Source organism: Eleutherodactylus coqui, chromosome 1 (genome assembly GCF_035609145.1).
Source record: "Eleutherodactylus coqui strain aEleCoq1 chromosome 1, aEleCoq1.hap1, whole genome shotgun sequence".
In the NCBI taxonomy this organism is placed as follows: domain Eukaryota; kingdom Metazoa; phylum Chordata; class Amphibia; order Anura; family Eleutherodactylidae; genus Eleutherodactylus; species Eleutherodactylus coqui.
The window spans coordinates 223,585,222-223,829,014 of record NC_089837.1 but is presented as its reverse complement, the minus strand read 5'-3'; the positions used below and the strand labels follow the sequence as shown (position 1 = coordinate 223,829,014).

Here is a 243,793-nt window from a genome sequence, read left to right as displayed (position 1 = left end):
ACACCATTTGGAGGCAGGCTTTCCTCGGCTGATCTGCAGTGGAAAGTCAGCTGCGGACATTCTGCTGGAAATCAGCTCTGTGTGGTCCTAGACATATGCTGTTCAGTCCTCATTTTATCGAAGAGTAATTAACATCACAGGAGAGAAAATAATAGTCACCAAGGACAGAAATATCACTCCACACAATCTCACACCTCCTGAGATTTTCCCATGAAATGGACTTCCAGAGAGATTCAAATTCTGGGAGTTACACAATTATACTCTGCAGGGAGCAGCATTAAAGGCATGTTCCCATCTTGGTCAAACATGAACGAGATGAAAAGACCACAGGTTACGAGGTGGCCCAATGGTCAGAGTGATGGAAACAGCCAAGCTAAGCTGTTTTTGTAATTCCTATATAAGTCAACGGGAGTTATACAAACAGCATTATGCTGTTTTTGCAGTTCCTGAATTAGGCCTCCTGCACACTGGTGGATTTGCATTGCAAAATCCAAAGCGGGATTCCGCCTCGGGATTCTGCAGCAAATCCAGCCCATAGCATGCTATGAGAATACACAATTTCCTGCCTATGATCGGAAACTGATTGCGATTTTCCACTCGCGGGGGAGAAATTGCAGCATGCTGCGATTTTGTGCGGGCTAACCCTCCCCCCTCCTCTCTCATCAACCCTGCAAGGATGAGTCATGGGCAATTCAGGCTAAGTCTATTTCGAAACTGCCTTATGATTAAGAGGATAAGATGGTTCTGTTCCGGTTCCCAAAAAAAAGAGTGTAGAAACTAAGTGAAGAACAAAGAGTAAACGGCAAGAGAATATTGAAAGACTTGATGTTTGCTCATGTGATATGCTACCTTTCATGCAAGTGGTCATGTGTGACCAATATGCAGAATGATGCTTTTCATGTATATTATGCACATGTTCTTATATTTCATTGTTTTATTTAAAAACAAAGAGAATGAGAACCATAAAAATCCACTTGAGGGCAGCAGAGTACAGAAGAATAATTCACAACCACCAGAATACCAGTTATAATCCACCTAAGCAGAGTGGGCTCCAGGTTCAGGTTGGCCATTAGGTGACAGTAATAGAGGGCCCCCTTATGTATCAACCTCTTTCACCCAGTCATTATACTATATCAGTAATGGTGACAATGGGGTTTTCATCACTGTTTTTGCAGCATGTCTTTTGCATGTGTTTTTTGTGGGAAGGTCAAATACATGTTCCTGCCATTTTTACCATGGGTTGCTAAAACCCCTACCATGTGCTAAGGTGCCCAAAACAGAGAGCGGCAGAGAGGCAACGAAGTTTGTAATTTAACCATTTTCCTGACAGACACGTGGACCCTGTACTTGTTCAGATGGAAAGAAGAATTCTTTAGCTGTTGCCTTCTGACATTCATTGATATAACGTAACTTCTTTTTCATTTTTGCATCATCATAAGCCTTATAAAGTCTTGCTGTCATTTCTATGTGAGCTTCAGAAACAGTGTATTGCAATCTGCTCAGCTGTTCGTATACTTCCGGCACCCTGGCCACAGAGTACACTAAAATTGTGTGATTGTACACCACTGATATTCTTTCTGCCTCCTAAGGGCTCATTTACACAGAAAGATGATCGCTAAAAAATCACTCAATCGGCAATTTGAGTGACAGTTTTGAGCAATCACTTTGCATAAGTTCTTAAGCAGCTAATTAGTTTATTAACATGTTAATGAAGGCGCATGCTGTATGCAGAATACAGCGGGAGCACTGTCATTTGCGTATAGTTCTCCCATACCCCGAGACCAGATGACAGGCGTGGCGGGGGAGTAGGTGCTCTTCTCTCCCCAAATTGTACCTACCAGGTCATCCCCCCTGTACCCTCACTCACTTTTCCATCATTTGAGGTACATACGTTACGGCTTTTCCGCCCGCTATCCATGCGAGTAGCAGTTATCTACCGCCCCTCAGGTGCTCCTCGCCCGTTTTTGGACCACTTTGCCGCCTGGCTCCCCCATTTCCTATCCTGCCAAATCCCAACCCTCATCTTAGGCGATTTTAACATCCCCACTAATGACCCCAACTCCCCATCTGCCTCTCAGCTTCTTTCGTTCACCTCCTCCCTTGGTCTCTCTCAACTCACAGCCTCTCCCACTCACAGGGATGGCAATACTTTGGATCTGGTCTTCCTCCGACTCTGCTCTGCTTCCAACTTTACTAACTCCCCCCTCCCACTCTCGGATCATAACCTCCTATCTTTCTCTGTCACGCTCCCTAACATCTCTCCACACCCACCTACCTACCGTACCTACAGGAACTTTGAGGCCATTCACACCGAAGACTTTGCCGAATCCCTACAGTCCTCTCTGTCCCCTATCTCTCTCCTCGCCTGCCCCAAACAGGCTGCTGATCACTACAACACCGCTCTCAAACATGCCCTGGATGAAGCGGCTCCCCCCAGGATCCAAGCCATCCAATGTAGAACGCGCCAACCCTGGCTCACGCCTCAAACGCGCTTTATCCGGCGGTACTCTAGAAGTGCTGAACGGCTGTGGAGGAAGTCGCAAACATCCGCAGACTTTCTCCACTACAAATTCATGCTCAGAACCTACAACCTCTCCCTCCACCATGCCCAACAAGTCTACTTCACCTCTCTCGTCTCCTCATTATCGCACAACCCTAAACGACTCTTTGATACTTTTCACTCCCTTCTTAGCCCTAAACCGCAGCCCCCTGTGACGGATCTCAGTGCCAAAGAGTTGGCTGCCTATTTCAAAAAGAAAATTGATGACATCAGTCAAGAAATAATTTCCCAATCCCAGACTAGCCCTGACCCTAGTCTTGTCAGCACTGCATCTAGCTCCTGCTCACTGTCTGTACTCAGACCAGCGACAGAGGAAGAAGTCTCCAAACTGCTCTTCTCTGCTCGCCCCACCACCTGCGCTAGCGACCCTCTCCCCTCACACCTCCTCCGATCCCTCTCCCCAGTGGTCATCTCCCATCTCACCACTATATTCAACCTCTCTCTGACCTCTGGCATCTTTCCCTCTTCTTTCAAACACGCCATCATATCCCCACTGCTAAAGAAACCGACTCTTGACGCGACTGACGTTGCCAATTACCAACCCATCTCAAACCTCCCCTTCATCTCCAAACTACTAGAAAGGCTGGTTTACTCCCGCCTTGTAAGCTATCTATCAGAGAACTCTCTCCTCGACCCCCTACAGTCTGGCCTCCGACCCCAACACTCGACAGAAACTGCCCTTACAAGGGTATCAAACCACATACTGACAGCCAAATCGAGGGGTGACTACTCCCTACTGATCCTCCTCGACCTCTCCGCAGCATTTGACACTGTTGACCACAAACTCCTCCTCAGTATGCTTCGCTCCATCGGCCTAAAGGACACTGCTCTCTCTTGGTTCTCCTCCTACCTATCTGACCGCTCTTTCAGTGTCTCCTTTGCTGGCTCTACCTCTCCTACTCTTCCCCTTGCTGTTGGGGTCCCCCAAGGCTCAGTCCTTGGCCCCCTCCTTTTCTCTATCTACACAGCCCCTATTGGACAAACCATCAGGAGCTTTGGCCTCCAATACCACCTCTATGCTGATGACACCCAACTATACATCTCTTCCCGTGACATCTCTGCACCTTTCCTCCAAAACATCACCGACTGTCTGTCCGCTGTCTCTAACACTATGTCCTCTCTCTACCTAAAACTAAACCTCTCTAAAACTGACTTACTGGTGTTTCCTCCTTCCACTAACCGACCTCATTCTGTCATCTCCATCTCAGTGTGTGGCACACCATAGCTCCCAAACAACATGCCCGCTGCCTTGGGGTCATATTCGACTCCGATCTCTCATTTACCCCCTACATCCAATCTGTTGCCCGAACCTGTCAGCTGCACCTCAAGAACATCGCAAGAATCCGCTCTTCTCTCACCATAGACTTGCTGAAAACGCTTATTGTTGCCCTCATCCACTCACGGCTCGATTATTGCAACTCGTTGCCGATCGGCCTCTCCTGCACCAGACTCTACCCTCTACCCGGGCTCTCCGCTCGGCAAACGAAACTAGACTGCACACCCCTCTAATTCGAACTTCTCACTCCCGCCTCCAAGACTTCTCCAGAGCAGCACCAGTCCTCTGGAACGCACTACCAAAGGATACCTGGGCAATCCAGGACTCGAAAAACTTCAGGCGTGCTCTAAAAACGCACCTCTTCAGGGAGGTATACCGCATTCTCTAAACAAACTCCTCTATACGCTGCCTGATAACATGCTCCCTGACCTACCGACTGCAGTCCCTGCTAGCCGTCATAAAGCGCTCCTGTAGTCATACTGATTCTGCTGTCGCATAGCTAAATGTCTGATCATTGTCTGTATATAGCATCCCTCACCCTCCACCGCGCGATACTGTGCACACCTCCAGCCATTTTACCTTCTGTATCACCCCATTACTTGTAGTATGTAAGCTCGTTGGAGCAGGACCCTCACCCCTATTGTTTCCACCAACTGATTATGATTGTAACCGTGGTTCTGTAATTTTTTGTACTTTTGTCTTTCTGTATTCCCCCTGTCTATGTAAGCGCTGCGGAATATGTTGGCGCTATACAAATAAAGATTATTATTATTATAGCTGCTTTGTTCTCAGAGATATCAGCTGGTATCCCGCTAAGGTGATATCTCTGAGAACAGCAGGAGCACTGACCACTGCTTTGTTCTCAGAGCTATCACTGAGAGCTCCGTGTGAGGTACCATCTGAAAGAATATTATCAGCGGTACCTGTTGAGAACTTAGCGCGCGGCGCTGATAAGAGTCATCGCTGTCTTTTAGCTTGCTAAAAGTTAGCGATAAACGAATAGTGCACGATAGTCGCACGTTTAGACACAACCATTATCGAACAAAAGACGGCTACCTGAACATCCTAGCATTACATTCAGAAGGGGAGCGAGTTGTGGCAATTTATTAGTCAAGAGCCACTTTGCGTCTGAGTATTCTGACATGAATAAAATACAATGTAATGTCCAGACTGGATGTTCACATCTTTTGCCCCATGTTGATTTGACCAACATCTTTGTGAACCCTATTGATGGCAAAAGATACCATACTAAACAGCCCAAAAATTGTTGTAGCAAGGGCATTATTTATATTGCCTACTGTAGCTGCCTGCAAATCTACGTTGGAAAAATTATCCAAGAAATGCCAGGACATCTTAGCACTCTCCGGACTAAAACAAATACATCAGTGGCTCGCTATATTAATAGAATCCATGGTGGTGACCTTTATTGCTTGAGATTCATAGGCCTCAGTCAGATTCGATTGGGACCTTTTAGTGGTAATTTGGATCTCAGATTGAAATGTGAGGAATCTATATGGATATTTATGTTGAATTCCATGAGCCTATAGCTAGTCAAAGTGTCCTCACTCCAGGGAGAAAGAGAGTCAGCCACCATGCTGAAATACAGGGAACAGTGTCAGGCATCACCCACCTGACACACACATCAGACATCTCGAGGTCGCACCTGTATAGGGATAGGGAGAAACCTGCAGGAGCATGCACCTGCACTGTCAATGTACCATGCAATACTTGATACATGCACCCCACAACGCAAGGAGTAGAGGGACAGCAGGTGTCCAGACCGTCCTCAGGGAAGGTGGGAGAGACACTTCAGACAAGCATATCATAACACCAGATCTGAGTGGGTTTACAACAGAGTCACTAAAATGACCAGCATCTACTACCAAGAGATGCTGTTTTTTTATATGCAGTAGACCAGAGGGGATTGGCTGGAGAAACACCACATCCAGCCAGCTCAATTATCCCTCACCTGTGAAGCTGTGCTCATGGAAACCTGTAGAATCACAGGTCTCAGATGCACAACCTAACAGATGGCCTGTGCTGGGGATAGAGAGACCCAAAGCACAGAAGAAACACTGCTTAGGAGAAGACTCTGACATTTTGTAACTTTTATTTAAAATTGTAAAAAGCATTATATGTAGGGATGAGCGAGTATACTCGCTAAGGCACTACTCGCTCGAGTAATGTGCCTTAGCCGAGTATCTCCCCGCTCGTCCCGAAAGATTCGGGGGCCGGCGCGGGGCGGGGAGCTGTGGGGGAGAGCAGGGAGGAACGGAGGGGAGATCTCTCTCTCCCTCTCTCCCGCCCGCTCTCCCCTGCTCCCCGCCGCAACTCACCTGTCAGCTGCGGTGGCCCCCGAATCTTTAGGGACGAGCAGGGAGATACTCGGCTAAGGCACATTACTGGAGCGAGTAGTGCCTTAGCGAGTATACTCGCTCATCCCTAATTATATGTTATTCTTCAATACAGCAATTTCCTAAATAAATGCTAACGTATTTAATTGAATGTGACATATACTCCTTTCATTTTTTTTTTACTCCTGTTCCCTAAACCATCCCAAAATGAAACTTACACCAAGGAGAGATTGGATTTACCTGTGTTACATACTTTATTTTAAAAAAATGAACACACACTTTTTTAGATATTCAAGGTAAAAGTTTACATCACGTAATCTTGAAATAAAGAATGTAAGGCCCAATGTCCACAGGCAGATCTGAATTGTGGAATCCGCGCGGGGCACTTTCCTTCATATGAGCGTATGCACTAAACACTCGTGTAAGCGCTGAGCATCTGTGCCATGAATAATGCACTTTTGCACACAATTGTGCTCATACTATACTTTTTGCGCTCACAGGGCCAGGTCACATGGGCGCAAGACAAACTTTGTGCCGTGATTTTAAAGGCTATTTAGCTGATGAGTTCCAGATGTGTTCTTCTGGTGGAATTATGTAGCGTATTGCGTGGGTATTGAATGTGCATTTGCGCATCTCCCATAGACTTCTATGGGGACCTTTGGTGTGCAAAAATAGGGCATGCTGGGTTTTTTTTGTACATGGGAAATGTGCGTGCAAAAAAGGCTGGTGAGAATGAACCCATTGAAATCAATAGTTTCTATTCTTTGCGTCTACGGTTGTGTGAAGCCGCCTTTATAAATCAGTCCAGCCAAGGTTGAACCTGACTGCGCTCTGAGGTTCTCATATCTGAACAGCAGGGGCGTAACTATAGAGGGTGCAGGGGATGTGGTTGCACCCGGGCCCAGAAGCCTTAGGGGGCCCATAAGGCCTCTCTTCTCCATATAGGGAGCCCAGTACTATGAATAAAGCATTATAGTTGGGGGCCCTGTTACAGGTTTTGCATTGGGGCCCAGAAGCTTCAAGTTATGTCTCTGTGCAGCATGGTTAAGGTATGGGTACAGGTACAGATACAAAAAGAGGGGGGCCCAGCTCACGTTTTGCATCAGGGCCCCTGAGCCTTTAGTTACGCCCCTGCTGAACAGAATATCATGTGAGTCAGGTGACCTGACTTATTCAGAATGAATAATTAGAAGCAAAGTTATGAATTCCATTTGGTTGACCAGGTAAGTATAAATTTTACATTCGTCTTATGCTTGCAGTCCCGCTGTATGAATTTCATGTGACACTGAGGCCTAAAATTTTACATCTGTAAATTACTCTACATCTGCAATCATCCTACCAAATTTCATGAAAATGTGAGATAGTCGGGTTGGGACCTGTGATGACTTGGCATTGAATGGCCCATCAGACATCACACCAGCAAACTTTTTCCTGTGGGGTCACTTAAGGCCTCTTTCACACGATATCGCAGCACAAAAATGGCAGCAATATCGCAGCTGTGTTCCCTCAATTTCTGTGCGATATCGCGATTTAGCTTGGGCAAATTTTGCAGCACTCTTTTGCTGGGGATTTTCGAGGGGCTTAAAATCTAAACCCTACCCCCAAAATAAGCCCTAGCTGCCAATCAGTGACATCACATTGAATGGCTGAGCTACATTGATTGGCTAAGCCGCAGCGCTCGAGAACCAATCACAGCCAGTGCTTCCTGGAGGCGGGATTTATGTACCCTCTAACCAAGAAGCAGCAGCTGAAGACTACAAACAAGTACGGCGGAGCAGACAGCGCCTGTTAGTTAATGTTTTTTTTTTTTAATGCAGCAGGGGCTTATTTTAGGAACAAACAGTAGGACTTCCTACTGTTAAAGTTGCATCGCACCGCACAAAAACCACGATTTCGTGCAATGCGATGAAGCACAAAGGAAGGGTCCATAGGGAAACATGGGCTACAAAACATCACAAATTGCGGCAATATTCAGCAGGCCGCAATTGTTTTCTCTCGCAATTTAGCAGCCCACAAAACATCAGTAATGTGAAGGAACCCAATAGAAAGCATGGGCTTCACATACTTGCAATTTGTAGCACTGTCACATTTCGAGAAAATCGTCGCGGTTGGGGAATCCCTTTTTGGATGTGGCTGGGGAATCCCTTTTCGAACGCGGCTGGGGAACCCCTTTTGAGACGCGGCTGGGGAACCCCTTTTCGGACACGGCTGGGGAACCCCTTTTCGGACGCGGCTGGGGAATCCCTTTTCGGACGCGGCTGGGGAATCCCTTTTCGGACGCGGCTGGGGAATCCCTTTTCGGATGCGGCTGGGGAATCGCTTTTTGGACGCGGCTGGGGAATCCCTTTTCAGACGCGGCTGGGGAATCATTTTTCGAACTCGGATGGGGAATCCCTTCAGACGCGGCTGGGAAAGAAGTCATTCCCCGAAGTGATGTGAGGCTGTTTTCACATAAAAACGCCTCGCATCCACCGGGCTTTCACATGGTTGAAAGTGCGTTATTGGGTTGTGAATCAAGACCCGATATGTCCCTCGCCAGTGTGAAGGAGGGCTTAGGCTACATTCACATGGAAGAGTGTGATATCAGACCGAGAAACTCAACCCAATATTGTGCCTGCCAATGTGTGTTTTATATGTGGATGCAAGGTGTTTTTCAATCAAAAAAACTTCTGTGAAAGTACGATCTTCAGGCGCGTTTCACATACGCTAGAAGATTGCAAGTGTTTCCCATTGATTTCAATGGGAAACATCACATTGCATGACATGTGAGTGCCTTGAGATGTCTTTAACCCCTTTCCGCTATAGGACGTACAGTTACGTCCTGCAGGGTTGGGGTATATATGAAGGGAGATCACAGGACGACCTCCCTTCATACAGCATGGGCACTGGCTGCTTATTATAGCCGACACCCGGCGGCAACAGCACCGATAAGCCGTGCGGCTGAGCAGAGCTATTAACCATTTAAATACTCAGAATTGACAGCGGCATTTAAGTCCCCCGAACAATGTTTGGGGGTCCCAGATGGCCCCCCATGATGAGATTGCAGGAAGCCGTGCAATGTCATGGCAGCCAGGGACCTTCTGAAAGGCCCCAGGGTTGTCTTGGCAGAATGCCTATCAAGCCATCCCCGTGGGGCAGCTTGATAGACTGCATGCCCCATCGCAGTATGATGTAATGATATGGCATTACATCATACTGCAGAGGTGATCAAAGCAAAAACAGTAAAAACGAGAACAATAAAGTTTTACTAATTGTTGAGAAAAAACAAATAAAAGGAAACAAAATCTTTATTTACAATAAAAGAATCTAAATTATAAAACAATATATATTTAACCCGCAAAAAAATGCAATAAAAAGCAATTAAAAAGTTGCATGTATTCCAAAATGGTACTAACGCAAACTACAGGGCGTCCCGAAAAAAATGAGTCCTCGCACAACTATGTTGACGGAAAAATAAAAAAGGTATTGCACGCAGAAGATGGCGGCAAAAAAGAATAAAAATATAAATGTCTTTAAAAAATAATAAAAGTAGTACAGTAAAAAAAACTATACAAGTTTGGTATCATAGTAATCATACTGACCCACAGAATAAAGTTATCATGTCATTTTTATTACAGTTCGTGCGTCATAGAAACAAGATGCACCAAAAGATGGTGGAATGTCGTTTTTTTTTTCATTTTAGAATTTTTTTTACAGTTTTTCCGTATATTGTATGATACATTAAATAGTACTATTGAAAGATACAACTCGTTCCGCAAAAAAAAAAAAAACAAGCCCTCATACAGCGATGTCCTTGGATAAATAAACAAGTTATGATTTTTTAAAAGGGGGGAGGAAAAAATGAAGATGGAAAAAAAAAGGGTCCACGTCATTAAAGGGGTTGTCCCGCGCCGAAACGGGTTTTTTTTTTTCAATAGGCCCCCCGTTCGGCGCGAGACAAACCCGATGCATTTGTTAAAAAAAAAAACCGTTTAGTACTTACCCGAATCCCCGCACTGCGGCGACTTCTTACTTACCTTACTAAGATGGCCGCCGGGATCTTCACCCACGATGTACCGCGGGTCTTCTCCCATGGTGCACCGTGGGCTCTGTGCGGTCCATTGCCGATTCCAGCCTCCTGATTGGCTGGAATCGGCACACATGACGGGGTGGAGCTACGAGGACCAGCTCTCCGGCACGAGCGGCCCCATTTACCAGGGAGAAGACCGGACTGCGCAAGCGCGTCTAATCGGGCGATTAGACGCTGAAATTAGACGCCACCATGGAGACGAGGACGCTAGCAACGGAACAGGTAAGTGAATAACTTCTGTATGGCTCATAATTAATGCACAATGTACATTACAAAGTGCATTAATATGGCCATACAGAAGTGCTTAACCCCTTTAAGGGGTTAAAGATCCCATTGAAAACAATGGGTGAGGCGTTCCGATAGAACATGCTCTGATTTCTAACCTTGCAGCATCACTGTTAGGGCAAAAAAATATAAAAAATTGCTCATGTATAGGACTCCATTCAAAAGAATGTAGTTCATATGTCTCACAACGCATAAAACTGGCGTGAGATTCTCTCTCGTGCGCACGGAGCCTCAGTACGTATTAGGCCTTCTTCACAAGACTGTGTTGGTACAGAGTATTCTGCAGCGGGTAAGCTGTACCACTCTGCCGTAGGCTCCCATGTTGCCAATCATACATATTGAGTGATATCAGCCTGCAATAAACATCGCATGTTCTATCTTGGCGCGCATGCCGCTCACATACACGCTAAGATAGTGAATAAGGTACGCAATGTCACTGTGTACTTTCTGTATGCTGTGCGATTATCACATGCAGGTGGCACACAGCGAATTACACTCAGGCCTCCTGCACACGGATGGGTCGGATCCCGCAGTGGAATCTGACCCTGTGCCGACCTGTCCGCAGTCTTTCTTTATCTGCGCTGCGTATGGACAGACTGTACAGATAATGGTGCGCTGTTGCTAGGCGATGACGCGGATCTGCGACCTTTACGCAGTGATGATTATGGAAGGGCTGCAGGTCGCATCGACTTCAATAGAAGCCGTCCGCGTGGATTTCGCCTAGATCCCAATTGATTTTCGCTAGTGTGCAGGGAGAAAAAAAAAATCGCTTATCTGTAGCATGCTATGGGCGGTATCTGCTGGGGAATCCGGAGGTGGGTAGCCGATCTGGATTCAGCAATGCAAATCTGGCCATGTGCAGAGATATCAGCGTCCCTAACACTAGTATTGCTACATTACTGAAGCAGCCGGTACAAGGAGTAGCAGGACGTACTGCAGTTGGTGCCATCTTTGCACCCTGGCTGTATGCTGCTCAGCTAGTCAGAGGCAGCCGCAATGAGCTGCAGCTTCTATGGCCCCGGACGTCACACACAGCGCTGTTTAGGGGAACAGACACACTAATGAAAAAACGCACATTATTATTTTCCTTGTTGCAGCAGTTGAGCTCTCAGCAGTCAGGCGCCCCCTAGCTGCGGCAACAAGAATGCAGTAACATCTCACTACTACTGCGTCTATGTAGTGCACGTGACACAAAAACAGCAGAGCAGCCTCGTACGCAGCACTTCCGCACCCGCTACTAATGGCGGCGCCCAGCTGCTCCTGCTGAGCCGATTGGCTGCTGGTTGCCCGGGTGACGACAGGGGGCGGGGCCAGTAACCGGGGAGCTGTTGTGGCTGCAGTAAGTAACGGAAGAGCGGCAGTGCGGTTATATAACGGCCGCTCAGGTGAGTCGCGGGACGGTTTCTGCTTACAGGCTCCAGTACGGCCCGGCGCTCTCCCGGAGCCGGCCCAATGTAACAAGGACTATCCTGCGGCCAGAGAGCGGCCCATAACCTGCGGCACTTACTGGGAAGCTGACCCGCCGCACTAAGTGATGAACTATCATGGGATGCTACCGGGAGCCGGGGATGGATCCTCTATCCCCACCCGCGGTCCAGCGCTGTCGGTCTCTGAAGATCACAGGGTGCTGTAAGATCTGCCTCTTCTCAGAGTCCCGAACGCCCTTCTATACGAGTCTATGGGACTCTGAGAAGAGGCAGATCTTACAGCACCCTGTGATCTTCAGAGGCCGACAGCGGGTGGGGGATAGAGAATCCATCCCCGGCTCCCGGTAGCATCCCATAATAGTTCATCACTTAGTGTATGTAGCATCCCATAATAGTACATCTATAGTGTTAGCTGGAGTGCCCACATAAGGGCTCATTCACACCAGCGCTGGGGGATTCTGTGTTCATTCTCCATTAAAGAGTTCTGCTATAAACAAAAATGCTATACTTACCTACTCCTCCACCATCAGTCTTCTTACTGCATCTTCTTCCCTCTGATCTTCTGTCTCTTGCAGTCCCCCAGGTCACCTGACCTCCAGCTGGCCTACTTCCGGTGACGAAGCGTCCATTCACAGGCAGTCTCATTCCAGTAGGGCAGTGTACCCGGTCACTAGTGATGTAGCGTTCACAGCCTAGCAGGGAGTGCCGAGCTACTGCAGAGACTGCATGTTCAGTATCTCTATGCAATAGTATGTGAACTCTGGTGGTGAGACAGCGCACAAGCTCAGTCTAGGCAATAGATCGGCATTTCTTCCTAGGCAGTGTACCCGGTCACTAGTGATGTAGCATTCACAGCCTAGCAGGGAGTGCCGAGCTACTGCAGAGACTGCATGTTCAGTATCTCTCTGCAATAGTATGTGAACTCTGGCGGTGAGACAGCGCACAAGCTCAGTCTAGGCAATAGATCGGCATTCCTTCCTAGGCAGTGAACGCTATATCGCTAGTCATGTAACCTACACTGACCTGCCGGAAGAAGAATGCGAGGAATGCATGCTCCATAACAAGAAGAGGATCCAGCTGGCTGGGGATAAGGTGACCGGGGGGACTGCAGGAGCCAGGAGAAGATGCCGGAAGAAGACTGACTCGATTGGAATAGGGGAGTATTGATTTATTTTAAATGACAAAACCCCTTTAAGGCCGGGCTCACATGGATGGATTCCACATGCGGGCATTAAAAAGCATGTAAAGTCACTTTATCGCTACACTTGCAGATACAAATTGCGTATTCTGTGAGCAGAGGAAAAATCGCAGCATACTCTATTTTGCTGTGAAATCCGCACAGATGGCCTCCATTGAAGTCAAAGGAAGCCGTCCGACCCACAGTCCATACACAACTAACATTGTTAATGGGTCACAGGTACCCATGTCATCTCTAAGCAATGGCGCAGGAAATACAAATATTGAAAAGAAAAACAAAACTGTCAGAAACAACAGGTACCCAGGGTTGCCAGCATGCAGAATCCGGTCCGCCCGTGTGAGCCCGGCCTTAGGGAGCAGGAACACAGCATTCCCTAGCTGAATTGTTCCGTCTTATGATGGAAGCGAACAGCGCCAAAGTGCCCATCATTGACCATAATGGGGATCTGTTAGATTTCCGCCAGGAGTCTGGTATTTTGCCGGAATTTACAGCATGAACTAGCGTTGTTTCATCCTGTTTTCTAGCGGAAATCAACAACAGAGGTTCCGAACAAAACCCTCAGATGCTGATGTGAACGAACCCTAAACCATGCCAGCCAGAGCCCGCTATTACCCATGCCACTGAGTTCTCCCTGTAAACTGTCCCCCAAAATGTTCGACTAAAATAATTCTCAGCTCTTACCATTATCGGTCACTGAGTTTATAGTACACCTTTGGGAAAAAGCTGAAAATACTCATTTCGGATGCTTACCGACTAGTGATATATTTTTTTGCGATGTGAGAGCAAGTGAAAACACATAATTATGAAACCAATGATTTTCAATGGTTTCATACCCATTTGAGGTTTTTACTCTCAAGCCTCCCAGCACATAGAAAAAATCTGCGATATCGCTCGGTGTTTTCAATGGGGCTACAGCAGTGCTGACCCCATTGAAAACATAGGGAGTACATCGCGGACTTCTGCCACAGCTGTGACAGCTATGGCAGAGGATTCCCTCATCCCCGCAGGGACCGCGCGGATGAAAGAGTCCCCTGCCACAGCCGTGGCAGAAGTCTGTGATGCTATCCCATTGCTTTCAATGGGGTCGGCACTGCTGTGGCCCCATTGAAAGCAGTGGGTTGCAGGCAACCTCCGCAGCGATGATTTTCAGGGAAGGGCTTGAAATATAAGCCCTTCCCTGAAAATCAGCCCTAGCTCTAAGAAGAAAATTATACTTGCCTAGAAGAGCCGTCTGGCTCTTCTGTCCAGCCCTGACAGTCATCTTCTGTCTTCTGGAGGCCGGGGATTGAAAAATTCCCGCCTCCAGAAAGCGCAGGTCTCATTGGCTGAGCGCTTAGCCAATCACAGGCACCGCTCAGCTATTGAATGACTCTGTTGGGACTCCTCTAGCTTGGATAGAAGATGCGATACGGGCGGGCATGGAGGCTCTAGTACCCTGTTGTACCACCTCTAGCTTGGCTACAAGATGCGATACGGGCGGGCATGGAGGCTCTGGTACCCTGTTTTACTGTCTGTAGCTTGGATACACAATGTGATGCCGGTGGGCATAGAGGCATACAGGTTCCATATGGTATCCTGCAGCATATCCGTTCACATTTGCTGTAACTCGGCCTCTAGTGCAAACTTGTAGGCTATGGAAGTTGGCGTCCCAGATGGTCCCATACATGTTCTATTGGTGATACATCTGGTGACCGTACAGGTTACAGAAGTGTGGCAATGTTGTGTAGACATTCTGGTGACACCGTGCTGTGTGCGGGAGGTTGCCTACTATATTAAAAACAGTATTAGCACCCTATCCCTGTTGACATGTTTCACCATAAACAGGCATCATCAGGCAAATGGGGCCAAATTAAGCAAAAAAAAACAAACTCTGTTTATAAAAGAAAAAAAGTATATTGTGCAAAAGTAGTAAAACATAATAAATCTTTAATTTGGTTTTGTCATAATCATACTCACCTGTAGAATAAAGTTAATGTAATATTTATACCACATAGTGAACGTCATAAACATAAATCCCAAAGAACAAGGGTGAAATTGCTTTTTTTCTACTTCACGCGGCAAAAAATATTGATAAAAGTTATATGTACCTGAAAGTCTTATACAGCTACATTGACGAATAATAAAAAAGTGATGGCCACAGCAGTATAAAAGGGGATACAACTTACTGATTCTTAAGGCTAAAATTACGCTAGTAAAAACATAAATTATGCGGTTAAAATGCACTGCAGTCGACGGAGCTAAGCGCAAAATATACTTACACAAATTCTAAATCTGCACTAAAATAGTGACATTTTCAGGAGTGTTTTTCCAATTTTAGGGCTTATTCAGAGGACCGTATATCGGCTGGGTTTTCACACCGAGCCGATATACAGTGTCCTTGTCTGCTTGAGGATGGAAGAGCCAGGGAGCAGGAACTGAGCTCCCGCCCCCTCTTCGCCCCTTGGCACTATTTGCAATAGGAGGGGGTGAGGTGGGGGCAGAGCTAAGTACCGGCGCTTAGCTCTGCCCCCGTCCCGCCACTCCCATTGCAAATAGTGGCGAGGGGTGGGGAAGGGGCGGGAGCTCAGTTCCTGCTCCCTGGCTCTTTCACACCCCCAAGCGCCCGCCCCCCTGCAGACAAGGACACCGTATATCGGCTCTGTGTGAAAACCGAGCCGATATACGGTCGTCTAAAATTTCTAAATAAGCCCTTAATGTGACTGTTAGGGGTTAATACAAACTAGAATGTTCCCAGTCAGTGTAAACAAAGTGACATTGTAACTGTCATACAAATATGTATATCCTCCATAAGATATTGTGTGTATTATTCTCTTACGTAATTAATTTGTTTATTTTCCTTTGTGCAGGTTGAAATCTTCAACAAAGCAAAGATGTTTCTGTGTAATCTGCCTTGGCTCTTGGACTGAAGATGCCTACAGGTGAAATTGTTACCATAGTTAATTACTACTATGTGTTCACATTCAGCAGGCTGTTCTATTAGTAATGATTGACTTGGGATTCGTTATAGTCAATGAGGGCTGCTTAGCATCGTCTGGCACTTCAATGGACAGTCAAACACTGGTACGAAATAAAGACTGATTTACACGCAACCATTATCGCTCAAAATTTGTCCAAGCAACGGTTTTTGAGCTATAGCAGTTGCGTGTAAATGCGCGCCCCTCATGCACTTATCGTGCACCCTTAGTTCATCACTTACTTCAGGTCTGCTGCGATTCTGTGCGGACTCACATAGAATGTGAAGCGCTGAGCGAGGAGTGAGGGATAGCGGTGATCTGCCTGTCTAAACTCTCTGTACGAGAGCTAAAAACCTTAGCAGTGATGTCCGCGCTCGTGCAGTCGCTTAGCTGACAGTCGTCTCGTGTAAACCCAGCATTAGGTTTCCTCTGCCCTCTCCTCTCCTGCCCCTTCTTATAAGCTAATTTTTGACCACAATAAAGTTTATTAGAGATGAGCGAGCATACTCGTTAAGGGCAGACACTCGAACGAGTATCGTCCTTTTCGAGTACCTGCCTGCTCGTCAGAAAAGATTCGGGTGCCGGCGGGGGTGAGCGGTAGGTTGCAGGAGTGAGCAGGGGTGAGTGGGGGGAGGAGGGGTAGAGAGAGATCCCCCCCCCCCGCCCCCGTTTCACCCTGCTCTCCCCCGCCGACACTTTAATCTTTTCTGACGAGCAGGCAGATACTCGAAAAGGATAATACTCCCTCGAGTATTGTCCCTTAACGAGTATGCTGGCTCATCTCTAAAGTGTATCTTAGTTGTGGTGATAAATTAGCTGAAAGAACTTCCAGGAGAGAAGAAATTAGGGCTGTCAGTTCACTATTTTAGTTACATATAGAGATGAGTGAGCATACTCGCTAAGGGCAATTACTCGATCGAGCATTGTCCTTAGCGAGTATTTTCCCGCTTGGGAGAAAAGGTTTGGTTGCCGGCGCGGGTGACAGGTGAGTTGCGGCTGTCAGCAGGGGGGAGCGGGGGGGGGGGAGAGAGGGAGAGAGAGATCTCCCCTCCGTTCCTCCCCGCCCTTCCCCCCAGCTCCCCGCCCGCCGCCGGCAGCCGAATCTTTGCTCCCGAGCGGGCAGGTACTTCCTAAGGGCAATGTTTGATCGAGCAATTGCCCTTAGCGAATTTGCTCACTCATCTCTAGTTACATAGTATGTTAGGCTGAAACAATGCCCATCTAGCTGTAGTGATGACCACAAATAAATGTCATTCAGATTGACACCTCATTGCATCTTTTACTTTATGTATCTGTATGTGTAATAAATCCTATTGTTTCTATATTTACAGTCGAGAGTGAGGCAAAAGTGAGGACAAAGAGCCGTTTTGATGAAGTCTTTCAGAGTTATGCTGCCCTTTCACAAGTGAAAAAGACAAATAAGGCGAAGAAAACACCTAAAGAAGAAAGTGTTGTAGTATGTATCACATAAGTAATTTATGTATGGGGAACCTGAATTACTGTACAACTATTTATAGTCATTGTCAGGGAAATTTCTGCGTACAGTACCAATCAGGCCCACCCCAATGCCCCGCTGCCGGCGGTAAAGAAAAAACACCACACACTTCGGTCTGGCATAGTTCCTCACACGGGGACATGACTGCGCACTTTATAACAGATTACATGGGGTCTTATACCCTTTGGTCACGTCACTAGGAATGGGTAATGGTCTCATTGGCTCAAATCCACCGCATAACCATATATGTGAAGTCCGCCTTTCCGCCTGAGGCAGTGATAGTTATATACGTAGTTAAACAGTCGTTATCTAGATACGGCGCCTCTGGGAAAACAGCCAAGCACGCGGCCTTTGTATCATCTCTGAATTTCTGGATACATCTCTCTCAGCCTTGCAAACCTTTGGAATATCTGATGTAAGGCGACATATTAAGTTTTTCTCATTTTAGCATTGAATAGAACTTGCATACAGGTATAAAAGCATAAAAAACATATGGCAATATCTACATATACCCTCACAGTCATTCACTTGATTAACATGTAATATTTATGCGGAATAGTAAAGAGAGAAGTAAAAAAAATGTCTTGAGTTTGGTTCGCTCTCCAATTCTCATGAAACCTTACTGTATCTGGAATCTTTTGATGTAGATATCTCAGAATTTCTTTCTTACCTTCTTCCAAATCATTGAGCCCTTTTTATAGTGTTATATTTATTGATCTGCATGTTGATCTACATAAGAAATACCATTACAAAGTATTACAGAATCCACATGAGGCAACATTCGATTGAACAGATCATGAACAATATGTGCAGATGCTGAAGATCTTTTGATGTGACAATAGGAGGTTTAATTGTAAACTGAGATATACTTACCCTTGCGTGGCCACAGCGATATAGTGCTGTAATCCCTCTCTGGTCCCAGTGATTGTTGTGACAGATGATGTCACAGGAAATCAGGTACCGCTGCAGTATCACGTTCCTGAACTTCTGCCATTATAGCACTTAGGGTATGAGCGTTGATACCAGGAGAACGAGCAGTGACACTGCAGCAGTCACCTGATTTCCTGAGACATCCTCTGTCGCAACAATCACTGGGACCAGAGCGGGACTACAGCGCTGGATCCCGGTGGCCACATAGGGGTAAGTATATCTCAGTTTATTATTTTAATGCACACAGCCCTAGTAAAGCAGGCTTGGCCGGTAACCAGACAACCCCTTTAAAAAGAGCTTATGCTCAAATCATCAAAGTTGTTATTTTAGTAAGGTTATGGTGATAGACAAAGTTTGATAATTGTATGTATTTTTAATATGCATGTATTTACTCCCAGGGGTATTAAAGGGGTTGTCCCGCGCCGAAACGGGTTTTTTTTTTTTTTTAACCCCCCCCCCCCCCCCCGTTCGGCGCGAGACAACCCCGATGAGGGGTTAAAAAAACAAACCGGAGAGTGCTTACTTGAATCCCGGCGGTCCGGCGTCTTCATACTCACCTGCTGAAGATGGCCGCCGGGATCCTCTCTCTCTGTGGACCGCAGGGCTTCTGTGCGGTCCATTGCCGATTCCAGCCTCCTGATTGGCTGGAATCGGCACGTGACGGGGCGGAGCTACACGGAGCCGGCATTCTGCACGAGCAGCCCCATTGAAGACAGCAGAAGACCCGGACTGCGCAAGCGCGTCTAATTTGGCCATTAGACGGCGAAAATTAGACAGCTCCATGGAGACGAGGACGCTAGCAACGGAGCAGGTAAGTGAAAAACTTTTTATAACTTCTGTATGGCTCATAATTAATGCACAATGTACATTACAAAGTGCATTATTATGGCCATACAGAAGTGTATAGACCCACTTGCTGCCGCGGGACAACCCCTTTAAGTGTTTTGCTGTTAAGATGTGGTGCCCATTTTTGCAAAAGTCATCACATAAAGTGCTTGCATAGTAGTGACCTCCTGAATTATTTTCTTGCTAACTGTGAGCTTGTTCTTAATAAAGGGATTGTTCCATAATTAAATATTATCTTATTGCGTTAAGGCCCTTTTACACGCAACGATTATACTTTGAATGACTGAACGAATTAATGATTTTTTTTGCATAAAATGCTAAACATTTAAATGTACAGATAATTGTTTGAAATCCTCTCCATTTCCCTCAGAAGGGCATGTGTTGATGCTAGGAAAACTCTGGCCAGCAGGTTTTTAATTAGTGGGAAGATAAGCCATTGTCTTCTGCCACATGAGTAAACAAGTTATCATTGTGTTTTAGCAAGGCAAACAATCACCCCTCCCCTCAAGTCTTTCAAAGACTAAATGAATGCCATTTAAACGGAACGAAAAGCGAACTACCTTACGATTATTTTTATGCAGGTGACAAGTGAACGAATCGAGCACGACAGACGCACGTTTACACGTAACGATTACTGCTCACTTTAGCTCAATTGAACAAATTTTGGGTAATAATTGTTGCGTGTAAAAGAGCCTTCAGATCCTGCAGTACATAATAATCTCTTGATTAGAATCCTTCTACAACTGCTGCAGTGTGTAGATATTGACTGCATACTTGTTGATTCCCTCTCAGCTTGGCCAACCAATGTGATCATGCCCTTAATTCATATTGTACATGTTATTGTAGCCACAAAAATGAGGCCTTCATAAAGTGGAGGTAAGAACACCATTGCAAGTGGAGGTCAAGAACTATTGGTCAAATTACATTGCATTTTGTTCTGACGAGCTGTTTCCATTTTATTCTAAAGCTTGAGACATTCAGCAATCGTCTTCACCCCACCAAGGAACGATTACATGAAACATCAGAGAGCGGTACACACGGTGCTGAAGAGGAGAGTCCAAAGATTACAAAGAAGAAACCCAGAGGACAGCTGTGGGAAAGCGAAGAAGGAGGGGGCAATGATGGTGCCAAAAAGCACAAGCATGCAAAGTCTGAAAAGAGGAAGAAAAAGAAACCTGGAGGAACAGACAAAAGCAACCCTAGTGAAGGTCAAATGGAAAATGTAGATTTGGTACCGCAGCCCAATGCTAATAGCATTTCACAACTTGAGGGACAGCGATTCATGCGTTCTGAGAAGACAGTGGACATTGCTTCTGGAGAACAGCATCGCCACACTGATTTTGAAAATGATGAACAACTGCTTGAGGCTTATAGACTTCATGTTTCCCAGGAGGAAACTACTGAAATCAAAGAAAAGATAAAAAATAAACTTAGGGCCCATCTTTTCAGCAGTGACGACCAACAGCATCTTCTACAGCAAAGTGGAACTGATAAGAAAAAGAGGAGGAAGAAGAGGGACTTGGTGGAAACAGAGCCAGAAACCAGGTAATTTTTGTGGTGGCGAAGTATAGACCACCCACTGCTTTACTGATAGCTGCAGGGGGTCACAGGGTGTGTAATTGGGACACCCAGCTCTTCCTTGTGTGCACCAGATTTCCACAGTCACAGTAGCAGGGTTATTATAATACCCCCAATTTAGTGACATAGTATGCATGGCCATCATATAAGTCTAGTACCTCACATTGGTCTTCGTAGAAGCTTCAGTTATGTAACTGTCCAGATATGGTCAGATATGTCTCAGGAGCTTTTTCTGGGGATGTGTAAGTTTAACTAAGAGCAAAACAGATACTATAAAGTGGCATTCGCCACCCATAGACTCCTGTTGTGTATATGTTTCACATGTCATATTTTTACTGTATGGATAGCGTAGTATACTATGCTATTCTGTACCTTTTTTTGTGATATATACCAGTCAGACAGAGGTCAAATGGATACATTCTTGATTGCTATCTGACTAATAATCCAACATGGTCACATTTTCCTTGTAAGTCGGGAGCTTTCCCAGTGTGCATATCATGTGATTTGAACAAGGCCTTAAAGGGGTTGTCTCGCGAAATCAAGTGGGGTTATACACTTCTGTATGGCCATATTAATGCACTTTGTAATATACATCGTGCATTAAATATGAGCCATACAGAAGTTATTCACTTACCTGCTCCGTTGCTGGCGTCCCCGTCTCCATGGTTCCGTCTAAATTCGCTGGCGGCTTGCTTTTTTAGACGCGCTTGCGCAGTCCGGTCTTCTGCTCTCAGCACGAGCCGCTTCAGCCTGCTAGCCGCTACAGCTCTTCTGCGCATGCGCAGACGAGCTGTCACTTCTCGGGAGCGCGCTGGAGCGGCCATTCTGTACCATCCTCTCTTAGAGGAAGGTGCAGAAACTTGAGCCGCCCAGCTGTCCCGAGAAGCCGCCCAGCTGTCCTGAGAAGCCGCCCAGCTGTCCCGCCGTCCTGCCGCCCAGGTAAGTGATGGGCCGGGGGGGGCTGCCGCTGGGCCGGGGGGGGCTGCCGCTGGGCCGGGGGGGGGGGGGCTGCAGCTGGGCCGGGGGGACTGCCGCTGGGCCGGGGGGGCCTTCGTCTGTTGTCAGGGGTCTAGCGCCGGTTACCTGCTGCCTGTCGGTGGGTGACTGTGTGCCGTGGTCGGCCGCGTTCAATCCAGGGGTCCGGTCGGCGGCTGCGGGGCGTCTGGTTGTCAGGGAGACACAGCTGGTAGCGTCTCGGGAGCGCGCACGTCGGGCTACAGCAAGCGACGGGAAAAAAGCCGGCGGCCATCTTGGGAAAATTTTTATAAGTTGCTGAAACGCTGGAACTGTAAGTACAAACCAGCTAGAAAAGTCATTTACAGGGGGGCTTAGTAATGTATGCTTAATTAGGGGGACTGGGCAAAAAAAAAAATTCACTGCTTCCTCGAGACAACCCCTTTAATCATTATAACCCATAGGCCCTCGTGCACATGGGCGGAAATTCCGCAGCGGGATTTCCTGCAGAATTTCCGCCTGTACCCGCCTGCATAGGATTGCATTATATAACGCAATCCTAGGCAGACGACCGTGATTTGTCCACGTGAAAACTCACACGGAGAACAAATCGCAACATGTCCTAGTTCTGTGCGGGTCTCATAGAGGCCCGCACAGAAATATCAGTGGCGACGGGCCGGCTCTTCTCTGTGCATGCGCCAGCTGGGCGACAGCCGGCACAAAGCGCAGCGAGAAGATGCTGGGAGCGGGTAAGCCACAGGACTGTGCAGGGGCACAGGTCTGCATTCCACTGCGAGAATTCTCGTCTGCAGGCAGGATGCAGGCGGCCATAGACTGAGGTTAGTGTAATTTAGAATATTTGACAAATTGGGCAAAAAAACGAAAATTTTCTTTTTGTCATTCAGCTTTTAAATTAATCAAATAGAAATTAAACATTTTTAATGGAACAATGATTCCATAAAAATATACTCTGACATGCAAAAAACAAGTCCTCTCACAAGAACATCAATGAAAAATGACTACAGTTATGACTCTCCAAAGTGTTGTGAGGCATAAATACTGTAGAAAAACTACAATATATTCAATGTTGCCTTTGCAACTAATAAGGAGTATAATATGACCGGAGTGTGAAACCCAGTTTACCTTTTGTCTTTACAGTGTTATGTCTCTTCCGGAGCTGCAGGCCTCCCAAGCAGAAGAACAGGATCAGCCTCAGTCACAAGCATCTCCGCAGAATGCTGAAATACAGGAAGATGTTCCTAAAGTTAAAAGCAGGAAATCTAAGAAAATGTTAAAAACAGGTTTGTAGTGTATGTTTGAGTTTGGGATTAATGAATATTGAATTCTGTTTCAGACATTTGAGACTGCATAAAAGCTGCTGGATGTGTAAAACAAGGTTCTGGCATCTGCTGGCAGCCACTACTGTATTCTTGTAGGGGTGTCCTACTGTTGATTGACATTTACCACCAGCGTCACTGAGCCATATCCTCATTCCACTGGCCTAAATGTGTCCACTCCTGATGCTACTACAAATGCCATGTTTACCAGTATTGTGTAATAGGTTTCCACGCTCCGTTCCCTTCACTCCTATTCAGTGTCCCCAATGATTTGCAACTTAACTAGTATTTTCTATCCTGCAATGATCCTCCCGCTCCTAGCTGAGTTTTCCAACTTGACAAATTACTGAGCCATCGTTCCACAGGAACCATAAGAGATTTCTTATGGTAAAGCACAGCCTATACTTTCATAATAGTCCGATAATTAGTGGACATATATCAAAATAGTTCAACTCAGCAAAAAGCAATACATTTTTTTAAACCTTTTTCAGCACTTTAGCATAGAATTGCATTTTCTAGTCAAGATGTGATTGAGTTTATTAGTGCTTGGCACTGCTCAGGGGTGGTTGAATCCCAAATTTGGTGAATCTTCACTTTTAATCGTTTCTAGGTGTGTCATGGCATTTTATGCTGCTCCTGCTTCATCTTTCCCCATAAAGATTCAATTGGCAACAAATCAGGGTTGCTTGTAGGCCAAGGAAATGTTGGGATCCCATTTTGAGCCAACCAAGTTGTAGTTGACTTGATCATGCTGTCCTTGAATTTTTGATAACTAGGGGATGAAGAATGGCTGTGCTTGGTTAATCGAGCGCCGTTTCTGGCTGAGGCGGCGCTCGATAAACCAATCAGAGCAATCGCTTGCTGGAGGCGGGTTATTCAAGCCCTGCTACCATGAAGAAATGCTCTGTCGACTTTTAAGACTACATGGAAACCTGCAGCAGCGTCGGAGACCAGCGCAGGGGACCCGGATGCCGCCTACTAGATGAGTATTTTTATTTTTTTTTCATGTAGTTTAGCTAGGACTTATTTTCGGGGCAGGGCTTATATTTCAGATCAAAATACACTGCTGTCAGGAAGGGAGCAAGCAAACTGGTCCAGCATGCTGCTAACCATGCTTTCACTATCCTCTCAAACGTTGCAAGAAAGGCCTCAACATCATCATCGCTGTCATCTTCCTGATGTGCTGGCTCTCAAGTATGACTTGCAGTTCACACACACTGCATCAACTCCTGCAGAAGCTGTTAATCCTTACTGGCGCCCTTTGTTAACAAAGACACAAGGTGATTTGTTTCTGGTTGTGTTGCTGTAGACTGCGCCAACACCTTCACCATGTCCTCCGTGTTGCTGTTATCCAAAACCCCATAAGTAGAATAGTTATTAGCTAGGGATCGCCCGGACTAGGTACCACAGGGCACACTTCAATTCAAGCAACCAACTCAGAATGACGTTTATTCTTTTCAATTTAAGGTGCAGCGGTACAGATATCAGCAACTTCAGATAATGACGAAAAATAAAATCTAGCCTGTTCTGCCCTATTTTTATATATACGGCCCTCACTACCGACTGGTTGGCTACCTCCTTGCAACCTAAACGCATAAACAAAACAATTCCATTTGTGAGATCTGTACTTACACAGGGTTTTTACAGATTAGTCGCACAACAACATTGGTTGTCTGTGTCTCCAGGGCAGAGCTACATATCTCCATGCACTGGAGCATCTTGTTAATTACCTAGCAGTGAGCCAACTCCCTGCTGCTTCACAGAATGACAGGAGTCTGGGAGAAATATGCCTCCCATCCACTATGACTCCTGTCATCCTGGCACAATACATAGACACAGCTGGAGTGAAAATGGGTGAGCAATAGAGATGAGCGAGCGTACTCGCTAAGGCAAGCTACTCGAGCGAGTAGTGCCTTATGTGAGTACCTCCCCGCTCGTCTCTAAAGATTCTGCTGTCAGCGGGGGAGAGCGGTGAGTTGCAGGGGGGAGCGGGGGCGAGAGAGTGAGAGAGAGATTTCCCCGCCGTTCCTCCCCGCCGGCACCCAAATCTTTTGAGACGAGCGGGCAGGTACTCGCATAAGGGACTACTCGCTCGAGTGAGCAACTACAAGCAGGAGGATCATTGCAAGATAGAAAAATGGGGTTGGAGAGGACATGAAAGAGCAGCTGAGTACAGGAGGACATAAAATGTGTGTCTATAAATAAATATTTATACTTATTCCATATTTCTATGTGTGTGTTTAGATAATTTTTTTCATTTTTCCTTTATTAGATTTTTTAAATCGCTTCACATTATTTTTAGTGAATCCAGCGCTGGTTGAGTCCTGGTGTTCATCTTCCATTTAGAAAACTGCATGGGCATGGAAACTTGTGCGGCGTCATTGGGGTTACTATGTCCCTGGCACTTTTTCTATACGGTGAAAAGGACTGACAGTAATACAAACTACATGAGATGGAGACGAACGAGGTTTCCATCTCACATATTCACCCCTATGGTCCCATCCTGCTTTCCATCCTCATGCTGTTTTCTTCATTGTGAGCCAAAACCAGGAGTGGAGAGAAAGTGTAATGGAAAGATTTTCATGTATTCTTTATTTTGGACCCACTCCTGGTTTTGGCTCAAAAAAACTTAACATAAAAACTGTCATGTGAAAGCGCTCTTAGGCTGGGTTCTCAGAAGGCGGGACTCCCGCCGTAAATCTCGCGCTTTTGCCGCAGCGAAAAATTGTGAGATTTCCGACGAGAAAGTGCAGCTCCAAAATCCGCGGCACTTAGCTGCAGGTTTTGGAGCGGCTTGGTCGCAAGCTTTTCTATTGCAGCCGGCGCTCCCATAGAGGAGAGTGCAGCCACAACGGAAAAAGATAACAAAATTTGACATGCTGCGGCCGGGGAGATTTTTCACAAATCTTGTCCACATGGCTGGCTAACCATGGGATTAGCGACCGCAGGCGGATCTGCCGCAGCAAAATTCCGGATGGAATTTCCTCAGCAAATCTGCCCTGTGTGAACCAAGCCTTAGGCTTTCGTTTTGTCCAAAAATGTGTTTTCATTTTTTGTTCTTGCTGAGCAAACACTTTGTTTACTTTTATAGATGAGATACAAAAACATGACGCAAGAGAAGACGATGTAGATAGAGGCAGACCTAGGCACAAATATGATGACGCCCTCGTGTTAGGAGTTTATATTCATCGCTCTGACAGACTCAAAACTGATCTCATGGTATCTCAGCCCTTGGTGAAGATTCACATCATTGATCTAAAAACGGGGGAATACGTCAAGAAAGAGACAAGGTGATTTTTATGTGCAGATTTGTCTAGAAAAAGTGATTTTTACCAGTGTTTTTTCAAGCAGATTTTGCCATTTAAGGCTGGGCCCACTTGGGCACATGCCTACTTGGGCTCTGTATGACCGTGTGATACATGGTAACTCGCAATCAATCAATTACATTGCGTTATGCCGTTCCGATAACATTAGCGTGTCGGAATTGCGTAATATGCAAGCGCAAAAAAGATTACTCGCATAATACGCAAATCCGACATGCTAATTGCGTTATATACGAGTGGTTTTTTTGCAGCATGTATGCATGAGATAGTGTCCATCATTCTCTATGGCCGCATGTATGCGCGTGCCCATACGAATTTACGACAGCATGGGAAATATAAATTTTAAAAAAACTGGTGTACTGCACACAATAGCGTGCGTGTGGTATGTTGTCATGCGCAGTTCAATTTTGCCATCGTACACCGCAATATGCCAAGTCACCACCAACTCCACAGCTGTAAAATATCTGTGTGACCCCTGCAGTGTTTTACGCTCACGGCCATCTGAGCCCAGCTTAAGTCATCAGGAAAAAACCCCACAAAAACTGTGATTACTTTCCACTAAAAATTGGTTGATATATTTAAAAACTCCAGTCACTTCTAGGACAAGTATGAGTATTTTTACTGCTTTTTAAAGCGAGGCAAAAATATTTTTGTCCGAACTGTAAGATCATTTTGCACACTGTTAAAATAGCAACAGTACCAACCGTGATTAGTGATCGCTGGATATAGTACTGGTGTGCCATTAATGCGCACTGGAATGACCGGCCACCTTTGTCCATGTACTATGTTTGGTATCACAGATCCAGTGAACTAAGCTTTGCTGCAGCGAAGCTGTTTAATAACTGATACGGGCCAGGAGAGAAGGTAAAAAGATCAAAGGCAAACGGCCCCTTTCTTCTAAAGGTGCAAGTACCTTACGCTGGTCATATAATAATAGCATATCCTAGAAGAACGTTGTCATATGATCTAATATCATGCAGTCTATCCCTGTTGTGCGGTCACTGACACCATGTGCTTTATTTTCAGCTCTGACGCAGTTTCATCATTTCATGACCAAGAAACAAATGAGTATGTTCTCCCCAAGTTTACACAACCATATAACTTCAAGCAGCTGAAAACGTTGATTCCTGAGTGGGATGAACAAATCATATTTATGGATAAGTTTATACACTTTTTGCATGTCAAGGAAGACAGCCCTAATGTTATTATATTCTTTGAGGTAGGAATGATTTTATATATTGGTTAATGTATGGTATGATACTAACACCTTAAAGCATACCTGAGTTTTCAAAAAAATGTAAAAATGCAGTCCAGGTCTTCTTTGGCTGCTGCCGTGCTGCTATTTGCACCCAGTTTATGCTCTGAGAATTCAATTTTCCATCTAGATTTTCCAATTTTTCAGCTACTCTGCTACTACTTTGCAATCCACTTATGGGGGAGGGGGGGGGGGGGGAGGGGTTCGTAACAGCTATTCTGCCAGTACTGTACTGGCTGGGGCATCCTCTCCCACACTTCCCATGCTACCTTACATAGCCTTGCTCCAATCAACTTCAAGGCAGCCTCTGAATGCTTCCCACTCTGTTGTATGTAGTAATTAGCAATATTCCCATGTTCCTGTTACTAGAGAAGCTAAATTCCTAACGACAGGTAGTGGATTGCAGGTGCTGGAAGGTAAGTGTTTAATACATCAAACTGGCAAAGAATGTCACTAAAAAAGCAATGGTTTGCTTAATTTTAACATAATGGTTTAAGATATCACACACCTATAGTACCTTCCTATTTGAAATATTTGAGTTAAATCCAAGATAGCAGCCTTAAAAATGGCTGTCACGTTGGTCACATGGTCTGCCAGGTTTTCCCTTTCCCTCACAGCTTGCCTGCAAAATTGGATCACTGTCTGCCAAACCGTTTTTATTCTATGTGGCTGATCTCTCCTGAATGTTCATATCAGCTAATTTATCACCACCACAAAAAATTTCATAAATTAGTTGGAGTGAAGAGAGTGGAGGGAATCTTAACCCCTTGGTGACTAAGCCTGTTTGCGCCTAATTTTGGAAATCTGACATGTGTCACTTTAACATGGATTAACACCGTAAAGGTTTTACATATCCAAGTGATTCTGACATTGTCTTTTCGCCACATGTTGTACTTCATTTAGTTGCTAAAAATAGACCGATAGAATTTGTGTATATTTATTAAAAGCGCCAAAATTGAGAAAATTTTGAAAAGAATCGCCATTTTTTTCACATTTCCAACTGCAATGTCTCAAATATGTGCAAACATAATATAGAAAATTCTGATAAGATATAAATTTCCATCTGTTTACTTTATTCTGGGCGCATATTGGAAAAACTTTCTTTTTTTAACCATTTAAGAGACGTACAAATTTAACATTACTTATCAACATTTTGAGGAACACTTTGTTTTCCTACACCAAGCCAAGACTGTAAAGGCTGATAGGTGTCAGCATGATAGATACCCCCACAAATGACCCTATTTTAAAAACTACACCCCTTAATGTATTCACTGAGGGGTGTCATGAGTATTTTTACCCCACCGTTTCTTTTCAGGAGTTAATGCAATTTAGACGAGAAAAAATAAAATTTCATATTTTTGTAAATATGTAATTTTAAACACAGCTTTTTTCTCTATAATGCACATGAAAACGAGGATTTACACCTCAAAATGGATATCCCTGTTTGTCCTGTGTTCAGAAATATACCCATTGTGGCCCTAATATTATATCTGTGTTCACAACGGGGCCCAAACCGAAAGGTGCAGCGGGTGGTGTTCAGAACAGACATTTTGCTTGAAGGCGTTTTAGGCCCCATTGCCCACTTGTGGAGCTCTTCAGCGGCCAAAATGATGGAGTTCCCCCACAAATGACCCCATTTTGAAAACTAGACCCCTTAACGAATTCATCTAGGTGTGTACTGCATATTTTGACCCCACAGTTTTTGAATGAATCAAAGCAAAGCAGAAGGAAAAAATTACAATTTTAGGGTTTTTTTGGCAATTGTGTCATTGGAAAAATATTTTTTTTTGTACAGCATACATAGGAATGAAGACTTTCACCCCAAAATGGATACCCCCGTTTGTCCCGTGTTCAGAAACATACCCATTGCGGCCCTAATCTTCTGTCTGGATGCACAACGGGGCCCAAACTGAACGGAGCATCAAACTTTAACTGTCTTTTAAAGGGGTTGTCCCGCGGCAGCAAGTGGGTCTATACACTTCCGTATGGCCATATTAATGCACTTTGTAATATACATCGTGCATTAAATATGAGCCATACAGAAGTTATTCACTTACCTGCTCCGTTGCTAGCGTCCTCGTCTCCATGGTTCCGTCTAAATTCGCTGGCAGCTTGCTTTTTTAGACGCGCTTGCGCAGTCCGGTCTTCTCCTTTCAGCACGAGCCGCTTCAGTGTGCTCCCCGCTACAGCTCTTCTGCGCATGCGCAGACGAGCTGTCACTGCTCGGGAGCGCGCTGGAGCGGCCATTCTGTACCATCCTCTGTTAGAGGAAGGTGCAGAAACTGGAGCTGCCCAGCGGAGAAGCCCAGCCCAGCAGCCCCGAGAAGCCGCCCAGGTAAGTGATGGGTCGGGGGGTGATCTTCTCTAACAGGTGAAGGCCCCGGAACCTAGCGCTGGGCTCCGGGGCCTTCACCTGGGCTCCGGAACCTAGCGCTGGGCTCCGGGGCCTTCACCTGGGCTCCGGAACCTAGCGCTGGGCTCCGGGGCCTTCACCTGGGCTCCGGAACCTAGCGCTGGGCTCCGGAACCTAGCGCTGGGCTCCGGGGCCTTCGTCTGTTGTCAGGGTCTAGCGCTGGGGAGCCGGGAGCGTAGCGCTGGGGAGCCGGGAGCGTAGCGCTGGGGAGCCGGGAGCGTAGCGCTGGGGAGTCGGGAGCGTAGCGCTGGGGAGCCGGGGGCTAGCGCCGGTTACCTGCTGCCTGGCGGTGGGTGACTGGTCGGCGGCTGCGGGGCGTCTGGTTGCCATGGAGAGACAGCTGGTAGCGTCTCGGGAGCGCGCACGTCGGGCTGCAGCAAGCGACGGGAAAAGAGCTGGCGGCCATCTTGGGGAAACTTTTATAAGTTGCTGAAACGCTGGAACGGTAAGTACAAACCAGCTAGAAAAGTCATTTACAGGGGGGCTTAGTAATGTGTACTTAATGGGGGGGACTGGGCAAAAAAAAAAATTCACTGCTTCCTCGAGACATCTCCTTTAACTTTTACGTGATCGCCACTATTCATGACCCCTGTGACCTGTGACGAGAGGGGAAACTTTAGCTTTCTTTTACTCTTACGTGATCGCCGTTATCCATTGGATAACGGCGATCACGTGACTGGGAACCACGTACTGTGCCCCCCCATGAAATCTCCAGGCTTTTGGCTACATTTAGTAGCCAGGTCTGTGGAGATTTTAAATTACCCCAGCAATCTGCGTCTTTTGTGCCTGCGTCCGACATTTTGACGCAGAAGCCGAGGTAAAGTCCGCGGATAAATGAGGGGGCCTTAGGCACCTAATTTTATCTCCCCTCATGGATATGATCCATGAGGGGAGATGGAACAAACTTTTTTTTCTTTTTTTTTTTTTTATACTTACCCGCTTCCTGTGGTCAAAAAGATGGACACTTTTCAGACCACTGTGCACACACACTCCCACAGAAGTCTACGATAGGGGTGTACAACCTATTTAAGTCAGAAGGCTGCATTATCAGATTGTGTTACCTCAATGGGCTGCAATAAAATTTGGATAGCTCTATTAACACTCTGGATGATACTATTGATAATGAGGATGGAGAGTGCTCTGCTGGCATTATTAGTAGGGACACTGCTGGCACTATTAATAAAGGGGGCAATCTTCTGGCACTGTTAATAATGGTGGGGACTCTGCTGGCACTATTAATGGTCAGGCACTTTTTTGGCAAAGGAGCTTCTTGATATGAACTACCTTAGGGCAGCGGCTGATGGGAAGGAACAAAAGCTCAGGGGCATTATTGGGGAGGAGGCCAGGAGAACAGAATGGGGCATAGGCTTAATGGGAGAGAAGGGGTGGAGGTCGTAGGTACTGGGTGAAGGAGCACAGGGACACCACGAGGTATTGGGTTCTGAAACACAGTGAGAGGCAGGGGAGACAGGATAATGGGCTCGGAGAGGCAAGGGGAGAGAACTTGCAGGAGGTCTATGTGTGTGTCTGGGAGGGGCAGAGTAGGTGACAAGTGTTGATGGCAATGTGGTTAACAGGAGCTATTAAAAAAATAAAATATAGAGCAGCAATTTCAGGATTCCTCTTGAGAAGAGAGGGTCCAGACTCATTCAGAGCCGACCCACAGGCTGCCCCGGCTGCTTGCTGCAGCTTGTCGCAAAATGCTAAGTAATTGCCACTGTTTGCAAGTAGATACTCACTACGGTAGAAACAGGCAGGTCGGCTTGCTGCGTTTGTGCTGCCAGACATCGTTCCTGCCTGTCACTAAAGCATTCAGGATTCATTCCTCCCACAATCTTTCCAACGGATTTATTTTTTCATCGTACAGTTTACATATATTTTTACTAATAAGATTATACATTTTTATGTATTTCCAGATCCTTGATTTGATACATGAAGAAACTTTAAGCACCAGCTCAGATATTGAAATAAAGGAGAAAGGATTCCAGAAAATTGCATGGGCTTTTTTAAAGGTACTTTTGGTTTTTTGGAAATATCTAGTATTTTCAAACCACAATATGCTTGTTTACTGTTCTCACTAATGGGCTTTTAAGTCTACACATTAGAGATGAGCGAGCATACTCGCTAAGGGCAATTACTCGAGCGAGCATTGTCCTTAGCGAGTACCTGCCCGCTCGGAAGAAAAGGTTCGGGTGAGAGGTGAGTTGCGTCAGTGAGCAGGGGGGAGCGGGGGGGGAGAGAGAGATCTCCCTTTAGTTCCTCCCCGCCTGCCGCCAGCAGCCGAATCTTTTCTTCCAAGCTGGCAGGTACTCGCTAAGGACAATGCTCGATCGAGTAATTGCCCTTAGTGAGTATGCTCGCTCATCTCTAGTACACATACATCTTTTTAAGGCTGTGGCTCGACTGTCTAATGACAGCCAGGCTCCTGCTCTACCTGCCAGGAACAGAATAAGCTAACATCCTAGCAGTTTATTCCCTTACATGCCACAAACAAGAGAAAATGTAGCATGTAAGCAGATAACAGGGCAAGGAGGTTCCTCATGTCACCCATCTGCACCCCGCGATGCAATTGCAAGGAAACAAAGGCCTCCATGTCCGCCATGTAACTCAACTTATTAGACCCTACCTCTGACAGTCTAATGGGCTAATCTAATAAGCATAGTAGAATGTACTACATAGGTAATGTAGTACACTGTCCTGTGGATCGCACCATAGCATCTTCAAGCTTCCTTGAGGAACTAAAATATAATGCCAAAAAGCTCAATAAAGTTTAATTTTAAAAAAATCCAGTCTGAAAAAAAAAGCATTATATTGTTCTAAAGTAATTAAAAACAAAATCTATATAATCTTGGTATCGCAGTAATCGTGCTGATCGAGTTAAGAAAATAATCATGTTATTTTTACCAAATAATGAGCTCCAAGAAAACAACCCCCCCCCCCTCAAATATCTGGGGAGTTTTCCCATCTGCCTCCCACCCTCCTTCACCCGAAAAATGTAACAAAAGTTATACAAAACATTACAAGTACCTCAAAGTGGTGCCATTAAAAAATACTACTCGGCCCACAAAAAAACAAGCCCTCATGAGGCTAACTTCACAAGGGTGAACGAGATATTGGGCTGTGAATCACGGCATGATATCGCTCTTGCCACCATGTGAATTCCCCGCAGATGTGAGACTTCTTTTGACAGCTGCGGTGGAGGATCGCACAGTTTCTCCCATTGTTTTTTTTAATGGGAGACTTCGCATCGCATGCACCTAGTATGCGGCGCAAAGCTGCCGCTGGCCCCATTAACAACAATGGGCACTGTGATGCAAGAACATGCAGAAAGATAGAACATGCTGCAATTTGTTTCCTGCATCCCATCAACTCTCCTGTTGGCGGAAAGTTGGCAGGCCCCCAAAGACAGTGGGCTAGTCTTGTGGTTATCGGCGAATTATCCTAATCGTACTGTATATTATGTACAAAAATATGTTCTCCTTCGTGTTTTTTCACCTTTAGATTGTTGGTGCCAATGAAGTGCTCAATGTAGATAAAAAATTACGCCTACAACTTTATTACCCCCCCTCACGAGCTAGGATACTTGCCAGCACACACGTCTATGAATGGTGGCTAAAATATCCCAGAAACCGTTACCCATCTACTCTATATGTCACAGTAAAAGGCCTGAAGCTGCCAGATAATGTAAGTATTATTTTGTGTCTCATATAACTTTATAATAACACATTTTTACAACTTTAAAATTTTTTAAAACTGCCTTTTTATTAAAGATTAACCCAAATTGCAGTATGGCTGCCCAACTGGAAAACAGTATCTTAAACTCTGACCTGCAGAAGGACATTGCTATGAAGGAAAATAATGCATCTGACCCTAAACAGGAACCTTTGAAGTGGACTCGCTTACCTGGCCAGGTAATTGTAACATCATGCAAAGAATTATTTGATGTATACTAAGATATGTGTGTTTAATAAATCAACTTTTGTAACTTGGGTTTTGGAATAAGGAAATGGTGGTTAAGTGTACAATTCCGTCTGGCGGTGTATGAATTTCAGTCTCTCGGCCCTTTTTACCTGGCATACAGGACATTAATAATTATTTGTCACTTTACTTTGTCACAGACACTGTATCTTTTTTGCATTATTTACTTTGTGCTTAATTTCTTTTTAGGCTTGTCGTATTCCCAACAGACCTTTTTTGTCTCTTCGAAGTGGGCACATGGGGTGCTTCTCACTGTGCTTTTCCCATGTTGGTAGAACATTGGCTGCAGCATGTGCAGACAGAGATGGCTATCCAATATACTGTAAGTATCGTAAATTATAAAAATTGGATTCTCATTCAAAAAGTCTTGTTTGCACTGTAGTTGATGCTTCAGTTGAACCAAATTGTTAGTAAAAACTAGAAAAAAATATTTGTGTCATTTTTAAATAACTTTTCTGTAAAAGTAAATGAGACTAAAGGATTAGTTTTGTTTGAATGTGTCTAATCCCTGTAGTGGTAGCTCTAACCAGTCAGTGTAGCTCTGCAGGGAGATCAGCGGATAATCTGTCCCCTTAGAATACTTTAAGGGCAGAACTAGAGATGAGCGAGTATACTCGCTAAAGGCAATTGCTCGAGCAAGCATTGCCCTTAGCGAGTACCTGCCCGCTCGAGACAAAAGGTTCGGGTGCCGGCGGCGGGCAGGGAGCTGCGGGGGAGAGCGGGGCGGAACGGAGGGGAGATCTCTCCCTCCCTCTCTCCCCTCTTTCTCCCCCCCCCCCCCCGCTCCCTCCTGCTGACAGCCGCTACTCACCGCTCCCCCGCGCCGCCACCCGAACCTTTCATCTCGAGCGGGCAGGTACTCGCTAAAGGCAATGCTCGCTCGAGCAATTGCCTTTAGCGAGTATACTCGCTCATCTCTAGGCCGAACCCTTCCTGAATATTCAGTTGTAATAACATAGTATAGTGTATTTATCTGCTGCAAAGAGATAGACATCACAGCATGTTAGGGACAATCACAAAAGTGCAATTTTCTTTACCTAAAATTACACTTTTTTGTGTTGTAAAAATCCCTCTAAAAGGCTGGCCACTATGGTTCTCCCTTTTTCCTAACTTGCTGTCCATTACGTGTTGTAAAGTGATGATATTTCTAACTTGAATTGGTAGGACGGAGAACAGGAAGTGTAGAAGGGGAATGACTTATTCTGCTCTTTGAAGTCTGTGAGAGCAGAGGGCTTGGGGGAGAGAAGCAAACACACATGTTGCCGATGCTAATGGCAAGTTATGTATTGCTGTTTATTCACACTTACAGTGCTCAATCCTGCTGTATGTACAATGTTCTACATGATTATGATATGTCTGTGTATGTGTTTCAGACAGTTAGAGAGCAAAATCTGCAATTCTCTGCACAGTTTATAGAAGACAGCATAATAGCTAAGACTCCTCCCATCAGTTCTGAGAGATTTAGGAATCAGGTTTACAGCCTGAAGAAGGGAAACATAAGGAAAAATACTAGGTTCAGGTACTAGAACTAGTGTTATTCCTCATGTACACACACACACACGATAGCTTATTCTGAAAGTCACTTGAAAACTTAGGTATGCTTTAATATCAGAGCTGCTAATGTTTTAAAGGCGCCTGGGCATTAAAGGATTATAGGAAGAAATGACATGTTACTCTAATAGTTTCGCATTGGGGAAGGGGCATCCAACCGCTGGAATCTTAATAGAGTGGCCACGTTGTGGATAATGTATAGTTTTTCTCTCTATACATCAGGACTTCCAGCTATTGGTCATGAGGGGAAAAACAGCTGGATATAATTGTGTCACAGTGTCCAGCACAGCAGATGGCCAGGAGTGCCATTGTGCAGGAGCAATGCGAAAGGGCTCCAGGATTGGTAGTGTTGTAGTAATAATAATATAAATGTGTTTGTTTCTTATTAGGGATGAGCGAGTATACTCGCTAAGGCACTACTCGCTCGAGTAATGTGCCTTAGCCGAGTATCTCCCCGCTCGTCCCGAAAGATTCGGGTGCCGCCGCGGGGCGAGGAGCTGCGGGGCAGAGCAGGGAGGAACGGAGGGGAGATCTCTCTCTCCCTCTCTCCCGCCCGCTCCCCGCCGCAACTCACCTGTCGTCTGCGGCGGCCCCCCGAATCTTTAGAGACGAGCAGGGAGATACTCGTCTAAGGCACATTACTCGAGCGAGTAGTGCCTTAGCGAGTATACTCGCTCATCTCTATTTCTTATATCAGCCTAGGCAAATATATATATATATATATACATATACATATATCCATCTTCATAGGAAATAGCTAGCAGTTAAATGGTTAACGAGCTCAATATTCTACCCTGGTATGTACAAGTAGCAGTACGGTTCCTAGAGCTCGCTAGCAATGAGAGGAACTTCTTATCTCTGACTGCATACTTTCGGTCCAGATTGGAATATCAATAAAGTCTATGCTACTTGGGTACATAGGAATTACGTGTTCACATAGCGACATACACCTGGGGCTTCAACATATGTTATACATCAGCGTCATTACATACTAGCCGAATCATGAGTTTTTATGATGTTGGGGACATGCATGTAATTGGTGCGTCATGTTCAGTAGATCTGTATTGTACTTCCTTTGAATAAACCAGAAGAGTATTGGGAGCTGACGGATAACATCCATGAGTTCAAATGCATATATTCATGCATGAAGCTTCTCATTATAACCAATCTGGAGAAAAACAGTGAAATCTTCTGGAATATGATTTATTCCAGTAACAGTTGGGATCCCCAAATTCTCAGCCCCGCCCATGAGAATGTTACAGATTACCCTAATGATATGCTATAAGGATAATCACCAAAATAATATGATGACTTGTAAACCACTTTTCTGTAATGTTATAACCACCCAATATAGTGCATTCTGCTCTTCTTTCTCCCTCCTGCTGATACCTCCTCCCCAGCTGTAAGTCATTTCTTGGTCTGTATGTGATCGAAGTATCAAAATGAAGATATTATTGTAAAAACCTGTTCTCACTGCCTGTAAGTGGCACAGTATTTGTGTCACGTTTGCCTGATGTGTAGGCCTTCTCTTTGTCCTGACCAAGTGGGATTTCTAAAGTTTCTAGGCAAAAGGCCATTTTTTTCAGTTGAATGTATTTGAATGTAACAGAATACAATGGAGTTAAACAAGTGTGGTGGGGAAAGCCCCTGTAAAGATTTATAGACCTGGAGGACATAACATGCTATTGTAGACTGGGGATTCTGTGTTTTCAGTGTGATTCTTCACTCTTTCTAAACTGATATGACTTATCCTTGACTTTCCTCTTATGTAACCACATACCCTCCAAGTGACCCAGATTCGGGGTGTTTTCTGAAGTGTTCCATCCCTTATCCTGCCAAGTCTAGAATAGTCCACAGATGAAAGGACCATCTAACTCATTAGCTACTGGAGATTGTCCCTAATTGTCTACTTTGTCTTGGAAGCAACATCTAATGCAGACAGCAGGTGGCAGCATCAGTTAGTCATGCTATATTGACTGGCATAGAAGGAGACTGGCGCTGGGAGATGGTGACATTTCCTACTTATGAAGAAGTGTTCTTGTCATTGTATACAGAAGAGAGCTTTTACTATGGGGCGTATATTTGTGAGGTTTGTGGCTCTCATATTGGAAGTGTGTGACTGTTAATTTACATGGAGGCATGTGGCTTTTATTGTACATGTGGGGATGTAGCTGTCGTTACACTTACTGGATACACAATGGCTATTGGTGTATATGAGAGCCATGTGGAGGTCACTATGTATAGCTGCATGTGGATGTCTCTGTATACAGTATGGGGATGTCTTTGAGAGGTATCTTGTATGGGGAAGCTGTCTAGTTCGGTACCAAAAATCTGGAAAAGTTAGGTATCCCTGTATATGAGTGCTGTGGTTGTCATTGTGTTGTGGGAGTGCAGGCGCTCTCTCTATCTATGGAGGTCCTTGTGGCGGTCACTGTGTGAGGGTCCTTTTACACTGTGTTTACACATTCATTAGATGTCGAAATTCACTCTGTTAACTTTGTATTGATTATCATGCTATTTTTCAGAAAGCCTCGGTTGCGTGGCATAACTGTGAAATGTATGTGTGGTAATTTGGTAGGGGACGTGTGTGATGCTGTTTCGTTGCAGAAAAACAAACATCATATCTTACCAATCAAAATGCATGTTTTCCTTCTGTAAGCTCTTTTTTAGATCATCAGCTCTTTAAGAGCTCTAGGAAATCCAATTATACATTAATCTTCTTTCTCTCAGGATACTATATCCAGCCAGTACATCTAGATTTTACCGCGTGGCTAAGATTTCTCTGCCAATGTACAACCCCAATTCCAAAAAAGCTGGCACACTGTGTGTAAATAAATGTTAAGAAAAAAAGAATGCAATGATTTTGAAGTCCCATTTAACTATATTTTATTCACAATAGTACATAGAACACATATCAGAAGGTGAAAGAGAGATTTTCTATTTCATTTAAAAAATGTAACTTAGAAATTGATGGCAGCAACACATCTCAAAAAAGTTGGGACAGGCGTAACAAAAGGCTGCAAAAGTAAGTGGTACTAATGAAAAACAGCTGGAGAGTCAATTTTCTATTAAGTCACATGGCTATGTATAAAAAGAGCATGTTAGAGAGGCAGAGTCTCGTAAAATTGCAAGATTTTGAATATCCCACCATCTATAGTACATAATATTATCAAAAGATTCAGAGAATGTGAAGAAATTCATGTGCACAAGGGACAAGGCTGACGGTCAGTATTGGTTACTTGAGATCTACGGGCCCTGAGGCGTCACTACATTAAAAATTGGCATGATTCTGTAATACAAATGACTGCATGGGATCAGGAATACTTCCAGAAATCATTGTCTGTGAACACAGTTTGCTATGCAATCTACAAATGCAAGTTAAAGCTGTATCATGCAAAGAAGATGCCATGTATCAACACAGTCCAGAAACGCCAGCGTCTTCTCTGGACCAAAGCTCATAACGGACCGAGACAAAATGGAAAACTTTGAAATTCTTTTTGGAAACCATGGATGCCGTTTCCCGTCGACTCAAGAGGAGAGGGACCATCCAGGTTATCATCAGCGCACAGTTCAAAAGCCTGCATCTCTGATGGCATGGGCTGGCATTAGTGCCTATGGCATGGCAGCTTACACATCCTCAAAGACACTATCAATGCTAAGCAGTATATAGAGGTTTAGAACAACATCTGCTCCCATCCAGACAACGCTCTTGCAGGGAAGGCCTTGCATTTTTCAGCAATACTATGCTAAACCACATACTGCATCCATCACAACAGCATGGCTTCACAGAAGAAGAGTCCGGCTGCTGAACTGGCCACCTGCAGTCCAGGCCTTTCACCAATAGAAGACATTATCGAATGAAACATCCGGCCAAGAAAATCCAGGAGTATTGAGCAGCTAGAATTAACCAAGATCACTTGGTTTATTTTGCTGAGAACAATCACATTTTGGTTTTTATACATTGCAAGGAAAAGTGTCAGCTGGAGAGGGGGCCCCATTCAAAATTTTGGTATAGGGCTCATTACTTAGCAGTTTCTAGTTATGCTGCTAGCTGCATAGAATGAATGCTATTCTAGGAAGAACTCCAGACTACTTAACAGTAGTTGTGTTTAGAAGAGTATGCTGTAACTAGAGATGAGCGAGCATACTCACTAGGGGCAAATACTCGAGCGAGTATTGCCTTTTGCGAGTACCTGCCTGCTCGTCTCAAAAGATTCAGGTGCCAGCGGGGAGCAGGGGGGGAGAGCGGGGAGGAACGGGGGGAGATCTCTCTCTCTTCCCCCTGCTCACTCCCGCAACTCACCGCTCACCCCCGCCGGCACCCGAACCTTTTGAGACAAGCAGGCAGGTACTCGCAAAAGGCAATACTCGCTCGAGTATTTGCCCTTAGCGAGTACGCTCGCTTATCTCTAGCTGTAACATTTTACTATTAAAAATAAGAGATTGCCTTTAAGCTAGACTGTGAACCTTAAAGTTATATTTTTACTGTACAGTCATATAGCATAAATTCTGTAGGTATATTTCATTGAATGCGCTATTTTTTTAATGTCTTTCAGTATATGAAATCCCTTCTGGTCAGTATGTTAGAGAGCTTTATGGTCACCTTAACGTTGTCTATGAACTTTGTTGGTCCAGAGATGATCATCATTTGCTATCTGCTTCTTCTGATGGTACAGTCAGGTGAGTGCTTTTACAGTTTATCATCCATAGTTTGTACTTTTGTGATGTTTCTATACTGTGCAGGAAAACACCAAATAAAACAGACACAATTTCCCCATTTACTGTTATTAGATTGTAATCTTATTATGTAGAATAGTCCGACAAAGCCCATGGACAAGAGTGGTGCTATTTCTAAGGGGGAAAAGAAGACCCAATTTTGAAATCTCAAGCAGGCCCTTTGAGACAGAGCATCTGCTCAGTATGGAAGACCATTCTTATTGTTTAGTGGAATCATTCAACAGCATATGTTAAAAATCGCTTTTAGTGTAATAATCTGCTAAATTAGGGCTTAGTCACACGGAAGGAGACGGCCGCACTTCAGGACGGACGTCTCTCTGCAGCGCCGGAAGAAAGAACATGTGACCGGCTTCATTGCCGGTCATGTGTTCTTTCTTCTGCGCTGCGGGGAGTCGTCCGTCCTGAAGTACAGCCGTCTTCTTTCTGCAGTAAGGGCTCAGACACATGATGCACCCGTGTGACTAAGCCCTTATATTGTAATGTCAGGGAAATTCTGCGTGCAGCACCAATCAGGCTCACCCCAATACCCCGTTGCCGGCGGTAAAGAAAAAACACCACACACCAAGGTTTGGTATAGTTCCTCACAGAGGGAAATAACTGTGCACTTTATTACAGATTACATGGGGCTTTATACCCCTGATCACGTCATCAGAAGTGTGTCTTATTGGCTCAAATCCACCGCATAACCATATATGTGATGTCCGCATTTTCGCCTGAGGCAGTATTAGTTATATACATAGTTAAACAGTCGTTATCTTGATACGGCGCTTCTGGGACAACAGCCAAGCACGCGGCCTTCGTATCTGGTTCTGTATCATCTCTGAATTTCTGGACACATCTCTCTCGGCCTTGCAAAGCCTTGGCATATCTGATATGATTTTTAAGGCTACATATTAAGTTTTTTGCATTATAGCATTGCATAGAACTTGCATACAGGTATAAAAGCATAAAAAACATGGCAATATATACATATACCCTTACAGTAATGCTTCTATATTAAAACTAAGTAATAAAAATGAAAGTACGAAATAAGTCATATTCTAATATTTAGCCTATAAGAGATAATCCGGAGATAAAATGGTGTCAAAACATACATTAAATGAAATTGATTTGCAAAAATATAAAATAGCTTTTTTTTAAACATGCATTAAAGTACAGCCCTCTAACCTTTTATGCCATCTTTGTTTTCCCTACAGGCTCTGGAGAATTATGGATGAGGCTTCATCTTCCTTAAAGGTTTTACCCCACCCTTCCTTTGTATACACAGCTAAGTTCCACCCTGCATCTGATCATATAGCTGTGACTGGATGCTATGATGCAGTCATTAGAGTGTGGAATGTAAAAGTGAAGGAAGTCAATGGTCATCTCCTACAGGAGTTTGATGGTCATAAAAGTTTTATCAATTCACTGTGCTTTGATGCAGAAGGTAGGTTTACTTTCTTTAAAGTGACACTTCAGGCTTTTCCTTACTAAGGCTTATTCCTCTTAGTATTTATGGGGCAGTTACTTATTAATCTTTTTTTCCTCACTGGTGGTAAAGTATATAATAATATTGGTGTGGTATTGCAGGAACAGTTCCCATTGAAGTGAATGGAAATTTTGTGCAGTACCACACCGGACCAGTGCACAATTTATGGAGCTACTGTATCCGATTGTTTCCTTTATATAGGGGGCAGTTACCTGGTGAACAGCTGATTGTCCGTAGTCCAAGATAGAAGAACCCAACCAATCAGCAATTGATAACCTATCTCATAGACAGCACGTCAACTTTTAAGACCCATCAAAAGACTCCATTTTGGAAACTAGACCCCTCAAGAAATTCATCTACGGGTGTAGTGAGAGTTTAAAACCCACAGATGTTTGGTGGTGGTTCTTAACATTGGGCTATAAAAATGAAAAATTTAAATTCTCCCATGGCCGGATGCACACACCTGAGTCGGATTCTGACTGCGAGACCTCACAGCACAATCAGACCCTATGCCCCGGCATTGACCCTTGCAAACCTGTCTTGATTTCTTCTCTCAGCACTGCGGATATGCCGCATGGGGCGCAGTGCAGAGAGTCACGATTGTGCGCATCCGTTGCAACTCGCCGTGGGACGGACGGCTCGCACTAGAATAGGACATGCTGTGATTTTTTTTTTTTTTTTTTCTCCCCCCGCGACCGGAAAATCTCAGTTGATTTCCGCTCGTGCGTATGGAAAGGCATTTTGCTTAACATGTCCTATGGGCAGTATTTGCTGTGGGATCCAGAGGCGAACGGTCGCTCTGGATCCCGCAGTGCAACTACACCCATGTGAATTGTACATAAGTACAAGAGTACATAAGTTTAGTCCCAAATTTATCATTTTCACCAGGTGCATTAGGAGTAAAAACACCCCACAATTTTTTACTCAATATACCGTATATACCGGCGTATAAGGCGACGGGGCGTATAAGACGACCCCCCAACTTTCACCTTATACGCCGGTAATACAGTGGAGAAAAAAAAAATCAGTACTCACCTCCCCTGGCGTTCTGTCGCGCTCCGGCAGGCTGTCGCTCCCTCCTGGTCCCGGCAGAGCATTGCTTTCTGAATGCGGGGCTTGAAATCCCCGCCTCCAGAAAGCTAATACACACGCCGTCAGCCAGTTACAGCCATTCAATGACATCATTGAATGGCTGTGATTGGCTAAAACACACGTGGCTTCAGCCAATCACACTATTCAATGACATCATTGAATGGGTGTGATTGCTAACACACGTGCGCCTTCAGCCAATCACAGCCATTCAATGATGTCATTGAATGGCTGTAACTGGCTGACGGCGTGTGTATTAGCTTTCTGGAGGCGGGGATTTCAAGCCCCGCATTCAGAAAGCAATGCTCTGCCGGACACCAGGAGGGAGCGACAGCCTGCCGGAGCGCGACAGAACGCCAGGGGAGGTGAGTAATGATTTTTTTTTTTGACATTTTTTTTTTTTGTATTACCGGCGTATAAGACGACCCCCGACTTCAGAGCAGATTTTTCGGGGTTCAAAAGTCGTCTTATACGCCGGTATATACGGTATGAAAATGCTCCATATGTGAATGAAAACTGCTGTTTGGATGCACAAGAAGGCTTGGACGGAGCCCCATTTGGCTTTTAGAGAGCAGATTTTGCTGGAATAATTTTAGAACCTTATTATTTGCAGAGTCCATTAGGTACCACTATAGAACGATCAAAGTACACTTTTTTCCCCCATTTTTAAACAGAACCTACCATCTTGTAGATTATTGTTGTATGTTAGTGAAGGCAGATAAATGAAACAAGCGATCATAGCCTATTCTAGAGCCATGCAGAGAAAAAACGGTTGCTGGCAGAAGGATCAGAGTCCAATACACTTGTAAGAAGAACGATCAAGGTCCAGTCCCATGACTGCAGTAGCCAATAGGATTGCAGTTTTGTTATTAGGCATGTCAGTGCCTAATATGACTCGTTCGTGATTAGTATAAATATTTATTACAGTATACAAAATTCCATTTCATTGCATACTTTGAGCTTCACGAGTTGTGAAGCATCAAATTGAAATTATCAATTTTCAGTAAAAGTTGACTTTGGTCATTCTTGCCCCAAGCCCTGCAAATGTAAGTTTTTTTTAAAATTACAGCACATATCGATATAAATTATAAACGATTAACCGCAAAAATCGGCATGCATGTCACTATACTGTGCTACCCATAGCCATGGCAGCATAAGCGACCTGACAAGTTCCCTTTAAATATCTCCTATAGGCCTGTCTACTCATTGTGCCTATTAGACTCAACGCAGAAAGGTTCAGGTCCGTACATTGTATGGAATGTACAGAGCATTTCATGCAGAATTAAAGTGACCTCATCACCTGCCATTATGCGTAATTGTGCTGACAAGGTCAAGTAATCTCTGCATTGAATGCCCTGTACTGAATATTCCATACAGTATGCCTAATTGGGCATGAACGAGCTGTAAACCTTGTGGCCACTGGCAGCTTGTACTGAAGCATAGCAAAGAAGAGGCTCAACTATTTTAGAATAACAAGTGGGATCATTTATTATTGTCTGCATATTTGTGAATAAGAAAAACCAAAGTTTTAATTCTGGACAACCCCTTTATGTTTTATTCTAAGCGTGCTGAGCCCTTTATGTTGTTAGGTTTCAGGTGCACTGTATTCCATCAGGGGTTTTCTTACACAAGTTGACGTGAAAATGACATATTTGAAGGCAAAAAAATATTTTTTTTACTACTCAGCTACCACTAATTTTTTGAAACCAGAATGTTGGTCAGTTTTTCTGGGCATATTGGAAAATGTGGTCCTCATAAAAAGTCTACAGAAGAATGACAGAGGTGTAAACTTGCTAGGATGCAGAGACCTGGCTTTGATGGGCAAGTTTTGCGCTGACATATGCTGCTTTTTTAACGTATGCATCTTTTTGGCACGAACATGATATTTATTCTGTGCGTCCCTTTTTTCTGTACTTTGGCGGGGAAGTGATGACCTGATACAGAATACATGTCAGAGCTGAGGGGAGATGAAATCTAATATATATATTTTTCAGGCAGAGCTTCCATTGATTAGTCATTTTGACTGACCAATCACAGTGTTTGGGAACAGTGTTGCGGTCTGATTGTGTAGGGCCGTGATGGCGAACCTATGACACGCGTGTCAGCACTGACACGCGTAGCCATAGTCGCTGACACGCGGCCGGTCACCCCGTTAATGAATACCGGCAGGGGTCATGACTTCCCTGCCGGTATTCATTAACCAGCACTACTAACCAGCGCTGATCCCGGCGCACACTGTGATGTCAGTGTGCACCAGGATCCTCCTCCCCCCGTCCCCCGACGTCTCCTACCTGTTGGTTCCGTGGGAGCGTCCGGGGGAGAAGGCGTCCTGCAACACACTGACGTCACAGTGTGCGCGGGAGATCATCGCTGCTGGAGGGCGCCGGGCACAGGAGGAGCGGAACATCCAAGCATCCACAGGGTAAGTACATGGGTCGGGGGGGGGGGGGGGGGGAATCCGCTGTGAGGGGGCAGTCACCGCTGGGGGTCCACTGTTGCGGGGCAGTCACCTGTGGGGGGCAGTCACCGCTGGGGGTCCGTTGTGAGGGGGCAGTCACCTGTGGGGGGCAGTCACCGCTGGGGGGGCGCTGTGGGGGGCAGTCACCGCTGGGGGGCTGCTGTGGGGGGCAGTCACCGTTTGGGGGCCGCTGTGGGGGGCAGATAATGCTGGGGGCCTCTGTGGGGGGCAAGTAATGCTGGGGGGCCGCTGTGGGGGGCAGTCACTGCTGGGGGGCCGCTGTGGGGGGCAGTCACTGCTGGGGGGCCGCTGTGGGGGGCAGTCACTGCTGGGGGGCCGCTGTGGGGGGCAGTCACTGCTGGGGGGCCGCTGTGGGGGGCAAGTAATGCTGGGGGCCACTGTGGGGTGCGCTGTTGCTGCTGGGGGGGCGCTGTGGGGTGCGTTGTTGCTGCTGGGGGGCCGCTGTGGGGTGTGCTGTCGCTGCGGGGGGCCGCTGTGGGGTGTGCTGTCACTGCTGGGGGGCCGCTGTGGGGTGTGCTGTCACTGCTGGGGGGCCGCTGTGGGGTGCGCTGTTGCTGCTGGGGGACCGCTGTGGGGTGCGCTGTTGCTGCTGGGGGCTCGTCATTACTGAGATAAGTGAGGTGGAGGCTGGGAGAGGCGAGGGCCTGTGCTATGGGTATTTTGGGTTTATTAAATACAGTTATACATTACAATTATACATATTTGTTATTTAAACTATAAATATCGCGAATTTATGGATTTTTTTCTCGAAGTGACACACCACCCAAGTAATGCTCGGTTTTTTGGCGAATTTTGACACACCGAGCTCAAAAGGTTGCCCATCACTGGTGTAGGGGCTTGTTACTGTGGCTGACGGCATAACGATGTTGGCGCAGGCAGCGCACAGGGTCATCTTTTGGGATGAGCGGGGCTGCGGTTACAATCTTAATGATGTGCGCATTAATTGGACATACAGTTACACCCATTTGTGTAAAGGGGTTAGTTACTGTGACTTCCTTGTCGGACTCCCTCTTATACAAAGCCAGTCAATCAGATGATGGAACCTGATGATGTGTTTCTTTTAGTTTACTGTAAATCTTTTCTATGGAATGATGTAAGTCATTTCAGAGTTTATGAAACTGGGCCCTTTGTGTTGTTTTCTCTCACAGGTTACTTTTCATGAAGGGAAAAGTACTAGAATAATGCTCTCTTCTGTAGTCCCAGGGTATTTACTCTTGGGCACTTAGCTTGAAAGAGTATAATTAAATCTGCTTTAGACAGGTGCCCATATTTAAACATGAGTAAAATACCCCCAGGGTGATATTCAGCAAACTTCTCTGTTGGTTTTGGCTTTCTTACTACTGAATCTGCCTTTCAGTTCAGGATGCTGTATACGTGCAGAAGGTAACAATAGGAGATGGGATTGGAAAAAAAGGAGATTTGCATAAAAAATAAAGTATAAAATGTGAATTTATGTGTAAACTGCATCACGTTTACCAGCTGTATACAGATCTAAATAACAGCGTTCACAGTGGAGTATTCAGAAGGAAAGCTTGGATTCTACTGCATTAACCATTTTATAAAGATCTCGATCTCACTACTGTTCTTCACTTTGATTGGCTCTTCATGGTCTCATTCTCTCTGCTTTCGCAGTTCCGCACTCCTCTTTGCTATTATATGTTCGAGTCAGGGGCGTACCTAAAGGCTCATGGGCCCAGGTGTAAAAGTTTATCTTGGGGGCCCCCTAACTTCTCTTAACCCTTTAACGCAGAGGCGTAGCTTGATGCTACTGGGCCACAATACAAAACCTGTAACAGGGCCCCCAACTATAATGCTTTATTCATAGTACTGGGCTCCCTATATGGAGAAGAGAGGCCTTATGGGCCCCTTAAGGTTCCTGGGCCCAGGCGCAACCGCATCCCCTGCATTCCCTATAGTTACGCCAGTGGTTCGAGGACGTCCCAGGATTTTGCTGGATTAAAATTTTAACGATGTTAAATCAAGATTTTGCTACTTTGCGAAACGGTAATCGTGGATGTTAAAGCTTGTGACTCATGTGTTACATTACCTCATTCAAAATGAGTTCTGGGCCCTTATACTAATCAGTTATAGTGCTGGTCTATTGTGTATAAACAAAACAGTTGCACATTGAAATACAGTCATATGCAGGTAGGAAATCCCCATAATTTCTTCCTCGTGGAAAAAAAAGAGCCGTACACTTTTCCACAGGTTAAAGCACAAAACATTTACCTTGAGGTAGTAACAAATATGCTCCATTTAGACATGTGGGTTTTCCCTCCCTCAGATTCTGACATTACGTCTGTTAATTGTGCCTAAAAGGTGGAAGGCGGCTTCATTACTAAACATTAAAGACTAGTAATTATTAGGAAATTAGATTACCAGTGTGTCTGGTGGCACAACAGCTGTGCTACATGGTACATTCATTATGATGCCCACACATCACACACACAGCTCTACTACATCCATCCTGATTCACACACACACAGCTGTGGTACATCCATGCTGATTTCCAGACCTCACCAACTTAGTTCACCAAACTCCTGGACACAGTGATCAGCCCCTAATCATGTGATCCATGACTCCACCCACACAGGTGATCACATGATGGGGACATCATCACAAGTCCTGGCGGCTGCTGTCGACTTATCCGGTTTACAGTACTTTCTACCAAACTGCACAATGGCACCTCTTCCATGGCAGTGACGTCACCGCAGGTCCTTCAACCCACTGAATATCTTTTACCAAACTGCACAATGACTCCTCCCACAGCAGTGATGTCACCTTCAACCCACCGGATCTCTGTGGTGGTGGTGGGTCGATGTCTTCTGTCAGGACCGCTGAGTTGTGTCTGAGAAAATAACGGCTTAGTTGTATTCTCATTTTGGTATTTTTGTCCTCCGCTTCCAAGAGCCCTAACTGTGTTGTTCTTCTGTCGGTCAGGCTCTGCGTTTTATATATGTTGTAAAACTTTCGATGACGTCACCAGGGGGCTGAGCAACGACATCACCAAGGGTGGGGCATTAGAAGCACCCACACACAAACATACATACTCACAGTCAAGTGGTCGTTAGTAGGTTGATTCCATGAAACCAGTTTGCATACTCTGGGTTTTAAACCCTGTAACAATTGGAATAGGTATGGATAACCTCACAAACGTTTGTGCAGAATCTTCCACACAGTCTGCTCAGAATGTCCAATTCTCTGTTGGTCTGATGGTGGATTTCTGAAGACTTTGTGTGAAACTTGCATGGACACGCCCCACTGTTTTGATGCTTACTGGTGGACGGACGGATAATTTTCGCTTACAGATACAACCTTTTTCCTTGAAACTGGAGTACCACTTACGAATTGTGTGCCCACTTGGTGGATCTTCACCAAACTTCGTTCAAAAATGATGTCGTACACTAATAACAAACGTGAAAATCAAGGACACAGAACAATCTCCTGTCTTTGTTGCCAGTCATTTTGTTTTTATATTCCCCTAGTGATGACTTTGGCAGAATAAAAGCTTTTTGGGCCTTCTTAGTAAAACTGTCAAACAGTAAGATTATCCCTGTTGGCCATAGCAACCAATCACAGTGCAGCTTTCATTTTACCTTAGCAGCTTGAAAAATGAAAGCTGCACTGTGATTAGTTGCTAAATTGAAATTTTTGAGTTTCTGTTTCCTTAGCTTTCAAATTTCTGTATCTGGGTGTCCCTAAAGGCGAGTTATGAGTGTTTCAGATTAGGCAGATCATTAGCAATAACCCTGTATATGATGTAGTATTTTTATGCAGTTGATTGAAGAAAATGTTGGGGTTTCTTTTAACATGTTTTACCTGTACAAAGTTCACAGCCAAAAACCTGAACATAAAGCCATGGTGAACTGCTTGCAGTTTTGTGATGCCATTTTTTGACTAAGCAGCACATGACTGACCTGTGTGAACATACTATAAGTGGTTAAAACAATAAAACTTATTCTTATGTCAAAGTTCTTTTCCTTTAACTTAGGACTTCACATGTTTTCTGGAGACAGCTCGGGATTGATTATCATGTGGAATACAAGCATCAGCAAAAGTTCCCAACAGAACCCACTTGAGCATTGGGGTATTATTAAGGTAAAATTCTCAAATTGGGTAAATCTCTAGCAGTTTTTTTTGTATAGTATAATTCTAATTAACTGATGGATGGACATCCTATCCTGACATTTTGTTTTAAACATTTAGAGATGCATACATTATTATCCTTATTAGAGATGAACGAGTATACTCGCTAAAGGCAATTGCTCGAGCGAGCATTGCCTTTAGCGAGTACCTGCCCCCTCGAGACTGAAGGTTCGGGTGACGGCGCTGGGGAGCTGTGAGTAGCGGCTGTCAGCAGGAGGGAGTGGGGGGAGAGAGGGAGAGAGAGATCCTCCCTCCGTTTCTCCCCGCTCTCCCCCGCAGCTCCCTGCCCGCCGCCGGCACCCGAACCTTCAGACTCGAGCGGGCAGGTACTCGCTAAAGGCAATGCTCTCTTGAGCAATTGCCTTTAGCGAGTATATTCGCTCATCTCTAATCTTTATTATAAACATTGTAACCTAAATTAAAATAGAGGTTGGTCAATTCCCCCATTGATGATTTGATGCTATGCCCTTCTGCCAGGTTAGTGTGATCAGCTGTGATTGCTCAGGAAAGCATTCAGTAAGTCCTCCTTTCAAAATTAAGCATAAAACAAAATTAATCAGTCCTCAATGCATCATCTATGTAAAGGCCCATTTACACTACACGAATGTTGGGCAAAGGCTGCCTGACACTCGTCCTTGCACATACTCGCTCTCAGGGTGGATTCAGACGACCGTATATCGGCTCGGTTTTCACGCCGAGCCGATATACGGTGTCCTCATTTGCAGGGGGGGAGAGGATGGAAGAGCCAGGAGCAGGAACTGAGCTCCCGCCCCCTCTCCGCCTCCTCTCCACCCCCTCTCCGCCCCTCTGCACTATTTGCAATGAAAGGAGGTGGGGCGGGGCTAGGTTCCGAGAATTAGCCCCGTCCCGTCTCTCCTCATTGCAAATAGTGCAGAGGGGTGGAGAGGAGGCAGAGAGGGGGCGGGAGCTCAGTTCCTGCTCCTGGCTCTTCCAGCCTCCTCCCCATGCAGAGAGAGACGACGTATATCGGCTCGGCGTGAAAACCGAGCCGATATACGTTCGTCTGAATCCACCCTTATGCTGTTACACAGGAGTGAGTTAGTATCGCTGGCTCTCTGACAGAGCGGCCAGCAGGGAGGCGGGACGGCTGGAGGAGATTTCTCTCCTCGCTCTCTCCCCTGCCCCTCTCTATTCACTGTAAGCAGCGGCTATTCAGTACTGAACAGCTGCTGTTTACACTGAACGATCATCGTTCAGTATTTTATGCAGCATAAAGTGAATGGAGAGGGGCAGGGGAGAGCGGGGAATAAAAATCTCCTCCAGCCTCCCTGCTGGCCGCTCTGTGACCGATCCAGCGATACTCGCTCCTGTGTAACAGCATCTGAGCGAGACTGTGCGGGCACGAGTGTCGGCCATCGTTTGCCCGACATTTATCCAGTGTAAATGGGCCTGTATTCACAGATAGGCTGGGCCCTACAGAGCAGTGCAAATGTGATGTAGAAGACTGCTGCATTTATGTTGAAATTTATGAAAAGAAGAGAGTTATTTATATATGACCAGACATGTTAAATGGGTTATTCTGTGACAACAACTCCTGTTCTTATGTCCCACAATGGAGAGCAGCTTTTATTCTAGAGGTCTTGGGCCATCCAGTTATCCCATGTAATTGAGCAGTCTCCTTGTAATACTACAGCTGCTGCAGGAGAAATGCCAGGTTGGCTACGACTGCCCCAGCAATATCGCTATATGCTGGTAGTTCTGGGAGGCAGATCCAAACCAAAAAGAGCTGTCTCTGATAATGCAACTGCTTTCACGAGCTCAGTTCACCAAACTCCTGGATACAGTGATCAGCCCCTGGTCATGCGATCCATGACTCCACCCACACAGGTGATCACATGATGGGGACATCATCGCAAGTCCTAGTGGCTGCTGTCGACTTATCCAGTTTACAGTACTTTCTACCAAACTGCACAACAGCTCCTCTCCCATGGCAGGGATGTCACCGCAGGTCCTTCAACCCACTGAATATTTTTTACCAAACTGCACAATGGCTCCTCACACAGCAGTGATGTCACCACAGCTCCTTCAGCCCATCGGATCTCTGTGGTGGCAGTAGGTCTGTGTCTTCTGTCAGGACCGCTGAGTTGTGTCTGAGATAATAACAGCTTAGTTGTATTCTCATTTTGTTATTTTTGCCCTCCGCTTCCAAGAGCCCTAACTTTGTTGTTGTTCCGTCGGTCAGGCTCTGTGTTTTATATGTTGTAAGACTTGCGATGATGTCACCAGGGGGCGGAGTGATGATGTCACCAAGGACAGAGCATGAGAAGCACCCGCACACAAATATACATACTCACGGTCAAGTGGTCATTAGTAGTTTGATTCCATGAAACCAGTTTGCATACTCTTGGTTTCAGAGCCTGTAACAATTGGAATAGGTATGGATAACATTGCAAATGTTTACACAGAATCTTCCACACAGTCTGCTCAGGATGTCCAATTCTCTGTTAGTCTGACGGTGGATTTCTGACTTTATTTTTGGACACATATTATTATGTTTCATAGCACCCTTAGGCCGCTCTCACACATACGTTCAAAAAACTCAGCGACTAAAACCACGGGGTTGTAACGTGATTTTTGCGCTGCCTTTTTAAACTCATGTTGCGGCGTTTTTTAACACACTCATCATTGTGATGGTGATGAGGTGCAAGTGCTTAAAGGCACATAAAAAGAGCAGATAGCACTTGAAAATTGCCGCATTCGAACGCTATTCTGCAAAACTCCATTGAAATGGAGGATTTGTACATCGTTTTAGCAGCATTTGTAACAATTTGTTTCCATTCAACAGATGATAATCTTAAAATTGATTTGTTCTTTTCCCTGTTGAGTAGTTTGTTTTTTGCTTTACTTATTTACTATACTGTACATTTTAGGAAATAAAAGAAAGTGATATGAAAGGAATAACCGTGAATTACTTAGAAGTCCATCCAAATAGAAGACGGTTATTAATTCATACAAAGGACAGCACACTCCGAATCATGGATCTTCGGATGTAAGCAGTTTTCCATTGCATTTTGAGTTTCGTTTCTTCGTCTGCCAAGACTCTACTGTTCATTGTACAAAGAATAAGGCAAGGGGAGAAGAAAGAAAAACCCTTAAAATTCTCCATTCTCTGTCTATTTATTTGAAAAAAATGAATACTACCACAAAGAGAAAAGGCATTTATCATATAGACTGAATTAAAAGATTCCACTACAGCCTTAAGAGCAACTGTGTTGATTTTCTAATTTACATGTATTTAAAATCAGTGTGGTTCACCCCACATTAGATTGGAATAGTGCATGGACCAGTCAGTCCTGGGTAATGCATTCATTGTCTCACTGAATAGTACTACTGGCATTCAGTAAGCAACTGGGTTACATGACATACATGTGTTTGGTGAGCTCACGTGACACATCCATAGGATATCTAATAGAGATGAGCGAGCATACTCGTCCGAGCTTGATGCTCGCTCGAGTATTAGGGTGCTCGAGATGCTCGTTACTTGAGACGAGCACCACGCGGTACTCATCTCGATTAAACGAGCACTGACCATTGAATTAAATGGAGCCGGCAATACAGCTGGCTCCATTGAAAGCAATGGGCTGCCGGCGATCGCGGGATGAATTGTCGGGAAGGGCTTAAATATATAAGCCCTTCCCTGCAATTCATCCAGAAATGTGTAAAAATAAAAAAAATATATACTCGCCTTGTCCCAGCAGAACGATGTTAGCCCATTGAATTCAATGGAGCCGGCAATACAGCCGCCTCCATTGAAAGCAATGGGCTGCCGGCGATCGCCGGATGAATTGTCGGGAAGGGCTTAAATATATAAGCCCTTCCCCACAATTCATCCAGAAATGTGTAAAAATAAAAAAAATATATATACTCAATGCCGGCTCCATTGAATTCAATGGGCTAACATCGTTCTTCTCAGCTGTGGCAGAGGAGAACGATCTTTATGCTGACAGTGCGGGGGGGGGGGGGGGGGTCTCACTCTTGCCACTATTGTGGCTTAATTGTGGGACCTGGGAACTTGAGATGCAGCCCAACATGTAGCCCCTCGCCTGCCCTATCCGTTGCTGTGTCGTTCCCATCACTTTCTTGAATTTCCCAGGTTTTCACAAATGGAAACCTTAGCGAGCATCGGCGATATACAAAAATGCTCGAGTCGCCCATTGACTTCAATGGGGTTCGTTACTCGAAACGAACTCTCGAGCATCACTGAAAATTCGACTCGAGTAACAAGCACCCGAGCATTTTGGTGCTCGCTCATCTCTAATATCTAACTAAATAGGACAAATGTGGAAATAGATTCTTATTTTGGTTTTTACTACTACTTCACAAGGCTGTCTAACTCAGGGATTTGTCACATTGCTGCCTGTATGTAGATGATGATGTCATTTTCTCAATGAAGTCACCTGTCAAACAAAAAAGTCACCTGTCAAACAAACACACCACACAAAAAAAAAAAAAAACTGGGAAAAGAATGTTAGAGCAGCTTCTACGCAGACATTGCTTGATGTTTCCCTGAAAATAAGACACTGTCGTATAGTAGTTTTTGCCACAAAAAAGGCACAGTGTCTTATTTTCAGGGGGTGTCTTAATACTTAGCAGGCGCCGTCCCCATCTCTCTCGATGCTCTCCAGGCACTCCGGAAATCTTCCATGTCATCATCAGCAGTGACAGAGCATTCTCTTCCCGGCAAGAGAATGCAGTGATTGGCTCAGGACTGCAGCCTGAGACAATCATAGCCGGCGCTTGATGAGCCAATCACAGCCATTATTTTTCTTAAAAACTTTTCAATAATTCAGTAGGATTTTTTTTTGTCTGATTTTCGTTGCCCTTTAATTCTCTTTTAGACTGGCTGCACAAAAGTATATTGGAGCCACAAATTACAGGGAAAAACTTCACAGTGCCTTTACACCATGTGGAACCTTTGTCATAGCAGGTAGTGAAGATGGAGTTGCATATGTGTGGAATGCTGAAACAGGTGAGACGTTTACAGATCCATTGCAATGTATTGTTTTATCTAGTAAATTACTGTTCTGATGAACTATAGGCTGGTGGGTGTCTTCTTTTTTATGCATTTGCTTTAATCTGTTTAAATTCCTATCTTGTATGTAAAGGTTATTATATGCTTGTTTTTTTTATCCTAGGAGATCAGGTAGCAAAGTATACAGAGCTTTCATATACAGCCCCACTTCGAGATGTGGCCTTTCACCCGCATGAACACATGGTAGCGTTTTGTGCCTTTGGACCGAGCCAGCCAATCATTGTATATATTTATGACCACAAGGGTAAGCATTTTTACTGACAAATACAAACACGTGTATATGGTCTTGGAGCTGACGAATAATCAGAAGCCATCCATCATATGTAGAGCACAAAACCAACGTGTAACTTACTAAGCCTCTTCACCCCCACAGTTGTTCCTCTCCTATATTGGCACAACAGATGCTCGCTCTTTCTGCAACGGTAACTGTGGATCTACCGCTGGGGCCAAAAAGACCCTCAGCATTGTCAATCACCCACATTTAACAATTGGCTCCTTCAGTGTAAATGCTGTACAAAGTCTCCATTGGTTTCAATGGGGCTTCGCAAACTGGCATTAGAAATGCCACGGTTTGCAAGAGCTGTCTGCTCTATTTTCACGTGTTTAAGCTCTTTTTAACGTGTCTAGTCACCCATTACAATGATGAGGGGCATTAAAAACGCTGTTGATCACTGGACAATGCGCTCAAGAACGCTGCTAGAAATGGTGGTAAAACACACGGCATTTTACCAGCTGTGTGTGTGAGAGTGGCCTAAATGTAGTGGAAATGCTGTACTTTGAAGGAGCCAAGTGCTGAAGTTGTTGGCTATTGACAACACTTAGGCCTCATGTCCACTAGGAAATTCGGGCCCACGCGGATTCTCCATGCAGAATCCCGCAGCGGGTCCCTCCTTTCCCGCGGACATGAGGCCTGAAAAATGAATTAACTTACCTGTCCGGATGCTGCGGATTTCTGTCCGTCGTGGCCGGATCTTTTTTCCCTCTGTCTGGCGGATGTGCTCGGCACGCGCGCATGCGCCGTGCACTCTTTTTTTTATTTTTTTTTTTTATAATTCCTGCTCTCCCGCGCCGGAGAGCAGCAATTCAGCTGCGGGTGTACCGTGGGAACCGGACGGCTTCAATAGGCTTCCATGATAGCCTGCGGGAGCCCCGCAGAAAATGGGAGCATGCTGTGTTTTTTCTTCCGCACGTGAGAAAACGCAAATCCATTAAAATGCCATCCGTGGGTGCAAATTTCAGTTTAATTGACCGCGGATGGCCAATGATTCCCTATGGGAAAATTGAATGTGGATTCCGCAGCGGAATCAGCAATTTAATTTGGCTAGTGGACATGAGGCCTTAGGCTTTTTGGCCCTTGTGGTGGAGCTGTAGTTTCTGTAGAAGAAAAGAGTAGAACACCTGTTTAGGTGCGCCAATACAGGAGTGGAACAATTGAGCTGGGAGAAAAACTGGGCTGTTGAACAGGCTTTGTGAGTTACCTGCTGCTTGCTGCTACATGTGTAATGGATGTCCTGTAATTTTTCCATATAACTGTGTATGTCCATGTTTCCAGACTTGAAGATGATGTGTATGACTGGTTTTATATAAATGGCCTGTCTGCTGTGTACTAATTAGTGACAAAGCTTTGCTTTGGTTACTATGTTCTCCTCAGCAGCACTTCTTCTGTGCTTTGGATGTCTGTAGCCGTTAACCTTAGGTTCGCCCAGTTGCGGTATGTAGCTCAAACTTAGTGAGGACTTGTTCTCTTGTCACTTTTTATTTGTCTGGCTGATGAAGGTACACATATGATGGGGATGGACCACTGGATTGTAGAAAAATGATCCATACAGCCTGTAATGTTGCATTCACATTCATGACATAACCTAGCCACCAAGCATCATTATGCATGCAAGTTACAAAATCTTTTATATATTCCAAAGACAATGTTTTATATGGAATATTTGTTTGCTGCACTTCACTAGTTGTCCCTGTACAAAACCTGTCCGTTAATCCATTCCTTGTTCCAGATATGAAAGCATTAAATGTTTGAGTTCCAGGTACTCGTCTGGCTTCTTTATATTGTCTGTGTAGCAGCTTCTCATTCTCCATTATTTCATCTTGACACACATATACAAAGTTCATATTCATGATATTGACTTTTACCCAGTCAGACAACTGTCTCGGAGTCCTAATTTTTTCAGTATAAATACATTGTAGCTGCTAGCCTTCTCATAGTTCCACCAAGTCCATCACACTACTTCATACCATGAGATGGGTCAAAGTGCCACGCAGCTGGAACCCCAAAATCAACTTTGCAGAGTTCCAAGTTAGAGATGCTTTTTTGTCTTTTTCTGCTGGGCTGCACACCCATCTCAGAAATAATATATCCTATGCGACTAAATGGCTAACAACAACAACAACATTTTTAGGCATTGTTTTAGAAATGGAATGAGCTGCTTTTGAAATGTACATCCAGCAATATATGTAATTCTAGAACAAGTGCTATGGTAAGATTTCATTGAATGTGACATATACCGCTTTCATTTTTTTTCCTCCTGTTCCCAAAGCCATTCCAAAATGAAACTTACACTAAGAGGAGATTCCTAAAAAATAATGAACATACACTTTTTTTTTACATATTTAAGGTCAAAGTTTGTCATTGGACCTTGAAATGGAGAATGTAATATTACTATAATATAATTTTTAATGAAAATTTTGCTTCGTTGACTTCAAAACAAGCCCAAGATGAAAGTTCTACCATAATTAGAAGCAAAGTTATGAATAATTTTTCTTGACATGGAAAGGATAAATTATAAATTTTTTCTCATGTTTGTAACCCTGCTGTATGAAAACAGTGTATCACTCACAGCTAAAAGTTTACATCTGTAAGTCACTTTATGCCATCCTACCATTTTTTAAAAAAAATCTGAGATGGTCAGTTGAAAAGTAAAATTTTTCGGTGATGACTTGCCGTGGAATGTCTTATAATTAGAGATGAGCGAACACCAAAATGTTCGGGTGTTCGTTATTCGGAACGAACTTCCCGTGATGCTCGAGGGTTCGTTTCGAACAACGAACCCCATTGAAGTCAATGGGCGACCAGAACATTTTTGTATTTCGCCGATGCTCGCTAAGGTTTTCATGTGTGAAAATCTAGGCAATTCAGGAAAGTGATGGGAATGACACAGTGACGGATAGGGCAGGCGAGGGGCTACATGTTGGGCTGCATCTCAAGTTCACAGGTCCCACTATTAAGCCACAATAGCGGCAAGAGTGGGCCCCCCCCCCCCAACAACTTTTACTTCTGAAAAGCCCTCATTAGCATGGCATACCTTTGCTAAGCACCACACTACCTCCAACAAAGCACAATCACTGCCTGCATGACACACCACTGACACTTCTCCTGGGTTACATGCTGCCCAACCGCACCCCCTCCCCCCCACAGCGCACACCAAACTGTCCCTGCGCAGCCTTCAGCTGCCCTCATGCCACACCACCCTCATGTCTATTTAGAAGTGCGTCTGCCACGACGAGGGACCGCAGGCACACACTGCACAGGGTTGGCACGGCTAGGTAGCGACCCTCTTTAATAGGGGCGGGGCGATAGCCCACAATGCTGTACAGAAGCAATGAGAAATATAATCCTGTGCCACCGCCATCAGGAGCTGCACACCTGGGCATAGCAATGGGGAACCTATGTGCCACACACTATTCATTCTGTCAAGGTGTCTGCATGCCCCAGTCAGACTGGTAATATGCACCTTAACAGTAACCGCGTTGGTGGTAATGTGGTGGTGACTGCGGACCTAGTAGCACGGTTGTATTTTGTTGGTTTTCGGAATGTGGCCAGGATTAAGTGGGCCGTGGCGGGGGGATGGTGGGGGGGCTCTCTTGTAGTGTCGGTAAAGGTGAAATTCTTGGACTGCCACCAGACGAACCAATGCAAAGGCATTTGCCAACAATGTTTTCCCTGTTGGAGGAGGAGGGGGATGTTTTTGAGGCACTACGTGTCCTCTCCACGTGTCCGTGGTTATATGCACCTTAACAGTAACCGCGTTGGTGGTAATGTGGTGGTGACTGCGGACCTAGTAGCACGGTTGTATTTTGTTGGTTTTCGGAATGTGGCCAGGATTAAGTGGGCCGTGGCGGGGGGATGGTGGGGGGGCTCTCTTGTAGTGTCGGTAAAGGTGAAATTCTTGGACTGCCACCAGACGAACCAATGCAAAGGCATTTGCCAACAATGTTTTCCCTGTTGGAGGAGGAGGGGGATGTTTTTGAGGCACTACGTGTCCTCTCCACGTGTCCGTGGTTATATGCACCTTAACAGTAACCGCGTTGGTGGTAATGTGGTGGTGACTGCGGACCTAGTAGCACGGTTGTATTTTGTTGGTTTTCGGAATGTGGCCAGGATTAAGTGGGCCGTGGCGGGGGGATGGTGGGGGGGCTCTCTTGTAGTGTCGGTAAAGGTGAAATTCTTGGACTGCCACCAGACGAACCAATGCAAAGGCATTTGCCAACAATGTTTTCCCTGTTGGAGGAGGAGGGGGATGTTTTTGAGGCACTACGTGTCCTCTCCACGTGTCCGTTCCATGTCAGCAATAGTAGCACTCAAGACAGGCCCCAGTAACAATTCTGAAGCAGCAGTATAGCGGGAGCGCAGTCTTCGTTCCATGTAAGCAATAGTAGCACTCAAGACAGGCCCCAGTAACAATTCTGAAGCAGCAGTATAGCGGGAGCGCAGTCTTCGTTCCATGTAAGCAATAGTAGCACTCAAGACAGGCCCCAGTAACAATTCTGAAGCAGCAGTATAGCGGGAGCGCAGTCTTCGTTCCATGTAAGCAATAGTAGCACTCAAGACAGGCCCCAGTAACAATTCTGAAGCAGCAGTATAGCGGGAGCGCAGTCTTCGTTCCATGTAAGCAATAGTAGCACTCAAGACAGGCCCCAGTAACAATTCCGAAGCAGCAGTATAGCGGGAGCGCAGTCTTAGTTCCATTTCAGTAGCCTTAGTATAGCCAAGGCACAAGTGACATTTATGTAGCTAAAGTGTAGGCCAACCCCACACACCTTTCTGTACCATGAGTGCAGGCGAAGAACATAGAAATTACTATGATTACACTGTAGGTGAGGGCCCCAAAAAATTGGTGTACCAACAGTACTAATGTACCTCAGTAAAAATTGGCCATGCCCAACCAAGATGGCAGGTGAATCGCTTTGGTTAATGTGGCTTAAGTGGTAACTAGGCCTGGAGGCAGCCCAGTGTAACGAAAAATTGGTTCAAGTTAAAGTTCCAACGCTTTTAAGCTAATTGAAACTTATAAAAATTGTTCTGAAAAATTATTTGAGTGAGCCTTGTGGCCCTAAGAAAAATTGCCCGTTCAGCGTGATTACGTGAGGTTTCAGGAGGAGGAGCAGGAGGAGGAGGAGGAGGAGGAATATTAGACACAGATTGATGAAGCAGAAATGTCCCCGTTTTGGATGGTGAGAGAGAACGTAGCTTCCATCCGTGGGTGCAGCCTACGTATTGCTTACGTATCGCTGCTGTCCGCTGGTGGAGAACAGAAGTCTGGGGAAATCCAGCCTTTGTTCATCTTGATGAGTGTTAGCCTGTCGGCACTGTCGGTTGACAAGCGGCTACGCTTATCTGTGATGATTCCCCCAGCCGCACTAAACACCCTTTCCGACAAGACGCTAGCCGCAGGACAAGCAAGCACCTCAAGGGCATACAGGGCTAGTTCAGGCCACGTGTCCAGCTTCGACACCCAGTAGTTGTAGGGGGCAGAGGCGTCACCAAGGATGGTCGTGCGATCCGCTACGTACTCCCTCACCATCCTTTTACAGTGCTCCCGCCGACTCAGCCGTGACTGGGGAGCGGTGACACAGTCTTGGTGGGGAGCCATAAAGCTGGCCAGGCCCTTAAAGACTGTTGCACTGCCTGGGATGTACATGCTGCTCGATCTACGCACATCCCCTGCTACCTTGCCCTCGGTACTGCGCCTTCTGCCACTAGCGCTGTCGGCTGGGAATTTTACCATCAGCTTGTCCGCAAGGGTCCTGTGGTATAGCAACACTCTCGAACCCCTTTCCTCTTCGGGAATCAGAGTGGGCAGGTTCTCCTTATACCGTGGATCGAGCAGTGTGTACACCCAGTAATCCGTCGTGGCCAGAATGCGTGCAACGCGAGGGTCACGAGAAAGGCATCCTAACATGAAGTCAGCCATGTGTGCCAGGGTACCAGTACGCAACACATGGCTGTCCTCACTAGGAAGATCACTTTCAGGATCCTCCTCCTCCTCCTCCTCAGGCCATACACGCTGAAAGGATGACAGGCAATCAGCCGGTGTACCGTCAGCAGCGGCCCAAGCTGTCTCTTCCCCCTCCTCCTCATCCTCCTCATGCTCCTCCTCCTCCTCCTGTACGCGCTGAGAAATAGACAGGAGGGTGCCCTGACTATCCAGCGGCATACTGTCTTCCCCCGCCCCCGTTTCCGAGCGCAAAGCAGCTGCCTTTATGGTTTGCAGGGAATTTCTCAAGATGCATAGCAGAGGAATGGTGACGCTAATGATTGTAGCATCGCCGCTCACCACCTGGGTAGACTCCTCAAAATTACCAAGGACATGGCAGATGTCTGCCAACCAGGCCCACTCTTCTGAAAGGAATTGAGGAGGCTGACTCCCACTGCGCCGCCCATGTTGGAGTTGGTATTCGACTATAGCTCTACGTTGTTCATAGAGCCTGGCCAACATGTGGAGCGTAGAGTTCCACCGTGTGGGCACGTCGCACAGCAGTCGGTGCACTGGCAGCTTAAAGTGATGTTGCAGGGTGCGCAGGGTGGCAGCGTCCGTGTGGGACTTGCGGAAATGTGCGCAGAGCCGGCGCGCCTTTACGAGCAGGTCTGACAAGCGTGGGTAGCTTTTCAGAAACCGCTGAACCACCAAATTAAAGACGTGGGCCAGGCATGGCACGTGCGTGAGGCTGCCAAGCTGCAGAGCCGCCACCAGGTTACGCCCGTTGTCACACACGACCATGCCCGGTTGGAGGCTCAGCGGCGCAAGCCAGCGGTCGGTCTGCTCTGTCAGACCCTGCAGCAGTTCGTGGGCCGTGTGCCTCTTATCGCCTAAGCTGAGTAGTTTCAGCACGGCCTGCTGACGCTTGCCCACCGCTGTGCTGCCACACCGCGCGACACCGACTGCTGGCGACATGCTGCTGCTAACACATCTTGATTGCGAGACGGAGGAGGAGGAGGAGGAGGGTGCTTTAGTGGAGGAAGCATACACCTCCGCAGATACCAGCACCGAGCTGGGGCCCGCAATTCTGGGGGTGGGTAGGACGTGAGCGGTCCCAGGCTCTGACTCTGTCCCAGCCTCCACTAAATTCACCCAATGTGCCGTCAGGGAGATGTAGTGGCCCTGCCCGCCTGTGCTTGTCCACGTGTCCGTAGTTAAGTGGACCGTGGCAGTAACCGCGTTGGTGAGGGCGCGCACAATGTTGCGGGAGACGTGGTCGTGCAGGGCTGGGACGGCACATCGGGAAAAGTAGTGGCGACTGGGAACTGAGTAGCGCGGGGCCGCCGCCTCCATGATACTTTTGAAGGACTCAGTTTCCACAACCCTATACGGCAGCATCTCAAGGCTGATGAATTTTGCTATGCGGACGGTTAACGTTTGAGCGTGCGGGTGCGTGGCGGCGTACTTGCGCTTGCGCTCGAACACTTGCGCAAGCGACGGCTGAACGGTGCGCTGAACTACACTGCTGGATGGGGCCGGGGACAGCGGAGATGAGGGTGTGGGTGCAGGCCATGAGGCGGTAGTGCCTGTGTCCTGAGAGGGGGGTTGCATCTCAGTGGCAGGTTGGGGCACAGGGGGAGAGGCAGGGGTGCAAACCGGAGGCGGTGAACGGCCTTCGTCCCACCTTGTGGGGTGCTTGGCCATCATATGTCTGCGCATGGTGGTGGTGGTGAGGCTGTTGGTGTTGGCTCCCCGGCTGAGCTTTGCGCAACAAAGGTTGCACACCACTGTTCGTCGGTCGTCAGGCGTCTCTGTGAAAAACTGCCAGACCTTAGAGCACCTCGGCCTCTGCAGGGTGGCATGGCGCGAGGGGGCGCTTTGGGAAACACTTGGTGGATTATTCGGTCTGGCCCTGCCTCTACCCCTGGCCCTGGCCACCGCACTGCCTCTTGCAACCTGCCCTGCTGATGCCCTTGACTCCCCCTCTGAAGACCTGTCCTCCTGAGTAAGCGTTGCACACCAGGTGGGGTCAGTCACCTCATCGTCCTGCTGCTCTTCCTCCGAATCCTCTGTGCGCTGCTCCCTTGGACTTACTGCCCTTACTACTACCTCACTGCAAGACAACTGTGTCTGATCGTCATCGTCCTCCTCACCCACAGAAAGTTGTTGAGACAGTTGGCGGAAGTCCCCAGCCTCTTCCCTCGGACCCCGGGAACTTTCGAATGGTTGGGCATCAGTGACGATAAACTCCTCTGGTGGGAGAGGAACCGCTGCTGCCCAATCTAAGCAGGGGCCCGAGAACAGTTCCTGGGAGTGTTCCCGCTCCTGAGCAGGTGTCATTGTAGTGGAGTGAGGAGGCTGGGAGGAAGGAGGAGCAGCAGACAGAGGATTCGGATTTGCAGCAGTGGACGGCGCAGAACTGCGTGTTGACGATAGGTTTCTCGAAGCACTTTCTGCCATCCAGGACAGGACCTGCTCACACTGCTCATTTTCTAATAACCGTCTCCCGCGTGGACCCATTAATTGGGCGATGAATGTGGGGACGCCAGAAACGTGCCTCTCTCCTAATCGCGCAGCAGTCGGCTGCGACACACCGGGATCAGGAGCTCGGCCTGTGCCCACACCCTGACTTGGCCCTCCGCGTCCTCGTCCACGTCCTCTAGGCCTACCCCTACCCCTCAGCATGCTGTATTACCAGTGATTTGATTTCACAGGCAGGAAATAAATTGGCGCAAGACTGCAGGCCAAATATAATTTTTTCCCTTTTTGGAAAACGAAAGGCCCCACTGCCTCTAGTGAATGAATAATCTAAGTTTAATAACTGTGCTGTGTCCCTGCTAATGTGTCACAGAACGTGAGGGTAGCAGAGTTATTATAACTCTGGCAGAGCAGGTATTTTTTTTCCCAATTAAGGAAAGCAAATGGCGAAGCCAGCAGTAAAGCGTAGCTGGGTGCGTATGATTTAGCAATGTTTTTCACGCAGCTCACACGTGTCCACCGCCCGTAAGGACGGACAGAGGCTGGACAAATAGATTTGTTTTCACTTGTTTTTCCACCAAAAGGCAGCACTGCGTATATTCAATGAACATGAGAAGTTTAAAGGGGTTGTCCCGAGGCAGCAAGTGGGTCTATACACTTCTGCATGGCCATAATAATGCACTTTGTAATGTACATTGTGCATTAATTATGAGCCATACAGAAGTTATAAAAAGTTTTATACTTACCTGCTCCGTTGCTGGCGTCCTCGTCTCCATGGTGCCGACTAATTTTCGCCCTCCGATGGCCAAATTAGCCGCGCTTGCGCAGTCCGGGTCTTCTTCTTTTCTGAATGGGGCTCCGTGTAGCTCCGTGTAGCTCCGCCCCGTCACGTGCCGATTCCAGCCAATCAGGAGGCTGGAATCGGCAATGGACCGCACAGAAGCCCTGCGGTCCATGAAGACAGAGGATCCCGGCGGCCATCTTCAGCAGGTGAGTATGAAGACGCCGGACCGCCGGGATTCAGGTAAGCGCTGTGCGGGTGGTTTTTTTAACCCCTGTATCGGGGTTGTCTCGCGCCGAACGGGGGGGGGGTTTAAAAAAAAAAAAAACCCGTTTCGGCGCGGGACATCTCCTTTAATAACTGTGCTGTGTCCCTGCTAATGTGTCACAGAACGTGAGGGTAGCAGAGTTATTATAACTCTGGCAGAGCAGGTATTTTTTTTCCCAATTAAGGAAAGCAAATGGCGAAGCCAGCAGTAAAGCGTAGCTGGGTGCGTATGATTTAGCAATGTTTTTCACGCAGCTCACACGTGTCCACCGCCCGTAAGGACGGACAGAGGCTGGACAAATAGATTTGTTTTCACTTGTTTTTCCACCAAAAGGCAGCACTGCGTATATTCAATGAACATGAGAAGTTTAATAACTGTGCTGTGTCCCTGCTAATGTGTCACAGAACGTGAGGGTAGCAGAGTTATTATAACTCTGGCAGAGCAGGTATTTTTTTTCCCAATTAAGGAAAGCAAATGGCGAAGCCAGCAGTAAAGCGTAGCTGGGTGCGTATGATTTAGCAATGTTTTTCACGCAGCTCACACGTGTCCACCGCCCGTAAGGACGGACAGAGGCTGGACAAATAGATTTGTTTTCACTTGTTTTTCCACCAAAAGGCAGCACTGCGTATATTCAATGAACATGAGAAGTTTAATAACTGTGCTGTGTCCCTGCTAATGTGTCACAGAACGTGAGGGTAGCAGAGTTATTATAACTCTGGCAGAGCAGGTATTTTTTTTCCCAATTAAGGAAAGCAAATGGCGAAGCCAGCAGTAAAGCGTAGCTGGGTGCGTATGATTTAGCAATGTTTTTCACGCAGCTCACACGTGTCCACCGCCCGTAAGGACGGACAGAGGCTGGACAAATAGATTTGTTTTCACTTGTTTTTCCACCAAAAGGCAGCACTGCGTATATTCAATGAACATGAGAAGTTTAATAACTGTGCTGTGTCCCTGCTAATGTGTCACAGAACGTGAGGGTAGCAGAGTTATTATAACTCTGGCAGAGCAGGTATTTTTTTTCCCAATTAAGGAAAGCAAATGGCGAAGCCAGCAGTAAAGCGTAGCTGGGTGCGTATGATTTAGCAATGTTTTTCACGCAGCTCACACGTGTCCACCGCCCGTAAGGACGGACAGAGGCTGGACAAATAGATTTGTTTTCACTTGTTTTTCCACCAAAAGGCAGCACTGCGTATATTCAATGAACATGAGAAGTTTAATAACTGTGCTGAGTCCCTGCTAATGTGTCACAGAACGTGAGGGTAGCAGAGTTATTATAACTCTGGCAGAGCAGGTATTTTTTTTCCCAATTAAGGAAAGCAAATGGCGAAGCCAGCAGTAAAGCGTAGCTGGGTGCGTATGATTTAGCAATGTTTTTCACGCAGCTCACACGTGTCCACCGCCCGTAAGGACGGACAGAGGCTGGACAAATAGATTTGTTTTCACTTGTTTTTCCACCAAAAGGCAGCACTGCGTATATTCAATGAACATGAGAAGTTTAATAACTGTGCTGTGTCCCTGCTAATGTGTCACAGAACGTGAGGGTAGCAGAGTTATTATAACTCTGGCAGAGCAGGTATTTTTTTTCCCAATTAAGGAAAGCAAATGGCGAAGCCAGCAGTAAAGCGTAACTGGGTGCGTATGATTTAGCAATGTTTTTCACGCAGCTCACACGTGTCCACCGCCCGTAAGGACGGACAGAGGCTGGACAAATAGATTTGTTTTCACTTGTTTTTCCACCAAAAGGCAGCACTGCGTATATTCAATGAACATGAGAAGTTTAATAACTGTGCTGTGTCCCTGCTAATGTGTCACAGAACGTGAGGGTAGCAGAGTTATTATAACTCTGGCAGAGCAGGTATTTTTTTTCCCAATTAAGGAAAGCAAATGGCGAAGCCAGCAGTAAAGCGTAGCTGGGTGCGTATGATTTAGCAATGTTTTTCACGCAGCTCACACGTGTCCACCGCCCGTAAGGACGGACAGAGGCTGGACAAATAGATTTGTTTTCACTTGTTTTTCCACCAAAAGGCAGCACTGCGTATATTCAATGAACATGAGAAGTTTAATAACTGTGCTGTGTCCCTGCTAATGTGTCACAGAACGTGAGGGTAGCAGAGTTATTATAACTCTGGCAGAGCAGGTATTTTTTTTCCCAATTAAGGAAAGCAAATGGCGAAGCCAGCAGTAAAGCGTAGCTGGGTGCGTATGATTTAGCAATGTTTTTCACGCAGCTCACACGTGTCCACCGCCCGTAAGGACGGACAGAGGCTGGACAAATAGATTTGTTTTCACTTGTTTTTCCACCAAAAGGCAGCACTGCGTATATTCAATGAACATGAGAAGTTTAATAACTGTGCTGTGTCCCTGCTAATGTGTCACAGAACGTGAGGGTAGCAGAGTTATTATAACTCTGGCAGAGCAGGTATTTTTTTTCCCAATTAAGGAAAGCAAATGGCGAAGCCAGCAGTAAAGCGTAGCTGGGTGCGTATGATTTAGCAATGTTTTTCATGCAGCTCACACGTGTCCACCGCCCGTAAGGACGGACAGAGGCTGGACAAATAGATTTGTTTTCACTTGTTTTTCCACCAAAAGGCAGCATTGCGTATATTCAATGAACATGAGAAGTTTAATAACTGTGCTGTGTCCCTGCTAATGTGTCACAGAACGTGAGGGTAGCAGAGTTATTATAACTCTGGCAGAGCAGGTATTTTTTTTCCCAATTAAGGAAAGCAAATGGCGAAGCCAGCAGTAAAGCGTAGCTGGGTGCGTATGATTTAGCAATGTTTTTCACGCAGCTCACACGTGTCCACAGGCGTAAGGACGGACAGAGGCTGGACAAATAGATTTGTTTTCACTTGTTTTTCCACCAAAAGGCAGCACTGCGTATATTCAATGAACATGAGAAGTTTAATAACTGTGCTGTGTCCCTGCTAATGTGTCACAGAACGTGAGGGTAGCAGAGTTATTATAACTCTGGCAGAGCAGGTATTTTTTTTCCCAATTAAGGAAAGCAAATGGCGAAGCCAGCAGTAAAGCGTAGCTGGGTGCGTATGATTTAGCAATGTTTTTCACGCAGCTCACACGTGTCCACCGCCCGTAAGGACGGACAGAGGCTGGACAAATAGATTTGTTTTCACTTGTTTTTCCACCAAAAGGCAGCACTGCGTATATTCAATGAACATGAGAAGTTTAATAACTGTGCTGTGTCCCTGCTAATGTGTCACAGAACGTGAGGGTAGCAGAGTTATTATAACTCTGGCAGAGCAGGTATTTTTTTTCCCAATTAAGGAAAGCAAATGGCGAAGCCAGCAGTAAAGCGTAGCTGGGTGCGTATGATTTAGCAATGTTTTTCACGCAGCTCACACGTGTCCACCGCCCGTAAGGACGGACAGAGGCTGGACAAATAGATTTGTTTTCACTTGTTTTTCCACCAAAAGGCAGCACTGCGTATATTCTATGAATAATAACTGTGTTGTGGCCCTGCCTATACAATTCTTTCCCTGCAGTATCAATGGAGGGTGCAATGCTCTGCAGAGGCGATTTTGAGAAGCCCAAAAAAAATGCAGCACAGCTAACAGCAGCCTGGACAGTACTGCACATGGATAAATATGGCCCTAGAAAGGACCGTTGAGGTTCTTGAAGGCTACACTCACTCCTAACACTCTCCCTGCCTATGCAGCACTTCTGTCCCTAATGCCAGGTGCAACGGTCTGCAGAGCCGATTTTGAGAAAAAAAAAATGCCACTGCTAACAGCAGCCAACACACAGCTATCAGTGGCCCTAATAAGGACCTTTGGGGGGTCTTGAAGCCTACACTAACTACCAATTCTTTCCCTACAGCAGCTCCGGTATAAACAGCACTGTCCCTCATCTAACTCACCAGGCATCTGAGGCGAGCCGCGGGAGGGGCCGACTTTTATATTAGGCGAACACCTGATCTCGCCAGCCACTCACAGCAGGGGGGTGGTATAGGGCTTAAACGTTGCAGGGGGAAGTTGTAATGCCTTCCCTGTCTTTCAATTGGCCAGAAAAGCGCGCTAACGTCTCAGGGAAGGAAGTGAAAGTAACCAGAACACCGCATGGTGTTCGTTACGAATAACGAACATCCCGAACACCCTAATATTCGCACGAATATCAAGCTCGGACGAACGCGTTCGCTCATCTCTACTTATAATCCTTTGTTCACCTGATTCTTCTACTTGTTTCTGCATCACTCCAGTCCTGCACTGACAATGTGACATAATTGTACACTGGGGTCTGAGTGATTCAGGAACAACCTGGAAGACCAGGCGGAGACAGAAGGATGCTTAGCATAGGTAACAGCTTTATTCATTCACCTATAACAGCATAACCAATTGCAATGAATCTGCCGGAAATTTATACTTTCCAAATTTTATGCAGTCCTAAGCTCTCGCTCACGACCTGAAGGTTGCAAGTTCAATCTCAGCAAGGCTCAGGTAGCCGACTCAAGGTTGACTCAGCCTTCCATCCTTCTGAGGTCAGTAAAATGAGTACCCAGCTTGCTGGGGGGTAATAAATATAAATATTACCTGAAAGCGCTGCAGAATAAGTTAGTGCTATATAAATAACAAGATTTTTAAAATGTATTTATTTGTCCACTATGATAAAATCAGCAAGTAAAATGTAATGGCTAATTAAATGTTGTAGAAATAGGAGATATGTAAGTGTGATGTCAAATGTTTTGATAACTTATCTTCAATTAAATATTCAACAAACCATGCAATTTAGCCCAAACTATTATATAATACTATAAATGTACAGAAATTGGTGGATGCATTTGTTTAAAAAAACTTTAAGTTGTTAATGTTATATTTAATGTTTGGTATTTATTTTTTTTATAATTTAGTTGCCCAACTTGAAGCTGAATCGGCACAGGCAACTGATGATACAAATGGACAAAGTGGTTCCAATAATCTTACATTTCAAGATTCTGTCATTGTTGCAAGATCCTCTATGCGATTGATGAAAGTGAAGCAGAAATTGGATTCTGTTTTGGTATGTTCATTCTTTTCTCTCATCCAATTTCAGTTTCAGCTTGCTATGACTATATACATCTACTTGTTAGATATTATTTGTAACAGTGGAGGCCATTTTTTAATGATGGTTTCTGGTGTAACAAAAGTCGCTAAATTTTGAGCAAGCTTTGTTGGGATGGAGCTTGTCCTGTCTGGATTGACACATTTATGTATAATTTACACCAGAAACTATCATACGTTATACAATAAATGTACGCCTATTCATGTATTAAAGGGGTTGTCCCGCGCCGAAACGTTTTTTTTTCAATAGTTCCCCCGTTCGGCGTGAGACAAACCCGATGCAGGGGTTAAAAAAGAAAACCGGATAGTGCTTACCTGAATCCCCGCGCTCCGGTGACTTCTTACTTACTTGGTGAAGATGGCCGCCGGGATCTTCACCCTCGGTCGACCGCAGGTCTTCTGTGCGGTCCATTGCCGATTCCAGCCTCCTGATTGGCTGGAATCAGCACGTGACGGGGCGGAGCTACGAGGAGCCGCTCTCCGGCACGAGCGGCCCCATTCAGAAAAGAAGAAGACCGGACTGCGCAAGCGCGTCTAATCCGGCGATTAGACGCTGAAAATTAGACGGCACCATGGAGACGAGGACGCCAGCAACGGAACAGGTAAGTGAATAACTTCTGTATGGCTCATAATTAATGCACGATGTATATTACAAAGTGCATTAATATGGCCATACAGAAGTGTATACCCCCACTTGCTTTCGCGGGACAACCCCTTTAAGTACATGCTGTGCCGGAGGAAATATTATTAAGACTTTAGTTTTAAATGCTGCACTTAATTTCCCCCTGTAAGCTTATCCTGCTGATTACATATTGACATACCATACACATGTACAAATGGGAGTATTGTTATAGCAGGATGCTTTTTCTAAAATTACAGCCTTTACATGTACAGATATCTGAACAATTTCAGTCCAGTCAGACCAATATCTACATAAATGTGTGAAAAGCCAATTGATCTAATTAAAATCTGTCTCAGCTGCCAGAAAACATATCTGTTGTGTGTAATAATCACAGTGATTGTAGCATGTAAACAGCATCTGAAAGGTATCTGAAAGACAATTTCATCATAGGGAATAGAAAAGTTTTAATTTAGGATGATCATAACAGATGAGTAAGATGGAAATTGGTTATAAGCTAACAGTTTATCTATGTGTGTAAACGGCCATCTCGAATCAATTCATCATCTCTAAGATTGTCCTAATTGCTCAGAAATCTGTGTGTATATCCTTCTGTTCTTGGTGCTTTCCTCAAAGAAATTCACTGAATGGCTGTGAATGATCGAGCGCCATCTCTGATTAGCTGAGTCAACGGTGCTCATGATCCAATCACAGCACTCGCTGGAGGCGGGGTAGTCAAAGCCCCGTCACCAGAAAGAGAGTGCTGTGTCAACGCTAAAGACACGGCAACCTGCCACAGCCCCGGAGGCCAGCGCAAGGGACTCAGTCACCACTCGCTAGATGAGTGTTGCAGTTTTTTTCATGTAGTTTAGCCAGGGCTTATTTTCGGGGGAGGGCTTATATTACAAGCCCTCTCAGAAAATTGGGGTAGGGCTTATTTTTTGGGGAACGCGGTATGCACGTCATGTATAGCAGCATCAGGAGAACGCACATTAAGGTCTGTCCTTATGTGTCAATGAGTAGAGTAGCGCCACATAAGAATGAGAAGAAGCTCGGAGCAGACAGTAGAAGAGAAGGTGAACTAGAGAGATGGGAATAATTCTTTAAAAGAATGCATGCTCTGTGTGTAAATGTGACCTCATTCCTAGCCGATAGGCTGAGAAGGCCAGGTGGCTATACCCGTAGGAACCATTTATTTACTGCAATTGATGTGGTCATGTTTCCTTCTTCCATTCAGCAAATGGACCGTGATATTTAGTTTATGTTCTGCAGTATACCATTTGGTTTGAGTGTTTCAGATTAATAGATTGTCTAAGTCATATTGGTCTGAAATAAAAGCCTGCTTAACCCCTTAAGGACCAAATATACAACACTTGGTCCTGGGCTTTAATCCCGGCTGATAGCAAAAATATGGGTTCAGCTGAGAACCCAATGGAGAAGGTAGAAGCGTTTTTTAACCCCTTCTGCCTTCTCCTTTCCCGGGTACATAGTGCTCAATGAGCGCTATGTACTAAAAAGTGGAAGTGTTTCTTCCACTATGCGACCTGACAATCACATGACCGCCGGAAGCCTGCGTTACAGCAGAGCTGCAGGGTGCTAGCAGACCCTGATCAGCTCTGTCATTGATGATGTCACTACAGGGGATATTTTCTCCTGTAACTGAGGCTCCTATGGATACCCCAGTTACAGTGGAAAAGTGTCAAATAAAAACTATGTGAATGACCCCCAGAGGTCTTATATGACGTCATGGGGGTCATAGATGTTAAAAAAAAAATAATTACAAAAATAGGTGAAAAAAATAATTACGGAATAAAATAAAAATATATACATAAAAAAAGGAAATGACCTGAAGCGGATGCCGACCAAAACAGTTGCCATATGCGTCCTGTAATCCAAAATCATACATGTTATATATTAAAACAAAATGAGGAACCCATTCACATACTTTATTTTAGCGTAAATATGCTAATAAAAAAAAAAAGAAAACAACTATAGAAGTAATAAAAAATCTTTTTTTAAAGCTTTTTACCTCCAATAAAACTAAAAACTGGGTAAAAGAAAGTCCCCCCACTTCCCCTTAAGGGGTTAAAGAAAGTAATTCTATTGATATTGTTCGAACTTACTTGGAACATGCTATGCAAATGAGTGGTGGAATAATTGTCCACAGTGCCAACTATTTCAACAGTAGCCACCCTATAAACCAATATCTAACCTTTTCACAGGCCTTGCAATATGACTAGGGATGTGATCCAAACCTGAAGATTCATGCCTTGTACATACAGCTGATGTGGTGTTATTGCTCCTCATCAGTGTACATTAGGATATTCACAGAAAATGGCCGTTACTTACTGACTGAGGAGTGCATATAGATGCATCCTCTCACCATGCAGGTAGCTGACTACCAAATGGAGGAGCGAATTACACCTGTGCAGTACACCGATGAGACAGCCACTCACACAACCTCCTGATAATGAGGGGGGTGGCTGCTTGGTGTACACTCCCACACATAGTGGATACAGGGTGCCAGACCATTCTGATATATGTAGTTCACCATGCAGACCAGCAACCTATTAATAACGCCATGGTAATTCGGTGGGTTGCCCTGCATTTCCATCAGTGAATCACATTGGTAGGGACCCACTACAACGCAAGGAACCGTGAAGTGGTTAGTGGGCTCATGTATCTTGGCCAACATCCAACCAATGCCTTGCATTTATTATCTATCATTCACATGCAGTGTGGCTTTAAGACTCCAGGGGGAGCCCAGGGTGGCAGTACCAATGTGGTTCACTGATGAAATGCAGGGCAACCCTCCGAATTATCATGGCGTCATTAATAGGTTGCTGGTCTGCATGGTGAACTACATATATCAGAATGGTCTGGAACCCTGTATCCACCACACTATGTGTGGGAGTATACACCAAGCATCCACCCCCCTCATTATCAGGAGGCAGTGTAAGTGGGTGTTTTATTGGTGCCCTCACAGGTGTTATTGGCTCCTCCATCTGGTAGTCAGCTACCTGCATGGTGAGAGGAGGATGCATCTATATGCACTCCTCAGTCAGTAAGTAACGGCCATTTTCTGTAATTGTTTTTAATTCTTGATTTCCCCTTCTGTGATGCATTTACATTAGGATATTGGTTTGGCTAGGTGAGAGGCCATCAAAACAGTGTTTATTGTTTTTTGGATCTCTATTCATCATTTTCACTCTATTGACCTTATTCAGTCTATATGTGTGTGTCTTTACTCTCTTCCTCCTAGTTCAATATATTATTATATATTATGTCACTTTTTCGGGAATGTGACAAATGTTACCAACTTCAAACAGTGGGTGTTCATTCAATCTTGGGGTATATGGCGCAAAATACATGTGTTGGTGAAATTTCTTTAATTATGTTATTTATCTTAATGGGACTTACGGAAATCAATATAGTTGCTATCAAACTAACCCCATTCAGAGGAATGAAAAGGATTCTCAGGTGGGTTTTACATGGCCGAGAATCTTCCAGAAATACGAACCCCATTTTTTGGAATGGGGTCATACACATGAGTGATTCCCCCCCCCCCCCCCCCCCCCCGCATTGCACCTCGATGCAGGGGAGGGGGGCGCTTCATGTCCTATCTTGCTCTCGCATCGCCCATTGGTATCAATGGGGTCGGCTCAGCATTGCACCGCGTGCTAGGTGCATGCGAGTGTGATGCGAGGTTTACCCATTGAAAACAATGATGTCAGGCCGAGTTTCACAGCCCGATGTCACACTCCTCTATGTGAAATTAGCCTCAGTCTCAGAGATTTTTTGCAAAAAGATCTGCAGTGTGTGAATATTCCTGTATGGTTTCTGCCTGCAACAAAAGACTGAAATATTTGGAGGCAACAACTCCATTATTAAAAACCATTATAGTTATGGGTGGAAAAAAAAACCTTCTCACATCAATGCAAACAGCCTATTGTATTAAGTTATGTTTTCCTTTTCGTGTGACTTCTTTGTAGTTGTGTTAGAACAAAGCAATATTCTGAAGATTCCTGTCATTTTGGTTGTTTATTTTAGAAGTTAATTATTAAATCAACAGAGTGATGTTGCGTATGTAGTATCAAGCCCTGCAGATCTGTGTTACATCATTACTGCTGTTAGCTATCCAGGTGCTTATCTCTAGATTTCCCTTACTCAATCTTCCTTCTAAGCCATGAAAGAGATAATTCACTTTGACAACGTGTCCTATGTGTAAGCGGCATATTTGAATTAATTCTGAAGCCTACAGTTATATTATGGCTGTTCAACCCTAGGCACATCTATTCTTTTTGAAGATTGTTTTCACAAACTTAATGACTACATGTGACATTACAATTTGTGTAATGTTTCATTTGGTGGTACTTAGTGTTTGGGCTGCTTGTTTGGCCCAGCCTACAGAATATGGTCATGCTAAGCTCTCCAGTGATTAAAGTCCATACAAAAAAAATATTAAAAGGGTCGTTCAAATTAATTTCTATCTGAAGGTATCCTGTCATTGTACGACTGTCGGGAGAATAAGCACCCGAGAGCTGTATCAGCGACTATCGCTGCTGCGCTTTACAAACGAGCAATAGTGAATCATTCCAGCCCGCTCGCTTCAATTCACAGTAAGCAGGAGTCGCTCATACATCAAGCATTTCCTGTTTACACCAAACAAGAAGCCAATCAGCAGGCATTCCATGCCAGTGAGTGTATATATATCGACTGGCGACAAATTCATAACTTCTCGCCCAGTGCCGTGTTGGGGGCCATGTGTACAGGGAACGACAGTCACCTGAAATCTTCCATTTGAGCGATTTATTCGGGTGATTATCAGCCTGTGAAAAGGTACCTTTAAATAGTCTGCTCATGTAATAAATAACAATATGCGTATTCTCACCTATCATGACTCCCTGCTGTGTCCATGGGTCTACCCTGTGACATAGTGTTTGCTGGCTGCCTTCAGCATGTGTACAGGACATCACAGGCAGCATCAGCCAATTACAGAGCTCCGCGATCAAGCTAATAGATATGGATAGATATTAATTAACTCTTTAAATTAGAAATATTGCTCAATACATCTCTCATTTACCTCCTGAACGCAATGCAACATTAAAATAAGCACAAAAGTAGCCCATAAGGATTGTTGCAGCCAGAAAGCAGATGTGTATTACAAGTGAGAATATCATGAACAGTCCTGTCAAATTTACAGATTGAAAAGCGCTGTTCTAAATTTCCTGCTAAAAGGTTACAGTAATCCAGATGGTTTAAAGCTGTTGGACCGCAATTAATGTATGCCCTACCCACGGAATAGGGGATAACTTGCTGATCAGTGGAGGTCTCATTGTTGAGGTCCCCACCGATCTCGAGATCAGGACTCCCATGTCCCGCTCTGCCTGTTGCTTTATCCTCCCCAAAGTGAAGTCACTGTGAATGGAGTGCTGGCTAAAATGTTTTCTGAAAATAGATGCCTAGCACATTGTGAAAATGTCACTTAATTGCAGTTGAAAGGCTTAAAGGGGTTGTCTCGCGGCAGCAAGTGGGGTTATACACTTCTGTATGGCCATATTAATGCACTTTGTAATATACATCGTGCATTAATTATGAGCCATACAGAAGTTATTCACTTACCTGCTCCGTTGCTAGCGTCCCCGTCTCCATGGTGCTGTCTAATTTCGCTGGCTTCTTGCTTTTTTAGACGCGCTTGCGCTGTGCGGTTTTCTCCCCTTCTGCTCGGTCCAGGCACGAGCGGCGTTCTGGCTCCGCCCCCTTCTACGCGTCATCGCGTAGCTCCACCCCGTCACATGTGCCGATTCCAGCCAATCAGGAGGCTGGAATCAGCAATGAAACGCACAGAGCCCATGGTGCACCATGGGAGAAGACCCGCAGTGCACCATGGGAGAAAACCGCAGTGCATCCCTGGGAAAGGACCGGCGGCCATCTTAGGGAGAAGATTTTTTAAAGTCCTTATTTCGTCGGATCGGTGAGTAGCAAGCGGTTTAAAAAACGCTTTAATTTGCTATTTTATGCCAGGGGGGTGACAGGGGGAATGGGGTAAGGTAAAATTTTGAGGTTTGCCGCGAGACAACCCCTTTAAGACCCTTATACCTGGCCAGATAATCCGACAAGAATGTCTGCCTGGATATTTGTGTGCTCAATCATCAGGATTTGTAAAAGTGATCAGTAGTGATGAGCGAGCATACTCGCTAAGGGCAATTGCTCGAGCGAGCATTGCCCTTAGCGAGTACCTGCCCGCTCGAGAGAAAAGGTTCGGTTGCCGGCGGCGGGCAGGGAGCAGCGGGGGAGAGCGGGGAGGAACGGAGGGGAGATCTCTCTCTCCCTCTCTCCCCCTGCTCACTGCCGCAACTCACCTGTCACCCGCACCGGCAGCCGAAACTTTTCTCTCGAGCAGGCAGGTACTCGCTAAGGGCAATGCTCGCTCAAGCAATTGTCCTTAGCGAGTATGCTCGCTCATCTCTAGTGATCAGCTACAGAATGAGAAAACCTTCTATATCTTTTCAATTGCCCAGATGGAATTAAGAAAGAAACACTTATTTTAAGAAATAGAAGACACTGGTAATTTGGAAATCAAGGTCATTGGGACATAAACTGTTTGTTAATTGTAAGTCTTTCAAGTACAGTAACAAAGACAAACATAAGTGTTTGCCCAATGTTTCCCTGATTTAGGCATAAAATATTTGTGTAGTCTTTGATAGATTTAATATGTAACCTTTTATTGTTGTAATGTTATATTTGACCCCATGACGTCGTTTGATTTCCACATCTCTTCCTTTATGTGAATCCGGTTGCTTTGTGACTCGCAAATTGCTGTGGCCCAAAAATAACAGGTTTGTATTTCTTATGATTACTAGGGTGCGACAACTTCAAAGTCACAATGAGACCACGTTCACTTACCTTAGGATGGGGTGTAACAGGGCTCTAATTCAAACTTTGGCCTCTTAATTAGTGTCATGACCAAAGTCACCCTGTAGCCCTAAGCTAAATTTTGCACATTGTATTTTTTTTTTCATGGTTTGATGAAGGCATCCGTTCGATGCCGAAACATGTTGCCAATAATGTACCAATAACATCACATCCATCGGACTCTTCAGCAGCGTTTAGTATATCTCGTTTTCCTTTGACCTTAATTACTGTACTACTGCATTATCCTTTACCAGAAGCCTGCTGAAGTCCAAAACATCTCTCTACGTAGTTGTACCTGCATCGGAACCCCGCTGCCCTGCTGGGTGAACAGCATTCCAGTATTCTGTTTTCCTGTGTTAGGGCTCCTGCCCACTGCCGGATATTTGCTGCAGAATCTGGGGCAGGCATCCGCACCGCGGATCCGCAGCAATAAGCGCTCATAGCATGCTATGAGAAATGGATTCTTCCTCGACACTCGTGGAAACCAGGTATGGTTGACTCAAGCGGAGGAAAAAGTGCAGCATAATGCATTTTTCCACAGATTCTGTGCGGATGGCTTCCATTGAAGTCCATGGAAGCTGTCTGACCCATGGCTCTGTGTAGCAACAGCACGAGAAATTAAAAATTTTGGGAAAAAATCTGTTCGACGGCGAGACGCCGGATCCATCCGCATTACAGTTTACCTGTCGACAGACCAGGTACAGGACGTTGCTGCTGGCTTCCGTATGAATCATAATTTTCCTCAGTGATCCCTGCACTATGGAGCGCCTCTTTTTGTTTATTTTGTTTTAATTTTTGTTTGTCTCTTTTTCAGAATAATGTGTATTTATGACAAAGGGGTGGCCAAAGCCAAGGTGCCACACAGGACTCCGTCTAACCTAGACCTATCTTTGACAGCATCTGTAAACTGCCCTTTGCATGGGCCTGCTTTACAACTGTTGTGATATTCTTTGCAAAAGAGAAACAAATAGCATAGTAGGTAGCTTCCGATTAGGAAAAAAATGCACTTGTCTGCTATGAAGCAACTCATTTAAGAAATACAAGTTGTGGAGAGGATTGCTTAACACCTTTACAACAACAAGTAGTGGTGTTGGTTAACACAACCAGTATAGTATTCTTATTTTTTCACAATATATTTCTGCTTGCGTCAGGAAAAGAAACCACAATCCTGTCAAAATGATTGTTTACTACAGCTTTTGTTAGACAGAGATAAAACTTCACAAGAAAAGCTCATTTATCTAGCAGTAATACTTAAATACTAGGTCCAAGTTCAGGGTAGCCGTTTTACCTTCTGGCAACTCGATGCAAATTATGTAAACCAGAATTAAGCAAAGGTTCCTAGTTTTCTTGAAAATTATGCTCCTTTTAAAATAATGAAGTTAAAAATGTATAAGCAATTCATTTAGGCTGTGAGAGTGCTTACAGTAGGTGCACGAGCCACGAGAGAATCAGCTACTATTTGCATGTACGCTTGCAAGTCAAATAATATTCAGGTTCTACTGTTTGAGAAGCTGTTTTTGCCTTAAACAATATTAACCATCAGTTTTATAAAGTTTACCTGTTTTGGACAATTCTTTTTTCATTAGAAAGACATGCTGATCACAGGATATCCTGCTACTGGGGTTCTCCCAGTGGTGAACTGTAATCTGTTAGGGAACCTAGAAGGAAGCGTTTAATTTCTCTGCAGTTGGCCGCCTGCAGAAGGCCGGGTCAGATCCCGCAGCGGCATGCAGTGCCGTGCCCCTGCAGAGGCCTGCGGCTCACCCGCTCCCAGCGCCTTCATTCTCTGCTATGGGCCGGCCGCCGGACAGCTTGCGCATGCGCAGAGAGGAGCCGGCACCACTGACATTTCTGTGCGGGCCTCTGTGAGACCCGCATAGAAATAGAGCGTGCCGCGATTTGTTTTCCGCACGTGTTTTCACACGGACAAATCACAGCTGTCTGCCTAGGATTGCGTTATCTACTTCAATCCTATGCAGGCGAGCACGGGCGGAAATTCTGCAGGAAATCCCACTGCGGAATTTCCGCCCGTGTGCAGGGGGCCATACTGCCGCAGGAGAAATTAAATACATTGTATTTTGAATGAAGTTGTACTTATGTGATTGCCAGTGTGATAAATAAAGATGATGATTTTGTGCCAAAGAATCACTCTTAAGTAATGGCCCCTAGGCGATCTCACATCCATCTAATTTACTCTCCACTGCCGGTTGCCATGTGAAATCCGTCTCTATTAACAGAGACACTGACGCAGATTACAGGAAGTGGAGTGTTGTCAATGGAAGTATATAAAGGGTGGAGCTGCAGGAGAGAGACAGAAGCAAAGAGACTCACACAGACATGTGGATGCAGATAATAAGTGATTTACTGTCTTGCAATTACTGAAATCACATCTACACAGATGTTCACTATGATGCATAACTTGTTACTGTGTGCTACAGATGGAGAGAGAAGTTATCTTGTTCTGTTGTCTCCACCTTACAGTTCAGGTAAAACTAAAAATTAGAAATGGAGTCTTCAGATTGAGGCTAAGTTCACATGGGTGAGTGCGATATCGGGCCGTGAATCCAAGCCTGATATCATGCTCATCGTAATGTGATTTTTCCCACGGATGCAAGATGTCTTTATATCAAAATTACCTCGCATCACTTCGGGGAAGTAGCAATCAGCCGCAGTGGAAAATCGCAGAGTATCTCCTGTTGTTTTTAATGGGGAGACTTCACATTGCACTCACGTGCACCTAGCACACAGTGTGATGCTGCCTCTGGCCCCATTGATGGCAATAGGCGATGCAATGGTATGCCCAAAGATGGGATAAAATAGGTCAGCACTTCCCAATGGAATTTGTTATAGGTATGTATACCTCTGGTAGTAAATGTATTATGAGTGCTGTTGGCTTTTTTTGGTTTCTGTTTCTATTGTATGTTGCAGCCATGGTTTAACGTGTGCCTATAGATTTCTATTCGGAAGTGCTAATCTATTTTATCCGTTTTTTGTACAAATATGGTGGAGTTTTGGCTGCCTCCACCTGGTCGTGCACACCTGCCGCCCATTTACCCTCTGTCCCTCCTACTGGAGCATATGAATGGTATCCTACCTTCCCTGGTTTTATTTGTAGGCTTAGTCCCAAGCATTCTGAGAGGTAGGAACTCACCTTCCCAGGTTAAGAGTAAACCACCTGGTATTAGCGTTAGGACCCATCTGAGAGCTTGGTCACCTGGACATTAGTAGCTGGGCCAATATGATTTGATCAAATTATATACCAAGAACCTTGCATTATTTAATGTGGTTAGAGTATTTTATTATAGGTGTGTATACTTCTGATAGTAAATGTATTTTGAGTGCTGTTGCCACTTTTTGGTTTCTACTTCTAATGCCCAAAGATAGGACAATCGCTCATGTGTATGACCCCATTAAAAAGAATGAGGTTCATATTCCTGTGAGATTTGTGCACAAATCTCACATGAGAATCTCGCCCGTGTGAAGCCAGCCTAAGATTGGTGTGTGAAATGCCATTCTTTATAAATTTCTCTGTATGTCTTCCCTTAAAGACATCTGGCATTGATACCAAGTTGAATTAACTATTTAAAATTATTTTAAAAATCTGCTAAAAACACATTATTTCATGTTAGACTGCTTTATTTGCACACCTATTATGCTAAATGCCTTATACCTTTAATATAAGGCACATTTGTGTTATGTGTGCTGAGAAAAAAAACTTGATCCAGAACAAATTTACAAAAAGAAAGCATGCAAAGCAAACACAAAACATGTAAGGCAACGGAATGGAAAATCACAATGATCTGAGTTCCTTTTGCAAAGTTGTTCACCCTGGGGTGATGCAAGGTCATTTCTAGCACATGCCTAATTTGTGATCGGTGAGGGTCCACCACTCACTCACTCACCAATCAACACAAAGCCATGCCTTGATCATGATATGAAAAATGATGAAAAGGGTCTAAAGACACATAGTAAATGTGATGCAAAGCATGTACTACAGTTTTGTAGTGCAATTTGTGCTAGAAAACCTTCATATTTTGAACAGTAAATCTGCCCTATGTATTTTTATCGTTACTTTTTAGAAAGTGGTCTACAAATGGCATAGGCTGTTATACCTGTGGGCTAGCTTGTGTGTTATTTTGAAGCCTAACGCGTGTGGATATCCGCAGCAGAAGACATGCAAATGGTTGCAAATTGCATATGGTCGTGTATGCGTGTGACAGCGTGGAAGAACAAACGCAAGCAGGGAGTGAGTGACATTAGAAAGTTGCTTAACCCCCTGTAAACGCCCTTCTACTGCTCAGGCGACCGCCTGGTGATATTCTCCTGTGCTGCCATAGTAAGAGCTGTACTAAGAGCCTTCAGAACGGGATACAGGCTCTAGGCTTGGCTGGATTATACTATTTATTTTGGAAGTAGCATAAACCACTTTAAAGAAGAAAAACCCTTATTCTTGTGGAGGAAGAGCCCAGAAGAATAAGCGGAGGTCACAGAGAGCAGTCTGGATGGGTTTGTTACTCCCTAGACTCTGCCCACAAATTCTTGCCTTTTTTTACCATTTGTTATCTTGTCTCTTAGGAAATTGCGTACAAATCCGCATCCATATGCAATGTTGCATATGCACTGTAGATCGAACGCATGCATAGAGATCAATGGAACTCATACTCGCGAGGTCCATGGTAAAATTGAGCATGCTCCTATTCTTGTACCGCTTGCGGAATCCGCAATTTCTTACCGCAAGTGTGAGCGAAACATCGAAAATCAATGTCTTTCAATGCCCGTGTATTACCACATATCATACGCACGGATGGCGATCATGGAATTCAAATCCGCTTGTGTGAGACCGGCTTTAACCCCTTCCCACTCCAGGGCGTAAGTTTACATCCTGACAGCGGGGTACTTCCCGCAACAGGCCGTAAACTTACATCCTGGGGATAGCGCGAGATCACTCATGATCTCGCGCTATCCCGCAGCGGGGAGATGCCCCCCCCCCGCTGTTAACCCCTTCCCTGCCGCGATCTATGTAGATTGCGGCGTGGGAGGGGTTAACAAAGGGAGTGCGCTCCCTCTGTGACGTCACTGGGCTCTGGCGATATAATCATATTGCCATAGCCTATGATCGCTGTATAAGCGATAAGGCATGGCAGGGCAGTAGCCCTGCCATGCCTTATCACAGCGATCGTCAGTGCTGTGCTGTAAGTGCCCCAGAGGGACACAAATTGTGTAAAGAAAATAAAATTGAATAAAAAAGAAAAATGTAAAAATAAAAGTAAAAAAAAACTTTTTTCATGCTTTTTCTCATATTGTCATAAAAAGAATTAAAACCCCACATATTTGGTATTGTCGCATCCGTAACGATGCGTACAATAAGCTGCACATGCTTTTGACTGTGCACGGAAAAAAGCGTAAAAAATAAAACTGAGGCAAAATGCTAATTTTTAGCATTTTGCCTCCCTAAAAACGCAATAAAAGTGATCAAAAAAGCCATATGTACCCCAAAACGGCACCAACAAAAACTGCAGCTCGTCGCGCAAAAAATAAGCCCTCACAGAGCTCCGTACATAGAAAAATAAAAAAGTTACAGGGCTTTGAATGCAGCGATTTAGGGGAAAAAAAAAGATTTCCGAAAAAAGGGTTTCTATTGCAGAAAAGTGGAAAAACCTAAAAAAGTAAGAATTTTGGTATCGTTGTAACCGTACCGGTCTGCAGAAAAAATGGAATGTCTTATTTATGCTGCATGATTAAAGCTGTAAAAAAAAAAAATATATATATATATATAGCAGAATTGATGCGTTTTCTCTCCCTGCTATCATAACAAAAAATAATAAAAGTTTTACAATCTAGTCAATGTACCCAAAAATAGCACCATCAAAAACTACAGCTTGCCACAAAAAAAACAAGCCCTTATACGGCCGCGTCGACGGAAAAATAAAAGTTGTGGCTTTTGAAAAATGGAGAAGAAAATCCGCCAAAAATCGTTGTGTCCTTAAAGGGGTGGTCTCGCGAAACCAAGTGGGGGTATACACTTCCGTATGGCCATATTAATGCACTTTGTAATGTACATTGTGCATTAAATATGAGCCATACAGAAGTTATTCCACTTACCTGCTCCGTTGCTAGCGTCCTCGTCTCCATGGTTCCGTCTAAATTCGCTGGCAGCTTGCTTTTTTAGACGCGCTTGCGCAGTCCGGTCTTCTCCATTCAGCACGAGCCGCTTCAGTGTGCTCCCCGCTACAGCTCTTCTGCGCATGCGCAGACGAGCTGTCACTGCTCGGGAGCGCGCTGGAGCGGCCATTCTGCACCATCCTCTGTTAGAGGAAGGTGCAGAAACTGGAGCTGCCCAGCGGAGAAGCCCAGCCCAGCCCAGCCGCCCCGAGAAGCCTCCCAGGTAAGTGATGGGTCGGGGGGGGGGGGCTGCCGCTGCGCCGGGCTGCGCCGGGCGGGGGGGCTGCCGCTGCGCCGGGGGAGCTAGCGCTAGGCCGGGGGGGCTGTCGCTGCGATGGGGGGGGCTGTCGCTGCGATGGGGGAGCTAGCGGTGGGCCGGGGGGGCTGTCGCTAGGCCGGGGGAGCTAGCGCTAGGCCGGGGGGGCTGTCGCTGCGCCGGGGGAGCTAGCGCTAGGCCGGGGGGGCTGTCGCTGCGATGGGGGGGGCTGTCGCTGCGATGGGGGAGCTAGCGGTGGGCCGGGGGGGCTGTCGCTAGGCCGGGGGGGGTGTCGCTAGGCCGGGGGAGCTAGCGCTAGGCCGGGGGAGCTAGCGCTAGGCCGGGGGGGCTGTCGCTGCGATGGGGGGGGGCTGGGGAGCCGGGGGCTAGCGCCGGTTACCTGCTGTCTGGTCGGCGGCTGCGGGGCGTCTGGTCGGCGGCTGCGATGCGTCCGGTTGCCATGGAGACACAGCTGGCGGCGTCTCGGGAGCGCGCACGTCGGGCTGCAGCGAGCGACGGGGAAAGAGCCGGCGGCCATCTTGAGGAAACTTTTATAAGTTGCTGAAACGCTGGAACGGTAAGTACGAACCAGCTAGAAATGTCATTTACAGGGGGGCTTTGTAATGTATGTTTAATGGGGGGGACTGGGCAAAAAAAAAATTAACTGCTTCCTCGAGACATCTCCTTTAAGCCCAAAATAGGCCATGTCCTTAAGGGGTTAAAGTTGCAAATAAAAATGGTATTCTACTGCTGGCAAGATTCGATGAAATCTACTTTGCACTTGACTTCCCAAACACCGTCGTAATATCCAGGAACCTGTGACAATTGTCAGACATTAAATTATTGTGTTACACTGTTGCTACACTATCTCTTCTCATAAAATACTTAACGATAGGGATACTAGAAACAATTACATGTCCATACAAACACAAGACATTAAGTAGTATGAAAGACATATATTCAGCAGTGCTTAAACTTGTGATTGCCCTTCTATTAATTGATCACATCTGCTTGCTGCCTCTAATATTTGTTTATATGGTACATCCCCTTGATTATGACTGAATTACTATAGAAATGGCTGGCAGAAGTCCCAACATCACACCCACACAGAGAGAATGCACCTGTGCAAAGATTGCCGCTCGAGAACACCTGTCACAGGGACTGCTTGGGACAATTCCATAACATAAATGTAACAATGGCCTACACATAAAGTCAGCCCCCACACACTGGAGTCAAAATGCGGAAGTAGAAGTGCAAAACTAAATATAAACTCTTACAGAGCTTTACACCTACATTATTCTCGTTCTTAATCGTGTGGGCACTCGCTTAAAAAAAATCTTTTATATAGTAGATTTATATGACTGCTTAATACACAAGGTCAGCACTTTTCTATCAAGCTAAAAAAGACAACAGGGACAGAAACCTAATGAAATGCAGATCAAAGCTGTTTTTGTGGATGGAAAACAGGATAGAATCTGTACTGGATCACAAAAACGAAATGCCAACAGAGCTGCCGTGTTTCCCCGAAAATAGGACAGTGTCTTATATTAATGTTTGTTCAAAAAGGTTTAACTTTTTTACTTGTATAGCTGCCTGGACACTATTTAAATTGACTTTTTAAAATTAACTGTTAGCAGGGCTTAATTTCGGAGTAGGGCTTATATTTTAAGCATCCTCAAAAACCCTGAAAAATCATTTTGCATCCTCAAAAATTCTGGAAAGTCATGCTATGTCTTATTTTCAGGGTATGTCTTATTTTCAGGGAAACAGGATATAGTCATGTCTGGCTGGTATGAACTCACATACTACATAAGGGCTTGTTTACATCAACGTTTGGGGCATCTCCTAGCCGAATGGTTATGTCCTATGACAAAACCGTGTCGAATTGGCTGTAATGGGGGTTTGTTCGATTTCTGACCAACAGTCCAGCATTTTGCAGAGGCTACAGGATGAAATAATGCAGCTTGCTGTGATATTTTGTCGTGTTTTTTAGTGAAAATCAGCGACCGGGGCTCCAAACGGAACCTTCAATGCTGATGTGAATAAACCCTTTGTTTTGTATATTTTTTGGTTTAACCCCTTCAGTGGCGGGGTTTTCTGACCACCCATCAGACCCACCAGGGCAGGTTTTTTAAATGGACCAATCATTTAATTTGAACTAATTTTGCAGTCGCGTTCCAAGACCCATAACTTTTTCATTTTTCCATTGACACTGCCATATGAGGGCTTGTTTTTTGCGGGACAAGATGTATTTTTTGATGGCATCATTTTTGGGTATATGTAATGTATTGAGTAGCTTTTGTAAAAAAAAATTGTAGGGAGATTGGGGGAAAAAAAAGAAATTCCGCCATTTGTTTTTTGGATTTCATTTTTACGGCGCTCAGCATGCAGAATAAATAATGTGATAACATTATTCTCTGAGTCGCATGATTCCGGCGATACCAAGTTTATACAGTTTTTCTGTTTTGCTATTTTTGTTTTGTTTTTTTTAAAGGTTTTCTTTTGTGTCGCCACATTCCAAGAGCCGTATTAATTTTATTTTTCCGTTGCCAGAGCCCTAGAAGGCCTTGTTTTTTGCGGGTTGAACTCTAGTCTTCAGTTATCTAATTTTTAGGAACATGTAAAATTTTGATTGCTTTTAATTTTATTTTTTTCCCGCACAATTTCCACCCGTGCCCGTCTGCATAGGATTGCATTAGATAATGCAATCCTGGGCAGACGGACATGATTTGTCCGCATGAAAACACACGCGGAAAACAAATCGTGGCATGCTTTATTTCTATGCGGGTCTCGTGGAGGCCTGCACAGAAATGTCAGTGGTGACAGGCCGGCTCCACTCTGCACATGCGTCAGCTGGGCGGCAGCCGGCACACAGCGCAGAGAGGAGACGTTGGGAGCGGGTAAGCCGCAAAGCTGTGCAGGGGAGAATTCTCGAAGCCGGATCCGACCCGGCTGTCTGCAGGTGGCCTTAAGAAAAAAATGGTACTGCATCATGAAGTACAAAGTACAATCATAGCTAAGATGGGAATACCGTTCAGTATGTGCTTCGATAACTCAACGGACAGTGCTACGCTAGATCTCTAGCCCCCATAGAAGGGAGTGACCATTATGAAAGGTGTGCGGTAGGCTGTCTGGTCACATATCACTCATTCTCAATAGTAAAAGATGCGATTCATGCAAAAAAGGATCATTATTATTGACTTTTGGGTGGAAGTTTGTGAACTGTTCGTGTGGTGCTGTGGTGAAAGCGTATTGTGAATGGACAAATGGCACTGTTGGGAATAACTGACATGGAAACTATGGAGCATCATGTGCCATTGATGTGAGAGGTGAATGTTGGCTACGAAGGTGAGCAAGGGCTGACCAATACCCTATAGTGGAGCAGCTCACTATGAAAATGAACCAGCAAACCCTTCTGCAATTGGGGCGCTGAAGCAGACAGTCACTGCACCTACGCTACCACAGGTACAAAAAGCTTCAATTTGTATGGCAGGATTGGAATTCGAGTACCACTGACCGGCAAAGGCTTGCCTTCTCCGAGGCGTCACGTTTTCTGCTTCATAGAATTGATGGAAGCTGGCGTGTCAGGCGAGAATTAACACCCTGCAACCATTGCTGGAAGAATGCAAACTGTTGGCGGCAGCGATATGGTTTGGGAAATTTTTTTGTGCCATTCATCTATGTGGAAGGCAGTTTGAACCAATTTGGTTATGGATCCATCTTAAGATTAAATACACCAAAACATGCTGTTTGTCTTCCCTTGGGCAGATGGGATCTTACCAGCAAGACAATGTGACATGTCACATGGCTAGAAATGTCTAAAAGTTGTTGGAAAAGCACACTGAAAATTTCCCAGTATTTCCCTGGCCCCTTTATTCCCTAAACGTGAACCTAATTGTGCATCTGTGGGATGACCTTGATCATCGCGTCCGCTGTATTGATCTTCTCTCTGTAATACATCGGCAGCCTGCAATGCGATCACGGGGTGCCAATGGATCCCCATGGCAGCCATAGACCTCATTCAAGTCTCCAAATTTGTCAGGCATGTCAGCCGTGCAGTATAAGGTTTTATATTACCCATGCCCTTCCCAGCATACCATTCGGAAAACTCAGTATTTGTATGAATGCTGATTTTCTGCAGTGTCCAGATACTTTTGTAATACAGTGTATATTGACACATGGATAATGACTAATACTATAAAAATATGTCCTTTCTCACACACTGTCAAAAAAAAAAAAAGTGAAATTTGATATTTTTCTTTTGCTTCCCGAAAAATGCAATAGAAAATGATCAAAAAGTCACATGTACCTCAAAATTGTACAAAAAAATTCCTACAGCTCATCTTGCAAAAACAAGACCGCCCACAGCTCATTTGGTAAAAACAAAGATGTTATGAGTCATGAAAGGTAGTAATGCAAATGCAATTATTTTTTAATAAAAAGGGCTTTTATTGTACCAAAGTAATAAAGAAAAAAAAATCTAAAAAATATTATATCAATTTGCTATTTCAATATTCAGTTCGACTCAACAAATAAAGTTAAAATCTTATTTTTATAAGCCACAATAAGCGCAATTAAAAAAACTGTCAAAATTGCAGTTTTTTTCTCAATGTCTTGCAAAAAAAATGCAAGGATACGCTATCAAAAAAATTGTAAAGTCCCCAAAATATCACCAATCGAAACTACAATACCTCACATTGCTCCATTGGCATTAAATTAAAAATATTATTGGATTATGGAATGTGGCAATAGAAACACAATTTAAAAAAATATATACTTTTTTGTAGAAAAAGTAGTAACTAATAAAAAAACAATATACATTTGGTATTGCTGTAATCGTATTGACCCACAGAATAAAAATAACATTTAATTTATATTGTATGCTGAACCCGGTAAAAGAATACCTAAAAAAAAACATTTTTTTTTTCTTCCATCTTCTCCAAGAAAAAAACGAATAAATGGTAATCAATAGATTATACGTACCCCAAAGTGGTAGCATTTGAAGATAACACTTGTCCCACAAAAACAAGGTCTCATATGGCCATGTTCACAAAAAAATAAAAATGTTATGGCTCTTGGAACGTAATGAGGTAAAAACTAAAGAAAAAATTTAAATTGCCTGGTCATTAAGGTGCAAATAGGCCGGTTGCCTTCCTACAGCACCATAAACTTTGTTATGGTGCTGTTAGGGCATGTGACGAGGAGTCGGGTGATGTATTTTTCTATACTCGCCAGTTCCTGCGTGGTCACCTGAGGAAGCTCACGCAGTGCACCAAAATCTGATTCTTTAGATTGCCACGCATGTGCTTACCCATAGACTTGTACAGAGAATGCACGCACGGTAATCTGCGGGGAGCAAGTGAGTTTAAAAAATACATTACCCTAGAACAGAATGATAGAATATACAATCTTACGCGCACATCTTCTATTTGTAGTAGGTTTCAGGAAACAGGATTCAAGATCCTCTCTCGGTGGTAAAGGGTGCCCGCCCGCTTGCATAAAATTATACCCTCAGTATCTCCACTATGCTGGAGACGTGGGTTGGAACAGGGAACCTTACTCCATATATTCTGAGATTGCCCAGTGTTGGCGAGTTTCTGACGTTTGGTGTATAGCATCTAAATTTAGTTTGACCTTCCCAATTCACCTGCATTCTTCTGCATCTGAGTGATATCCCAATATCTGTTTACAAGCACTCCGTAATGTGGTTAACGCAGCAAGAATCTGCATTCCAAAATTATGGTGACAAACCTCCCCACCTTCTATTTCATTATGGTTCAACGCAATTTAAGAGATCATAGAGATGGAGGATCTCACTGCATCCATTGGCGAAACGTAGGCAAGATTCTCCAAAACATGGCATTACTGTATTAAATTCCAAAATCCCATGGAATTTAGAACCCTGTGCAACAGCTAACTCCTTCAAGATTCAATTTAATTCTCTCCCCAATGCATCAAAATTATTTTTATTTTATTTATTTTTTGTTGTTCTGTTTATCCCTCTTCTCCTCCCTCCCTTCCTTCCTAGTCCCATCTCCCACACTACCCTGCTTATCCTGCAGTAACCTACTATATTAAGTAAAAACCTTTTGTTTTCCATATTAGGTCTGCCATTTAATCATAATAGAGGTCCACTCAAATAAAAAGATTTACAACAACAGCGCTTTGCTGCACAGACTTCTGTGAATCCTAAAGACCCTTTTACACACAACGATTATCGCTCAAAATTTGCTCATAAGCCATCTTTTGAGCCTTAATCGTTGTGTGTAAATGTGTGCCTATCGCGCACTTACAGTGCACTTATCGTCCATCGCTGACTTCAGGTCCGCATGAAATCCTCGTCCCTCAGAACGATAAGATAATATGAACCACACGCTGTGTTCTCTGCAGGCAGCACTGATAACATTCTTTAACAGCTGTTAACAGCCACCATCCAGCTGGAGAACAATATTGATGTATTTAGAGAACAGACCACCTGCTGTTCTCTAAATATATGCAATGAAGTACTAAAGGGCTGATTTAGCCCATTAGGACCTATGCAAAATGATCGCTCAAAACTGTCAGTTTCTGAGAAATTGTGAGCGATCATCTGTGTGTAAATGGACCATCGCAGTGCAGAGAGAGAAGACGCCGGACAGGTAAGCGAGAGGTCAATGCAGAGGCACGGGTCGCATCCCACTGTGAAAATCTTGCAGTCAGAATTCGACCCGGCCGTCTGCATTCACCCTTAGGCCTCATGTCCACTAGGAAATTCGGGCCCGCGCTGATTCTCCATGCAGAATCCCGCAGCGGGCCCCTCCTTTCCTGCAGACATGAGGCCTGAAAATTGATTTTTCTTACCTGTCCGGACGCAGCGGATCTTTCCTCCGTCGCGGCCGGATCTTCTTTCTCCGGCCCGGTCGTGCACTCTTTTTTTTTTTTTTTTAACTCCTGCTCTCCCACGCCGGAGAGCAGAAATTCAGCTGCGGGTGTACCGTGAATGTCGACGGCTTCCATGGGCTTCTATGGAAGCCTGCGGGAGACCCGCAGAAAATGGTGTATGCTGCGGATGATTTTGCGCACGTGTGATCCGCACAGCAGGGAAAAAGGACATCCGCAGGTATTTACTTACCTGCGGGTGTCCAATGCATCCCTATGGCCACGGAACACGCTTGCGGAACACCCGCGCAGATTTTTGTAATTATAATTGTCCATAGACATGTGAGGCCTTACACTCAACCCTACTATAATTCATTTTGCACTGTTGTGTTGCATTGACGAAGTTGTCACAAAAAAAAAATTTATAAATGACACCTGGCTTACAGTAATTAATGATACTTTACTGCTCTATTATTGAAAAATGAAAATAAAGAATTGAAAAAATAAACAAATGCATTACCCAGCTCCTCGTTGCCCCCCTAACAGCACCATAACTTGGTTTATAGTGCTGAAGGGAGGTAACATGTTCCCTTTAAAACAGCTTATGAGAACCAGTTTCTATCATTTGTACAGTAAATAGAAATATAATGTAATGTTTAAGCAAAGTATCAGATGACTAAAAGGTTTCCTGGAATAACCAGTTCAGATCCCAATGTTTCCTTCTTAGAACTGTTCATACACTGGAGGGAAAGGGCTCTGTAGACACACAAACCCATATATAAACCCTAAAATAAAACTTTGACAGCTTCCCGACAAATGTTCTTTACTAAACCTAAATCTTAAAACTCTTCCACAATTTCTACCAAACTGGAGAATATCAGGACTCGCTACCTTCTTGCTTACTTGCCTAGGGAACTTGCAGAAATCATGTAGCTTAGCATGGACCCAACTACCAACTGTGAGCTTTACAAAATAACTATTCCTTTATGAAAGGGAACCTGCCATGTTCTTTATGCAGTCCTCACCGTCATCAGGGATGAAGTAACAACAAACACACTGATTCGAGCGGTCTGTCACTTATAGGGTAATGTGCAGTAGTTTTAAGAACTTACAGCTTGTTACTACAGCTCCGAGCAAGAGATGAGTATAGTTTACTCATGAGATCGGGGCGATCTCACTCCATACATCGCGGCTGCTGGCTGTTTTTTACAGCCAACAGTCGCCTGCAACAGCACCGACAAGCTGCACAGCTCATCGGAGATGTTAACCCTTTAAATGCCATCAACAATTCTGACAGTGGCATTTAAATCCCCCGACCGATGTTTTGGGGTCCCGTAGGCCCCCCACGATAAAATCTTGGGTTGCTATGCGGGTGTCATGGCAGCCGGGGGCCTTCTGAAAGGCTCTAGGGCTGTCATAGCAGAATGCCTATCAAGCTGTGCTTATGGCAGAATGCCTCTCAGACTGCAATATATTGTAATTCTATGGCATTACATCATACTGCAGGAGCAATCAAAGCATCGCAAGTTCCCTCTGAGGACTAAAATAAAAAGTTAAAATAAGTTTTAAAAAGTTTTACTAATTATTTTTAAAAAAAGTAATACAATTAAAAAAAACACCCTTTTTGCCATATTTATAATAAAATTATCTAAATAATAAAACTAAAATACATATTTGGTATCGCTGCATCCATAAACGTCCGATCTATAAAAGTAACACATTATTTACCCCTCACGGTGAACGTCGCAGGAAAAAAATAATGCCAGAATTGTGCTTTTTGGGTTTTTTTGTCAAAAAACATTGTATGTATTAAAAAATGATACCAGCGAAATCTACAGGACACCCCGCACAAAATGAACAACTATGTTGACGGAAAAATAAAAGTTAGATGGCAACAGAAAAGAATTTTAAAAAATTAATATCTTTGAAAAAAAAAATAAAAGTACAAAACCTATACATTTGGTATGGTAGTAATCGTACTGACCCATAGAATAAAGTTATCAGGTCATTTTTGTTTCAGTGTTTATGCTGTAGAACAAAATGCACTCAAAGATGGCGGAATTTAGTTTTTTTCCTTTTCACTCCACTCAGAATTATGTTTAAAGTTTTTCAGTACATTATATGGCACATTAAATAGCACCTTTAAAAAATACAACTCGTCCCACAAAAAACAAGTCCCCAAGGCTTGGTCACACGGGCAGATCGGCGCCTGTGTTACTGCACTAAAAGACGGCCGCACTTCATATGTGGACGTCTCTCCGCAGCGCTGGAAGAAAGAACATGTGACCGGCTCCATTGCCAGCCACATGTTCTTTCTTCCGGCGCTGCAGAGAGACGTCCGTCCTGAATTGCGTCAGTCTTCTTCGTGCAGTAACACGGGCGCCGATGCGCCCGTGTGTCTAAGCCCTCAGATGGCGATAGATAAACAAGAGAGTTATGATTTTTTTAAAGTGAGGAGGAAAAACAAAAATGGGGAAAAAAGGGCCATGCCCCTAATTTATTGTCCACAAATATTTGAAGCTGAATTTCATGAGATACTATAGGTGTATTCACAACTACCCTCCGAGCATGCTTGGAGTGCTGAAAACATGCTCTTCCTGCCTGTTCATTATTGCCAGGAGCATCTCTGCAGCGCATGCTTTGGCTGTGTATTGTTGCTGCAGCACGTACCACAGAGCATGCTTGGAGTGTTCTAGCCTTGCTCCATCCAAAAGCAAGTCTGAAAGCAGAGCGTCAAAATGACGGTACCCAGTGCAATAGCTCTGATCCAAGGTATTCTGCACTGACAGTTGTGCAGCATTGAAATAGATGCAGAAGCAGCACACATGTACCAGTCAGAAGCAATTTCTCTGTCTAATGATTATTAGAAACAGGTAGAAGTTAAAGGGGTTGTCCCATTGTGAGAAGTAGGTGTCTCCACTTCTGTATGGCCATTACAATGCACTTTGTAATATACATTGTGTATTGTAAATTGGCCATACAGAAGTTATATACTTATCTACACTGGTGCCCAGCTTCTCCAGGAGTCGGGCATGCGCATTATAGATCCTCCTTCCGTGGACGAGCCTGGTTATCTTTGCGCATGCACAGTAGCTCTCTTCATTCCAGGTCTGCCGTGGTGAGGATTACAAGTGTCCAGCGGTGTCCAACTGTGAAGCGGCAGAGGGTGAGTGTAACCAGGGAGCTGTCAATGTGTTGCTGTGACCGGGAGGGGGCTCAAACTGTAGGATGGCTTGCCAGGGGTGGGGTTCGGGTTGGGGGAGTGCTGTCAAAGGGTAGGTCGGGTTGCGAGGGTGGGGGTATGCTGGGGCTGTCAAAGTGGAGGTCAGGAGGCCAGCAGGGGGAGGGGCAGGTGATGCTGTCAAAGTGGAGGTCAGGGTGCCGGGGTGGGGGTGGATGAGGTGTTGTGAATGTGGAGGTCTGGGTGCCAGCAGGGAGGTGTGTGTGTGTGTGTGTTGGGGCTGCTGGCTCCATGCAAAGCAGTGAAGGGACTCGCCGGGGAAGAGAGCGATATCGGGCTGTCACTCACAGCCCAATAACGCTCTTCTCATGACAGCATGCGTCTCCCATAATGACCCCGGTCTTCCAGTTATGTGACCGGCATCACCGGGAGCGCGCATGCTGAGGAGAGAGAGCAGTGCATCATGGGAACTACCCCAGCATAAAGAAAGTTCTTGAGGAAGGACATTTTGGTCGAAACGTTTCTGTGGTGATGGGGCAATAAACAGTATTTGTACTGCGTCCTTTTATGCTGCCAGTTATCTCAATATGCGATGGAAACTACCCCGGCGGCGCCATCTTTGAAACATTTTTCAGGTCAGCTTAATAAGGGGAAGAAAAGGAATAAAAAAGTTAGCAGAATATGGATTTTCATGTGTTATTCTGTAGTGTATGATGCTTTTACTCTACAGGGCCTTAATGGGGGGGGGGAAAAAACAAAAAACGGGACAACCCCTTTAGGGTATTTGGTTGGTTCACTGCAACTTTCCAACTTAACAAATGACATTAATGTTGAGCTTTCTGCTATTCGTGCACAAATAATTCACAGTAGCTAGGTTGCATCTGCTTCACACTGCTGGTCACATGATGACCAGATGTGTGATCTGCCTGCTGGTGCTCAATTTGTTCATCATTGCATCTGCTGGAGCATGAGCACTCTGTACTTATTTTCATAAAAATGAAAAGAATTGTGCTGGAAGTTGTGAATCTTTAGAGTAAGGTAAAAATAAACGTTTTTACAAAGCCTGCCAATTCCTTTTTCTAGCCTGGAATATATTAACTGTTTCATTACCAAGGACCCATGTAAAACATCATGGTGGTCATATGATTTAGTCTATCATGTCAATTAGTAATGATAAAGCTTTACTCTTTTACAATAATTTTAATAGGAATTTCTCTTAAGCGTTTAATACCTTGTGACTTGACTTATTTTGGAAAAATACTCAGATGTTTTTGAGGCTTTATGCAGCCACCTACAGGGAGAGCTACCTGCATATGAATTTATACAGCTAGTCATATTCTCAATGGGAGTTATATAAATCTATGTGATGGCTGCGGGTAGTCATGCCAAACAGGGAAGCAGCTCAGTACCTGCCTTGTCTCTATGTTAAGTACACCACTGATATTCACTACTTAAGTGCCTTCTCTCAAGATATTTTTGCATGACTGTGTGGGTGCATCCCTCTATACACGGTTGAATTCTCTGACACCTTATAATAACACAGGTCTGCAAAAAAAAATAATTTTAAGAGCGTTGTTGGTTTTTCCACGTAATCTTTATATTTTTCGTTAAGCTGAATCCGAAAATAACCTCCGTTTTGTCATAGGACATCACGTTTTCTGACAATTCAGTTATCTATGTTAAATAAGGCAATACCTCAAAATAAATCAAAATAGACATAAAATAAATTTTTAATTACAAATTTTACATGAGAATCATTTTTGAACTGAAATGAGCCACTAAAACACACTAAAATCGTTTCTTCTTCCCTGTGAGGCTCCTCTTGGTACATTTACACTTGTGCGTAGCATCTGAAATGTCTCTGAAGGATCCAACAGTAGTCTGCCATCATTGTAATGCTCCATTTTCCCTGGTATCTTCTTTCCATCTCTTTACTGTGCTGGTGGAATCGTTTGCCTTCACAGCTCCCAAATTTTCAGGAAACTAGTCAAGGTGGGATTGGAGGAAATGCTCTTTCAATCTCATCAGGCAACCTGAAGCTTGGAATGCTTTCAGCATATGTCCGATGATCTTTTTGTAGTCAGGATCTCTCTTATTGCCTAAAAATTTCTTTATGACCGCTTTAAATGCAATCCACCCTTCTTTTTGAGAATCCGTCATGGTATTGACAAACTCTTGATCAGCTATAAGCCTTCTTATGTCCGACGAACACACCTTCCTTTCAATTTTGCCTCCGAGAGGTCTGGAAACTTGGTGACCAAATATTTGAAGCATTCTCCATCTCTTGGAAGGGATTTCAGGAATTGCTTCATGAATCCCAATTTTATATGAAGAGGTGGTAGAAGAACTTTATGTGCAGGTACCAAAGTTTCTCGGAGGACATTTTTTTGACCGACTGTGAGCACCCTCGCTGCCAACTCTTCTTGATCCAGTGATTTTGTCACTCTTGACTTTCGCATAGACACAGAAAATAAGGTTATTCGGTATATCCAGCTTGTTGCCCGAGCAGCATGCACGAGACTTTTAAATCCCCACACACTTGTCAACCGTGGTCTTCATATTTAAGTTTATGAATAACCAATTCCAAGTTCTCGTAGGTTTCCTTCAAGTGTATGGAATGACCTACAGGGATAAATGTGTAAAAACTGCTGTTGTGGAGCAAACCTGCTTTGAGACTTCTTTTTGAAGAATTCATGAAAAGATGCCATTGCAATAATAAAAAATCTCTGCTTCTAAGCCTTGAACCGAGTAACTCAGCAGCATGTTTGGGAATCTACAAGTCTCTTACCAAATCATTCATCTGAATGACGAGCTAACACAAAGGCCACAGCAGCAGAGAGCCGGCGTCACTGGCAGCGGCGGCAGACACTGAGCGGGGGAGCGAGCTGTCACCGGCCACAGAGTTGAGAGGTGGCACAGCAGCACAAACACGTCTGCAGAGGGAGCAGATGGCCAATGGAGATGCTCTGTGGCTTCGTAAGTCACAGCGCAGCGGCTTCACCAGGGGAAATGGGAGGGCACAGCCTCACAGCAGGGGGATTCCTGGAGCAGCTGAAGTATCATACGGTTAGCGCAAGTGCCGCCTAGTGGTTCGCCACGGGGAGAAGGAAAGGGGACAGCTGCTCCAGGGAGAATGATTGCTGCGGCATGCTACGATCTTGCTCGTGGCAGCCAATCGGCTCCTGGAGGCGTCATCGTCCTGTCAAGCACCATGTATCTTGTCTCCACCCATACTTCCGGTGGCGTCAAGATACAATAGTACCACAGGCGAGAACCAAGAAAAAAAATTAAATCAAGCCCGTGCGTGTCAGAGCCTGTGTGGTCAGCTTGAAACATGTTAATGCTGGTTTCCATTAGCTCACTCTGGAGGTTCTTTTCTTTAAAAAGTTATGCTTTTTGGCATTGTATATCTTAAATGGACTGATGTGAATTAATTAATAGTAATTTTGACTTTAAATTTAGTTAAAAACCCTAAGATAATAAAATACCAAAAATTCTGAAAAATTTGCTAACTTTGAAGAGACTTTAGCATTTTGTGGATTTCTTTCGATTTTTTTTCTTGTTTTTAGCACACAAAAAATGCATGGAAATTAGTTGAAAATAATCAAACCGCTTTCTAGTCTCAGATCTGTGTAATTGCAGCTTCTCTTGATATTTCTCTTTGACTCATAATAAAGGCTGTAAAAAATAAGCTCTATCTGTACAATAACAATCACATGGTAATGAACGAAATGTACTGCGATGTATGAAATTTAGGGGAATGTAGTCATTGTATAGCTTCTGGTGTCCTGATGAGTTAAATATGTTGCTTACAACTTGAAAAATAATGGCCTTACAATAATGGCTTGCTATGACTCAACATTACAGATGAGCGAGTATACTCGCTAAGGCACATTACTCGAGCGAGTAGTGCCGAGTATCTCCCAGCTCGTCTCTAAAGATTCGGGGAGTGGCGGGGGAGAGCTGGGAGGAACGGAGGGGAGATCTCACCTGTCACCTGTGCCTAGCACAGAGTATAATAACTGTTTTGCTGCAAAGGAACCATGTAATAAGTCATGACAAATAGCTGCAAATACAATTTAGGGGCCAGAGCTTAGGCCCCAATATATTAAAATCTTTTAGTGTCCTCAGTTTTAGTGATTTTCTGAAGTTCTGTGCATTTTGACACAGGAATGCATGGCGTGGATGAACTCTGTACATGTTAAACTTGGGGGAATGGAGAAGGGCAGTCATCAATGGTAACTTGTGCAGGCTGCGAGTCTACTCCATCTATATTTGCGTTCCTCTCAGCACCAGGAGAGCCAATTCAGTCTTGTATGACCACTAGGGGATTAGTCACCTCGCAGGATCGCCACCTTTCCTCCACATAGGTAGGTTGCCACACGTCAATAACCCACATCCAGACCGGAGTGGGTGGTAAAATTCAGAAAGTCCATTTTATTTTGGCAGCAAATAATAGTTACTAAGGTAACCACTAGAGATGAGCGAGTATACTCGTTTCGAGTAATTACTCGATCGAGCACCGCGATTTTCGAGTACTTCAGTACTCGGGTGAAAAGATGCGGGGGGAGGCGTGGCGGAGCGGGGGGTAGCAGCGGGGAACAGGGGGGAGCCCTCTCCTCTCTCTCTCCCTCCCTCTTCCCCGTCACTCCCTGCTGCAACCCCCCACTCACCCACGGCGCCCCCCGAATCTTTTCACCCGAGTACGGAAGTACTCGAAAATCGCGGCGCTCAGGCGAAAAAAGGGCGTGGCCGAGTAGGCTCGCTCATCTCTAGTAACCACCCTTCACACTGTTGTGTAGTCGCAGTGCACACATGCATTAACAACTGAAATCCTAGCCGTCTGGCTACTAACTCGCATAGGATGATCTCCTATCTAGCACAGTGGCCTAGCACCACTACATGTCATAGCAATATCCAGCATACCTAACCAGGGTGTCAGCCTAGGGGCTTCCTTCCTTGTCAGACTCATGGCCGTACCACAGACCTCAGGCTGTCAGCCTCCTCTCACCTTCTCTACCAGGGAGTAGCTCCAGTAGCTCAGTGTGTCTGGAGGTTTTATCTCCTGCAGACAAACCAATATAGCTTTCCCTGCTGATTAGCACACAGAATACCTGTTTAACAGCCCTCTGCAGGCCATTCTATGTACCGCCTTGCCACACCTGTTATACATCTCCACATGGTCACAAAGCATATAGAGTATGGGAACATGGTCCTATTAACATGCCGCTAGACCACACTGTGGCCATACTAAAGAGAGTTCAGATTCATCTGCTTTTTGACAAAAAAATCATCTTTTTTAAATTTAGAATTATTACTTCAGAAGATCCTATTTATTACTGTATGTATGCTTACTGTCAGTGGCAAGAGGTTCTGCACCATTATGGGGTATTTATTTGGAGTTTTGAACAACTGCAAAGTATTTTGTGTTTTATTATATCATTTCAAATGGATAGCTTAAAGTTTTTTTGTTAGTTTTACCAGGGTCAACTATTTCATCACGCATGACTTTACATTGTTGCTGCATGTGATGACAATTCCCCATATATTGTCCATAGACATAATAAACATTGTGTATTCATTAGAGATGACCGAGCACCAAAATGCTCGAGTGCTCGTTACTCGAGTCGAACTTTCAGTGATGCTTGAGAGTTCGTTTCAAGTAACGAACCCCATTGAAGTCAATGGGCGACTCGAGCATTTTTGTATATCGCCGATGCTCGCTAAGGTTTTCATATGTGAAAATCTGCAAAACCCAAGAAAGTGATGGAAACGACACAGAATCTGATAGGGCAGGCGAGGAGCAACATGCAGGGCTGCATTTCGGGCTCCGAGGTCTCACTATTAAGCTACAATAGTGGCAAGAGTGAGACACCCCCCCCCCCCCCCCCGCACTGTCCGCATAAAGATCGTTCTCCTCTGCCACAGCTGTAACAGAGAAGAACGATGTTAGCCCATTGAATTCAATGAAGCCGGCATTACAGCCGGCTCCATTGAAAGCAATGGGCTGCCGGTGAGCGCGGGATAAATTTTCGGGAAGGGCTTAAAAATATAAGCCCTTACCTGAAAATCCTCCTAAAATGTGTAAAAATTAAAAAAAAAAGTATACTCACTAGAGATGAGCGAACACGTTCGGCCCCGCCCCTTTTTCGCCCGAACACCGAACTTTGCGAACACCTCGGTGTTCGGGCGAAAAAGTTCGGGGGCCGCCGTGGCAGCGCGGGGGGGTGCGGCGGGGAGTGGGGGGGAGAGGGAGAGAGAGAGGGCTCCCCCCTGTTCCCCGCTACTGCCGCCCGCGCCGCCGCGCATCTCCCCGCCCCCCGGCGGCACCCGGACACTTACGCGCGAACACTGCAGTGTTCGCTAAAGCCGGTGTCCGGGTGCGGATGTGTCCGTAACGGACACGTTCGCTCATCTCTAATACTCACCTTTCCGCTGCAGCCGGAGTTCAGCCGCGTCTGGCTGGCAGTTCTCCTGAACTGCTCTGAGTAGTATTCAGCAGCCGGGGATTTAAAATCCCCGCCTGCTGAATGAGCTGCCTCTGATTGGTCACAGCCTCACCAATCAGAGGCAGCTCTCACTCACACCCATTCATGAATGGGTGAGTGAGTGCTGCCTCTGATTGGCTCAACGCAGGGACCAATCAGGGGCAGCTCTCAGCTGTCATTCATGAATGGGTGAGTGAGAGCTGCCTCTGATTGGTGAGGCTGTGACCAATCAGAGGCAGCTCATTCAGCAGGCGGGGATTTTAAAGCCCCGGCTGCTGAATACTACTCAGAGCAGTTCAGGAGAACTGCCGGCCGCCGCGGCTGAACTCGGTCTGCCGGGACCAGGTGAGTATATATATTTTTTTTTTATGTTTACACATTTCTGGATGAATTTCCGGGAAGGGCTTATATTTTTAAGCCCTTCCTGAAAATTCATCCCGCGCTCGCCGGCTGCCCATTGCTTTCAATGGAGCCGGCTGTATTGCCGGCTCCATTGAATTCAATGGTCAGTGCTCGTTTAATCGAGACGAGTACAGCGTGGTGCTCGTCTCGAGTAACGAGCATCTCGAGCACCCTAATACTCGAACGAGCATCAAGCTCGAACGAGTATGCTCACTCATCTCTAGTATTCATTTATATAGCAAACTATGTTTGTGCAGCATGATTACAGCACTGTGCTTCCATTCCGTAAACCACTATTGTTTTCCTATAAAACACTGGGATCTTCCTGCCCCACAGGAATAAGGACTATGCTGAAACTGCAATTTTGGCACCATCTACACTTGCATCATTATGTGATTACATTTTCATATGACATCACAGTTTTTAATTTTCAATTAAGAAAACCAAAACATCCTGATCGCTATTTTTTTAAAATAATATGAAAGAAGTAATTTACACTTTAGGTGTCAAATATTTTTTTATTAAATTTTTGCAGAGTGGATCCAGTGGTTTGCTGCCTGCACCTTCTTTGTTGTCACCTCATTCTAAACTCAGGGTTACTGGGACATCCAGCACACAGCTGCAGCCCCTTGGACCCACTGCATGTGGTAAGAACATTCTATTCTGTAACATTTCTTTAGTTTGGTTTATTAGAGTATTTAATTATTGTTAATGATTAGAGATGAGCGAACACCAAAATGTTCGGGTGTTCGTTATTCGTAACGAACTTCCCGTGATGCTCGAGGGTTCGTTTCGAACAACGAACCCCATTGAAGTCAATGGGCGACCAGAACATTTTTGTATTTCGCCGATGCTCGCTAAGGTTTTCATGTGTGAAAATCTGGGCAATTCAGGAAAGTGATGGGAATGACACAGTGACGGATAGGGCAGGCGAGGGGCTACATGTTGGGCTGCATCTCAAGTTCCCAGGTCCCACTATTAAGCCACAATACCGGCAAGAGTGGGCCCCCCCCCCTCCCAACAACTTTTACTTCTGAAAAGCCCTCATTAGCATGGCATACCTTTGCTAAGCACCACACTACCTCCAACAAAGCACAATCACTGCCTGCATGACACTCCACTGACACTTCTCCTGGGTTACATGCTGCCCAACCGCCCCCCCTCCCCCCCACAGCGCACACCAAAGTGTCCCTGCGCAGCCTTCAGCTGCCCTCATGCCACACCACGCTCATGTCTATTTAGAATTGCGTCTGCCATGACGAGGGACCGCAGGCACACACTGCAGAGGTTGGCACGGCTAGGCAGCGACCCTCTTTAAAAGTGGCGGAGCGATAGCCCACAATGCTGTACAGAAGCAATGAGAAATAGAATCCTGTGCCACCGCCATCAGGAGCTGCACACGTGGGCATAGCAATGGGGAACCTATGTGCCACACACTATTCATTCTGTCAAGGTGTCTGCATGCCCCAGTCAGACCGGGCTTTTTAATTCATAGACACAGGCAGGTACAACTCCCTATTGTGAAGTCTCTGTCGACCCACAGCATGGGTGGCTCCCTGGAACCCACCGGCGGTACACAGAAATATCCCATTGCATTGCCCAACACAGCTGAGGTAGTAATGTCGTGCTTAATGCAGGTGGGCTTCGGCCCACACTGCATGCCCCAGTCTGACTGGGGTTCTTTATAAGTGTACAGATGTAGTAAAAACTCCGTGTGCACCTACAGCATGGGTGGGTGCCAGGAAGCCACCGGCGGTACATAGAAATATCCCATTGCATTGCCCAACACAGCTGAGGTAGTAATGTTGTGCTTAACCCTTTCCAATCCAATTTGTATATGGTTTTCCTAGGGGGCTTACTCTTTTTCTGCTGTTATACAACGGCGCTATATGCTGGCTAAAGCCAGTACTGCATGAGCTGACACGTAGGATAGGCTCCGACAGCAGAGAGGCTGGCAATATACAGTAAGAGAACCCCGACGGACGTCTACCAACAACGGAGCTGTACAGCCTTAAACCCTAATGTCTTCACAGGTCACACAGTGGACTGGAAAGGGTTAATGCAGGTGGGTTTCGGCCCACACTGCATGCCCCAGTCAGACTGGGGTTCTTTACAAGTGGACACATGTAGGTTTAACTCCCTGTGGACCCACTGCCTGGGTGGGTGCCAGGAAGCCACCGGCGGTACATAGAAATATCCCATTGCATTGCCCAACACAGCTGAGGTAGTAATGTCGTGCGTAATACAGGTGGGCTTCGGCCCACACTGCATGCCCCAGTCTGACCGGGGTTCTTTACAAGTGGACAGATGTATTAAAAACTCAGTGTGCACCTACAGCATGGGTGGCTCCCTGGAACCCACCGGCGGTACACAAAAATATCCCATTGCATTGCCCAACACAGCTGAGGTAGTAATGTCGTGCGTAATACAGGTGGGCTTCGGCCCACACTGCATGCCCCAGTCTGACCGGGGTTCTTTACAAGTGGACAGATGTATTAAAAACTCAGTGTGCACCTACAGCATGGGTGGCTCCCTGGAACCCACCGGCGGTACACAAAAATATCCCATTGCATTGCCCAACACAGCTGAGGTAGTAATGTCGTGCGTAATACAGGTGGGCTTCGGCCCACACTGCATGCCCCAGTCAGACGGGTTCTTTAGAAGTGTACAGATGTATTAAAAACTCAGTGTGCACCTACAGCATGGGTGGCTCCCTGGAACCCACCGGCGGTACACAAAAATATCCCATTGCATTGCCCAACACAGCTGAGGTAGTAATGTCGTGCGTAATACAGGTGGGCTTCGGCCCACACTGCATGCCCCAGTCAGACGGGTTCTTTAGAAGTGTACAGATGTATTAAAAACTCAGTGTGCACCTACAGCATGGGTGGCTCCCTGGAACCCACCGGCGGTACACAAAAATATCCCATTGCATTGCCCAACACAGCTGAGGTAGTAATGTCGTGCGTAATACAGGTGGGCTTCGGCCCACACTGCATGCCCCAGTCAGACGGGTTCTTTAGAAGTGTACAGATGTATTAAAAACTCAGTGTGCACCTACAGCATGGGTGGCTCCCTGGAACCCACCGGCGGTACACAAAAATATCCCATTGCATTGCCCAACACAGCTGAGGTAGTAATGTCGTGCGTAATACAGGTGGGCTTCGGCCCACACTGCATGCCCCAGTCAGACTGGGGTTCTTTACAAGTGGACACATGTAGGTTTAACTCCCTGTGGACCCACTGCCTGGGTGGGTGCCAGGAAGCCACCGGCGGTACATAGAAATATCCCATTGCATTGCCCAACACAGCTGAGGTAACGTCAGCTGTAATGCAGGTGGGCTAAAAATTAATTTGATTACACTGTAGGCGAGGGCCCACAAAAATTGCTGTATCAACAGTACTAATGTACATCCCAAAAATTGGCCATGGCCAGCCAAGAGGGCAGGTGAAACCCATTAATCGCTTTGGTTAATGTGGCTTAAGTGGTAACTAGGCCTGGAGGCAGCCCAGTGTAACGAAAAATTGGTTCAAGTTAAAGTTCCAATGCTTTTAAGCGCATTGAAACTTATAAAAATTGTTCTGAAAAATTATTTGAGTGAGCCTTGTGGCCCTAAGAAAAATTGCCCGTTCAGCGTGATTACGTGAGGTTTCAGGAGGAGGAGCAGGAGGAGGAGGAGGAGGAATATTAGACACAGATTGATGAAGCAGAAATGTCCCCGTTTTGGATGGTGAGAGAGAACGTAGCTTCCATCCGCGGGTGCAGCCTACGTATTGCTTACGTATCGCTGCTGTCCGCTGGTGGAGAACAGAAGTCTGGGGAAATCCAGCCTTTGTTCATCTTGATGAGTGTTAGCCTGTCGGCACTGTCGGTTGACAAGCGGCTACGCTTATCTGTGATGATTCCCCCAGCCGCACTAAACACCCTTTCCGACAAGACGCTAGCCGCAGGACAAGCAAGCACCTCAAGGGCATACAGGGCTAGTTCAGGCCACGTGTCCAGCTTCGACACCCAGTAGTTGTAGGGGGCAGAGGCGTCACCAAGGATGGTCGTGCGATCCGCTACGTACTCCCTCACCATCCTTTTGCAGTGCTCCCGCCGACTCAGCCGTGACTGGGGAGCGGTGACACAGTCTTGGTGGGGAGCCATAAAGCTGGCCAGGCCCTTAAAGACTGTTGCACTGCCTGGGATGTACATGCTGCTCGATCTACGCACATCCCCTGCAACATGGCCCTCGGAACTGCGCCTTCTGCCACTAGCGCTGTCGGCTGGGAATTTTACCATCAGCTTGTCCGCAAGGGTCCTGTGGTATAGCAACACTCTCGAACCCCTTTCCTCTTCGGGAATCAGAGTGGGCAGGTTCTCCTTATACCGTGGATCGAGCAGTGTGTACACCCAGTAATCCGTAGTGGCCAGAATGCGTGCAACGCGAGGGTCACGAGAAAGGCATCCTAACATGAAGTCAGCCATGTGTGCCAGGGTACCTGTACGCAACACATGGCTGTCTTCACTAGGAAGATCACTTTCAGGATCCTCCTCCTCCTCCTCCTCAGGCCATACACGCTGAAAGGATGACAGGCAATCAGCCGGTGTACCGTCAGCAGCGGCCCAAGCTGTCTCTTCCCCCTCCTCCTCATCCTCCTCATGCTCCTCCTCCTGTACGCGCTGAGAAATAGACAGGAGGGTGCCCTGACTATCCAGCGGCATACTGTCTTCCCCCGCCCCCGTTTCCGAGCGCAAAGCAGCTGCCTTTATGGTTTGCAGGGAATTTCTCAAGATGCATAGCAGAGGAATGGTGACGCTAATGATTGTAGCATCGCCGCTCACCACCTGGGTAGACTCCTCAAAATTACCAAGGACATGGCAGATGTCTGCCAACCAGGCCCACTCTTCTGAAAGGAATTGAGGAGGCTGACTCCCACTGCGCCGCCCATGTTGGAGTTGGTATTCGACTATAGCTCTACGTTGTTCATAGAGCCTGGCCAACATGTGGAGCGTAGAGTTCCACCGTGTGGGCACGTCGCACAGCAGTCGGTGCACTGGCAGCTTAAAGTGATGTTGCAGGGTGCGCAGGGTGGCAGCGTCCGTGTGGGACTTGCGGAAATGTGCGCAGAGCCGGCGCGCCTTTACGAGCAGGTCTGACAAGCGTGGGTAGCTTTTCAGAAAGCGCTGAACCACCAAATTAAAGACGTGGGCCAGGCATGGCACGTGCGTGAGGCTGCCGAGCTGCAGAGCCGCCACCAGGTTACGGCCGTTGTCACACACGACCATGCCCGGTTGGAGGCTCAGCGGCGCAAGCCAGCGGTCGGTCTGCTGTGTCAGACCCTGCAGCAGTTCGTGGGCCGTGTGCCTCTTATCGCCTAAGCTGAGTAGTTTCAGCACGGCCTGCTGACGCTTGCCCACCGCTGTGCTGCCACACCGCGCGACACCGACTGCTGGCGACATGCTGCTGCTAACACATCTTGATTGTGAGACAGAGGAGGAGGAGGAGGAGGAGGAGGGTGCTTTAGTGGAGGAAGCATACACCTCCGCAGATACCAGCACCGAGCTGGGGCCCGCAATTCTGGGGGTGGGTAGGACGTGAGCGGTCCCAGGCTCTGACTCTGTCCCAGCCTCCACTAAATTCACCCAATGTGCCGTCAGGGAGATGTAGTGGCCCTGCCCGCCTGTGCTTGTCCACGTGTCCGTAGTTAAGTGGACCGTGGCAGTAACCGCGTTGGTGAGGGCGCGCACAATGTTGCGGGAGACGTGGTCGTGCAGGGCTGGGACGGCACATCGGGAAAAGTAGTGGCGACTGGGAACTGAGTAGCGCGGGGCCGCCGCCTCCATGATACTTTTGAAGGACTCCGTTTCCACAACCCTATACGGCAGCATCTCAAGGCTGATGAATTTTGCGATGCGGACGGTTAACGTTTGAGCGTGCGGGTGCGTGGCGGCGTACTTGCGCTTGCGCTCGAACACTTGCGCAAGCGACGGCTGAACGGTGCGCTGAACTACACTGCTGGATGGGGCCGAGGACAGCGGAGATGAGGGTGTGGGTGCAGGCCATGAGGCGGTAGTGCCTGTGTCCTGAGAGGGGGGTTGCATCTCAGTGGCAGGTTGGGGCACAGGGGGAGAGGCAGGGGTGCAAACCGGAGGCGGTGAACGGCCTTTGTCCCACCTTGCGGGGTGCTTGGCCATCATATGTCTGCGCATGGTGGTGGTGGTGAGGCTGTTGGTGTTGGCTCCCCGGCTGAGCTTTGCGCGACAAAGGTTGCACACCACTGTTCGTCGGTCGTCAGGCGTCTCTGTGAAAAACTGCCAGACCTTAGAGCACCTCGGCCTCCGCAGGGTGGCATGGCGCGAGGGGGCGCTTTGGGAAACACTTGGTGGATTATTCGGTCTGGCCCTGCCTCTACCCCTGGCCCTGGACACCGCACTGCCTCTTGCAACCTGCCCTGCTGATGCCCTTGACTCCCCCTCTGAAGACCTGTCCTCCTGAGTAAGCGTTGCACACCAGGTGGGGTCAGTCACCTCATCGTCCTGCTGCTCTTCCTCCGAATCCTCTGTGCGCTGCTCCCTGGGACTTACTGCCCTTACTACTACCTCACTGCAAGACAACTGTGTCTGATCGTCATCGTCCTCCTGACCCACAGAAAGTTGTTGAGACAGTTGGCGGAAGTCCCCAGCCCCTTCCCCCGGACCCCGGGAACTTTCGAATGGTTGGGCATCAGTGACGATAAACTCCTCTGGTGGGAGAGGAACCGCTGCTGCCCAATCTAAGCAGGGGCCCGAGAACAGTTCCTGGGAGTGCTCCCGCTCCTGAGCAGGTGTTATTGTAGTGGAGTGAGGAGGCTGGGAGGAAGGAGGAGCAGCAGACAGAGGATTCGGATTGGCAGCAGTGGACGGCGCAGAACTGCGGGTAGACGATAGGTTGCTCGAAGCACTTTCTGCCATCCAGGACAGGACCTGCTCACACTGCTCATTTTCTAATAACCGTCTCCCGCGTGGACCCATTAATTGGGCGATGAATGTGGGGACGCCAGAAACGTGCCTCTCTCTTAATCGCGCAGCAGTCGGCTGCGACACACCTGGATCAGGAGCTTGGCCTGTGCCCACACCCTGACTTGGCCCTCCGCGTCCTCGGCCGCGTCCACGTCCTCTAGGCCTACCCCTACCCCTCAGCATGCTGTATTACCAGTGATTTGATTTCACAGGCAGGAAATAAATTGGCGCAAGACTGCAGGCCAAATATAATTTTTGCCCTTTTTGGAAAACGAAAGGCCCCACTGCCTCTAGTGAATGAATTATCTAAGTTTAATAACTGTGCTGTGTCCCTGCTTATGTGTCACAGAACGTGAGGGTAGCAGAGTTATTATAACTCTGGCAGAGCAGGTATTTTTTTTCCCAATTAAGGAAAGCAAATGGCGAAGCCAGCAGTAAAGCGTAGCTGGGTGCGTATGATTTAGCAATGTTTTTCACGCAGCTCACACGTCTCCACAGGCGTAAGGACGGACAGAGGCTGGACAAATAGATTTGTTTTCAGTTTTTTCCCACCAACAGGCAGCACTGCGTATATTCAATGAACATGAGAAGTTTAATAACTGTGCTGTGTCCCTGCTTATGTGTCACAGAACGTGAGGGTAGCAGAGTTATTATAACTCTGGCAGAGCAGGTATTTTTTTTCCCAATTAAGGAAAGCAAATGGCGAAGCCAGCAGTAAAGCGTAGCTGGGTGCGTATGATTTAGCAATGTTTTTCACGCAGCTCACACGTCTCCACAGGCGTAAGGACGGACAGAGGCTGGACAAATAGATTTGTTTTCAGTTTTTTCCCACCAACAGGCAGCACTGCGTATATTCAATGAACATGAGAAGTTTAATAACTGTGCTGTGTCCCTGCTTATGTGTCACAGAACGTGAGGGTAGCAGAGTTATTATAACTCTGGCAGAGCAGGTATTTTTTTTCCCAATTAAGGAAAGCAAATGGCGAAGCCAGCAGTAAAGCGTAGCTGGGTGCGTATGATTTAGCAATGTTTTTCACGCAGCTCACACGTCTCCACAGGCGTAAGGACGGACAGAGGCTGGACAAATAGATTTGTTTTCAGTTTTTTCCCACCAACAGGCAGCACTGCGTATATTCAATGAACATGAGAAGTTTAATAACTGTGCTGTGTCCCTGCTTATGTGTCACAGAACGTGAGGGTAGCAGAGTTATTATAACTCTGGCAGAGCAGGTATTTTTTTTCCCAATTATGGAAAGCAAATGGCGAAGCCAGCAGTAAAGCGTAGCTGGGTGCGTATGATTTAGCAATGTTTTTCACGCAGCTCACACGTCTCCACAGGCGTAAGGACGGCCAGAGGCTGGACAAATAGATTTGTTTTCAGTTTTTTCCCACCAACAGGCAGCACTGCGTATATTCAATGAACATGAGAAGTTTAATAACTGTGCTGTGTCCCTGCTTATGTGTCACAGAACGTGAGGGTAGCAGAGTTATTATAACTCTGGCAGAGCAGGTATTTTTTTTCCCAATTAAGGAAAGCAAATGGCGAAGCCAGCAGTAAAGCGTAGCTGGGTGCGTATGATTTAGCAATGGTTTTCACGCAGCTCACACGTCTCCACAGGCGTAAGGACGGACACAGGCTGGACAAATAGATTTGTTTTCAGTTTTTTCCCACCAACAGGCAGCACTGCGTATATTCAATGAATAATAACTGTGTTGTGGCCCTGCCTATACAATTCTTTCCCTGCAGTATCAATGGAGGGTGGAATGCTCTGCAGAGGCGATTTTGAGAAGCCCAAAAAAAATGCAGCACAGCCAACAGCAGCCTGGACAGTACTGCACACGGATAAATATGGCCCTAGAAAGGACCGTTGAGGTTCTTGAAGGCTACACTCACTCCTAACACTCTCCCTGCCTATGCAGCACTTCTGTCCCTAATGCCAGGTGCAACGGTCTGCAGAGGCGATTTTGAGAAAAAAAAAAATCCCACTGCTAACAGCAGCCAACACACAGCTATCAGTGGCCCTAATAAGGACCTTTGGGGGGTCTTGAAGCCTACACTAACTACCAATTCTTTCCCTACAGCAGCTCCGGTACAAACAGCACTGTCCCTCATCTAACTCACACCGCATCTGAGGCGAGCCGCGGGAGGGGCCGACTTTTATATTAGGCGAACACCTGATCTCGCCAGCCACTCACAGCAGGGGGGTGGTATAGGGCTTAAACGTTGCAGGGGGAAGTTGTAATGCCTTCCCTGTCTTTCAATTGGCCAGAAAAGCGCGCTAACGTCTCAGGGAAGGAAGTGAAAGTAACCAGAACACCGCATGGTGTTCGTTACGAATAACGAACATCCCGAACACCCTAATATTCGCACGAATATCAAGCTCGGACGAACGCGTTCGCTCATCTCTATTAATGATCTAAGGAGATTAGCTGGCATGTTAGAATGAGCTGGCAAAAGTATCTTCTTTAATGGATAATTTAGCTTCCATAAATTTATATAATTTAGGTTCATTACATTTCTAAGAAATAGAAAATATATGGGCATTCCATTACAAGACTATGATTATGTGTATTCTTTATTAACCCATTAAGGACCAAACACAGGAAATTTATGACGCTTGGTCCTGGGCTTTAATCCAAGCCGATAGTAAAAATACAGCGGGGGATTAAAGCCCCTCCTTCTGCAATCAATCAGAAGCAGGTGGGGTTTTCAGCTGTTAGACACAGCTGATAACCCAAAGGAGGATGGAGAAGTGGTTTTTAATCCCTTGTGCCTTCTCCTTTCTTTAGTACACTGCACTCAATGATCGCTATGTACTAAAGAACAAAAGTGGAAGTATAACTTCCATTACAGGAGCCCGGGGTATCCTACTATAGCAGAGCTGCAGGGTCCTAGCAGACCTTGATCAGCACTGCTAGTGACTATTGTCACTACAGGGGAATGTTTTTCCCTGTAACTGGGGCTCTTATGGATGCCTAAGCAACAGTAGAAAAATGTCAAAAAAAAACAAAAACTAAAGGACCATGTGAATGTCCCTCAGACGTCTTATATGAGATCATGGGGGACATAGTAAAAAACATAATTACATACATAAGTAAAACAAAATTACAGAATAAAATAAAAGTATATAGATAAGAAAGAAAATAACCCAAAGCCAACGTTAACCAAAACTGTCGCCGTATGTGCACTGTAATCCAAAAACATACATATTATATATCAAAACGGCCAAAACAAAATGAGGGACCCATTACCATACTTTATTTTAGCGTAAATATACCAATTACAAAAACAAAACTATAAATGTTAAAAAAATCTTTTTTTTCTGCTTTTTATCCCCAATAAAACTGAAAAAAAAAGTCAGTGAAAAACATATTAAAAAATAGCCTTCTATGTCATGGGGAAAAAAACGCAGCAAAAATAATTTTGGTATCTGCAGGAAAAAGAATAGGACAGTAAAACTACCAAATGGGTAAAATCCCTAAAAAGTGTCTGCTCCTTAAGGTACAAAACAGCCTGGTCCGTAAGGGGTTAAACAATCCTCAACCCATCTAGAGTGATGGCTTAAATGTTCCCTTGCTTCATACAACGTGAAATCTACAGTACATCTCGTGGAATGCACAACTTGAGCTTTCAATCAAAGCCAAGAGGACCTCTGCGGAGCACTGTTTAAGGAAGAAAATCCAGGACCACTCACTTGTAAGGGACTTCCATCAGACGGTTGTTATCCAATGTGCTTACGGTGCAGACTGGAATAAAATGCTGATTTCTCTGTTTACGTAGCCTAAAAACTGCTGATAAACTTCATTTTTCTATTACATAGGAAAAATACTATGTCTTCTTTTTAAGGCCTAATGCCCACGGCCGTGACGGACTCAACAAGTGGAATACTGCAGCGGAGTCCGCCACGACGCCCCCCAAAGAACCCATACTCACTTCCCGGATCCGCTGTGCGAGTCCCACATGGCGTGCCGGTGCGCATGCGCAGTACAGCATATGATGTGCCGGCAGTGTCATATGATGCAGTGGGTGGGGAAGCGTATTCACGCTGTACTTCCGCTATGCTCACAGCGGAAGTATAGCGTGACGGACAGCTTCCATTGACTCCAATGGAAGCCGGCTGCGCGTATTCTGGCGGCAAATAGGACATGCCATGGGTTATTTCACGCTGTGGAATTCCGCAGCGTGAACATTAAGCTGTTGGGTTCAATAGAACCTAATAGCTGCGGTGTAACGCCGCGGAAATCCGGCCGTGGGCATTAGCCCTAAAACGTTTAAAGAACACTACATGTTTACTAAGAAGATACACCTAATCTATCACTGTGCAACTGAGGCAAAACTCTGGCACACACCTTTAATAAATCTGGCAAATTTTTTTAAGTCAATAAGGCCATGCCCTTTTTAACTCATTAAGGACCGTGGGCTTTCTTTTCATTTTCAGTTTTTCCTCCCTACTTTCAAAAAAATAGCTCTCTTATTTATCCATCAATGTGGCTGCCTGAGGGCTTTTCACCATACTTGGTTGGGTGGGTGTGGGGTATTGTGTCTATGATGCACACACTGCAATAGAAATGACCTGATAACTTTATTCTTTGGGTCAGTACTAGAGATGAGCGAGCATACTCGCTAAGGGCAATTACTCAATCGAGCATTGTCCTTAGCGAGTACCTGCCCACTTGGAAGAAAAGGTTCGGCTGCTGGCGGGGGAGAGCGGGGAGAAACGGAGGGGAGATCTCTCTCTCCCTCTCCGCCCCCCCTTTCCCGCTTCCCCGCCGCAACGCACCTCTCACCCGCGCAGGCAGCTGAACCTTTTCTTCCGAGCGGGAAGGTACTCGCTAAGGACAATGCTCGATCGAGTAATTGTCCTTAGCAAGTATGCTCGCTCATCTCTAGTCAGTACGATTACTATGATACCAAACTTATGTAGTGTTTTTTTTTTTTTGCTGTAGTACTTTTATAATATAAAATATCTTTGGTAGAAAATAACATTATTTCTGCAGCTCTATTCTGACAGCCAAAGCTTTTTATTTTTCTGTCAACCTAGTTCTGTGATGGCTCGTTATTTGCAAGGCATTCTGTAGTCTTTGTTGGTACCATTTTAGAGTACATATGACTTTTGATCGCTTTTTATTACATTTTTTCTTAGAGACAGGGTGACCAAAAAAAGCGCACTTCTGGAGTTAAGTATTCTTTTTTTCTGATGACATTCACCGTGCAGGGTAAATAATGTGTTACTTTGATAGCTCTAACTTTTATGGATACTGCGATACCAAATATGTTTTTTTTAAATTTAGATTCTTTTATTATGAATATGGCAGAAAGATGTGGGTAAACTCTTACCTTTGAATTTTTTTTTAACCCCTTAACGCTATAGGATGTAGAATTACATCCTCCAGCGTCGGGGTATGCATGAAGAGAGATTGCAGGATGACCTCTCTTCATGCAGCACAGGTGCCGGCTGTTTATTACAGCTGACACCCACAGGCAATAACTGCAATTCAGCCTTCTGAATGGTCCTGGGGTGGCTTGATAGACTGCCTTCCCGATCGCAGTATGATGTAATGCTATGGCATTACATCATACTGCAGGAGCGATCAAAGCATCGCAAGTTGTGTTCCCCTAGGAGGACTAAAACAGAAAGTTAAAATAAGATCAATAAAGTTTTACTGATTGTAAAAGAAAAAAACTAAAGTAATAAAAGTTTAAATCACTCCCCTTTTGCCAAATCCATAATAAAAGAATCTAAATCATAAAACAAAAATATATATTTGGTATTGCCACATCCATTAAAGTCCAATCTATCAAAGTAATGCATTATTTACCACGCACGTTGAACATCGTCCGAAAAAAAAAAAAATAAAGAACACCAGAAATGCACTTTTTTCGGTCACCCAGAAAAAATGCAATAAAAAGTGATCAAAAAGTCATATGCATTCCAAAATTGTTACCAACGTAAACTACAGGATGTCTCGCAATAAACGAGCCCTCTTACAACTATGTTGATAGAAGAATAAAAAAGTTAATGCGCACAGAAAATATCTTTTAAAAAATTAAATGTCTTTGAAAAAAAAGAAAAGTAGTACAGCAAAAAAAAAGGATTATACAAATTTGGTATTGTAATCGTACTGACCCATACAATAAAGTTATCATTTCATTTTTGTTGCAGTTTGTGCACCATAGGAACAAGACACACTGAAAGATGGCGGAATGCCATTTTTTTCCCCATTTTACTCTACTTAGAATTTTTAAAAAGTTTTTCAGTACATTATATGGTACATTAAATCCAACTCGTCCCGAAAAAAACAAGCCTTCATTAAGCGACGTCGATGGATAAATAAAGGAGTTATGATTTTTTAAAATGAGGGGAAAAAAAGGACCTTGTCCTTTAGAGGTTAATGATTACTAAAAATTGTTTAAACTGATAACTACATTTTTTTAGTCCCTGAAGGGAAGTAGAACTTGCTATGGTTTGATCACTTCTACAGTATGATGTAATACCATAGTATTAAATTATACAGCGATCTGACAGGCAGTCTGCAATGGCAGCCCCGGGGACTTTCAGAAGGCCCCCACCTGACATGGCAACCGCACGGCTGTTCTGGATCCTTAAATATCGATTGGGGCATTTAAATGACGCTGTCAGAAGTGATGGCAGCATTTGAAGGATCAGCGACGTGGCTCATCTGAGCTGTTGCAGGCGGGTGTCAGTTTTATGAAACATTCGGCACACTCATTATATGGAGCGGAATCAACCCCAAATCCCCTTCCATACAAACCCTGAACCTCCATGATGTAACTGTATGTCATGGAGCGATAAGAGATTCATATATTATATTTTATATATTTATGTTGAAGCCAGAGTCTTTATATTTCTACTGACTTCACCAGAATCTAATGCCTACCCTTCCCCCCATTCAGTTTTCCATATATTATTCTGGTTGCCCCGTCTGCCACCAGGGCCGGTTACAACTGCTGCTTCTGCTCTGATCATGGCTACATCCCTGTTACTATTTTGATCCACAAAGTATCAATACAGAATGTTCATGCTGAAAAACGAGACATTGCTTTCTGCTGCAGGCTATGTACACTTCTAATTACCATACTCTGCTACTGAGACATTGTAAAACTCTGCAGTACAAGACGTATTGCATGACATCTTACATTGTGGAGCAAGGGCATGTTGTGATTTTTCTTGTGTTTCATACAGTGACATGGACATGCAGTTTCTCATAATACTTTCTCCCTTCCACATGGAGTCTGGATGCTAGTTGTACAGCTGTTACACCTGTGCTGCAGATCATTTGAGTTCAATATTAATATCGGAATTTCCTAAAGCTTCTCTAAAAGAGATGAGCTACATATTTAAGATCAGCAAGAATAAGCATGTGCTGAAATAAAATTGGCAAGACTAAAGAATAATTACTTTTATCACCGTAATTACCTCAAATGATACTGTTAGGGGGATTTCCACATATGATTATATAGATCTTTTGGCCTTGAGCATGTGCCTATTCTGCTACTACATGAGAGATTACAAGATTCCATCACATTTGTTACAAAACAACCCCCTAAGTATGTCGCACCTAATGATGACATTTCTGAGATGAAGATATAAGTAATCAAGGATACACTCTATGCTCTGTTTTGCCTAATGACTTGCAAAGAGCCCATACAGACTCTATACACACATACACACATCCATTCTTTCATTCACTCTCCTACAGTAAGTATGTTGTCAGATAACACCCACGCAGACGATCCACTGTATTCTGCACCTATTGAAAAAATAGCTCAATGACATGTCCGCTCAGATGAACGGATAGTGATTGTGAATTCCTCTTGATTTATGGTCCCACAAAGATGCCAGCTTTTACCTTGGCCTGCTCCAGTAAGACGTTTAGTAGATGTTTCATCACTGTAGATTCTTTATCTAGAGCTGTGAGAAATTGTTTCATAAGCCTGAGTTGTATGTGAAGAGGTGGCATCAGAATCATCTTAGTATCTACTAGCAGTTCCCACCTGACGTTGCTTTGTCCATCGGTGAAGTCAATTCGTTCAGGCTAGTCTCGTCGATGATAGTGCTCAGTTTTGGCTCTGCTATCCCAAAGTCAAAGATAGCAAGGAAACTTTGTGATACCACGTTGAAGACCCTTTAGGAAAGCAACCAACTTGAAGTCTTCAATTACCGCCCAACCGTACTGATCGTACTTCAGAACCTGCAACATGAGTTTGCTTCCTTGAGATGTGCAGAGTGGGCCAGAAGGGATGGATTTTGATTTCCATTGTGGAGCAGAACTGCTTTCAAGCGCTTGGAAGAACTATCAATGAAAAGGCGCTAATCCTGTGCGTTACAAGGTATCCCAATTTCACTGAATAGACCTGTCACGTCATGGCAGTAACAGAGTCCATCTTGAAGGGTGAAGAAGGTAGAAAACATTCGATGACGTTTTCTTTGACTTGTAACTTGCACGCTATCATCCAGCAAGTTCCACTGTTTCAGCCTGGATGTCATAATTTCTGCTTTAGCTTGTGTAAGACTGAGATCTCCGCATCAACATCCTTCTGTTTTGGGTAGTATGGTCTTCTGTCATCTTTGCCGACATGGGAAGGATCAGTTGCATCTTCACTGTCTGAGCTAATGTTTTCTGATTACGTCTTTACGTTATGCATGCTCTGTGGAGGTGTCGGAATGGGGAGATCAGAGCAATCTGGTACCGGGCCCATAGACAAAGGAATGTTTGGATATGTCGCAGCAACTGCATTTTTTCCACTTCGACGTTTGGAGGGGTCTACTGTGCAGAAATAGCAGTTGGTGGAATGATCAGTTGGCTCCCGCCAAATTCTTGGTATCGCAAACTTCATGGCTCTATTTTCGCTTATGAACAAACTTTCAAGAGTTTTCTTGCAATTATGGTAGCTGAAGTTGCCCATGACTTATCTTGATCACCCACAGCCATCCCAAAATATCCTTTGTAATGGTGTCCAAATCTAAGTCTTTTTCAAGGCTTGAAATAGACTTAGATTAAGTCGAAACGTCGCCATTTTATGGAGCAATAAAACCTTTTTCTACAATTTCTACACCGTTGATGCTGCCGCCTCCTTGGACACCATTGCATTTATTTGGGGTTGGGTTCATGACCCCACAGGTGGCTTGGCATACACAGATTGGAACCTCTGCACTGAAGTGCATGTGTTAGGTGTGCTGCGGGACTTTCCTATTTCTACTAAAAATATCCTTTGTAGTCGGCATTCAGTTTTGACGTTGTTGCCAAAGAGTGCTTCTTTGCTCGTGTTTTGATGAACTCTCCGCATACATAACAGAGAGCATCCGCAGGATATTTACAACCTCTTGATGCCATACTTAATTCAAATAATCACCAATTTATCTACAGATGTAAAAAAAGCAAAAAATAACTGCATTATGTTAGCTTACAAAATAATTACTGTACATGGAGAATCCTGAACCTGCATTCTACATATAATCTTAGTCAGCAATGTGACAATCAAAGTTTTGGCTCAATAACTGTTAATAACCATCAGTTTGTTATCCAAATAATGTCAAAATAACACTGATTTCCCAGACAAAAAAAAATATATATTTTTTTCTTGCTTAGTGAAATCATTGGTTTCAATCATGTGTTTTCATGCACTCTCACATTGTGAGAAAATCATGTGATTTTCTCACCAGTGTGAAGGAGCTCTAAGGTGGAGCATGCTAATGGATCCGCATCCATGAGGGTGATGAATGGAAGAGCACTAGAGATGAGCGAGTATACTCGCTAAGGCTAACTACTCGAGCTGTAAAGATTAGGCTGCCGGCGCGGGTGACAGGTGAGTTGCGGCGGTGAGTGGGGGGGAGAGAGGGAGAGAGAGATCTCCCCTCCGTTCCTCCCCGCTCTCCCCCGCCGCTCCCCACCCCCCGCCAGCCCCCGAATGTTTAGAGACGAGCGGGAGTATACTCGGCTAAGGCACTACTCGCTCGAGTAGTAAGCCTTAGCGAGTATACTCGCTCATCTTCAAAGAGCACCTTCAACACTTACAATGGGCATTATGGTAGTCTTCCAAGAATTTGTTAATGGCATTGTAGTATTTTCTTAACAAATTAATTCAGTCAGTACATCTACTAACAGAATCAAATGCACAGGTGCACGTAAGCATTTTGTTTTTGCTATTGTATTTTGATATCTTCTCCCAATTTGACCACTTATTGTAAGCTTGTGAAAACTTCTTTTCAATTTCTCTGTGACAACAGTCTCTTTGCTGTGCAACTTTGAAATAACCTAGCCTACTTTTCTTAAAATATATCATATCTGACCTGGGACTTCACATGGATTCTCGGAAGTATTCTGCAGTTCTAGATTGGCCAAAACCGAGTCTGAAGCCCAACGTTTTCTTGGATTATGACTATATGAGGAACAAATTCCATACACTGGTCTTCAGAGGCATAAGAGGCTTTCCAGAAGTTCTCCTTTGGCCAAAAGTCACAAAAGGTTCATGGACAGCAACTATGAGTTCCCCGTCTAGTTTCTCAAACGACCAAAGTACCTGTAGCCAATGGCTCTCATGAGGAGTTCCAGAGAATTTGCCAGTAGACGAGAAGATTTCTGTTACAGGCAGCCACTTGCATGAAGAAAGCGGACAGGAAGTCGAGACCTTTCGCAGCTTACATCCCTGGAGGTCAGGTCTGGCTTTCTTTGAAGAGTATTCATCTCAGACTATAGTCTTTCAAGCTTGCTCGCAAGTCCCTAGGTCCATTTCAAATCATAAAACAACTGAATCAGGTGCCTTATAAATTTTATCCTCCTCCTGGTTAATCAGTCTTGGGGATGAAGTTGATGTAAAGGATATTAAAGGAGAGGTCCTGGGAGCACGTAGAAAACATTAATGCCTCAGCTCTTCTGGAAGAATTTTACCAGCAGTTTGGTCCTAAGAAGTAGTGGCATAAGGAAGGGAGTCCGGTTATGGAGTCCCCTGCCTTCTCCTGCTGTTGGGCATGGCTTAGTCGCGACCCCTACATTCAGATTACATTTAGAAATTCATGGCAGCAACACATCTCAAAAAAGTTGGGCCAGGGCCATGTCTACCATTGTGTAGCATCCCCTATTCTTTTTACAGCAATCTGTAACCATCTGGGAAGTGAGGAGACCAATTGCTGGAGTTTTGTGAGGGGAATGTTGTACCATTTTAGTCTGATGTAGGATTCTAGCTGCTCAACAGTCCTGGGGCTTCTTTGCCGAAGTTTTCATTTCAGTGTGCCAAATGTTTTCTATTGATGAAAGTGACTGGACTGCTTACGGCCAGTTCAGCATCTGGCTTTGTCTCCTGTGAAGTTTTGTCTTGGTGAAATATGCAAGGCCTTCCCTGAAAGAGACGTTGTCTGGATGGGAGCATATATTGTTCTAAACCTCCATATACTGCTCAGCATTGATGGTGCCTTTCAGGATGTGTAAGCTACCCATACAATCAGAGATGTAGGCTTTTCAACTGTGCACTGATAACAAGCTGGATAGTTCCTCTTCCCTTGAGTCTGCAAGACATGGTGTCGATTATTTCCAAAAATTATTTGCATGTTTGATTCATTTGACTGCAGAACAGTTTTCCATTTTGCCTCAGTCCATTTTAAAGGAGCTTTGGTTCAGACAAGACAACGGCGTTTCTGAACTGTGTTGATACATGGCATCTTCTTTGCATGATACAGCTTTAACTTGCATTTGTGGACTACACAGTGAATGTGTTTACAGGCAATGATTTCTGGAAGTATTCCCGAGCCCATGCAGTGATTTGCAGTACATAATCACGCCTGTTTTTAATGCAGTGATGCCTGAGGGTCTAAATCTCAAGCATCCAATATTGACCGTCAGCCTTTTCTCCTGATTCTCTGAATCTTTTGGTGATATTATGTACTGTATTTGGTGTGATATTTAAAGTCTTAGCAATTTTATGTTGAGAAATATTTTTCTGATATTGTTCCACAATTTTTAGACCTACCGGTAGTTTTTCACAGGCTGGTGAACCTCTGACCAGCTTTGCTTCTGAGAGACTCTGCCTCTCTAAAAATGCCCCTTTTAAATAGTCATGTGACTAAATAGTCAACTGACCCTCCAGCTGTTTTTCATTTGTATCACTTACTTTTCCAGCCTTTCTGAACCCTGTCCCAACTTATTTTAGATTTCTTACTGCCAGGTGCTTCTGCAGAGGTATTGTTCCATCTTCCCTATTTGCATATTTCCCAGAGGAGCATAGATGGCCTTGTAAGTCTCTTCACTCACCTTCTAGGTGTCTCCTCACACAACTTCTAGGTGGGTGATCCCCTTTCTGACCCATGCCATCAATTTCTAAATGAACTAATTTTTTTAAATGGAATGGAAAAATGTCTCACTTTTCCCCTTCTTATATGCATTCTATGTTCTATTGTGAATAAAATATGGTTATGGCCTAATGCACAGGGGCGGATTTGCATTGCGGAATCCGGAGCGGGCATCCGCCACTGGATTCCGGAGCAAATACCTTCCATAGCATGCTATAAAAAAGTGATTCTTCATGTACACGAGCGAAACCAATTGCGGTTTCCGCTCGTGGAGGAAAAATCGCAGCATGCTCCATTTTTTTCGTGGTTTCCACGTGGTTGTAGGAAAAGCAGGAGTTAAAAAAAATCTGTACAGTGCATGTCCAAGGGCTTGCCATGCGGCCAACCCGCATACAGAAAAAGAAAAATGTCAGGTACATGAGGATGCCGGCTGGGCACAGTGTCAGATTCTGCTGTGGGCTTCCACATGTGGAATCCAACCTGGTCATGTGCAGCTGGCCTACATGAGATTTCCAAATCATTTCTATTTTTTTTTTTTTCTTTACAGTTTTTCACAATTAAACACAGCATCCCAACTTTGTAGGCAGTGGAGTTGTAAATCAAACCACAAGATGGCACTACTTCAGAAGATATCAGGAGAATCTGTCTGACCTGCAGCTCCAGCTGTGTGAAATGTAACTTCATTGTATTTTCAGCCTATGTTCAATAATTGAATTTTTATTTTCTGTGCAGCTCCACTTATAAATTACTAGGTCATACACTTATTCAAGTTAATAATATTAAAGCTTTACAATAATAGGGATAGCAATAATTTTTAAATTGCACCAGCATGTTCCACAGATCTGCATTGCAGAGGATATTTACCAACAGAATCATCAGACATTGTAGAGTAAGGCCCAATGCACACGGACAGATTTGCATTGCGTAATTTGGACCGGGCGCTGCCTTCGGATTCCGTAGCAAATACCTGCCATAGCATGCAGTGTAAAAGCGGGTTTACATGCCCACAAGCGGAAACCAACTGCGATTTTCTGCTCGCGGTGGGAAGGGCAATCGCAGCATGCTGTATTTTGAGCCGGATTCTGTGCAGGTGGCTTCTATTGAAGTAAATGAAGGCCGTCCGTCCTGCGACCCTTCTGCAGTCATTAATGCGGAAAGGCCGCGGGATCTGCGTCATCGCCTAGGGTCGGCGCGGTCTCCTCTGTACTGCGCAGGTATTCCAGCCTGCACAATCTGCAGTACAGGCAGAATAGAATCCAGACAGTTACACAGGGCTCACCACATGGGCACCGGGTTGGATTCCGCTGCAGGATTCCGCATGCAGAATCCAACCCGCTTGTGTGCATTCGGCCCAAAGGCCCTTTTGCACAGAATGATTTTATCATTCAAAAAAATGGTCTAAACAAGAAAAAATGAACAATAATTGCTCAGGGTAAGGACTAGTGCCGACGGGCGTGACGGGCTCCGCAAGCAGAATTCCGCAGCGGAGTCCGTCACGGCGCCCATCCCCCAGAGACCCCACACTTACATCCGGCTCTGCCGCCCGACATCCCGCATGACGCTCCGGCGCGCATGCGCAGTAGAGTGCATGACGCGCCGGCAGTGTCATGTGATGCGCCAGCAGCATCATATGATACGCCCACAGTCATATGACGCGGCCAGCGGTGGGTGGGGAAGCATTTTCATGCTATCTTCCACTGTGCCACAGCGGAAGATAGCGTGACGGGCGGCTTCCATTGACTGCAATGGAAGCCGTCCGTGCGTAAGCCCGCGGCAAAGAGAACATGCCGCGGGTGATTACGGATGTTTTCACGGTGCGGAATTCCACGGTGGAATTCCGCACAGTGAGCATTGCTCTATTAGGTTCAATAGAACCTAAATACCAATCATTTAGTTGTTTTTATTCACTTATACAGTGAAAGTGAATGACTAAACCGTTTAGAGAGGGAACGATTTATCTGCCTGTATAAACAGGCTTCACGAGCGAATTCTGACATCATTTGCTTGTGCGAACAATAAAGGGTTAGGTGTAAAAGCACCCTTATATACTAATCAGTAGTTCGAACAAGAGAAGTGAAGGCCCTGCACACCAGACTCTATGAAGAATTAGGGGCGAGGGTCCTGCTTGCAAGAATTTACAGTCTACAAAATAAATAGAGGTGACAGGAGGTATGAGTGCTTGTTCTGTACAGTGGTCCAGCCATCGTTTATACCAAATACACACCAAGCTGCGGAAGGCAGTATCGTTTTATATGATTAAATAAAGTGCATTAGGGTGCAAAGAGTGTGGGGGATACTAATAGATAAATAGATGAGGTTCTACGGAACAATGGTGAGAAAATGACAGGAGTCAATTTATAAAATCTAAAAATTTCTAAAAATATTTGTTTTTTAGGGCATTAATTCCCCAAATGCAGATATTGTTGTATTAATCCAATTGTCTTTGACAGCTCTTTCCAGAGAACTGGTTCAGCATAATAAAAGTCTTGGAAATGCGAGCAAGTTACAAGTATTTAACGTTGGATCATTGGCAAAAGGCAGAGCATGTGTAGGGAACTGGAATGGTGGTGCAGCACTGTGGAGAGCTTTGGGCATTAGAGCTTAAAATATGATGATATTCTCTAGACCACCTCTGTAGACCTGGCGTCTGTCCATTATATGGGCACTGTATGACGGTATTATTGGTTATATTGATGTTTGTATACTAGTACTGTACACTTGTCCTTGATTGAAGCGTATCTCTATTTGTTACCCATTTGATTGGGTGTTTGATGGTGTTGATATCTGTAAAGGAGTGGTGATAAATATGACCAAATAAAGCAACATTTGCTGCAGTTAGTTATTATGTGGGGTTGTGGGATTTGTGTACCAGGGCTGTTTTTAGTCCCCTCCAGCCCTGCTGAAAAATCACCTATTTTAATCCTCTCATGGACCTTTGCCATGTTATGCAGCAATATATGACATCCTGTAATTAAAGGTAAACATTTTTTTGGGCTGCGTGTATTTAAAAGGAACCTGATAGCTCGAACACACTGTCCAACGGCAGGCATGATGTTATAGAGCAGGAGGAGCTGAGCAGACTGATATATACTGTAGTTTTATAGGGAAAGATTCAGTATAACTTGTATGTTATTCCTTTGAAGCTCTGCACATTGTGAGCTGAACAGTCCAATGGGCGGACCACAGCCATCTGTATGCAGAAATAGCTGATCGTCTCTGATAGGACCGCCCACAGATTAAGCAGAGATTTAATTGAATAACATACAAGTCCTACTGAAACTTTCCCCATAAAACTACATACCCATCTGCTCACCTCCTCCTGCTCTATACCATGATGTCTGCAGAATAGACTTCCTTTTCAATGTGACGGATTCCCTTTAATGGCTATGAATCTTGTGTAAACTGTCACAATAAGTCTCAATCATGTCAGCATTAACATTGAAAATGTTGTGTATTTACTTTACTATTATAGAGTATGTTGCAGCCTGCAATGATGACAAATGACCCTTAGTGTCGGCGTGTGATTAGCTACGATTTGTGTCTCTCATTACTACCTCTTCCATCAACCCATACTCAATCTATGACTATTAGAACTGTTAAATGTAAAGCTAGTCTGGCCATTATTGTTTAAGGGTGCGGAAAATGGTTTGTTGACAGACTTTTCAATAGGAAGGACTTATGTGGTTCTTAAGCAGGATCTATTTGGCATGATCTCCATTCATGGTCAATTATTCCATACCGAGAAAATTGTTTTCTTATTTTCTGAAATGTGAAAAGTTATCAGTGGTTTAAAGAAGTGTCACAAGAATGGGAGTGGAAAGACAGATCATACCCTGAGCCATCTTTCTCTGTACCACATGTGACTTGGACTCGCATCTCTCTACTGTAGCGTTACAGTATATGGGTGTACCTTTTTGATAGTGTGCTACTGTCCCCATGGGGTGATGTATGGCTGTTACACTCAAGGAGGAACAATGTGACGGTTGCAAGTCACATTTACATGAACAGTGTTCTTTGTGGTTTCACGACTGCATCACAACCTGTCATTGTTGCCTATTACGACCTGCTATAGTCCAGGTTGGATAGACTGGTATATATGACTAGCATGGGAGCATTCCCTAGGCCCAAGGTTGCCATGGAAATTCATTGGCACCGAACAACCACATTTGGAATGTCCACATGTAGATGCCCCAGGATGCGTGAGCCAGGTGGCAGATAGACCAGTATGGTCAGAAATCAGACTAGACTGATGACAGTTGAGGCATAGTTGGGTCTTTCTTTACTACATTCCTATGACCATTACAGTGAATAGCTGCAAAGGTAGGATCAATATACAAAACAGGTATATATTTATTAACTACCTGGCATAGTTCCTGATATTCGCAACAAAATGCAGTGGAAAATACTACCGCAGGATGACTGGATTTTTTTACAGATGGAAACGCGTATGTAAGAGGTCAGACCGATCGCTATTGTTTACAATTCATTTGGCTCTTTAACATCCATGATGGATATTTGCATTCTTTCAAATGATGAATAGTTTTATTAATCGAAATTAATAGAACAATTACATTTTACAGGAAGCAACTTCCTCACTGGATCAATCTTGATAGTGTGAGCGGGGTGTACACATGCATGACAGGTTATTCTGAAAAGTCATATAAAAATCGAGGTATACTTTAAGGACTTGTTCACATCAGTCTCGGAGGTTCCTTCCGGAACCTTCAGCACTGATTTCCGCTAGGAAACAATACGAAATACAGCATGATTGTCACATCAACAACGCAGAATCAAATGTTGCTTTATTATAAGACGCTGTACAAAGAGAAAACATCCAAGTTAAAATTGGACACACAAGGAAGACGCAAGATAGACAAGGGTATGAAATGAAGGGGAGAGTGGAGGAAAGCAGAAAGAGGCTTAGTTTTGAAGGAATGCTTCGTTTCAAGTGAATTGTTAGGTTGTCTCTTCCTCTGAAGCACTGGTGCATAACCTTTGTTTGGTACAAGGGCAACATTGTTAGATTGTAGTACTTCCAAAGGCTGCCGTAAAATTTAAAGTGATAAAATTTTAAAAAACTAAAAAATGCTCCTGCGCTGCCTCAACAATCAACCGGGCTTGACAATTGTCAAGCCCGGTTGATTGTTGAGGCAGCGCAGGAGCATTTTTTAGTTTTTTTAAATTTTATCACTGCACCGTGGGTCCAATCCAGTATTGGACACAGAAGCCCTGCAGCGGACTCCAGCAACCAGGGGACCTGGTCGACACTAGAGGAAAGATCCCACAGAGATCTGATAAGCAAACTTGGACAAGGAGGTGTTGGTGGGACTCCTCTCCACAGGAGTTTCCACCATACACCGGGTGAGTCCCATTTATTTTATTTTATTTATTCTTTAACGTTCTTATTAATATTGACACCTTAATGAACTCTCCAAGTTAGCCGTTTGAAGTGCCTCCCTGATCATCTCTTTATGTAAAATTTAAAGGGGCGTTCTCATCTCAAACAACAATGCTATATGCCATTGAGATCTCATAAGTGGAGTTTTCATTTCTGGAACTTCCACTTATCCAGAGAATGGGGGTCCACTGCTTCTTCAGTTGGCAATTCAGAAAAAAGAAGTCAAGGTTATACATAAGCGTGGCTATCTCCATTGTAGATGGAGACCTACTGAATCAGCCAGACGTTTCACATCCCGCATGAGCTACAATTGAGAGAGACACCTTCATGCACAATTGTTTCTTCCTCTCTGGGACAACTGAACAGAGAGGAATCTCAATTATGTGGGTGCCAGAAATGGCTGGGGGCCACATAGAATGGCATTGCAGACTATATGTGGCCCCTGGACAAGGGGGGACGGTTTGCATTCCTGCTCAAGAGTATCCTCAACTACAGTAACTTAAGAGGGGTATTCCAGCCAATACCATCTATCACCTACCTTGAATTCACAAAGATAATAGGTGATGTTATATTAGTAGGAATCAGGAAGATGAAACCCCATCCGATTCTCAGAATAGGGGAATTTAGTAAGCAAGCTCACTATCACTCTGTACAACCCCATGACAGGTACTTTAAGAGCCAAATATGATGGCTGCTTAAAATGATAGGAATTATATACTATTACAGGTAATTAGACTTACTTCTGAACGATTATTAGAGATGAGAATTGGTTCTTTCCTTATAAAATATATTTTAGATAAATTTCATCATCTGTAGGATCAGTCTGATTGGTCAGTAATCTGTGTATGAAAGTTTACTGACCAATGAACTACGTATACGTCATTGGTAATCAGGGGTTGTATGGCATGGGTTTTGAGGCCAGGCCTCCTTCATACATAGCAGATGCTGGCTGTGTGAAACAGCTGGGACCATCCCACAACAGCAGTGATCGGAGCTAGCTATGAACACAGATCATGTAGATGCTGTGGTCAATGCTGATTGCTGCATCTAAGCTTTCTATTTGTGATGAAATGGACCTTCTGTTGCCCCAAAGGCTGCCCTGCGACTTGATTGCGGAGTGTTAATTGGTTGCCATGGCCACCATGGAGTGCAAAAACTACATCTCCCACAATGCCTTTCTGCCAGTTACGGATGAGTGTTCATTCACTGCACTAACTGCGTCATCATTACAGAATGTGAAGGCACAGAGCATTCCTGACCAGTAAAACAGCGGAGCCATTGGATACCAATGGAGAACTAAACAGGGCGAGATCATGGGTAAAGCTATACCTCTGCTGCTCTCTAATACAAGCTATAATATTATGTTGCAAAATTACATGTTCTATCGCCTTATGTAACATGTGCTATCACTTTGAATTGCTGGAATAGTTGCGATAATCCGGCCGCGGGGAACGCAATGAAAGCTGTTCACAAGCGGAGAATCATTGCGATAGGCTGACAGAGGAGATCCGTCTGCCGACTCCTGCTCCCGGGCGGCGGTATCCCGCGGAGGAGATCCACCGCAGGTTACCTCTGCACCCGTGGACAGGCAGCCCTAAGCTCTGCCTGTGGCAGGACCAAATAGTCAACAATGACAAGTACAACATGTTGCAATTCTAAAATATTGAAATCCCCATCCCCTAATAAAATGGTACAATTGCATCATAGTTTTCATTTAACCCCACTTCAATTTTTTTTATTGTATTACATGGCTCATTAAATGACAGCTTTAAATAATACATCTCATCCTGTAAGTCCTCATACAGCCATGTCAACGGAGAAGAAAGGAAAGTTAAGGTTCTTGGGACTGGGGATGTTAAAAAGAAGAAAAAAAAAAGGTGTTCCTTATGGGGCTAAAATAGTTTGTAGTTTGGGATCTTTGAAGTGACTTGCACATCTCCTTGTCTACACAATGAATACTGCAACACTTCAGTAGCATTTTGGAATGATGATTGGAATGCATCAGTGTGATGGAAGATTTTTAGCAACTGTCGTGCATCTAAAGATGAAGCAGAATAGCCAGTTGTTTGTTGCTCCTGCTATACTTTCAGGTACAGCTGCTCTCGAAAATTGCCATTGTGTTTGCCCTACCTTATCTTATTTTTGTCACATATATTTCCTGGGGTCATCCAGGTTTTTAAAACTGATAGCCTATGCTTAGGATAGGCCCTCAATATTAGATTAGTGAGGTCTGATTCTCAGCACCCCCACTAATCACGTGTTTGCAGGAGAAGTGGCAGCCTCTTCATCTTTTACATTGTTCCATAGTGCATAATGCCCTACTTTTGGTCGTGCTTCTTCCCATTCAAGTGTATCTAATACTTAAATAATTTATGGCTCTGCCTTCAGTTTTAACAACCCTTTAAAGGAGATGTCTCGAGGAAGCAGTGAATTTTTTTTTGCCCAGTCCCCCTAATTAAGCATACATTACTAAGCCCCCCTGTAAATGACTTTTCTAGCTGGTTTCTACTTACAGTTCCAGCGTTTCAGCAACTTATAAAAATTTTCCCAAGATGGCCGCCAGCTCTTTTCCCTTCGCTTGCTGTAGCCCGACGTGCGCGCTCCCGAGACGCTACCAGCTGTGTCTCCCTGACAACCAGACGCCCCGCAGCCGCCGACCGGACCCCTGGATTCAACGCGGCCGACCACGGCACACAGTCACCCACCGCCAGGCAGCAGGTAACCGGCGCAGCCCCCCCGGCCCAGCGACAGCCCCCCCCGGCCCAGCGACAGCCCCCCCCGGCCCAGCGACAGCCCCCCCCGGCCCAGCGACAGCCCCCCCCCGGCCCAGCGACAGCCCCCCCCGGCCCAGCGACAGCCCCCCCCGGCCCAGCGACAGCCCCCCCCGGCCCAGCGACAGTTCCCCCGGCCCAGCGACAGTTCCCCCGGCCCAGCGACAGTTCCCCCGGCCCAGCGACAGTTCCCCCGGCCCAGCGACAGCCCCCCCCGGCCCAGCGACAGTTCCCCCGGCCCAGCGACAGTTCCCCCGGCCCAGCGACAGTTCCCCCGGCCCAGCGACAGTTCCCCCGGCCCAGCGACAGTTCCCCCGGCCCAGCGACAGTTCCCCCGGCCCAGCGACAGTTCCCCCGGCCCAGCGACAGTTCCCCCGGCCCAGCGACAGCCCCCCCCGGCCTAGCGACAGTTCCCCCGACCCAGCGACAGCCCCCCCCCCGGCCCATCACTTACCTGGACGGCTGGGCGGCTTCTCGGCTGGGCTGCTGGGCTGGGCGGCTCTGCACCTTCCTCTAACAGAGGATGGTACAGAATGGCCGCTCCAGCGCGCTCCCGAGCAGTGACAGCTCGTCTGCGCATGCGCAGAAGAGCTGTAGCGGCGAGCACACTGAAGCGGCTCGTGCTGAAAGGAGAAGACCAGACTGCGCAAGCGCGTCTAAAAAAGCAAGCTGCCAGCGAATTTAGACGGAACCATGGAGACGAGGACGCTAGCAACGGAGCAGGTAAGTGAATAACTTCTGTATGGTTCATATTTAGTGCACGATGTATATTACAAAGTGCATTAATATGGCCATACAGAAGTGTGTAACCCCACTTGCTGCCGCGAGACAACCCCTTTAAGGCTGGGTTCACACGGGACGGATTTGTCGCGTAAATTCTGTGCAGAATTTCTGTACGGCAAATCTGCCCCGGCTCCTAATCCTGGGATTAGCCAATCACACAGGGCGGCCAATCCGTCGTAGCAAAGCCAGGCAAAACCGGCATTGCGGCGCGGAATTCACAGCCGCAGCAGGTCAATTCTTTTTTTTTTCTGTTGCCGCCTCACTCCTTTCTATGGGAAGAGAAAGCCGCAACAGAATGCCGGCGGCCGAACTGCTTGAAAGCCCACGGTCAAATGCTGCGGGTTTCGCAGCTGCGACTCTCCTGCGGAAATCTCGCGGCTTTTCGCTGTGGCCAAGCCGCGGGATTTCCGTCCCGTGGGAACGCAGCCTAAACCGTTATCTGCCCTGCTGCTACTTTAAGCTAGTTCTATATTTTTCTAATGCTTTCTGGGATTCAACTTCAAGTAAGCTATTTAATGCATAGTCATTAAAGTAATTAAGTTTACAGCAGGATTTCTTATTTTCGTTGTATTCTATTTTAATCTCAATGCAAATATCCGTGTGTACACTCTTCAATGACTGTAATAGCTTATTCAATATGACTGTTTTTTTTCTTTGGTGGAAGGATAATTATTTTCTTGCCTTTGGGCTCAAAGGAAGTACCTTCTGCCAAGTCATACATGGGCGTAGGATAAAATCTATAATTCTGGCAAAAATTGGTTGCATGTGCTAATTTCTGTTCATGCTACAAAATAACCATCTGTATTAAAGGGTTTAACAGCCTTATATGTTAAAATAACAAATTCATGAATAGGGTACTTTGTGCGTCACTGTTAAACAGTCCAATGGGCGGTCCTATTAGTGATTGACAGCTATCCGTGAAGGACTGTACATAGAGAGGTAACTGTCAGCTACTGATAGGACCGCCCATTGGACTGTGCAGCTCAGAATGTGCAGAGGTTTAACAAGTTATACTGAATCTTTCCCATAAAGCTATATATTAATCTGCTCAGCTCCTCCTGGTCTATAAACATGCTGTTTGGACGGCAATTTAGAGCTGACAGATTCTCTTTAACGCAAACTGTAGCATATATTCCACATATGATAGTGATCCTAAGGGTTAGTTGCCTTCGTTTTCTTATATTTCCACACCCTGTTTTGTGAATAAAATTTCCCTTTTAACCAATCAATCAATGTATCTGATGATACCTGGTGCCTTTTAATGGGAGTATACTTCAGCCTTGAGTTACGTTTCAGTGCACATTGGTAAACACATATTTTAAAATTTTTTTCTCCTTACACAAGAATTGACATAGTGAAAACATAAAACAAAAAAACCCTACACATAATTGGTATCTTCACATCCATAACAACCCCTACTACAAAAAATACATTATTTATGACATTCCATTATACTACAATATTTATCAAGGGCGGAAAATTCCATTACCAAAAAAACACAACATAGTTGTTTTTCTGATCATCTCGCTTCCTCTAAACAGGCAGAAAAAATAGTTTAAAAATAGTACATACCTCAAAATGGCACCAAAAAAATTGCAAGTTGTCCTATAAAAACAAGTCTGATACAGCTCTGTTGACTGAGACATAAAAGTGCTCTGGTCCCAGAATATGGCACCACACAAAGTAATTTATTTTTTAAGTGGTAAAACCTTTGAGCAGAACTGATAAAACCTCTCTAAATTTGGTGTTGTCATGATTATAATGACTCATAGAATATAGGTAACATAATATTTATACCACACTTTAGCCAATCACAGGCAGCTGTTGCTCAATGAATAACAGGCGAGAGCTGCCTGTGATAGGCTGAGCGCCTCAGTCAATCACAAGCAGCTCTTTCCGCAGGAGGGGATTTTCAAACAACTGCATTGCAGAGCCGGGGACAGTGCAGAGAGGACGCGGCTGAGCCCCGGCAGCTGAAGGAAGGTGGGCATGTTTTTTTTTTTACACTACTTTGCCTTGTTTTTCAGGGATGGGCTGAAAAACAATTACAGGAGGGGGGGCGGGGGGGGCCGCAGCTGGATCCCCTACCACAGCTGTCATCCGTGACAGCAGCGGTAGGGAATTTTTTATTCCCCGCGTGGATTTAGAATTGCTTTGCTGCATCTGTCACAGATGTGGCAAGTGCAGCAGAGAATTCTTTATTCCCCGCGGGGATGAGGAAACCATCTGCCGCATGCAGCAGATGTGTTCTTCATCCCTCACGGGGACACGGCAGCGGCGGACAGGTAAGTATATATATTTTTTTTCTACACTAAAATGGTTGTTTTTTAGGGAAGAGCTAATATTTCAAGCTCTTCCCTGAAAAACAATTACAGAGTGCCAGTTGACCATTGCCTTCAATGGAGCAGCCGTAGCTCCATTGAAGACGATGCGTGCATTCCCTATGGTGCGCGCATGTCCCGTCTTTGCAGGCGCACGCCTGTAAAACACGGACATGTGAACACACCATAGGGAATGCATTAGTTCTAACAGACCCGTGTTTCAGTGTGCGCGAATACACGCACAAAAACACGCTCATGTGAAGCCACCCTAAGGGGTTAAAAAAGCACTTATGGCGACTGAGTTCTGCATCAAATGTATTTACATGAAACAATTCAAAATCTACAATAAAAAGGGACATTTTTGGACTTCATTGGAACCTGTCAGCAGACTTAAAGCCCCATTTACACGGGATGAATGTTGGGCAAACGATGCCTGACACTCGTCCCTGCATGTACCAGCTCACATGCTGTTGCGCAGGAGCGATTATCGTTGGCTCGCAGCGAGGCGGCTGGAGGAGATTCCACTACTCGCTCTCCCCCGCCCCTCTCCATTCACTAACACAGCATCTAAAAAGCTGCTGTTTATCCTGAACGATGATCGTTCAGGATAAACAGCAGCTGTTCAGCCGCTGTGTTAGTGAATGGAGAGGGGCGGGGGAGAGCGAGTAGTGGAATCTCCTCCAGCCGCCTCGCTGCAAGCCAACAATGATTGCTCTTGTGCAACAGCACAGAAGAGAGTGTATGTGGCATCGTTTACCCGACAGTCGTCCCATGTAGATGGGTCTTAAGTCCCTCTTTGCCTTTTAATTAGTATGCAGGGTGCCATTTTTAGATTACCCCACCCCCTAATTGAGAATACAAGGAGAACCTGCTAATTAATACTTTGTGTCTGTTAGATGCCCTCTAAAGGAGGTTAAAGAGAACAACAGGCTTCCAAATATGAAGAGACCCATAATGATCAACTGATCTCTGGGCCAGCTTCAAATTAATGGGGATTGTCATGATGAGGTGTAACTTATTTCATAGATTCCTTTTTTTGCTTATAAAGTGATTTATGTCAGTTTTCCTTAATGAGTTTATAGTATTTTTTTAGTTTATGATTGAGTGATCTTGTTTGTTACAATTTTGATGGTAAAATTGGAATTGGACTATAAATTACTTTATCTTCTTAGCCTCTTAACAGCTATGTATTTTGATTAGTTTCTTTTTGAGTTACTTATTTCGAAGTTAAAGAAATTTTGTATTGTTTAGATGATACATTTGATATTCTCTGAAAAGCTTGGATTTTTTTCCAGCTATTTCAAGTTTCAAAACTGGTTCTGCCGGTCTTCAGATGCTGGGATAACTTTCAAGACCATTTCCTTTCTTCCAATCTGAAAAGAGTTGTGTTGTATTTCATTTTCTGCTGTGTATAAAGTGAAGACCTGTTTGCCTCATAGTCTAAGAAATATGGTAGGGGTTGCTTTATCAACAATGACTAGATTTATAATTTGTTTTCATTACCTTCAGCCTACATAAAGGGGGTTCTATGCTCACCTAAAAAGTTGCATCAAAGTTGTTGACAGAAAGGGTTGCAGGCTATAATTCACAGAAAGCTATTTTAAGTTTGAGTAGACCCTGGCCATGTGACCAGTAACATCCAGTACTGCTGTAGTAGCATGATATGCTGTCTGCTGATCACATGAGCCACTCTCTGAATAGCCCCACCCACCTAGATGAATTGAGATCACATGGGCGAGGACTATACTGATCCAATGATTAAAGAAATGGTGGTCCAGCTTGCTCTGTCCAAGGAGGTGGGGCTACTCAAAGAGTGACGAAACGTCATTTCTTTGCAGCAGGACTGGATGTTACTGCTCAAATGTGCAGGGTTAGAGCAGCGTTCATACCCAAATTTCAACCTACCTTCTATGAATGATGGGCTGCAATTCTGTTATCGGAGAATTTGAAACAGATTTTTAGGTGAATGGACAACTCCTTTAAATCAGAAACACTTGCCTGTGCCTCCTATGGTAATTGATTTTCAGGTGGTAATTTATTTTGGATGATATCAGACTTGAATCAATTCAAGACGTAAATTAGGGCAAGATTTACACATTGTCTGTTGTGGCTACACCTCAGATGCAAATGATGTAAGATGATCTATATTTTCCATAGTATGGTTGAACGACAGTTAGCTGGAAAATGTCTTCCAGTGTGAACTTTCAGTCTTCTTGTACATGCTGGGATGCTTGTTTTATTTGCTTGATTTCACTCAACAAGCCTCTCGCAAACTCAAGGAGATGAGGCATTTAGAAACTTCTAGAGTTGCAACAGCTGTCCATTTTTCTTGTAATAGGAGGGGGATTTTACATTGCAAATACTTTTTGAAAACCTAGTGCCTTGTGTTGCTTTGGTTATTTTTATGTGGAATTTACTGAAAATGATCTGTAGGTTTGTAACCTCAGGCACCTTTTTATAACATTTATTTACTTAAAGGGACTATATCACCAATTTTTTTTGTGTTAATTAAAACCAGGCAGTGAAACATTATCCATTTTTCTAATTGGTATTTGTTTTTGTATTGTGGTATTTTTTTATTCTGCTGTCTATGCATGACTATGGGGGCTACCATCTTTTCTGAGCTACAATAAACACCCTTAAGAGCATTCAGAAGATCTGCTTTACGGCAGCTTCATGGACTGTTCGCACAATGAACGGGAGGCGGCCCCTTGACCTGTATGGGACACTGCTCTAGTGATGTCCTGCGATCTGCACAGAGGTCATTTTGCAGCGAGGGCCCTTTTACACGGAAAAATTATCGTTCAAAAAATCTTTGGATCGTGCAAATTTGAATGGCAATCGTTCAGTGTAAACACGGCCAAGAAAGACATGTCAAATGAGAATTTTTATTTTATCAGAAAAATAATCTTTCAGGCTTTCACACGTCTTTGTGTACGAACAGCGATCGTATAGTCATTTATATTCACTGGTACAGTGAAGGTGAAGAACAGAATGATATGTAAACACGGTTCCGAATGATATTGCGAACAATTTATCTGTCAGTATAAACAGGTTGCATGAGCCATTTTTTTGCTCCACGTAAAAAGTGAATGGATCCTGTGTCCTCTACATAGAGGTATTTACCTTTCAGTGTAATGGCCCTTTTACACGGAACAAGAATCTCACAATTCTTGTTTGCGCCATGATTCTTGTTGAGAACACATCTGGGACTCATTAAATTAATTGGTCATTTCAAGCAGTGCGACTATGCTGCTCGCAAATGAACATGCCCTGCAGGTGGGGAAAGTACAGTAAAATACTCCGATACATGCGCAAAAAAGTTGCACTAAGGCGCCTGCAAATACGCATGCACTCATGTAAAGGCACCTTAACACAGGGATACATAACGTCATCATGTATAAGGTATTACTGAACAGTGTATATGTGCATAAACAGCAGCAGATAACTCACCTTTGGGTCCTGAAAATAGGAAGACCAAGAATCATTGTGAATTATGTACCATCAAAGTGACCTACTCTCCATTTTGCTACTGGACGTCTTCATTGGGGTCAGAGCCAGAAGCTAGAAGGCTTCGCTCCCATTGAAATTCTTCCAATACACTTCCGGCTACAGCTCCAATGCGGACTTGCGGCTCTGTTGCACTGACAGCAAGCTGGTGGATCAGTTGATTGTCAGGGATCCTGAGCAGCAAACCCCTCCAATTAACTAGTGAAGATAGGTCATCATTAGTAAATTTACGCAAAACCCCTATAAAGGAAGTCTATTACCAGAATATAGCCTGTAAACGATAAGTGATTGGAGCTGTAGATGTCAATCATTAGACAATGGGAAGGGCTGAGGACTAGAGATGAGCGAGCGTACTCGCTAAGGCAAACTACTCGAGCGAGTAGTGCCTTATGCGAGTACCTGCCCGCTCGTCTCTAAATATTCGGGTGCCGGCGGGGAGGAACGGGGGGGGGGGGGGAGATCTCACTCTCTCGCACCCGCTCCTCCCTGCTCACTCCCGCAACTCACCGCTCTACCTGCCGGCACCCGAATCTTTAGAGACGAGCAGGCAGGTACTCGCATAAGGCACTACTCGCTCGAGTAGTTTGACTTAGCGAGTACACTCGCTCATCTCTACTGAGGGCGAATGAGATAGATTGTCACTCATTTACATAGAGTGCGCATAACATGTAAAAGCACTTATCTGGGGAAGAAATATGTTGTAATACTATTTTCAGAAAATATACCTGTAAACGCCTTATTTTTTATAGAAATGTATTTACACTGAGATTCATGATGGGAAAAGAAACCTGCACATAATCCTTCAGGTTACCAGATTGCACTTTTAATATTTCTTCCTTTACACATATTACTATAAGTCACTGACTAATGCTGAACATTCTTACAGGAATATTTGGGCTGTGTGTCAGAGTTTATGTAAGAGTTTGATGAGGGCATTCAGTTAATGTGTAAAATTAATATGGTTTTTGAAATAATTGACAAGAACAACTTAAAGGGGTTGTCCCGCGCCGAAACGGGTTTTTTTTTTTCAACAGCCCCCCCGTTCGGCGCGAGACAAACCCGATGCAGGGACTTAAAAAAAACAAAACGCACAGCGCTTACCTGAATTCCCGCGCTCCGGTGACTTCTTACTTACCTGGTGAAGATGGCCGCCGGGATCTTCTCCCTCGGTGGACCGCAGGGCTTCTGTGCGGTCCATTGCCGATTCCAGCCTCCTGATTGGCTGGAATCGGCACGTGACGGGGCGGAGCTACACGGAGCCGCTCTCCGGCACGAGCGGCCCCATTCAGAAAAGAAGAAGACCGGACTGCGCAAGCGCGTCTAATCCGGCGATTAGACACTGAAAATTAGACGGCACCATGGAGACGAGGACGCTAGCAACGGAACAGGTAAGTGAATAACTTCTGATAACTTCTGTATGGCTCATAATTAATGCACAATGTACATTACAAAGTGCATTAATATGGCCATACAGAAGTGTATAACCCCACTTGCTTTCGCGGGACAACCCCTTTAATGATTCCTGGATTCTAACCTAGCAGTTCACAATACAGTTTAGAATCACATCACTTTACGTGACAACATAAGGCTGGATTCACACAGGGCTCATTTGCCGCGGTTTTGCCGCAGCAGATCCGCCCGCGGCCGCTAATCTCGGGATTAGCCAGCCATGTGGATGAGATTTCTCAGAAATCTTGTCCACACGGGACGGCTAATCCGCTGCGGTAAACCCGGTTAAAACCGCGGCTGCGGCCGCCGCAGCCACGGTTTCAAAAGATGCAGCATGTCTATTTACTTTTTTTTGTTGTTTATTTACATCACGGCCGCGCTCTTCTCTATGGGAGTGCCGCCGCAACGGTAAAAGCATGCGGCCGAGCCGCTTCAAAGCCGCCGCAGCTTACACCGCGGCGGTTCTCCCGGCGGAAATCTCGCGGTTTTTGCTGCGGCCAAACCGCGAGATTTCCGACGGGAATCCGCCCTGTGTGAACCCAGCCTAATAGCGAAAGGAATTCAAGTTGCATTTTCTCCATTGAAAAAACTGTACTTCACTTCAGTTTTTAGAAGTTAAAGAACTAAAGCACTGATATTGGATTTTAATACATATTTTGGCTAACTTTTTAATTAGTTGCATTTTGTGCAGGGTTGCATGCTGGAAAAGCAAAGGGCCTTCTCCAAATGAATAACCCAGAGTTGGGAACACACAGTTTTAGAATGTTATTAACCTAAAGATTTCACTTCACTTGAATGAAGGAACTCAACCCAAACTATCAGACAGCCCAGACTGTTCGTCCTTGAGCAGAATACATTTGGAATGACAAATTTTGGAAAAGAGGTGTTCTTTTTACATCCACTAAAACCAGATTGAGACTACCAAATGGTGAAGCATGATTTACGACTGTAAATAATGCATTTCCACTGCAGTCTACTGACACTGTGCTCTAAACCACCGTTGCCGTTGTTTGACATTGCGTATACACTGCCTAACAGAGAAACTGGCCACAACACAAAGGAATGCTTGAAATGAGACAAAATGCAGCACAGATAGAGAATTAGGTTCTGAACAATATGTTTTCATTTCAAACAATTACTCATCTCCTGTAGCCCAATAAGCAGGATGTAAGTAAGTAGTGAGGCCACCATATTGGGGTGATACAATTGTTAATGTGACGTGGCATCGATTTAAAGATGGCTTGAATATTCTCTTGGGGTAATTTTGGCCATGTGGTATTGTCTATAGTCCACAGTTCATCTCTATTACTAGACTGTGGGAAAGAATTCATTGTATGGCCAGTTGTGTACCGTAGATTCTTGACTGGAGAGAAATCTGGGGATCAGGCTGGCTTAGAAATGACTTTGACACTATGCAAAGCATGCCTGGTGATATTTGCTGTGTGGGGCTGCACATTATCCTGTTGGAAAATGGGATTGGGTGCACCCTTATCAACATAACATGCCATCAGTGTGCCTCTGATGTGTACTAGAGGAGGTCAGCTTTTGATGGATGACTCCACATTGATGAGCTGTGTGGCACTCCAAAATGGCAGTAGGATCAGCCCAAATGTCCTGTCGCCTCCAGACCCTAGCTCGGTAAACAGAATTGCTGAGCCAGAATCTCAGTTTGTCATTGAACACCACATTATGCTATTCTTCACAGGAGGTAACTGGAGTGACACCACTGCAAGCATTCACAGCGATGGTGTTTTGTGAGACGCATTCTTTGCAACAGATGGCTTGACCCTACATGTGTTGTAGCCAATTCGTGCAAAACTATCATCATTGATATTGGAGTATCCAAATCTGCCTGTACAATTCAAAGTGTGTCATCAGCTGTGGATTGGGGAGCCGCTACTGCACGATGCTGGTTGCATCGCTCTGTGCATTTTGGCGCTTATCTCTGTGCTGCAGTCCTACTACGACAATGCACATTTCGTTCTGCTGACAACTGTCTCCAAATTCGACTCACGGTTGTCATCTCACTGAGTTTTTGTCACATTACAACTCAGAGATCAAGCCGCTGTACATATCCCTATAAAGAAACCTTTAGTAAGCCTTTGATTAAATGGCTCTTGACCTTGTCTTAGAGGAATTTCAACTTTTTAATCTTTATCCGGACACAAAAAAAACATAACAAAGCAGATTCCATGGGCATGATATTGTCTCCAAACTTTTTATCATGCTCCCATATCCGAAACTCCGTCAGTTTGCATAACTTGTTTGTCTGACTATACTCTGAAAATTGCATAAAGCAGTGACAAATCTTCATGGTGTGGCATTTTCTCTACGCAGCAGTATAATAATCTTACCCTCATTCGGTAATGCAAAATCCACACTTTGTAACACCCGACCAGCAGTTCTTGTGTTGATGTTTCCTCCAGAGCTAGGCTTTTCACACCTTTCTTCTAGGGCCTTACCAGCTGAACCATAGTTATGCCTTGGCCTTATTACTGGTCCACATGCATGTCAAAACAGGGACAAGTAAATGTGATGCACGTAATGTGCTGTGGCAATTTTCTTATGTTCCACAGTGCCAAGAACATTGCTAGCTACATTCTGTCTTTCTGGCACAGTAAGAAAGTTCTATCTGTATGAAACTTCCGGTTCCTGTTTTGCCCTGGAGAATGTTTTCCTGGATAAAACATTCTGTGATGTATTGCATCTTTCACAACAGAAACATCAAGTCCTGAGACAGCAAGATTCTCCTCCTTTGGGATGCTTGAGAGGCATGTTGGGCCACTTTAATTATGGAGCGCCTCACTATTGAGGCCCACCTCAGAGTCTGAGAAGAAATGCTCTAGAGGTACTTTAATGCCAGACTGACATTTGATGTACTTATGTATCACAAAACTGCAAGGGATTGGGTGCAGCTCTTGCGCCTGTGTGATCATTGATGTACATACCTCACATGTTCACCGATGATCACACAAGCACAGGAGATGTGCCCATGCAACTACTGTGGGAGTCTGGCTATGGCTTTGGTCCTTTTGCAACTGCTGCGATCGAAGATAATCAGAGGCAAGGCTTTATAGGCTGCCTGTACTGGCAGGCATAGTACATTGCAATTCCAAAGTTGAAAGACTGATTAAGCAATCGCTTAGTGAGGTCCCAAAGTCGATTTAAAATTAAAAGACATTTAAAAAAATATTTAAATAAAAAACATTTAAAAAAATGTTTGGAAATACTAAAGAAAAAAAAAGCAAACATATTTTCCCCATTTAAAACTTTTGCTATATAAAAAAAACTACACAATTGTTTTTGCCAGTTTGTAACAACCCAATTAATTGATTACATTATTTAGCTTCCAAAGTAAACTTTCAAAGAAAGTTTGCCAGACTTGCTGTTTTTTGTTCACCCCCTTTCAAAAATGGAATACAATATGATCAAGAAGCCGTATGTACTCTCAAATAGTACTAATGAAAAGGTCAATGCATCCTCTAAATCAGGAGTCCCCAACTCCAGTCCTCAGGGACCACCAACAGGTCATGTTTTCCGGATATCCTATGGTAAGAACACCGCTGGCAATGTCTGAGGCACTGATAATAATTACATCACCTGTGCAACACTGAGGAAATCCTGAAAACATGGCCTATTGGGGGTCCCTGAGGACTGGAGTTGGGGAACCCTGCTCTAAATAACATGTCCTCACACAGCTTCATTAATAGAAAAAGAAAAAAATTAGTTTTTTTTAACAAAAATTACGACAACATATGGTAAGTGTTATTTATTAACTATTTTGTGTGGCATGGAAATAAATTTTGAAAATTGCAATTTTTTAACATTTTCTGTTAATTTGGGATTCTTTAAATATATAAACATAATGGGCAAAATTTTGCGTTTACAAAATAATGTCTTTTAAAATTTACATATTATCTCCACATAAAGTGACATGTCAAATTTGAAAAATGAAGCTGTGCCAGTCATAACAAAACCAGCTGTGTCAGGAAGAGGTTAAAACTCTTTGTGCAGGGGATATATAGCACAATTTGATGCCTTTGCTCCAAGGTTCAGAGATTACGGATAAGGGCATACTGTCTAATACTAACTGTGGTTATAATTTGCCTAAAATGCCAAAGGAAGCCTTTCTTCAAAACCTTTCCCGACCATTTTCCCCCACTCCCGCTCACTTACTTTTTACTCCTGAGCCCTCTTGTATGTCCATGCAAAGGATTGGGGTAACATGTAGGGTTTTTTTAAAACGAGGAAAAAGGCATACATGATCAACAAAAAATTGTCCGTTATACCTCCGGGCAACTTAGAACGGTTTCAGTCGATTTGGTCCCCCTGCTTTGCTTACACTGCTCCGATGTTAACAGGAATGGTTTCTGAACGGTCAGGCCCCTGGTCCCATTTCCTACTTCTCTTTCTTACTATCTTTTCTTCTTTTGGTGCCTCTCTAGTTTGCACAACTTGGACACTCTCTGTAGCCCGTTTGACAAATTGGTGTGGCCGGTGATCTTATTGATTCTTTTATCTGCTGATTTGTGCTGGTGTCCTCCCTTCAGCATTTTTGACTTGCCTCCTGAGTTATTAGCCGCTTTTTGTTTCTCGTCTGGTTTTTGTGCATCTTTCTCCACGTGAGGCTGTAGTTTGCATATAGTTGTAGTCTCATCTCTTTGCAACACACGTAGAATATATAACTGTTGCTCATCAAGCCGCTATTTTACATATTTTGTACATTTATTTCTTTATCAGGAAGCTATATGCCCTTGTTGAGGCAGTTTGTAATTCAAAACAAAGCATTTGTATACAATTGTATGTTATTGCACATCTGTGTACTTTTGTAATAATAATTAATAAATAAATACAGTATATACCGGCGTATAAGACGACTTTTGAACCCCCAAAAATCTGCTCTGAAGTCGGGGGTCATCTTATACGCCGGTAATACAAAAAAAAGAAAGTGTCCAAAAAAAAAATCACCTCCCCCGGCGTTCTGCGGCGCTGCTGCAGGCTGTCGCTCCCTCCTGGTCCCCGGCAGGGCATTGCTTTCTGAATGCAAGGCTTGAGATCCCCACCTCCAGAAAGCTAATACTGTGATTGGCTAACACACGCCGTCAGCCTATCACAGCCATTCAATGACATCATTGAATGGCTGTGATTGGCTGAAGGCACGTGTGTTTTAGCCAATCACAGCCATTCAATGATGTCATTGAATGACTGTGATTGGCTGACGGCGTGTGTTAGCCAATCACAGTATTAGCTTTCTGGAGGCGGGGATTTCAAGCCCCGCGTCCAGAAAGCAATGCTCTGCCGGGGACCAGGAGGGAGCGACATCCTGCAGCAGCGCCGCAGAACGCCGGGGGAGGTGAGTAATGATTTCTTTTTTTGCACCGCTGTATTCCCGGCGTATAAGGTGACAGTTGAGAGGTCGTCTTATACGCCCCGTCGCCTTATACGCCGGAATATACGGTATTAATTTATGAAATTTCAAGTTATATCTTCGTTGCAATAGCGATTTTTTTTTTTTCCTCTTAGCACTGATAATTTGTTCTTTGCTTGTGTGGCCCATGACTTTGAGGCAGAGATACTGCATGCAGAGCCTTCATGTTTTGTTTCATAATAATGGCACTTGCAGTTGAAAGGGCAGCCACTTTTCCAATGTGTTTATGAATAGGGTTTCATATTTGATTTTATGCAACTGTTCACAAGGGTATAACTAGTTGAACTCACCCATGAGAAGGGATATCCACTCATTTTTTAATCCTGCTGTGTGCAAGGAACACTGGTTAAACATTTGTAGCCTGTTTAATTTAGGGCTAACTTTCTGGGTAGATCATGCAGTGCAAATTTGGTAAAAAGGTGTATCATTCTATTGCACTATATGTATGTATGATGTCGCAAACATTTGCCTGAAATTTAGAAGTCTAATACTAGGTTTAGAAGTTTAGTACTCTGAAAAACTTTCTTTCTTTTTCCTTGCACTTGATCATTGTTCAACCCTGCCAAGCTCATTGCGTGATGTTCTGTATACAATGCAAATTACTGTTTAGACTTCTCTATAATACTTTTACTGAAACCTGAGGGCTTTTGGAGCTCCTTTTGTGGTCAGCATTAAACACACAGGTCCTGTTTTGCCGCCTGAAGGCTGCTCTGTCCTTTCAAGACTTCTTAAATTTCCATTGCTTAGTTCTCTCTTCTCATTTAGTAATACCATTATTTTCATATAGCATATGTTTGAGAAAGAAAAAAATAACATACAAGAAATGCTTCCAATCGATATCCGTCTGCTTTTTAGTAATGTGTCTCTATAGGAAATACCACTGTTGGTTTCTGTGTTAATATTTTATATATTTTTCAGCCAACATGGTGGCTCTAGGGTTAACATGATTACTCTCCAGCTCTGGGGTTCTAGATTCTTATCAGACCAAGGCCAGCATTTGTATGAACTGTGTATGTTTCACTTACTTTGTATGTTTGCGGAGGTTTCCTCCTACACTTCAAAATCATATTATTAGGCTTATTGCAGTCTTATGAAATTGGCCTGTGTGTAGTGGAGAAATTAAGATTGTGAACCTAATTAGGGACAGAGGCTGATGTGAGCATTGATATATTTTTCCTGCATTATATCTACATGGTGCTAATCTATTGCAGGCTTCATAATGGATACATTTTTTTTAAAGTTTCATTACATCTGTGAAGGAAATGATGGTGCTTATCCCAAAGGCAACCAGTTTAAATATAATGTATTTACCATTTAAATTATGCACTGGTACTGCAGTACCAGTACTGTGGTCCTCCATCATCGCTGATTGATATCGCACAAGAAGGAAATTTTCTTCACTGCTACATGACCCTGGTTGTCAATTCCTTGTCACAGAGGTGGTATCTTGTGACAAGGGATTGACAACTAGGGTGATTGTCACAATTTTATGGCAGTGTATGGAATATCATAGTTGTGCAGATTAAACATGGCATTTCAATATATATTTACATTCAGAAAGCATGTTGATACTATCTAGGCTTTGCTAAAAGATTCATTTTTCTGTCTTACAGTTTGAGTCAGACAGCAGCCGTGTGCTTACAGGACCTGTGATGTCACCATCATGTGATCAGTCACTGCCTCTGAGCCCATTACCTCACACCTAACCCCAACATAACCAGTACACCATGTTAAGTCCCACAGTACCATTGTATGTATCAACACCTAATCACTAGAGTACTAAATAAAGCCCAGTCGCAAAGGTTGAGCATTTAAAATATTTCCAACTTCCTTTTTAAAAGGAATCTGTCTGGGCTCATAGGACCTGATCTTCTGAAACCAGGGATATGAGTATTATACTTCTCTTCCCTGCTGTTCCCTTGCTGTGCGCTGTTAAAGTTGTGTCTACATGCATTCTGCAGACTATATTGCGTGTGCATAAAACTAGAGGACTAGTTTAATTTATGGAGTGCATAGGTGCTGACAGACTACCTTTAAAGAGTTCTTATCACTCACCACCAGATCATTCTTATTTCACAAATAGCCCCCACAAAAAATGAATTCTCTAAAAATAACTAATGAAAGGCGAGGTGTAAAAATACTTTTTTTTACATGTTTAGTAGTTCCCTTTAGAGAATTTTTTGTGGGGCTAACTATTTGTTATTTAAAGGGAATCTGTCGGCTTGAACATGCTGTCCAAACGGAAGGCATCATGTTATAGAGCAGGAGGAGCCGAGCAGATTACTATATAGTTTTATGGAAAAGGATTGTATAACTTGTACTTTAATTACTTAAAGCTCTGCTCATCAGTGACTCTTTAACTCAGAATTTCTCATAGGGGTATTTGAACATGTTTTTTCTTTTAAGTAAACAACTCCTTTAAAGAGGTTGTACAGGAGTGCCACAAAGTGACTGCTGTCCATGCAACCTTTTGAAATCGTCCTAGGACAGGAGAGTGTACATGTAGATGGGAGGAGGCGGAGCCTAACGCTACACTGTGGTCTATTCATTCATTCTTACACAGGCATATCCCAGTACAGAAACCATCAGAATGCCACGAAGTGTAGAGTTGACAGACTTCCAACGGGGTATGGTGGTGAGATGTCACCTGAGCAACCAATCACCCTCATTAATGCTTCATAACCATTGGTTATAGTCCATCACATGACATGCATCATTGGGCACAGAAAACATATATCAACATACAAAATACCCATCCGTCTAACATCGCTATGGAATAGTCTTTGCATATAAACAATAAAAAACTGGTAGCAAAACACAAGTGTAAGGTTCTCTTTAATGCATGTTGAGTCAATTTTCCATTATGTGGAAATATCTCTGTGAATGTATGTGGCAGAAATATTTGTAACAACAATCATATATGTGTGTATATATATATATATATATATATATATATATATATATATAATTTGCAGCATATAATCATCCTGAATCGTTCCAATATTTCACTTTCCTTCTAAATCTCTTAAAAATGCGTCTGCACAACAATCCTGTTGGACCAGCTTGTGGATAACAGTTATAGTTTAGTACTTTGTGGTATTGATTGTTGCTGCCTCCAACTCTTATCTATCTTGGTCATCTATCAAATTTTGTTTTGTTTTCACAACAGTTGACTAGTGGTAACAGTCCCAAAAACCTATGCATTTTGTCTTTTGCAGGTAGTTTCAGCCCAGTTGGACAGCCACTTAGTCGTACACCATCAATCAAACTGCAAATGGTAAGACAGCTTTTTTCCCCCCCACAACAGTATTTAGATAAAACAACAGCACTGCACATCAATGTTTCCAGAAATGGCCCCCAAGCTGAAGGGAATCTGTCCCGAAATGTTAACTTTCTGAACCATTTGCAGCAATATATGCAATTATTAAAGCCTTCTAAACATGTTTCTTGTACTGCTCATAAGACCAACATACCTGTAGAGAAGCTTTTTTTTTTTTAAAAAAAAAACAAAAAAAACCTCCCACGCCATATGTTACCTAGGTCCAAATAAACTGGGAGCTACCTGTACCATTCCAGCCGCCCAAAGTCTCCTCTGTAAACATGCCCCTTTCTCTTTAACTGATGTCATCCACAAATCTCGCACATGCAGTGAACATCCTTGGAGCGGTGCATGCACATATAGTTGTTGTCTGCTGCAGGCAGACACGCCAGATTTCACTGTGCATGAGCCTCTTCTTCTGCTTAGAAGAGCTACAGTATCTGCTACCATGAATTTCTCATCATAAATTGACCCTTCAGGAGTGGAAGCATGTTGGAGGGAGCTCAAAATTTGTAATAATCTACATGGATCACAAACATTTCCTGGTCATCCTAGGATGTGTAAGACTTTCTACTTAAAATATCTCTCATCAACTGGCTCAAGATGTTGAGTATTTTGTAGTGATTTGCCCTTCTTGTGCCCAAAATAGAGGGTCTCACCAAAGACTTGCCTGCTTGAAACTACTTTTGTGTGTCCCAGAAATGCATGGAGACATGTTGCTATGAACTTTTTTAAGAGTACCTTCATAGTCTCTCTGTAGTGCACGTGCTCCATCGGCCATTTTCGGCTCATTGCAGCAGTTAAAGACAGAGCCATAGAGCGCTATATGGGGCTGTCATCAGCTGCTGGGAGTAGCCGAAACCCGCTAAGGGAGTACAAGCTAAGTAGATTGAAAGTGCAGGTACTCTTTAATGATTTCCCAAGTTCTTCTCATTGCATAGCGATCTGGGAAGTGGTGATCTTTTCTCCAAAATGCCACACTTTATCACTTTATTCCACTGTCTAGTCTTCCTTCTGCTACTCATTTAACCTCCTTTTTAGTCAAGCATATATTCTGTCTACATGGACTGCCTCAGTACATTGTCTCTGGCAAAGGTATTTCGTGTATTTCTAGGTGGTGTATGCTCTGCAGGTTATTGGAAGTTAAGCTGGATTTCTTTTTAGCCTACCACCCACAGTCTAGCGATCATGTTGAGCATGCAAATTACATTTTTGTAGACTCACCTCAGAATTTTTCCCTCTTTATGCGTATTTCAGCAGTAATCAAATGGGAGAGTCCACTCAAATTAGCTCCTCGTCATTGTGTATGGAGAGCATCTTATGGTTTCTTTTTCTTATTCCTCACCTTCTGAAGTACCAGCAGCCTACAACGTTCTCATGGACTTGCTTCATATTTGACGAACGTTTCCTTTAAGTTATTCTATCACCTGCTATGAGCACTATAATCTACGTTATGGTGCACATAGGGAAGATTTCCAGGAACTCAGAAAGGTATTTTTTATACTACCTCACCTCCCTGTGCTGTCAGCCCTGAAAGTCAGTGTGTGGACCGTGCATTTAGAGCATGGACTGTGTCATTGGACTCAAAGCTGCAGGCTTCGTGCACTTGCTTCCATAGGGATCAGCCACAGGGCTGACAGCTCAGACACTAGTATTTGAGTAAGTATAAAAAATACCTCCCCGGGCTCCTGGAAACCTGCCCTATGAGCAGCATAACTTAGGTTATGGTGCTCATAGCCAGTGACAGGTTCCCTTAAGGAAGGTCATATCATGATTCAAAGGAATGTGGATAAGAAGTACAGGAGAACTCCTCAGTTTTAGCCTGGACATATAGTTTGTTTCTCTTTAAAACACATGCTTCTCAAGGCTTCTTTTTAAATATTTGCTCCCATTCTTGGGTCCTTACATGCTTCTCAGTCAGATCGATCCTCTGTTCTATAATCTATACCTTCCAGCATCCTTGCATATACCTAATTTGTTTTCATGTTTCTCTTCTCAATCCTTTCATCCTTAACCATTTTTTCAGCACTCCTACCTTTTCCCCCTGTCACTTCATTTGGTCCTGATGCTGACCCCTACCGCTCACCACTACCATTCTCCCACTGGAACCTCTGCTCTCTTGAGCTGATACTTGCCTTCCCAAAGGGCCTGCATTCAACAGTTCATCTACTCTCTACTCACTCCCCAATGGTCAAATGCATTTTAAACCGGTTGTATCAGAATAGAAAAACATGACCGCTGTCTTACAAGAACGGCACCACTCTTATCCATGGACTTTGGCTGGTACTGCAACTGGAAGAAAGCAGCCATATTTTTCTAATCTGATATAACCTCTTTAAGGGCTCTTCTTTCTTGCCCTGTTCCTGAGCCGAACCTTTAGGTTCCCATACTGGTACGAAGGTGTTTTTCTGTTTTGGATATAGATTGCTTCTTATCATGTATAACTAATAGAGATGAGCGAGCACACTCGTCCGAGCTTGATGCTCGTTCAAGTAGTAGGGTACTCGAGATGCTCGTTACTCGAGACGAACACGACGTGGTACTCGAGTCAATTTCGTTTCCCTTCCCCGCATGTTTAGCACCATTTTCTAGCCAATAGACATGCATTACCACTTCCTGCTGTGACTTTCCAGACTTATCCCACCCCACAGTAGTGAGTGCCTGGGCCGATCAGGTGACCGCCGAGTACTTAAAGCGGTCCCGCCCACGGCTCGCCTCAGATACACGCTGGCAGAGGTTAGGGAAAGTGCTGCTGCTGATATAGGGAAAGTGTTAGAGTAGGGATCCTGTCTTAAAGAACCCCAATGGTCCTTCTTAGGGCTACTCCTTATTGTGTGGATTACTGTTGTGGCTGGCTGGGAACAGTAGTGCACCTTTTTTTTTTTTAAATCTAGGCCTGTGCAGAGCATTTCAGCTATACCATTCTATGTATGCAGTGCATTAGACAGAGTTCTCATCGCTAAATAGTACGCTAATATTTCCTGGGCCACTGCAGAGCATTTAAGCTATACCGTTATATGTGTGCAGTGCATTAGGCTGAGTTCTCCTTGCTAAAGAGTGCGCTAATATTCCCTGGGCCCCTTGCAGAGCATTTCACAGATACCATTCTCTGTGTTGGGTAAAGTAGCCGCAGTTATCAGCACTATTCACTGGCTTTATAGCTTTCTGCCACTGTGCAGAGCATCTCACAATACCCTTTCCTTGGGTGCGGTGAAGTAGCCGCAGTTATCAGCACCATTCACTGGCTTTATAGTTTTCTGCCCCAGTGCAGAGCGTCTCACAGTACCTTTTCCTTGGGAGGGTTGAGGTAGCCGCAGTTATCAGCACTATCCACTGGGTTAATAGTTTTCTGCCACTCCATACAGCCTCTTTTATCTACAAGTCTCTGTGAGCGGTAAATGACCCCTAGGTATTAGCGCAAGACAGCGGTTTTGTTTTTTCCGGTAACAGCATAGAGCCCCCGGTATCTACAAGTCTCTGTGTGCGGTGAATTAGCCCCAGTTCTCAGCGCTGTACAGTGGGGTAATTTATTTGGGCTCTGCTCTATCCTAAATCCGGTATAATGAGGAGTACAGGTAAGGATCGAGGACGTGGACGCGGGCGTCCAAGTGAGGGTGTGGGCACAGGCCGAGGTTCTGGGCGGGGTGAATCACAGCCGGCTGCTGAGGGATTAGGTGAGAGCCAAGTCTCTATGCTCCCCAGCTTCATATCACAATTTGCGGGTCCGCGTTATAGACCTTTATTACAAACAGAGCAGTGCGAGCAGGTCCTATTGTGGATGGCACATAACACATCCAGCAATGTGTCGAACCCCAAGTCTTCTATGCAGTCCACTACTCCCGGCCTAGGGACTGCACCTCTGAAGAGCTTTTTGTGGATGAGGATGATGAAACACAGTTGTCTGTCAGTGAGGTAGTAGTAAGGGCAGTAAGTCCGAGGGAGCGCACAGAGGATTCAGAGGAAGAGCTGCTGGACGATGAGGTGACTGACCCCAACTGGCTTGCTAAGCCTACTGAAGACAGGGCTTCAGAGGGGGGGACAAGTGCAGCAGCAGGACAGGTTGGAATAGGCAGTGGGGTGGCCAGGGGGAGAGGCAGGGCCAGAGCAAAGAATCCCCCAACTGTTTCCCACAGCACCCCCTTGCGGCAAGCCTCCGTGCAGAGGACTATGTGTTCAAAGGTGTGGATGTTTTTTAGTGAGATTACGGACAACCGACGAACAGTGGTGTGCAAACTGTGCCACACCAAGATCAGCCAGGGAGCCACCAATACCAGCCTCACCACCACCAGCATGCTCAGGCATATGATGGCCAAGCACCCCACAAGGTGGAACGAAGACCATTTACTGCCTTCGGATCACACCACTGCCTCTTCCCCTGTGCCACAACCTGCCACACAGATCCAATCCTCCTCCCTGGACGCAGGCACGAGTGCCTCCCGACCTGCACCCACACCCTCACCTTCACGGTCCTCCACTCTATCCAGCAATTTCTCTCAGCGCAGCGTTCAGCTGTTGCTAACACAAGCGTTGGAGTGAAAGTGGAAATATGCCGCCACCCACCCGCATGCACAAGCTTTAAACATGCACATTGCCAAATTAATCAGCCTGGAGATGCTGCCGTACAGGCTTGTGGAAACGGAGGCTTTCAAAAACATGATGGCAGCGGCAGTGCCGCGCTACTCGGTCCCCAGTCGCCACTATTTTTCCCGGTGTACCATCCCCGCCCTACACCAGCACGTCTCCCGCAACATACTGCGGAAGGTCCATTTAACGAGTACTGGTGGGCAGGGACACTATATCTCCCTGATGGCACATTGGGTGAACTTGGTGAAGGCTGGAACCGAGTCAGAGCATGGGACCACTCACGTGCTACCCACACCGAGGATAGCGGGTCCTACCTCGGTGCTGGTTTCTGTGGCGTATTATGCCACCTCCTCCAAAGCCCTTCCTCCTCCTCCTCCGCCACCTCCACCGTTCAATTAAGAAGTGTGAGCACGTCGCCAGCAGTCGGTAGCGCGCAGCGTGGCAGCACAGCGGTGGGCAAGCATCAGCAAGCCGTGCTGAAACTAATCAACTTAGGTAACTAGAGGCACACGGCCCCCGAGCTGTTGCAGGGTCTGACAGAGCAGACCGACCTCTGGCTTTTGCCGCTGAGCCTCCAACCGGGCATAGTCATGTGTGACAAGGACCGTAACCTGGTGGCGGCTCTGCAGCTTGGCAGCCTCACATACGTGCCATGCCTGGCCCACATCTTCAATCTGGTGGTTCAGCGGTTTCTGAAAAACTACCCCCACTTGTCTCACCTGCTCGGCATGGTGGGCCGCGTCTGCGCACATTTCCGCAAGTCCACCACGGATGCTGCCACCCTCAGGACACTGCAATGTCGGTTTCAGCTGCCAGAGCACCGACTGCCGTGCAACGTGCCCACGCGATGGAATTCTACGCTAAACATGTTGGCCAGGCTTTACGAGCAGCATAGAGCAATTGTGGAATACCAGCTGCAACATGGGCGGCGGAGTGGTAGTCAGCCTCCGCAGTTCTTTACACAGTAGTGGGGATGGATGGCAGACATCTGCCAGGTCCTCGGAAACTTTAAGGAGTCTACCCAAATGGTGAGCGGCGATGCAGCCATCATTAGCGTTACCATCCCGCTACTTTCCCTGCTGAGAAGTTCGCTGCTAAGCATTAAGGCCGACGCTTTGTGGTTAGAACAGGAGACGGGGGATGACAGTATGTCGCTTGATAGCTAAACCACCTTCATGTTTATATCTCAGCGCGTTTTGGAGGGGGAGAAGGAGGAGAAGGGGGAAGAGACTGCTGGCCACACTGCAGAGGGTACCCATGCTGCTTGCCTCTCATCTGTTCAGCGTGTATAGGCTGAAGAGCAGGAGGAGGAGGATCCTGAAAGTCATCCTCCCAGTGAGAACAGCGATGTGTTGCTTACTGGGACCCTGGCACACATGGCTGACTTCATGTTAGGCTTTCTTTCCCGTGACCCTCGCGTTAGACACATTCTGGCCAACACAGATTACTGGGTGTACACCCTTCTTGACTCACGGTATAAGGAGAACCTTTCCACTCTTATTCCCAAAGAGGAAAGGGGTACGAGAGTGATGCAATACCGCAGAGCCCTGGTGGAAAAAGTGATGCTAAAGTTCCCATCTGACAGCATTAGCGGCAGAAGACGCAGTTCAGAGGGCCAACTAGCAGGGAAGGCGCGGGGATCAGGCAACATATCCAGCACAGGCAGGAGAACACTCTGCAAGGCCTTTGCCAGTTTTATGGCTCCCCAGCAAGACTGTGTCACGACTCCCCAGTTAAGGCTGAGTCGGAAGGAGCACTGTAAAAGGATTGTGAGGGAGTACATAGCCGATCGTAAAACTATCCTCCGTGGTGGCCTGCCCTGCCGCTAGCGTCTTGTCAGAGAGGGTGTTTAGTGCAGCTGGGGGGATCATCACGGATAAGCGTACCCGCCTGTCAACTGCCAGCGCTGACATGCTTACACTCATAAAGATGAACAAAGGCTGGATTTCCCCAGACTTCTCATCTCCACCGGTGGAAAGCAGCGGATCCGAAAGATTCTTTTAGCTGCAACAGGTGAAATATGCATCCTCTATAACCCCAAAAAGGAGAGAAGCATCTTGGTCTATCACTCTCGGATATTACTCCTCCTCCTCAAATAGCATGTCATCACGCTGAACCGCCAATTTTTCTGCGGGCCAAAAGGTTCTGTTAAAACTAATGTTTTCCGAGGGCTGCATCCAGGCTCTGTTACAAATTGGGCAACAACGAGCTGTTTCTTTAAAAAATGTTTATGGGTTTCACCTGCCCTCGGGGTTAAGCAATTTTTCAGGGGTACACTTTTACTCTTGGTACACCAATTTTTCCGGCCTTCGCCTATACTCTTGGCAAACAAATTTTTTCAGGTCTTCGCCTATACTCTTGGTACACCAATGTTTGAGGGGTTTGCCTATACTCTTGCTACAGAAATGTTTCAGGGGTCCGCCTATACACTTGCTACTGAAAGGTTTGAGGGGTTCGCCTATACTCTTGCTACCGAAAAGTTTCAGGGGTCCACCTATACTCTTGCTACAGAAATGTTTGAGGGGTTCGCCTATACTGTGGGTGCACAAATGTTTCCCATAGCGGTGTTCAGCTGTCTGGCACAAATGCACTGAATGACTTGGGTAGGATGCAGAGTGCAGACAGCTTTCCCATTGCGTTGTTCAGCTATCTGACACATGCACAGAATGAATTGTGTGAGGACACATGGATTTCCCATATCTATGTAATTCAAGGCACATTGGGTCAACCAGGTGGAGGCTGGGACCAAGCCTCACCCTGGGCCCGCTCACGTGCTTCCCACACAGAGTATTGCGGGCCCTACCTCGGTCCTCCTCCTGCTTGGGGTCTGGGGATCAGCATTGGTCTGCATGTATTATCTCTCTTGCTACAAATTACCGTTATCCGAGATGAAACTTTCACACGGTCACTGTATACCTGTGGTGGTTACTTTTGCGACACCTCCTGCTTCAAACCAATCTTTGGTGTTAGTATACGCTGCTGCATTGTTGAGATGTGTAGAAGTACTGGCACCTGAGTCCCCTTTATGCCCACGTTTGCGGCTCCTGAAAATTTTGTGACAGAGTGGCACGGGATTGGAATTATGATCAGACGTCAATTTATCATCAATTCTCATCAGCATTGTGGGCTATCGCCCACACTTTCAAAGAGGGTCGCTGCCTGGTCCTGCCAATCCTCTGCAGTGTGTGTCTCCGGTTCCTCCTCATCGCAGACACACTTATAAATAGACATGAGGATGGTGTGGCTATGAAGCGAGTGTGTGGCATGAGGGCAGATGAACGCTGCGCAGGGAAAATTTTGTGTGCGCTGTGGACGCAGGCTTGTGCAGGGGGTTGGACAGCAATGCCAGCATGTAACTCAGTAGAAGAGGCAGCTGTGTCACCCGGAGGCAGTGATTGGCCTTGGTTGCAGCTAGTGTGGTGCTTAGCTAAGATGTGCCAGCGCATGTGCCTTGCTAATGATGGTCTGTCCCAACTAAATTGTTAGGGGGGTGACCGCCAGGCTCTTGCCCCCAATTTGGCTTAAAGGGGTTGTCCCGCGGCAGCAAGTGGGTCTATACACTTCTGTATGGCCATAATAATGCACTTTGTAATGTACATTGTGCATTAATTATGAGCCATACAGAAGTTATAAAAAGTTTTATACTTACCTGCTCCGTTGCTGGCGTCCTCGTTCCCATGGAGCCGACTAATTTTCGCCCTCCGATGGCCAAATTAGCCGCGCTTGCGTAGTCCGGGTCTTCTGCAGTCTTCTATGGGGCCGCTCGTGTAGAATGCCGGCTCCGTGTAGCTCCGCCCCGTCACGTGCCGATTCCAGCCAATCAGGAGGCTGGAATCGGCAATGGACCGCACAGAAGCCCTGCGGTCCACGGAGACAGAGGATCCCGGCGGCCATCTTCAGCAGGTAAGTATGAAGACGCCGGACCGCCGGGATTCAGGTAAGCGCTGTGCGGGTTGTTTTTTTAACCCCTGCATCGGGGTTGTCTCGCGCCGAACGGGGGGGGGGTTAAAAAAAAAAACAAACCGTTTTGGCGCGGGACAACCCCTTTAATAGTGGCAGCAGGGTGCCCCAGATGCACCTATTCATGCTGCCCCTGCTGTTCCCTATCCATTTCTGTGGTGTTTCCTTGACTTTCTCATGTTTTCTGGTGTTTCACACAAATGCTCGAGTCCCCAATTGACTTCAGTGGGGTTCGTTACTTGATACGAGCTCTCGAGCATTACGAAAAGTTCGACTCGAGTAACAAGCACCCGAGCATTTTGGTACTCGCTCATCTCTAATAACTAACTATCTGATATGTGCTATGATTGTTTGCCTGTATACCTGCACTGACCCCTGCATGCCTGACCACGATTGTCACCTGCTGTTTTGGTACCACAAATCAGTGTCTTCAGTCATTGCTAATGCAGACTACTCCTGGGATAGCGACCTGGATATCTTCTGTGGGAAAATTCATACCTCCTCGCAGGGATTCTAAAATCTCACAATTCCTCAGACTCTCCATCCTGGTTTAGCCCAAAGCCAAATCTGTAGCAGCCCATTAGGTCATCTTTAGTACCGTAAATACCGGCGTATAAGACGACTTTTGAACCCCGAAAAATCTGCTCTGCAGTCGGGGGTCGTCTTATGCGCCGGTAATACAAAAAAAAAAAAAAGTGTAAAAAAAAAAAATTTTATTACTCACCTCCCACGGCGTTCTGTCGCGCTCCGGCAGGATGTCGCTCGCTCCGGCAGGCTGTCGCTCGCTCCTCGTCCCCGCCGCAGCATAGCTTTCTGAATGCGGGGCTTGAAATCCCCGCTTCCAGAAAGCTAATACACACGCCGGCAGCCATGACAGCATTGAATGGCTGTGATTGGCTAAAGCACACGTGGCTTCAGCCAATCACACTATTCAATGACATCATTGAATGGCTGTGATTGGCTGAAGGCGCACGTGTTAGCAATCACACCCATTCAATGATGTCATTGAATAGTGTGATTGGCTGAAGCCACGTGTGCTTTAGCCAATCACAGCCATTCAATGATGTCATGGCTGCCGGCGTGTGTATTAGCTTTCTGGAAGCGGGGATTTCAAGCCCCACATTCAGAAAGCTATGCTGCGGCGGGGACGAGGAGCGAGCGACAGCCTGCCGGAGCGAGCGACATCCTGCCGGAGCGCGACAGAACGCCGTGGGAGGTGAGTAATAAAATTTTTTTTTTTTCTCCACTGAATACCGGCGTATAAGGTGACAGTTGGGGGGTCGTCTTATACGCCCCGTCGCCTTATACGCCGGTATATACGGTAAGTCTTGTGATGCTTGCTTGGGCATGCAAGAATTAGACGATTAACTTTTAGGGTAAATATTATTCACTGAACAAACTGAAAATTAATTAAAACCAGCTTTCATTTTGAATAATGAGAAAGGCCTTTGGGGTACACGAAAAAATAAAAAAAATTACCTTTAGGCATCCAACACACTAGCATTTTTTTTATCTATATGTTGAACACACTTTCACACATACAAAACTCATGATATGTCCTCTTCTTTTCCGTGGATAGATGAGAATTAGGAGATGCAAATGCATGTCAAAGTGCAGACTGTCCACTTATCTGACAGCACAAAGACTGGTGTCCGATGCGACTTGCACCCAAACCTCTTAGGCACAATTCAGGCATACGGCAAAGGTGTTGGTGGCCTTAGAAGGCAGCATTCAAAAAGATGAATTTTCCTCTGGGCACCAATCACCAAAACAATCCTTATTATGAAAATACTGTCCATATATCTACAGTGAAAGCTCTTTGAGATGATCACAATTGCATTGAAAAGTGGTCTTCTCAAAGAAGATGACCAATATGCATAATAAATGGCAGAACTAAAAATGTGTCCAAAATCTTATCTGGAAAAGGGGTTGGTCGTTTCAAAGAGGTGGCCATTTCGGGAGATTTCACTGTATTAGTGAAGTGTATAATTAACAATTTTCTAGTATAATGTTACTTTTGCATATGCTTCTTGTAGCCTCAGAAATTTTATCCTGCCTTTGGCCTGCAGATTCAACAGTAGCTAGCAGACTTGTGTCCATTTAGGATTTGTTTCCTAGGATTATAGAAAACTTTTTGCAGGCCTTTTGATATTGGTGATTACCTTTGTACAGGTTTTTGTTATCGCACCCCTCTGATTCACTATGAACTGATCTCATGGGCTACTATGCCAAGACACACCCTGCCTAAAAAATGACTTAATTTCATAAAACAAACAAAACTTCACTAATAGTAATGTTGCCTACTGGTGAATATGTGGGCAGAAAGGAATGATAGAAGTAAAACTTGTTTTGTAAAGCACCTGTTAATAAATTGAAAGTGTTTTGGAAGCTTGCTGAATCCTTCGCCTTGAAGTAGTATTCAACTTTTTCCTTAAAAGGGTCTCTGTAATTAGGAAACACAGCATGATAATTAGCTGGCTTTTTCTCGGTGGGACAAGCTTGGGCACAGCACATTGGGCACTGAAATTGAGTATCTGTAAAAAATTGCAATTTTCTCCTGGCACCACCTGCTGCTCATTCATTTGTGCAGACCACTGTTGCATCAAAATGCTCACTATACACCTTGATAAATTCCTTGAAGGGTATAGTTTTTAAAATAAGGACACTACTTGGGGTGCCTGAACACCATTCCAGCTAAATCTCCAAAAAGCTTAATGGTGCTGCTCACATTTGTGAGAAATTGTGCAGCAAATTGTACAGTGTTTTTTGTTTTTTTTGGTTCTAAAGCTACATATTGTTGGAAAAAGTGTAATTTTTTTTTTTTATACTCCAATGTTAAAAAATTAATTAAAACACCTGAGAAGTCAAAACGGTCACAACACCACCAGATGAATTCCTCCAGGGATGTAATTTCCAAAATGGATTCTTTTTTGAGGGAGTGGACAGGGAGGGTTTAAAAAAAAACCTGAAAATGCGTAATTTTTTTTTCCCTCTATAAAATAAATAATAGTTTTAATCACTTCCTGCCCAATCCAGTTTTGGCCTTTTTGACCAAGCTCCATTTTTCAAATCTGATTTCACATCGTATTAACATTGAGATGCTGTTACTTTTCCAAGTGATTCTGAGATTTTTCTTGTGACACATTTATGTTCGTGGTAAATTTTGGTTGATATTAGAGATGAGCGAGCGTACTCGTCCGAGCTTAATGCTCGTTCGAGTATTAGGGTGTTCGAGATGCTCGTTACTCGAGACGAGCACCACACGGTGCTCGACTCCATTACATTTCCTTCCCTGAGAAATTTGTGCGCTTTTCTGGCCAATAGAAACACAGGGAAGGCATTACAACTTCCTCCTGTGACATTCCAGCCCTATCCCACCCCCCTGCAGTGAGTGGCTGGGGAGATCAGATGACACCCGAGTATTTAAATCTGCCCCGCCCGCTGCTCGCCACAGATGCATGCTGACAGAGATCAGGGAAAGTGCTGTCTTGCTGTAGCTGCTATAGGGAAAGTGTTAGGTGTTATATTCATCTTCAAGAACCCCAACGGTCCTTCATAGGGCCACATCTGACCGTGTGCAGTACTGTTGAGGCTGCTTTTAGCAGTGTTGCACAATTTTTTTTTTTTTTTCTATAACGGGCGTGCAGACCATCGCGTCCTCAGTCTGCAGTCATTTTACAGAGTATAGGGGCAGTACTGGTGAGGCAGGGAAAGAGGTATACTGGCTATATAGGCAGTGGGCTTTTTCCCAAAAAGTGTAAAAATATACTATATTTGGCCTGCCTGTCACTGTCTTCAGTTTACTGCGTCTCTGCTGGGGGGAGTAGTCGGTGATTAATACCCAGCCTTGCGCATAATTGTTTCCTGGCTCTGCTGTGCGTTCCGTACGCGAAGTCAGCCTCCAACAGGGAAATCGAAATACAGTGTATATCAGAGGCAGTGGGCTTTTTCCCAAAAAGTGTAAAAATATACTATATTTGGCCTGCCTGTCACTGTCTTCAGTTTACTGCGTCTCTGCTGGGGGGAGTAGTCGGTGATTAATACCCAGCCTTGCGCATAATTGTTTCCTGGCTCTGCTGTGCGTTCCGTACGCGAAGTCAGCCTCCAACCACAGGCCAATAAGCGGCACATTTAGTTACAGCGTTCTGTTTCTGCTCTACTCGTAATACACCATGCTGAGGGGTAGGGGTAGGCCTGGAGGACGTGGACGGGGGCGAGGACGCGGAGGCCCAAGTCAGGGTGTGGGCACAGGCCGAGCTCCTGATCCAGGTGTATCGCAGCCGACTGCTGTGGGATTAGGAGAGAGGCAAGTTTCTGGGGTCCCCAGATTCATCTCACAATTAATGGGTCCACGCGGTAGACCTTTATTAGAAACTGAGCAGTGTGAGCAGGTCCTGTCGTGGATGGCAGAAAGTGCATCCAGCAATCTATCGACCACCCAGTCTTCGACGCCGTCCACAGCTGCAACTCTGAATCCTCTGGCTGCTGCTCCTCCTTCCTCCCAGCCTCCTCACTCCATGAAAATGACACATTCTGAGGAGCAGGCAGACTCCCAGGAACTGTTCTCGGGCCCCTGCCCAGATTGGGCAGCAATGGTTCCTCTCCCACTGGAGGAGTTTGTCGTGACCGATGCCCAACCTTTGCAAAGTTCCCGGGGTCCGGGGGATGAGGCTGGGGACTTCCAGCAACTGTCTCAAGAGCTTTCAGTGGGTGAGGAGGACGATGACGATAAGACACATTTGTCTATCAGAGAGGTAGTAGTAAGGGCAGTAAGTCCGAGGGAGGAGCGCACAGAGGATTCGGAGGAAGAGCAGCTGGACGATGAGGTGACTGACCCCACCTGGTTTGCTAAGCCTACTGAGGACAGGTCTTCAGAGGGGGAGGCAAGTGCAGCAGCAGGGCAGGTTGGAAGAGGCAGTGCGGTGGCCAGGGGTAGAGGCAGGGCCAGGTCGAATAATCCACCAACTGTTTCCTAAAGCGCCCCCTCGCGCCATGCCACCCTGCAGAGGCCGAGGTGCTCAAAGGTGTGGCAGTTTTTCACTGAGAGTGCAGACGACCGACGAACTGTGGTGTGCAAGGTTTGTCGTGCCAAGATCAGCCTGGGAGCCACCACCACCAGCATGCGCAAGCACCCCACAAGGTGGGACGAAGGCCGTTCACCGCCTTCGGTTTGCACCACTGCCTCTCCCCCTGTGCCCCAACCTGCCACTGAGATCCAACCCCCCTCTCAGGACACAGGCACAACCATCTCCCGGCCTGCACCCACACCCTCACCTCCGCTGTCCTCGGCCCCATCCAGCAATGTCTCTCAGCGCAGCGTCCAGCCGTCACTAGCGCAACTGTTTGAGCGCAAGCGCAAGTACGCCGCCACGCACCCGCACACTCAAGCATTAAACGTGCACATAGCCAAATTGATCAGCCTGGAGATGCTGCCGTATAGGCTTGTGGAAACGGAGGCTTTCAAAAACATGATGGCGGCGGCGGCCCCGCGCTACTCGGTTCCCAGTCGCCACTACTTTTCCCGATGTGCCGTCCCAGCCCTGCACGACCACGTCTCCCGCAACATTGTACGCGCCCTCACCAACGCGGTTACTGCCAAGGTCCACTTAACAACGGACACGTGGACAAGCACAGGCGGGCAGGGCCACTATATCTCCCTGACGGCACATTGGGTGAATTTAGTGGAGGCTGGGACAGAGTCAGAGCCTGGGACCGCTCACGTCCTACCCACCGCCAGAATTGCGGGCCCCAGCTTGGTGCTGGTATCTGCGGCGGTGTATGCTTCCTCCACTAAACCACCCTCCTCCTCTTCCTCCTACGCAACCTCTGTCTCGCAATCAAGATGGGTCAGCAGCAGCATGTCGCCAGCAGTCGGTGTCGCGCGGCGTGGCAGCACAGCGGTGGACACGCGACAGCAGGCCTTGCTGAAACTACTCAGCTTAGGAGAGAAGAGGCACATGGCCCACGAACTGCTGCAGGGTCTAACAGAGCAGACCGACCGCTGGCTTTTGCCGCTGAGCCTCCAACCGGGCATGGTCGTGTGTGACAACGGCCGTAACCTGGTGGCGGCTCTGCAGCTCGGCAGCCTCACGCACGTGCCATGCCTGGCCCACGTCTTTATTTGGTGGTTCAGCGGTTTCTGAAAAGCTACCCACGCTTGTCAGACCTGCTCGGAAAGGTGCGCCGGGTCAGCGCACATTTCCGCAAGTCCAACACGGATGCTGCAACCCTGCGGACCCTGCAACATCGGTTTAATCTGCCAGTGCACCGACTGCTGTGCGACGTGCCCACACGGTGGAACTCTACGCTCCACATGTTGGCCAGGCTCTATGAGCAGCGTAGAGCTATAGTGGAATACCAACTCCAACATGGGCGGCGTAGTGGGAGTCAGCCTCCTCAATTCTTTACAGAAGAGTGGGCCTGGTTGGCAGACATCTGCCAGGTCCTTGGAAAGTTTGAGGAGTCTACCCAGGTGGTGAGCGGCGATGCTGCAATCATTAGCGTCACCATTCCTCTGCTATGCTTCTTGAGAAGTTCCCTGCAAAGCATAAAGGCAGATGCTTTGCGCTCGGAAACGGAGGCGGGGGAAGACAGTATGTCGCTGGATAGTCAGAGCACCATCATGTCTATATCTCAGCGCGTTGAGAAGGAGGAGGAGGAGGGAGAAGAGACAGCTTGGCCCAATGCTGAGGGTACCCATGCTGCTTGCCTGTCATCCTTTCAGCGTGTATGGCCTGAGGAGGAGGAGGATCCTGAAAGTGATCTTCCTAGTGAGGACAGCCACGTGTTGCGTACAGGTACCCTGGCACACATGGCTGACTTCATGTTAGGATGCCTTTCTTGTGACCCTCGCGTTACACGCATTCTGGCCACTACGGATTGGCCAGTGTACACACTGCTCGACCCACGGTATAAGGAGAACCTTTCCACTCTCATACCCGAAGAGGAAAGGGGTTCGAGAGTGATGCTATACCACAGGACCCTGACGGACAAACTGATGGTAAAATTCCCATCCGACAGCGCTAGTGGCAGAAGGCGCAGTTCCGAGGGCCAGGTAGCAGGGGAGGCGCGGAGATCAGGCAGCATGTACAGCGCAGGCAGGGGAACACTCTCCAAGGCCTTTGACAGCTTTATGGCTCCCCAGCAAGACTGTCACCGCTCCCCAGTCAAGGCTGAGTCGGCGGGAGCACTGTAAAAGGATGGTGAGGGAGTACGTAGCCGATCGCACGACCGTCCTCCGTGACGCCTCTGCTCCCTACAACTACTGGGTGTCGAAGCTGGACACGTGGCCTGAACTCGCGCTGTATGCCCTGGAGGTGCTTGTTTGTCCTGCGGCTAGCGTCTTGTCAGAGAGGGTGTTTAGTGCGGCTGGGGGAATCATCACGGATAAGCGTAGCCGCCTGTCAACTGACAGTGCCGACAGGCTTACACTCATAAAGATGAACAAAGCCTGGATTTCCCAAGACTTCTCTTCTCCACCAGCGGACAGCAGCGATACCTAAACAATACGTAGGCTGCACCCGCGGATGGAAGCATCGTTCTTTATCACCATAAAAAACGGGGACCTTTTAGCTTCATCAATCTGTGTATAATATTCCTCCTCCTCCTCCTGCTCCTCCTCCTGAAACCTCACGTAATCACGCCGAACAGGCAATTTTTCTTAGGCCCACAAGGCTCAGTCATATTACTTTTGTAAACAATTTTTATACGTTTCAATTCTCATTAAAGCATTGAAACTTGCACCTGAACCAATTTTTATTTTAACTGGGCTGCCTCCAGGCCTAGTTACAAATTAAGCCACAGTAACCAAAGCAATTAATGGGTTTCACCTGCCCTCTTGGTTGGGCATGGGCAATTTTTCTGAGGTACATTTGTACTGTTGGTACACCAATTTTTTTGGGCCCTCGCCTACAGTGTAATCCTAGTAATTTTTATAGGCTTCGCCTGCACTCATGGTACAGCAAGGTGTGTGGGGTTGGCCTACACTTTTGCTACATAAATGTAACTGGGGCCTTGTCTATACTGCAACTACTGAAATGTGAAAGAGACTGTTATCTCCCTAAACTGCTGCAACGGGAATGTTACTGTGGCCTGTCTTGACTGCTACTACTACTGAAATGGAACTAATACTGTGCTCCCCCTATACTGCTGCTTCGGAATTGTTACTGGGGCCTGTCTTGAGTGCTACTATTAATGAAATGGAACTAAGACTGCGCTCCCCCTATACTGCTGCTTCGGAATTGTTACTGGGGCCTGTCTTGAGTGCTACTATTACTGAAATGGAACTAAGACTGCGCTCCCCCTATACTGCTGCTTCAGAATTGTTACTGGGGCCTGTCTGGACTGCTACTACTACTGAAATGGAACTAATACTGTGCTCCCCTATAATGCTGCTAGTGATATGTTACTGGGGCCTGTCCCTAATGCTACCGTTGAAATGCTACTAATTCTGGGCTCTGCCTATACCGCTGCTAATGCTATGTCACTGGGGTGTGGAAACGGAGGCTTCCCAAAGACATGATGGCGGCGAGGCCATTTCCCACCAACACGGTTACTGTTAAGGTGCATATAACCACAGACACGTGGAGAGGACACGTAGTGCCTCAAAAACATCCCCCTCCTCCTCCAACAATGAAAGCATTCTTGGCAAATACCTTTGCATTGGTCCGTCTGGTGGCAGTCCAAGAATTTCACCTTTAACGACACAACAAGAGAGCCCCCCCCCACCATCCCCCCGCCACGGCCCACTTAACCCTGGCCACATTCCGAAAACCAACTAAATAAAACCGCGCTACTAGGTCCGCAGTCGCCATCACATTCCCACCAACGCGGTTACTGTTAAGGTACATATTACCAGTCTGACTGGGGCATGCACTGTGGGACGAAGCCCACCTGTATTGTATCTGACATTAGCTCTGCTGAGCAAGGCACTGCAATGGGATACATTTATGTACCGCCGGTGGGTTCCAGGGAGCCACCCATGCTTTGGGTCCACACGGACTTCACATTAGGGATTTGTACCTGCCTGTGTCTATGTATTAAAAACCCTGGTCAGACTGGGGCATGCAGTGTGGGCCGAAGCCCACCTGTATTTTATCTGATGTTACCTCAGCTGTGATGGGCAATGCAATGGGATATATTTATGTACCGCCGAAGCCCATCTGCATTTAATCTGACGTTATCTCAGCTGTGCTGGGCAATGCAATGGGATTTATTTATGTAACGCCGGTGGCTTCCTGGGACCCACCCATGCTGTCGGTCCACACGGAGTTATACCTGCCTGTGTCTACTTATAAAGAACCCCGGTCGGACTGTGGCATGCAGTGTGGGCCGAAGCCCAGCTGTATTTAATCTGACATTAGCTCTACTATCTGGGGCACTGCATTGGAACAAACTACAGGATCAATACAGCGCTAATGAGACGTGCACAGCTACGCTAGCATTGGAGTCCGCTGTAGGCACGCGATTGCTGAGGGTTTGTGCAGAGGCCTATGTCCTGGGTGCAGTGAAAGTCCGCTTCCAGCCTAGGATTGCTGAATCTGTGGGCCGAGGCCTATGTCGTGGGCACGGTGCAAGTCTGCCATGTTTGGCCGCTCAGATCAATTTTTGGTTCATGTCTTGGGTTTTCTAGGACCCACCTATGCTGTTGGTGCAAACTTAGTTCCCATTGCGGTGTTTGACCTGTCTGGCACAAAGGCACTGATTGACTTGGGTAGGGGGCAGAGCGCTGACGGCTTTCCCCTTGCAGTGTGGATTGAGCTATGCGACACCTTGACAGAATGAATACTGTGTAGCACATGGATTCCCCATTGCTATGCCCACGTTTGCAGCTCCTGATGGAGGTGGCACAGGATTGGATTTCTCATTGCTTCTGTACAGCATTGTGGGCTATCGCCCCGCCCCTTTTAAAGAGGGTCGCTGCCTGGCCCTGCCAACCCTCTGCAGTGTGTGCCTCCGGTTCCTCCTCATGGCAGACGCACTTATAAATAGACATGAGGGTGGTGTGGCTATGAGGCCAGCGTGTGGCATGAGGGCAGCTGAAGGCTGCGCAGGGACGCTTTGGTGTGCGCTGTGGACACTGGGTCGTGCGGGGGGATTGGGCAGCACGTTACCCAGGAGAAGTGGCAGCGGAGTGTCATGCAGGCAGTGATTGTGCTTTGTTGGAGGTAGTGTGGTGCTTAGCTAAGGTGTGCCTTGCTAATGAGGGTTTTTCAGAAGTAAAAATTGTTGGGAGGGGGGGGCCCACTCTTGCCGCTATTGTGGCTTAATAGTGGGACCTGGGAACTTGAGATGCAGCCCAACATGTAGCCCCTCGCCTGCCCTATCCGTTTCTGTGTCGTTCCCATCACTTTTTTGAATTTCCCAGATTTTCACAAATGAAAACCGTAGCGAGCATCGGCGATATACAAAAATGCTCGAGTCGCCCATTGACTTCAATGGGGTTCGTTACTCGAAACGAACCCTCGAGCATCGCGGAAAGTTCGACTCGAGTAGCGAGCACCCGAGCATTTTGGTGCTCGCTCATCTCTAGTTGATATGTTTTACATTTATTTATGAAGAAAATCCAAAATTTCAAGAAAACTTGCAAGGGGGCATTCACACTTGCATTAGGGCTTTCCGCTGTCATTCCATCTTACTGCTCTGTTTTTGTTCTGCCGAAAAACAGAATTAAGCATCTCTTTTTTCTCCATTGAATTCAGTGAGTTTGTAAAAAAACAGAAAGCGGTTGCTTCCATTTGCTTAAGTTTCCCTTTTATTCTCGGAAGAAATCGCCCTGCAGAGTGCAGTGGGGAAGGTGAAATCTGCAACACAGATGCGGATCCACAGCAAATCAGCTGTGAAAAATTCCAGAACGTATGAGAATATATAGATAGGTAGATGGATAACATACAGAGCAGAAAAGATAAAAGATATTGAAATATAATAGTAAGAGAAAAAAAAAATGTGAAAATGGTGACTTTGGCCAAAACTTAAGTCACATGTCCAAAGATCGCAGGCTAGCCTGTGACATGACATGACATAACATAAAGCAAGTCAGTGGTGATCGCCTTGCAAAAGCTCCAGTGAGTGTGGATCTCACTGTGTCGCAGTCGCGCCAACTTATGAACTGCAACACAGCCATGTTGACTTGCATTATGATTCGATGTCAGGGCTGTGCTGCGATCTTTGGCTATGCCATCCGTGTTGTGGGCAAAGTCACCATGTAGCCTTATACTTATTTCCTTTACTGAGAGACTAAGAACTGGGAGATGGTATAAACTATATGAATTTATTTTTTACAGATGACCTTATTTGTAATCACTGTGACTAGCTGTCACAGCAGGGTAACAGAGCTCTGATGCAAAGGAGATCCTCCTTGTGCTTGCTGTCATGTGCTGTTATAGCAATCACACGCCTAGAGACAAAGTAGCATGGTCTTAGGACATGTGATCTCTGGCTGTCAAAGCGAGCACATGGAGGTTTGTCCACTCCCCTTTGCAAAGCTCCGTGTTTTCAGCTATCTGACAGCGAGATAACGGAGCAACGAACAAGCAAAACTCTGTAGGGCATTCTAAGGCCTCATGTCCACGGGGAAAATCAGATCCGCTGCAGATTCTACATGTAGAATCTGCAGCGGGTCCCTCCTGCCCCGCGGACATGAGCGCTGAAAATAGGAATTTAAAAGCATTTACCTTTCCGTTGCGGGCGGCGAAGCTCTGCTCTTCCTCACGGCCGGAACTTCATTTTCGGCCGGCGGATGAATTCCTGACGCCGGCGGCACATCGCCGGCACGTCGTCGACGTGCCGCGCGCATGCGCCGGGCACATCCGCCGAGCCGAAGCAAGGGAGATGCGGCCGTGAGGAAGAGCAGAGCTTCGCGGCCCGCTGCGGGTGAGTAAATGCTTTAAATTCCTATTTTAGGTCTCCCGCGGATCCGGACGGCTTCCATAGGCTTCAATAGAAGCCCGCGGGAGCCGTCCCCGCGGGAGACCCGCATGAAAATGGAGCATGGTCCAGATTTTTTCATGCTCCATTTTTTTTTAAATGCCTTTTATTGACCATCCGCGGGTATTTATCTACCCGCGGGTGGTCAATGCATTCCTATGGGATGCGGATCCGCATGCGGGAGATCCGCTGCGGATCTTAAATCATATTTTGCCCGTGGACATGAGCCCTAAGAGATTCGTGCACAGTTCGTTGTGGACCACCTGGATGATAGAATAGAATGGCAGAGTTGGAAGGAACCTCCAGGGTCATCTGGGCGAACCCCCTGCTCAGTGCAGGATTCACTAAATCATCCCAGACAAATATTTATTCAGCCTTTGTTTGAACACTTCCATTGAAGGAGAACTCCACCTCCCATGGTAACCTGCTCCACTCATTGATCACCCTCACTGTCAAAGTTATTTTCTAATATCTAATTTGTGTCTCCTCCCTTCCAGTTTCATCCCATTGCTTCTAGTCTTTCCTTGTGCAAATGGGAATAGGGTTGATCCCTCTGCAGTGTGACAAACATTCAGATATTTGTAGGCAAATATTAAGTCTCGTCTCAGCCTTCTTTTTTGCAAGCTAAGCATTCCCAGATCCTTTAACCATTCCTCATAGGACATGATCTGTAGGCCACTTACCATCTTGGTAACTCTTCTCTGAACTTGCTCCAGTTTGTCTATGTCTTTTTTAAAGTGGGGCGCCCAGAACTGGACACAGTATTCCAGATGAGGTCTGACTAAGGAAGAGTAGAGGGGGATAATGACCTCACGTGATCTAGACTCTATGCTTCTCTTAATACATCCCAGAATTCGGTTTGCCTTTTTGGCTGCTGCATCACATTGTTGACTCATGTTCAGTATATGATCTATTAGTATACCCAAGTCTTTTTCACTTGTGCTGCCCCCCCCCCCCCCTTCCCCAAGGTAACAGATCCCTAGTCTCCCTATGACAACTGTAAGTGAAGCACCTATTACAACTTCACTCTACAGCATGACGCTTCTTTTGGTAGCATCCACCCAATGGGAAAAATCTTGTCTCAAGGACCACTTCACCCCCCCCCCCCCCCTCCCCATTCCCCCTTTCCCTCACATTCCCCAAACCTCCCTTCCTTTCGTTTAATTAAAGTTAGGCCCTGGCCAGGCCCCCAGTACTCAGATTGCTTCACAATGCAGTCCAATTCCAAGATTGTTCTGGGACTTAAGAGAGGATTTTACTATAACTTGCCCTTCTGCTGTGTCGTTTTCTCTCTTTTCCCCTAATCTGTATGACTGCAAGAAGCATTTGCATTTGTTATGTACTAACGTAACTGAAATTTATTGCAAAAGCTGTTTTCTGTACTATTGTGATCTCATAAATCTTTAATAAAAAATTTAAGTTAAAAAAAAAAAAGAAAAAACAGTTGCAGCTAAAAATGAGAGATGAAGAAATGTGAAAAAAATCAATGGGTCTCAACATGAAGTCAACGGGTTAAAGATTAACTGTACCTTGCCAAAGTATTCACCCTTCTTGGTATTTCCCTTTTTATTGTGTTACAATCTGCAATTGAAATGGATTTTGATTTCATATAATGCACATTACAAAATAGTCCACTTTGCACCGTCTTTGTAGTCAATACCCTTAAATAAAGTTTGCTTCAACCAAATAACTTCAGAAGTTACATAATTAGTTGCATATGGTTCCCCTGTGTGCAATCAAAGTGTCAAAGTGATCTGTTACATGATGTCAATATGAGTACATCTGTTCTGAAAGGCCTCTTAGTCTGTAACACCACTAAGCAAGCAACTTGGAGCCCAAGGAACTCTCAAAACAGGTGTGGGGAAGTATAGTTCAGGAATGGTTCTAAAGAAATATGCCAAATGTTCATCCAAAGAAGCACCATTAGATCCAGTATATCAAAATGAAAAAAACATGGCGCAACTACAAACCTGACGAGCAGCCGGCCTACCAAAACTCACAGACCAGGTAAGAAGGGCTTTATTCAGAGACTGAACAAGGCACCAATGATAACTCTGAAGACGCTCCAAAGATCCACAAGGAAAGTATCTGTCCATTGGACCATTGTAAGAGTGGGGCTTTATTGAAGAGCAGCCAGAAAAAAAGCCATTGCTTAAATGACTTGCATCTGTAATTGTAGTAAAAAGTGGCTCCACAAAGTATTTCAGGGGGTGGATTAAAGTTATCTGGGGTTTTTTTTGTCTTTAAAAGGGACGTCCTCTGAAAAATATTGTTTATAGTTAATTCTAAATAGCTTAAAATTATAAAAACGTTTGTATTTACACTTATTGAAAAATGTTTCTACCCCCAGATATTCTAAGACTAATGTTAGAATAGCGCTATCTGCTGCTTCTATTCTGTGTTAACCTCAGTAAATATTCCAAGGTGGTCACACATTCTGTCTTTCTTCTCTCTGTGCTCCACTGTGTATGTGGAGTGATCCCCGCTGTGGTGAGCGGCTTCTTCTGAGGTTACTGCATCTTCTCTGATTTTAAAAGAGATGCTGCGCAATTGATAAGAGAGTAAGACAGCTTTGCAGCAGAGAAGCAGGACAGAGTAAATATGACCATTTTGGATCATTAGGTAGTCTCTAATATCTGGATTAGAGATGCGCGAACCTACTCGGCCACGCCCTTTTTTCGCCCGAGCGCCGCGATTTTCGAGTACTTCCGTACTCGGGCGAAAAGATTCGGGGGGCGCCGTGGGTGAGTGGGGGGTTGCTGCGGGGAGTGGGGGGGAGAGGGAGAGAGAGAGGGCTCCCCCCTGTTCCCCGCTGCTACCCCCCACTCCGCCCGCCAAATCTTTTCACCCGAGTACGGAAGTACTCGAAAATCGCAGTGCTCGATCGAGTAATTACTCGAAACGAGTATATTCGCTCATCTCTAATCTGGATGTATAAAGATTTTTTTAAATACGTGCAAATATAAAAAAATGTTTAGAATTGCAGGCTGAATTTAACTATAAACAATACTTTTTGTGGGACAACTCAACTAATTTGTCACAGTAAAAAAAAAATATTTCGCACCTACAAAGTGGCGGGCATGTTGTATATATGATACAACCCCCCCCCCCTCCCCCCCAAACATCCATTTTAATTCCAAGTGGTAGTAAAACAAAACAGGAAGAGCACGAGGGGAGAGGTGAATATTTTCTCAAGGCAGTAAAAGCAACATTTTCATAATGTATGTTTTGTACTGATTTTAGTTGTGTTACAACTTTTTTTTTTATAACTTCAGAGTAATTTAGAAGCCAAGGTTTCTTCACTGAAGATTGAAGCTGACAATATTCTGCCAGTCCAGGAGACAGTGAGTATCCTGCATTCAGCATTGCTGTTTATCTCAATTCTTGCAATACAATCAGGCATAACTAAGACAGAAGGTAAAGAGTAAAGGAATGAATAGTGAGAGAGATGGAAACTAGAAATAGAAAACGGAAACTAACTTGTGCAACACTTTCAAAATAGGAGGAGTAAATTAATAAGATACATAGGTAACAGAGAACTCAGAACTAGACCATGTAGATACGATGACCATGGTTATTTGAAAGTATGCAAGTAGGGTGAATTTTCAGGTAGACACTTGTTTCTATACATAGCCTTCAGGGAAAGGTGTCTGTTGCTTAGGGTCAGGTGAAAAATTTAGTTCAAGCACTGAAAGTTGCTGCATGTCTCCTCATTCAATTTGGGTCCTTTGTGTTTTTTGTTTTTCTTTGCATAATAGCGTAGGATAAGGCCTCAATCAGATGAGCGTGTGTTTTGCGCTTGCATAATGCCCGCTTCTAGAACAACCAATGGGTTCCTATAGGAGCGTTCATATGCGTGGAATAGCACAAAACAGCGCGCACCTGAAAAAGGTTAAGACATTGGCACATGTTTTGCAGGAGTTTCCATTGACTCCTATGGGAGCAGGAGTTAATGGAAACTCCTGTGCTGCCAATAGCTTCCCCGCTGCTCACAGCAGGGCATTTAAAAGGTGCTTCTGGCCAGAAGCACCTTTTAAATGTCCCACTGTTAACCCCTTAGTCCCTGCGGGGTGAGGGGACTCCCGGAGCGTTCCGTTAATCCCCACAGGGAGTCCCCTCATTATTGAACACTGTAACAGCATTCAGTGAATGGCTGAGCTCTGCCATTGATTGGTCACAGTTAGAGATGAGCAAGCACCAAAATGCTCGGGTGCTCGTTACTCTGGACGAACTTTTCGCGATGCTCGAGGGTTCATTTCGAGTAACGAACCCCATTGAAGTCAATGGGCGACCTGAGCATTTTTGTATATCGCCGATGCTCGCTAAGGTTTTCATTTGTGAAAATCTGGGCAATTCAAGAAAGTGATGGGAACGACACAGCAACGGATAGGGCAGGCGAGGGGCTACATGTTGGGCTGCATCTCAAGTTCCCAGGTCCCACTATTAAGCCACAATAGCGGCAAGAGTGCCCCCCCCTCCCAACAATTTTTACTTCTGAAAAGCCCTCATTAGCAAGGCATACCTTAGCTAAGCACCACACTACCTCCAACAAAGCACAATCACTGCCTGCATGACACTCCGCTGCCACTTCTCCTGGGTTACATGCTGCCCAACCCCCCCCCCCCCCCACGACCCAGTGTCCACAGCGCACACCAAACTATCCCTGCCCAGCCTTCAGCTGCCCTCATGCCACGCCACCCTCATGTCTATTTATAAGTGCGTCTGCCATGAGGAGGAACCGCAGGCACACACTGCAGAGGGTTGGCACGGCTAGGCAGCGACCCTCTTTAAAAGGGGCCGGGCAATTGCCCACAATGCTGTACAGAAGCAATGAGAAATCCAATCCTATGCCACCTCCATCAGGAGCTGCACACGTGGGCATAGCAATGGGGAACCTATGTGCCACACACTATTCATTCTGTCAAGGTGTCTGCATGCCCCAGTCAGACCGCGGTTTTTTATAAATAGTCACAGGCAGGTACAACTCCGCAATGGGAATTCCGTGTGCACCCACAGCATGGGTGGCTCCCTGGAACCCACCGGCTGTACATTAATGTATCCCATTGCAGTGCCCATCACAGCTGAGGTAACGTCCGATTAAATGCAGGTGGGCTTCGGCCCACACTGCATGCCCCAGTCAGACTGGGGTTCTTTAGAAGTGGACACATGCAGTTACAACTCCCTGTGGACCCACGGCATGGGTGGCTCCCTGGAACCCACCGGCGGTACATAAATATATCCCATTGCATTGCCCATCACAGCTGAGGTAATGTCGTGCTTAATGCAGGTGGGCTTCGGCCCACACTGCATACCCCAGTCAGACTGGGGTTCTTTAGAAGTGGACACATGCAGTTACAACTCCCTGTGGACCGACAGCATGGGTGGGTGCCAGGAAGCCACCGGCGGTACATAAATATATCCCATTGCAGTGCCCAACACAGCTGATGTAACGTCAGCTGTAATGCAGGTGGGCTAAAAATTCATTTGATTACACTGTAGGCGAGGGCCCCCAAAAACTGGTGTACCAACAGTACTAATGTACCTGAGAAAAATTGCCCATGCCCAACCAAGAGGGCAGGTGAAATCCATTAATCGCTTTGGTTAATGTGGCTTAATTGGTAACTAGGCCTGGAGGCAGCCCAGTTAAAATAAAAATTGGTTGAGGTGAAAGTTTCAACGCTTTAATGAGCATTGAAACGTATAAAAATTGTTTAGAAAAATTATATGACTGAGCCTTGTGGGCCTAAGAAAAATTGCCCGTTCGGCGTGATTATGTGAGGTTTCAGGAGGAGGAGCAGGAGGAGGAGGAGGAATATTATACACAGATTGATGAAGCAAAAAGGTCCCCTTTTTTGATGGGGATAGAGAACGATGCTTCCATCCGCGGGTGCAGCCTGCGTATTGCTTAGGTATCGCTGCTGTCCGCTGGTGGAGAAGAGAAGTCTGGGGAAATCCAGGCTTTGTTCATCTTGATGAGTGTAAGCCTGTCGGCACTGTCGGTTGACAGGCGGGTACGCTTATCCGTGATGATTTCCTCAGCCGCACTAAACACCCTCTCTGACAAGACGCTAGCCGCAGGACAAGCAAGCACCTCCAGGGCATACAGCGCGAGTTCAGGCCACGTGTCCAGCTTCGACACCCAGTAGTTGTAGGGGGCAGAGGCGTCACGGAGGACGGTCGTGCGATCAGCTACGTACTCCCTCACCATCCTTTTACAGTGCTCCCGCCGACTCAGCCTTGACTGGGGAGCGGTGACACAGTCTTGCTGGGGAGCCATAAAGCTGTCCAGGGCCTTAGAGTGTGTTCCCCTGCATGTGCTTTACATGCTGCCTAATCTCCGCACCTCCCCTGCTACCTGGCCCTCGGAACTGCGCCTTCGGCCACTAGCGCCGTCGGATGGGAATTTTACCATCAGTTTGTCCGCCAGGGTCCTGTGGTATAGCATCACTCTCGAACCCCTTTCCTCTTCGGGTATGAGAGTGGAAAGGTTCTCCTTATACCGTGGGTCAAGCAGTGTGTACACCCAGTAATCTGTAGTGGCCAGAATGCGTGTAACGCGAGGGTCACGAGAAAGGCATCCTAACATGAAGTCAGCCATGTGTGCCAGGGTACCTGTACGCAACACATGGCTGTCCTCACTAGGAAGATCACTTTCAGGATCCTCCTCCTCCTCAGGCCATACACGCTGAAAGGATGACAGGCAAGCAGCATGTGTACCCTCAGCAGTGGGCCAAGCTGTCTCTTCCCCCTCCTCCTCATGCTCCTCCTCCTCCTCCTCCTCCTCACCGCGCTGAGATATAGACAGGAGGGTGCTCTGACTATTCAGCGACATACTGTCTTCCCCCGGCTCTGTTTCCGAGCGCAAAGCGTCTGCCTTTATGCTTTGCAGAGAACTTCTCAAGAGGCATAGCAGAGGAATGGTGACGCTAATGATTGCAGCATCGCCGCTCACCACCTGGGTAGACTCCTCAAACTTTCCAAGGACCTGGCAGATGTCTGCCAACCAGGCCCACTCTTCTGAAAAGAATTGAGGAGGCTGACTCCCACTGCGCCGCCCTACGCTGCTCATAGAGCCTGGCCAACATGTGGAGCATAGAGTTCCACCGTGTGGGCACGTCGCACAGCAGTCGGTGCACTGGCAGATTAAACCGATGTTGCAGGGTGCGCAGGGTGGCAGCGTCCGTGTGGGGCTTGCGGAAATGTGCGCAGAGCCGGCGCACCTTTCCGAGCAGGTCTGTCAAGCGTGGGTAGCTTTTCAGAAAGCGCTGAACCACCAAATTAAAGACGTGGGCCAGGCATGGCACGTGCGTGAGGCTGCCGAGCTGCAGAGCCGCCACCAGGTTACGGCCGTTGTCACACACGACCATGCCCGGTTGGAGGCTCAGCGGCGCAAGCCAGCGGTCGGTCTGCTCTTTCAGACCCTGCAGCAGTTCGTGGGCCGTGTGCCTCTTATCTCCTAAGCTGAGTAGTTTCAGCACGGCCTGCTGACGCTTGCCCACCGCTGTGATGCCACGCCGCGCGACACCGACTGCTGGCCATGTGCTGCTGCTGCTGACACATCTTGATTGCGAGACAGAGGTTGCGTTGGAGGAGGAGGAGGAAGGTGGTTTAGTGGAGGAAGCATACACCGCCGCAGATACCAGCACCGAGCTGGGGCCCGCAATTCTGGGGGTGGGTAGGACGTGAGCAGTCCCAGGCTCTGACTCTGTCCCAGCCTCCACTAAATTCACCCAATGTGCCATCAGGGAGATATAGTGGCCCTGCCCGCCTGTGCTTGTCCACGTGTCCGTTGTTAAGTGGACCTTGGCAGTAACCGCGTTGGTGAGGGCGCGTACAATGTTGCGGGAGACGTGGTCGTGCAGGGCTGGGACGGCACATCGGGAAAAGTAGTGGCGACTGGGAACTGAGTAGCGCGGGGCCGCCGCCGCCATCATATTTTTGAAAGACTCCGTTTCCACAACCCTATACGGCAACATCTCCAGGCTGATAAATTTGGCAATGTGCACGTTTAACGCTTGAGCGTGCGGGTGCGTGGCGGCGTACTTGCGCTTGCGCTCCAACACTTGCGCTAGCGACGGCTGGACGTTGCGCTGACAGACATTGGTGGATGGGGCCGAGGACAGCGGAGGTGAGGGTGTGGGTGCAGGCCAGGAGACGGTAGTGCCTGTGTCCTCAGAGGGGGGTTGGATCTCAGTGGCAGGTTGGGGCTCAGGGGGAGAGGCAGTGGTGCAAACCGGAGGCGGGGAACGGCCTTCGTCCCACCTTGTGGGGTGCTTGGCCATCATATGTCTGCGCATGCTGGTGGTGGTGAAGCTGGTGGTGGTGGCTCCCCGGCTGATCTTGGCGCGACAAAGGTTGCACACCACTGTTCGTCGGTCGTCTGCACTCTCAGTGAAAAACTGCCAGACCTTTGAGCACCTCGGCCTCTGCAGGGTGGCATGATGCGAGGGGGCGCTTTGGGAAACAGTTGGTGGATTATTCGGTCTGGCCCTGCCTCTACCCCTGGACACTGCACTGCCTCTTGCAACCTGCCCTGCTGCTGCCCTTGCCTCCCCTCTGAAGACCTGTCCTCAGTAGGCATAGCAAACCAGGTGGGGTCAGTCACCTCATTGTCCTGCTGCTCTTCCTCCGAATCCTCTGTGCGCTCCTCCCTCGGACTTACTGCCCTTACTACTACCTCACTGATAGACAACTGTGTCTCATCATCATCGTCCTCCTCACCCACTGAAAGGTCTTGAGACAGTTGCCGGAAGTCCCCAGCCTCATCCCCCGGACCCCGGGAACTTTTCAATGGTTGGGCATCAGTCACGATAAACTCCTCTGGTGGGAGAGGAACCACTGCTGCCCAATCTGAGCAGGGGCCCGAGAACAGTTCCTGGGAGTCTGCCCGCTCCTCAGAATGTGTCATTGTAATGGAGTGGACGCAGCAGTTGACGGCGCAGAACTGTGGGTGGACGATAGATTGCTGGATGCACTTTCTGCCATCCACGACAGGACCTGCTCACACTGCTCATTTTCTAATAAAGGTCTACCGAATGGACCCATTAATTGTGCGATGAATGTGGGGACGCCAGAAACGTGCCTCTCTCCTAATCCCGCAGCAGTCGGCTGCGATACACCTGGATCAGGAGCTCGGCCTGTGCCCACACCCTGACTTGGGCCTCCGCGTCCTCGGCCGCGTCCACATCCTCTAGGCCTACCCCTACCCCTCAGCATGCTGTATTACCAGTAATGCAGAAGCAGAAAGCTGTAATTAAATGTGCCGCTTATTGGCCTGTGGTTGGAGGCTGACTTCGCTTACAGAACGCCAGGAAATAATTTTGCGCAAGCCTGCTTTAACACTTAGCTGGCTGCGTATGAATTTGGAGAACTTCTACACCCAGCAGAGACCCAGAACACTGAGGACACTCACAGGCAACCGAAATAGATTTTTTTCCCCAAATGTTTTTGCAAAGGCCCACTGCCTATATTCAATCAATATGTCTTCTGTCCCTGCCTAAGCGCTTCTGGCCCTGGAGTATGTCAAAGAACTGCAGAGTGTTGCACTGTGGACTGCAATACAGCTGTGATTTAACAGCTCAGACAGAGCCAGGAAATAATTTTGCGCAAGCCTGCTGTAACACTTAGCTGGCTGCATATGAATTTGGAGAACTACTACACCCAGCAGAGACCCAGAACACTGAGGACACTCACAGGCAGCCCAAATAGATTTTTTTCCCCAAATGTTTTGCAAAGGCCCACTGCCTATATTCAATCAATATGTCTTCTGTCCCTGCCTAAGCGCTTCTGGCCCTGGAGTATGTCAAAGAACTGCAGAGTGTTGCACTGTGGACTGCAATACAGCGGTGATTTAACAGCCCAGACAGAGCCAGGAAATAATTTTGCGCAAGCCTGCTGTAACACTTAGCTGGCTGCGTATGAATTTGGAGAACTACTACACCCAGCAGAGACCCAGAACACTGAGGACACTCACAGGCAGCCCAAATAGATTTTTTTCCCCAAATGTTTTTGCAAAGGCCCACTGCCTATATTCAATCAATATGTCTTCTGTCCCTGCCTAAGCGCTTTTGGCCCTGGAGTATTACTGCAGGGCGCAATGCTCTGCACGGCCGATATACCAAAAAAAAAAAAATGTGCAACACTGCAAAAAGCAGCCTCCACAGTACTGCACACGGTTAGATGTGGCCCTAAGAAGGACCGTTGGGGTTCTTGAAGCCTAAAATACTTCTAACACTCTCCCTATAGCAGCTCCACCAAGATAGCACTTTCCCTAAAGTATGTCAGAACGCATCTGTGGCGAGCCGCGGGAGGGGCCGATTTGTATACTCGGGTGACACCTGATCTCGCCAGCCACTCACTGCAGGGGGGTGGTATAGGGCTTGAACGTCGCAGGGGGGAGTTGTAATGCCTTCCCTGTCTTTCTATTGGCCAGAAAAGCGCGCTAATGTCTCAGAGATGAAAGTGAAAGTAACCCGAACATCGCGTGGTACTCGTTACGAGTAACGAGCATCTCGAACACGCTAATACTCGAACGAGTATCAAGCTCGGACGAGTACGTTCGCTCATCTCTAGTCACAGTGCTCCGCCAATAAGAGCCAGTGCTTTTAGGAGGCAGGAACTTCTGGCCAGAAGAAAATGCTTTAGAACAGTGCAGGGGAAAAGACGCGTCGGAGCCCTGACAGCGCTGCTAGGTGATTTTTTTTTTCTCAAGCAGATAGGGAAGATGTTCAGGGAAGGGCTTATATTTCAAGCCCTTCCCCGAAAATCCCTGCAGGGGTTGCCTTCATCCCATCTCTTTAAATGGGGTGGCAGCAGCGCCAGCCCTATTGAAAGCAATGGGATAGCATCGCGGTCCTCTGCCACAGCTGTGGCAGGGGATTCTTTTATCCCTGTGGGGAGTCCTATCATCACTGAACACTGTGCTGTCACAGTGTTCAGTGATGAGGGGACCTTAGTGGAGCAGTTGCTCCAGTGAACGGGCAAAGTTTCATGCACAAACTTTGCCCGTTCACGCATTTTCCGTATAAGTGAGGAGCGCATTTTTTCCCGCACACATAGACACGCAAAAAAACATGCTTATCTGAATGAGGTGTAATACTTTATTCTGACTAAAAGCTGTATAAAACAAAACAACCCACTGTCGACACCAACCAAAACATCATCATATGCGCAGTGAAATTTGGGACTACACGAATTATATATCAAAACATCCGAAACCAAATGAGGAACCCATTTCTGTACTTTATGTTAGCGTACTAATCTTAAAAATAAACAACTATACATTTTAAAGAATATATTTTTTTAGCTTTTTATTCCTTCCAAAACTATAAAAAAAACTGAAAAAAAATCAGTGAAAAAGATTTAGTTAAAAAAATAGCCCCATATGTCACGGGGAAAAAAATGTGGTAGCTAAAAGAAAAAAAAATAGGGCTGTAAAACCACCACATGGGTAAAATCCCTAAAAAGTATCTGGTCCTTTTTTAATGAAACTACGCTGGTCCTTAAGGGTTTAACTTTTTTAGGTAATTAATTTGGATTGCGCTATTGTTCAAAGGTCGGTCATTAAAGAAATGTACATATTATTTCAAAAGCGCTGTGAAATAAGTTTGGCGTTATACAAATAAAGATTATTATTAAGGGCTCAGTCACATGGGAGCATCGGCACCCGTACACCGGCGCCAATGCCCGTGTGACTGAGCTGTTACTGCAGGAGGAAGACGGCCGTACCTGAAGACGGACGTCTCTGCAGCGCTGAAGAAAGAACACATGACCGGCAATGAAGCCGATCACATGTTCTTTCTCCCGGCGATGCAGAGAGACATCTGAGGTACGGCCGTCTCCTTCCTGCAGTAACACGGGTGCTGATGCGCCCGTGTGACTGAGCCCATTGTTTTCATACGGTAGTAGTCCAAGGCTTTATTGTCATATGTTTAAAAGTAGTCTGTCAGCAGATTTATGCATAGCAATTGACTCCAAGCACTTTGTAGAGCACTTATAAACAGGGGACATGTACTTTGTGTCATTTATATGGCAGTCCCAATCCCAGCAAGTGCTCTGGGTTTCGCATGATAACCCTGCGCTACACCTCAGTTTTTGCTCTGAGAGCACCTGCCTTTTTTATGACGTCACTGCTGCCCATTTAAGCCATACTGATGTCTATTAAATGACATATTCTTACAACTCTACCAATAAATGACGCCCTAGGTGTAATACATTTCATATATGTGACATAGCAGTCTAGGGTCGAATAGAAATAAAAATATTAAGTACCTTGTTACTTCAACAGTTTTACAAGTTTTACATTGTGGTGTTTGTATTCTAAGAAATGAGTTCACTTTATGTGTCATTTCTATAAATCAATATAGAAGCAGCTGTTTTGAAATTGGTACCGTAGTTGGTATGATTAGTGAGCTAAACCATTTCTCACATTTCCCACAGTCCATTATCATACGTCTCCTGCTGTGTTCCCACCACCTTGATTCCTTTAGCAAAACTTTACAAAGCCTCAGCTTTTACCAAAGTAGGGCTTTGGTTTCAGCTGTTTTACTGTGAGAGAGGAAGTAAATGGTAAGGGGTGTCTTTGTGGCATGAATGTGATAACATTGTGGTGGTCTTATCTTTCCTCTAGGTGGTGGCTCTATACGACTACACTGCGCATCGATCAGATGAGCTAAGTATCCATCGGAGTGACATTATCCATGTGTTGTACAAAGATAATGACAATTGGTGGTTTGGCAGTCTACAGAATGGACAACAGGGTTACTTTCCAGCAAACTATGTGGCTGCTGAAAGTAAGTTCATACAATTGATAGTTGTGTTGGTTTAACTGATTGCTCTGCTCCAAACATTGAAATGATTTGTGTGACTTTACTCCTGCCCTGTTTTCTCGTTCTAGTCCAGCCTGTGCATGACCACCCTACGACATCCAAACCAAATTATCCTTTTTCTCAGGAACATTCACAATCAGATCATCCAGAATATACTCCTGGCACGGTAAATGCCCTTCTCTTAACAGAAAATATATATCATACAGTTTTATCAAGTAGTGGCCATGTTATAGAAGATCAGATTCGGAACTTCCTCTGGTTCAAGTGCAAGGCTAAAATTTAGATCTGACCAAATTCCTACTACTTACAACAGTAAGTAGTTTGCAGGTGTGTTTTTTTCTGTGTTCTGCCATGGCCGTGTACGCCTTTTGAAGATCCAGCATTCACTGTACAAAGTGGAAAGCATTCTTTAGGAAATTTTTAAAATGTAATTGTCAATTCACGGACTCTACACAAAGAAACAACGGAGAGGGCAAGGGCAAAGATCAAAATGTAGTATTCTCATTAATAAAAAGGGATAAAAGGATTGTTTGTTCCTTTCACATGGAATGGTTGTGCCTGTCAGGGCAAAACTCCAATGATTGCTTAATGTTAGGGGTTGTCCTTCTGATCGGTTCTACCAGTTGCAGGTCGTGACAAGCCCAGGGAGGTGTAGTTCCAAACACCTCATCCTGGTTGGTAACAATGGAACAAATAGAAGAACACCAACAATGGCACTGCTATATGAGTAAACAGTATTGAAAGCCCCCGACACCTTCCAATTGTGTCCAACCAAATTAATTGAATCGGAAGGGTAAAGGCTACAGCACAACTCATTTCAACCCTTACAGGTGTCTTCATCTGCTAAAAGATCTCCATCCCCATGCAGACTTTTATATGATTCAGCATGGCTACTGGTGGGCTTTACCCCTCAAGACTTCATTTTTAGATTCAGAATATATAGGGACATGCAGAAGTAGTTATATAATTTTGAATGCAATACAAGTACAAAATCAGCTCAATTATAAAAATTGTAACAAATTGAAATGAGAAGGAAACATTGAGAAAGCACATCCAATGTCTGTTTTTGACATAATGATCAACCACTGTACCCTCAAGATCGATGCAAGCTTAAAAGCGATAAGCCACATATTTGCATGCATGCCTAAACATTTGAACTGGAATGTCATTGAATTCCCCAGTGATAGCATCGGGGATTGATAGGCCTGTTCTTTTTTGAGGGATCTATTACAGGAAATAGTTACTTGGATCGGCTTCAACACACTGTTTATCCCATTATCCAGGATTGGGGTATTTTCAACATCACGCGGTGGCCGCAGGACAGGGGCCCAGCTCATTATGCACTCTGTGTTCATGGCTAGTTAGACTAAAAGTTTCCAGAGTATTGGATAGGCAGACATAGGCCAGTGGACTGGTCGGCTTAAGGCCCATTTATATCAGCCGATGATCGCTAAAAATCGCTAATCGGCGATTGTTTTAGCGATAATCGGTGTATGTAAATGTGCGCCCATCGTGTGCTTTTCGGGCACCACTAGCTGATCTTAAATTCAAGCTAACCTAAAAATCGTCCCTCACTTTTATCAGTAGTTCTCCACAGGGAGTGCTGATAGCATTGTTTCCCCGTGGAAAATAAAGGATCTGAGCTCAGATAATAGTCCTCGGGCTATTAGCCTGAGTTCAGCGAAGGCTTTATTTACACACCTAATTGCTATTAAGTAGCTGAGTAGCTACCTAGTACTTTATGCAAAGTGATTGCTCAAAGCTGTCACTCAAACTGTCATTTGAGCGATCTTTCAGCGATCATCTGCTGGTGTAAATGGGCCTTTACTTATCGAATCTTACCTGACTTTTTCCACTGAGGCCATCTTAAGTATAAAGTCTATGCGCATTCCATTTTAACAGTTGAGGAATTGAACCTCGCTATCACTAAGGAATTCAGTGTAAGAGAGTCATCTAGCGGACTCAGCATTGCATATCCTACGAGTCCATTACTTTAGTCCCTTTAGGCCTGCCAATGCAAGGACTTAATAGGATGAAAATTATCCAATATACTACAATACAAAAGTATTGCAATATGTTGTTCAAGCGAGTTCAAGTCACCTTGTAGGACTAAAAGAAAAATTAAGAATAAGTTTTTAATTAATTTTTTGTATTTCACAAAATATTAAGAGTTTAAAAAATCCCAGTATTAATACAAAATAAACATAATAAAAAGATTTTTTTCAAAAACAGGTTCTTGCTGTGTCTGGCGCTGCCACTTGGGGTGTCACCTGTGACATAGTATTTACAGGCTGCAGCAGCATGTGATGGCTGCAGTTAACCTGTATACAAGACTCTAAACAAATACCAGTCATGGAGGACCAAGCAGCTGCACAGGAAATGCAGGGAATCGCGATAATGAGTACATGCCTGGAGGTATTAATGAGCTGCATGAAGAACCTGTTTTTGAAAGAAAAAAATCTCGGACAACCAATTTAATTGATATCACCCAGTCTACAAAAGTCCAGTCTATTAATTATTGGGTTATTTCTCTTCTACAGTGAATGCCATGAGAAAAAAAATACCCAATGCTAGAATTGTACTTTTTCCTGGTTAACCCATATTCCAAAAAAAACCTAAAAAAAGTGATGAAAAATGTATATGCACCCTAATTAGGTACTAATAGAAAGTAAAGTTATGAAGAAAAGATATGGGTGTCAATTTGGTATCACCGTAATTATACTGACCCACAGAATAAAGATACCATCTCATTTTTACTCCACCATGGACACCATAAAAACAAAACCTCCCTAGAAATGGCGGAGTTGCACTTTTTTTTTCCACTTAACTCTGCTTTAAAAACTTTTTCAAGTTTTTGAATTCAGTATGCGGTACATAAAATGGTACCATTAAAGAATGAACTCATGACGCAAAAAAACAAGATGTTGTACAGCTAAGTGGGTGGAAAATTTTAAACGTTATGATTTCTTTAAAAGCAGAGTAAAAAATGAAAAATCTCTGATCTTGAAAGGGTTGAATCAATTTGTCACTGCCTGGAGATGTCTGATACAACATTCTAAGCAAAAGTCCGTTCAGATCAGTGTGCTTTAATGTTCAGGTACCTTTACATGAGGCGACTATCACTCGAATTATCGCTGGAAAAAGTGAAATTGGACAATAATTGTCTCGTGTACACACTGCCTCCCACAGGGCAATGAACGAAAAATTGCTCACCTGTTAGAGACACTTGGTATTTAGCAGATCTATAAGCTAAGCGACTGTTGGGCCGTATAAACAGGCATTCGTTCAATTATGTACAACTGCCTGTTTATTGTGAATGAAGACAGGCGGGCCTGAACAATCTCCAACCCACTCTGCCTCCATTCACAGAAGGACTATCGTTCCTGTGTAAAGCAGAGGAGTGATAGGCAGGGGGTACTCTAGGCACTTATGCACCTAACAGTCTTCCCATGTAAAGGTATCTTTCCAGGAACTGAAGTCTCTGAGCAGTGGCAAAGCGGTCTTTAGAGTCTTGCTTTGGGGTGAGTCTGGGATCACCAGAGGTCCAGCATGACAAACTTCACCTGTGTGACTTTCTAGCTTGCATCTGTGATATCACCTCATTTTGATTAGATTTCTGGTTTGTTGCAGAAACTATGGTTTGGTTTGTTGTATTGCTAGATGACTTTACTTACGCTATGCTATAAAGCTGGGCAATGGAATCTAAATGAATAGAAATGCAATGACTCCATCCTCAAAATAGAAATAGATATTAATTTACAATATATTAATTATAATATATTAATCTTGATGCTTCCAGTCTATTTCAGTATATTTGTTATTACTAATTATTATACATGTGCAATTTATTGAGGGAGTCAGAGTGTGAAATATAGTAGTTTGAGTAGGAATTTTGACTTATCGACTCCACAACTCTACTTTCCAAATTTTCCTAACTTTTCCACTTATTGCCATTATTCCAAACGTCCATCTAAATAATCAAACTGAACTCCAGTACCTTATTTGCTGACCTGCGCCACCACTGCTTTGCACTCAGCATCAGAGTTCCACATTTTCCAGCAGGAGTACAAAAATTACATCTTCCACAATGTCCCATTTTTAGTTACTGACGAGTCTTCATTGACATCTGTAGAAACTGTTATCATTACAGAATTTGAAGGCACTGATCAGCCTGACTAGTAAAACAGCGGATCGTACTGGTCATAACCACTGGATACCAATGGAGAACTAAACAGGGGAGTCCACAATATCTCTGCAGCTTATAACATTATATTACAAAATTACATGTCGCCTTATGAGGCATATAAATTTCACTTAATTTAACCAAAATACCCCATTAAAGAAAGGTTAGTGGGAAATATTTTCCCAAGAGTGTGATTGATTCCCTCTTGAAGCCACACAATGGTGTTAAAGTGCATTTACACACACAGATGAACGCTCAAAATTTGTCAGAAACTGACAGTTTTGAGCAATCATTTTGCATTAGGTACTAATGGATTAATCCACTCTTTAGTAGCCAACTAGCTTTATTTGCATGTATTTATAGAACAGCAGGTGGTCTGTTGTCTAAATACATCGCTATTGTTCTCCAGTGAAAATCAGCTGTTAAAGGATGTTATTAGTGCTGCCCATGGAGAACTCAGTATGCGGTCCCTGTTATCAGAGACAATGGATTTTATGCTGACCTGAAGTCAGCGATGGACGAAAAGTGCACAGTGGGCACACATTTATGGATTTTGAGTGTTAATCGCTGTGTGTAAAAAGGTCTTTAGTTGTAGTCAATATGGCTTAGTATTGTTTATTCTACTGTATTCCCCAAGGATCTCTAAAAACTACAAATCTATATAAGAAACAGCCAGCGCTCATGGAACCAATCAGAGCAATCTCTTGCTGGAGGCAGGGTTTTCAAACCCCATCACTGGCAAAAGATGCTCCGTTGGCGATGACAAGTAGCCGGAAGCCTGCCTGAAGCTCTGGAGAGCAGGAGCAGGGACCTGGATGGTGCCTGCTAGGTGAGTATTACTTTTTTTTAAGGTAGTGCAGCTAGCGCTTGTGTTTAGTGCTGCCAAAAACGTGGTACCAAGTTGTGCCACATTTTCAGCAACACTGAAACCGCTGCCCATTGATTTCAATGGACAACGCACAGCTGAAAATGGCCAAAAATGGAACGTGCATCGCTGTCAAAGAGCAGCGTTTTGACGCTTGTGTGGGCAGCCTCATTGAAATGATTGGGAGCGTTGTACAGCGTTTAGCCCAGCACTGAAAAGGCAGCACTAAACGCTGTACAAAAACGCCCGTGTGAGGGAGGCCTTAGACTTTTAAGATGAAAGCATTTGTAGCAATATCTATTTCATGTGTTCCACACTGTGTTGTTTATAGGATGACTTTGGTGGTTAGTGCTCTAAATTTCTCTATAACTGGTGAACAACCAGGTGCAGGAAAAAATGTACTCTGAATAATTTCTCATGTTTGTTTCTCACTTGACTGGAGGAAAGTGGGGCCTGAGCCTATTTCCTACCACATTTCAACAAGGAGACCTCAAGTGATACAGTATGTTGGAAATGGGGTATATTCTCTCTTTCCCCAGGAAGCTGGTGGGTTTGTTAGATGTACACACTTGGCCTCTTTGCTTGTCACACTACTAATGTGTCTGTCTTTTGTTTCTGCAGATGTCAGTAGTCCCCAGCAAGACAAAGGATCTGAAATTTATGTCACATCATGACACAGATGTCAACTCACCTGTGACACCGTAAGATAGATTGAGGAAAGAGATTTGTCTCGTAATTCACAATGTCAGAACAAGAATATTCTATAGCTTATATATTTATGTATAAAATCTTGAATAAAATGTCATCCAATCACTGCTGGAAACCGTTTTTTATAATTAATTAATTTATAATTTGCATGGCCTTATAAGACCGTGCAGATGTATTCCACTTTTTTTAAATAAAAATATACTGTAACAGGTTTCAATCCTTTCTTCTAGGGATATAAAGTATACTTCTGGTTAGAGATGAGCGAACGTACTCGGATAGGCACTACTCGTCCGAGTAATGTGCCTTATCCGAGTACCGCTGTACTCGTGCTGAAAGATTCGGGACGCGCTGCGGAGCGGGGAGCTGCAGGGGAGAGCGGGGAGGAACGGAGGGGAGATCTTTCTCTCCCGCCCGCTCTGCCCCGCTCCCCGCTGCGACTCACCTGTCAGCAGCGGAGCGCCCCGAATCTTTCAGGACGAGTACAGCGGTACTCGGATAAGGCACATTACTCGGACGAGTAGTGCTTATCTGAGTACGTTCGCTCATCTCTACTTCTGGTTTAAAGGTACACAGACGGAGAGCTTAGGGAACTTCAATTCATTTATATGTTATCAATAGCCATGTAGTAGACATAGGAGCTAGAACCTCTGAGAAAATAAAATCCTCAGCATCTGCCTCGCTGCTCACTTAACCCCTTAGTGACGGAGCTTTTTTGCTTTTTTTCCATTTTTGTTTTTTCCTACTCCCTTTTAAAAAATCATAGCTCCTTAATTTATCCATCGACGTCGCTGTATGAGGTCTTGTTTTTTGCGGGATGAGTTGTATTTTTCAATGGCACTATTTATTGTACCATATAATTTACTGAAAAACTTTTAAAAAATTCTAAGCGGAGAGAAATGGAAAAAAAACGACATTCCACCATCTTTCGGTGCATCCTGTTTCTACAGCACACAAATTGCAACAAAAACGACCTGATATTTTTATTCTATGGGTCAGTACGATTACTACGATACCAAACTTGTATAGTATTGTTTTTGCTGTAGTACTTTTATTTTTTTTTTAAAGATATTTAATTTTTTTCAATTATTTTCTGCGGTCATTTTGTGTGCGCAATACCTTTTTTATTTTTTCGCCGATGTAGTTGAGCAAGGGCTCATTTTTTGCGGGATGTTGTGAAGTTTCAGATAGTATCAATTTGGAATACATACGACTTTTTGATCGCGTTTTTTCTGGGAGACAGGGTAACTAAAAAAGTGTATTTCTGGCGTTCTTTCTTTTTTTTTTTTCAGACGACGTTCACCGTGCGGGAAAAATAATGCACTACTTTGATAGATTGGACTTTTACGGACGCAGCGATACCAAATACATATTTTTATTTTATGATTTTGATTTTTTAATAATAGATATGGCAAAAGGGGGGTGATTTAAACTTTTATAACTTTTTTTTTTTAACAATTAAAAAAACTTTATTGATCTTTTTTCTTACTTTACTTTGAAGTCCCCTGGAGGACTTTAAGATGCGATACTTTGATCGCTCCTGCAGTATGACGTAATGCTATAGCATTACGTCATACTGCTTTTTGACAGGCAGTCTTTCAAGCCACCCTGTGTGGATGGCTTGATAGGCAGTCTGCTAAGGCAGCCCTGGGGCCATTCATTAGGCCCCCGGCTGCCATGACACCTGCACGGCTCCCCCGATCTCACCGCTGTTCGGGGGATTTAAATGCCGCTGTCAGAATTGACAGCGGCATTTAAAGGGTTAATAGCCGTGATCGGCCAAACGCAGCTATTGCCCGCGGGTGTCAGCTGTAATAAACAGCTGATGCCCGCGCTGTATGGAGGGAGATAACGCCGCTACCTCCCTCCATACACATCCTGCAACAGCAGGACGTATTTTTACGATAGGGCCGTCACTAAGGGGTTAAAAAGCTTCACTAAGATACTGCCACTTGCCATGTTGGAGAAACGACAATTAGAAGTTAAATTTATGTTTTGTTTTTTTAAATACTACAGTTTGCTCACTGTAAGCACACTATAGACCCTTAGCAGTGATCAGTAGGTTGCAGGAAAGTTTTAAAGGAAATATGTCATCAATAACAATCTTGGCATTCCCTGTTCTGTAGAGAAAACTTTTCAGCAGTCATATCATTATCATCACAGGCAGAATTACAGTGGAAGGTAACACCTATACATAGATCACCCATCACAGGATCATCCATTCTGAAGTGCAGGCATAGTCTTTATACTTTAATTTGCTAGAATGTTATAATTACTGTATGCATTTTTCATGTGCTGTCCATTTCATATTCATAGTACAGGGTACTAAAATTCTTGCTGGCTGCTATTTAGGTGAGATGCTTTTCGTTAATTAAACAACAGATCTTTTAATTCATAAATATGAGTTAACAAAACTCAAAATGTCACATTGTCAGTGCCAAGTAAACAGTTTTCGTCAGTCAAGAGCATTGTTTCAAAATGCATGGGAATTGTTAGTAACTAATATTTTATAGGAAATAGATTCTTCACCCGCAATAAGGAGATATTTTTGCATATTCTACTATGCACATTTGTTTTCTCCCACTTTCTCTCATCACTCTTATTCACTCATATTCTCCATAATTTTAATCACCATGTTGAAGAGGTTTTCCGGGATCTAAATAATGATAATCTTTATATAGTGCCAACATATTCCACAGAGTTTACAAAGCAGGGGGAAACAAACAAAACCACAGTTACATCTAGTAATCAGTTGATGGAAACAGTAGGGGTGAGGGTCTTGCTCCAACGAGCTTACATACTACAGATAATAGGATGATACAGAAGGTAAACGGTCTGGAGATGTGCTCGGTATGGTGAGGGGGAGATGTGCACGGTATGGCGAGGGGGAGAGTGTGGGATGTTATACACATATACAATGGTCAAATTGTGCCAAATAGTGGCCAAAGGGGTATGACTGCAGGGGCTGGTTAATTGCAGCTGGCAGGGGTTGCAATCAGTAGAACAGTGAGCATTAGAGATGAGCGAACGTGTTCGGCTCCGCCCCTTTTCGCCCGAACACCGAACTTTGCGAGCAATTCCGTGCTCGGGCGAAAAAAGTTCGGGGGTCGCCGTGGCAGCGCGGGGGGGTGCGGCGGGGAGTGGGGGGGAGAGGGAGAGAGAGAGGGCTCCCCCCTGTTCCCCGCTGCTGCCGCCCGCGCCGCCGCGCCTCTCCCCGGCGCCCGCCGAAGCTTTACGCGCGGACACTGAAGTCCTCGGCAAAGCCGGTGTCCGGGTGCGTAAGTGTTCGTTAAGAACACGTTCGCTCATCTCTAGTGAGCATGTTATCAGGCGAAGTACAGAGGGGTTTGGTTTAGGGGATATGATATACTTCCCTGAAGAGGTGCGTTTTGAGAGCACGTCTGAAGTTTTATGTGTCAGGAATTGCCCGGATAGTTTTGGGTAGCACTTTTCAGAGGACTGGTGCTGCTCTGTCGAAGTCTTGGAGGCAGGAATAAGATGTGGCCCTTAGTCTGATTTCGATAGCGAAGTTAGGGTTGCGGGCTGGCTGCTGGATTGAGATGAGGAAAACAATGTAGGGTGGTGCTGTGCTAGAGAGAGCTATGTGGATGAGTTTAAATTTAATTCTGTATTTCACAGGCAGCCAGTGCAGTGACTGGCCCAGGGCAGAAGCATCTGTGTAGTAGCTGGACAGGAAGATGAGCCTGGCTGCTGCATTTAAGATGGAATGGAGGGGAAAGGCTGATCAGCAGTGAGTTGCAATAATTGAGCCAAGAGTGGTTGAGAGCAAACAGTGAGCATTTCAACCGTGTCCACGGTGAGAAAAGGGCAGATTCCTGAGATGCTCTTGAGGTGTAGGTGGCATGTTCAGGCCAGAGATTGGATGTACGGTGTAAAGGAGAGATCGGAGTCGATTATAACCCCAAGACAGCAGGCGCGCTGTCTGGGAGTTATGGTGGTGCCACACACTGAGATGGAGATATCAGGATGAGATTGGTTAGTAGGCAGCAGAAACACCAGTAGATCAATTTTTTTAGAGGTTCTAGGTATAGAGAGGACATAGTATTAGAGACAGTGGACAGACAGTCGGCGGCATTCTGAAGGAACAGTGCAGTCATGTCACGGGAAGAGGTGCATAACTGGGAGTCGTCAGCATAGAAATGGTACTGAAAGCCAAATCTCCTAATGGTTTGTCCAATAGGAACTGTGTAGATGGAATAGAGAAGGTGGCTGATGACCGAGTCCTGGGAGGCCTCAAATGAGCAGCTTTATAACACTGAGATCCATTGGCAACATGTAAAGGAGTTTGCTGCTCACTGAGCAGGTAATCGCTGGGGTAGATGTGGGGGTGGATGGTAGTTTGGGAGAGCAGGATGAGCAGGCAGCTAGCTGGATGACAGACAGAGGGGTGGAAGAAAGAGATCCAGGGAGGCTAGTCCTGAACTGGCACACCCCAACAAGTTTGCAAAGTTGGCAAATGAGGGGAATGCCATTACAGGATTAGCACTGCTGCAGTACAACATGTCCTCTAACGGCCAGAGGGATGTCTGCTCCAGTAAGAAGGGAAATGGGAGCTCACTACAGGTTACACGGGTCCTGGTAGTGGGAGACTCAATTAGCAGGAGGACAGACAGGGCAATCTGCACAAAGACCAGGATCGGTCGAACGTTGTGTTGTCTTCTTGGTGCTCAAGTTTGACACATTGCGGATTTGGTTGACAGATTACTGGGAAGGGGTTGGTGAGGATCCAGTGGTCATGGTACATTATGGCACCAATTACAAAGTTAGGCCTTAGTCAGACGGGCGTTTTTTCGCGCGATTTGCGCATGCGCATGCGATTCGCGCATATATAAAACCAATGGTTCGCTATGGTATCGGTCACATGTCCGCTTTTTATGCGGATATGCGATAAATTATAGGACACGACGATTCGCAGATGGCGCCTATCTGCGTTCGGCGTTTTATGTGCTCACCAAAATCATTTTTTTGGCCGGTCAGTCTAAGTTTCATGCGCATTTTGATGCGCACTGCGATTTTTCTCCGGTCAGACGGGCGTTTTGCTGCGACGATTAACGCGGCTAGGTGCAGATTTTTCCCGCGATTTTTCGCCCCCGGTCACGCGATTTGCGCATGCGCATCCGACATGCGATCCGCAAATCGCGCGAAAAAACGCCCGTCTGACTAAGGCCTTAGAGTTAAGTGGAAGGCCCTTAAAAATAATTTCAGGGAACTAGGATGTAAGCTTAGGGTAAGGCTCTCCAAAGTAGTGTTTTCTGAAATATTACCTGTACCACCTGCCACACCAGTAAGGCAGTGGGAGATTAGGGAGGTAAACAAGTTTAGGAAAAAGGGTCTACCATAGGGATGGGCCGCATGTCAATGGGGAGGGTGCAGCTGCGCTGGGGGAGAAGATGGCTAGAAGGTTGGAGGAGTGTTTAAACTAGACTGAAGGGGGGAGGTAGTGGGGGGCAGCCAGACAGTAAGATAGAGGGGAAGACAGTGTAGACAGTGACCTGTGACTAAGTAATGGAAATGAGGGTGGAGCAGCAAGAGGGATTAGTACAGTTAGAACTGGCAGAATAGTTGGTAGAGATAAACATAATATAAAAAATAACCAAAACCTTCTAAATTTATGATGACTAATGCTAGAAGTCTGACCAATAAAGCAGACAAACTAGAAGTAATAATGTCTGAGGAAAACTACAACATAGTGGGAATAATGGAGACCTGGTTGGATGAAAGCTGTAACTGGGTGGTGAACTTACAGGGTTACAGTCTGTTCAGAAGAGATTGTAAAAACTGAAAAGGTGGAGGGGTTTTTCTTTATGTAAAAACTTGTTTAAAGCCCACATTATGGGAAGATGTATGGGAGGGAGATGAACATGTGGAAATACATGGAAGGAAAAACAGCAATAAAATCTACATGGAGAGTTTCTATAGACCACTAAATATAACAGAAACTACTGAAAATCTATTATTGAAGCAGCATAGAGGTCACAAATTTCTGTCTATTACTAAAGTACCATACTTGTACAGGACCCGACTAGAGGGATGACCATTTTGGTCTTAATATTAATAAACAGACCTGACAGTTTAATAGGGTGCAGGTTGGGGGGCACCTGCAAAATAGTGAACATAATATAATAAATTTCAACTGGTCTCTCATGATAGATTTTTCTTGGGAATCTATGAATATTCTGAACTTTAGGAAGGCCAAGTTTGACCAGTTCAGAGATGCCCTTAACCTTATTGACTGGGATAATGTCCTTAAATATAAGAGTACAAACAATAAATGGGAAACTTTAAAAAACATCCTAATTACTTACTGTGAGAGGTTCTTACTGTACAAGATTAAAAGACTTAGCAATAGGAGAGAACCAATGTGACTCAATAAAGTTGTACATGGGGCAATAAGCAGCAAAAAGAAAGCGTTTAAACTACTTAGGCCGCCTGCACACGAGCGTTCCGGATTCCGCTAGCGGATTTTCACGCACGTATGGTACCTATTTATGTGCTTGCGGATAGGTGCTGATGCGTGAAAAATCACGCGCGGATATACGCGGATGTGTTGCGGAAAAAAACGCGCAGAAAAACCAGCAGACACCCCTTATTGTAAACCCAACCCCTAGAGAACTGCCCATTCCTTGGAAAACAGCTTAAAAACCAACACCCAGATTCCGTTTTGTCCCTCTTGCTTGTGCGAGCACCGTTAAATTATTCTGGCAACATGCTTTCACCCGGTGAGCAGATGTCTTTGTGGGCATGATTGATCCATGTAACTTTTTTCAGGCGCTTCTCCAGCATGACTTTATTTCAGTCACTGCAAAAAAATTCACAAGAGGAATTCATTACTACAGATTTTGCATTCTTAAATCCTGCATTGGCAAGAAATACTACCTATCTCCCTCTACAAATTTGCCTGTGAAGCTCTGTGCTGTGTGTTGGGACGCCTCCTACCATGCCTACTTCCTGTAGTCATAGCAACCAGTGACTCCATCTGCAGCTGCACTGCGGATGTACTGCGTGAAAAAACGCACCCATTCACTTGTATTGGAGGCTTCATGCGCAGAATCCGACCCAAATTAGAACAGGTCGCAGATTTTTTCACGCGCGTGAAAAAACGCGATACAAATCCGTCCGTCTGGGGATAACTGCGGATCCTCATAGGAGTATATTGGCTGCGGTCTGGGGCAGATAATGTGCCTAAAATAACGCGCTGGAAATTCCGTTCGTGTGCAGGCACCCTTAAGCAAGAAACCATCGAAGAAGCACTGAAAACCTATAAGCAAAAAAATTAATTATGTAAAAATCAGCTAAAAGCAGATAAAAGATAGAGACAGAGAGACTTGTTGCCAGAGAGAATAAAACTAATCCTAAACTGTTCTTCAACTATGCAAATGGTAAAAAGATTAATGCTGAAAGCATTAGCCCCTTAATAATTAATGTAGTAGAAATTCTGGAGGTTGATGAGGAGAAAGCAAATCTATTAAATTGTTTTTTCTCCAGTGTATTCGGAGGAAAATGAAATCTCAAATGAGATGCAGAGTGATAATGTAAACTCTCCACTAAATGTCACTAGTCTAACCCATGAAGCGCAGAGCCATCTTAAAAAGATTAAAATGTAAATATTTTATTTTAAACACTATATTGCATCTACTATTTGTATCTTCAATAAAAAAAAAAAGAATTTACACAAGAAAAAATTAAAATGGACAAATCACCAGGTCCCAATGGCATACACTCCCAGGTTCTAAACGAATTAGGTAAAATGATAGACCATTGTTTCCTCTACTCTATAGTGACAAGGTCTGTTCCATTTGATTGGCGCGTAGCCAAATTGGTACCAATATTCAAAAAGGTCAAAAATAAACCTGGAATCTACAGGACGGTAAGTCTTACTTCTATTGTGGGTATAATGTTTGAAGGATTTCTAAGAGATGCTATCCTGGAGTTCCTTAAGGAAAATAGCTGTATACCTCTGTATAAGCATGAGTTTATGAGAGATCGCTCCTGTCAAACTAACCTAATCAGCTTCTATGAGGAGGTAAGTTCTAGACTGAACCAGAAACAATCATTGGATCTTGTGTATCTGGACTTTTCCAAAGCTTTTGATACTATGCTTCATAAAAGGTTGGTATATAAAATGAGAATACTTGGTCTTGGTGAGAATGTGTTTAAGTGGGTAAGTAACTGGTCAGTGATAGAAAGCAGAGGGTGGTTATACATGGTACATATTCTGATTGGGTCACCATTACTAGTGGGGTATCAAAGAGGACAGTTTTGGGTTCTATTCTTTTAATATATTTATTAATGACCTGGTATGAGGATTGCACAGTGAAATATCAATATTTTCAGATGACACAAAGCTATGTAAAGAAATTTACACGAGAGGACACAAGATGGTTGTGGTTGCAAGAGGATCTGGATAAGTTGGAGGCATGGGCAGAAAAGTGGCAAATAAAGTTTAACACTAATAAATGTAAAGTTATGCACATGGGCAGAGGAAATACATGTCAGCATTACACACTAAAATGGGAAACACTAATATAGAAAAGGACTTGGGGATTTTAGTTAATTGTAAGCTTAACTAGAACAACCAGTTTTCTCCACATGCCCACACTCAGTGAAATGTGTAGGTGAATTGCATGCTATGTAAGTCATTTTCACCCCATCATTTATCTTAATATCTTGTTCACCAGTCATAATACTAAAGTGCCTGGAAAAATTGTTTTATGTGCAGAGTAAAACAGGGTGCTGTGGTCATAGACAAGCTGTAACTTTATGCAGGAATGTTAGCGCATAAGATACATCAGGAATGGTTGGAGAGAGAGGGAAAAACAAGTATCAAAGCAGTGAGAAAATGTAGTCACAGAGTATCTAAACAATGATGCATGCATGTATCTTGTCGACTTAGTGTTACTGTTACCAGAGTTTTTGTTTAGGTTTCTGTGTAATATGGTGGTCATCTTACTATAGAGCAGTGATGGTGCACCTTTTAGAGACCGAGTGCCCAAACTTCCACTTATTTATAGCAAAGTGCCAACAGGTCAGAGGGCGGGGTTTTAGCACGACATATGATTTTTGCCTCAGTCATTAGAAAAATGACAGGGCCGTTTCAAAATAGACAGGGAGGAACGCCCTGTGTTTTATTTCCTAGCAGCAGCTCTGGAGCACCATTGGTGCAGATTTTGACTGGAAATCAGTTGCGTACCCGCAGCTGATTTCATACTATGTGGCGCTCCCCCTCACCTCCTCTGTAGGCTTCTCGCTGTCAGCGCTCCCCGGCTTCTGGCTCTCAGCGGCCTGCAGTGGTTTCACCTGACCAGCCGCGCCGCACCTGCCAGGCCGCTAGGAACTGGAAGCCGGGAGCACTGACCTAGGGAAGCCTTCAGAGCAGGTGAGGGGGAGCACAGAATAGTATGACCTCAGCTGTGGATACACAACTGATTTCTTGTCAAAATCCATAGCAATAGTGCAGATTTTGACTGTATTTTTGATGCGGAAATTGCCACAGAAATTTTCGCTGCCGACATTCTGCAGCGTTTCCACCGTGTGTAAACATACTCTGAGTCAGCTTGAGGTATGCTGCCACATGCAAAATGGCCTCAGTAGTAATAGTGTCCCCCCACAGTGGCCTCAGTAGTAATAGTGTCCCCCACAGTGGCCTCAGTAACAATAGTGACCCCCCCACAGTGGCCTCAGTAACAATAGTGACCCCCACAGTGGCCTCAGTAACAATAGTGACCCCCACAGTGGCCTCAGTAGTAATAGTGTCCCCTACAGCAGCCTGAGTAGTAATGATAACCCTTTTAGTAGCTCCGGTAATAATATTAACCCCATCAGTAGTAATATCCACACAGTAGCCCCAGCAGTGTGTAAGCCCGGAATGTTTCCTCCTTTGTCCTCTCCTACAGAACTTAGAAGGAGAGGACTCGGGGGAGGAGGATCCCGAATGCACACTTACGTCAGAATGTGGGATGGGATCAGCACTGCCAGAGTGATTACCGGCGAGGAACTGCGGCACCCCAGCCGGTAATCAATACCGTGTTGAGCGGCCGACGGCAGCACGTGCCAGCAGGGAGGGCTCTGCGTGCCGTCCCTGGCACACGTGGCATAGGTTCGCCACCACTGCTCTAGGAAATTTATGCAAATTGGAAGATTGAACAATGCCTCTGCAGCGCCACCTATTAGAAGGCAGCATTCCTACAAGTCAATGTCAGACCTTTTAGCCAGCCTTGTAACAATGACTGGAAATATAGGCCAAATTCAGTCTTCTCCAGAAGGAAAAGATAACAATGCATAGACAGACTGTTTCAGGGCTTTTTGTTCCTCATCAGTGTGCAGTAGATTATTGGTTTGGCTGGTGAGAGGCTTGTGACGTGGGTTGTAAGGGTATCATTTCTGCTTAGGGAGAGCACCTAGTAGGCGTGAACAGACCTATAAAGTCATGCATGGTTCTCTAGTAGATGGAACAATGCCTCTGCAGTGCCTCCTACTAGAAGGCAGCATTTCTGTAAGTCCATGTCATATCTTTTTACTGGCCTTGTAACAATCATTGAATTAGATTGCACATGAACATAGTTAATTCTGGAAGGAAAGGGGAGTTTTGATTTAAAGTAAATTTATCACTTATATTTTCTTTTAATAAATAAAACCAGAAAGTGAAACAAATTCCTTTTCTTCTAAGTTGTTTTTATATTCTTACTGTAGAATATGTACATGACTATTAGATCTGCTGTTCGAGCTACACTTTTAGAGAAATACTTTACAGCAACCATATAAGCCAAAAACACAATGGACAGGAGAAAGAGAGCCACTGACTTCTACAGGAGATTGTTGTAGGCATACTCTGACATGTGCAGAGGTCACTCTGCAGGGAAGCAGAGAAGGTGAACTGTGACTATCACCAACTATGAATCATAGATCCTGTGTTAACTTTTATTATAATCCTGCCCATGATGATAAAAAAACCACTACTGAGAAGTTTTCTCTATATAAAAGAAAGTGTCAGCCTAATATTAGGCTTAGTGGCTGAAGTGAAAACTGCAAGATATTAGGATTTGTTTCAAATATAGACAGTGACATTGAAAATGTAAAATTAAAATTAAATATTTAATATAAAAAGCTTGATGAATACAATTTTCAATATGACATACCGTATATACTCGAGTATAAGCCGACTTTTTTCAGCACATTTTTTATGCTGAAAAAGCCCCTTTCGGCTTATACTCGAGTGCAGGTCCGTGCACTATTTCCTTCAATTGAGCCGCTGCTGCTGCTGGCGACCCCATTGAAAGCAATGGGCTGCATGCAGTGATCTTCAGGAAGGGCTTTAAATATAAGCCCTTCCCTGAAAATCATCCCTACATGTAAAAGATAAAAAAAATAAAATACCTCTCCACTTGTGCTCAGGCACGTCCAGCCACTTGGTCCTCCAGCAGTGCAGTGAAGTTCTTTCAGCAGGTGGGGATTTAAAATCCCTGTCTGCTGAAAGGGCTATATCTGATTGGCGGAGTGCTCAGCCAATCACAGGCAGCGCTCAGCCATTCATTGAATGACAGCTGAGCACTGCCTGTGATTGGTCACAGCACTCAGCCAATCGCAGGCAACGCTAGGTCATTAATTGATTTTACATCCCTGCCTGCTGAGAGAACTTCACTGCACTGCCGGAGCACCAAGCGCCTGAGCTCCAACAGCGGTGGAGAGGTACGTGTTTATTTTTTAAATTTTTTTACACGTTAGGGATGATTTTCAGGGAAGGGCTTATATTTAAAGCCTTTCCCTGAAAATCACTCCACACAGCCCAATGCTTACAATGTAGCTGCTGGCAGCAGCAGCGGCCCCATTGAAAACAATTGTGGACTGACCTCACTCGAGTATAAACCCAACCTAGGCTTATGCTCGAGTAAACAAGTTTTCCCAGTTTTTTGGGGTAAAACTTGGTGCCTTGGCTTATACTTAGGTAGGCTTATACTCGAGTATATACGGTAAGTATATTTTGTCTTTCAATTTCCCCTTTTAGCAGTGCCTGCAGTCTGAAAATATGCATTCTATATGAGTGATATATATTTTATGGTTTCTTTTAATAGTGGAAAAAGACAGAAAGTACAGCAAATGAGACAGTCACCTGACTTTACTTCATGGCCTGTAGATCTGCTGACAACATTATCCCCATCTGCAGTTTCTAGCTTGAATGATCGTGGTCTACCAAGGCATGAGAGCAGTGGTAAACTGAAAAAGAACAGTTTAAAACAAGTCATCTCGGTTGGGAAAACAAACATAGCATTTCAGCCGGATGAGTAAGATACTAACTAACCTAATGCAAGAGAAAGTGCAGCAGTGATTGTTAAGCACTGGCTACTATATTGGTCTAGTAAAGTATGGGAAAAAAAAGAAATGCAGGACATTTAGAATCGCATTATTTTTATATTAAGTAATAATAAATCTGTGCTTAACCCTTTCCAATCCACTGTCTGACCTCTGAAGGCATTATGATTTAAGGCTGTACAGCTTTGATGTTGGAAGATATCCGTCGGGGTTCTCTTACTGTATATTGCCAGCCTCTCTCCTGTCAGAGCCTATCCAACGTGTCACCTTATGCAGTACTGGCTTTAGCCAGCATATAGTGCCGTTGTATAACAGCAGAAAAAGAGTAAGCCCCCTAGGAAAACCAGAATACAAATTGGATTGGAAAGGATTAATGTTCAGTAGAAAGCAGTCTGGAAAACATGATTTTGGGCATAGTATTAACTGCACCAAATTTTGCTGACCGATTTACAAGGTATAAAGGGGACCAAGAAAAGCCTTAGAGACCGAAGCTCACTTCACCTTATGCAAAAAAAACAACTATTCGACATTTCTGACAAACTCGTGGAATATTGGGGATTAATTTTGACTCACAGAATAGTTCTACTGCTATAAGAAGTGTCTAAATCAGCCCACATGTTGAGAAGAGTGGAGGACCACCAGTGCTGGTGTATAATATGTTTACCGATAAGATATTAGTAGAGATGAGCGAGCATACTCGCTAAGGCAAACTACTCGAGCGAGTTGTGCCTTATTCGAGTACCTGCCCGCTTGTCTCTAAGGTGCGGGTGAGAGGTGAGTTGCAGCGGGGAGCGGGGGGGAGAGAGAGATCTCCTCTTCGTTCCTCCCTGCTCTCCCCTGCTGCTCCCCGCCCGCCGCCGAATCTTTAGAGACGAGCGGGCAGGTACTCGAATAAGGCACTACTCGCTTGAGTAGTTTGCCTTAGCGAGTACGCTCGCTCATCTCTAGATATTACCAGTCATTACTACTTTATCTTCTGTACTGAGATTGTGTTATTTACCGAGACAGATCTGGGTTACAGGTAGATATAGGTGCACTTATAAATGAATTCTAATTATTATCCATAGTGCATATGTGAGTCACCTGACCATGCATTCTGCATCACAATTGGCTATTCTACTAATCTGCAGGTGACTTAGCCCACCACCTCACCTTTCAAGAACTGACTCGAAAGTGGAGGATAGACTGTAATCTCTCACAAGTGTGAAGAAAGAAAATTGTATGTGCAGTTTACAAGTATGCTTTTCAAAAAGTAGAACATTCAAGTCTAATAAAGCCGTGTGTTTAATAATACCAGGAAACAAGATGTGCTTGTGAGTGGCAGTGTGGGAGCTTATTCCACATGTAAAACCTGTGTGCGGAATACGCTGTCACCAACATTCATGTGAAGGAGTCCTTAGGATGAGGCACTCAGCTGATAACCCCCTTTTTTTCTTGCAACACTTCAGTTTTACATCAGCAGTTTTAGGCAGTAGATTCATCACCAAGAAATGATATATCTGTGTGATAAAATCCTCATGTTACAATGTTAAATCTATGTACAGTGTTCTTCTAAAATATATTTTGTGTATTACTTTAGTGTTAAATACTGGTAATTGTATTCTATTTTTCTCACAGAAATTAACAGAAGTGCACTTTATTTTATAAATAATTTATGTATTTATACCTCTGAAATGAGAAATAGTTTTTAATGAGGGACTGTGCTGATATAATGTGTTTTACTATGTTCTACATGAAACACAAAAAATTGATGTTTTCAGATTCTCCACCATGATTTTATATTTAATTATTAAAGGTTTTAATATAACTGTGGTTCAGCTCTTTATACGTTTTTATTGTGTTGTGGAAAATAGAAAACTTAACCTTTGGCTCTCTAGGGAGGATGTCAACTGAATTAAAATTAGATAATCCTACATTTGCCACATGACAAAATGTAAACCCATTGATAAAAAGAAAGAAGTGAGACTAGCAGCATTTGGGCATTGAAGTGTGAAAAATTCCCCAAGCGCAAACCACAGTAATCCCTGCACATGTTCCTACTTTCTAAAATTGAAAAAAAACACAAATATGATTGCTTAACAAACTGAAGAAAAGAAAATATGAAAAAAAAACTGGCAGATTGGAGAAATTATGTAATGTAACATACGGATTTTTAAAAAGTGGGTTACAGTACATACTTAAATTACCCATACAAAGAGATTTAATGATACATCTAATTACATTTTTATAATATAATAGCACTGGAGTTAATTTGCAGGGTTTATAGGAAAATATTGGCATTTAACTCTATTGTGTTTTATTCTTAATGTTTTTGATTCATTTTTATTTTTGACAGTGAACAACAGAAAATACTCTTTAATGTCAAAGTAACAACAAATCTGCTCAAAGTCCCCTGCTGCTTGCTTTTCTTGTCTTTTAGTGTGCATTGACATGACACCTATTTTGACGGCATGTCAGGGCCCACAGGGTCTTCTAACTGGCCACATTGGTGGCATTCCGCATCATGTAATAAAAAAGTGATAGAAGCAAAATATTTATAAAGTTACTCTACTTAAAGTTGGCTTAAGCTATTGAATATTGTGAAATATCACTCGAGAGCAAAGTTTTCCTTAAAGTTAAGATAGGTCATCAATAGTTCATCGGCTGAGGTCCGTCGCTTGGGACCCCAACTGACCGGCTAATTGTGCGCCTGTGGACAGCACCGCAATTCCACAGAGGTCTTAGCGGAAGCAGCAGAAGCTTATGCACCGACCGCTGTGTAGTAGCAGAAACTTGTAACTGCAGGCATGGCTTTCACTGAAATCAACGCGAGCCATGCCTGCAGTTACAAGCACCGGCCACTACACAGAAGTCGGAGCAGAGACTTCGGCTTCGACATCTGTGCAATTGCGGCGCTGTCAGCGGGCAAACAATCAGCTGATCGGTTGGGGTCTTAAGCGACAGATCCCAGCCGATTGATGACCTATCCTGAGGATAGATAGGTCATCAACAGTATTCTCCCTGGGAAAACCCCTTTAACATCATTTTGTAAAGGTTTTTCACTTTGACATTAATCTTCTTTTTTTTCGTTGAAGGGGTTTTCTAGGACTAAAATATTGATGACCCCTGCCAATCAGTTGTTTGAAGGGGCAGCTGTGTTAAGGCAAGTACTACTGCCTGTGAGCGATGCCAACAATGCTTGCTTCTATGAAACATCACTTGTATGAGCTGCCAGGCATCGTTTGACCAACAGCTCGTCCCATGTAAAAGGACCATTAAGCAAAGAACCGTAGATAAGCTACTTACTGTATATAATGCTTTTATGAACAATGTAAATAGTGCTTGATACCCTTAGTAGCAATTAGTACTTTTGTAGCAGTTATTTCTTAAATCTTTTAAAGCTCTTTTACATGCAACAATTATCGTTTGAACGACCAAAAGACTGAATAAATGAAGGATTTTTTTTTTTTTGCGATATCACAAAAAGAAAAGGCATGCTGCAATTTTTCTTTTTCTTTTTTTTTTTTGCATGCAACAACGCAGGAGTGAAAATATTGCAAATAAGAATGAAACCATTGAAATCATTGGTTTCATAATCATGCATTTTTACTCACTCTCTCATCTCGAGAAAATTGTGCGATTTTTCTCGCCAGTGTGAAGGAACCCTTATTGCAGTTTTTGGAAGGCGAAATGAACAAAAAAGCATTTTTCTATTTTTTTTTTTAAAGAATGTGTTCAATTTATTGTACAGGTCATTACAGATGCAGTGATACCAAATGTGCTGGGGTTTTACATTTTTTTTGACAAAGAAAAAAGTGCAAAATTGGATTTTTTTACTGTTTTTTAAACTATTTTTTTTATGTGTCTATAAACCTACGGTATGAAGCTTTGATTGCTCTGATAATGCATTGCAGTACTTCCATACTACAGTTGATTATCTCTTATCACAGTGATCGCATGCATGGCAGACCCAGACGCAATTGTCTGGTATTCGGTTGCAATAGCAGTCCATCGGTCCTCTGCAATTACATGGTGGAGGACCAATGATTTCACAGAAGGAGTGCCCTCCCTCAAAGTTCTCACTAATCCCCTGCTGTTGCAGCAGGAATCCAGCTTCTGCTGCAGATGGTGCGGGCTCAGTATGTACCATCCATAGGACATGAATGTATATCCATTCACTGGAACTGCTTCCCAGCCAGGGGGTAGGAATGGGCTAAACACTTTTCTGAAAACTCCAAAAAGTTCATTTTTTTCTAGATTCGACTTTCAGCAATGAATCGATTGCCAACAAGGTGGCTGTGTTGTGTTTTCAGCCAAGAAAACTAGTGCCAGAAGTGTCTAGCAGAAGATTCTCACCATCCAGGTTTGGCTGGGTAGCAGTTATCTAGTGATGGTGTTATCTGTCTTATGGCCCACATATTTCCTTCTTTTCTTAAAGATGTGTCCTTTCCTTTCTTACCTTTCCACTTGGCGTAATCTTTCCAGAGATGTGTGTTGTGAGCTTTAAAAAAAAAAGATTTTACTATATTTTGTTAGGCTGGGTTCACACGGGGCAGATTTGCTGCGGAAATTCCGTCCAGAATTTTGTCACGGCGAATCCGCCTGCGGCCGCTAATCCCGGTATTGGCCAGCCGTGTGGACGAGATTTCGCAGAAGCCGTCGCTACGGCACGGATTCGCCGGCTGCAGCATGTTTATTTTTTTTCTTCTTCTGCTGCGGCCACGCTCTCCTCTAGAGGGAGCGCCGGCCGCAGTGGAAGAGCGAGCGGCCAGGCCGCTTTAAAACCCGCGGCTAAGTGCCGAGGGTTTTGAAGCAGCGCTTCTCCCGGCGGAAATCTCGCGGTTTTTCGCTGCGGCCAAACCGCAAGATTTCCACCGGGAATCCGCCCTGTGTGAACCCAGCCTTAGGGAATGTCTACGCTGTATGAGACTGTGTTGGTACCCAGTGGTTGGGATGTGTATTGTAGTTTGTCTTGTTTCTTATTTGTTTCATGAGAAATTTGAATCCCTAAAGGGGTTATCTGGTTGTAAACAATTGATGGCCTATCTGTCAGTAGTGGATCAGCGGAAATGTGCAATCAGGGACCCTTACAGATCAGCTGTTTGCCAGGCCAGCACACTCAATACACTGAGCTGATTTCTACAAGAAGCAGACAGCTCCGTTCCAACTGTTGTGGCCGGGCTTGGTGTTGCATGCAAAGTTCCCATTCATGTGAATGACCTGCAATACCAATCCCAAACACTGCCGTGATAATGGAGCTGTCTACTAGCTGTGCACTGGCCTGCCAAACAGCTGATCGGCAGGAATCCCAGGCAGTGGACCCCTGACAATCTACTCTTGATGGCCTATCCTAAGTGTAGGCCAATAATAGTTTACAACTGGACAACACCTTTAAGTAAATTGAAGGAGAGCAAGGGTGGATACATGTCTATGAAAATTTTGTTATAAACCGCTCTTGTTGAAATCAAGATAAGATTAAAGAAAAACTTAGTTTTTACTGCTGAGTGGGTCATTACCCTGTACAACAAATACTTCTTTTGTCATCTTAAAATTTGCATGGCGTGAACCTTTCGCCTGCAGTGTTTCATACAGCTTTATTTGGGACTGAGTGCCTTTAGTAAAGTTCCATTCATTAAAACTCATGATGTGCCAGGATACTTTACTTTTGGTATGCCAGTATTTTACATATAGCTAAAGATATGCAAATTTGATAAATGTAAAAACTGGAAAAGACTTGCAAAGAACTAATAACACTGAGATTTGCATTGCTGAAAACTTTTGAGCACAAAGGTTAATCAGTGAAGAGAGATCTGTAAAATAGTACATGAGTGGCAGTCACTCATGAACATGCAAATATTGGTTTGGAGGTTGCTGGCCAACTATTGCAGTTCCTAGTTTGTTTTACATCTTTTGCAAAAGTAATTGAATTGAACCACAAGCTGGCCACATTGTGGCTCTGCAGCTCTTGACAGTCTAACCCCAAGCAACACGTGTCCAGCATGTAGTAAAATGGGCTCCGATTCCATGCTGTGTCCCAGATTGCCACACATTAAAAAGATCAGTCATATCATTTTCTCCAGTGCTGATATTCAGCAAGGATTTGGTTGCTGTATATTTATAAACTTTAACACCCTTATAAAATTAGTTTACATGTACCTGATTGCTGATAATGCAGGCAGAGATAATCCCAATCCTGGCCACTTAAGGGGGTTGGCCACTTTGTATAGAATAGTTAGAAGAAGGAGATGCATCGTATTTGAGCAATTTACTAACACTGTATAATGTAATTAGGGGTTCTGTAGGGTTCTTTTCTTTTACGAAGTCTCACCTCCAAAGTCATCCTCCTGTACAGTGGTGACTCTGTCCTGCAAATGGCCCCTATTGGGGGGGCACGTAATGTGACCCCATCTACCAGCACCTCCTGCTCTGCACTTGCACTAGTTTCCTGCCCGCCTGGAACTGTGTCCAGGAAGGAAACCACTCTGTACTTATTCTGTAGAGAGTGGTGGCCAACCTCTCTAACTGCTGACATACCACTATCTGTAGTGATCAGGGTGCAAACTGAAAGACTGGACTTTCTTTATCCTGCTCATTCAACCTGTAAAAATATGACAGTACAGTGTGAGTAAAGAATAAAGAAAAGTTATGCTATTAATTTTAAACCTTAAAATTAAAATACAACCATAACTTCAGGATCAATACTCAGTACTGAAGAAATGGACTACTGGCTCTGATTAAGGCCGGGCTCACATAAACGTAATTGTGAATGGTCATGGAAGATCGTGCAATTTTCCGGCCAGATGTATATGTATGCACAGCATATCATTCGTGTGGAAAAAACTTGCAAGCGGGAAATGACATTAGAACATCGGCCAGGCAACTACCCAGGCGAAAATTCATTCGCTCTTTATATCTTAGAATTCAGGCTTTTCTATGCTAGTTCCAAGCAATTCTGACGCTCATACGTGATATTAATTGCCTTGTTGACAGCGGGCACTCGCATCCATTGACTTTATCTGCTCGGAATCAATTATAAAATACAGCATGATGCGATTTTTCTTACGCTCACAAAATACGCAATTCTTATCCACAAGTGTGAAGGAAATCTCGAAAATACATGCCTTTCAAGGCCCGCGTTTTACTGCAGATCCTCTAAACGGACTGTGATCGCAGATTCTGCAATTCAAATCCGTTCGTGTGAGACCGGCCTAATATATCCTAAAACAGCTCACAGTAGGAATACACTTGCCTGGAGCTTATACTGCGTTTGCAGGTTCATTGTAGCCAATGTCTGCAAGTACCAGCTTGTCTTCATACAGTGCGATGGGTGCCTGCTTACGTTGTGGCTTTCACATGAATACACAAGCCTACAGCTGTTCCCTAGTGTCCTCGTGGTCATTCACTGTCTGTTCACACATCACGTTATTGTTGCAGAATTTCTGCAGCAAAGTACTGGATAATACTTTTGAATGGGGTTTTAATAGTTCCCATTCACTCATGCAATTAGATTCTAGGTGTTTTGTGGATTTTCAATCAATGGTTTCATTTCAATGGAAACTTGGACTGCAATAGCAAGCCGGGTCACTGCTGTTGTTTGCTTCTTGCAGAAATCAGCTCAGTGCATAAGCTCAATGGCCCCCCAAAGCACAAATCTTCTGAGGTTGATTTATTTATGCGCTTTGCATCATTGTCTTGTTGCATCACCATATGTCTCTTCAGCTGGAAATCATGAACTGCTACCTAAAATTCTGCTGTAAAACGTTTTGATATAACTTAGAATTGATTGTTCCCTCAGTGCTCACAAAGTGTCTAGGCTCTGAGGCAGCAAAACAGCCCCCAACCATGATGTTCACTCCACCACACTTCACAGATGGGAAAAGGTTTTGATGTTGGCATGCAGTGTTTTTTTCTCCAAACATAGCTTGGATTTCTTTAACACATCTTCGAGGCATGGTTTACACTAACCAGTCTTTCTTGACAAGAACAGATTTGTCAATAACCAGACTCTTTGCCTTTATCCAATGAGCAAAGCACCAGTGAAACCAACACTTCCAATCTCATCTCCTTAATTAAAACACCAGTTGTCAATCCCCTACCCATGTGCTTACCCTGCTACTCCTAGCCGCAGGGGACATATCCCTCATCCCAGGCCCACCCCGTACTGCTCTCTACCAAAATGCCCCTCCTTGCCCCATTCAAATGTGCCCTATGGAACTCCCAATCCGCATGCAACAAACTCCCAACTATCCATGACCTCTTCACCACCAAACCTTCTCGCCCTCACCAAAACCTGGATACAGCGGTCCGATTCTACCTCCCCCTCTACATTGTCCTTTGATGGCATGCAGTTATCTCACACCGCCATATCCCATGACAGGTGCGGTGGAGGAGTAGGCGTCATGCTCTCGCCTAACTGTACCTTCCAGGTCATTCCCTCAGCTCCCTCGCTTAGCTTCCAGTCATTCGAAGTCCACACCCTGCGACTCTTCCGCCCACTGCCCCTGCGTGTCGCAGTTATTTACCAGTCCCCAGGTCCCACCCGCCTGTTCCTAGACCACTTCGCCGCATGGCTCCCCCACTTTCTATCCTGTGAAATCATGGCTCTTATCCTCAGTTATTTCAACATCCCTGCTAACGACCCCATCTCCTCATCTGCCTCCTGTCTTTTAACGCTTACCTCCTCCCTCGGGCTGTTGCTAATCTCTGACTCCCCAACTCATAGAGATGGCAACACTCTCAATTTAATCTTCCTCTGCCTCTCACTTTACTAATTCCCCCCTTCCACTCTCAGATCCCAACCTCCTCTCTTTCTCCATCAGGCACCCTAGCATCTCCCCTGGCCCTCCTATCTATCACACCTCTACCAACCTCCAGTCCGTCCACACCCAACAGTTCGCCAAGACCATTCAGTCCTCCCTGTCCCCTATGTCTCTCCTCCCCTGCTCTAACCTGGCAGCCGAACACTACCACACCACCCTCAGCCTTGTGCTGGATGAAGCGGCACCGCCAATGACCCGAGCCATCAACCGCAGACCACGGCAACCTTGCCTCACGTCGTAAATACACTTCATCTGATGGTGATCTAGGTGTGCCAAGTGGCTGTGGAGAAAATCATAGCGGCTCGCAGACTTCCTCCACTTCAAATTTATGCTTAAAACTTATAACCTAGCCTTTCACCATGCCAAGCAAGTTTATTTCACCTCCCTTGTCTCCTCACTATTCCACAGCCCCAAACGACTCTTTAAGACCTTCAACTCCCTCATCAGCCCCAAAGAACAGGCCCCCATGACGGATCTGACTGCTGGAGAACTAGCTGCCTATTTCAAAGAAAAAATCGACAACATCCAAAAAGAAATCTCCAAAAACTGCACAGGTAGCCCTGATCCCAGTCTCCTCAGCACTGCACCCAGCACCTACTCACTTTCTATATTAGAACCAACGACATAGGAAAAAGTCTTCAGGCGGCTTTCCCCGCCCCGCCCCACCACCTGGGCTAGCGACCCTCTCACCTCCTGTTCCTTTCCCCAGCTCTCATTACTTGCCTCACCTCAATCTGCAACCTCTCTCTGACCTCTGGCAACTTCCCCTCCTCATTTAAACACTCCATCATATCCCCTCTGCTTAAAAAACCAACCTTTGACCTGACCGATGCTGCTAACTATCAAGCCATCTCAAACCTCCCCTTCATCTCCAAATTACTAGAACACCTTGTCTACTTCGCCTCACACGCTTTCTCTCTGACAACTCTCCCCTCGACCCCTCCAGTCTGGTTTCCGCTCTCTACATTCGACCAAAACTGACCTCACAAAAGTATCAACTGACCTGATGAAGGCAAAGTCAAGAGGTGACTACTCCCTACTAATCCTCCTTTACCTGTCTGCTGCATTTGACACAGTCAACCATGACCTCCTTCTTATCATGCTCCGCTCTATTGGTCTAAAGGACACTGCTCTCTCCTGGTTCTCCTCCTACCTCTCTGACCACTCTTTCATTGTCTCCTTTGCTGGCTCTATCTCCTCTCCACTACTTCTTGCTGTCAGCGTACCCCAGGGCTCAGTCCTTGGTCTCATTCTCTTCTCTATCTATATAGCCCCAATTGGATAAACCGTCCACAAATTTGGCCTTCAATACCATCTGTATGCTGACGACACCCAACTATATACCTCTTCCCACATGAAATCTCCGAACCATTCTTCCAAAATATCACAGACTGTCTGTCCGCTGTCTCTTATACTATGTCCTCCCTTTTTCTCAAACTTAACCTCTCCATAACTGACCTCATCTTTCTGCCTTCCAACAGACCACCCTCAACATCTCCATTCCAGTGTCTGGCACCATCATAACCCCCAGACAGCATGCCTGCTGCCTTGGGGTCACACTGAACTTTGACCTCTCCTTTAGCCCCCACATCCAATCTCTGGCCCAAACATGCCACATGCACCTCAGAAATATTGCTAAAATACGTCTGTTCTTCACCACAGACACGCTAAAAACACTTGTTGTCGCCCTCATCCACTCCCGACTCAACTACTGTAACTCCCTATTCATCAGCCTCCCCCGCACCAGACTCACTTCACTCCAATCCATACTAAATGCAGCAGCTAGGCTCATTTTTCTATCCAGCCATTACTCAGACGCCTCTGCACTATGCCAGTCACAGCATTGGCTGCCCATCCACTGCAGAACTAAATTTAAACTCCTCAACTTCACCCACAAAGCTTTGCATGGTGCTCCACCACCATACATCACCTCCCCCCTGTCCATACACCACCCAGCCCGCTCACTCCGATCTGCTAACACACTCAGACTAAACACCCCTCTAATACAAACTTCACATGCTTATCTACAGGACTTCACCAGAGCAGCACCCATCCTCTGGAATGCTCTACCCCAAGGCATCCAGACAATTCCTGATCCACGAAGTTTCAGACGCTCCTTAAAAACGCACCTCTTCAGGGAGGCATACCAAATCCCCTGACCTAGTCAACCACCCCTTCCTATGGCTTCCCACACCTTCCACATAAGACCTCTACCCCTGCACCTCCTTACCGGCCCACCCCGTTTGCTTTTTAATTAATTTCCACTTGAAATCCCCTACTGTCTGTGTTCCCCATGCCTTGCTCCCCCCTTTGTATTTTCTGTACCACCCCCATCCTATTTGTTTCAAAGTGATTGTACCTCACATTGTAATTGTTTTTTTGTTTGCATTTATCCCATGCTTGAAAGCGCTGCAGAATAAGTTGGCGCTATACAAATAAAGATTATTATTACATATCATGCCATCCAGGGATTTCAGAAAATTTAGTTGCCAGTGTTTTTGATGAATATAAAGCAAAAAGAATCCCAAACAGGGAAACAGCAAATACACCTAGTGTGTGTCAGCGGCTTCAGATGTTGTTCAAAGTCGTGAGTCCAGCTGCTACGAATTATGTACAGACCTTACGCAGCAACCTATGGTTTTCTACAAAGTTAGCTGAAAAGGTTCCTAAAACTACACTAAAAAGGCTACACCTAAAAAGAGGTGGAGGTGGTAGAGGACAGGCCCAGTTGGCATTTTAAGTGGCTCCCACTGAAACAACAGTTCCACACTACCATTTCTTAGAAATAGTTCTGCCCATGCATTACATCTGCAGCACACAAAACTGGTCATAGAGTGGATGACAGCTGTTACGATTGTGTGGGCAAACTAAGCACGGGGCCCACACGATCACGACCAAAGAGGACTGGGTACGCACACGGGTTTCAGGCAACTGACCCTGTGCTACCGGGAGGTTGACCTGGCCCTACCTAAGCGGGGACATTGCCCCAATAAAGGCAGCTCAGCGGTCCTCGGTTCTGGGCCCTAGTTGATCCTAGGAGCCACGCACCAGAACAGGACGCATTTACATGACACATGACAGGAACTGAACCACAGGACACACAGAGCCAGAATACACAGCATACAGCAGCCAAAATGCAAATACTAATAGATGATAAGCTGCGTATAAATGGGAGGTGTTAGTTCATACATTGGCTAATGAACTTAAGCTGCAAGGCCCCTCGTATCTTGCAGTCCCTACACTAGCAAGACACATCTACTAGAGGGCTGTAGGGGCCAACCTAGCGCAGACATAGCAAACAAACTCAGAAGACCAAACTGACACAAAATGAATGAACATGAACCGCAAGCTGCAACAGATCACACAGCAAGCTGCAACAGAACACAGATAGCAGGTCACACAGCAAACTTCAACAGACAAGGATTCATGACTGCTCACCCTGGACACCAGACAGAGACTGACCAGGAGCTGGGTTTCCTCCCAGTTGCAGGCACACAGCAGTCAGTTTGTAACAGCCGCCCATGAGCATCCCCTCTCTACCTCACCCTGTGCCAAATCACCTGCAAACTGTAGAGAGTAGTCCACAGAGATCATTCTGAGTAGCTGTTTGATCATTCAGTGTCATGGATGTCAACAGAGCAGTCCAAACAACTAGAGGGAGAAGACAAAGATATAGAATGCACTGATGCCCAACCATATTTTTCTTCTGAAGAGCAAGATGAAGGTGGGTCAGTGTACATGGTAAGCTCCACAGGCATTGTGTACTCATGTGAATGTGAAAACAGAGGTACCAGTTCCTGGTGCTCACTATGACATAGAGTCCACTCAGGAGGAGAAGGAAGAGGATGAGGTACTTTAACATGGAAAAGCAGGGATAGTCTTCATAGCCGCTCCCAGGAAAAGAAGGAAGAGACAGATGTTGCGGGGCAGCATTCTGCCAAGATGGTGCCATTGTGTCGCAGAAAAACAAAAGGACACCCACAATCAGCTAAGACAGCCTGCACATGGGCAGGTCAGACCCCGCATGTGGAATTCCCACAGCAAAGTTCGACCCGGTGCCTGGCCAGTGACCCCAGCTTATCTCTCCGCCGGTCTTCTCCTCTGCTGCGAATGTGCCAGACGGCACATGCACAGTTAAGAGGACGTCGCAATGGCGATGATGTGGCTCCTGTGGCCATTCTGCAATGGTTGCAGAATAGCCGTGGGACGGATGGCTTCCATTGACTTCAATGAAAGTCGGCCGTGCGCAGCCTGCACAAAATTGCAGGATGCTGTGATTTCTCCCCTGCGAGCGGAAAATCACAATCGATTTCCACTCGTGGGCAGGACATTGCATTTTCTCATAGCATGTTATAGGCTGGATTTGTTGCAGAAACCGGAGGCAGAATCCCGCTCCAGATTTCGCAATGCAAATCCGACCTTATGCAGCAGGCCTTAGTCACAGTAGCATGCGGCCGAAAGATAGGTCTGCTCACAGAACCTTTGCAGCTTGAACATTCTTTGAAACCGCAGGTGATGACAGAACAGTGGTCATCTGTAAAATCTGCTGTAAGTGTTTAAAAGAATGTAAACAACCTTAACACAACATGAATGAATAGCCACATTAATCCATACCACCAGCTGCCTAGGAGGACCCACCTAGGCTAGAGGACAAAGAATCAGTCTCATGCTGCTCCCTCTTCTGCTGCTGTAGCTGCCTTTTCCTCCATTTCTCTCCCTGTTCATGCAGTAGCCTCTGCACACAAAGAAGTAGTTTTGTGTTGGCTCAGTAGCATGGCCACTTTAGGCCTGTCCTCTGCAACTGAAAACCTGACTGCAGGCTTCAGAGCCAGGAGTGGGAAATGGACAGCAGAACTTAAGCCACCAACATTGACATCTCCCCCATGTTACAGCATATCCGAGATCAGCAGCCAGATGCTTTTGGAACAGATGCTACAGGGCCTGATGGTCAGTGACGTGTTGCTGTCATAGGAGGAAGGTGCTATGCAACGTTCCTTTCATCGTCACCAACCCCCAACTATTGTAGTGGATGGCAGGTCCAGCCGGATTACACTCTTAGACCTAACCACAAGAAATATGGACCATAACTCTTAGGCATTTTGAGGCACATGAGTGCTTTTATGCTGCAGTGCTTGCAGAAGGTCCATCGCATTGCCCACATCAAAATACCAGATCATTATTGGGTGGGCACTGTCCTTGGTCTCTGCTATAAGGCCAAAATGTCAAATCTCAGTCCAGCAATGGAGAGAAACCTTAAAATGCAGCAATAACAGGACAGACTTAGGAATTCATTCTCAATGAAATGCAGCTCTGCAACTCATGGTGGACGAGCAGGAATTTGCCGCAGTACTACCAATGGTAGCAGGGGGAGTCAAACAGAGCTGTGGCATAGATTTTTAAGCCCATTGCAGCCTACAGCAATAGCATAGGGTAATACTCACAATCGCAGGCAGCACTTATTTATGATGATCCAAGAGTTGTCAACTCCCTTATGGATGTATGCAGACATGGCTTTGGCCTTTTGACTTCTAGGTATCTTGGACAAAGTGACCAGAGCTTGCACAACATGCTTTAGGTGCTTGCCTGTCCCGCTACCAGTGTGCTATCAGAAAGAGTGTTCAGCACAGCTGGGAGTGTGATAACTGAAAGACGCATCTGCCTGCCCACAGACATTGTAGATCACCTGACATTTATGAAAATGAACCAGGCATGGATTTCACCTGACTTCTGCACACCCATGCCAGATTCCACTGATCAGTCAGCATGCTGGCAATTTTAATCACATGGCTGAGCATAGATTTATATAAAAGACTATACTGTGCCATCAAGGTGCTGTTGCTGCTGCTACTGGTCTTCTTCAGATTCTTCCATGCTTCCTCTTTCTACTTCCCCAAATGAAAAAATATGTCAATATGGAAATGCGGAGCTACAGATGTCAAGTTTCCAGGACGCGCACTCTGCTCTCAAGGTGCTGATGCTGCCGATGGTAGTGGTATTGCTGCTCTCCTTCTCCTGCTTTCTCCATGTTTCCTCCTCCTCATTCTCCCAAAACAAAAATTTTCTAAAGCACAAGAAACACCTGTAGCTCTACAGCTTTTCCTTAGAGAAGGCCCATGCCTGGTTGTTTCTGCTCTCCTGCTAAATTTATGACATTGTTTTTAAAACAAGCGCCACACTTGCTATCTTTTCTGGCATCATTTTTGGTAACCCTACTGTTTTTCCTAGGAGGAGGAAGAGTAGGAGACCCATGCTTAGTGGTACAGTTCAACAGGTAGAATTTGTTCTTGGAAAACGTGTAACATTGCTTTTAAAACCTGCTGTCTTGCATAGCGTAATTTTTGGTATCTCTACAGCTGTTCCTTAGAGCAGGTCCCTATTTGAGTGTTCTGTTCACCTGGTAGAATTTGTCTGAAAATTTATGACATTGTTTTCAAAACAAGCAGCACATCTGCTGTATTGCTTATTATACTTTTTGGTATCTCTACAGCTGTTCCTTAGAGCAGGTCCGTGCTTCAGTATTCTGTTCATTGCTTTTTTACACAAGCACGATACCTGCTGTCTTCTGTGGCAAGGATTTTGGTAACTCAACTTCTTTTCCTTTGAGGAGCAGGAATGGGAGAATTTGTTCAACTGTTCACTTGCTTTCATTCTTGGTGCAATTTTTTATCTAGGAGACCCTATGTGGACTTTCTTTTGTTTTCAGTGACACCCATGTGCTTGCGAGTATCCCGCACAACACTGTACACTATTTTACCAATTGTGTGTTCCCCAGATGTGTATCTGAATTCCCATGCAATTTTTGGGGATTTAGCTGCATTGGGGACCTTCTGGAGGGCAAATTGATAAATCAGATTTTTACTCCCACTGACTTGAATGGGAGTCGGAATCGACTGTCCCAACTCACGATTTTGGTGAAATCAACCCGATCCCAGAACAAACCCATTATTCCATTAATTGCACATCACTATTCATGACTATGGAGGTAGCAATCTTACCTCACTTGCAGTTAATAGCATTTAGAGGTATGCTTTACAGGAGAACTCATGGGATATTCATACTTCGATAAGAAAGTGCTTCAGACAAAGTCATTGCTAAGGTCTCAAAAGATCAGCTATAGAGATGAGCGAACGTGTTGTTAACGAACACTTACGCACCCGGACACCGGCTTTACCGAGGACTTCAGTGTCCGCGCGTAAAGATTCGGAGGGCGCCGGGGGACGGGGAGAGGCGCGGCGGCGCGGGCGGCAGCAGCGGGGAACAGGGGGGAGCCCTCTCTCTCTCCCTCTCCCCCCCACTCCCCGCCGCACCCCCCCCCCCCCCGCGCTGCCACGGCGACCCCCGCACTTTTTTCGCCCGAGCACGGAATTGCTCGCAAAGTTCGGTGTTCGGGCGAAAAGGGGCGGAGCCGAACACGTTCGCTCATCTTTAATCAGCTACAAAACCCCCTACACACCCAAAATTTTTAAAAAATGTAATATATATATATTTATTATAATACATTGTTGCTGATATAACATAAACAAATATTGTATTACCACTATACAGTAATTAACCTCTTAGTGACCGGCCTATCTTGTACCTTAATGACCAAGCTATTTTCTTAGTTTTTCATCGTTGTATTGAAAATGGCATAACTTTTTTTCCAGCAACATAACTATCTGAGGACTTGTTTTTTGCGGGACAAGTTGTATTTATTTTATGTATTTTTTATTACTTCTTAAGGCCTCTTTCAGGCGTGTTTATTTGCGCACATACGCACAAAACTGTTTTCACATGTCCATGTTTTACAGGCGTGCAAACACGCATACCTGCAAAAGATAGTACCGCATAGCTCCATGTTGTGTGTAACTATTCCCCGCAGAGTCCCTTCATCACTATGATGGCACTAATGATGGCTGTGGCCAAGGAATGCAATGTTCTCCCATTATGAATTATGAATGGCTGAGCGCTGCCTGTAATTGGCTAAGCGCTGTGATCAATCACAGGCAGCAATCAGCTGTCATTCAATTAATGGTTGAGTGCTGCCTGTGATTCAGAGCAGTGCAGGGAGACCAATTGTCCAGACGCGCCGAGCCCCGACAGCGGCAGAGAGGTGATTATATGTTTTTTACATTTTTTTACACATGCTAGGGATGATTTTTAGGGAAGGGCTTATATTTAAAGCCCTTCCCCAAAAATCACTGCGGGGGGTGCCAGCGCGGCCGCATTGAAAGCAATTGGCACGGAGCTTCGTTGACGCGTTTTTCTGCACAACTGTGCAGCGCTGCGTTTTGTGCAGCACAGATACGTGCAAAGCAACGCTCGTGTGAACGAGGCCTTACACACTAAGGAAGTACAAATTTAAAAATTGCATCGCCACATTCCTAGACCCATAACTTTTTTATTTTTCCACCTGCGAAGCTAAGTCAGGTCTTGTTTTTTTTGCGGGAAGAGTTGTACTTTTCATAGATTCAGTTGATTTTCATTGATTTAAGGGTACATGCGACTTTTTGATAACTTTTTATTGCATTTTTTTGTGAGGCAAACAAACTTAAAATAGCAATTCTGCCTTTTTTTTCGTCATTTTTTACATCACTCATCATGTGGGATACATAACTAAATATTTGATTTTGTTCAGGTTTAAAGATGAGCGAGCACCAAAATGCTTGAGTGCTCGTTACTCGAGCCGAGCTTCTGTTAATGTTCGAGAGCTGGGATTGAGTAACGAACCCCATTGAAGTCAATGGGAGACAAGAGCACTTTTCCCAGATCTCTCTCTCTGTCTCTCTCTGTCTCCCAAGCACTGCATGGTTCTCGGTCGAGTAATCAGTTACTCGACAATATCAATGCTCGATTGAGCATCAGGCTTAAGCGAGTGTGCTCGCTCATCTCTATTCAGGTTGTTGCAAGCATGGCAATATCTATTATGTGTTTTTTTAATCTTTAAATTTTTTTTGCATTTAAAATTTTTTAGTGGAGGAAAATGCTTTTTTTTAAATTCTACCTTTTTTTTTTACTAAGCTTTATTGAACTTTTTGGACACTATTTTCTAGTACTGCTTGGGGACTTAAAGATGCGACCATTTAATCGCTACTCCTGTAACGCAGTATACTATGCATATGCGTCAGTCTATTAAACTCTGCAGGAGGACGCACTGATTTTTTTTGGAATTTCCACCTGAGGACGCAATGATTTTTGGAAATTTTCATCTCCACATTTCAGAAGCCATAACTTTTTTTTTTTTTCATCGACATGAGGGCTTGTTTTTTGCGTGACAAACTGTAGTTTTTATTGGTACAATTTCTGGGTCTATATATTGTTTTGTAATGTGTTCATTAATTTTTTTTTGCATTGTTAATCATGCAGCATAAATGACACGTTATTTTTTTTTCTGACGGGTGGTATGATTACGATGATACCCAATTTTTTACCCACTCTTACACAATAAATCCCTTTTTGGGGGATTTTTTTCTACATCGCTGCATTCAAAGTGTCATAACTAGAGATGAGCGAGCGTACTCGGAAAAGCACTACTCGCTCGAGTAATTTGCTTTATCCGAGTATCTCTGTGCTCGTCCCTGAAGATTCGGGTGCCGGCACGGAGCGGGGAGAGCGGGGAGGAACGGAGGGGAGATCTTTCTCTCCCTCTCTCCCGCCCGCTCTCCCCTGCTCCCCGCTGCGACTCGTAGTTTAACTGAACAAGAGTTGCCACATATATGTGGAGCCCATGACTTATCCTGGTCCCCTACCTTCATACCAAAAATAATGATGATAGGCAGTCTTTACAAGAGGCGGCAGATTGCACTTCTGTGACGAAAATTTAATTTCACCACAATTGTAACAAAAATTATTCACTAAATTTACACATTTTCATGACATTTTGATATATCAAATTTTACACTTCAAAAGCACTCCAAAATCAGAAATTCTGAAAAAAAGAAAAACAGAAACTATATGAACCTCAGTCATAGCAACATTTATTATGTTTATAACCTACAAACATATGGAGAACATTGTGTTATGTCAGTTGAGAGGTGTGACAATTCCCCCCCCCCCAAAAAAAAAATTCCCACAAAATAAAAATCTAAAAAATGACATATCACTGTATCTCTAAAGCAAGAGCTAATCAGTCATATTATCAATACGCTAATTTTGAGCCCGAACAAAATCATCGTTGAACAATAATTATTGTTCAGTTGTGCACAATCCAGCGATAAAAACCTACTGATGTACATTAAGACAACTCTTATCAGCACCGCATAGATAGAATTCTTGCTTCCTTCATGAAATGCTGTCAAGTCAATGAATTCTATTATGAAGACGTATCATTTTTGGTGAACAGTATGTAAAGGGCACACAAGTGACCCTTTATAGGCATCTCATAATTAGATTGATTAGGATGCTTGCTTGGCTGTTTCCTTGATACCTGTGGACTTTGCAAAAAACTGTGCTCTGTCTGGGTTCTTTCCTTAAAGGGGTTTTCCAGGGACATACTATTGATGACCTATCATCAGGATAGGTCATCAATAGTTGATCGTCTGGGGCCCGTCGTTCAGGACCCCAACCGATCAGCTGAGGATAGGTCATCAATAGAATTTCCCTGGAAAACCCCTTTAAGAACGGCCACCAACTGCTTTATATTGTGAAATAAGAACTAAGGAACCAACATTCTCCTTACATGTGTGGATCCCAGAGATAGGAGTGCCACCTATCAGACATTTCTAGCATATACTGTAGTAAATGTCTAGTAGATGATATGACCTACAGTATGTTTAATTGCGTGATCACAGCACTGACGACAGAACTAGAAGTCCAATTATATTAACATTTGGGGAGTTGTCCTTCCTCATCTAGGTTTGCCTTAAAACCTCAATATAATTATTGTGCAAGACGTCTTTATAAGAGACTGTAGAAACATTAATAAAGCATAGAGTTCTGTATTATTTTCTGCTATCATGTTCCATTCTGTTTCCACCTGCTCCAATCATTGCACAATATGTATGTGAGCTCCAGAAATACTCACCTTATCTTAAACTCTTCAGCCTACATTGAAAAACAAACTCATACAGAAACAGGACCAGGTGATAGGACCACAATTCACAATGACAAAAGAAAACATACACGAGATTAGTGAACATGTCTGCACATGACTTGGCCTACAGCATTTCTCCAGGTATTGACGTTCAACATATCATTTGCATAAAATCCAACAATGCAGAGAACCTTGCCCAGTAAGGTGAGTGTTTTCTTATGGACTTTAGATGTATTGCAATAGCTAAATATTTAACCTGTAACCATTCATTTTCTATTAGCTCATATGTGCTATAATTCCCATACTTTCTATCATGGACCATTGAACAGGGTTACTGTATTTGGGAGTGAAAAACCATTGGGAAAATGTACTAATTGTTGTGTTATGATGGCAGAGAAACAGTCTGTGGCATAGTTGTAAGAGATGCAAAAAGCCCCTTCGATCACACAAGACAGCAGCAATACGAAACAGAATAGAGATGTGATAAATTGTCATATTTGCATAATCAAGTAATAACTGTAGACAGAACTATGTCAATACATACAAATAAATGACTCACTTTTAAAATGTTGTCTGCCTTCTAAAATAAATTACATCAAAGTGCTGCAGTTCATTACATAAACCGTAGTTAGCGTTTAGCTATAATTGTAACTGAATATTTCCTCTGATTTCACATCTCTGTCGAGGATTTTTTTGTCTGTTCTTATTTGCAAATCTGATTAAATCCATGTACAATCATAGCTTTTTACCATTAAACTTGTATTCCAATGATTTAGGGCTCCTGCACACTTGCATTTTTTTCACGCGTTATAGCTGGCTTTTTTTCCAAGCAATATCGCTGCTTTTTTTTCACGCGATTGTCAATGGGACTTTCTAATGTTAAAAACGCACCAAATTGCAATGCGTTTTTAACATTAGAAAGTCCCATTGACAATCGCATGAAAAAAAAGCCAGCTATAACACGTGAAAAAAACGCAAGTGTGCAGGAGCCCTTATATGTATAATAAGTGAGTAGGTGACCATAGGGTATGCACTGGCTTACAGTTTCAGTTGCTCCCATTGACTGTAATGGAGAGTGCCGTATCCATGCTCAGCCTTTTTTCTCAATCCATAAATGTCCATGGTTGGAACTCTCCTGTAAGATTAAAGGGGTTCTGCAATTAGAAAAAAACCCAATACTTACCTATTCCTCCCCAGGCCATCTTCTTACCGCATTTTCTCCCCACCGATCTTTTCCCGGCCTCTCCAGTCCCCAGGTCACCTCACCTCCAGACGGCCGGATCCTCTTCTTCCTGTGATGTTACGTACATTGCCGGCAGTCTTCTTCCTGCAGGTCAGTGTAGGCCACATCACTTTACTGTACATTGCTTGTGGTTAAAGGGCTTTATGTAAAGTGGGGATAACATTGGTTTTCTTTTGAATTTTTGTTTACTCAAGTTCACTTTTTTGTAATATTCAACTAATAAACTTAGGGATACAAATATACCATAATAGGGACATCAGTAGTCACTTTTTACCAATACTGTAAATATTACTTCAAATAAATTATTCTATTGCACTGGGTTTTAAATTTCAACTTATTGCAACACTATAGTATGTACAATTTTAAACCACTTCAAGCATTCAAGAAATTGTCGGTAACTTACTTTGTGTAGATGCGTTCCAAGATTAAACTAGTCCTGGTTCTGTGCAAACCATTTTCAAGGCTACAGGTAATATTCAATTCACCTGTAGAAGGGGGATGAGTGTCTATGGAGCAATATAAAGGCATAGAAACTAGGGCACCATGGTAGAAACATGGGTATTAGAATAGAAAGGGGAAAAAAGGGAGCAACGCATATTCATTCAGTAAGGAGAAAATCTGGAGGTAAAATAGCAAACATTGGTCTCAGCGTGTTGGTATCTTGAAAAGGGATGATTGAAGATTTTTAAGGCTCAATAGAGCCTTAGGAAGAACATTGGGGGGAATTTTGGCCCATTCATGATTAAAGGAGAAAGGTCGTTTCTTCGGTGAAGAACTGGTTTCTTCTTGGGGAGAAGCCAGAGACCACTTGGATAGCAATTTTCTTGCTTCTTTAGGAGATGTTGTGAGTAATTCCATTCTTGAAAATTATGAGTTTTACAGGAAAACCCACGACATATCTCTCAACATGCAGACAGCCAGACTGCTAAATGTACAAGGTACATGTACAAGGTAATGATGAACAGCCACCCACACCCCTTCCTTATATTAAGGGAGGTGGCTGCTTAGTACTATTCTTGCACAAAAAATGCAAATACAGGGTATCAGGCCACACAGTACGTGTATTGCACCATGCAGGCTTACAATCGATTAATAATGCCATATTTCAGTACAGCAGGCTGCCCTGCACCTCATCAGTGAACCTCACTGGTACTGGCACCCTGGGCTCCCCCAGTATTCAATGCCGCACTGCATGTTACTGATATGATAAATACCTATAAATATGAGGTATTGGTTAATATTTTATCTCATTTAAGAGATTTTTTCGTCTCCTAAACATTTCACAATTTTGTGTTCTGGAGAGGGATGTTGGTTGTGTCTGTTGATCGCCGGAGAATGCTGAGGTAGCTGGAGTGTAACTCCTGGATCAGAAAAGGAGGAATTATCTTTGCTTTAAAGTGTATGAGTTGCAGATGCAAAGAAAGCTGTGAGTTTAGGAGGGTTGACTCCCTTCTTCTTGCCTCTCACCATGTTTTTTTATAGAAGGAAAAGCAAAAAGACAGAAAAAAAGGACCAGTTGGGTCAAATATATGTAGTGGCCTGAAAAAAGGCACTACATACAGTAGCTCTGTTTAGCTGTGGGGACCTGTAATATAGTAACCGGCCCTAGGGATTTAATCTGAAACATTTTACACAAATGATGCAGATAGCCTAGCAACCAAATAGGTTGTGATTGGCTGCAGATAAACTGGTCAGGTGACAGAGGTAATAATAAATAGCCGGACAACGGTCACAGGAGGCAGAGTAGTGACAAGAAAGTGAAACGCCAGAAAGAGGAGTGGAAAGGAAAAAAGAAAGTGCCAGGCAGGAGAGAGAAGAGGCAAAGAGACAGAGCAACAGAGGCAGAGAGAGCAAAACAAACAGGAGCAAGAAAGAGAGAGAGGCAAGAGAAGAAAGAGAGAAAGCAGAGAAATAGTGAGTAACGGAGAACGAGAATCAGCTTTGACAATGAGGGAGATAAAGAAATAAAGAGATGTAAATACGAAGAGGGATAGAAAAAAGAAATCCAGAGTAAGCTCCCAGTGTATAAGTGTGCTAGACACAGGTGTCTTCATTGTGGCAAATTGTGTATTATTTATTACTCACTGAGTGTGTGGAAGAAAATTGTCTCATCTCCCCACTTTATTTAATAATACCATAGATCTTTCTATTGTTCATTTGCTTAGCATTTTGCTAATTGACAAAAATAAACTCTAAAAACTTTTATTTTTGAAAGCCTTCTTGCCTTGCAGCATTTTTTCCACACCTGTCTAAAAATTTGCAGAGTACTTTATAAATTGAGATATCGAGCCAAAAGCTGCCTTGCCAAATTTGATAACATCTGGGGCCATTGGATAAACTCTCCAAGCACAGTGTTGGGTGCATCTGATAAAGATTTTGACTGGACGTGCTGGGGCTCCCGCTCCATGGAATCTCCCCCTTTACTGCTGTTTATCTGTCATGCTGTGTTGATGGATTTTTGTTTATTTTTCCTTTTGGTTCCCCAATTGGGATTTTTTTTTTGTTTCTGATCTGTTTAAATAAATAAAAAAGAGAGGCTACAGTATTTCAGAGATATCGGTAAATGTCTATGGCACATTGCTTTGTGATTCTCTAATTGAAGTACCTTTTTTTGCATATATAAGCTACTTCTTCATATTATACACGTGCTTTTGTACTTTTTCTATGCAGTTGCTTAATAAATGTTCTTTTTAAAAATGCTTTTTAATTCTGGGTTCAAATGGGGCAAAACAGAAAAAAACACCAAGGGGTTGAATACTTTTGCATTCAGTACTCTATCACAAAGCATCACAGTCCTGAATTTAGAAATGAAAAAAATAAAATGTGTATATATATAAACCAACTTATTAGATTTGATGAGTACTACTTCTGTATTATATTGCTATAATTAAATGTATTTGTGCACCTCTCTTGATGTCTGTCAGAGCGGGCCTCCACACATCATGCCTCAAGCTGCCCTATTCATCCTCAGACCAGTGCACACCATTGTAACCCTGATCTCTAAGCCTGAAAAGATAATGTGGCCACAATTAGGAACTCTGCCTTGGTATTGTGTTTAAATCAAGTGTTATTTATTGCAACATTTAACCTCTATTGTGCCAAAATAGTGTTTTGCATAGGGCTTAGCAGTGTTTTCCCTAATATGTTCCAAGACAATGCTCTCCTCGTGACCTTTCATGTGACACAGCAGATAATATGCAAAGTTATTTTACAATTTGGTGCTGTTTTTACTCTCCTGCTGCTTGCAGGAAGCACTGTTTCTGCATTACCTCAATCTATGTATGCAATTTTCCCAGCATTATTCTACAGCTCAGTTTACACAATGGATTACGTATCCCAGAAAGTATTTTGATAGGTGATTAATATGCATTGTATCAATCTAGAATATGGCTCTTTGCACTTATTTACTGAAGTGAACATAAAAAGTAATTTAAAATCTATTTTGCATTGAATCATTTGTAATGAATTTATTTTCATATGTATTTTGCTGTATTCCGGTCTAATGTGTAGAGGTTGTACAAAGAAGCATCAGTCTCCAGCACCAGATGCATCACATTCTCAGACTTTTTTCAGTTCTACAGTACTTTACTAAGTTTCATAATATATCAGGTCTAAATAATACAGATATATGTAATATCAATAGAATCAAGAAACTGGCGACCTTGCAATTTAGGTAGAAAAGCAAGCCATTAGATCATGATTCATGAAGCCTTTTAAACGAAGTACATAAAATGGGTTATCTCACAAAATCTTTTTTCTCCTATTAGATCATGCAAACATAGGTTTTCAGCTGTGATGAAGTAAAATATAATGTTCCTGTGTCTACATATTGCTGTTACATACTTGTTATGGTTTTTAATTACCTTTCAGAACATCCACCTATACTCCAGTGGCAGCAGTCACACATGCTCAGTAGTTAGACTGCCTGGATCCTCTTGTATATGGGCAATGGTGCAGTTTCTGCTATTGTACTGGACAGACATTAAAAATCAGTGCACAAAAAGTGGTTTCTTCTCAGCAGCACTACACATATTAGTTGGATGGTCTGAGAAGGAATCCAAAAAACCACTATATTTAATAATGAATGATTAGTGGAATAAACTGTCTCTGTCAAGATTGGGCCAATTTCACCAAAATCATTGTGAAAATAGCCAATTCCAACCATTATAGTCAAAGGGAGTAAAAATCGAGTTCACTAATTTGCCCTTCAGAAGCTCCCTAAGGTAGCCAAATCCCCCAAATTACGTGGGAATATAGCTACTAATCAGGGAAACACTGCTGCTCCCAAAAATGAGTAAAAATAGTGTACAGTGCTGTGGAGGTCAGTCATAGCACAGGAGTGTCACTGAAAACAAAAGAAGGTGCACATAGAGTCTTCTAGATCACAAATTGCTCTAAGGAAGATAACAGGTATCTGTGGAAATGTTATACATTTTAGAAGGACAACTTCTACCAGCTGAACAGAACACTCAAGCATGGGCCGACTCCAAGAAAGAATGGGAAACATTTAAAGAGTCTAGGATGGTGAACACGGAACTTAAATACATGCTAAAAATGTGGGGGCATATCTAAAGAAGAATATAATGCAGTTTGCAGAAACAGCAAGCTAGTCAGAAAAGCTAAAGCAAATAATGAATTGAGGCTTGCAAGAAAGGCCAAAAGCAATACAAAAAGGTGATGGGGTATGTGAAAAACAAAAGAAAAGTCAAAGATGCTATAGGATGTTTATAGGATGAAAATGGTGAATTGGTTAAAAAGGATGTTGAGAAGGCCAAACCTTTTAATTCCTATTTTGTATTTGTTTTCTCTCAGAAGGTAAGTCTAAAACATCAACTGATCTTCCCTGTGCTATTGGGGAAATAAAAGAATGCAGGCTTATCTATAAGCAGAGAGATGGTGAGGGAACACTTAGCTAACTTAAATGAATTCAAGTCTCTAGGTCCAGATGAATTACATCCTAGGGTACTAAAGGAAGCAGCAGATGTAATTGCTGAACCACTCACTGTAGTCTTGGAAAAGTTCCAGAACATTAGAAAAGGGCAAATGTTGTCCCTATCTTCAAAAAAAGGGAAGAAGGTGAACCCAGAAAACTACAAAGCTGTGAGCCTGACTTCTATACTGGGAAAGACTTTGAACAAATTAAACAGCATGTATGCAAGTACTTGGATAAATATGGAGTGATTAACCAGAGCCAGCATGGGTTTGTAACAAACAAATCATGCCAGACTAATCTAATTTCATTCTATTGTCAGGGAAATACAGGAAATATAGTATATCTTGACTTTAGTAAAGCATTTGACAAGGTATCTCATACCATACTTATTGAAAAAATGACCAAATATGGGATCGACGAGGCAACTGTTAGGTGGATTCACAACTGGCTGAATGATCATACTCAAAGAGTGGTCATAAAGGGCTGCATATCCAAGTGGAAGAATGTATCAAGTGGGGTACCCCAAGGCTCTGTCCTAGGCCCAGTGTTGTTCAACATTTTTATAAATGATCTGGAGGAGGGAATTGAGGGGAAACTGATCAAGTTTGCTGACGACACAAAGCTAGGAGGGATGACAAACACTGGAGAAGAGAGAGAGGGGATTAAAAAAATGTGGAGAAGCAATCAGTGGACGACAAGTAATAGAATGATATGTAACAAGGAGAAATGCAAAGTACTATATCTGGGCAAGAAAAATGAAAAAAACACATACAGAATGGAAGGAATTGGGAAGCCTGGGATATACTTATAGATCACAGACTGAACATGAGCCAACAATGTGATGCAGTAGCAAAAAAAGGCAAACACAATTCTGGAATGTATTAAGAGAAGCATAGAGTCTCAAACATGTGAGGTAATTATTCCCCTCTACTCTTTGTTGGTTAGACTTCATCTGGAATACTGTGTCCAGTTCTGGGCACCCCAATTTAAAAAAACATTGACAAACTGGAGCAAATTCAGAAAAGAGTTACCAGGATGGTGAGTGGTCTGCAAGCCATATCCTACAAGAACAGTTAAAGGAACTGGGAGTATTTAACTTGCAAAAAAGAAGGCTAAGAGGAGAATTAATAGCTGTCTACAAATATCTGAAGGGCTGTTACAGTGCAGAAGGATCAGCCCTATTCTCATTTGTACAAGGAGAGACTAGAAGCGATGGGATGAAACTGGAAGGGAGAAGACACAGATTAGATATTAGAAAAAACTTTCTGACAGTGAGGGGGATCAATGAGTGGAACAGTTTCCCACAGGAGGTGGTCAGATCTCCTTCAATGCAAGTCTTTAAACAGAGGCTGGGCATATATCTGTCTGGGATGATTTAGTGAATCCTGCATTGAGCAGGGGGTTGGACCCGATGACCCTGAAGGTCCCTTCGAACTCTATGATTCTAAGTTACAGGCGTAGAGCCCACAAAAATTTTGCTACGCCAGACAGAATGTGCGGTACTTATTTTAAACGTAATGTCATACATTTTAGAAGGATAAATTCTGCCAGGAAAACACAACACTCAAGCACAGGCCTGCTCGAAAAAACAGCTCTAGAGCTACCAAATATTTCACTACGCTAGACAGGAGGTGTGCTGCTTGCTTTAAAAGCAATGTCATAAATTTTGCAAAGAACAAATTCTAGAGAGGAACAGAACACTCAAGCATTAACTTTCTCCAAGGAAAAGCAGTAGAGCAACCAAAAATTGTGCCAAGGCAGAAAAGAGGTGTGGTGTTTATTTTAAAAGCAATGTCATATATTTTATAAAGGACGAATGCTACCAGGTGAAGAGAAAAGCCAAGCATGGGACTTCTCCAAGAAAAAGCTGTAGAGCTACAGCTCTTTCTTGTAGGAGAATGAGGAGGAGGTAGAAACATGGCAGAAGCAGGAGAATGAGAGCCATAGCTGTTTTTCCATATTGATATATTTTTCATTTGGAGAGAAAGTAGGAAGATGAAACAGGGCGGAAGCAAGAGAAGGAGAGCAGTAGTTCCACCAGCAGCTGCAACAGCAGCTTGAGAGCATAGTGTGTTTCTCATTGAAATATGAGAGTTGTAGCTCCATATTGACACATTTTTAAAACCTCACCCTCCATCATGCCAAACAAATATTTCACCCCCCTCATCTCCTCTCTATCCCACAACCCCAAAAGATTCTCCAACACTTTCCATTCCCTACTTAGCCCCAAAAAACGGTCCCCCGTGACGGAGCTCAGCGCTGGAGAGCTAGCCGCACATTTCAAAGAAAAAAAATCGAGATTATCTGTAAAGAATTTCCCAAACATTGCACAGCTAGCTCTGATCCCGGCCTTTTCAGCACTGAATCCATCACTCACCCACTATCTGTACTCGAACCAACGACAGAGGAAGAAGTCTTTAGACTGCTTTCCAACCACTCGCCCACCCGTGCCAGTGACCCTCTCCCCTCACACCTCCTCTGGTCCCTCTCCCCGGCTGTCATCACCCACCTCACTACCATCTTCAACCTCTCCCTGTCCCCTGGTATTTTTCCCTCCTCTTTCAAACATTCCATTATATCCCCTCTTCTAAATAAACTGACCCTTGACCCGACTGATGTTGCCCACTACTGACCTATCTCTAACCTTCCCTTCATCTCCAAACTACTTGAACACCTGTTCTATTCCCACCTTACTCGCTTACTCTCTGACAATTCTCTCCTTAATCCCCTCTAGTCCGGTTTGCGCCCCCTCCACTCAACCAAAACTACCCTCACAAAAGTGTCTAACGACCTGATAACGGCCAAGTCGAGGGGTGACTACTCCTTAATAATCCTCTTTGACCTGTCCATGGCAATTGACACTGTTGACCATAAGCTCCTCCTTGCTCTGCTCCACTCTATTGGCCTAAAGGACACTGCACTCTGCTGGTTCTCCTCCTATCTCTCTGACCACTCTTTCAGCATCTCTTTTGATGGCTTTACCTTCTCTCTATTTTCTCTCGCTGTCGGAGTCCCCCAGGATTTGGTCCTTGGCCCCCTTCTCTTCTCTATCTATACAGCCCCAATCGGGCTAACCATTTGCAGATTTAGCGTCCAACATCACCTCTATGCTGACGACAACCATGACATCTCTGAACCTTTTCCCCAAAACATCTCTGATTGTCTGTCCACTGTCTCTAACACCATGTCCTCCCCTTTTCCTAAACTTAACCTCTTAAAAACTGACCTCATTTTTCCACCCTCTTCCAGCCGACCTCCCCCAACATCTCCATATCAGTAGCTGGCACTACCAGCTACTGCTCTACTCCAAGACATCCGGACAATCCCTGACACACGGAATTTCAGATGCGCCCTAAAGACCCGCCTCTTCAAAGAAGAATACTAACTCGCCCTCAAATGACGCCCTACTATACACTACCTGTACCACATCTCCTGTACCACCCCACCCCGCCCTGATTGAGCTCCCCCATGCGTCAAAGCACTGCGGAATAAGTTGACGCTATACAAATAAAGATTATTAGGAAATTATAGTATCAGTGTTTCGGGTTGCGGAGTGCGCCACACAGCTCTGCTATGTTGCTTTCGCATGTGAGTTGCACGTGATTTACGAACTTTAGCAGCTCGCTGAGGAGACATGTTCACTCGTAGCCTTTGCATATGAGCTACATGTGTTTTACGAGCTTCAGCTGGTGGCTGAGGTGATATCATGGCTTGTCGCTGTGTCATGTAAGCTGCATTAGCGTCATGGCGGCGTTGAACGCTCTGTAGTGACATGTTTGCATGACAGCAATAGTTTGTTGTAACACTGGACAACGGTTGATGATTAAATGAAGGCTGGACTGGTATTGACGGCATTAGCACTTGAGATGACAGGATATCACGTTAAGGAGATGTGAAGGTAGTGGGGAAGGACTATGCTTCAATGTTGTTAGTCAATATGCACCGCCAGCTATGTATGAGTACATTTGTGAGGTATCATTTATTGGAGTCTCCACACAGGTGTGCTGCTGTGTCACAACATACAACTGCCAACTGAGTACTGCTGTATTCATAGCAACTGAGGCCGCAGGGGTTTGTGGGGGACCTAGTCTGCCCATAATTCCTCATTCAGTGCAGAAGGAGGATACAGGACCTGTGATGTCATCACTGTTATGTGATCAGGGGGCAGAGCTAAGAGCCAGCATGTGTAAATTTGTGAGGTGTCATTTATTGGAGCCTCCACACAGGTGTGCAGCAGTCTGACAACCAGATATAAACTGCCAGATGGAGTACTGCTGTATCTATAGCAACTGAGGCTGCAGGTTTTTGTGGGGGATGTAGTCTGCCCATAATTCCTCATTCAGTGCAGAAGAAGGATAAATGATCTGTGATGATGTCACCATCATGTAATCAGGGGGCAGAGCTAAGAGCCGGTAACTGACATCACAGGTACTGTCAGGCTCTGCATATAACTCACATGTCACACACAAATTTGACGGACAAGTGGTCATTAGTAGTTTGATTATAAAAGCACAAGAACGATATTGCTGGGATGCCCTGCTGGACATTTGTGCCCAACCGGTCGTTCCATGTAAAAGGGCCCTTAGGAACCATCATTGTTTACTTCTAGTGGATAAAAACTTGTCCAGATGATGTGATGGACACCCAGGTGCTCTGCTTGTTACAGTATGTGTATCCCAGAGATGCCTTGTGAGGAGCCAGTAAACAATTACAATTCCTTTTATTGAATGACTGCAAGCAGATTTTGACACCTATTTTTTGCATGAAATCTGCGACTGAACCCCTGAAGTTATGAACAGAATCAAGGAGTTATTGAGTGGTTTGGTTTTCCATAAAGTAAAGTCAGTGTATGCCTCGAAGTCCAATAATGTGCTCACTCCCGATCTCGATGAATTTTTAAAAATCAGTCAAAAGAAAAGTCCATGATCAAGGAAAAGGGTAATGAGAATGGTCAGGTCACTATAACTCTGCTGTGATGCTTCCAAAGCCTTGTAGAATCTTGTCCTGGACATTAAGAAGCAGTGACCAAGCAATCCCACTTCTGTAGCTGCTTTGCTCATTACCTATATTATACTAGTAATTATTAAGAAATTATAGTACCAGCTGTGCTACACGGTACATCCATTATGATTCACAGACATCACACACACAGTTCTACTACATCCATCGTGATGCCACACATCACACACACACAGCTGTACTACCATATTTATCCTGATTTCCAGACATTACACATGCAGCTGTACTACATGCATCCTGATTCCCACACGATACAAACAGCTCTGCTACATCCATGCTGATCCATCCTGATTCCCACACATGACACACACACAGAGCTCCTGGATACAGTGATCAGCCCCTGGTCATGTGATTTCTGACTCCACCCACACAGGTGATCACATGACGGTGACATCATCACAGGTTCTGGTAGTTGCTGTCGGCTTATCCAGTATACAGTACTTTCTAGAAAACTCCAGAATGGCTTCTTCCCCAGTAGTGATGTCACTGCAGGTCCTTCAGCCCGCCATATTTCTGTGGTGGTGGTACATCAGTGTCTCCTGTCAGGACCGCTGAATTATTTCTGAGATAATAACTGCTTAGTTGTATTCTTATTTTGTTAATTTTGTCCTCCCCTTCCAAGAGCCCTAACTTTGCTCTTCTTCTGTCTGTCAGGCTCTGTGTTTTATATATACTGTAGGACCTGTGATTACGTCACCAGGGGTGGAGCATGTGAAGCACACACAAACTTACATACGTACATTCAAATGGACAAGTGGTCGTTAGTAGTTTAACTACGTATGTATACCTATGCAATTTGAGTAACTTTAATAGGCCATAAGTACCTCTACAGTGTTTCAATCCTTTCTTGGCTACTAAAAAAGGTGCCTTCAATTAACTGTTTCAACCATTGCAGCCCATGTTTTTAATTCAAACTCATGAGGATGCCACTTAGTGAAGTCAGCAATGAGTATACAAACCTAAGTGGCATCAACTGTCATATATTTTGAAGAATACTTAAGCACTAGCCAAGCCAGCTGATTACTACAATAAAATATGGAGATACCTCATGTAGAGAATATAAGAATCCAGGCCACTCCACATGGAATAAATACTATTCAGAGGAAAATTGCTGTTCAGCTTGTATGTCCCGTCATTACCATGTAGATAGAGGGGTTTCCTGCGGTAAACATGCAAGTGACTTAAAAATGTGCATTTGGGCCTGTCTGAGAAGACCTAAACTGTGAGAAATTTGGAAACATCTTACACAATTAGAATGTCATATCAAACACAGGCTACATAATCATAACTAGGTCATGCATAGTAACAGTGTGTAGGAGTACACTGATTCTCACAACATGTGTTTCAACTGAAACTTCATCAGCTAGCATGTAATAACTACCCAAGAAATCTTTTTACATGACCAGCCACCAAAGCATAGGATGTTCATAATCAATGTAGGCTGTATTTATAATGTATTGATTCATAGAGTCCTATTGGTCATTATTACTTCATCATGTAAACTATTCTGTGCATCTTCTGCTTTGTTTCAAACCACACAGATCACACGTGGTTTCGCACATCAGTCCCTTTCATTTTAATTGAGCTGAGCTGCAATATCAGACAAAACCAATAGAAAGCAGCCATGTTTCTCTAAACATGGGCAACTCTTTTAATTGTTCACTAGGTCCATATTTCTCTCTGATATATATGCCTCTTTGGATCTATTTCATTATTCTTGAGGAAGAACTCTAAGTACCTTTGAAAGCTTGCTATAACATTATGTATTTTTAGCTAGCAATTAAAATGTTTACAAGATTTCTTGGTTTCCCTTACTGAGAACAATCTCTGGGAAGAGGCACACATCACTTTTGCATGTGCAATAGAGTCATTAGCCACTATTGTTATGTGTAGCACAACCATTTGGGTATTTTGTGATCGATCTCTTGAAGACCACATGGCACTAGAGATGAGCGAACGTACTCGTCCGAGCTTGATACTCGTTCGAGTATTAGCGTGTTCGAGATGCTCGTTACTAGAGGCGAGCACCACGCGATGTTCGAGTTACTTTCACTTTCATCTCTGAGATGTTAGCGCGCTTTTCTGGCCAATAGAAAGACAGGGAAGGCATTACAACTTCCCCCTGCGACGTTCAAGCCCTATACCACCCCCCTGCAGTGAGTGGCTGGGGAGATCAGGTGTCACCCGAGTATAAAAATCGGCCCTCCCGCGGCTCGCCACAGATGCATTCTGACATAGCTCAGGGAAAGTGCTGCTGATGCTGGAGCTGCTATAGGGAGAGTGTTAGGAGTGATTTTAGGCTTCAAGAACCCCAACGGTCCTTCTTAGGGCCACATCTGACCGTGTGCATTACTGTTGAGGCTGCTTTTTGCAGTGTTGCACCTTTTTTTTTTTTTTGTATATCGGCCGTGCAGAGCATTGCGTCCTTAGTCTGCAGTAATTTTACATAGTATAGGGCCAGTAGTGCTGAGGCAGGGACAGTGAAAAACGTGAAAGACATATACTGTCTATATAGGCAGTGGGCTTTTCCAAAAAAATTTGGGACAAAAAAATATATTTGGGCTGCTTGTGACCATCCTGACTGTACTGCGTCTCTGCTGGGGGTAGTAGTCCTAATTAATACGCAGCCAGCTAAGTGTTACAGCGGGCTTGCGCAAAATTCTTTCCTGGCTCTGCATTGCCTGTTACATCATTGCTGTCATGCTGTCCAGAGGGAAACAGTCTGCACTGCAGTAATTTTACCTAGTATAGGGCCAGTAGTGCTGAGGCTGGGACAGTGAAAAACGTGAAAGACTTATACTGTCTATATAGGCAGTGGGCTTTTCAAAAAAAAATTTGGGACAAAAAAATATATTTGGGCTTCCTGTGACCGTCCTGACTGTACTGCGTCTCTGCTGGGGGTAGTAGTCCTAATTAATACGCAGCCAGCTAAGTGTTACAGCGGGCTTGCGCAAAATTCTTTCCTGGCTCTGCGTTGCCCGTTACATCATTGCTGTCATCCTGTCCAGAGGGAAACAGTCTGCACTGCAGTAATTTTACCTAGTATAGGGCCAGTAGTGCTGAGGCAGGGACAGTGAAAAACGTGAAAGACATATACTGTCTATATAGGCAGTGGGCTTTTCAAAAAAAATTTGGGACAAAAAAATATATTTGGGCTGCCTGTGACCGTCCTGACTGTACTGCGTCTCTGCTGGGGGTAGTAGTCCTAATTAATACGCAGCCAGCTGTTACAGCGGGCTTGCGCAAAATTCTTTCCTGGCTCTGCGTTGCCCGTTACATCATTGCTGTCATTCTGTCCAGAGGGAAACAGTCTGCACTGCAGTAATTTTACCTAGTATAGGGCCAGTAGTGCTGAGGCAGGGACAGTGAAAAACGTGAAAGACATATACTGTCTATATAGGCAGTGGGCTTTTCCAAAAAAATTTGGGACAAAAAAATATATTTGGGCTGCCTGTTACCATCCTGACTGTACTGCGTCTCTGCTGGGGGTAGTAGTCCTAATTAATACGCAGCCAGCTAAGTGTTACAGCGGGCTTGCGCTAAATTCTTTCCTGGCTCTGCATTGCCCGTTACATCATTGCTGTCATCCTGTCCAGAGGGAAACAGTCTGCACTGCAGTAATTTTACCTAGTATAGGGCCAGTAGTGCTGAGGCAGGGACAGTGAAAAACGTGAAAGACATATACTGTCTATATAGGCAGTGGGCTTTTCCAAAAAAATTTGGGACAAAAAAATATATTTGGGCTGCCTGTGACTGTCCTGACTGTACTGCGTCTCTCCTGGGGGTAGTAGTCCTAATTAATACGCAGCCAGCTAAGTGTTACAGCGGGCTTGCGCAAAATTCTTTCCTGCCTCTGCTGTGCGTTCCGTAAGCGAAGTCAGCCTCCAACCACAGGCCAATAAGCGGCACATTTAATTACAGCGTTCTGTTTCTGCACTACTGGTAATACAGCATGCTGAGGGGTAGGGGTAGGCCTAGAGGACGTGGACGCAGCCGAGGACGCGGAGGCCCAAGTCAGGGTGTGGGCACAGGCCGAGCTCCTGATCCAGGTGTATCGCAGCCGACTGCTGCGGGATTAGGAGAGAGGCACGTTTCTGGCTTCCCCACATTCATCGCACAATTAATGGGTCCACGCTGTAGACCTTTATTAGAAAATGAGCAGCGTGAGCAGGTCCTGTCGTGGATGGCAGAAAGTGCATCCAGCAATCTATCGACCACCCAGAGTTCTGCGCCATCCACTGCTGCAACTCTGAATCCTCTGGCTGCTGCTCCTCCTTCCTCCCAGCCTCCTCACTCCATTACAATGACACATTCTGAGGAGCAGGCAGACTCCCAGGAACTGTTCCCGGGCCCCTGCCCAGAATGGGCAGCAATGGTTCCTCTCCCACCGGAGGAGTTTGTCGTGACCGATGCCCAACCTTTGGAAAGTTTCCGGGGTCCGGGGGATGAGGCTGGGGACTTCCGGCAACTGTCTCAAGAGTTTTCAGTGGGTGAGGAGGACGATGACGATGAGACACAGTTGTCTATCACTCAGGTAGTAATAATTGGAGTAAGTCCGAGGGAGGAGCGCACAGAGGATTCGGAGGAAGAGCAGCAGGACGATGAGGTGACTGACCCCACCTGGTTTGCTAAGCCTACTGAGGACAGGTCTTCAGAGGGGGAGGCAAGTGCAGCAGCAGGGCAGGTTGGAAGAGCCAGTGCGGTGGCCAGGGGTAGGGGCAGGGCCAGACCGAATAATCCACCAACTGTTTCCCAAAGCGCCCCCTCGCGCCATGCCACACTGCAGAGGCCGAGGTGCTCAAAGGTCTGGCAGTTTTTCACTGAAAGTGCAGACGACCGACGAACAGTGGTGTGCAACCTTTGTCGCGCCAAGATCAGCCGGGGAGCCACCACCACCAGCCTCACCACCACCAGCATGCGCAGACATATGATGGCCAAGCATCCCACAAGGTGGGACGAAGGCCGTTCACTGCCTCTGGTTTGCACCACTGCCTCTCCCCCTGTGCCCCAACCTGCCACTGAGATTCAACCCACCTCTCAGGACACAGGCACTACTGTCTCCTGGCCTGCACCCACACCCTCACCTCTGCTGTCCTCGGCCCCATCCACCAATGTCTCTCAGCGCACCGTCCAGCCGTCGCTAGCGCAAGTGTTTGAGCGCAAGCGCAAATACGCCGCCATGCACCCGCACGCTCAAGCGTTAAACGTGCACATAGCCAAATTGATCAGCCTGGAGATGCTGCCGTAAAGGCTTGTGGAAACGGAGGCTTTCAAAAGCATGATGGTGGCGGCGGCCCCGCGCTACTCGGTTCCCAGTCGCCACTACTTTTCCCGATGTGCCGTCCCAGCCCTGCACGACCACGTCTCCCGCAACATTGTACGCGCCCTCACCAACGCGGTTACTGCCAAGGTCCACTTAACAACGGACACGTGGACAAGCACAGGCGGGCAGGGCCACTATATCTCCCTGACGGCACATTGGGTGAATTTAGTGGAGGCTGGGACAGAGTCAGAGCCTGGGACCGCTCACGTCCTACCCACCCCCAGAATTGCGGGCCCCAGCTTGGTGGTGGTATCTGCGGCGGTGTATGGTTCCTCTACTAAACCACCCTCCTCCTCCTATGCAAGCTCTGTCTCGCAATCAAGATGGGTCAGCAGCAGCACGTCGCCAGCAGTCGGTGTCGCGCGGCGTGGCAGCACAGCGGTGGGCAAGCGTCAGCAGGCCGTGCTGAAACTACTCAGCTTAGGAGAGAAGAGGCACACGGCCCACGAACTGCTGCAGGGTCTGACAGAGCAGACCGACCACTGGCTTGCGCCGCTGAGCCTCCAACCGGGCATGGTCGTGTGTGACAACGGCCGTAACCTGGTGGCGGCTCTGCAGCTCGGCAGCCTCACGCACGTGCCATGCTTGGCCCACATCTTAATTTGGTGGTTCAGCGCTTTCTGAAAAGCTACCCACGCTTGTCAGACCTGCTCGGAAAGGTGCGCCGGCTCTGCGCACATTTCCGCAAGTCCCACACGGACGCTGCCACCCTGCGCACCCCGCAACATCGGTTTAATCTGCCAGTGCACCGACTGCTGTGCGACGTGCCCACACGGTGGAACTCTACGCTCCACATGTTGGCCAGGCTCTATGAGCAGCATAGAGCTATAGTGGAATACCAACTCCAACATGGGCGGCGCAGTGGGAGTCAGCCTCCTCAATTCTTTACAGAAGAGTGGGCCTGGTTGGCAGACATCTGCCAGGTCCTTGGAAACTTTGAGGAGTCTACCCAGATGGTGAGCGGCGATGCTGCAATCATTAGCGTCACCATTCCTCTGCTATGCCTCTTGAGAAGTTCCCTGCAAAGCATAAAGGCAGACGCTTTGCACTCGGAAACGGAGGCGGGGGAAGACAGTATGTCGCTGGATAGTCAGAGCACCCTCCTGTCTATATCTCAGCGCGTTGAGGAGGAGGAGGAGGAGGTGGAGGAGCATGAGGAGGAGGGGGAAGAGACAGCTTGGCCCACTGCTAAGGGTACCCATGCTGCTTGCCTGTCATCCTTTCAGCGTGTATGGCCTGAGGAGGAGGAGGAGGATCCTGAAAGTGATCTTCCTAGTGAGGACAGCCATGTGTTGTGTACAGGTACCCTGGCACACATGGCTGACTTCATGTTAGGATGCCTTTCTCGTGACCCTCGCGTTACACGCATTCTGGCCACTACGGATTACTGGGTGTACACACTGCTCGACCCACGGTATAAGGAGAACCTTTCCACTCTCATACCTGAAGAGGAAAGGGGTTCAAGAGTGATGCTATACCACAGGACCCTGGCGGACAAGCTGATGGTAAAATTCACATCCGGCAGCGCTAGTGGCAGAAGGCGCAGTTCCGAGGGCCAGGTAGCAGGGGAGGCGCGGAGATCAGGCAGCATGTACAGCACAGGCAGGGGAACACTGTCCAAGGCCTTTGACAGCTTTCTGGCTCCCCAGCAAGACTGTGTCACCGCTCCCCAGTCAAGGCTGAGTCGGCGGGAGCACTGTAAAAGGATGGTGAGGGAGTACGTAGCCGATCGCACGACCGTCCTCCGTGACGCCTCTGCCCCCTACAACTACTGGGTGTCGAAGCTGGACACGTGGCCTGAACACGTGCTCTATGCCCTGGAGGTGCTTGCTTGTCCTGCGGCTAGCGTCTTGTCAGAGAGGGTGTTTAGTGCGGCTGGGGGAATCATCACGGATAAGCGTACCCGCCTGTCAACCGACAGTGCCGACAGGCTTACACTCATAAAGATAAACAAAGCCTGGATTTCCCCAGACTTTTCTTCTCCACCAGCGGTCAGCAGCGATACCTAAACAATATATAGGCTGCACCCGCGGATGGAAGCATTGTTCTCTATCACCATCAAAAACGGGGACCTTTTAGCTTCATCAATCTGTGTATTATATTCATCCTCCTCCTCGTGCTCCTCTTCCTGAAACCTCATGTAATCACGCCGAACGGGCAATTTTTCTTAGGCCCACAAGGCTCAGTCATATAATTTTTGTAAACAATTTTTATACGTTTCAATGCTCATTAAAGCGTTGAAACTTGCGCCTGAACCAATTTTTATTTTAACTGGGCTGCCTCCAGGCCTAGTTACAAATTAAGCCACATTAACCAAAACGATTAATGGGTTTCACCTGCCCTCTTGGTTGGGCATGGGCAATATTTCTGAGGTACATTAGTACTGTTGGTACACCAATTTTTTGGGGCCCTCGCCCACAGTGTAATCCAATTAATTTTTTGCCCACCTGCATTAAGGCTGACGTTACATCAGCTGTGATGGGCAATGCAATGGGATATATTTATGTACCGCCGGTGGCTTCCTGGCACCCACCCATGCTGTCGGTCCACACGGAGTTGTAACTGCATGTGTCCACTTCTAAAGAACCCCAGTCTGACTGGGGCATGTAGTGTGGGCCGAAGCCCACCTGCATTTAACATGACATTACCTCAGCTGTGATGGGCAATGCAATGGGATATATTTATGTACCGCCGGTGGGTTCCAGGGAGCCACCCATGCTGTCGGTCCACACGGAGTTGTAACTGCATGTGTCCACTTCTAAAGAACCCCAGTCTGACTGGGGCATGCAGTGTGGGACGAAGCCCACCTGCATTAAACATGACATTACCTCAGCTGTGCTGGGCACTGCAATGGGATATATTTATGTACCGCCGGTGGGTTCCAGGGAGCCACCCATGCTGTCGGTCCAGACGGAGTTGTAACTGCATGTGTCCACTTCTAAAGAACCCCAGTCTGACTGGGGCATGCAGTGTGGGCCGAAGCCCACCTGCATTTAACATGACATTACCTCAGCTGTGATGGGCAATGCAATGGGATATATTTATGTACCGCCGGTGGGTTTCAGGGAGCCACCCATGCTGTCGGTCCACACGGAGTTGTAACTGCATGTGTCCACTTCTAAAGAACCCCAGTCTGACTGGGGCATGCAGTGTGGGCCGAAGCCCACCTGCATTAAACATGACATTACCTCAGCTGTGCTGGGCAATGCAATGGGATATATTTATGTACCACCGGTGGCTTCCTGGCACCCACCCATGCTGTCGGTCCACACGGAGTTGTAACTGCATTTGTCTACTTATAAAGAACCCCAGTCTGACTGGGGCATGCAGTGTGGGCCGAAGCCCACCTGCATTTAATCTGACGTTAGCTCTGCTGTCCAGGGCACTGCAATGGGATACTTTTATGTACAGCCGGTGGGTTCCAGGGAGCCACCCATGCTGTGGGTGCACATGGAATTCCCATTGCGGAGTTGTACCTGCCTGTGACTATTTATAAAAAACCGCGGTCTGACTGGGGCATGCAGACACCTTGACAGAATGAATAGTGTGTGGCACATAGGTTCCCCATTGCTATGCCCACGTGTGCAGCTCCAGATGGAGGTGGCACAGGATTGGATTTCTCATTGCCTCTGTACAGCATTGTGGGCTATCGCCCCGCCCCTTTTAAAGAGGGTCGCTGCCTAGCCATGCCAACCCTCTGCAGTGTGTGCCTGCGGTTCCTCCTCATGGCAGACGCACTTATAAATAGACATGAGGGTGGTGTGGCATGAGGGCAGCTGAAGGCTGCGCAGGGACAATTTGGTGTGCGCTGTGGACACTGGGTCGTGGGGGGGGGGTGGTTGGGCAGCATGTAACCCAGGAGAAGTGGCAGCGGAGTGTCATGCAGGCAGTGATTGTGCTTTGTTGGAGGTAGTGTGGTGCTTAGCTAAGGTATGCATTGCTAATGAGGGCTTTTCAGAAGTAAAAATTGTTGGGAGGGGGGGGCCCACTCTTGCCGCTATTGTGGCTTAATAGTGGGACCTGGGAACTTGAGATGCAGCCCAACATGTAGCCCCTCGCCTGCCCTATCCGTTTCTGTGTCGTTCCCATCACTTTCTTGAATTGCCCAGATTTTCACAAGTGGAAACCTTAGCGAGCATCGGTGATATACAAAAATGCTCGGGTCGCCCATTGACTTCAATAGGGTTCGTTACTCGAAACGAACCCTCGAACATCGCGAAAATTTCGTCCCGAGTAACGAGCACCCGAGCATTTTGGTGCTCGCTCATCTCTACATGGCACTCTACATAGATGACAAGCTCCTTTTTCTTAGTAGGGAGTGATCCTCTCTACCAACTGTGATGTCCATTATTGATGATTTTGGCCTCTGGTCTCTCTATTAATTGGGCTAAATCAACTCCTTTAACAGTTGATCTACTACCCCCTGATCTATGTCCACGTTTCCCATGAAATGAGTCACATTATACTGCAGTAAAATTTTTCACTTGCATTATAGCTGATGAATTACTTAACTTCACACCCTTATTGGAAAAGTTTCAATTTCAACTACTCTTATTATGTAAATTGCCCATTTCAGTGGTAGGGAGGGTTAGCCTTTTAAAAATTATTTGGATGACACAACTTCTATATCTATTATATAACTTCCTGCATTTTCAGGGCTTAACTTTTCCATTTTCTTTATGGCTAATCGAAAGAAAGATTTCTTGCTTAATCCCAAAATGTACAGTATTGACGAAATTAATAGCATAATCTTACAAATTTTGTATTGATATACAGAACAATGGTCCTCATTCATCGAAACAGTCTAAAAGAAAAACTGTCTTTGTTCCCCATAACAACCAATTACAGCGCAGGTTTCATTTTACCGGAGCAGCAGCCTCAAAGATGAAAGCTAAACTCTGATTGGTTGCTATAGGCAACAAAGATCGTTTTGATAAATTAGGTACAGTATGTTTTAATTGTATTTGTGTTGTGAAAATGTGTTATTGGTTGGAATTTTATGGGTGCTACGACAAACACTGCTACTTACTGTATAGTATGTCTGCAGAATCTTGGTGGTAAAACACTGCTGCACGTGTAGAGGCTTTGCCTCTTTATGTAGTGGTTTGTCTGGTAATATGCTGTACAGCATTGTTGGCAAATTGTTGGAGCTTTTGCAAAAATGGGCAAAAAGTGTGATAATTTCACCTCGATAGTGGGGGTAAAATTGGTGTTGGCTCAGTCTAAAATAGGTAAGAAATTATTCTTAAATCAATTAGTGTTTGCCTGGATAAAAATGCAACTGGATTTGGGTCAGAACTTGGTGAAAAAAGGGGTGCTGCACAAGTAAACTAATCATCAGCCCTAAGAGTAAGAGATTAATTTTAAACTTGTGCCAGAAAAATTGGAAGGCATGCACCAAATCTTTAAAGCTACAAGCGAACAAAGTGGTGTCAAATTATGCAGTAGGACTGTGAGGATGGATATGTGATATGTTTGTTACAAGTTTGATTTCCAGTTGATATTACATAATATTTAAAGTACCAAAACCCTCCTATGCAGCTTAACAGTTAACTAGATTGTTTAACCTGAAAACTGCAGGCCAGTAAGTCTTACTTCAATTGTGGGTAAAATGTTTGAGGGGTTTCTGAGAGATGCTATCCTGGAATACCTCAAGGAAAATAGTTGTATAACTCCATAGCATGGGTTTGTGAGAGATCCCTTCTGTCAAACCAACCTGATCAGCTTCTACGAGGAGGTAAGTTCTAGACTAGACCATGCAGAGTTATTGGATCTTGTGTATCTGGAGCTTTCGATTTGATACCGTGCCACATAAAAGGTTGGTATATAAGATGAGAATGCTTGGCCTGGGTGAGAAGGTGTGTGAAGTGGGTAAGTAACTGGTCAGTGATAGAAAGTAGAGGGGGGTTATAAATGGTACATACTGTGACTGGGTCACCGTTATTAGTGGAGTGCCACAGGGGGAAGTACTGGGCCCTATTATTTTAATATATTTATTAATGACCTGGTAGAAGGATTGCGCAGTGAAATATCAATATTTGCAGATTACACAAAACTATGTAACGAAATTAACAAAAGAGAGGACTGATAAATGTAAAGTTATACATATGGGCAGAGGAAATGCATGTCACTATTACACACTAAATGGGAAACTAACTGTAAGCTTAACTAGAGTAACCATTGTCAGGCAGATGCTGCCAAGGCAAATAGGATCATGGGGTACATCAAAAGAGATCATGTAGCACATGATGAGAACATTGTTCTTCCTATTTACAAATCACTGGTTAGTCCACACATAGAATATTGTGTACAGTTTTGGGCACCGCTACTAAAGAAATACATATCAGAGCTTGAGCAGGTACAAAGGCGGGCAACTAAAGTAATAAACGAAATGGGTGGACTACAATACCCAGAGAGGTTATAAAAGTTGTGGTTTTTTACTTTACGAAACACACAGCTTAGTGGTGACCTAATAACTATATATAAATATATCAGGGGACAATGCAGAGATCTCTCCCATGATCTGTTTATACCCAGGACTGTGACTGTAACAAGGGGGCAACCTCTACATCTAGAGGAAAGAAGGTTTCTACATCAATATAGAAGGGGGTTCTTTACTGTAGGAGCAGTGAGACGATGGAACTCTCTGCCTGAGGAAGTGGTGATGGCAAACTCACTAAAAGTGTTTAAGAGGGGTCTGGATGCCTTTCTTGAGCATTACATGTTATAGTCACCAGTTACTTTGGAAAAGGTTTTTGATCCAGAGATCAGGGGCGTAGGTGAAGGCTCATGGGTTCAGGTGCTAAAGTTTATCTTGGGACCCCCCCAACTTCTCTTAACCCCTTAACGCAGAGGCATAACTTGAAGCTTCTGCACCCCAATGCAAAAACTGTAAGAGAGTCCCCAACTATAATGCTTTATTCATAGTACTAGGCTCCCTATATGGAGAAGACCCCCGACCCCCTTACGACCCCCTAAGGCTCCTTGGCCCGGGTGCAACTGCATCCCCTATAGTTACGCCAATGGCAGGGATTATTTTGATTGTCAGACTTTGTTTTTTTTTGCCTTACTCTGGATTAACACTGGGGGCTGGGTAATAGTCCTAAATACTATGTTACTTAGTTCGATAAAGTTATTTTATTTTTTAAAAATGCTGTCTCCTCCATCTGTCACCGCCACTTCACCCTGAACCTGTGTTGCACCAGCACTCAGTGACACCATTAATTTGATCATTAATGTATTTCTAACATCTCAAATGCAACAACGTATAGGTTAATGCAGGGATTCAATGTTGATGTTACTGATACCAGGACCACATGACAGCTGCAGCTATCACATGTGCCAGTGTCAGGGTGTCATCACATTGCACTTGGAAGTAAATACCAGTGAAGAGCAGGTGCCATCAGAATGGGAGCGGCAGAGTAGCTGGGAAAGAACGTATATCTTCTTTTTTGAAGGTACTGCAGGCTGACCAGCCTTTTCGTAGGAAAAAATGTGTCTGGATAACCCCTTTAACATCAGAAATTTTACAACCTTCTACTTATTAGTTAAATTATGGTGGAAAGAGAGAGACGTTTAGGAAAACTCAAGCTGTGCTACAAACACTTCTATTTGACTCACCACTAGGTTACATGAGCAAAGCAAAATCACTATGTTGGATGTTGGTGGGTATACACCATCTGTCACATATTTATAATGGCCAAGGCTTGACAACCTGCATACAAATCCAAGAGGACTTTAATATGTGTAACACAGGTACAGTTTTGTATGCCATGCTGTTAAGACTCATTAGGGATGAGGATGGGCAGAGTGTTTCAATGAATGTAATAGCAAGACTGGAATCCACATCTGGGCTCATAAACATTTCTTGTTTTATTTATTGAAGGCGTTTCTCATTACCATTAAAATTAAGTAGGAACAAGACCTAGCGCTTATGAGCCACCAAATTTGGGAAGAAATACTGAATTGTATACCAAGTTTGACATTGAAGACTGCTCAGAGAATCTCACGCATACAGTATATCTTGTGCAGAAAGTTTATAAAACCCAACTATACTATATAATATTCATTTCAGAACGGATTCAAATTGTAACCCTTGTAAGGCACTCCGGTTGGACATGAGTCACATGCTGTGGAACTATCCAAGTCTTTGACCGTTAATTATCCATTTTGGGATCTACGTACAAGGGCATTACCTATTAATAGGAGGTATTAAAATAGCTGATTATTATTATATCAAGCTCTGAAAGTTATAGGTCAAAATTAGATAGGGTAAGATTCCTAACAAGTTCTAAAAAAGTGTATTGGATACTCAGGATGTTGGTCTTAAGCAAATGAAAAAATCTGAAAGCCTGGTGGAGAGGAACACAATTCTGAAACACCTGTGGAAATGTTAATCACCTAACTACATCATCTCTTAGGAAATACTATGCTTTGTTTGATTGGTTCTTTCTCATCATGCAACCTTTTTATTCACAAAAAACAAGTTTCTATCCAAATAGCAAGTATATGTGTTGTCTCTGTTGTTTACACCATGTGATTTTACATTTCCAATTTGATTAACATTTCCACAGGTGTGTTTCAGTATTGTGTTCCTCCACATTACACTTCCAGATGTTTTCATTAGCTTAAGACCAACACATCACTATATGCAGTGTGGCATCATGAGTTTGCATTATTTGAAATGTTTTTGCTATTTCACATTTACATAAGCTATGAGTAAGAGTCGCACTAGCCTGATACAAGTCAAACAAGACTTGGCAAGAGTGTAAGTGCACCTGCCAGTACAGAGACTTTGTCAACATGGCCTGTGCGTATTTTATCATCTAGAAGTTCAAATCCTCATATATATCAAATGTGATTTGCAATTACGTGTACTTTAGTTAAATTAATATTTGTTGAAAAATAAATATTATTTTCATCACACTTGTTATTTTGACACGTACAAAAGTAGATGAATACTATGACGGAGCAGGGAGCTATTAGCCATAGTGCCTCTATTAAAAAAATGAAATATTACTCACCTAACCCCATTCCCACGTCTAACGGATCTCAGCCTCTGCAGTGTTGTGGCCTATGAGAACGCGACAACCAATTTTTTACATAGGCTGGCACGATGACCTCTTCACAATGCATCAACCTACACAGGGATCTCATTCTAGGGTCTCATAGGTTGCAGCACTGAAGAAGCTGAGCTACATTTGGTGTGAGAATGGCGCCTAGGTGAGTAATATGCAGTTTATAATTTTTAAAAAAATAGAGACACTGCTCCTGAGTTGGGTGGGGACACTATTACTATGGGGAAACGTATACTTAACTGTGGTAGCACTATTACTTAGGGCACTAAGAGGGCATCTATACTTATTCAGGAACACTTAACTGAGTGGGCGAGCACCATTACTGAGTGCCAGGACACCATTACTATGTGCACAAATGGGGCATCTATAATTAGTAGGGACACCAAGGTGGCCTATACAGAGTAATGGGCACTAAGAGGCACTGTTACTAAGGGTATCATTAGTAAGAGCCCTAAGAGGCATGCATCAATACTGATTGATAGGCACTATTACTAAGTGAGCGTACTAAGGGAGCATCAATACTGAGGTGGGGGCACTAAGGGGCACTAGTAATGGGTAAGGGCACAGATACTGAGTTAGGCAAATCTTACTGAGTGTGGGAGCACCAGAACTAACTGGAGGCATTAGGGCATACCACTACTGAGTTGAAGAAAAAATGGGGCACCATTACTGAGTGGGGCACTAGGGAGACATTATTAAGCTCAAAAGGAGCATACAATGGCATTACCTTTTAATGGGCATCCATGGGGCACTATTACTTTTAAAGGGGGCACTTCGGCATTATTACTTTTATAATGGGGTCACACAGGGGACATTATTATTTGCAAGGGGGATTATTACTCTCTAGAGTGCAAAACGAGGGCACTCTTACTTTCTAGGGTGTATAGACAGGGTATTATTACTTTCTAGGGGAACATAGGACATTATTGCTTTTGAGAGGGCAAAAAAGGGCATAGTTACTTTCTAGAGGGCACAATGGTGGGTAGTATTACTATGTGCAATAAATGTAACACTATTACTGTTTGACAATAAGAGGATCAGTATTACTCTGGTGTACAAAAGATTGCACTTTTACCATCAGGTGCTTTATTAACTTTAAGGGCACAATATGGGGGACTATCTACCTGACACTATTTTTTTCAAGGAGGCTGTCTGTGTGACACTATTTTTTGATGAGGGTTAATCATAGTTATGATAACATTAATTCTGCAGTCAGAGAGAACATCACCTGTGATCACCAGATATAACTGTATTGTAATCACTTATATGGTCTACAGAGCAGCTACGTAGAACTGGTATATACCACTATACTACATATCAGGCTATGGGGTAACATTGGTCTTTGTGTAGTGCTTTTTATTCAGAAACAGTAATATTATTCAGTCACAGTGCAGTAATAATGGTAATGGTCATAGTATGGTGGTAATATTGGTCTTTGTTTAATGCGTTTTTATTCAGTAACACTATGGTAATATTATTCAGTCATGGTGTGACGGTATTATTTGTGGCTTGTATTATTGGTATAATTGTCCTTTGTATAGTGTGTTGTTTAGTTATAGCAAGGGACTTGGATGCACATATGGCCATTGTCACAAAGGAGCAGCGTGTGTTCTACAAATCTGCTCTCCCCAATTCCTATCCACCTCTGTCTAGATCTAGCACCTTACATCCTAAGAAAAGTGCCTTAGGTTTAGATCTCTAGTCCTACTTACAAGTGTTCATCCAGTGTGTATATATATCTGTGTTATTTAATATAATGTAATTATGAGCTTGAGAAAGGCAATTCTAGCTGAAACGCGTCGCTCAGTGTTTTAATAAAAGTTTGATGTTTACGGACATCTAGAAGACTGATTTTTGCAGGTCTGATCCTCACGAGCACGGAAGACTTTTTTCTTTTACATTTTTCTTAAAGTACCTATTTGGATTGCTTGGTCCTCCGGCGTCTCTCCTGATTTACAGATCGTGGATTAAAGACCTCTCTATTCTCTAACCTGGACAACAGGTGCTGGTGGGTTTTCCCATCCAGGGTCATCCCACCGTGCACCAGGTGAGTCGTTATCTACAACTAGCTAATCAGCATATCAATCATTTTATATACTTGACCTATATAATAACCTTCATACTGTTGTTGGAGAACTTCTTTAAATTTAGAAATGGCCATAAGGCTACCAGGATCTGAGTTCTTGCACATGTCCAAATTAATTAACAATGATCATTGGAGAAAGAACAAGAGACATTAACTGTGTGAAGACACTACTGTCCTCTTTCTGAGGGATCAGCTCAGTGTTACCTTTATTAATAGTGCAAAGTAGAACAAAGAA

At 44.9% G+C, this 243,793-nt stretch overlaps 1 protein-coding gene across 2 annotated transcripts; it reads left to right on the top strand.

Moving 5' to 3' along the window:
* The first annotated feature begins 11,839 nt into the window (after positions 1-11,839).
* Positions 11,840-197,800, top strand: AHI1 (Abelson helper integration site 1). Of its 2 annotated transcripts, none has more exons than XM_066605823.1 (25): positions 11,840-11,883; positions 16,016-16,087; positions 17,455-17,579; positions 20,362-20,939; positions 23,085-23,227; positions 26,355-26,553; positions 27,613-27,805; positions 32,171-32,266; positions 33,756-33,938; positions 34,025-34,165; positions 34,422-34,554; positions 40,340-40,463; positions 41,717-41,946; positions 49,548-49,654; positions 52,594-52,712; positions 54,562-54,692; positions 54,859-54,999; positions 69,353-69,501; positions 100,959-101,070; positions 144,592-144,650; positions 168,437-168,505; positions 177,790-177,952; positions 178,057-178,154; positions 183,658-183,737; positions 195,831-197,800. In XM_066605823.1, the coding sequence occupies exons 2-25, from the start codon at positions 16,078-16,080 to the stop codon at positions 196,042-196,044; spliced, it is 3,597 nt and encodes a 1,198-aa protein (XP_066461920.1). In that variant the 5' UTR covers positions 11,840-11,883; positions 16,016-16,077; the 3' UTR covers positions 196,045-197,800. The 2 variants fall into 2 exon arrangements, with proteins under 2 accessions (XP_066461920.1, XP_066461913.1); XM_066605816.1 differs by having other exon boundaries at positions 11,853-11,929.
* The last annotated feature ends 45,993 nt before the right edge of the window (positions 197,801-243,793 follow it).

What these genes read in the sequence shown, in the direction of transcription:
- AHI1 (XM_066605823.1), top strand. An exon ending in TACGTCAAGAAAGAGACAAG is followed by an intron (nt 26,554 to 27,612) that starts GTGATTTTTATG and finishes CTTTATTTTCAG; the next exon opens with CTCTGACGCAGTTTCATCAT. An exon ending in CATCAATCAAACTGCAAATG is followed by an intron (nt 144,651 to 168,436) that starts GTAAGACAGCTT and finishes TTATAACTTCAG; the next exon opens with AGTAATTTAGAAGCCAAGGT.